Below are 288,358 nucleotides of genomic sequence, written 5' to 3' on the forward strand. Positions count from 1 at the left end.
CCTACTAAATTGTGGCAAAATGAAGGAGAATTCAAACAACCCCAAGGAAAAAATAATGACTGGTAAATTGAACTTCTCAAGTAAAAACAAACTGCTTCTGACTAGTCTGGTCCATTGGAATAGAGAAAGTATCCCTCAGAAACCTTTTCCTGGCATATGGGTCCATCATGCTGATTAAGTCAATAACAGCTGCAGCCATCAGTGTGAAAATTTTATTCAGCTCCTGATAACCTACATGCCAGAGAACATCCACCTTCATGGGCTGCACAGAGTTGTTATAATGAGTAATTTGGGTTTATTTCCAGTGATATGATATGCAGCACAATTTCAACTTCTGCTTCAATCCACTCCCAGCCCCCGAATAAATCAGGAAGAGTGCTGGCAAAGTTACAAACAATAGAAATTAATATGAAAAACATAACTCCTTACTATGTAGTTTTAAAAATAGACAACCAAAATAAAGTATTTTGTTGGGGAAGGCCCTTACAATCATCATCATTACTAACATTTTTATAGCTCTTTTAAAGTTCACAAAGCAAATACCTATGGGAAATTTATCAAATGTTGTTTTATAAACTATATATTTTGGGGTAAGTAATCTCCAGGTCAACCAACTATGGTAGCTCTGGGATCCCGTCAAAAACTTAATTTTATAAGTGCCTATGGCTTGTATAACAATGCACTCTGCTAGGACTCAGGACATGGCACCCAGGATGCATCTGAGGACTATGCCATGTGAGTTTCGTTGGGACTTCACTAAACACAAGGCAAGCATGATGCTTGAGTCTCTTCATGTCCCCAGAGAATAATCCAGAATTGGGGACATGTGCAGATTTATTCAAAGCACCACAATTTGATTTGCTGGGATAGCATATATTTAACTGGAGGGGGAAATATAACAGGAGGGCATTCAAGCAATTTGATTAGTTTCCCAATCAATTTCAGATTGCTAGAAATGGGCCTTTGTTAGTAGCAAGGGCCTCTTGCTATGGAGCTAGACCCTAACCCTACCTCCTTAAGAAAAGTGTAAAGGACCTCTGTTGACTGATCCCTAGTTTCTGAGGCTGCCTCCTCATTACTAGTTGAAAAAGGTTCAAGAGGATGGATTCTTGTGTCATCCTTATTGCATTTATATGCAGAAGGAGAAACCTGTCCTTGGAACCTCCCCTTCCCCCTTCACAGAGGGAGATAATTTTCTTAACAATATGCTTTGAATAGTGGGAGAGGAGTACCAGTAAGTAGAATGCCCTGTAGCTAGAGCTCTATAGTCATGCCATAGCTGGGCAAGAGTTGTGGATCTCACCAATCTTCCATGCTAATAACTGAGCTGCTTACACAGGGAATATCTAAGGCAGCTAGGAAATCTCCAGCAGTCTCACAGAAGATCTTCTTCTTCCAGGAAAAGTAGAAGGAATATTGGGGTTTTTTGAGTTATTTATATTCCTTTAGTTTGTTCAGGGACTCCTGGGAATCCTTAGTATCTTCAATACTGGAGGAAATGAAAAGCTATCCCATAACCAATACCCCTATTGTCTGTTGAGGACCTTTATGGAAAGGAACCATACTAACCATCTTGTCAGAGGATGGGAACAGACTCCAGGCCCCTGTGAGCTATATTTTTTAACATCAACTCTAGGGACCTTGGGAACCCAAGTTCCCTGGTTCTATAGCCATTTTTCCAATGTCTTGTGGTCATCTTTATATACCTTCTCAGAGTCTACATGTATAAAACTGAGCCTCCACCCCCATTCCACCCCTCTGCTTCTTACTTCTAGCTCTCAGATCTCTATCTATGGTTCCATCAGCTATTTCTCCAGTCACCAAGTGGAAGCCTGAGTCACATGACTCCTTTCTCTCTCATCTCCTCTGATCCATTGCTAAGCCTGGTGCTTCATGTCACCTGAATTCTACTACCATAATCTCTGCTTTCTCTTCTCTCCCTGCTAATAGCCTCCCAATTGTTTTTGGCTCAGTTCATTTTTCCTCTATGGTTCATTTTTCACAGGGCTACCAGTAATTCCTTCCCCAATGTATGGGCTCACTGACAGTACATTCCTCATTTAAAAATGCATCCTTTTATTCCTGACCTCCTTCCTCAGACATTAGCTTTGTGTGGCCCTGAGCAAGTTTCTTCAACTTTATGGATTCTAGTTTCCTCATATATCAGATAAGGGGACTGGATTAAGGTCTCTTCCAGATTCAGATCCAAATCTATGATTCAGTGCCACCTCCTCCTGAAAGCTTCTCCCATCTCCTTTCCACAACCATTGTCTGAGAAAGGATTTGGACTTAGATCTTTTTTTAAAAAATTAATTTAGTTGTTTTCAGTTTTCAACAGTCTCATCATTAAGGAACTCAGGTCTTCTTGACTACAAGTTGAGCACTTTGGAGAGGGCTTTTTGTTGGATAACTCTAATTTACTATTGTAATCTGTGTTTCTCTCTACCTACTAGAATGTAGGCTTCTTTCACATCACTTTCTATGCTGTCAAGTCTCAATGCATGGATTTTTGGATGAACTGGGGCTTAACCCCCAATTCCACATTTCCCTTGAACCTGAGCACAGGCAATTGTTTTGTACTCTCTTATTTTCTACAGTGTTTTCAAATTTAAGATTTGGAGAGTAGGAGGAAGAAAATCAGAGATGGTTCTCGAGTTAAATCTACTAATCAACAATCTTTAAAAGTCTTAAAAAGATCCAAAGTTCACATTCTACAAACAAAGATTTCTCCAAAGTTTCTCCTCAAATACAGGCTTATACTTTTATGTGGAATTTTGATTTTTAGCAAAATTAGGTCTTCAAAAAAAACCCCTCCAAATCTCAAGAGTTGTGTAAAAAAGTGTTTGCCCAACCTAGCAAAGAATCCAACCTAGTGAGACTGGAAAGGTCCTCTTAGGGCACAGAACTTCTAGGAGATCAGTTCCCCAAGCATTTTCTACAAGAACTAAATAGGATTCATTTTGACCCTCCTACTTTCTGGAAGTCAACCTGAGGCCTCAAGGGAAGAAGAAAATCATAGCAGTGATCTGGTTGTTGTCCTTCATGTTCAAAGAGGATCAAAATGACATTACTATGTTGGGATTGAGGTACAGTGTGTCTGACTGTGGCTGATCAAACCAATAGAGACTCAAAAAGCTCTACCACAGGTCAGGCACAAATAATCCATATGAACATTTGGAATGGAGATATTTTTAAATTTTGGCATCTCAATTTCTTTTGAGCTATTGCAATTGTGCTTTGCTTGTAGAACACAGTGCCTTCTTTGATACAAGCAGGTCATACTGGGTGGTCCTGTGCCAGTGTCTCCCATGTCTCACAGTTGATTCCAAAGTTCTTCAGAGAGACCTGAGAGGGTCCTTGTATTGTTTCTTCTGAGTGCCTGTCTTGCAAGATGAGTTCTCTGTAAAATAGTCTTGCAAGCAAACATACATATGGCATGCAAACAACATGGCCAGCCCACTGGAGTTCTACTCTCTGCAGTAGAGTTTGAATGCTTGGCAGTTCACCTCAAGAAAGGACCTCAGTGTCTGGTACCTTATCCTGCCAGGTGATCCTCAAATCTTCCTAAGACAGGTCAAATGGAAGCGATTCAGTTTCCTGCCATGGCTCTGGTAGACTGTCCAGGTTTCACAGGCATACAATAATGAGGTCAGCACAATGACTCTGTAGACCTTCAATTTGGTAGTCAGTCTAATATCTATTTTCTCCTACACTTTCTTTTGGAGCCTCTGAGCTAGCTCTGGCAATGTGTGCATCAGCCTCATCATCTATGTGGATATCCCTGGAAAGTATACTGTCAAAGTAAGTGAACTTATCCACAGCACCCCAAATTTCTCTCTTTTGATGGAGAACTGATGGTTCCATGAATGGATGATGTGGTCTTGGCTGGGAGAGAACTTGTATTTTCTCGGTGTTGATTGTCAGGCTAAAATTAGCACAAGGCCTCTGCCTTTGATCTATATTCTGCCACATCTTAGACTCAGAGGCTGCACAATTGTGTTTAAACAAAGAGTTGTGCACTAACCCTCCATCCATTGTAGTCTTAGCTTATAGTCAGTGTGGTAACTAAATTTGACACCAGTTTCATCCTTGTCAAAGACTTCAGAAAACATTGTTGATAACATCATGCTGAAAAGCATGGGAGCAAGCACACAGCCCTGCTGCATTTCATTGGTAATTGGGAAAGCTCAAGAGCATTGTCCATTATCCAGAACCCATGCAAGCATGCCATTGTGAAGCAATGACCTACAACTTTGCCAGTGGGCAGAATCATGTCCTTGGCTCCACTCTCCTTGAATGTGTGAGAAGGTATTTAGCCAAGTGCTCAGCTGGGCATTCAAAGCCAATGACAATCTGCCACCCTGCAGCAGACCCACTTTAGCATTCTCCTAGGAGTTTCTGTAAGCCATTGTTACTTTTCTTTCCACCTAACTCCATGTCCTTCTCCCTATAACACTGATGATTATAATTTAGTTGTAGTTTCTGGGTGACTTCTGATTGGTATCTTTACCTGGAAGTAGAGAGTGGTGTTCTCTGAACTAGGCATCCCATCCAACTCTACAACTTTGCAAAGGCTGTCCCCCAATGGCTAGCTTTCATTTAGTTGTTAGTATTCTGTTTTCCTCCTCAAATCATCCCTTACTAACACATCTGTTTACATTTTGTATCTTCCTCTTCTCCCAAAGGAGAATATAATATTGTGGGTAGGGACCATTCCTTCTTTTCTATGTTCATTCTTGTCTCTTTGAAAGACACCAAGCTAGGCACTAAAGGGTGTCTTGTACAGAGTTGTTGCTTAATAAATGCTTGTTGATTTGGATCATTTTGCAACTTTTTTTATTATTAAAGGGGCCATCCCTTGATTCACTTCTCAAAGAGGCCTATTCACTGAATGGGTGTTGCCTCACGCAAAGTGAGAATCTGGAAAAACCTTAGCTTTGCAACTAGGTGACATGGTGGACAGCAATGGCCTTGGAGTCAGGAAGACCCTAGTTCAAATCCTTCCTTAGACACTTACAAACTGTGTGACTCTAGGCAAATCATTTAATCTCTGCCTCAGTTTCCTCAAACTCAAAAAAATGGGGATAATAATAGCACCTCTCTCTCAGGGTAGTTGTGAGGATTAAATGAGGTAATGTTTGTAGAGTGTTTTGCAAATCTCCAAGCATTATATAAAATGCTAGCTATTATTATTAGTGTCATTATTGTTAAATAGATATAACAGATTTTTTTTCTTTTCTCTTTCCTGTTAGGCCTTGAAGGTTTTCTCAGCTCCTCTGCCTTTGATCTCACCATTCATTCTGGTGGCAAAAATACAATGCCAGGCCAGACACAATGGCTTTATCTAGCTCAAAGGATTGCTATAAGTGTTCTAACTGCATAAAGAGAGGTAAAAGGGATTGAGCACTAGACTTAGAGTTAAGAAGGCCTGGATTCAAATTCAGCCTCAGACACTTAATAGCTGTTTGATGTGGGCAAGTCACTTAATCTGTGTCCACCTCAGCTTCCTCAACTGTAAAATGGGGATGATAATAGTATCTCCCATCTTTTAGGGTTCTTTTGAGGCTCAAATGAGATAATCTTTATAAAAGTACTTATCACAGTGCCTGGTATATAGTACATACTTAATAAATGCTTTCCCCCTTCTTTTCCTTTTCTCTTATCAATCATCCAATAAGCATTGCTTAAGTGCCTATGTATCTGGTGCAAGGCATACAAATACGGAGAATAAAATAGTCCTGACTCTCAATGTCTTGGGAGCAAGGTCGTGGTTTTTTTGGAGATAGGGAAACTGATCAGTAGAATTGGGAATTCATTCGTGGTTGTCAGAGTCCAAATCCAGTATTCTTTCCAGAACTTGCTGGATGGAGATTATGGCAATGAAGCCCCAGATGCCCTAGAGCACCAGCTTCCACTGTGATTTACCCAAGGCAGCATGGTAGCATATAGAGGGTAGGGGACCAGACTTGGGGTCAGGAGGACATGACTTCACCTGCCTCAGACACTTAGGAGCTGCATGAGCTTGGGTCAAGTCACTTGATCCCTACCTTGCTTCACTTTTTGCATTTGGGAAATAGGGATGATAGTAGCACTTACCTCTCAGAGTTGCTGTGAGAGTTAATTTAAATGAGATAACATAGCACTTTAAAAAAAATGGTAACACTAAATCTCTGTGTCTTGGTTTCTCCACTATAAAATGAAGCAGTTGGATTCAGTGATCTCTAAAGTCCCTTCCAGCTCTAGATATGGGATTGGAGGGAAATTTTTCTTTTCCATCTGAAAATCCTAGCTCTAGAGATGAAAGGGATTTTAGAGTCCACCCAATTTCCCTCTCATCATCATCATCATTTAATCATCATCATCACTAATATTTACATAATACTTTAAGTTTTGTAAAGTGCTTTACAAATATCATCTTTTTTTAAATTGAATTATTTTATTTGTTTTCAGTGTTCGACAATTACTTCCACATATCTTAGATTTTTTTCCACTCTCTTCCTCTTATTCCCCGCTCTCTCCCCAATAGGTTTGACATGCACATTCCTATCAAATGCATGTTGCATAGAAGAATTAAAGTGAATGGGAGAAACCATAAAACAAAGCAAAACATAACAAAATACAAAAGAAAATGGTCTGTTTTTGTCTGTGATCCAATTCCATAGTTCTTTCTCTGAATGTGGAAGGTGATTTGCCTTAAGAGTCCATTGGAAATTTTTTAAGTTCATGCATTTCAATGAAGTACTAATGAAGTACTACCAGAAAAATCTCACATTCTGTGGTTGTTGCTGTGTACAAAGTTCTCCTGGTTCTGCTTCTTTCACTCAGCATCAGTTCATATAAGTCTTTCCAGGCTTCTCTGAAATCTTCCTGTTACTCGTTTCTCATAGCACAATAGTATTCCATTACATTCATATATCACAACTTGTTCAGCCATTGGTGGGCATCCCTTTTATTTCCAGTTGTGGGCCACCACAAAGAGAGGTGCTAAAAATATTTTTATACATTTGGGACCCTTTCTATTTCTATGATTTCTTTGGGATAGAGTCCCAGAAGTGATATTGCTGGATCAAAGGGTAGGTACATTTTTGTAGCTCTTTGGGCATAGTTCCAAATTGCTCTCCAGAATCGTTGGATCAACTCACAGCTCCACCAACAATGAATTAGTGTTCTAACTCTCCCACATCTTCTCCAACACTTATCATCTTCCTGTTTTGTCATGTCAGCCAATCTGATAGGTGTGATGTGGTACCTCAGAGTTGTTTTGATTTGCATCTCTGTAATCAATAATGATTTACAGCATTTTTTCATATGATTATAGATAGCTTTAATTTCTTCCTCTGAAAATTCCCTGTCCATATTCTTTATCAGTTGGGGAATGACTTGTATTCTTGTACATTTGACTCAGTTCTTTATATATTTTAGAAATGAGGCCTTTATCACAGACAGTAGTTACAAAATTTCTTTTCCAGTTTTCTGCTTCTCTCCTAATCTTGGTTGCATTGGGTTCATTTGTGCAAAAACTTTTCAATTTAATGTAATCAAAATTATCCATTTTGTACTTCATAATGTTCCCTATCTCTGGTTGAGTCATAAATTTCTCCATTCTCCATAAATCTGACAAGCACACTGTTCCTTGCTCTCCTAATTTGTTTACAGTATCAATCTTTATACCTAGATCATGTATCCATTTGGACTTTATTCTTGTGTATGATGTCAGGCATTGGTCTATGCCTAGTTTCTGCCACACTGTTATCTAGTTTTCCCAGCAATTTTTGTCAAACAGTGAGGTCTTATCCCCAAAACTGAGGACCTTGGGTTTGTCAAACAGCAGATTGTTATATTCATTGACTACTGTGCCTTCAGTACCTAACCTATTCCACTGGTCTACCCCTCTGTTTCTACTGGTCAATCCCTCTGTTTCTTACAAATATTATCTTAAAAAAAATCCTTACAACAACCCTGGGAGGTAGTTTCTATTATTATTCCCATTTTACAGATGGGGAAACTGAGGTAGACAGAAGTAAAATAATTTGCCCAGAGCTGCACAGCAAGGTCGTTCAGTGAATAGAATGCTGAAACTGGAATCAGAAAGACTCATCTTTGTGAGTTCAAATCTGGCCTGAAACCCTAGCTATGTGAACCTGGGCAAGTCACTTAACCCTGTTTGCTTCAGTTTTCTCATCTGTAGAATGAACAAATATAGAAAGGAAATAGCAAACTACTCCGGTATCTTTGTCAAGAAAACCTCAAATAGGATCATGGAGAGTCAGACACCACTGAAAATGACTGAACAACAAGCATGGCTAGTAAGTCTGAGCCAGGATCTGAATCCAGGTCCTCCTGACTCCACATCCAGCACTCTCTGCACTGTACCACCTAGCTGCCTTTATGTGCAAACTTTGTCTTGATAAATAGACTTCAAAGTCCTGAGATGAGGAATTGGAGTCTCTCGCCCTCCATCTCTTTTAGCTCCTGGGTTTAAGGCACTATAGCAGGCTCTCTATAGATCAGAACTGAATGAATCTAATACAAAATGTATTATCTAGCCACAGATGCCTTTCATCATCTCCCGATTCATGCCTTGTGTACTTGGAGATATATCTCAGCCTGACAGATTCATCTTCTCACTTTCCTATTACTTTGACTTTCCTACTACCAAAAGAGGTAGGTAATAACTAATCCTATGTTACTGTTTGTTTTAGGTCAGGGGTTCAAAGGAACATAGATTTAGAGCTGGAGTAGATATTAGAGGATATCTAATTCTATCTTTCATTTTACAAATTGAGGTTGGGCGGAGGAGTTGACCAATAGTTAGTGAGATGTAGAGCCAGGAATCTCAAAGCCAGATCTTAAGTCCTCAGAACCAGCATTCTTTCCACACTGAATGGGTCTTATGTGACTCCCCAAGGCCATTTAGTCAACACTTAGTAAGCAGCTTTCTACAAGATCCATGCTGGGGATACACAGACAATGAAGAAGTCGTTCTTGATTGAGCTAGGAAAGCCCTCATTAAACATACGCACACACACAGCCAAACCAAACCAAACCAAACACCCAAGACCTTGGCAACTTGTGCCATCACTTCCTGGCAAATAGAGGAAGAAGGAAGGGAAGCAATGTCAGATTTTATAATCTTGGGCTCAAAGATCACTGAATGCTGCATCTGTAGCCATGAAATCATCTTTTTGGAAGGAAAGCTGTGGCAAATGTGGGCAGCATACTACAGATCAGAGGCATCACTTTGCCAACAAAGGTCCATATAGTCAAAGCTATGGTTTTTCCAGTAGCATTTGGACTATAAGGGAAGCTGAGGACTGCAAAATCAATGCTTTTGAATGCTGGAGAAGACTTTTGAGAGTCCCTTGGAGAGCAAGAAGATCAAGTTAACCCATACTTAAAGAGATTAATTCAAACTATTCACTAGAAGGTCAAATATTGGAGCTGAAATTTAAATGCTCTGGTCACATTATGAGAAGATGGGACTCATCAGAGAAGACCCTGATGTTGGGAAAGACTGAAGACAAAAGGAAAAGGGGAAAGTAGAGCATGAGATGGATAGAGAGTGTCATGGAAACAGTAAACGTGAACTTGTACAGACTTCAAGAGACAGTGGGGGATAGAAGGGCCTGGAAGACTCTGGTCCATAGGGGTAACAAAGAGTCAGACACAACTGAACGACTGAATCACAAAAATCCCTTAGTGTAGTATCACAGATTTTGAGTTGAAGGGACCATAGTCACTTTCTAATCCAACTCATATCCAATGAGGAATTTCCCTATAACATATCCTATAAGTGGTCATCTAGCCTTTGCCTGGATTCTTCCAAGGAAGGGGAACTGATCATCTCTAAAGGCAGCACATTCCACCTTTGGGACAGCTCCAATTAAGATTTTCCTCACATCAAACCTCAATTTGTGTCATTACAATTGCCCACCTTGCATCTTAATTCTATCTTCTGGACCCAAAAAAGAACAAGTCTAACCTTTCCTCCACTTGACAGCCCTTGAAAAGGCAGGTTTCATATTCCTCTACCCTTCAATCTACTGGAGTAGAAGCTCTTTTATAAGACTTTTGGTCCCTAAGGATTTTGTGGAAGGTTGCCTGGGCACTGGTTGCATTCTATTGCAAAGACCAGTGGCAGCTTCTGGCAATAGGCAGGCAATAACCATTTATTAATTACTTATTGTGTGCCAGGTGCTGTGGTAAGCACTAAGGAGACAAATACAAGCAAAGGTCCTGGAGTAAGGAGGACCTGAGTTCAAATTCAGCCTCAGACACTTACTAGTGGCCCTGGGCAAGTCATTTAACCTTGATTGCCTCAAAACAATGCCACCAAACAAAATATAAGCAGAAAGAAATTCCCTGCCCTCAAGGATCTTACATTCTACTAGGGGGAAATAGCAAACATAAAGAGGAGTTGCAAATTAGAGGAGTAGGGGGATGAGACCCCACAGGTGGGGTGGTAATGTCTTCAGAGCAGAGTTAGGAGAACAGACCCATCCCCCAAATGGACACCCTCCCAAAATAACTCAATAATGGAATTTCATTGCACATCCAACGGGAAGAAGAGACTTCCTTCTCCTCCCAGTTGTGTTTCTGACTCTCAGGACCCACCATGACCAAGCTGCCTTCTCACTCTGGCACTGGGACCTCCCTACCTTGGAACATCCCTCCACCAGCTCTGTTATCTTCTTAGCCCAATTCACATCTTTTCCCACTGTACTCTTCAGATCCATTGTCAAATTCCTCCAGGACCTAAAGCCCTTTGTAGCCAGAGGACCTGAATTCCAGTGGAGGATCTGCTGCTTCCTACCTGTGTGAATTTGGATCCAGTCTCCTCTTTGGATCTCAGTATCTTCTATAAAAGGAAATGATTATCTTAATAATTTTTAAAGTCCTTTCTAGCTCTGGGTCTTTAGAGAAGCAGTATGGTTCAAATTTAGATGCTGAATTTAATTAGCTATTTGACCATGGCTAATTTGTTTAACTTTTATAGGGCTCTGTTTTCTTTTCTGCAAAATGGGTCTAATAATACCTCTGAGGCTTGTTTTGAGGATCTGATGAGATGATGTATATAAAGTGCTTTCTCAACCTTTAAGAGCTATAGGAATGGCAGCTATTATTAATACATCAGCCTGACTGGAAAAGCTATTTGAATACTATGTAAATGTCAGTTGTTATTATCCCCCCAATTCTATGGTTATTAGATGCTATGACAAGAGGAACAACGGAGCAGCCAAAAGAAAACTTAATCAGCTTGGATGGGGAGTCTTTCATGACACTCCCTTAATGGGCTTCTGGGACATAACCAGTCAGTGATCTTCCATTCATCCTTACACATCCCCACAGGAGGCTGGAATTCGGTGAGCCAGGGCTTTGACCAGGGTCTGCCAAATCTTGTTGAGGCTCCCAAGTGAGCTCTCACTCTGGCAAATAGGTCTCCTTAAATAAACAGGAGAGTCTTTAAAGGCCAGATGAAGTCGCCTCTTTGCTAGCAACAGATATGCTCTTGGTGGAGAGTTATAGTTCCCCTGCCAATGAGTCCAGGCATATCAAAATATACTGCATAGAATGTTAGTCGGGTCTCAATTTTCTTATTACTTTTTGGACCAGATTTGGACTACAAAGGACTAGGAAGATGGCAGAAGAGGGTGGTGGTCATGGTGGTGGGGAGAATGGTAAGCTTCTTGAGGGTAGGGGCAATTTAATTTTAGTCTTTGTATTCACAGCACCTAACACAGGGCCTGACAAATGATAGATGCTTATGTTTGTTGATTGGTCAACTGGATGAAGGGGGTTTGATGTCTGGACCTGAGCAGTTCTACTTCTTTTCTTTTTTTTTTGGTGGTTGAGTCAATGGAAGACAAGCCTCTCTCGGGAGTTCATTAGTGCCTGGCATGGGGTACATGGGGTGTTCCAAGAGGCCTAGCATCTCTGGTGTGAGGGCTTGCTAAACTCTCTTCAGGGATATTCATCCACCTTTGGTGTCCATCTGCCACCCAACTCTCACCTGTGGCTCCAAGAAGCTGTAGCATACATGGCAGCTACATCCCAGCAAACCATCTTGGCAGATGGGCTAAACCAGCAGGTAACCATAAACCTCAAATCTGTTGGTGATGTAGGTGAATGAGAATGGGTAGTTGAGCACAATGGCTACGACAGTGATTGAACATACTCTTTGGAGCGCTTAGAACTTGGTCAGATATCAAAGATGTCAAGGTCATCTTGACTTTCGTCCTGCCACTGGACTTTGATGACTCTGGAAGAGACAGTGGGATTGGCGACTTTGAGCAACTCTACTTCTCTTAAATTCAATTCTCATGCAAATCAAGACATCACCCTGCGATGTCATTGGTCCTCTTTGAAAATGAAGGACTGACAGTAACAACAGCATGGTGCTTGGGATGTAGTAGGTGCTCAACAAATACTGGTTGATTGTTTGGTCATCTCACTTGATAGATGTTGGTGAAATTTAAGTTGAGAACATGGCTTCCATCTTTACTAAAGGTAATTCATTTAAGTCAACAAGCATTTGTTAAGCAGATAATACGTGTTAACGACTCTTCTAGGTTGAAGATACAAAGATAAAAAAAACAACAAATGACAAAACAGTCCCTACCCTGAACAAGCTTGCATTTTATTGAAATAACCAGAGAAAATGCAAGTGCTCAAGTCTGTCATCTTTCCCCCTTCAATTAAGCAAACAAGCGACCAGTCAACAAGTATTTGTTGGGTGCTGACCATGGGCCAAGCACTGTGCTTGATACACAAAGAGAAAAATGAAGCAATGAGCTTTAACTTGCAAAACGACCCTCACCCTGATGATGTCATAAGTACAAATCCTTGGTTGCACAGAGGAGCTGGGTAGATTATAGAATCCCCAAATCTAAGACCTGGAAGCAACCTGAGAGGCATCTCATCCAAACCATAATTGGATAAGAATCCCTTTTCCAACATCTGCAGAAAATGGTCATCCAGAACATCCAGGGAGCTAGGTAGAACAGTAGATAGAGGGTTGGGCCTGGAATTAGGAAGACTTGAGTACAAATCCAGTCTCTGTCACTTTAGTTGCTATGTGATCCTGAACAAGTCACTTAACCTCTATCTTGCCTCAGTTTCTTCAACTGTAAAATGGGGATAATAATAGCACTTACCCTGATGAGTTGTTGTGAGGATCAAATGCAATAATATTTGTAAAGCACTGAGCATAGTGTCTGGCATTGAACAGTCGCTTAATAAATACTTGTTTCTTCCTTCCATGAAGGGAGAGCCTGTGACATCTCAATCAATCCAAATCTTTGGTTAATTTGGTTAATAATTGGATAATTATAAAGAGAAGAGAGCTTTTTGACTCAAACCTAACTCTGCCTTCTTGCAACTTTCACTTATCATACCTTTTGTTTAGAACCAAAGATAACAAGTCCAAATTCCTTTCGACATGGCAGTCCTTTAACTGCTCAGAGACATCTTTCTTGTTCCACCTGATGCTTCTCCTTAGTGGGTTGGAAGCCTCACTTCCTTTGAGTGATCCTTATATGGCTTAGACCACCTCCTCTGGATGTTCTCCAGTTTTCAAACATCCTTCCTAAATGGTGTTGCCCAGAATTGGCCAGAATGCCACTGGTGTTGTCTGATCAAGACAGAAAACAGCAGGAACATCAATCCCCTCCCTGGATCTATATGAATCCTTTAGCGCATCCCAAGATAGAGTTAGCTCTCTTTGCTGAATCACACCAAGCTTTGAGTCTATTAAAACCCTATAGAATTGTAGCATTTAGAGATGGGACCTCTGAGATCATCTAGTTCATTTCTCTTTTATTTTAGAGCTGACGAAGGTGAGGCCCAGAGAAAGTGAGTGACTTGCTGAAGGTCACGTAGATTAATATGCAGCAGAGTTGGTATTTGAACAAGTGTCCCTCTGTTTCCAGAATCAAGGTTCATAAAACAGATGATTATTACCCATTATTGGAAAAGTTATTCAGAGCAGATGACCTAGTCCTGGTGGTGATTCAATAATAGCATCTTTGTATTCAAGGGATGGTGTCAGATAATCATTCAGAATAAAGTAGGAGGTGCAGAATATGTTTGGACCAAAGGTTCCCATGAAACCTGGGAGTCTGAGACTTCTGGTGCACATGAATGAGTTCACAGCAGTGTCACAGACAGAACTACAGTGTTCTTAATGGAAGAGCTGTCTATGGTGCTGCCTATAGGCTGGGATCTCATTTTTCAAACAATGGGATCAAAAAGCCCCTGAACATTTCTTGCATCTACTCTCTTCTCTCCCCTCACTCAGTACAGGCTCTTTTCATTTTTTACCTGGATTATTGTAATAGCCTTTTTGCCTCAAATTTCTTCCCTCCCCAGTCGGTCCTGCCATAGTGCTATTCCTAAAGCACTCTGACCATAGCACCTCAATTCAATAAATACTTATTAAGCACCTACTATGTTCCAGGTACTGTATTAAGTGCTCCTTCTGTTTAGTCACTTTCAATCATATCTGACTCTTAGTAATTTAATTTAGGGATCAATTTTAATTTAGTTGTTTTCAATTGTCTGACTCTTTGTGACCCCATTTAGGCTGGCATGGCTTGCCATTTCCTTTTCCATCTCATTTTACAGATGAGGAAACTGAGGTAAACAGGGTTAAGTTACTTGCCCAGGGTCACACAACTAAGAAGTGTCTGTGGCTAGGTTTGAATTTAGGAAGATGAGTATTCCTGACTCCAGGATCAATGTCTGTGTGCAGAGTAAAATACAGAGAGATGGGTATTTAAAAACTTTCATTGTCTGGAAGGATTGATTTCCTACTTTTCCTCCTTCCTGCACATTCTGGATAAACTAATCTCCTCGCTGTTCCCCAAACTTGACCTGTCCCCCACCTTCATGCCTCTGCACAAACCACTCCCCATGTCTGGAGTGGGTTCCTCCTTCACCTCTACCTCTTACAATCTCTAATTTCCTTCAAATCTCAGTTCAGATTTTACTTACTAAATGTATCATTTCCTGATTCCTTCCAGCTACTAATTCCTTGAATACCTTTTGTATATATTTATATGTATCCAAATTACCTGGAGTTTCTTTTATATATATTTATATGTGTATATATTGTCCCCCCTATGAAATACAAACACCTTGAGGGCAGGGACTTCTTTCATTTATGTCTTTATGTCCCCAGGATCTATGTGAAGTGTCTGACACACAGTAGGTGCTTAATAAATGTGTATGGATTGATAGAACAGGAAAGAAACCCAGGGCTCATCTGGTCCAAATTTTTCATCTTATAGATGGGATGAATGTCATATAGAGGAAGGACAATTAAATTGGAGTTTGAATTCTGTCTCTCTTACTTTGTTACTACTACTGTGTGACCTTGGATAAGTCACTTGACCTTTCTGGGCCTTAGTCGTTTCCTCTGTAATATGAGGTGGGGGGGTTGACTACATGACCCCTAAGTCCTGTGAGAACTTGAGAGGAAAATTTAATTCAACCAATGTTTAAATACCTGCTAAGTGTTAAGTGCTACAGATAAAAAATAACAATCTCTCTCCTCAAGGAACTTGGCTAACATAGGAACATAGATTTAGAAACAGAAAGGATCTTCATGGTCATGTAGTCCAACCTCTTCATTTTACAGTTGAGAAAACTGAGCCTGAGAGCACTTAAATGACTTGTCCAAGGTTGCAGTTCCTTCAGCTGCTGTTCATATGACAGTAATTGGCAGAGCTGACATTTGAACCCAGATTCTCTGACTCTCAATCCAGCACTGGTCCTACTGTTTGACCTGGACTTGTGATTTTATTTGTGTAGGGAACTCCCAGGTGAGGGAACTCCCAGGTGAGGAAACTCCCTCTACCAAGACAGATTACCCCCTGGGCTGACATTTAAAGTATTAAGAGTTGTTTGGGGGCACAGAGAGGTTCAGTGACTTGCCCAGAGGTACACCATCGGTATGTGTCAGAAATGGAACTTGAACCTGGGACTTCCTGACTCTGAAACCAGCTCTCCATCCACTTTGCCAAGCCACCTCTTTGGGGATAAGATCTGTCCACCAATAATCAAGGTATAAGCTGGAATGCAACAAGGATAAAGGAGAAAACCAAAATGTTCCAGGAAAGCCAGAAAAGGGTCAGCTCCCTTTCAGTCAGGGAAATCTAGGGAAGGGTTCAAGGAAGAGAGGTAGCAGCTAGGGGTTGTTGTTGTCTGTCCTTCATCCTCAAAGAGGACCATGACATCAGGGAGATGATACCATGACATGCAAGTGAATTGGATTTAAGTGAGGCAGGGCTGTGCAAGGTCACCAGCCTCACTTTCTCCTCCAGAGCTATCTGGGTCCAGTGGCCAGATATAGATCAGGATGACTGGAGATGGCCCAGGATGCAGTGGGAGACCTTGACCTTTTTAAGCTAAGGTCTTTAACAAGTATCAGCTTGACTGTCATTGATTAAGGCTAGTTAAGAAATGAGGTAGAGTATGACAGCTAGGGATACAAAGGAAAAAAGGGATTTCAATTAGCAGGTTCAAGCATGAACCTTGGGCTGAGTGGGTACAAGGAGGCAGGAGAAGGCAGGAGAAGGCAGGATAAGATTAGGAAAGCAGTCCCAAGATGACATAGTAGCAGGGCCAGGACTAAGAATTAAGATCTCAACTCCCATTCTACATGAGAACCTTTGGCTTTTGAGGGGTTAATGACTAATCTTAACTCAACTAATCTTAGCTCAACCCTGAGTGCCCTCTTCACTCAGGTTAGGGTGAGCTTTGGAGGTTCCTTCTCTCCTTCCTGCCTTATTTATTTTTGTGGAGGCAATCAGAGTTAAGTAACTTGCCTAGGGTCACACAGCTAGTGTCTGAGGCCAGATTTGAACTCAGGTCCTCCTGACTCCAGAGTTGGTACACTGTGCCACCTAGCTGTCCTCTTTCCTCCATTTCTTAGACTCTTGAGTTCCTTTGAAAGCATTCCTCAGACACCATTGACCCTTTTAGTGTGTGGTGCTCTAGTTCTCTCTTGCAATCACTTTGTAGAAACTTTTTTGTTTATCTTTGTTTATCTGCATCTCTCATCGTAATGGAATATATGTTCCTTGAGGGCAGAAAAGGTTTCCTTTTGGTATCTGTATCCCTGCTGCTCAGTATGGTGCTTGGCATATAAAGGAATGTACTAAATAGTTTGTTGTTTTTTCAGACTTGTGATTTCAATGAGAAAGGGAACTTTTAGACAGGAAACTCACTCAAAGCTTATCAGTAAGAGTTTTGTGACTCAGTAAGAGTTTCCTGGAATAACACTACTATATGTCCGAGTTGGGACTTGAAACCTGGCCTTTTCAACTTGGAGGCTGATCCTTTGTCTACTACGTTAAATTACTTACTGAATTGAATTGAGGAATATTCATTGACAAGAATGGAAGTGGGTGTTTCCATTTCTTTACGCCAACTAGAAAAGAAAGGATTTATTGGATGCCTTCATGGAGCCCCAGTATAGCCTGTGAAGAGATTATCTTGACACTTCCCCCCTCCCCCCCAACCCCTTCAGCAGTAGTGACTCATTGATATAGTGAGCCAATTCCAATTCAAGTGTTTTCTCCAACAGTAGGATTGATGTTACAAGAACTCCAAAGACACAGATATGTTTCACATCAGCGCACTGAATGGAAGCCTTTCCTTATTAAAGGCACATTTGGCTTGGTTATTAGCTGCTAAGACATTCGGAGCACTGCACTGTAAGCTTAATTGTATCCGGCTCACATTTTGCCAAATGCTAAAATGTTGTAACTTGAGTTAAGTGCATCGAGAAATATGTTGAATCCCTTCTTGTTGATTTGGGTTTTGGAGAGTTGGAGATACTGATTCTAATGCCTGGCCCACCTTTAATGCATGTTCCAGAGGTGAGATGTCAGTCATATAATAGGGTGGGGATGTACCTTTGAGCTGATTGTAAGCTCTAGATAATTTCAAAAGATGCACCATTACAACATCCTTTTGTATTAATGTGTGTGTGTGTGTCTACTGATCACACGCTAATGCCTGGGTTTCATGAGCAGATATATAGGCAGATATAGGAAATTATCTCAGAAGGCTGCCAACCCTAGTGGGAAAAACAGATTACTTCTTGAGTGGGGTAGCAAGCACCAGGGTTCCATGACTTATGAGTACTGATAATGTTTAATGTAAAATTTTGGAATAATCTCTTTGTTCTCTCTGAAGCAAACTCAGAGAATGCCTCTCCTATGTCAACAAAGCCAGCCAAGGCTGACTCTACACTCCTTAAGAGACCTTTAACCTAAGACACTATCTTGAATAATGGGATGTTTTCCATATCTTAATATTTATAGACATATACTATGTCATGGCATATTAATGGTAAAGAAAATATAGACATCTTAGGTTGTAATTTCTATTGAACTTTGTTTACCCTTTCCTATGTCAGTTATCTGTTTAGGGCAGGAAGCCTGCCACTTACTAGTGGTGGGATTTTCTTCTTTATCACCGAGACATATGTTTACCCAGCTGGAATCCCAAGGCCTGACCAACATTACTTTGTTAATTGTCTTGTCTTACTAAATTTATGATTTGTTCAACTAGGAGAGTTCCTTTCTCACAGCAAAATGTATATAAGCCAGAAGATTTCTGCACTGGGTAGCCAGAACATTTCTGGCTCCATAATGCATTATGTTACCGTTTTCTTTAATAGGGAATTGATCAATTAATTAATTAAATCATAAAATGTATGCATTTAGCCTGTTGCCTTTTCTTGGTAAGTTTTTAGGTCAACAGTACTAAGCCCCTTGGCCCAGGCACCTACAAAGGAATATCAAAGGGGTGGGGGGAGGGATTTGGGCATTGTTGACAGTGTGGCATAGAATCCTCATTGCCACACCCTTTGGTGTCTGCTGTATCTCAATACCTCAGCCTGATACACAAGTGACTCTTTGGGGCCATATGTAACAAACACATGAGAACACAAATGCAGGCTCACTGAGGAAGGTGTCTAGAGAACTGAAATTACAAGAGCTACATTATTGTTTTCCATGGGGCAGCAGGGGGGTCACTTTGATTTTCTACCTCTTTTTCCTGACAGCCCAGCTTGTTATCTCTTCAGTAGGAAGAAGCTCAGAGGCCAGGGACACATCAGTGCTTAGAGGTATATCACAGGCTGCTGCCTTCACTGGGCTCTGCTCCTCCTCTGAAAGCTAGTCTTTAATCTCATGGTGACTTCTAGTCACTGTGTTTCTCAGTATTCTTCTAAGCCATCCCCTCCCTTTAGCCCTTTCCCAAAGCTGACCCTGTCATTAGCCTGTTCAACTCTACGTAGCCCCCAACTTTGAAACTCCCCCTTTTCCTATTACTCCCTCTGCTTTGCCCAACATCAGCTGAGAACCCTGGCCATCCACTTTTTCTGAAATGCTGACTTTTTTGTTACTTAAAGGCCTAGAAGAAGTTAATCATTATAAACTTTTTCGATTGCACCTGACCCCTTACCTCTACACAGCAACTCTTATTTTTCTAAGATTGTTTCTCATTGCATTTTCCACAACAGGTATTCCAAACTTTTTTCCATCCTCCCATGTGACCCCTTCCCCTCCTCTGTCTCAGTAGATGGTACTTAACCAAGAACGTGGAGGTCATTACTAGTCATCCCCATCTTCTCTATTCTGTGCCTCAGAATCCCTTGAGAGTATCTACCACACTTACCTTCAAAGCTTAGCTATTTAAAGCCCCTATGGGGTATGACAAATTTTCAGCTAAGCCAATTGGTACTGTTTATTCTGATTCACTTATATGGAAAGGTGGATGTTCATACTTCCTGAAGACATCACTGGGTGCCAACACCTTGCTCCCACATACTACCTTGTCATCTGGGGCTACATCTTGTCATTATGTCATCTGAGAAGGTGTGATCTAGTCTCCAATGAAACAGTAGCTTTTATCCCCACTAAGGTCAGCACTACAACAACAGCAACTACTACTACTACTACTACTACTACTACTACTACTACTACTACTACTACTACTACTACTACTACTACAACTACTACTACTTCTTCCTCTTCTTCTTCTTCTCCTCCTCCTCCTCCTCCTTCTTCTTCTTTTTCTTTCTTTCTTCTTCTTCCTCCTCCTCTTCTTTTTGAATTTTGTTTTATTTTTAATTGATAAAAAACCGAGTATTTCCACAACATAGTGAAATAAAAAAGATGTTTGCACATGAAAATGCAAACTCTATTTCTTGTATCCACGATCTTCTCCAGCAGACTGTCCCAACAACCATCCCATCTCTCTCAAAATTTCCATTTCTCCCCTTGGCTGGCTCTTTCCCTGCTGCCTAAAAATATACCCAGGTCTAAATCACACACCCATTTTGACTATGTTTTGGTATATGGTGTGAGATGTTGGTCTATATTTAGTTTCTACCATATTGTTTCCCAGCAGTTTTTGTCAAATGGTGTGGTTTTGTCCCCATAGCTTGGCTCTTTGGGCTTTTCAAACACTAAATTATTATGGTCATTTACTAAAATGTATTGTGTACCTAAATAATTCCATTGATCCACATTCTATTTCTTAGCCAGTACCAGGTTGTTTTTAATGATTACCACTTTATAATACAGTCTGAGATCTGATATCAATAGGCTGCCTTCCTTCACATTTTCTAAACCTTGATTTCCTTGATATTCTGGATGAATATCTCCTTCCAGGGGAATTTTTAAAGTTATTTTTTCTAGCTCTATAAAAGAATTTTTGGTAGTTTGATTGTTATGACACCGAATAAATAGATTAATTTAGGTAAAATTGTCATTTTTATTATATTGGCTCAGCCTATCCATGAGCAATTAATGTTTTCCCAATTGTTTAGAATCTGACTTGGTGTGAAAAGCGTTCATATAGTTCTTGGATTTGTCTTGGCAGGTAAACTCCCAATGATTGTATATTGTCTACAGTTATTTTAAATGGAATTTCTCTTTCTATTTTTTCACTTATTTCAATATGACATCTGGCCTCATCATTCAACTGAAATATCTCTTCTCAAGGTTAGCAATGATTTCTTGCTAAATCAGATGGTCTTTCCTCAGTCTTCATCATTCTTCATCACTGTGAAGCAGTAGATAATGCTAACTCTCTCCCATTGAATATTTTCTTTTCTCTGTGTTTTCACAATATCTTCTTTCTTGTTCCCTGTCCCTAACTTGTTATGATTTTCCTTTGCTCTATCCTCATCCCACCTTCTAAGAATGAATGTCCCCTAAGCCTCTGTCTAAGAGCCTCTCCCTTCTGCTCCTCACCTCTCTCTCCTCCCTCTTTCCCCTTCCTTCTCCTTTCCCTTCCTTTCTTCTCTTCCCCTCTTTTCCTTTCCCTTTCCTTCCTCTTCCCTCCTCTCTTCTCCTCTTCTGTCTCCCCTCCCTTCTTCTCTCTCCTCCATAAGTTTGAAATTCTCTTCCCCTCCCTCCGCTCTCTGTTCCCAAGACAGCATGCAATCTGATATGGGCTCTACACATACATTCCTATTAAACACATTTTCACATTAGTCATGTTGCAGAGAAGAATTATAATGAAGGGAAAAAACCATGAGAAAGAAAAAAATAAAACAAAACAAAACAAAGCAAAAAAAGAAAACAGTCTGCTTCACTCTGCATTCCAACTCCATAGTTCTTTATCTGCATGTGGATAGCATTTCCAATCATGAGTCCTTTGGAACTGATTTAGATCCTTGCATTTCTGGGAAGGGCCAGGTCTATCAAAATCAGTCACTGAACACCATAGCTGTTTCTGTAAACAATTTTCTTCTGGTTCTCCTCACTTCACTCTGCATCAGTTCATATCAGTCTTTCCAGGATTTTCTGAAGTCTGCCTGTTCATCATTTCTTATAGCACAATAACGTTTCATTACATTCATATACCACAGCTTATTCAGTCATTCCCCAATTGATAGGCATTCCCTTGATTTCCAGTTCTTGGCCAACCACAAAGATAGTTGCTATAAATATTTTTATAAATGTGGGTCCATTTCCCATTTTTGTAATCTCTTTGGGGTACAGCCCTAGAAGTAGCCCTCCACTATCTCTTGAAGTCTGTACCAGCTTATGTTCATTGCTTCGATGACACTTTCTATTCATCTCATCCTCTGCCATCCCTTTTTTCTTTTGCCTTCAATCTTTCCCAACATCAGGGTCTTCTCCAATGAGTCTTGTATTCTCATTATGGGGCCAAAGTATTTAAGTCTTAATTTTAATATTTGACCTTCTAGTGAGTAGAGTGAATTAATTTCCTAAAGTATTGACTGATTTGATTTCCTTGCTGTCCAAGGGACTCTCAAAAGTCTTCTCCAGCACCACAGTTCAAAAGTATTGATTCTGCAGTGCTCAGTTTTTCTTATAGTCCAGCTCTCTCAGCCATATATTACTACTGGAAAAACCGTAGCTTTGACTATACAGACTTTTGCTGGCAAGGTGATCTCTCTGTATTTTAGTATGCAGTGCAGATTTGCCATAGCTTTCCTTCCCTTTTTTCTTTTTCATAGATTTCTTTCTAAGGAGTAAACATCTTTTGATTTCAAAGTTATAGCTGCAGTATGCAGTGATCTTTGAGCCCAAGAGGATAAAACCTGACACTGCTTCCCTTTCTTCTCCCTCTCTTTGCAGAAAGTGATGGGACCAGTTGCTAAGGTCTTAATTTTTTAATGTTAACTTCAAGCCAGCTTTTATACTCTCCTCTTTCAACCTCATCAAGAGGCTTCTTAATTTCTCTTTACTTTCTGCCACTGAGTGGTATTGTCTGTATATCTGAGATTGTTGATATTTCCCCTGGCAAACTTAATTCCTGTTTCTGATTCATCCAGTCTGGCATTTCACATGATATACTCTGTGTAGAAGTTAAATAAATAAGGTAACAATATACAGTCTCGTCATACTCCTTTTCCAGTCTTAAACCAATCAGTTGTTCCATGTTTGGTATTAACTGTTCCTCCTTGGCCTGCATATAAGGTTGCTTAGGAGGCAAGTAAGGTGATCTTGTACTCCTATTTTACTTAGGACTGGCCACATTTTGTTTGATCCACACAGTCCAAAGACTCTAGTGTAGTCAATGAAGCAGAAGTTGATGTTTTTCTGGAACTCTCTTGCTTTCTCCATGATCCAGTGAATATTGACAATTTGGTCTCTAGTTCCTCTACCTCTTTGAAAATGAGCCTGCTCTCCTGGTAATTCTTGATTCACATATTGTTGAAGCCTAACTTGCAGATCTTAAGTATAACCTTGCTTCTGTGCGAAATGAGTGCAATGGTTTGACAATTGGAACATTCTGTGGCATTGCCCTTCTATAGGATTGAGATGTTTCCAATTCAGTGGTCAATGTTGTGTTTTCCAAATTTGCTGGCATATTGTTGGCACCACTTTAACAGCACCATCTTTTAGGGTTTGAAGTATCTTAGCTGAAATTCTATCACTTCCACTAGCCTTATTGTTAGCAGTCCTGGTTCACTTGACTTCATTCTCCAAGGTGTCTGGCTCTAGATCAGTGATCACAACATTGTGGTTATTGGTGATGTTCAGATCTTTCTTATATGATTTTTTTTGTGTATTCTTGCCACCTTTTTTTGCTTCTGTTAAATCTCTACCATTTTTGTCTTTTATCATGCCCATTTGTGCATGAAACTTTCCCTTGATATCTATAATTTTCTTGAAGACATCTTTTATCTTTCCCATTCTATTGTTTTCTTCTATTTCTTTGCATTGCTCATTTAGGAAATCTTTCTTATCTCTGAATACAAAATGGAGGTGATGAATAAATTTAAGGGATTAGATCTGATAGATAGAGTCCTGAAGTACTATGGGCAGAGGTTTGCAATATAGTATAGGAGGAAGCAACAAAAAGCATTCCAAAGAAAAAGAATGAGAAAGCAAAATGACTGTCTGATGAGGCTTTCCAAATAACTAAGAGAAGAAAAGTGAAAAGTAAAGGAGACCTAGTATAGCCAGTTGAATGCTGACTAATTATTAATTGGAAGAATTAATTCCTGGTGGAGGTTCATGAACTATAGTAGTAGGACTCAGATCCACAGTATATCCTAGAATGTGTGGGAGTCATCATCTCCCTGGAAACTCAACCTGTGAGAATAAGTATAGGTTTGTAAAACAGCCCAGAGGAAGTGCTACACTTGGAAAAACATATTTCTAGAAGTAACCCAAACTGGAATGGACAGTTCCCAGAGGTAGAGAGTTTCCATTTATTGGAAATCTTCAAGTGCACACTAGGTGATAACTTGTCAAGTATGCTATATCGGGAATTTCTTTTCAGGTGTAATTTGAGCAGTCACTGGAGTCTCTGAAATTTTTTGATGTTGTGAGTCTCACCTAAAGCTTTTAGATACCTACAGTCACTCATGTGAGGGAGAATCCAGCTGTGTTTCATTTCAGGCAAAAGGAGAGTGGCAGTATGACTTGGATGATAGTGTTATTCACACAAAAGGGGAATATGGGAGGTGAGATGGGTCAGGGGTTTGGGTGGAGAGATATGGTGAATCCTCTTTTGAACGTATCAAATTTGAGATGCCTAAGGGATATCCAAATGGAGCTATCCACCAGGCTGTCTCCAATACAGAATGGGGTTCAGGAGAGAGATTAGAGCTGAATGTATAGATTTAGCCATCATCTATATAGGGGTGTTAATTGAACCCACAGGGGTTGATGTCATCAAGAAAGAGGGTAAAGTCAAAGAAGATGACAGAGGAAAAGGATTCCCACAATTAGGGGTAAGAAGAAAGATGATGACCCAGCAAAGAGGCTGAGAAAGAATGGTCAAACAGGTAGTAAGACAACCAAAGAAGAATAGTGCTGTGGAAGTCAAGGGAGGAGAGAGCATCTAAGAGAAGGAGCAGGCAATCCATAGGGTCAAAGGCTTAAAAGAAGCCTGAAAGAATGAGGGCTGAGAAAAGGCAGTTAGTAGTTAAAGAAGTTATTGGTAAGCACAAAGAGGATCATTTCAGTCATGTAGTGGGGACAGAAGTCAGACTTCAAGGGATCGAGAAGACAGTATAATCATGTTCTCTTTATGAAAGGACATAGAGCTGGGTAGCAGAGATGCCATATCCAGCTCTGCTTAGTTCTCTAAGGCTTCTTTTCCTACTAAAGATGGTAGCCACCTAACCTATGTCTCCAGAACCAAGTCATCTTTTTCTCCCTCTTTTATTCACCTGTATTTTCTTGCTCAGTCCTGCTGGGTGATTGTCCCCAAGGTAAGATAGTGTCAGAGGGCAAATGTCATTGGCCTTTATAGTCAGTATCCTATATAGTGGAGAAGAGGAAAAAAAAGGAGCTTGAAAAACCTTGCTACTGTTGAAAGAGTGATAAATTTAGTCAAAAGACTTCTGCTCGAATCTTGGCTTTCTATCTGAATGACTTTGAGAAAAATCCTTCTCCTCTCTGGGCCTCAGTTTCTCCATTTGCAAAACAAAGGGGTTGGAATAGATGATCCTTAATATCTCTTCCAACTCAATATTCCAATTATCTTTGATCACTTAACCTTCCTGGTCTTTGGTTTTTCCATCCATAAAAAGAGGGGTATGGATTAGATGACCTCTAAGGCCTATGATCCATGGTCCTAAATACGTGACCATTAAGTGTAGTGTGAGTGTAATGCCGACTTAAACCACAAGAGGTCAGCCCAGGACTGAAAATTCAACATGGTGGCCATGGATGAGAAAGCTAGTTCTAGATAAGAAGAAAATTACTCGAGAGTGAGCAGCTGGGCTTTTGATTAAAAGGAGGAGGCTGATGATTGGGTAGGGCCGTGTAGAAGACCAGAAATCTGAGTCCATCCCCACTGCCCTGGTGCCTGAACAGCCAGGCTCCTTCAGTATAACTCGTTGAAGACCCCTGTTAAGTGGCAATTGGTTGTTGGCAATTGGGTCTGCTAGTCTCAGTTCCTACCTTAGCAACCAATGCCTCCACTTTGAGGCCCCCTTTCTTCATCGGCGAGTTCCTAACCTGAGCAGCCATTTCAGGAGAGGTTCAGGCCATGCTCATGTCACCCTGGCTCCATGCTCTGGTACCTCTCTACCTCCGTCATATGTATTTCCCTCATTAGAATGTGAATGTTTCAAGGTTAGAGCCTAGTTGTGTGTGTATGTATGTGTGTGTGTGTGTGTGTGTGTGTGTGCGCTCGCGCGCGCTTGTATTTGTATCCCCAGCACTTAGTGCTGTACTTGGCACATAACAATAGGCACTCAAGAAATGCTCTCTCTCTCTCTCTCTCTCCCCCCCCCCCCCTCTCTTTCTCTGTTTCTATCTCTTTCTTTCTTTCCCTCTCCCTCTCTCTCTCCTTGTCCGGTCTTTCACTCCTTCCCCTCTCCCTCTTCCCTCTTCTCTCTCTCTTTCTCTCTGACCCTGTCTCTCTCTTTGTTTTGTTTCTCTCTGTCTCTGTCTTTCTCTTGACTAGGGAAAGTTATGAAGAGGAAGAGAAAAGATCCACGGACATGGGCGTTGCTTGGGGGAGAGCAAGCCCCGAGGGATCAGTTATCCAGGAGAGTGAGCCCCTCCAGTGGTCTGCACTGCTCCTCTGGAGGCTCTATGGTGAAGGGGACAGTGCTGACTGTGGAGTGAGAGGAGCTGGGTTGATAGCCCAAGTTTGATGTTCACTCCCTATATGACCTTGGACAAGTGACTTCATTTCTTGAGCCTCAATTTTCCCCACTCTACAATTATGGGGTTGGACTATGTCTCATAATGATAGGGAGAGGACAAGAATCATAGATGTAGAAGTAGATGAAACATAGAATTAAAGGTCCCATAGTCTCCAAATTGGTGCAATTGGGGCAGGTAGGTGGTGCCATAGCACATAGAGCGCTGGACCTGGAGTCAGGAAGACTCATCATCCTGAGTTCAAATCTGGCCTCAGACACTAGCTGTGTGACCCTGGGCAAGACTTCATTTGCCTCAGTTTGTGGCAAACCACTCCAGTATCTCTGCCAAGAAAACCCCAAATGGAGTCATGAAGAGTCCAATGTGACTGAAAAATTGACTTCCCAACAAGAAGGGTCCAGATTCCTCATTTTACAGATGGAGTGCTGAATCTTAGAGGTAAAACAACTTTCCCAAGGCTACACAGTCAGGTCATAGTCAAGTGAAGTCAGCAAGCATTTATTAAGTGCTTACTGTGAGCAAGGGACTCTGCTAGGTGCCAGGGATAAAAAGAAAGGAAAAAACCAATCCCCAATGTCCTTAGGGAGCAGACAATCTAGCAGGAGAGAGGCCATGTAAACAGCTATGCAGAAAAAAGCTGTAGATAGGATAAATTGGAGATAATCAACAGAGGGCAGGCATGAGAATTAAGGGACATGGGAAAGGCTTCTTGCAAAAGATGGGCTTTTAGAAGGGACTTGAAAGAACCCAGGGAAGCCAGGAGGCTGAGGTGAGCAGAGTGAGCATTCCAGGTCTCAGGGACAGCTGGTGACAATGTCCAGTGTGGAGATGGAGGATCAGCCAGGAGGCCAAAGTCACAGGACCAGAGAGTTCATGGAGGGGAGTAAAGTCCAAGAAAACTGAAAAGGTAGAAAGGAGTAAGAAAGAGACTGAAAAATCAAATAGAGGATTTTATATATGATCCTGGAGGCAAAAGGGCATCACTGCAATTTATTAAAATAGAGGAGTGGCATGCTGGATCATTTCAGGTTTTGATTCTTCATGACCCCATTTGGGATCCTGGAGATCCTGGAGAGATCCTGGAGAGGTTTGCCATTTCCTTCTTCAGCTCATTTTACAGATGAGGAAACTGAGGCAAACAGGGTGAAGTGACTTGCCTTGGGTCACACAGTGCCATATTTGAACTCAGTAAGATAAGCCTTTCTGGCGTTCTATGCATTATGGTATCACCTAGCTGCCAGACCTGTGCTTTAGGAAAATCAATTCAGCAGCGGAGTAAAGCATGAAATGGGGAAGACTTAAGGCAGGCCAATCTGCCCCCCAGGACCCCTACATCCCCTCCCCAGAAGGCTACTACAATAGTCCGGGCAAGAAAATGATAAGGATCAGCACTAGATTGATGGCAGGGTCAGAGGAGAAAAGGGGCATGTTCAGGAAATGCTACAAAGGACCAATGGATCGAACTTGGCAGCAAATTGGATGGGGATGCAGGAGAGTGAGGAGTGGAGGATGACCCCTAGGTTTCAAGCCGGAGTGACTGGGGGGATGGGGTGCCCTCAGCAGTAATAGGGAAATTCAGAAGGGAATTCAAGATAGGGAGCTTTGCAGGAAAAGATGCCAAGTTGGGTTTTAGACATGGTGATTTTAAAACATCAATGAGACATCTTACCCAGTTTGAGATGACCAAATAGGCAGCTGGAGATGTGAGACTGGAGGTCAACAGAGAGGTTAGGGCCTGAGAATCATCAGCATAGAGATGAAAGTTAAATCTATGGGAGCCAATGGGATTGCCAGAATAAAGGGGTCTGACCACCCAGTTCAATGCCTTGGGGGACACTTGTGATTAGCAGGTGTAACCGGGATGAAGATCCACCAGAGGAGGCTGAGAGGGAGCGGTTAGAGAGGCAGGAGGAGAACCAGGAGAGAATATTGTCCTAGAAACCTAGAGAAGAGAGTGGATCCAAAAGAATAGGGTGAGGGACTGTGTCACGGGGCTGCAGAGAGATCAAGAAGGATAGGGATTGAGAAAAGGCTGTTGGATTTGGCAATTAGATCACTGTTGACTTTGGAGAGAACAAGTTGTATTGAATGATGAGGTCAGAAGCCAGGCTGCAGAGACACAGGGAGCAGACCCCAAACCACTGTGCTCACAGGGCAGGGATTCAGATAGAAATGTCAGGACTACAGATACCAGCTCCTCCAGGAGCTCACCCTTGTCTCTTCCCTCTCTCTTTCCCCCTCTACCATGGACTGATGCTTTTTGGGTCCCAGCCCCTCCTATCCCCTGGAGTTGGTAGAAATGGACTGGCTCTCCCAGAGGGATGAGGTTTGCTCCTCCATGGAGTGGGATGCAAGGGACAGACAGATGGCTGTTCCTTGTCCTCCTCACGCACTGAGCATTTTTCTACATTTCCAACTTTGTTCGAGAGAGGTGATAGCTAAAAAGGGCTGACTAGGGCACTGGAGTTAACAGTAAATACCCATCCTTCATAAAACTAAGTAATCTTCCTCATGTACTGCTCTGATTCACGTTACTCCTCCACTCAAAAACCTTCAATGGTTCCCATTGCCTATTGGTCATAGGTTTACACTCTACACTCTGCTACTAAGGTCTTCCAAAGTCCAACTCAGAGCACCCCTCTTCTATAAAGACCTGAGTTCAAATGCTGGCTCTATTCTACCATTAGACTGCCTCAGCCTCAGTTTCCCCATCTGTAAAATGAAGGAGTTAGACTAGATAACCTCTAGCTTTGGATCTGTGGTCCTTTAGGCTGTTCCCAATGCCCGGGGCAGACTCTGCTGCTATTGTCCATCTAGTCACAGATTTAGAACAGGAGGAGATTATAGAGTCTGTCTAGTTCATCTCATTTTGCAGATGTTGGGACAGGGGCAGACTGGACTTGGCTCAGCTCCCACAGGGAGTATCAGAAGTGAGATTTGAACCCAGGTCCTCTGACCCTAGTCAGAGATCTTCACCCTACAGGGACATCGGATTTGGCAATTAGATCACTGGTGACTTTGGAGACAGCAAGTTGTGTTGAGTAATGAGGTCAGAAGCCAGACTGCTCCTCACATCCCTCATGACTTATAGGGCTCAGCTCAGGCTCCCCCTCCTCTATGGAGACTTTCCTGATGTCCACCCTTCCCCTTCTTCAGCTTCTCCCCCCAATTTCTCAGAGCACTTTGGCTGGACCAGTTCCTTGCATCTTTCTTACCCTTCCTTTTCATAATTATTATTATACATGCCTTTTTATTCAGTGGTGTGCTGGAGCCAGCTCTTACCAGTGTACAAGAATCAATTTTAAATTTTCAATGTGTCAGGAATTGACAAATGCACACATCAAGGCTTGGTTAGTTTTCTTGACTGTCTAGTCTTAAGTGATCGAGAAAACGCTACTAATGCTGGTTATTATTATTTTTGAGACCTAGTTGTTAAATCAGCATGTCCCTGTTCTCGTTCCACTTAGACTAAGTTCTGCAAGAGTAGATTCCAGGTCATACCTGGCTATCACAGAACACATGGTGGGTAGTTCAGAAGGATTTGTTGGTTGGATGGGTCTATAATCAAAACACAAATCTTACCCCTATTTTGAAGGTCATAAAACAGCTATAATCAAGGCTGGATGACCTTCCCCAACCCGTCTTAATTCCAATGCCTTCCCTTGATTATTTTCTCTATGTCCTGCATAGAGTTTGCTTTGTATATATTTGCTTGCACAGTGTCCCCTCCACTATTAGATTGTAAGCTTTGAAGTCAGGGACTGTCTTTTGCCTCTTTTTGTATCCCTAGGACTTAGTGCAGTGCCTGGCACTTAATGTATATTGATTAATTGACTCACTGAAACTTTGTCCCAGGTTGCTGAAATTTAGATTGTTGACAGTCGTTCTACTCTTTTAGCAGTTTAGCTATAACACAACTTAGCACCTAGTAAGAATAAGAAATTAAAATAAAAAGTTGTCAAGATACTTCACTTCTCTCTCCACTCTTCTCCTTCTCCAGGGCACAAGGCAGCCTCCCCAAGTGATGTTTTGAGAGTGTGTTTCCTGCTATTTTCCCCAGGTGCAAAAAATCATGCTGTCCTAGCTCGGCCCAAGAAGGCTCCCACATGTCTGATATTCATTTTCATTTTATTACCAACAATAAATTGCATTTGGTGGAAAGTAGTAAAGAGAAATTGGGAATGGGTGGAACATCGGGCCGAGTCTGATAGAACACTAGAGTGATGGATCTGAGATGAAGGAAGGTAAGTGGACTGGAGGAGCCTGGTGGATTCTGGAAGGCTGAGTTGTTGGAGAACAGAACCCTAGTGAGAGACCTTGTCTGGGTCTGGCTTCTGGCATGGAAAGGGTCCCTGAGCTGGCTTGAACTTTCTGTTATGGTGGTAAACAGCAGTTTCCCTCTTGGGAGGGAAGTTGAGCCCTGTTGACAAGGTGGGATGGAGCCAAGGTCCGACTGGTCAGGCTTTGCTCATTTAGAGGTTGTGAGAGCAGAAAATGAGAAGGCTGGGAGCTCTGACCAGGCCTGGGGAGGAGGCAGAGTTGGCTTTCTTCCTCTTGGCTCTTCAGTGTACTCCCTGGACTGTAGCTGAAGGAGGTTCCTCTCTGGGCATCACCAGGCGCCAGCCTCCTGAGGTTCCCACACTTCCACCTACATTTCCCCCATCTTCTTCAATAGTGTTCCCACTGCCAGGCTGGGCCGTCCCTTCGTGGCCTCTGACTTTGGCCTTTCTAAGGGGGTGGGGCACTGTGGCTTCGCATGGGAAGATTGACCCGAGTCCGAAGCCATTTGATATAATCCACTTGGGGCATTTGGACAATATGTTCTCGTACAAACTGTGGGAAAAAAGGCAAAGACACAGTAAACAGATGTGAGCAGAGAAGTGGGACCCTCTTGCTAGGGAAGCAGGACCTGGGGGCCCATGGGACAGGCTCATGGAATCTCAGAGTTAGAAGGGGCCTCAAGGACTACAGTGTCCAACAGATGGCTACCTGAATAAAAATCCCCTCTACATCCATTGTCCACAAGGAGTCCTTTGACTCTTCATCGAAGACATCTGGTGAGGAAGATGACCCATCTTATTCACGGGGAGACAGAATAGCGCAGTAGAAGGAATAGTAGTTCTGGAGTTCAGGGAACCTGAGTTCAAATCCCACCCCTGACCCTTTTGTGGTTCAATCTTGTCCAACTCTTGGTAACCCCATTTGGGATTTTCTTTTTAATTAAATAATTAATTAATTAATTTTTATTTTTTAATTTAACTTTTAACATTCATTTTCACAAAATTTTGGGTTCCAAATTTTCTCCCCTTTGTCCCCTTCCCCCACCCCAAAACACTGAGCATTCTAATTGCCCCTATCACCAATCTGCCCTCTCATCTATCATCCCTCTCTGCCCTTGTCTCCATCTTCTCTTTTGTCCTGTAGGGCCAAATAACTTTCTATACCCCTTTACCTGTATTTCTTGTTTCCTAGTAGCAAGAACAGTACTCGACAGTTGTTCCTAAAACTTTGAGTTCCAACTTCTCTTCCTCCCTCCCTCCCCACTCCTTCCCTTTGGAAGGCAAGCAATTCAATATAGACCATATCTGTGTAATTTTGCAAATGACTTCCATAGTAGTCGTGTTGTATAAGACTAACTATATTTCCCTCCATCCTATCCTGTCCCCCATTATTTCTATTCTCTCTTTTGATCCTGTCTCTCCCCATGAGTGTTGACCTCAAATTGCTCTGTCCTCCCCATGCCCTCCCTTCCATCATCCCCCCCACCCTGCTTATCCTCTTATCACCCACTTTCCTGTATTGTAAGATAGATTTTCATACCAAAATGAGTGTGCATTTTATTCCTTCCTTTAGTCAAATGTGATGAGAGTAAACTTCATGTTTTTCTCTCACCTCCCTTCTTTTTCCCTGCACTAAAAAGTCTTTTGCTTGCCTCTTTTATGAGAGATAATTTGCCCCATTCCATTTCTCCCTTTCTCCTCCCAATATATTTCTCTCTCACTGCTTGATTTCATTTTTTTAAGATATGATCCCATCCTCTTCAATTCACTCTGTGCACTCTGTCTCTATGTGTGTGTGCGTGTGCGTGTGCGTGTGTGTAATCCCACCCAGTACCCAGATACTGAAAAGTTTCAAGAGTTACAAATATTGTCTTTCCATGTAGGAATGTAAACAGTTCAACTTTAGTAAGTCCCTTATGACTTCTCTTTGCTGTTTACCTTTTCATGCTTCTCTTCCTTCTTGTGTTTGAAAGTCAAATTTTCTTTTCAGCTCTGCTCTTTTCATCAAGTATGCTTGAAAGTCCTCTATTTCATTGAAAGACCAATTTTTCCCCTGAAGTATTATACTCAGTTTTGCTGGGTAGGTGATTCTTGGTTTTAGTCCTGGTTCCTTTGACTTCTGGAATATCCTATTCCATGCCCTTCGATCCCTTAATGTGGAAGCTGCTAGATCTTGTGTTATCCTGATTGTATTTCCACAATACTTGAATTGTTTCTTTCTAGCTGCTTGCAACATTTTCTCCTTGACCTGGGAACTCTGGAATTTGGCCACAACGTTCCTAGGAGTTTCTCTTTTTGGATCTCTTTCAGGCGGTGATCTGTGGGTTCCTTGAGTACTTATTTTGCCCTCTGGTTCTAGAATCTCAGGGCAGTTTTCCTTGATAATTTCATGAAAGATGATGTCTAGGCTCTTTTTTTGATCATGGCTTTTAGGGAGGCCCATAATTTTTAAATTGTCTCTCCTGGATCTATTCTCCAGGTCAGTTGTTTTTCCAATGAGATATTTCACATTATCTTCCAGTTTTTCATTCTTTTGGTTTTGTTTTGTGATTTCTTGGTTTCTCCTAAAGTCATTGGCCTCCATCTGTTCCATTCTAATTTTGAAAGAACTCTTTTCTTCAGTGAGCTTTTGAACCTCCTTTTCCATTTGGCTAATTCTGCTTTTGAAAGCATTCTTCTCCTCATTGGCTTTTTGAACCTCGTTTGCCAGTTGAGTTAGCCTATTTTTCATGGTGTTATTTTCTTCAGCATTTTTTGGCGTCTCCTTTAGCAGGGTGTGGACCTGCTTTTCATGCTTTTCTTTCATCTCTCTCATTTCTCTTCCCAGTTTTTCCTCCACCTCTCTAACTTGATTTTCAAAATCCTTTTTGAGCTCTTCCATGGCCTGAGCCCATTGGGTGGGCTGGGATACAGAAGCCTTGACTTCTGTGTCTTTCCCTGATGGTAAGCATTTTTCTTCCTCATCAGAAAGGAAGGGAGGAAATACCTGTTCACCAAGAAAGTAACCTTCTATGGTCTTATTTTTTTTCCCTTTTCTGGGCATTTTCCCAGCCAGTGACTTGACTTCTGAGTATTCTCTTCACACCCACTTTGCCTCCAGATCAGCCCAGCCAGTGCTTGGGGTCTGAGATTCAGATGCAGCTCCCCAGCCTCAGGGCTTTGGCAGGGCAGGGCTGCTATTCAGTGTGAGATCAAGTTCAGGTGCTCAGGTGGGGGCAGGGCTGCCTCATGGGCTCAGTTCCCTCAGGGGGTTTATGCAGAGACCTCAGGCTCCTGCCTGCTTGGGGAGCCCTGGTCTGCTGCCACCTCTGCTGCTGCCTCCCAAGGGGGCCTGAGTTATGGGAGGACCCCACTCTCCTCTTGGCAAGCCGAGAAGACCCTCTCACCAACCTTTGGGGCCCGTGGGTGGAGGGACCCATGTGGCCACTGGAGATTCTGTCCCTGAAGCCCGCTTGGATCTGTTCCTCTCGGTGCCCTGTGGCCAAGGCAGTGCTGGGCTTGGCTCTGGGTCCGGGGTGCGACGGACCTTTTGTGAGAGGTTTGCAGGGCTCTCTGGAACAGAAATCTCCTCCACTCCATAGTCTGTGGCTTCTGCTGCTCCAGAATTTGTTGGGAGTTCTTCTTTACAGATATTTTATGGGCTGTGGGTTTGGAGCTAGTGTATGTCTGTCTTTCTACTCCACCATCTTGACTCTGCCTCATTTGGGATTTTCTTGGCAAAGATCCTGGAGTGGTTTGCCATTTCTTTCTTCAGTTCATTTTATAGATGAGGTAACTGAGGCAAACAGGGTGAAATGACTTGTCCAGGATCACATAGCTATGAAATGTCTTAGGTTGAATTTGAATTCAGATCTTCCTGACTGCAGGGCTGGTACTCTATCCACTTTCCCATCTAGTCACCCAACAAGCATCTAGAAGCCTTTATGACTTGTAGAAAACTTTGGTAAGTTAATTTCATTGGACCTCAGTTTCCTCATCTGTAAATAAGAAGGCCTCACATCAGGAGCCCCTTCTAGCTCTAGACCTAGGATTTCCGAAGTCCAGTTCAGGATTGGGGTGGAACCAGGAACCACCATTCCTTAGTGCAAGGAGCCAGCTGGAGGGCTCTGATTTTTTTTGTGGGGACAGATGCTTCACGTGTTAAGGACCTGATTCTCAGGTTTCTTCCTGATTACACCATCATCAACATGGAACAGTGAATCTGGGTTCTTATCTTGGCTTTGCTTTTTCCTACCTGTGTGACCTTGGGAAATTCACTTAAAGCCTCTGGGCGCCAGTTTCTTCCTCAGTCACATGAGAGTTTGTGCTTGAAGTCCCTCTCAGCTTGAGCCTCTGTTCAACACTGTGACCTTGGGGCAAGTAATTTAACTTCTTGGAACCTCAGCATCCTCATCTGTAAAATGGGGACAATAATCTCTGCCATTCCAATGTCACAGGGTGATTCACAGGGAGCTGTAAAGGACCTCAGTGGCCAATCCCTTCCTTTTGACAGCTAAGGGAAATCAGGCCCCGAGGAGGGAAGGAACTTGATCCAGGGAGCAAGGGGCAGAGACAGAATTTGAATCATGGACCTTTGAGGTCATAGAACGAGAGCTGTGATGGACCTTAAAGGCTGATTGAGTCCTACCCTCCCCCTGCCCCACTCATCTTACAGATGGGAAAATAGAAATTCATTGAGGTGAAATGACTTGCCTAAGGTCATGCATCTATTAGGAAGGGATAAAGGTGAGACTGAAAACCAAGTTCCCTTACTCTGAACCTGGAGCTCTTTCCCACAATGCCTCAATGGTGAAATGCAAATATGAAAAATGGTTAAAAAAACACTTTGCAGATTTTAAAGTTCTCTATAAAGTTCTCTTGGCTATTATTGGTAATTAAGGTCATTTTGGAGAAAATTGCTTCTCTTTATTTCCCCTTTTTTTTCTACATTTTTTCTGATATTTTTGTCGACAAATTCCTTAGGGCATCTGTGAAAATCTCTTAGCATATACACCCTTCTCCTCTCCTCTCCGGCCACAGTTGTCTGAAGGGGCCTCTCAGACAAGCTGGGAAGGAAGGAAGCTTGAACCTGACTCCAAGAGCCAGTTAAACTTTCAGTGTGAGTATTTACACCTTAGAAATGAGCAAATGTTACAAATCAGAACTTGATTTCTTATTTTGTTGACTGTCTAGACTTAAGAAAGGAAAGGAGAAAATGTTAATGAGGATTAAATTTAAAAGTGTTTCCTGTATGCATCCCCCCCTCCAGAGAGCCAGTTGTTAAATATTTACCAGAATCCCACCGGGTAGGAAAAACATCTGGCAACGAGACTGGACTTTATGACTGTATTATGTTCTAGGGACAGCAGTCCTGGGGATAACTGAGGCTGGAGAAAATGACAGCCACATTTGAGCTTTGACCTTAGACCCATGTGCCAAATACTAGTATAGCCCATTGAATTAAAAGCACAGCTCAACAGTCTCAAGAACTTTGTATACCTATCCTTGAGCTGAGTGGACTTCTGAGTCCTGTACAGTTAAGAACAGGAGAGCAGTTCTGAGAGTTCTGTGGCACCGTGGTGACAGTGGTGGACTCCAGGTCTGGAAGACTGGAAGTTCCAATCCTGCCTTTGGCACTTAGCATTGGTGAAACCTTGGGCAAGTCACTTGTCAGTTTCCCCATCTGTAAAGTGGGGGTAATATTAACCCTCACCTCGCAGCGCTATTTTGAGGATCAAATGATGCAACATATATATTTGAAGTACGTATAAATTCTAGTTAGTGTTATTTGTGGGGATTCTATAGATTTCCTACAGGGGCTTGGATTTCTCAGGGTTGAGCCCACAGACCTGCTTGTTTAGAATTGGAAGGGGCTAGTCTATACCACTCATTTTACTGAGGAGGAAACTGAGACCCAGGGAGTTTTAATGACCAGTCTAGAGTTAGACAAGTGATGCAGTTGAGAGCCAGGATTTGAACCCAGATTATCTGATTGCAAATCGCTCTCACTTTCTATGATGCCACATTGATTCTCAAGTGAGACTCAGGTATGGTTCTGGCACTGGGGGGAAGAGGAAGGGAAGAAGCATTTATTAAGCACTTACTATGTGCCAGGCAAAGTTAAGTGCTTTACAAATCTCATTTCATTTGATTTGACTTGGGGAAGGCAGAGCTCTATTATCTGGGTTTCCTAGGACATTTCCCTGGTATGGACATTCCTTGAGGCAAGGGACTAATTTGACTTTGTATACATAAGTACACAGGAGAGTGCCCTGGACATTCAATAATTATGTATTCAAAGGATCCTAGATCTAATGTTGGAAGGAGCTCCCAAAGAGCATCTAGTCCAACCCTCCCCATTTTACACGTAAAGAAACTGAGGCACAGAGAGGCAAAAGGATTTCCTCCAAGTTACACAAGCAATATGTATCAGAGTGGGGACCACAGGTCTAAAACAAGGGTGCTATAGTCCAACTCATTTGGACAGATGCAGTGAGGCCCAGAGGGGTGAATGAATTTATTCCTCCAAGTCTCAGTTGCCAGTGTAGGGGATCTGAAACCAATGCCTCTAGACTCATGCCCCAACCCTCTCTTCCCATTGTACCTTGTTGCTTCTTGCTGAATTTTTTAAGCAACTGATGTGCTGAGAAGTGGGAAGAAATCCAGGGGAGCTGTGTCTTATATGTGTATTTCCTTCCTCTCAGAATGTTAGGAATTGTGGCCAGGCTTAGTACGTCCTCCAAGTGGTGAAGGGTTAATTCTCCAGAAGGGGCTGAGTATAGAATGATTAGTCATTCATATACAGCTCTGCCCACCATACTTTGGATGCTGGAATTGTTCTGAGATCCCACCTCAATAACCTAATGGCATGAGCAGCTGGGTGGCACAGTGGATAGAGCACTGGGCCTGGATTCAGGAAGATCTGAGTTCAAATCTGTCCTGAGACACCTACTAGCTGTGTGACCCTTGGCAAGTCACTGCACCCTGTTTGCCTCAGTTCCCTCTTCTGTAAAATGAGCTGGAGAAGGAAATGGAAAAACTCTAGTTGTCTTTGATAAGAAAACCTAAAATGGGGTCACAAAGAGTCAGACATGACAGCAATGACTCAACAACAATGGTTATAATAGAGAGCAAGCTAGAGTCAGAGGGAGATAGTCCATGTTAGTTTTCTCCATAAATACAAATGTGACTTGAATAATCCCTGAACAGTAGTGACCCTAAAGATCTGTGATCCCACAGGAAACGAGGTTCCTTTCTGAAATTTTTCTCAGGGGTTTCAACTTCTGGGTAAGCTTCTATATTGAAACCATTCTGAGAGCATCTCCAGCCCTACCCAACGTTCTCCTGTGCTTCTTGCACCCTGACGTCCAGGCTGACTCCCTGTTGGCAGGTGCCTGGAGAAGGACCTGAGCCCCTCAATGGAATCAGGTAAACACATGAGTGACCATGACTGAGAACCTGGGATAAGTCCTTGAAGACATTTGTTAAAATGTAGATGAGAGGTCACCTTAGTCCAGTAATACTTTAGTATAGATTAATTTCTTAGCTTAGTTCCTTTTACGTAGCAAGATTCTGAGCCAATGAGGGGGATGGACAGGGGCATTTCAGTAAGGGCAAAGAGACTGGAGGTCAGAGAGACCCTGGTCAGTGATGGGGCCACATACAGGCACTGGAGAGGTGGAGGGGTGATTGTTGGAAGTGGACAGAGGGGTAAGGGGGCGGACTTTATCGATGTTTACCTCAATGGCCACAGCGATGTCAGGGGAGCACAGCTCCCACGTACGGAGGTCCTGTAGCACTCTGAGGAGGACGTGCGGACGGATTCTGAGGTCCAAATTCTCTCCATGTTTTTGCAATTTCTGTAGGATTTTTTTGGCAGGACGATATTTCTTTAAGTCTTCTGGGAGTTTAGATAATAAATCAAAGTACCTTCATTTCCAACAGAAGAGATCCAGTTAGAGGAGTTGCTAAAGAGCTTTTCTTTGGGGGTCCCTCAGGGTCTGAGGCTCAGTTACTTTCATTTGTACAACAAAATGGGTAGGCTAGAGATTCTCTAAGACCTTATCCTCAGTTCCTTTAATGTCTCTTCTAAGAGTCCTACCAACTCTGACATTCCCTGTTCTAAGGATCCTCCCAACTCTGACATTCCTTGTTCTAAGGGTCCACTTACCTCTGGTGTTCCCTATTCTAAGAGTCCTCCTAGCTCTTAAATTCCGTATTCTAAGGGTCCTTCCAAATCTGACATTCTCTAAGGTGCCTTAGAGACATATTGATTCCATGTCTTAAGATTCCAAGTTGCTCCAGGAATCTAATAAATGCTTCCTAATTGTCTTTGTACCTCCATCCCTATCAGTACCTGACAAATAGTAGATGTTTGTTGATTGAGCCCAACCCACCAGGGTATCACTTAATAAGCAACCACTTGTGGAAGGCTAAAATCATTCCTCAGTCTTTGCTTAGAGTCAAAAGTGTCTCTGGGAATTTTCTACTTACTCATATGTGAGATGTGCAACTTTAGAGAATCCACCCCAAATATTCACATGGACTATTTGTGCCTGATCTGTGGTAGAACATTCTGAGCTCATATTAGCCTGATCATCCACAGTTGGACACACTGTAACTTGACTGTAGAATAGTGATGTCATTTGGACCTCTTTGAGAATGAAGGACAACAACCACTTACTCTTATGGTTTATTGGTTTATTTTCCATAATTCCACCATTCTCTACTGAATTATGGTATTTCTTGGTTCTCATGAATCTTTGTCAATAGCAATGATGCCACACATTCATCCTTCCTCCATTCTTTGTGTGTTTAGTTTTCCCCTATTAGAACGTGATCTGGAGGTCAGGGACAATTTTGCTTTCTTATATTTGTATCCCCAGGACTTATCACAATGCTTGGCACATAATAGGTACTTTTTATTCATCCATTCATGGTCCCTGAGGTCCCTTTCAGCTTTTATGATTCTGTGATCAAGGATGAGAAGCAGTGTTGCATATTCCAGGGAAGACTGACCTGGGACACAGACAATCTGAGTGTGAATCCCCTCTCTGCTCCCTAAAACTTATTTGATTTTGGACAAGACCTTTCTCTTCTCTGCACCTCAGTTTCTTCCTCTGTATAATGAGGATCTTAGACTAGATACTCTTAAGGTTCTTTCTAGTTCTGATTTTCTATGAAAATTTTTTTTTTGTAATTTTAGCACCAAAGATAGTGGCTTTGCTGTTTGGGTTTGGGTTTTTTCTGGAGGTCCTATCTTTAGCCAAGGGCACTTTGGGGGTGACACTTCTTTATAGCCCAAAGAACACCTAGATATGCTAGGAAAAACCCTCCCTGATGGGGCAGTCATTTGGGCTAGTCTCCTTTACTTACCAGTGGTTAGCCAACTCGTCGGCATCTCCTCTAGTTATGGTGATCGGATGTCTCATTTTTTCTATGTCTTCATAAAAATTGGAGACAATGTTGAAGGCAAAAAACTTCTGGAAGCCTCTTTCTTCCTGCCTCCTATAAAATGGGTTACAAGAGGGAAAGAGAATCAGAATTCCACCTTGGTCAGTTGATAGCCTACCCATCTTTCAAGATCTGGCTCCAATGTAACTTCTTTCAATCATGAAGCAATACCTCCTCTGGAATGACAGGATCACTGATTTATGCAATGCTCAGTCTTTTGTCTTCTACTTATTAACTTTTCTACAGCCTCAGTTTCCTCATCTGTAAAATGGAGATGATAATAGCATCTGCCTCACAGAGTTAGGCTGATATCAAATGAGATATCAAAGGAGATAAGGTGTGCATAGTGCTTTGTAAACCTTACATCCCTATGCAAATGTGATCCCTCAGCAAATATGGAAGCTCTTGGAAGTCAGGGACCTTGTATTATTTATCATTATGTTCTAAATATGTAGGACAACTAGGTGGCACAGTGGATAGGGCACTGAGACTGGAGTCAGGAAGATCTGAGTTCAAATCTAGCCTCAGACACTTACTAGCTCTCTGACCCTGGGCAAATCACTTAATTCCTGTTTGCCTCAGTTCCTCATCTGTAAAATGGGGACCCGCTAGAGAAGCAAATGGCAAACCATTCCAGCATCTTTGCCAAGAAAACCCCACGGGGTCTGTTGACCTGGAAGTTTGGTTAAAAGAAGCAAAAAAGCAAGGTGATATGTATATGTGTGTGTGTATGTATATGTATAGAGATAGAGATAGACAGAGATAGATAGAAAGATTATTCCCTTAAGCTAGTGGAATACATGTATACATGGGAGCCAGAAAAAAATTCTTTCTCAGAGATAAGCAAATTGTAGAAGATCTTTTATGCACTTGGAGCAATCCCAGCTCAGGATGTACGTATCACCTAAACTTAGAGTCTCCATATGTATTTAACCACAACATGAGAAAGGAATTTTCTTAATTGGATAGGTTGGTAAATACGCTAAGATAGGAGATGCGTTAAAGTGTCAATTGAAATTATAAATCCAGGATAACTGTTGTTTCTTCTATCTTTAATATGACATGATATAACAGCATATGTCCATAAAACACCAAGATAAAGAAAGCCCTATTATTCAAGACAGTATCTGGTTCAAGATGCGTTGTTCTTGGTAGTCATAGATACAAAAATGCTTCAGGTCAGCTTCGTCTGGCCTTGTAGTGGCTGACACGGGAAGTGGCATTTGGAGTTCACTCAGAGAACAAAGCAGAGCATGTCTGCTATGCCAAAACACTCAAAACATTATGGTAGGTTAAGCTCAGAGGGGGCCAAAATGTCTCTCCTAATTGGCCAATCCAGGTGTTAGGCCTTTCTCAGGTCTCAAGGGTTTGGGGAGGGGTCTACAGACCACAGAGAATTGTACATAATAGAAGAACAATAACAATTCCAATGTGTGGCATGGTAAATAGAGAGCCAGCCTTGGAACCCAGAAGACACAAGTTCAAATCCTGCCTCTAATCCATACTAGCTCTAGCAAATCACTGAATGTTTCTGTGGCCCCAGTCATTTCTTCAGCACTCTAAGTTGTAAAGACAATGCTGACCTGCATTAGTAGAGGGAGTTTCCTCATCTATATTAATGAAATCACAAGTTCAGTCTCTGTCTCTATCCCCATCTTATAGGAGGATAGGATAGGGCTCTGGACAGGTTGACTAGTTTGGAAGGAACATCCACACATGAGAGGGATCCTGGCTCTATTAGAGGATGTGACTGTCCTTCCAATGTGACTAGCACAGTGTCCTGCAGTTCAGTTCTGTTGAGCATCTGGGGCCACTCTGGGCCAGGAGCTGAGAATACAAAGACAGAATGGAAATAGGTCCTGCCTGCTAGAAGCTTACGTTATTTTTTGGAGAGAAACAATGTGTATATTGAAAATATACAAGATGATAGGGGAGGGGAGGGAATGACATGAAGAGTCTAAATCAATCAACATTTGTTAAGCACCTACTGTGTACTAGGTACTCTGCTAGGTGCTGGGGCTACAAAGGCAAAAGAACAGACTATGATGGTAGAGATTGTTTTTCTCTTGCTTTTCTTTGCATCCCTAGCATTTAGCAAAGTGCCTGGCACATGGTAGCATTTTAATTAATTAAATTAATTATTTTAATAATAATAAATAATAAATGAATAAACAAAATTAGTAAATAATCAATAAATCAATTTAATAATAAATAAATAAATTTATTATATTAACTAAACATTAATAAATGCTTGTCTTGATTTAATATTCTGTTGGGGAAACAAAGTATCTGTGTATATAACTGTATATATTTTATCTATCTATCTATCTATCTATATGTAAGTAAAGCAGTATATACAATGAATAAAAGGAAGATTTTGGAGGGGCTTCAGGAGGAGTTGGAAAGGATGAGGAAAAGTGTCAGGTACAAGTTGACTTGAGATAAGTCTTGAAAGCCAGTCCCAAGAGATGGGGGGGAGGGTGCATCCCAGGCTCCAGAGGTATAGAATGGGATTGGATGGGGAGAGGTGGCCAGGGGTGGGAGCTCTAGCCTATACTACCTGTAACTCAGAACCAGAGGGATTCTGAGCAGAGATGTAGGAAAGCAGGCATCAGACCCTTCCAGGTAATGTTGTTAATGTTGATCTGATTCTCAATGTCTGTTCAAAAGCTGTAAAGGATAGATGCCCATCACCTGGGCAGATGATGAGTCCTTAGTCCTGTCTGTTGATCAGGGTAGGAGAGTGGAGTCCTGGTATCTGGCTATCTGGCTGCTTGAAGAAGAGGGAGGAATGTTTGAAGCACCTTTCTTATCAGGTAAATCAATTACCTGCTCTGTGCCAGGTACTGGGGATGCAGTTACAAAAAGTGAAATAATCCTTGTTCTCAAGCAACTGGAATTCCGTCTAATATTGAGTCCCGTACTTCCCCCAAAGTGGGCACACAGTTAGATGCTTAGTAAATGCTTATGAAATAAATGAGTTTTTTATGGTATCTTTTACTTCTTTGTGGGACTGGTCCAGTGGGTTTATGCCCATGGGGGTAATGGGGTTGTTGCTGGTGGCGGTGAGGGGGGATGTTGAGAATACATTGGATCCAAATGCAGTTGAGAGTTTTTCCCACATGCCAGATGTGGTCCAGATGGGCAGCTGACATTTGCAAGAGACTATGAAGCAACAAGGGGTGAAAGTTAGTGACTGAAGATGAAGCTAGAATGTTGATTTCTCTCTTAGCTTCTCCTTGAGGAAGCCAGTCCATCAACATCACTGATGGAATTCTCATTAAGTGAAAATCCCTGATTTGGGTGTTCTTGGACGGGGAAAGGAGAAGCAAAAAGGTAACCTGGGAGGGGCTCCTAACCAGTCCTTGGACAAGTCCCAAGTCAGGTTCATTTAATGATCATACCAGTGTCCCCCTCGTTTTTGGCAAGCAGGGTGGTCAATAGAATGTGTATGCTTTACTAATTAAATATATTTAAGACATTTACTGGTGACAGAATGGGTTTTGGGTACGGTGTTTTCCAGGCTGTTTTGTTGTTTTCTATCCATAGGCTTTGAAGAAAGGAAGCTACTTGCCTCCAGGGCATAAGTCCTCCTCCTCCCCTCCCCCCATCTCTGAGAATTCCACCTACAGCTCAGGAGTACAAATTATCCATCAGATTCATTCTTTCCCCTGAACCATACTACCTCTCTTCTCCCGCACCTTCATAGACTGCTGTACTGTCAGACTCCAATCTCTCTTTTCAGACTTGGTTCTATCAATCACCACCCCTCCCCTTCCCAAGCCCCACATCCCATCCAACATTAGAGGTGTTGCAGGAGCATTGAAGGGGAGATGTGATTTGGCCACAGCTTGTCAAACAGTTCAGATATGCCAGAGGTGAGCTTTGAACCCAGAAATTCCTAACTCAGTCCATGCTGACTGGGCTTTGCTGCTTCTATTTTTTCTTCTTTTTAAGAATTTAAAAAATTTGTTATTTACTTAAATAATAATTGTATGATTTTCTTTTTAAACTCTGAGTTCCAAGTGCTGTCTCTCACTCCTCCGCTGCTCACTGAGAAGGCAAGCAATAGGATGTCAATTATACATGTGAAATTATGTAAAACATTTCCATATTAGCCATATTTCAAGAAAAATAAAGTGAGAAAGTTATGCTTCAATTTGTACTCAGGTGGATAGCTTTTTTCATCCTGAGTCCTTTGGAATTGTCTTGGATCATTATATTGATCAGAGTAACCAAGATGGTCATCATTACAATATTGCTGCCACTGCACTGGTTCTTCTCATTTCACTTTGCATCAGTTCATGTTGGTTCTGTCATGTTTTTCTGAAACCATCCCCCTCGCCATGCCCCATGGAAAAATAGGACTCTGTAACAATCATATGCCATAACTTGCTGAGGCAGCTAGGTAGCATAGTGGATAGATTGTGGCCCTGGAGTTAGAGGGTCCTGAGTTCCAATCCAGCCTCAGACAATTAGCTGTGTGACCTTGGGCAAGTCACTTAACCCTGTTTGTCTCACTTTCCTCATCTGTAAAATGAGCTGGAGAAGGAAATGACAAACTACTCTTTGCCAAGAAAATGCCAAATGGGGTCACAGAGTAGGACATGACTAATTGACAAAACATTATCACTTGGCAGCCCTTTAATTTCTAATTCAATGCTACTACAAAAAGAGCTGCTATAGGCAGCATACATATAGGTATTGTACATATAGGTCATTCTCCTTTTTCTCTTCCTTTTTCTTTGATCTCTTTGGGATACAGACCTAATTGCAGTATTGCTGGGTCAAAGGGTATGCACAGTTTTAATGTCACAGTTCTACATCACATGCTCCACAATGGTTGGACCAGTTCACTACTCCATCAACAATTCAGTAGTGTATTTATTTTTTATTCATCCCCAGCATTTGTCACTTATGGTAGGTATGAGGTGGTACTTCAGAGTGGTTTTAATTTGCCTTTTTCTAATTAATAACCCATCCAGCAAAACTTAGTATAATTCTTCAGGGGAAAAAATGGATGTTTAATGAAATAGAGGACTTTGAAGCATTCCTGATGAAAAAAGCAGAGCTAAATAGAAAATTTGTCATTCAAACACAAGATTCAAGAGAAGCATGGAAAGGTTAAACATGCAAGTAATCATAAAGGTATCAATAAAGTGCTACTGTTTACATTTCTATATGAAAAGATAATACATGCAGAAAATTTTTAGAGCAATTTTTCATATGACTATAGGTAGCTTTGATTTCTTCTGAAAACTGACTGTTTATATTCTTTGACCAATATTAATTGAGGAATGGCTTTTATTTTTTATAAATATACATGGTACAGATTTGAGAAATGATGCCTTTATCAGAGAAACATGTTGTGAAAAATTTTAATGTTACTTCATTGTCTATGGTACCTTTTAGAAAAATGTAGTTTCTGCGATTATCCCTTTTAATTAGGTCTATTTTCTCTTTTGCTTTGTCTGAGATCATGACTACTACTCCTGCCTTTAGTTCAGCTGAAGCATGTTAGATTCTGCTCCAGTCCTTTATTTTAACTCTGTGTCATTCTGTTTGAAATATCTCTTTTGTAAAGAAGGTATTGTCAGAATCTTGTTTCTAATCCATTCTGCTATTTGCTTCCATTTTATAGGTGAGCTCGTCCCATTCACACTCATAATTATGATTACTGTGTGTTTCTCTCCATTCCATTTTTTTCTATTTCTTCTTTTCTCTCTCTCTCTTATCCTGTCCCTACTCAAAAGTCTATTTTGCTTCTAATCACTGTCTTCCTTAATGTGTCCTTCCTTTTGTGATTCAGCTCTCCACTTTCTATTATTCCCTCTTCCCCTCCTATTTCTCTACTGGTAAGTTGCATTTCTATACACAAAGGAGTATGTGTGTATTATGTGTATATATATATATATATGTATATATATATATATATATCTATGGATATATACATAATATTCTTCACTCTCTGAACTAATTACAATGAGAATGAGGTTCAATAATCACCCACCACCTCCCATTTGCCTCTCCACTATAAAAGTTCTTCCTTGTGCATCTCTTATATAAGAAAAAAACTACTCCTCCTTTCTCCTTCCTCCTAGTGCATCCTTCTCTCTCACCCCTACATTTTTTTTTGGAGGTCATCCCAACATAATTGACTCACACCCCTACCTTCTGATGATGTAGACACCCCTTCTAACTGCCCTAATAATGATAAAATGCAAACAAATGAACTTTATTGAGACCCTCATGATTGCTCTTTTATGTTTACCCTTTTTATACTTCTCTTGAGGCTCATGTTTGAATGCCAAATTTTCTGTTCAGCTCTGGTCTTTTTTTTAAACAGGAATTCTTGAAAGTCTTCTGTTTCACTAAATACCTGTTTTTCTCCCTGCAGGATAATACTCAATTTTTCTGGTAGGTGATTCTTGGTTGTAATCCTAGCTCCTTTGCCTTCTGGAATATCATATTCCAAGCCCTTTGTTCCTTTAATATGGAAGCTGTTAAATCTTGTGTGATCCTGACTGTGGCTCCACAATACTTGAATTGTTTTTTTTTTTGATTAGTTGAAGTATTTTCTCTTGGGTCTGGGAGCTCTGCAATTTGACTATAATATTCCTGGCTTGGGATCTCTTTCAGGGAGCAATTGGTGAAGTCTTTCAAATTCTATTTTATCCCCTGGAGCTAAGATATTGGGGCAATCATTTTAGAGGCAGCTGGTGGCATAGTGGATAATGAGCTGGACCTGAAGTCAGTAAGGCCTGAGTTCAAATCCAGCATCAAATACTAGTTGTGACTCCATAGCCAAGTCACTTTGCTTCTCTTTGCCTCAGTTTCCACAATTGTAAAATGAGGAGAATCATAACACCTGCTTCCCAGGGTTGTTATGGGGATCCAATGAGATGATGTTTGTAAAAAGTGCTTAGCCCAACACCTGGCACGCAGTAGGCTTTTTATGAATGCCTGTTCCTTGCCCTCTCATCTTTTCTCCTGTTGGACGCCAAATTTCTTGATGACTGCCTCCTCACCTTCCCATGCTTGCTCTCATTTCAGAGTCTTGAGTTCATGCTATTGTCCAATTTGATCAAGGCACAGAGAGCAGCTCATAGAATCATAGACAGTGATGTGCTGCTAAATATTTAACAACCTCTCTCTGAAAAAGTGAGACATACTTTCAAGTGTGTTTGCTTACTCTTTGCATTTTGTAGTCTCATCCCTCGTATAGTGCTTGGCACATAGTAAGAATTTAATACCTTTTCATTCATTCATTCATTCACTCATTCATTCATTCATTGGATGGTAAGGAGCTGGAAGTGACCTTGGAAGTCACCTGGTCTCACTCCCCCATTTTACAGATGATCAAACTGAAGCCCAGAGAGGTTAGGTGAGTTGCCCTAATTAGAGAGTCCAGAGGGACTGGAGAATTCCCAAGCTAGTGAAAGTCCAAGATAGGCTATGACTCCCATCTTCAGGTCAAGCCTCTAAATCGTGATACCTTTTGCCCCACCTAAGGAGGGTCTTACTTTGTGAGAATTTCTAGTCTGTCCTGTAGGCAGAAACCAGCCTCCTGCGCGATGCTGAAAAACTTGGCTCGCATGTTGGCACACACGTTGACCTTGGCGTCTGAAGCGCCAGAGGGATAGCTGCAGAGAGAGAAAAGTGAAAAACAGCCATGAGTCTGGGCCAGGCTCAGTTGAGGTGAGGGATGAAGGTCTTTTTTTCAGTTCATTTTTTGGTCTGGGTCTTTGAATTCTATCAGTGCATGTACATTTCCACACTGGGAAATCCCCTGTACTGATTTAGATTGGTAACTTGGAAGCAGCATGGGGCACCTGCAGGTTAAATGACTTGCCCAGGGTCACAGAGAAGGAAGGCATGTATCATAAGTGGGACTTGAGCTCAGTACTTCTGAACTCCACATCCCATCCTCTGTCCTCTGTCACGTTGGCACTTAAGGTCTCAGGTCATACTAGGAACTCATATGCCAAGGTACCTCCCAAAAGTCAGGGTTTGCTCGTTGCTCTGGTCTGTGTCTGGAGGCATGACTAACCAGAGCTGAACCAGAGCATTGTTTTCATTCTTCTTTCTTTATCCCTCCCTCTACCCCAGCAGAACCAAAACTAGGGTGCTGGCAACAGGCTGTGCCTCAGGGTGCTTGTCATGCCTTGTGCTCCCTCCCCTTGGTAGCTACATTCCTGACCCCCTACCCCATTTCTTTGGATTTCCTGGGGGCACACTTCCTCCTCCTGAAGGTCTCCACCCATAATGAGCTCACCACAACCCTCTTCCTAATTACAACAATATCCCCCAAACCTCCCCTCCCCAGGGGCATCTCTGGGCTTCTTTCAATGCATCTCTTCACCAGAGGCACTTCATCCTATTTTTATAGGAGTTGGAAAGCACCCACAAATTTTTTTGTGCCCCTCTTTATACCTCCAGTGCTCAGCAGACTGGTAGGTACTTAATAAATGCTTTTTGACTTACTTTGATTAAATTACTTGGAAGGTAATGCCATAGTCTGTCCATCTGAAACCACTTGAGATCAGTGTCTAGGGTAAGTTAAATGATGATGGGGGGTGAGATGGGGGCTTAGGATCTTGGCAGATGTTAAGGGCAGAATTGATAATCAATGATCACAGAATCTCAGGATTTTCAGACTCCACCTAGTCTAATGGAGTACTTGAACAACAAGCCCTTCTCCCTCCAAAGGGGTGATCATCATCCAGTTTCAGCATGAAGACCCCTGTAAAGCCACTAACTCCTCAGGACATGCTTTGTGTTGATGAATCATTTCACTTGTGTCTGACTCTTCATGACCCCATTTGGGGTTTCTTTGACAAAGATACTGGAGCAGTTTGCTATTTCCTTCTTCAACTCATTTTACAAATGAGGAAACTGAGGCAAACAGGGTCATTCAGCTAGTCAGTATCTGAAGCCAGATTTGAACTCAGGAAGATGAGTCTTCCTAGTTCCAGAAACTAGCATTGATGTTCCTACTTTGAAATAGCTCTGAGTATTCAGAAGTTTTTCCTTACACCAAGGTGAAATCTTTGTCACTTGTACCCATTGTTGTCTAATTCTTATATTATCCAATAGTCCTTCAAATGCTTGAGGACAGCTGCTGCATCTCCCTTTGTCTTTTCTTATTTTGGCTAAACATTCCTAGTTCTTACAACTGTTCCTTTTATGGCTTCTAGTCCAATGCCTTTCTGAGTGATGAACATAATTTAGCTTTGCAGACAGAGGCTTGCCTCATGTAGATGCAGGGAGACTATTCAGGGCTGACCTAGTCAGAACACACCATACAAGACTAAGCTTTTGTTGCTGGCAGATGTGTATAATAATAGCAGGAATGTGTCTCTGCTGGCTTCATATGGCCTTTGATTCTTGCCTCGGGCTTTGTTTACATGAGAACTAAAGCAGATTTGGGGAGTGAGGGGAGCCCTTTAACCCCATGGCCCCACAGAGCTCTCATGGAATTTCTTAAGGTGGAACCATTGAGATATGGTTTGGGGGTGAAGTCTCAAAGTCAGGACCTGATTAGTCATTAAGAATTTTCTAACCCCAGGGGACATAGCTGTCTGGGACTATAGGACTTTAAGTTGGTATCAGGGGAAAACGAATAAAATGAATGGCCTTTCACTCAGCTTTCTGCTGCCCCTTTCTGGTTGTCTTGTCTGGGGGTTCTGGCTGAAGGCCCTTCTTAGAGCAGGATGAATATAGAATCAATTTATCCTTTTTAGGATAAGGATTTCCAGCCTCTGCATATCTGCAGGTGCTATGAAGGCTAGATAGCCGAGGAGGCTAAATGTTGTTTGTTCAGTTGTTTCAATTGCGTCTGACTCTCTGTGACCCCATTTGGGGTTTTCTTGGTAAAGATACTGAAGGGATTTGCCATTTCCTTTTCCAGCTCATTTTACAGTGAGGGAAACAGGGTTAAGAGATTTGCCCAGGATGTGGGAATAATGAGATGTCAACACACTGTTGGTGGAGTTGTGAACCAATCCAACCATTCTCTAGAGCAATTTGGAACTATGCCCAAAGGGCTATAAAACCAGGCATACCCTTTGCCCTAGCAATATGAGGTCTGTATCCCAAGAGAGATAAAAACAAAAAAGGAAAAGGATCTCTATGTACAAAAATATTTATAGCAACTCTTTTCTGGGGGAAAAGAATTGGAAATTGAGGGGATGTCCATCAACTGGAGAATGGCTGAACAAACTGCGGTAGGTGATTATGATGGAATACCACTGTGCTACAAGAAATGATGAGCAGGATACTCAGAAAAACCTGGACTTCCATGAGCTATACAAAGTGAAATGTACTGTGTACAAAATAGCAGCAATATTGTGTGATGATCAGCTATGAATGACTTAGCTATTCTCAGCAATGCAATGATCCAAGACAGCTCTGAAGGATTTATGATGAAAAATGCCATCCATCCCCAGAGAAAGAACCAATGGAGTCTGAATACAGATTGAAGTATACTTTTGTCAACTTTATTTTTCTTGAAGTTTTTTTGTCTATGTTCTCTTTCACAACATGACTATTATGGAAATGTTTTACATGACTATACATTTATAACCTATACTGAATTGCTTGCCTTCTCAATGGGGCGGGGGGGGGGGGAGGGGAGTAGGAAGAAAGAGATCTTGGAACTCAAAGTTTTAAAAACATGTTAAAAATTGTTTTTACATGTTACTGGGGAAAAATAAAATACTGAGAAAAAAGAGAGAGAGAGACTTGCCCAGGGTCACACAGCTAGTAAGTATCTGAGGATGGATTTGAATTCAGGTCTTCCCAACTCTAGGCCTAGCACTCTATGCGCAATGGCACCAACTAGTTTCCCTGAAGGGGTTAAATAGCTGAAATCTAAAAGATGACAAAAGAGATTGGCTTGGTGACTGGCAGAGCTTGCCCAGCATAGAGCAATTCAGAGAAGGACACTGGGGTCACCAGAGGATACAGATGGCTGTGTAGTGCCTGAGGTGAAACTTGGAACTACTGAATATATTGGACTGAATATGCTGCAAAGTTTTTAATAAGTCATTCTGTTTTTCATAAGAAAGTCTTAATTCATAGTCAAAGACTGAAGAATAAGATTTAAGACTGAATCTGTGTTATGGGGGATAAGGGCTATATTAAGAGGTTGTTGTGTGATCTGTATGGTACAGATGTTCTTTGCTCAAGATTCAGAAGGAAGATAGGAAGTGGGTCTCAGAAAGAACTCCCAGACTGAGAACGCTATGTTCTAGGTCTTCTTGTGGGTGATGATGTCTCCATCAGAACAGGGCTGAGGGCATTCCTTCACCCCATGGCTGGATGAGCTCAGGGAGATATTATGGGAAATTCCAGGTAGTCTGTTGGCACACAGCCTGGTGTCCCACCAGTGGCCTGACATTTTGCTCATGCCAGGTCTCTCAAATAATATCCTTGCATCTCCTGCCTCATTCTAGAAGAATCCTTAGCCCAACCTCAGGACATAGGAGTAGCACCATCCCATCACTCCTACTCTAGAGGGCAGGGGTATGAGTGAAGTGGAAAAGGGGAAAACAGACATACTTTAGACATATGGTTTGAAGAGATGGAATATGGTGTAGATCACACTTTCTCTTTCCTCCCCCAATTGCTAATGCAGTATATCTGAAATCTAGTAAGAAGGAAGGCTTCTTAAATCCTCATCACCAACATGGCTCTAGAGACAGATGACTGGGGTGGTATAGGTGTGAATGAGTAAATGCAGGGTTGTCAGGGCCCAAGCAGAGCTGGCTCCCAGAGCCACGTGGCAGTGAGACTTGTAAGCCTCTAGCATTAATAACAGCAATGACAGTGAAAACAATAACTATTACTGCTACTACTACTACTACCACCACTACCACCACTACCACCACTACTGCCACTACTACTACCACTACTACCACCACCATTACTACTGCTGCTAAAACTCTGATGAGTAGTTTGAGTTTGGACAAAGTAGCAACACTGATCCTCCCTATAATATGGTTCCATAACCTTTGGTAGACACACTCAGCATCATTTTTCCTACATGTCTCAGCCCCTTAGATATTGGTGCCCCTAACCAGTTATCAGATCCAACAGTCCAACCTAAGAACTTTGGGCCTTGCCATCTGACCCACCGATGCACCATGAGGACTTCTGGGACTTTCCATGTATCCCGAGGCCAAATTGTGTCTTATATGGTGTCTCTCTCAAGTAGGGGCTTGAGAGTAGGGGCTATCTTTTTCTACTTCTGTCTACAGAGCTTAGCTAACACAGTGCTTCTTATGAGATAAGGGAATGATAAAGGCTTTTTTTAAATTCATTCCTACGTTCCTTCCTTTCTTCCTTTACTCATTGATATGTCTCAAAGTTTAGACCTGCCAAATCCCCATTGCCCATCTTTTCTACACTGTTCCCTTTTCTCCTCTGACACCTCTACCACCCTGGGACAGGCCCTTATCACTGCACAAACAGACTATTGCAATAGCTGCTCAGGGGTCTGCCTTGCTCAAGTCTCCCTATTAAGATCCATTGCCCACTCAGCTACCAAAGGGACCTTCCTAAGGTGTGGGTCTGATCACATCACTCCTCTACTCAACAACCTGTGGGGATCCCTATTCTCTCTAGGATAAAATGTACTTTAGGGAATATGGTGTAAGATTGTTGTAGTTTGTCCTTCATTCTTTTTTTTTTTTTACTTTTTTATTTTATTTGTTTTCAGTGTTCTATGATCACTTCCATACATCTCAGATTTTTCCCCTGCCTCCCCCCTTCTCCCCCTACTTCCCCACTCCTTCCCTGAGATGGCATATAGTTTTATGTAGGTTCTACACATACATTCCTATTAAATACATTTTCACCTTATTCATATTGCATAGAAGAATTAAAATGATTGGGAGAAATCATAAAACAAACCAAAACATAATACAAAAGAAAAAGATCTGCTTCATTGTGCAGATTCCATAGTTCTTTCCCTGGATGTGGAAGGCATTTTGCCTTAAGAGAGCATTGGGTATTATTTAAGTCCTTGCTTGCAATGAAGTACTAAGTCTAATAGAAAAATTCCTTACACACTGTGGTTGTTGCTGTGTACAAAGTTCTCCTGGTTCTGCTCCTTTCACTTAGCATCAGATCACACAAGTCTTTCCAGGCCTCTCTGAGGTCTTCCTGTTCATCATTTCTTATAGCATAATAGTATTCCATTACATTCATATACCATAATTTATTCAGCCATTTCCCAATTGATGGGCATCACCTTGATTTTCAGTTTTTGGCCACCACAAAGAGAGCTGCTATAAATATTTTTGTATGTGTGGGACCTTTCCCATTTCTGTGATCTCTTGGGGATATAGTACTAGAAGCAGTATTGCGAGGTCAAAGGGTATGAACATTTTTGTAGCCCTTTGGGTGTAGTTCCAAATTGCTCTCCAGAATGGTTGGATCAGCTCACAACTCCACCAATGATGAATTAGTGTTCCAACTCTCCCACACCTTCTCTAACATTTATCATCTTTCTCTTTTGTCATATTAGCCAATCTGGTAGGTGTGATGTGGTATCTCAGAGTTGTTTTGATTTGTATCTCTCTAATCAATAGTGATTTAGAGCATTTTTTCATATGACTATAGATAGCTTTAATTTCTTCCTCTGAAAACTGCCTGTTCATATCCTTTGACCATTTATCAATTGGGGAATGACTTGTACTCTTGTACATTTGACTCAGTTCTCTAGATATTTTAGAAATGAGGCCTTTATCACAGACCTTAGTTGCAAAAATTCTTTCCCAGTTTTCTGCTTCCCTCCTAATCTTGGTTGTACTGGGTTTGTTTGTGCAAAAGCTTTTCAGTTTAATGTAATCAAAATTATCCATTTTGCACTTCATAATGCTTTCTATCCCTTGTTTAGTCAAAAATTCTTCCCTTCTCCATAAATCTGATAAATACACTATTCCTTGTTCAACTAATTTGTTTGTAGTATCAATCTTTATACCTAGATCATGTACCTATTTGGACTTTATTCTTGTATACGGTGTCAGGCATTGGTCTATGCCTAGTTTCCACCACACTGTTATTCAGTTTTCCCAGCAATTTTTGTCAGTGAGGTCTTATCCCCAAAACCGGGGTCCTTGGGTTTGTCAAACAGTAGATTGCTATATTCATTGACTACTGGGTCTTGAGTACCTAAACTATTCCACTGGTCTACCCTTCTGTTTCTTAACCAGTGCCAAGTGGTTTTGATAATTGCTGCTTTATAATACAATTTGAGATCTGGTAGAGCTAGGTCACCCTCTCTAGCATTTCTTTTCATTAGTTTCCTTGATATCCTGGACCTTTTGTTCTTCCAGATGAATTTTGATATATTTTTTCTAGCTCTAGAAAATAATTATCTGATGGTTTGATTGGTATGGCACTGAATAAGTAAATTAATTTAGGTAGAATTGTCATTTTTATTATTTTGGCTCAGCCTACCCATGAACAGCTGATGTTTTTCCACTTACTTAGATCTGACTTTATTTCTGCGAAAAGTATTTTGTAATTGTATTCATATAGTCCCTGGATTTGTTTTGGCAGGTAGACTCCCAAATATTTTATAGTGTCTACTGTAGCTCTAAATGGAATTTCTCTTTCTATCTCTTGCTGTTGGACTTTGTTAGTAATATATAGAAATGCAGAAGATTTGTGCGGGTTTATTTTGTAACTTGCAACTTTGCCAAAGCTGTTTATTATTTCAAGTAGTTTTTTACTTGAATCTCTGGAATTCTCTAAGAATATCATCATATCATCTGCAAAGAGTGATAACTTAACTTCTTCTTTGCCCACTCTAATTCTTTCAATTTCTTTTTCTTCTCTTATTGCTACATCTAACATTTCTAGTACCATATTGAATAATAGTGGTAATAATAGATATCCTTGTTTCACCCCTGATCTTATTGGAAATTTGTCTAGCTTATATCTCCATTATATATAATGCTTGCTGAAGGTTTTAGGTTGATACTGCTTATTATTTAATGGAAAGTTCCATTTATTACTATGCTTTCTAGTGTTTTCAATAGGAATGGGTGTTGTATTTTGTCAAAAACTTTTTCTGCATCTATTGAGATAATCATGTGGTTTCTGTTAGTCTTGTTGTTGATATGATCAATAATGCTAATAGTTTTCCTAATATTGAACCAGTCCTGCATTCCTCATATAAATCCTACCTGATCATAATATAGTATTCTCATGATAAGTTGCTGTATTCTTTTTGCTAAAATCTTATTTAAACTTTTGCATCTATATTCATTAGATAAATTGGTCTATAATTTTCTTTCTCTGTTTTGGCTCTTCCTGGTGTAGGTATCAAAACTATATTTGTATCATAAAAAGAATTTGGGAGGACTCCTTCTTCCCCGGTTTTCCCAAATAATCCATATGGTATTGGAATTAAGTGCTCTTTAAATGTTTGATAGAATTCACTTGTAAATCTATCTGGCCCTGGAGATTTTTTCTAGGTAGTTCATTGATGGCTTGTTCAATTTTTTTTTTCTGAGATGGGGTTATTTAAGTATTCATCTTCCTCTTCTGTTGATCTGGGCAATTTATATTTTTTAAAATAATCATCCATCTCATTTAGATTGTCAAATTTATGGGCATACAATTGGACAAAGTAATTTCTAATTTTTGTTTTAATTTCTTCCTCATTGGAAGTGAGTTCACCCTTTTCATTTTTGATATTGGTGATTTGGTTTTCTTCTTTCTTTTTTTTAAAATCAAATTGACCCAAGGTTTATCAATTTTATTGGTTTTTTCATAAAATCAACTCAGTTTTATTTATTAGTTCAATAGTCTTCTTAATTTCAATTTTATTAATCTTTCCTTTAGTTTTCAGTATTTATAATTTGGTATTTACTTGAGTATTTTCAATTTGACCTTTTCTCTAGCTTTTTCAGATGCATGCCCAATTCATTGATTTCCTCTTTCTCTATTTTATTCATGTAGGCATTCAAAGATATAAAGCTTCCCCTAAGAAGTACTTTTGTAGTATCCCATAAGATTTGGTAGGTTGTCTCATTATTGTCATTCTCTTGAATAAAGTTGTTGGTTGTTTCTATGTGTTGTTTAACCCACTCATTCTTTAGGATTAGATTATTTAGTTTCCAATTAATTTTTGATCGATCTTTCTATGGAATTTTATTACATGTAATTTTTATTGCATTATGATCTAAGAAGGATGCATTGACTATCCCTGCCTTTCTGCACTGGATTGTGAGGTTTTTATGCCCTAGTACATGGTCAATTTTTGTATATGTGCCATGTGCTGCTGAGAAAAGGGTATATTCCTTTCTATCACCATTCAATTTTCTCCAAAGAACTATCATCCAGAGTTTTATTCACCTCCTTAACTTCTTTCTTGTTTATTTTAAGGTTAGATTTATCAAGTTCAGAGAGGGGAAGGTTGAGACCCCTTATTAGTACAGTTTTGTTGTCTATTTCTTCCAGTAACTCCCTTAACTTCTCCCCTAAGAATCTGGATGCTATACCACCTGGAGCATATATGTTTAGTAATAATATTGCTTCGTTGTCTTTGGTGCCTTTTAGCAGGATGTAATTTCCTTCCTTATCTCTTTTGATTAGATCTATTTCTGCTTTTGCTTTGTCTGAGATTAGGATTGCTACCCCTGCTTTTTTTTTTTTACAACAGATGATGCACAATGTATTCTGCTCCAACCTTTTACCTGTGTGTATCCCATCCTTTCAAATGTGTTTGTTGTAAACAACATATTGTTGGATTATGGTTTTTAATCCATTCTACTATCCATCTCCATTTTATGGGAGAGTTCATCCCATTCTCATTCACAGTTATGATTACTATCTGTGTCTTTCTTTCCATCCTCTTTCCCACTATTTGTGCTTTTAGTTCTCCCTTCCCCTCCACAATAGTTTTAATTTTTGACCCCCCTCGCAGTCTTCCCTTCCTTCTTCCATCCCCCTTCCCTTTCACTCCCCTTTACCCTTACCATTTCTTCCCTCCCTTTTAGCCTCCCCTCCCCTTTCTTTCCCCCTTCCCCTCCTACTGCCTGTAGAGCTTGCTAGATTTATATGCTTAATTAAGTCTGTTGTTTCCTCCTTGAACCAAATCAGATGACAGTACCTCTCAAACAATGCTCATCTCCCTGCTCTCTTTCCATATATTGTAATATAATTTTGTGCCTCTTCCTGTGATATAATTTACCATTTTCTGCCTCCTTCTTTCCACATCTCCTGTTACAATCCCTTTGCACCCTTGAATCACATTTTTATCATCACATCATTTATTTTATACCTGCTCCCTCTATCTATGTACATCCCTTTTATATTTCATAATAAATATACAATTCTCAAGATTAACAAGTATCATCCTCCCTTATAGGGATGTAAACAGTTTGCCCATATTGAGTAACAAGCATTTTTTCCCTGTTTACCTTTTTATGCCTCTCTTGAGACTTGTGTTTGAAGTAAAATTTTCTATTGAGTTCTGGCCTTTTTAATCAGAAAGGTCTGGAAATCTCTTATTTCATTGAATGTCCATCTCCTTGCCTGAAATATTATGCTCAACTTTGCTGGATAATTGATCATTGGTTGTAGTCCCAGCTCCTTTGCCTTATGGAATACCATATTCCAATTCCTTTGATCTTTTAATGTAGAAGCTGCAAGGTCCTGTGTGATCCTGGCTGTTGCTCCTTGATATTTGAATGGTTTCTTTCTGGCTGCTTGTAGTACTTTCTTCTTCACTTGACAGTTCTGAAATTTGGCAAAGATATTCCTTGGTGTTTTTAGTTTGAGATCCCTTTCAGGATGTGAATAGTGGATTCTTTTGATGACTATTTTGCCCTCTGGATCTAGGACTTCTGAGTCCTTGATGATTTCTTGGAAGATATTGTCCAGGCTTTCCTTGATAATTTCTTGGAAGATATTGTCCAGGCTCTTTTTTTCATTGTGGCCTTCTGTTAGGCCAATGATTCTTTCCTGGATCTATTCTCCAGGACAGTTGTTTTTCCAATGAGATATTTTACATTTTCTTCTATCTTTTGTCCTTCATTCTTGAAGAGGATCATGACATCAAGGAGGTGATGCTATGACTTGCAAATGAATTGGATATAAGTGAGGCAGGGTTGAACAAAGTCACCAGCCTCTTTCCTCTGGAGTCATCTGGGTTCAGTGGCCAGATGTAGATTAGGAGGACTGGAGATGGCCCAGGATGCATTGGGGGACTTGGACTTTTTAAGCTAAGTTCTTTAACAGGCCTCAGTTTGTCTGAGGCAACACTCATTCAATGATTAAGGCCAGGTAAGAAATGAGGCCAAAATGACCTTTTTGACCTGGTAAAAAAAATCAATCTGGGAGGGGAAAACCCTCAGAGTTTCTGGCCAAAACAGAAACAATTGCTATTTACATTCACTCTGAGCCAATCAGGGCCCATAACATGATCAAGTAAGGCTTGGCCTGGGACCTATTGATTGGCTGAGGGTGTAAGAAGACTGGAAAGGTAGGGAGGGCTGGGTTATGAAGGGCTTGAATGCCAGAAGATTTTATATTTGATCCCACCTTCTGCAAGAACCATGTCCTGAGCTCCCTTAATACTGTGACCTCCTCTCTAAGACCACACTTGATTTATTCTGCAGCTCTCTCCTGGATTAGATTGTAAACTCTTCAGGGCAGGGACTACTTTTCCCTGTCTTTGTATCTCTAGTGCTTACCACAGTGCCTGACACACAGTAGGCACTTACTAAATGCTTGTTGATTTGACGTGAAGTTCTCCAGATTATCAATATCCTTGACAAGATGTGGAGTTCAGAACTAAGATAATATTTGAAATGAAGTTCATAAGGGCAGAATAGAACCAGACTGTTACCTGCTCCTTTCTGGGCATGCTTTCTTACTGCAGCCTGAGATTGCATTCTTTTGTTTTCCCTCAAGACTTACTTTGAGTCTTGGTCCCCTATGACGCTCAGATGTATTTTCTCTTTCTTACCCTTCCCTCCTCTTTTCTGATGAAATACAATTGAGTCTCAATTACTAAAGCTAACATTTTGGCAAGCAATTGACTCATGCATTCTTACACATATGCAGGCACACATGTACACATGCATATACATACTCTGCTTACCTTTTAGGTCTCCGGAGACTCTCTGTGCTACTGCTACTTGATTTATCAGTTATGCTGTAAGATAAAGGAAGGATAATCTTTTAAATTTTGCAAAATTTGCTTCTTGCTTGACTCTGTGCTTCTTTTGATTCAGAGTTGTTTTGATTTTTGTGAGGGGAACTAGTAGTCACAATATACAAGTCAGGTTCTGTCCTTTTCAGGAACATTCCAGGCTCATTCCCACCTCTTAGCCTTTGCCTGTGCTGTTCTGCCCTCCTGGAGTGCCTTCCTTTTTTTTTTTAATCTGCCTACATAGTGTTCACCTTTTAAGGCTCTGCCTGAGTGCCAGCTTTCCCCTTAGCACCTTATCTCATATTTTTCTTTGTCTGGTAAACTTCCTTGAGGATAGGGGTCCCATTTTAGGTTTCTCTTGAATCTTAAGAGTTAAAGCACAGGGTTGAACACACAGTGTAACAATGGAGGATCTATATATCTTCGGGCATAATAAACCTGTAAATATGTTAAATAGCTTGACTTGAGGTCCCATGACTAATATCTCCTTGGGGACCATTGCCCCTTGACCTCATGCCCAGTGCTCCATTTCCCCCACCCTAGACCCGAAGCTTCAGAACCTCTATATTTCAAATTCCCCATTCTCTAAGCCCATTGATTTGGAGCTCAGATATCAGATGTCTTGCTAAATGGGAGGAAATGTCCCCCATCCATTTTTTTCCTCTTATTTTACTTATTAAAAACTCTACTGGTCATCATTTTGAGGTAGAGGAGAGGTAACAAGAGTGGAGAAGATACCTTGGCTGACCTGGGAGAAGAATTTTGGGGCCTTTGAGACCCTTTTAACTCACGTTGAGGAGACCTGGTTAGGAAGGGCCAGCACCATTGAGACAGGATTGAGTGACTTCCCAGCCCTGCCACTAACATACAAGGGGAGTTCAGGGAAAGTCACCCCTCCCCAGTCTGCAGTTTCCTTATCTGTAAAATGGGGGTACTGTTGACCTAGAAAATCTCTAAGGTACCTTCCATCCCTATGTGCAAAAGACAGAAGCACAGATACCATGAACTACAAAGGTCCTCAGGAGCCATCTGGTCTAGGTCATGCCAGGGTAGAAAATCTACCCCCTACTCCAAAGGAAAGTAGTTCCAAAGTGGGCACTTGGTCTCTCCCTGAAGACCTCCATGGAGGAAGAACTGAGGTGGCCCAGCCCACTCTTCAAGTGCTGTCAAGTTTTGGGAAGTTTTCTTTGGATTGAGTTGAAAGAGGCCTCTCTGTGATGCCATGGTTCATTTTTCAGCCATCTTTTTAAAAATTTCACTTATTTATTTTTCAATTTTTTTATTTTTAGTTTTCAATATTCACTTCCATAAATTTTAAATTTTCTTCCCCTCCTTCTTTGATCCCTTCTCAAGACAGCATGAAATTGTTTGGTCATCTTTCATCTGCTCTCCCCTCCGACACTGGAAAGCAGCTAGCTTGTTCCTTTGCTGAGGGCTCTCTCTTTTCTAGCCTAGACAACCATAGCTCTTTAAATACATCCTTATGAAGTGTGATCTTGAGGCCTCTTGACTACCCTTGGTCTTTCTTCAGTTTACCAAAGTCCTTCCTAAAATGTCCTACCTAGAATTTAACTCAGGGTATAGTGGCTACAGTGCTATCCTTGGCAGTCAGGAAGATCTATCTGGGTTCAAATCCTGACTCCTTCATGGACCAGCTACCTGACCCCATGTGAGTTACTTGGCCTCTCTGGCCCAGTAAGATGAAGGGACTGGATTACCAAGCCTCAGGTCTAAATGAATGAACCTACAATGGTCCAGGTGAGATCTGACAATGACAGAAAGCTGATGTTCTCTACCTAGTTCTGGACACCATGACCCTCAGTGAAACTGAGATCACATTTGATTTTTTTTTGACTGCTGTTGAGTTGTTGACTCCAACTGACCTTAAGCATCCATTAGGACACCTTTAGATGAGAGGCAGGAGGTGGCTTTTGCAATAGTCCAGGTGAGAGGTAAGTAGGGATAGAACTAGGGTGAGGACAATGAAAGTAGAGTAGAGGGTCATAGATGGAGAGCTGGAAGAGACCTTAGAAGTCATCTAGATCAAGTCCCTCATTTTACAGAATAGGAAACTGAGGGCCAGGAATTTTCAGTGAATTGTCCAAGGATCAATGCAAAAAGATGTTGTGGAAGAAGACTTAATAGCACTTGCAAACTGACCAGAAGGGAGCAGGTAAGGGAAAGAGATAGGAGTTGAAAACAACACCAAGGTTTGATCATGGGAGTGGGAAAATAATGTCACAGACAGAGGGAAGCCTATAAGATAAACAAGTCTTTAGCCATGCTGAATAGTGCAGTTTGGAACATGCCGAGTTTGAGGTTGCCAGGAGGAGATCCAGGGAGTAGTCTAGAGGGAAATATGGCTCTGGAGATCAGGAAAGAGGCCAGATCTGGGGACAGCAATGTGGGAGTGGGTGTAGTGGGCAAGGGAGAATAGAGAGGCTTAAGAGGATGGCCCCTTCCAACTAGATTTAAGTCATGTGGGCAGAGCTGAGTAGACTCCTGTCTACTGTTTGTGCAAAATAAAAAGTGTAATTAAAATATTCTTACATTTTAATAACAATTTTTTTAAATGGCTGATTTTTTGTAAAATTAGACAGTCTCTAAAATACCCCTAGAGGGCAGTGAGACCCTATTCACTTTTAAGTAGAACCTGTATTAAAGAATACATAGAAGTACTAAGCTGTGTCAGTTGACCCAGAGCATGATGTTTTAAATCTGTAAGACAAAGAAAATAGAGATATGTTATAATAATTCTAATAAAAGTTTTGCACCAATTGATGCATCTGGTCCTTTTAGTAATAATTTCTACTCGCCAACTGTGGCCTTTCCAATAAAGTGACTTACACTTCAGCTGTGATCAAAAGGACCTGAACTTGACTGTCTTGTAGCATCAGGCTCTGGCTATCATTGACTTCATGCCCTGCCACTCACTGGGAAGATGAGGGGGTACACAAAGGGAGGGATTGGCCCCCAGATTCTGGACCTCCTAGCATGGGGTTGGACACCCCTCCCTGCTATGAGGGCAACCCCCATCATCCCAGTCACTCAGGTTTACAGTCTGACTACCATCCTCAATTCTTCATACCTCTCATTTACTTAGCTTGCTTGTACGTATTTGTTTGTTTTTTCTCTGTTAGATTTTAAGCTCCTTGAGGGAAGGGGTGTCTTTTGACTTGCTTTATATCCCCAGCACTTAGTACAGGGCTTGGCACACAGTAGGTGCTTAATTAGTGCGTGTTATTTGATTGCTTGATTCAGGATGGCTCTCACCTCTGCCTCTGAGACTTTTCCTTCTGATTGGAACCTCCATTTAAAGAGGTCACCCATGCCAGTTCCCAGCAGTCTTTACTTCTTTGGAGCTCTCCATCATGCTCCTGTGAGTCACCAATTCTCTTCTTATGGGTTGTGTTCCCCATTAGAATATGAGCTCCTTAAGGGCAGGAATTGTCTTTTTGCCTGTATTTGTATTTCTAGTATTAAGCACATGGCATGCTCTTAATAAACATCTGTTGGCTGACTAGCCAGTGGTGTGTAGTACACATCACATTTACATACCTGGACTTTAGAGCAGAGTCCCGTAAAGCCATGTCACTCTTAAGGGAGGGCTTGAGGATGGACACGGTGCTGTAAGACAAAGAAATTTCTTCTTAACATGGTCATAGGGTCATAGAGATGGAACTTGGAATTTATTTTAAAGGCCACCAAATCTAGCCTCTTCTTTTTATGGATTTTGTACTGGCCCTGTGAGGTAGTGCTATTATTATCCCCATTGTACAGATAAGAAAATTGAGGCAAAAGAGAGGTTAAGTGACTTGGCCAGGGTCACAGAGCTAAGTGTCTGAGGTGGGGATTTGAAACCAGATCTTCCTGATTGTGAGTCTGAAGCTTCCTCTATAAGGACGCAGTCAAGTTGGAATAACCAGATCAAAAAAAAATTAACAAAACAAAAATACAACACAGTGTAGACAATGCTCATTTGTTGTTTTCAGGGATCACTTTCTATCTGAAGTTTGGAACTGCTGCTTGGCCAATGGATCTCATGGGTCCATGAAGGAATTATAGAATTTTTTTCTGCAAATCAGCATCCTAGAATCCCAGAACTGAAAGGAATCTCAGCAGCCATATAGTTGACCCTTATCTATCTGACAAGTAGCCCCCATAAAAACATCTCTGAAAGGGCCAGGATCCTGCTGGAGGACCCCAAAAGGAGTCATCCAGACTTTTTGTGAAGACCTCCAATGAGCTACTATGTCCTAGTAACTGTGCCATGCTGTCTGGATTTCAGTCTTTCCTCATATACATAATGCCTGTGCAACCCTCTCAGCTTGCCAGGTAACACTCATGGACTATAAGTTATGGAATATGGCTGAACTGCATTGGTGGAGGGAGTTTCTTTAATGGGAATTTCTTATACCATGAAATCACATGATTGAGTCCAAAAAAGCCCCCTAACAAACTGCTTAAATTCTGTTCTGGCTTAAGACAAGGGACAAACTAGCTGACTTCCTCCAGATTCCTTCTTGAGGTTCCTTCCAGTGGCAGAATCCCATGTCATTTCCTGACGAGGACAGGGATTATATGTAGAGGGTGGAGTATTATAAGACCTGGAATCCAAGCTCACACAGGAAAAATGGGACTATCATTCTAACTCATTTATCCTCAAATGAAATACTTATAAAGCACTTAGTACAGTGTCCAGTACATGGTAGGAGCTTACATGCTTATTTGTTACTTTTTCCCTTCCCCTTCCTTCCTATGCACATGAAGACCCTAAACAATTGGATATTGGGGCATCTAGGTGACTCAGTGGATAGAGTGCTAGGCATGGAATCAGGGAGACTCATCTTCCTGAGTTCAAATCTACTTTCAGACACTAACGAGCTATGTGACCCTGGCCAAGTTACTTCACCCTTTTTGCCTCAGTTTCCTTCATCTGTCAAATGAGTCAGAGAAGGAAATGGCAAAACCACTCCTGTATACCTGCCAAGAAAATCCCAAATGAGGTCATGAAGAGTTGGACATGACTGAAAAAATGACCAAACAACTATGAAATATCAGAGCCTGAGGCATCTCCACCGTCCAGATAACACATTTCCTAAATGTGTGCCCCTCCTTAGGTGTGTCTGCTTGGTGACAGGTATATTTGTGGGAGCCTCTGCCCCTTATCCTGAAGTCTCTGTTCTTTAGTAGTAGGACTGGGTGTTTGCCAAAAAACCAGGGGATTGTGGTGAATGGTGGCCCCAATGTTCAGTTTCAATGTCTCTGGGGCTTTGGCCAACCCTGGCAGCGTCTCACCTCCGTATGGATCTGTAAGGAAAGGGGAACTTGCTCCCCAACCTTTTCTCAACTAGCGGGGTACGATACCTTGCAAACTTTTTGTAGGAATCTTCTTCTGCAAAGACTGTCCTCCGGGCATCTTCACGTACCATCTCCATGAGCTTCTGAAGACCTGAGGAAAGTGGGAGATGTCATCCCATGTGACAGAAAGAAGCAAGTGGCAGGAATGTGGGACCTGGCTATAGCGTTCATTCAGACCTTGCCTTTCTCTCCCTCCCAGGGTTGTTACATCATCTTTAAATCATCAAGCAACTACAATCTTGAAGTGATTCCAGGAGAGAGAGTTCACATTTCATTTAATTCCATTCAAGAAAAGATGATAAAATGTCCACAGTATGCCAGGTAAAAGAGGAAATATGGTACAATGTATATAGGAAGCTGGCCTGAATTCAGAATGATCTGCGTTCAAACCCTACTGCTGATACATACAAGCTTTGTGACCCTGGGTAGGCTACCTTAAATTAACTTAACCTCTCAGAACTAGAAACAGCAGTCTAAAACTAATTTCAGAGGAGGCCCTGAGCTGTTCGGTAGAGTTTATTTTCAGTCTGGAAGTTCCCTAGACAAATGAAAATCATGGATGTGGTGTTTAAACAACAACAACAAATTGTGTTAGGCACTTTGCTAGGCACAAGGGGCTTACATTCTCTTGGTGGGACACATATAGACAGATAAGACATCACTCTATGCTGTTCAGTTGTTTTCAGTTGTGTCTGACTCTTCATGACCTCCACTGGGGTTTCCATGGCAAAGATACTGGAATGGTTTGCAGTTTCCTTCTCCAGCTCATTTGACAGATGAGAAAACTGAGGCAGACGGGGTGAAGTGATTTGCCCAAAGTCGCAAGTATTGGAGGCCAGTCCTGGATTTAGGAAGACGACTCTTCATGACTCCAGGTCTGGTGCTCTTTGCACTATGGCCCCACCTGGTTACCCCTAAGTACTTAGTGCTATATAAATGTTAGATATTATAATCCCCATTTTTCAGTTGAGGAAACTGAGGCAAACAGAGGTCAAGTGACTTGCCCAGGATCACATTGGTAGTATCTGAGCTTTGAATTCAGTATTCCTGACTCCAGACCCAATTCGCTGTGGATCTAGAGGCTTCTGACTGCTTTCTTCACCGTCCTTCCCCTTTGAAAGTGTCACCTGCAGAGGAAGTGAAGCTTTCTAATTTCTGCCCTTCCCTTCCCTGGCTCACTATTCCCTATCCCCCCCAGCGTCTAGCACCTCGCACAGGAGTGTTTGGAATGCCAATTGATGAGAGCCAGCCCGATTCCCTGGAAAGCTGGGAAACATTCTCTGAGAGGATCATTTATAAGGTTCCACATTTCCTCTTGCCAGCCACCAATTTGTACTTGAAAAGAATGCCTTTGGGCAGGGACTGTGCCCAAAAGTACAGGGCTTCATCTATCACATAGCTGAGCTTTGATGTGCACAAAATAAGAACAGGGCCTGCCCGTTCCCTGAGTCTAGCCTGAAAAAAAAAATTGAGATGGGAGGGGATTCAAAGCTGGTTTGCAAAGTGGGATGTTCACTGATGGTGAAAGGGATAGAAATGTAAACACACTGGGGAAGTGCTCACAGTGTTGGTGCTGGTGCTCATGCCCCTTTGTTTAAAGGGAAGGCTTGCAGGGGGAAATGGAACTGCCAGAGGAGGGGTGGCTGATGGCTTTAACAGCAGCAGTTCTCATACCATGGGCACCCTGGGGTTCCCCGGGACCCTTTTGGTAACCCATGAGGTTAAAACTATTTTTCATAATAATTCTATGATGTTTTTCACCTATTAAAATACTCCTCTCTTTTCCAACTACCAGTCTGGGTGAGGATAGATTTTTCTTTAATACCTCAATCCAAACACCATGTTACCATAGATTGAATGCAGAAGCAGGTATGAGAATCAAGTTGCTTTCTATTAAGCCCCTTTCTGTGTTCAGTTAATACCACTTTCCTCCCTAATTTTTTTCTTGGAAAATAGTCACTTTTTATAAAAATATTTATGTCAACATCTAATGGATTTATTATTATATTAAATAAATTAATAACTATTTAAAGTATTAATCAAAATAATTACTTAAATTAATTAAACAATTTAATTAATTAAATGAATAACTATTTAAAAATTTCTCAGTTTTAATTTCTATTATGGGTGGATATAGACCCACATAAACAAAGGCTCTTTGGCGGTCTAATAATTTCTAAGCACTTAAAGGGGTCTTGAGACCAAAAAAAGAGCTTGAGAATGGCTGCTTTATAGAAACCAACTCAAATCCAGTTGCCTTAGTTTCAGCCAAACCACTTGACACTGAGAAGCAAGACCATTACAGCCCTTTTTCTCCAAAAGATCATCTACACTATCATCCCTATTCCTTCACTAATCTTTCATTCCTTCCTATTTACCAGTTGCCTTCAGACATGTCCATGGCTTCCCCATCCTTGAACAACTTTCGTTAGATATCTATTCATCCCCAACAGCTTTTATTCTATATCTCTCTGATCTTTTGTGTTTAAATTTCTTGAGTTGCCTCCATTCCTTTTCCTTACTCCTTTTCTTAATGCCTTACAAGCCAGCTTCTGACTTCATATTCCACCCAAACTTCTCTCTCCAAAGTTGCCAGTGATCTTGCCCTGGCCACCTCTAATGACCTTTTCTCAGTCCTCATCCTTCTCGGTTTCTCTGTGGTTGGATCATTCTCTATTCTGCTGTAGGTTTTCAGGCCACCAACCTCTTCTGGCTTTCCTACCTAACAACTATTTCTCTTTTTCCATGGATGGCTCTTTATCCATATTATGCCCATGAACAGTAGGAGACTCTGTTTTGGTCTTCTCTGAGGGCAGGTAGGTGGTACAGCAGACAGAATACTGAGCCTGCAATCAAGAAGACTCATCTTCTAAGGTTCAAATCTGGCCTCAGATGCTTACTAGCTGGGTGACCTTAGGCAAGTCACTTCACCCTTTTTGCCTCAGTTTCCTCATTTGTAAAATGAGGTGGAAAAGGAAATGGCAAACTACTCCATTATCTATTAAAAAAATCCCAAGTGGGATCACAAAGATGTGATTGAAAAAATGACTGAGCAACAACTCCCATGGATTCAACTATAATCTCCTTGTAGATTATTTTCAGATCTACCATCAGCCTTGTTATGAGACTTGTTTTGAAAACATGAATTTGTTCTAAGGTTTTGATATATTAGGGAACAATTTGAGATATTGTCTGTGAGAGACAGTGAGAATGCAGAAAAAGGCGATGCTTCATAATAACTCATAGGTTGCAGTCCTTCTGATGACCACTTCAAGAACAACCTTAGGTCTTTTTCAACTGTTTACCTTCTGATGCAGTAGAAGCTATGAGCAGAGAAGACTGGCCCAAACCACAGATTCTATCCCATAGCATCCAGCAAACCTTTCAGATTTGAGACCAAACAGCACCCAAAGGCTAAAGATGCTGCCAGTATTATGTATTTCTTAACCATTTAACTTGTATAAACAGCTGCCATTTTTATTTTCTTGTTTTTTTTAAAATGTGTCACTGATGAAGCTAGCTAGGTGGTACAGAGTGAGTTCAAATCCTTTGGTGAGGTATGGGTTGTGCAGGCCTGTCTTAAAGCCATATATATTATTATGACTACTCACAACAGCCCCACGAGGTAGGGAAAGCAGATATTATCATGCCCATTTTACAGATGAGATAGACAGGAGTTGACCAAGGTCAGACTGCCAGTATTTGAACTCAGGTTCTCCTGAGTCCGGGTCCAGCACTCTAGCCACTACACCAAATTTCCTTATGTTGGCCTTAGTCTATTTCTTGTTAACTCCCACCCATTATTTCTGGTTCTTTCCTCTGGGATCGATCAGAGCAAGGCTTATCCCCTTCAGATCACTGAAATCAGCTAGGAACCACATTCCTCCCAGACTATCCTCATCTTCGGGCTGAAAACCCTAGTTCCTTCATTGTCTTATGGGCTGAATTTTTTTTGGGCGGTGGGGGAGAATTTGATACCTAATGGATTCATGGTGAAATGATCAGTTGTAGAATGGGATGGCAAAGAGAAATAAAGGTTATTTCATCTTAATCAATATTATTAATCCCCTTTGATGAGCAAAGTAAGACAGCCTAATATAATATAGCACATAGAGAGCTAGTCTGGGAGGTAGGAGGACTCGAGTTCAGATCTTGCCTTTGATATTTTTCTATCTGTCTATCTATCTATCTACACATATGTGCATATGTGAACACACACATATGCATATATGTATACATACATATCTAGGTATATGTATACACATATATACATATATGTACACACACATAAACACACATACATACACACACATATATAAAAGCTATGCGATCCTCTAAGACACTAAACTGAATTGGTAGAGGGAGTCGCTCACATAGACTTTCCTTTGCCAATCCAATGAAATCACAGGTCCAGTTTAAAAAGAAAAAGAGATATGGTACTGTGCTTAATGGGCACTGTCTCAGAAGGTCTTACTTTTCCCTCAAGACCTGGCCCTTGGCAGAAATAACCATGGCTCTCATTTCTGGGACATTCCATAGCTGTATAAAGCAAATTCTTCTGAATAACCCCACTAGGCAGGCAGGGTAGGTGTCACTCTCCTCATTTTATAGATGCAGTGTGTGATAAAGTCAGAGCATTAACCCCGGTGCTAATGCCAAGTTACAAAAGAGCAAACGTACTGCACCAGGGAAATCTCATTTTTGGCAGAGGGTGGTCATTCTACATGCCACTATGGTCAAGGAAATAAACTTCTGGACAGAGGAGGTCTCAGCATCCATTTGGGGCAATTCTCTCATTTTAGGAGAAAATGCCTTGTCAAGGTCAAACAGATCATTAGTGTCAGAGGTTGGATCTGAACCTGGATTTTTTCGCTCTAAATCCTGTGCTCTAAAAGGGCCCTCTATTTTAAATATTTGTGCCTATGGACCATAGAAGGAAGAAAACAAGTGCTTAGTAAGCACCTACTGTGCGTTGGGCACTGTGATCAGAACTTTACCAATATTACTTCATTTGATCTAGACAACAACCCTGGGAGGTTGGTGCTATCATGACTCAAATTTTACAGTTGGGGAAACTGAGGAAGACTGCATAAAGTGACTTGCTCAGGCTAGATTTGAACTCAAGTCTTCCTGATTCCAGGCCCCGAACTCTATCCACTGTTACCATCACAACTGTCTTGAAGGGGCATCCCTGTGAGGGTAGAGGAAATGTGTCTACATTTTCATATCCCAGTTGTGTGACAATGGGTTAATCATAGTCAGGACTTGAACTCGGCTCTCATGACTCAATCAAGTTCCATGTTCCCTACACCACCATTCTTGGTGTCTCCCAGGTAATAAACACTTTTTTTTTCTCCTTAGGATTGGTTCACAGTGTGGATAGAAGGAGAAAGAAGAAAGCATTGGGGGATAAGATGTGGCACTCACTGACAGGGATGTTCTCCTCATCCTGCTTTGTGGATGAGGACTCATTGTCTTCCAGGTCTTTGCTGCTGGTTCCCAGGGTTACGGTGCTCTGGGGCTCATCTGAGCCAGTAGGGTTCACTGACAGCATGCTACTCTGAGGAGATGACCCTCCACTTGTGCGGGTAAGGCTGATGGTTGATGCCCTCCGACTTGGCTTCCGGCTGGCTATGATTCGAGGACCTGGTATTTTATATTTCTTGGACTAGAAGGAAGAAAGAAAAGAAATTTTCATGACAGTCAGATGGGGGAAGGAAATAAGGGTTGGAGTCAATCAGTTGATCAACAAGCAAATGAAATTGTGCCTGGCTATATAAAAAGTGGCAACATATACACATACATAAAATAAATAAAGGTAATTAATGGGGGAGAAGAGACTGGCAGTTGGAAAGGGTTCATGTAGGAAGGGACCTTGAGACCATCCAGCTGAACTTAGGTACCTAAATGGGAAGCTCCATAAGGTCTGGGATTCTTCCATTCTGGTCTTCGATTTCTGAGTACCCAGCTCAGGACCTGGCACATAGTAGGTACTTATATGTAGTAAGTACTTATAAACATTTTTTGTTTGTTGAATCCAACCCCTAGTAAATGGACATTCAATAGCCTCTTGGACATCTCCAGTGATGGGGAGCTTATTTTCTTTTGAGGCAGTCCAGTTAGCAATTGAGGAATGACTCATTCTTAGAAATTTGACTCTGTTCTCTATATCATTGAGATATGAGGACTTATCTGAGAAATTATTTATAAAATATCCCCCCTTCCCCCAATTTCTGCTTTCCTTTTAATTTTGGCTACATTGGCTTTATTTGTATAAAAACTTTCTAATTTAACATAATCAAAATTATCTATTTATATCTAACAATGCTCTCTGTTTATTCATAAGTTTTTCTATCTATACGTCTGATAGGTAATATGTTTCATGCTCTTTTAATTCACTTATGATATCTCCCTTTATGTCTAGGTCATGTATCCATTCCTACCTTATCCTGGTAATGGTGTAAGATATTGGTCTCTACCTAGTTTCTGCCAGGCTGCTTTCCAGTTTTCCTACCAGTTTTTTTTTTTTTTTAAACCAAATAGTGTGTTCTTATACCAATAGCATAGATCTTCATATTTATCAAACACAGGGTTACCTAACTCTATTCCACAGATCCACCCTTATATTTCTTACCTAATACCATATAGTTTTGATAATTACCCCCTTTTAATACAGATTAAGATATGATACTGCTAGACCTTTAAAAATTTTTTACCACTAATTTCTTTGATATTCTTTTGTTTCTAAATGAATTTTTTAATTTTTTATAGCCCAATAAAATACTTCTTAGGTAGTTTAATTGGGATGGCACTGAATAGGTAGATTAGGTAGAATTGTCATTTTTATTATATTGGCTCGGCCCACCCATGAACAATGAATATATCTCTAGTCATTTAAATCTGAATTTATTTATATAAAATGTTTTATAATTATGTTCATATAGTTTCTGGCTTAGAAGGTATATTCCTAGGTATTTTATATTGTTTATGGTTGTTTTAAATGAAATATCTCTTACTATCTCTTTTTGTAGGGCTTTGTAGGTGATATATAAAAATGCTGATGATTTATGTAGGTTACTTTTATATCCTGCTCTTTTTCTAAAATTGTTAATGGTTTCAACTTAAGTTTTAGTTGATTTTCCAAGTATATCATCATATTGTCTGCCAAAAGGATAGTTTTATTACCTCATGGCCCATTTTGATTCCTTTAATTTCTTCTCTTTTTGCTATTGCTAATATTTCCAGTACAATATTGAATTAGTGATAATAAAGGCATCCCTCTTTTATGCCTGGTCTTACTGGGAAGATTTTTGGTTTATCCATATTATGGATAATTCTTGTTAATGGTTTTAAGTAGATGCTTCTCATCATTTTAAGGAAAAATCCATGTATACCTATGCTTTCAAGTGTTTTATATTGTATTTTTCTGCATCTATTGATAAAATCATATTATTTTAGTTGCTGTTGACAAAATCAATTATGTTAATAGTTTTCCCTATATTGAACTAGCCCTGCATTTCTTGTATAAAAATCACTTGGTCACATTGTATAATCTTTGTGATATATTGTTGTCATCTCCTAGCTAGTATTTTATTTAGGACTTTTGCATCAATATTCATTAGTGAAATTGGTCTTTAATTTTTCTTCTCTGTTTGCTCTTCTTGGTTTAGGTATCAGCACCATATTTGCTTCAGGAGTTTGGTAGGACTACTTCTTTGCCTATTATTCCAAGTAATTTACTTAATATTGAAATTAATTGCTCTTTAAATGTTTATAGAATTCACTGGTAAATCCATCTTTTTTTTTTTCCTTAGGAAGTCCATTTGTGGCCTGTTTGGTTTCCTTTTTTAAAATTGATTTAACTATTCTATTTCCTTTTCTGCTAATCTGGACAATTTACATTTTTATATGTATTCTTTCATTTCTCTTAAATTATTACATTTATTACCATACAATTGGGCAAAATAACTTTTAGTGATAGTTTTAATTTTATCTTCATTAATAGGGTATATTCACCCTTTTCATTTTTGATGCTAATGATTTGATTTTCTCTTTTTAAACATCATATTAACCAATTATCTTTTTATTATCTATTTTATTTTTTCTTATTAAAAATCAACTCAGTTTTATTTATTAATTCAATGGTTTTCTTACATTTACTTTTATTAATCTCACCTTTAATTTTCAAGGTTTCCAACTTAGTGTTTAATTGGGGATTTTTAATTTGTTCTTTTTCTAGTTTTTTAAAAATTGCATACTCAATTGATTGATCTACTCTTTCTCTGTTTTTATCAATCCAAGTATTTAGTAATACAAATTTTCCTCTGATTACTACTTTTTGCTGCATCCCATAACTTTTGGTATGTTGTCTCATTATTATCATTCTTTTTAATAAAATTATTTATCATTTCTATGATTTGTTCTTTGACCCACTCAATTCTTTAAGATTAGGTTATTTAGTCTCCAACTGATTTTTGGTCTATGTTTCCATGGTCCCTTTTAAAATGTAATTTTTATTGCATTTAAAAGAAAAGGATGCATTTAAAATTTCTGCTTTTTTTTTTCACATTTGACTATAAAGTTTTTATGCCCTAATATAAGGTCAGTTTTAACAAAGGCACCATGTACTACTGAGAAAAATGTATATTCCTTTCTATTCCCATTCAGTTCTCTCTAAATGTGTACCATATACACATCTCCTTGACTTCTTTCTTATTTATTTTTTAGTTGGATTTATCTAGTTCTGAGAAAGGAAAGTTGAAGTGCCCCACCATTATAATTTTGCTGTTTTCACCTGTAATGCATTTACCTTTTCCTTTATAAATTTGAATGATCTTGCATTTGGTGCATATGTGCTTACAATTGACATTACTTCATTATCTATAGTACCTTTTAACATAATGTAATTTCCTTTCTTATCTCTTTCAATTAAATCTATTTTAGTTTTAACTTTGTCTGAGGTCATGATTACTGCCCCTATATTTTTTTACATAAGCTGAAATAAAATAAATTCTGCTCTGGCCTTTTATTTTTACTATATGTGTCTCTCTCATTTTAAAATGTGTTTCTTGTAAATAACATATTGTCAGGTTCTGGTTTTTGATCCATTCTGCTATCTATTTTTATTTTTTGGGTAAGTTCATCCCATTCACATTTAAAGTTATAATTACTAGTGTATTTCCCTCCATCCAATTTCCCCCAAATGTTTTACTTTCTCCCTCTTTCTCTCTGTCTCTATCTCTGTCTTTTTTTGCTGTCTATCTGTCTCTCTTTATCTCTGTCTTTCCTCTATCCCTCCTCAGAAGTCTAATTTGCTTCTGACCACTACCCTCCCCAGTCCATACACCCTTCTAAGAGTCCCCCCTTTTCCTATCCTTTTGCCCTTCTATTTCTCTGTTAAGAAGACTTTTATGCCCAACTAGATGTACATGTTATTCTCTCTTTAACTCAGTTTTGATGAGAGTAAGTTTCTTGTGCTGACCACCCTCTAGACAATCTTCTCTGCCCCTCTAAAAATTCTTCCATTCACATCTTGTTTGCATAACATCATTGCTCCATTTTACCTCTCCCTACCCAATTTATTTTTTTTAGGATCATTCCATCATAATTGAGTCAACCCCAAGTCCTCTCTCTATGTATACTCTTTTTAACTACCCTAGAAATGATAATATTCTTGAGTAACAAATATCATTATACCATATTAGTAGGAAACAGTTTAAGCTTATTAAATCTCATATGATTAGTTTTTCATATTTACTTTCTTATGTTACTCCTGACTTTCGTATTTGTAAATCAAACTTTCTATTCAGTTCTGGTCTTTCCTTCAAGAATGCCTGAAAGTCTTCATTAAATTCATTAAATATCATCTTTCTCCCTTGTAGGGTTATGCTTAGCTTTGCTGAGTAGGTTATTTTTGGTTGCAAACCTAGGTCCTTTGCTCTTTGGAATATCGTTTCTATGCCCTCTGGTCTTTTAATGTAGAAGCTGCAAAACCTTGTGTTATCCTGACTGTAGCTCTACAATATTTGAATTATTTCTTTTTAGTTGCTAGTAATATTTTCCCCTTGACCCAGGAGCTTTAAAACTTAGCTATAATGTTCTTCTGAGTTTTCATCTTGGGATCTCTTTCAAGTGGTGACAATAGATTTTTTTTCCATTTCTATTTTACCCCCTAATTTTAAAACTTCAGATCAGTTTTCCTTAACATTTTCTTTGAGTACAGTGTCTAGACTTTTGCTTTGATCATGACTTTCAGGTCACAACTTTCGGATATTTCAACAATTCTTCTCTCTCCTTGATCTGTTTTCCAGGTCAGTTTTTTTTTTTCCAATGAGATATTTCAAGTTCTCTTCTATGTTGTCATTCTTTTGATTTTGCTTAATTATTTCTTGACATCTTATGAAGTCATTAGCTTCCTCTTGCCCAATTCTAATTTCTAAGGACTTATTTTCTCCTTAAAGTTTTTGAATCTCTTTTTCCAATTGATTGACTTCCTTTTCATATTTTTTTGATTTTCTTGGATTATTCATTTCTTTTCCTAATTTTCCCACTACCTCTTTTATTTGATTTTTAAAGTCCTTTTAAAGCTCTTCCAAGAACTCTTTTTGGGCATGTGATTATTTTACATTTTTCTTTGTAGCTTTACAGGTAGCTGTTTTGACTTCATTATCTTCTAAGGTTGAACCCTGATCCTCTCTATCATCATAGTAACTCTCCATGGTCAGGTTTTTTTGTTCTTTCTTGTTTACTAGTTTTCTTAAACAGTTCATTCCTTGGTCACTGAACTTTATGTTAGGGCAAAGCTCTACTCCCACGATGTGGGAGATAATGTCTTAGACTTCAAATTTTGCATGCTATTGTTTTCAGGGCTCTCTCTGGAAGTCTGTGACTTTTTTACTTTTTCCAGCATTCTATATCCAAGGCCAGCTGTGGTCACTGCTCTTCTGCCTCATGCCTTGGTCTGTGAGTTATCTCAGGTATTCCTCTTCTTCCTTGAGTGGGCAACCAGAGTCTGCAGTGCCAGTGCCACAGCACAGCAAATGCTTTCCCCTCCTCCCCCTAAATGTACCACTGGCCAGAGGCCATAAGTCAGCTTGCCCCTCTGCCGTGGAACTGAAACTAGGGACTTAGATCTCCTTTGAATGATCACAGAGCTCTCTGCCCCTCTGAGACTGGACTCATTGGCATATGCTTGCTCCTTCTTGCCAGAAGACACAGCCCAGGACTGAGTCTGGTCAATGCACCTGGGCCCCACCTCCAGTGCCATCTTCCCCTGATCACACCCTGAACTCCCACACTGGCATGGGGTAAAAGTTCCTTAAAGCCTCAGCTTCCCTGACATAGTTGCCCCCAGGGTTCACTGCTTGTTGACACAGAGACCAGACCATTCCTTGGAGATCAGATCTTTCTAAACATCCTCCCAAGTTATATTAGGCTTTCCTAATGATTGCTTTCCCTGACTTTTAATTATTTCTGTTGCTCTAAAATAAAACTCTAAAATCCTACACTCTAAAATTTGACACATTATTTTCAGTTTCTTTTGAGGGAATTTGGGAGAGCCAGGTAATTTCCTGCATAAATATTCCACAATCTTTCCACAATTCCCTCAATAATTAACATTTATGTAGCAGTCTACTATGGGCCAGGTGCTATGCTAAGCACTTTACAATTTTTATCTCCTTTGATTCTCGCAACCACCCTGGGAGCTAAACACTATCATTACTCCCATTTTATAGATGAGAAACTTGAGGTTAAGTGATCAGGGTCACACAGTTATAAAGTGTCGGAGAATGGCCTTCTGACTCTAGGTCCTGTGCTCTGTGCATTTATCCTTCCAGCTGCCCTAAGGAAGGTCTGCCTTGACCTACTCAATACCTGTTTGACCTTGAGTCCAAAGTAAAAAAAAACTTACCCTCCCTAGGCCCTAAATTCCAGATCTGTAAAATGAGAGGTTGTACTGGTCAGTCTCCCAGGTTCCTTCCAGTTGTGAATCTATGATCTTAACAGCCTTCAAGGGTTCTTAGCTTCCTCCAAAGAAAAGCTTAGATGCCTCCTGCTATGGGAGATTCCATAGGACTTTATGATCACTCCCTTTTACTTGAAAACTTGTGTTTTATTCTCCCTACCCAAGAGAATGGAAGTTACTTGAGGGCCAGGACTAGGTATTTTTTGTCTTTGTCTTCTCAGAAGCTGGACCTGTATGTAATAGGCGCTTTAAGAAATGTTTGCTGAAGAGAATCTAGTCCAACTTACTCATTTTTCAGATGGTGGCCCAGAGAGGACAGGTGACTTGACCAACATCACACAGCTGGTGAATGGTCATTGAGATGGCGTTTCAATTTCCGTCTTTTGATTTTATAAATCTAGAACTCTTTCCACTGGAGCCCTTTGATTCTGTACCTCCTTCTATGGCCCCAAGACTTTTAATAGGCACGAATGCAAAGAGGAAAGAGAGGACCTTGAACGCTGGGGTTCAAGCCCCACCTGGCTTATGTGGATCCAGGTCCCCTGTATCAATCTTGTCTCCACTTTGGGATGTTCCCATGGGCCAGACCCTGCCCAGATGAAGGGGCTATAGGCAAAGCTCCCAACTCCGGGGGAGAGAGAGCATCAGGTGATAAATGCCCACACTGCCTCTGCCTTCCCTACGCTGCAGGAAATTAATTTCTGATTCTGGTGGGAAAAAAAATAAAGATTGTATTCGCTTGACCTTGAAAAGCTAGGTTATCAAATCAGCTTGTGAAAAGTGCCCTGGGGCCTGAGAAATTTGAGACCTGAGTTTAGCTTTTGCCTTTCTCTACTAACTAGCTGGGTGTTAGGCATGTCACTTAACCTCTTCCTCCCCTGTGAAACTAAGGGTTAAGCAGACAATCTCTTAAAGATCTAGAATTCTTAATGGCCAACAGGCTTTTGAGGAGGCCAGTCCTCCTTGGAGCCAGGATTTCAGAGAAGATTCCCTCAGTAGCTGTTTCTAGCTAGGGTGGTTAATGAATGAATACTTGTTCAGCCATCCTCAACAGAAACTTGAACATTCCCGCTTCATTTATGGTGGCAGGGAAAAACAAAGTGTAGCAGAAGGGTGGGCCAGCCCTTCTTTTGACTTCCTGAGTTTGGGGGAATTGAGAGTGGGCTCTCAAGAACTGCTGAAATGACTGGATTTGAGCTGACTCAAGTCCCTGCCAGTGTGTTTCTGGGATGAACACGGTGTTCTCCTTCCTTGTATTTAACTCCTGGGTGGTGTTAAGCAGCTGTTGTATTCTAGCCCAGATGTGGCTGGAGACCTGATTGCTCAGTCTAGGTTTTTACAACTAAATCAAGAGGCTTTGGGGATAAGGAGAATTATAAAAATGCCAGGGGGCCTTGAATGTTGGATGGGGGAGAGGCCTTGGAATTTGGAGTATCACCAGGTTGTATGGCTCAGGCCTGCTGACCCTGCTGCCCAGGTGGCAGAGACTGGCAAGTCTCTGGGCTCAGGTGTTCTGAGTCGTGGGCCATGCCAATGAGATGGCTGAATTAAATCTGATACTAAAAAGGTGAGCCCCTCATGTTGTCCAAGGAGAGGACCACCAGCCCAGATTGGAAACAGAGAAAGTCAAGCAAGGTTCCCATGCTGATAAGACCTGGTAGCAGCCCCTGAATGGTCCCAGTACTTCTGGTCTTGTCAATATAGGGAGGCTGCCTTTAAAAACAACTCTGACATTAATGACAATGAGTGCAAGTCAGATCTAGGAGGGGCCTTAGAATAGGAGATATCAGAGCTGGGAGGGACTTTAAAATATAGGATGTTAGAGCTAACAGAATGGAAGGGCTAGGACAGACCTTGGAAAATAAAATTTGAGAGCTGGGAGGGATCTTGGAATCAAAGAATGTTATGACTAAACAGAATTTTAGGAGAGGATCATAATAGCTTATACTGACATAGCACTTAAAAGTTTATGAAGCCCATTCTTTGCAAAACCCTGAGAGGGAGGCACTGCAATACTGTCTGGGGTGGGAGGGGCTTTCGCTGTCATTGAGTTCATGGGTTCTTAACCTGATTTTGTGGCATCCGTCTCTTTGGGGTAGTCTGGTGAAGCCTGGGATGCCTTCTCAGAATAATGGTTTTAATGCATAAAATACATCGACTTACAAAGGAAGCCAGTTCTATTTAAATGCATTTATCAAAATATTTTTCAAAAACAAGTTCATGGATCCCAGGTTAAGAACTCCCTGGAGTCCAACTTCCTTATTTTGCAGAGGACTAGACTCTTTAAGGCACATAAGTAGAGAGTGACTGAGTCAGGATCCTCTGACTCTAAATCCATTTTACTCTCATTTTTATTTTACATTTATTTACGTTTAAATTCATTTTACACACATTTGCACCCATCAAGATTCAGCTGTCAGGAGGATTGGAGGAGCCCATGGGATGGTTCTAATTGGTGGTGGGGGTAGAGAGACAGCAGAGGGGGGCTGGCCCTAGGGGTGGGACAGGAAGGGGTTCAAGCCTCAATGTAGAAATTAGGGTGAATTTACCTTTGGCGGCGTGACGAAGTGCTCCCATCTATGTAATACCACCTTCTCCTTATTGATTTTTTTTAATGTACTTTTGCTTCCGCCGGGGTCCCTAAAGTGAAAAATAATTTAATGAGTTTTTGTGTCTAGAGCCCTGCTTTTATTACACCAAGTTCTTTTCCAAAATGCAATAAATAGCGAATAAAGGATGGCTGATCTCTGGGCCAACATGGATTGTGGCTTATGAGGAAGGGGTTTGGGTCGAGTCTTGGAAAGCAGAGTCATACCAGCTGGATGGAAGACATCTTTTCAGTGACAACAGGTATTAGGAGGGGGGTTGGCTTGTAGTACTCTTCTGTGGAGTCATCTTTTGGCTAAGGTAGAGGAAGACCCTTGATGCATGACCCAATAGACCATGTATGGGAGAGTAATGGTGTGCAGAAAAAACACCACTGGATTCTCATCAAAAACTGGGATTGGAAACCCATCTTTGCTATGTATGTACTACCTCATTGACCAACTCATTGATAGGGGACTGATCTTGGGAGTCAGGAAGATTTGGGTTCAAATACTACCACCAGCACAAGCCACTTAACCCCTCCTGGTCTCTGTTTCCTCATTTGTGAAATGATGGGGTCCCAACTTGGTCTCTAAGACCCCTTCAAGCTCTCCATTTATGATTTATGACCTCTGTGGACCTCATCACTACCACAGATGACTACATCATCCCTACAGTCCCTTCTGGATGACATCTCTGGATCTCATGGAGCCTTCATTGCTATGGAAACAAGAGCTGCTCAAGCAGATATGATTCAACACATCAAGTAGGTGGTGATTTTTGATCTTGGTTGTATCATGTTGGAGATTTCTGGGAGAGGGGAGCTGGAAGGAAAAGTTAGACCTTGATTCCATCCATCCAGTAGCAGTACTAGCACTACCAGCTGGCAAGTCTTAGAGAGAATAGGGCACCTGAGAGAAAGCTTTGTCTACCTGAACGTTCCAAAACTCTTCCTTTGGGATCCTCCATCCCAGCAATCTTAAATAACACTGTCTCAGAAGTTCAAAGACATAAACTTTACCAATTTCAGGGAAGAAAAAGGCTGTTTCATGGGTGCAGCTTGAGGGGCGCAATCCTATGAAGATCTCTGTCCTACTGATCTGTTTTGGTAACTGGAGTTTCACTACTTAAGGCATAGCCCAGAGTGGCATTGAATGCCCTCGCTAAAAAGGCCCTCTTGTACACTTATGCATTGTTAGTAGAACGGAAAATTAGTTCAAGTGTTAAAAAAAACAATTTGGAATTAAATAAGAATAACCACATAGCTCTTCAAAACCACTGGTGGACTTCTATGCTAAGAAGGTCAAAGACAGAAATAAAGGGCCCATGTATATCTGCATTTGAATAGAATTTTCTTTTTGGTGCTAGTAAAAAAACTATAATAGTGCTATTGTGCTATAAGACATGTAGAAAGGGAGGACTTGAGTGATGCATGGGAAGACTTAGATGGATTGAGGCAAAGAAAGTGGAACCAAGAAAATAATACACATAATGAATCCAAGAAGCAGCTACAAAGTGTTCAATGAGGATTCAGAAAGAGCTGAGTTCAAATTCTGCTTCAGGCACTTACTAGCTGTATGACCCTGGGAGTCATATGTATGAGTCACATAACCTCGAATAGTTGTTTTCATGCCATCTCCTCTGTTAGCCTGGGAGCAGATTGAGAGCCTTTCTTTGTATCCCCGTGGTGCCTGGCATATAGTAGGTGCTTCATAAATGCTTATTGACCTGACTCCCTGGAGCTCAACTTTCTCTTTGGGTAAAATAGGGAACAGCACTTGTTTTACAGGGTTGTGAGGAGGAGTGAATGAGATAAAGTTTGTAAATCACTTAGCAAAGTTCCTGGCATATAGTAGGTGCTTAATAAATGCTTGTTCTCTCTTCTCCTCCCTTTGTGAAGATTAAATGAGATGATTGGTATAAGAGCTCCTTGGCAACTTTAAAGTACAAATGCTGGCTTGTTATATTATACTATACTACTATATGTTCTTTAATACTACTACTACTACTACTACTACTTACTACTACCACTACTATGTAAATAAAACAACACTAAAGGGCGGTTGGACTTTACTCATAGTAAGAAACAGGCTTTATTTCACAGAGCTAACAGTGAAATCCATTTTCCTCCTCAAGAGAGGGGGAATAAACAGAAGACCTACTATGTGCCTGGCACTGTGCTAAGGCACATTTCATTTGATCTCAGTAAAGAGCTGCAGAATGGGCTCTATGGTTATGGCTTTGGCTGATTTTGTTTAAGGTGGTTGTCTTTTTCTTTTTTAACACAAGGGTGGGGTTCATGATTAAGGTCAGGGTCAAGGACAAATGATAGCAAAACCAAATGACTTTAGTGAAACCTTAACAAGAAATGGAATTCACTTGTTGAGAGAGAGAGCCAGCCTGTTATCAGCCCTTAACGGCTTGACCTGGATTCCTTGATTAGATAAGCTCTGAAGGATACCGCAGGGAGATGTATCGGAATGGAGGGTTGGTAGATTTGGAAGGTGTAAGTTTGGGGAGTTGGCACTTTCCTGGGGGGACTCTTTGGAATTCCTAGCCAGCATGAGGGCCTTGGGCAAGGATGTTGAAAATCAGGAGAACCTCTCAGACAGGGGAGATGGAGGTCATGAAGATAGTCCTGGTCCTACAGACATTGGAAGCAGCTCTTATAAAGCTGGGGTGGGAGACGTAACCCCAGACACTTTGATATCAAGTACAGAGTCCCATCAGTCTGTTCTTTATGTGCAGAGCCAGACCTGCTCCCAGGTGAGGCTTGGGACCTCATGGGGCATCTCTGTTCAACTCCCTGGGGCACTTGAGTGACTCCATGGATTGAGAACTGGGCCTGAAGTCAGGAAGATACCTCTTTTTGAGTTCAAATCTAGCCTCAGACACTTCCTAGCTATGTGTTCCTGGGCAAATTGCCTAACCCTGTTTGCCTCAGTTTCCTCATCTATAAAATGAGCTGGAGAAGGAAATGGCAAACCACTCCAACATCTCTGCCAAGAAAACCCCAAAAGGGGTCACTAAGAGTGGGACACAACTAAAACCACAGAACAGTAACAGCAGCTTCTGACTCCAGATTCACTACTCATTCTACTGTGAAAAGACTCATCATGAAAGTGGTAAAATGGTAGAAATGGTACTTGAGCTGGGAGGGCTCTAGAACCTAGAATGTCAGAGCTGGGAGGGGCCTGAGAACAGGGGATGTCAGAGCTGGGAGGGACCTGAGAACAGGGGAGGTCAGGGCTTGGAGGGGACTTACAGATGATCCATTCAGCTCCATTTTGTTACAGAGGAAGTGGGCTCAGGACAGGTAAATAACCAGCTAAAGCCAGAAAGTCAATTAATATCCAAGGCAATGCTCTTCGTAATATTTTATTTTCTTATTTCACAATAAAAAGCTTTTTGCATAATTAATGGTATAATTAATTTAATTTTTGTTATGCTTTACTGTTCCCCCGAGTAAACAAGTTGAGGAAATACTTAAAATACTGTGGAAAGCCCCACCACCAATATTTGGGGTCTGCGAACAGTATTTCAGGTGGCAGTTTTTTTGATGTCTGACTGATTAACCAGGAGATCCTTAGATATCCCCCTGCCCCCTTCTGTCTGATCCTCCCAGCACCGCAGGACTTTCAGAATTCTCTCTTGCAAATGCAGCCCCTGCTGTGCTTGCCCCAAGACCGCTTGAAGTTCAAAAATCCTCTTTCCCCTTTAAAAACAAAATCCTGTTTCACACAAGCTTTTCAACCTTAAATATTCCAAACTTATCAGCAAAGTTTGCTCTGGCAGTGGCCTGAGAACCTCCAGGGATGGATCGTTTTCTGCTGGTCTCACCAAGCCTGGCAAAGTTGTGATGGGGGAGAGCAGACAGGAGAGACAGAACTGGCCCCTCCATTATCCTATTTTTCAGAATGAAGGATTAAAAAAACAAATTCCTTTTCATAGAAAAAGTCTTATAAAAAGCATTTGTTGAGCACCTACCATATTCTAGGCCACTGAAGGGCCTTCAGTCAAAGGGCTGCACTTGAGGACCTAGAGGGCCTAGAGGCTACAGGTTCCCCACCCCTGTAATCTAGGCACTTCCCCCAAAATAGCCCTACAAGGTCAGGGGTGAATGGGTTATTATCCCATTTTACAGGGGGAGGAAACTGAGGCTCAGTCAGGTCAAATGACTTATCGGGAGGCTCAAATGTCTGTAAAGTTTTCCCCTAACCTTAGAACATCAGAGAGAGATTAGCTGTTATCTGATGCAGCCCCTAATGTTAGAGAAGGTGAAACTGGGGCCTTGGGAGGATATATGACTTGTCCAAGGTACCTCACTGGGCTGGCACATCAGTGGCAGAGCTGGAATTCCAACTCAGGTCTGCTAGAAGAGGCATCAAGGGAAAGGGGAAAGCAGTGTCTATAGCATCTGAGAACCTAGATTTGGATCACAAGTCCACGGCAAACCAGATGGAATGATGTCAGAGCTGGGGGGAGGGGAGTCTTAGAACAGGGGATGTCAATGCTGAGAGGGGCCTTAGAATAGGGGATGTCAGAGCTGGGCCATAAGCGTAAGGGATCTTGGAACACAGCATGTCAAAGCCTACCCAACTTCAGAGAGGTTTCACTGTGAAGACCAGTGGAAGTGATAAGATGGTCCGTCGTGTGCCTCAGTGGAGGAAAGACCCATCCCACTGAAAGTTTGGCTCCTCCAAGATCATCTGAAGTCATGTGATACAGTCCTGTTTCATTCTTCAAACTACATCTACCAACAAGACCCCAATTAATGATTTTGTTAACTGTCCCTGACCCTTAAGAACTTGAGTTACTATTTGGTCATTAGTTGAAACACCAACCAACCACCTGAACTTCTCTGATAAACACCTCTCTTATGAATCTACCTGGTCAGTACTGGGGAGAGAGGGCTTGGAATTCTCAAAGTCAGTAGCACAGTAATGCATGAGCTCTCTGCCAACCAAACCCAGGAAGGGAAATGATTAGATTTACATCCACCATTTTGCCTTATAGAAATGAAGTCACTGGGATCTGATGTTGCCTGGGAACTCATCATTGCTTCACCCAATGATGAATGCTGTGGCTTTTAGCCCTTTGCTTATTTCTCATCAATGATTTAATAACACATGTGCCTGTTTGACTGTGAAAAATCATGTCTACACAGCACTCAGAGGAGCAGAGAAATGGTCCTTACTCAATGAATTTGATCTGCATCAGTTTTGTGGGAAGACTCACAGAACAGGATCATAGGATCCGAGGAAAGGTCTTTAACATCATCCAGGTCAAACTTCTCATTTTATAGATGAGGAAACTGAGACCCAGAGATTTAAGTGAAGTCACACAGCTAGTAAAGACTAGGGGCAAGAATTGAATCTAGATCAGTTGACTGTTATTACCTGACCCTTTTCACTGTGCCAAGTTTTTAGTTATTGGGGTTTAAAAATATTTTATTGATCCATTTTAAAAGATCACTGTCACTTCCCACCAGCCATCCCTTGTCTCACAGAACTATCCTTTGCCACCACAAAAAGCAACTAAGTAATTGAATTACTATGACTGACAGTGTATGTGGCATTACTCATCCATAATCCACCACCTGTCTTTACTAAGGGGAGGGAAATATATTTTATCACTGTTCATCTGGAGTCAATGACCAAGGGATCTTTAAACACTTTTACTTTTGTTGTTTAGTCAGGTCTGAAACTTTGTGACCCCACCTGGGGTTGGCAGATACTGGAGTGGTTTGTCATTTCTTTCTCCAGATCATGTTACAGATGAGGAAACTGAGGCAACAAGGGTTAAGTGACTTGTCCAGGGTAACAAACCTAGTATGTGAGGTCACATTTGCACTCAGGTCTTCCTGACTCCATCCCCAGGTACTCTATCCACTATATCACCTAATTGTCCATCAAAATGGTGATGATGAGGATGACGATGATGATGATGACAACGATGATGAAGAAGACAGCTAACTTGCAAGATTATTGTGAGAACCAAATGAGACGGTATTTGTAAAGCTTTTTGCAAACCTTCACCATCTCTATAAATGCTAGTTACTCTTTTTTTCAATTTACATTTTTGTCATTATGAATAGCCTTTCCTTAATTCTGCCTGCTTGGCTCGGCACCTGTGCGTACAGGCTTCCCTGGACCTTTCCTATTTATCCTTTCTTACTGATCTTTCTTCCCATTCGTGTACCACCGTTTGTTTAGCGGGGCTCTGATCGATGGGCATCGACTTTCTTTGCTACCAGAAAAAAGTGCTGCTATGAATATTTCGTCTCTGGAACCTCTCTTTCTGCCTAGCAGGGCGGTTTCTGGATCAAAGGGAAGGGAGGGATATTTTTAAAAGGTTGCTTCTATTTCTTCTAACCCCAGTGACCTTCTCCCCAACATCTCTTTTTGGCCTGGAGTGATCACAGGGGCTGCATTTTGCTTCAGTAATCTAGACTGGTTTGCAAACACTGAATGGATTTGCTGGGGAAATACTAAACTCTCGGCTTCCTGGATTATGTTCAGTTGCCATGGTGAGGGGTAATTATATTGCTAAGTGTCCTTGAAAAATATTCATTGTCTTTTAAATTCCTTCTCCTCCTCTCCGTTCTGGTGGTGGCTGGGATCTCGGTTTTTCCAAGGCGATGCCTACAGAGCTTACGATTGTTTCTGTTTTGTTTTTTCCAAGGTCTTACACCAAGCTGGAATACAGCTATTCAATAGGCCTTGAATACAGACCTACAGTGGAATGAGGGATAGATCTGGGGAGTCAGAGGATCTACGTTCAAATCCCGACTTTGCCACTTAATATCTATGTCTAGTATCTAATATCTTTGATGGCTCAGATAGCCTGGGTCTCAGTTTCCTGCAGTTAATGAGAGATGATCTTTATAGGCAAATGATGTATTCACCTATATCTGCAAAGCATTTTTGCTCAGTGCCTGGTTGTTTCCAGCCATGTCTCTGACTCTTATAACTTCATTTCAAATTTTCTTGACAAAGATATTGGAGCAGCTTGCCATTTCCATCTTCAGCTCATTTTATAGATGAGGAAACTGAGGCAAATAAAGTGACACCCAGCTAGTAAGTGTCAGGGCCCAGATTTGAACTCATGAAGATGAGTCTTCCTGACTCCAGACCCAGGGCTCTGTGCACTATGGCGCCACCTAGTGACCCACCAGGTATATAAACTGGTGTTTAATAAATGCTCCTCTTTCCCATTCCCTTCTCTCCTAAATTTATGATCTGGTTGACCTGGGACCAATCTAGCTAAATGTGAGAAGGCTCGTCATTAGAAGACTGACCTTGGAGAGGCCTTATGGGTCAGTGGAAAGAGGACTGAGGACAGACCTGAGTTCAAATACCATCTCTGGGGCTTTCTAATTAAGTGAACTTGAGCAAATCATTTAATTTTCTTGAGTCTCAGTTTCCTCTCCTGTTAAATGAAGGGACCTTTAAGATCTCTTCAAACTCTAATTCTAGATCCGTGATCCTATGAGTGTCTTGGCTGCAGTAACCCTAAGAGTCATGGAAAAAATAAAGTCTTCAAAGGTAGATGACAAAAGATTGCCCAGACTACATAGAATGGGGTTGGGAGGCAGAGTGAACTGGAAGATGGTGAGAGGTTGACCAGCCATTAGCACAATCCCTAGTGGAATGGGCTTCCTTGAGAGATGCTGGGGACAACTTAGAGGAGGTCTTCAAGCAGAGGCTGTACAATTGCTTGTCTTGTATGGAATAACATAGATATCTTTTAGATATGGGTTGGACTAGATGGATGTGGACAGCCTTTCCATCCTGGAAATTTGGTTATTCCATCGGTATCCTTATGAAGTCAAGAGAATTCTAAGTATCTCAAACACCCTTGGTGAAGCTTCTTTGGCGAACTTTAAAAGGTCATTGCTGAGAGTCAAACAGGCTGGCCAGACTTGGATGGGCATGAAAACCCATCACTGGAAAGGATGCAGTCCTGGAGCCATGGGAGTAACTCATATCTGAGTCATGGAAGTAAGTCACCCTTGAAGGAAGAGACTGTCTTTCAACTTTCTTGGTATACCCAGCACTGAGCACCATCCTTGGCATACAGTAAGCACTCAATCCATGTTGGATGACTGATAGATTCCTGTTTTAGAGGCATTAAAGATCCCTTTTGGAGAAAGTTGTATCAAAATGGTGAAATTATGGGTCTATCCACTCTGTAGGTATCTTGTATTTGTACCTAAATATGTGCTTGTTTTCTCTTTCTCTTTCACTAGAGTGTTTTTTTTTGAGGGCAAGGACTGTTTTCGTATTTCTTTGTAACCCCAGGGTTTAACACAGTGCTTGGCACATTATTGATCCTTGGTTCTGGAAGAGGACCAGAATAGCATCACTACGTTAAAAGTCAAGTTACATGTGTTCACCTGTGGCTGATCAGACCTATATATGCTCTGAACTCATTATCACAGGGTCAGGCACAAATATTCCATGTGAACATTTGGCGTGGATACTCTAAATTTGTCCTTCTCAAATTTCTTTTGAGGTACTTCAATTCTGCTTTGCTCATAGATCACAGCACCTCCTCTCATGAAAATTAGGCTTAGACATTAGGAAAAAGGAACTGGATGTGTGCTCAGCAGCCATGTTACTGTAGTCTTTGTGCTACAGAGACTACTACGGGGCAGCCTGTGTAAGGAAGAAGTTGAATGAACAAGCAATAACTCTGTTGTTGAGTTGTTTCAGCCTCGACTCTCTGTGAACCCATTTGGGGTTTCCTTGGCAAAGAGATACTGGAGTGATTTGCCATTTTCTTCTTCACCTCGTTTTACAGATGAGGAAACCGAGGCCAACAGCATGCAGTGACTTGCTCAGGGTCACACAGCTAGGAGGTTGTCTGAGTTTAGATTTGAACTCATGAAGATGAGTCTTCCTGATTCCAAGGTCAGAGCTCTATCCACTGCACCACCTAGTTGCCTATGCTAATTACTTACTCTATACCAAGCAAATACCAAAGCAAACATAACCTCTTCCCTCAAAGGACTTATATTCTAATGGTGGAGACCACACACATTGATAGAGGTATTCGCTAAAGAAGAATGCTCTAGTCTAGAAAGTTATAAGAATGCCTGTTCCATTTTACCCAATGGTGTCTGATTTAGGACAAAGCATAAGGTTGAGATTACTGTCTAACCTTGTGATCCTGAATCCCCTCTTCCTTCCTTGTTGGGTAAGAGAGCATTAAGCATTATATTGCTTTTTTTTTAAACACCATTTTTATTTCCAAATATATTCCACCTGAACCCATTAAGCCATTTCTTATAACAAAGATTTAAAAAAGAAGGAATAAAAGAAAGTAGTTTGACAAAGCTAACCCAACTGAGATTTGGATTCTGAGTCTATGTAATATTCCACACCTCTTTAGAGGGTATTTTTGAGCCTTGATATATGCATCAAACATCATTACTCCCAAGAAAAATGGTATTATCATTAATAATAAGACCTGGCTTTTACATGGGGTATCCCCAAACTCTAGGCCAATATTCTCATTTTGAAGTTGAGGAAACTGAGGCCCAGAGAGGCCAGAATATCATGGGATTCTAAATTTTAATGGCTTAAGACTCCACTAAGAGTTTTGGGACACCTTGTATTGGATTGGGCTCCAAGGTTTGCAAAGGGTTTTCCATGGGTTTTCTCATTTGATCCTCATACCAACCAAGGGAATTAGGTGCTAATTATTGTCCTCATTTTACAGATGAGGAAGCTGAGGCCTCAGGAGTGAGACTTGTCCAGGGTCACTCAGTTAGTGAGTGACTGAGCTAGGGTTCTATTTCTGGTCTTCCTGGCTCCAAGTGCAGCCTTTATTGATTGCATCTCCAATTTAAAGAACAAAAAGGGGGGATCCCCAGTTCCTGTGGGGAATCAAGGGAGAATCCACCCAAGTACCTTTTGTTTCTGGGCTTCTAATCTGTGAAGGTCTGGATGGGACCAAGCCTTTGATGGAAGTCTCTGCTCACACATTGTGGCAGACCATCAGTATTCTCGGGTGTGTGCCCTACAGCTGTTAATGAGTTTCCATCATGCGCCATACACATTTCTCAAACCAGCTACTACAGGGAGGGAAAGGATGTTTTTCTTCTCTCTCCAAGCCCCTGCCCTCCCTATCCCTATCTCCATCCTACATTTCTGGAGTCTCTTTATAGCTTGATGGTTACCCACCATGCACAGAGCATATATGGTCCTTTAAAGTGATCTATAGTATTGACAGTAGGCAATAAACATTTATTAATCAACCACTCCATGTGTGAAAGGCACCATGCCAAGTGCTGGAGATACAAATGTTCAGTAATAACAAAGACAGTCCCTGACTTCAAGGAACTTTCAATTTAATAGGGGAAGATAATGTGAGTTATTATTATATAAGCTAAAAAAACCACCTAGAAGTTAGTGAAAGCATATGAATTGAAATCAAGTTTGAGAAGCGTTTCAATTTCATTCAATTCAATTAAAATATCACTAAGAAAATTAGAAAGATATGGAATTATCAGTCCTATAGAATTCAGTAAGAATCATCTCTTCACTCTTCATGTAACACAAAGGGGGGCCAGGTACAATCTTTTTTCATTCATTCAAATGATCCATCAATATTCATTAAACATGATTTTGTGCCAGGCACTGTGCTAAGTGGTGGGGATACAAGAGGAAAAAGATAGTTCCTGTCCTCAGGGAGCTTACTGTTTCATGGAGAACACAACAAGTAAAGAAATATATACGTAGCAAGCTCTGTACAGGATAAATGGGAAATAATAATAGAGAAAAGACAATGGAATTAAAGGGGGGGCTGGGGAAGGCTTCCTGTAAGGAACTTGAAGGAAGCCACAAGGTGGAGATGAGGGGAGAGAACATTTCAAACATGGGGAACAGTCAGAGAAAATGCTTGGAGCCAAGGAATCAAGAGTGTCTTGTTAGTTGAACATATAGGAGACCAGTATCTTTCATTCATTATTATTTTTGGACTCAGTCGATCTGTGATTTCATTAGCATGGAGAATACTTAAGTGAGGAAATGCCTTCTACCATTGCAACTTTGAAGTTTTTGAGACTGTCTGAAAGGTTAAGTGATCTGCCCACCATCACCTAGCCATCAGGTGATGGAGGTGGGACCCAAACTCAGTTCTTTTCTGACTTCAAGGGCAGCTTCCCAAGCCTTCTGCCAGTGTCTCTCTATGGCTCCATGGTAAGAAGGAACGTACTTGAAGGCTGGACACTAACTCTGCAATGTACTGCCAGACTGAAAAGGCTTTGATGTGGACTGTGTGATGTGTCTGCCTTCCAGGGGTCCGCTTTGATTTGTGCAGAAGAGGATGAGTTTTCTGGTCATAACTACTCCTGGAGGATCATGGACTAAGGTGTAGAGGATGTCAGCTTGTAACGTGTGTGTGTGTGTGTATGTGTGTGTGTACGTGTGTGTGCACATGCATAAGCAACAACACTCCAACATCATCGATTCTGAAAGTTTTGAAGAATTGTCATTATTTTAATATTATAAATAACTGCATCTAGGTGGTTCAGTGGATAGTGTTTTGGATAGAGTCAGGAATTCCTGAGTTCAAATCCAGCCTCAGGCACTTACTAGCTATGGGGCCCTAGGCAAATCCCTTCACCTCTACCTGCCATTTTATCTCCTGTGCTTTCTAGCTGAATTGTTAGTTCCATAGTATTTACCAAAATTCATCTCTTCCCTTTCATGTCTTGCAAAAAAAAAAAAAATCAAGCAATCATGACAGGATAACACCCTAATATAGAAAAGTAAAAAAGGAAAAGGAAAGTGAGAAATAAGAGGAGGAGGAGGAGAAATATAGAAGACAAAGGAAGAGGATGAGGAAAAACCAAGCATATAGAAGAGGGGGAAATAGCCCTCTTTGAAGAGTGGGTGGCTTACTTTTCATTCCAACAGGTTATCACCGGTTTCATGCCATGATGGTTGTGGTCGATGGTTAGTGCTTCCAGGAGCCAGTGGAGGGCACAGAGTTGCCGGAAGAGAGGCTCTCTGCCAAGACAAAGAGAGAAATCTGGTCACCATGAATTGAGAATAGAAGGAGGAACAGGGACTTTAGAGAAGGAAGGAAGGCACTTGGGAAACTTTCTAGTCCAATCCCCTCATTTTACAAGGAAGGGATTGAGGCCCGGAAAGAGAGGCTTTGCCCAGGGACGCCTGTATCATAGTCAGGATCGTAGGTTTAGAACTGGTAGGGACCTTTATGATCATGAGGCTCCGGGGTTGTTCAAAAGCAGAGGGAATTAATAACAATGATAGTATTAATACTGAGAGTTACAATAATGGAGCTAAAAACATATGCTAAGTGCTTCCTACATAAATAATCCACTTAGTGATTTAATCTTAGTTGATCCTCAAACAAGCCTATGAGAGAGATGCTATTATGGCCCCCATTTTACAGAGGAGGAAACTGAGGCAAACCGAGGTTGCTCAGGATCACACAGCTCCTAAGTGTCTGAGGTGACTTGACCAGGGTCACATATAACGTAAGCACCAGAGATAGGATTTGAACCCAGAGCCAGCACTCTGTTCATTATGTCTCAGGAGATCATGAGTTCCCCCATCTGGGCATGTCTTCAAGCAAAGCTAGTGGGTTGACTGTCAGGGATATTGCTTGTGTGTGTGTGTGTGTGTGTGTGTGTGTGTGTGTGTGTGTGTGTTAAAGGTCAGACTGGATGGCTTCTGAGTCCCACTCCAGCTCTGCATTTGCATATGACATCTGCAAGGTGAGAATAAAGGACTATAGGGTACTGGGAGCAAAGGAAAGTGTGCAACAATGGGAATGAAACAATGGGTTCGAATCTTACTCTGATGCTTAATTTTTGTGTGACATTGGTAAGTTGCTTTCTATTCTGCCTCACATTCTTCTGTCTTATTTGATTCCCAAGCAAATCGCTCTAATCTCATCGAGCTTCAGTTTCCTCATTTTTAAAATGGGGCAGTGATGGCACCTACTTCACAAGTATGCTTTGAAGACCAAATAAGACCAAATTGCTTAGATTCTCTGGGCCTCTGCTTCCTCATCAGTCAGAATGAGAGAGTTGAATGAAAATTTCCTCTGAAAGCCCTTCCAGCTGTAGGGCTGTGATCTTGTATAAACCAGACATCTATAAGCCAGAGGCTGCCAGGGCAGCAGCTCCGTGGATCGACACAAGATAGGGTTAATGGTCTGGATGCTCCTTACTGGAAACAATGTTAGCATCTTTCCAACGAACCCCAGTCCTCCTCCATCCCCTGGGAAAACTCCGGGAAAAGTCTGCCCATTATGATGACTTGGAAATTGTTATTCTCTGAAAGCCACCTCTCCCAGAGAGATCAATATTCCCAGGTTCGTGGGCTTTCCACACCCATAAGGAGGAATCTGCCCTCCCCACTGCCAGGAAAATTGGTGGGAAAGGTCATCAGAAAATCCTGGTAGCAATATCGGTTCAGGCTGTCTTCTAAGGGGTACACACCTAACTCAATTGGAGTGGGAAGACACATTCACTTGTTCAGTTGTTTCAGTCATTTCTCACTCTTCATGACTCTATTTGGAGTTTTCTTGGCCAAGATGCTGGAGTGGTTGGCCATTTCCTTCTCCAGCTCACTTTACAGATGAGGAAACTGAGGCAAAGAGGGTTAAATGATTTGCCCACAGCTAATAAGCGTCTGAGGTTGGATTTAAACTCAGATCTTCCTGACTCTAGGCCCAGACACTCTATCCACTGTGCCGTTGACCTGCCTCATGCATGCATAGGGAATGACTGTAAGATAATATTAGGAGCTGGAGGTTTTAGCGAGCTTAGGAGCATTCACACATTCAGAGACGCTGTCCAAAACATGAAGGCTGGGATTTTCAACCTTTCACCTACCTTTATGGATAAAGTGACTCTTGGAAGAATTCATCAGGTGGAAAAAAGACTGACTCTGGGGTCAGAAGTCCTGAGTTCAAATTACACCTATGGTGCTTATTGTGTGACTTCGAGGCAAATAGCTTAAACTCCCTGGTCCCAATTTCCTCTTCTGTAAAATGATCTATGACTTTAAATCACTTTCATCTCTCTGGGCCTCAGTTTCCTCAACTTTAAAATGCCTTAACGGCGACTGACATCCCTTCAAATACTAGACCTATGATCCTTAAGAACTTCCCCTCTCTGACCTGAGTTTGCTCATCTCTAAAATGAGAGGATTGGGCTTCATGGCCCTTGAGGTCTCTTCCAAACCTACTTAGGGTCCAAGCACACCAGAATGAGTGAGAGTAGAGCTAATCCCAATAAAAAGAATCCCCAGAGTTTCAGAGATGAAGTCAGTTAATCAGTCCATCGACAGACATTTTTAAAGTACCTACTATGTGCTGTGAATAACTTACTCTATCTAAGAACGCCAGAATGGGTAAGAGCAGAATTCATCCCAATCTAAAGAGATGGGGTCGGTCAACCTGTCCATAGAGAGACATTTTGAAAGTACCTACTATGTGCCAGGTGCCATACTGAGGATACAGAGAAAGGTATAAGAGTCTCTGTCCTTCAGGCAGAGTTCACAGTCTAAAACTGGAGACAAGAAGCAAATAACGTGCAGAGACAGCCTGTAGATAGGGGACCTCAATGGCTCTCTGGATCTCTCAGTGGTTCTCTGGATCTGAACACCCCAGCAGAGGGGTCATCCAGATGACCCCTTAAAGACCTGCAGAGAGGAGGTGGCCACCATTTCTTAAGTCAGTTCATAATGCTTTTGGATATCTCTATGTGTTAGGAAGCTCTTCCTGGGGCAGAGCCAAGGTGTGCCTCCTGATAACTTATGCAGACCTCAGACTGAGCCCTCAAAGAGACCTTTTTACAGATGAGGAAACTGAGGTCCAGGGAAAGGACTTGCCTAGGGTCATACAGTTATTATGTGTTGGGGATAGGGACTAGACCCATGTTTTCCTTGACATAGAGAAATCCAGATGAGGAAACTCCCTCTGGCAATTCAATTTTGTAACTTATAGTCTTAAAGCAGAGATTCTTAACTTGGGATCTCTCGAGGTTATGTATGACTCAAGGAGTCACTGCATAGATTTCAGGAAATCCATGAACATGAAAAAATGACATCTCTCCCCACCACTAGCTTCTAACTGAAATTCAGCATTTCCTTCATTTATTTGAAAACATGATTCTGAAATGGGGGATCCCCAGTTGCCCAATTGCCAAAAAGGTCCAGAACACAAAAATGGTTAGGAATCCCTGTTTTCAAAGAGTTAAGTTTTAAAAGAGTTAAGTGACTTGCCTAGGGTCACACAGCCAGCATATATCAAGAGGCAGGATGTGAACTCAGTTCCTTCTGATTTTAAGACCAGCTCTCCATCCATTATTCCACATTGCCTCTCATATTAAGAGTTGGAGACATTGTTTTTTTACCTGATGCTAAAAATATATTCCCCGTTTTGATGCCTGGCTTTATAAATAACAGATAACCTCAATGCTAGCCCCTTCCCATCTTGCTTTAACATTCGGTCTGTGCTTTCTGCTACCATTTCCATCTAGCTAAGCAGTATGGGAGGGCAGTCCACTTTTCATTTGTCTTGGGTTCCTACTTAGAACACAGCAAACCAAACAGGACAGAGAGGAGTCTGGGGTACTCACATGTGTGCCTGGGATAGCGAGGGCGAGATCAGACAGTTGTGCACTGGGTTGAAAGGCCTCAGAATAACATCAGGCATCCCTTCAATCCTTCTCACTCTATCATACAAGCTGTGAGGGGAAAAGGCAGAAGCATTGAACTGAATGAAATTCCACTAGGCTTATTCCTTCTACCACCTTGTCCAGTGTTCCTCACTAAAGCACTTCTGTTCATCTAAGGGAGACTAAAGAGGTCTAAAATATAGGCAGAGGGGTGGCTAGGTGGTGTAGTGGGTAGAGCACTGGCTCTGGAGTCAGGAAAACCTGAGTTTTCAAATCCAGCCTCAGATACTTACTAGCAGTGTGACCCTGGGCAAGTCACCTAATCCTGATGGCTTGCCAAACATATATCTAAGCAGAAAACAGTTATCACAGGTGTTTCCTAGTAAACATGTAAAAAACATCACCATGATGTTTAGAAGGGACCTCAGAGGAGGATAGCTAACCTCTTCATTTTACAGAGAGAGGAAACTAAGACCTAACTCCAGTACCTTCCCTCTGTTAATTATTTATTTGTCCTATATGTAGCTTGCTTTGTTTATATTTATTTGTCTCCCCCATTAGATTGTGAGCCCCTTGAGAGCAGAGACTGTCTTTTGTCTCCTTTTGTATCCCCAGTGCTTAACACAATTCTTGGCACATAGTAGGTATTTAATAAATGTTTACTGAATTGAACTGAAGTGACTTTTTCTGGGTCACAGAGACAGAGGAATCAGGATTCAAACCTTTGTCATAGATTTAGAGATGGAAGGAAGCTCAGAATCCATCTCATTCAATGCTACTCCCCTCATTTTACAGATGAGGAAACTGAGACCTAGACAGTAGAAATGACTGGCCCAAGAATACTCAGGTAGGAAGAAGTATGTTAGGTTTTGAACCCAGATCCTGAGACTTCAAATAGATAAACTGGGTTTGGAGTGGCTCTCTTAGGGTTCAGTTAGTAATAATAGTGATATTAATGATAACCAGCATTGACATAGTGTCTACTATGTGCCAGGCCCTACAATTATCTCATTTGAACTGATTTGATTCCGTGATCATGGGGTAAAGTACAGTTCTTTGCCGTCCTGCTCAGTCTGGAATTAGAAAGCTAAGCAACTACTTTGAATAAAGAGTCCAGGGATATTTTTCCTTGACTTCCTTCCCCGTGAACCCCAGAAGCCTTTTGGATGCCTTTCCTTAGCTACTTGAGGACTTTACCAGGGAATAAGTGAAGCCTCAGGCTAACATGGGATTGTAGGTCCTAGGGCTGGAGGGGCCCTGAGAAGTCACCAACTCTTCATTTTACACATGAGGAAACTGAGACCTAGAGTTGCTTGCCCAGGATCATCACACCAGTTGTAAGTGATGGAGTGAGATTCTTTAACTCCAAGTATTTTTTTTTCAATTATACAGAGCTCTCTTAGAACACTGCAGGCTAATGAGGCAAGTGCATTGGAAGACTCTCAATATCTCTTTCCCTCTTTCCTTTCTTCTCATCTCACTTCTTCTCTTCCCTGGAATTTCCTCTTTCCTTAACTCTCCTCTTTTCTTTCCTCTTCTTGTCTTTTGTCATTTCTTTACCTCACTCCTTTTCTCCTCTTTTCTCTTTCTTTATCCCTCCTTTTTAATATCTACTTAATTTAATTTTTTAATTTTTAATTTATTATTTATTTTAACATTCATTTGTTTGAGTTTTCTTTCTCTTCCTCCCACCCTTCCCCCACCCATTGTGAAGGCAAGAAATATGATATCAATTACACATGTGAAATCAAGCAACACATATTTCCATATTAGCCTTGTTGCAAAATAAGCAAGAAAAATAAAGAAAGTGAAAAAATTATGCTTTATTCTGCACCCAGATTCCAATACTCTCTAGGGAGGAGGAGAGCATTTTTCAACATAAACCTTTTGGAACTGTCTTGCACAATGGATTGCTGAGAATAGTTGTTATTCATATTTGATCAAAGAATAATATTGCTGTTACTGTGTACATACAATGTTCTGGTTCTGCTCTCTTCACTTCACATCAGAATTCATACAAGTCTTCCCAGGTTTTTCTGAAATTATCCTATTTTTCATTTCTTATAGCACAATGGAATTCCACCACAGTCATGTAACACGATGTGTTCAGCCATTTCCCAATGGATAGCCATCCCTTCAATGTCCAATTTTGTGCCTCTACAAAAAACTGCTATAAATATTTTTTTATAAATAGGTCATTTCCCCATTTTTTGGATGTCTTTGGAATACAGACCTAGTAGTGGAATTGCTGGACCAAAGGGCATGCCTTTTAGGCATAGCCCCAAATTGCTCTTCAGAATGGTTGGATCAGTTCACAACTCCACCAACAGTGCATTCGTTTTCCATTTTTTCCATATCTCCTCCAATATTTGTCATTTTCTATTTTAAAAATTCCTTGTCATCCCATTTGATGGGTATGAAGTAATACATCAGAGTTGTTTTAATTTGCATTTCTCTAAGCAATAGGGATTTAAAGCATTTTTATATGACTGTAGATAGCTTTGCTTTCTTCTTCTGAAAACTGTCTGTTCATATCCTTTGATCATTTATCAATTGGGGAATGACTCATATTCTTATAACTTTAACTCTCTTCTCTATATATTTGAGAAATGGAGCCTCCTCCTTCTATTTTCTTTCCTCTTCTTTTTCCTCCTCTCATTCTTTCAATGCCTTCTTTCTCCTTTCCCTTCCTCTCCTCACTCTTCTTGTATCCTTATTCCTCCCCTCTCTACCTTCCTCCTCCCTCTCCTAATTCCCCAGAGTTAGTGTCAGAAATAGGATTTAAACCCAATTCTCTTTTGAATTCTTCCCCTTATGTCCTGTGGGGGGGAACTCTTCCTGGCTCATGCCATCCTGCCTGGCTTAATAACTTCTTTTTAAGATTAAACTTTTTACTCTTTTGCTTTTATATTATCTAAATTTCTCCAAGAATCCTTCTCCCTCCCCTTCCTAGAGAGCCATCCCATATAACAAAGAAAAATATTTCAATAAAAGAAAAAGAAAAGGAAAATCAGAAAAACTAATCAATACATTGAAAAAATTTGAAAATACATTGAAAAACTGTGCCCTATTGCACATCTGTGGATCTCTTCCTTATGCAAAGGTATGGGGTGGGTGTATCTTTTCACATCTCTTCTTAGGGGCCAGGTATATTCTGTGTGATTCTGCAATATTCACTTTAGATTATTTTATAGCTTTTTAAAAATTTATATTATTGTCATAATGTACATTTAAAAAAAGTTTACCTCTGTTTACTTCTCTCTGCCTCAATTCATCTCATCTTCCCATACTTTTCTGTAGCCATTACGTTAATCATCTCTTAGAGCAGAGAACATAGCCATTCCCCAATTAATGGGCATCCACTTTGTCTCCCGTTCTTTGCTACCATATAAAGTGCTGCTATGAATATTTGGTAGGTGGGGACTTCCTTCTTATCAATGACCTCTTTGGGATACATGCCTAGTGGTGAGATCTCTGGGCACAAGGTTCTGGGCATTTTAATCACTATATTTTCATGATTCTGAATTGCCTTCCACTGTTGCTCCACCAACAATGCTCTAATATGCCTCTCTTCCCACAATCCCCTCAGTATTGACTATTCCTATCTTTTGACATTTGTGATAACTTTCTTAGTTGACTTCTAGTGGTTTATGCTCCTAGGAATTTTTTTTTCCAAATTAGGAAAAGGTCCTCCCTGTTGACTTCTCCCTTTTTCCCCCTTCCTATTTTTTCTCTTTTCTTTCCCTTCCTTCCTCCCTCTCGCCTTTTCCCTTCCTTCCTTCCTTCCTTCCTTCCTTCCTTCCTTCCTTCCTTCCTTCCTTCCTTCCTTCCTTCCTTCCTTCCTTCTTTCCTTCCTTTCTTAATTTTCTTTCTTTTTCTTTTCTTTTTTCTCTCCTTCCTTTTTTCTTCCTTTCTCTTCTTCCTTTCTTTCCTGTCTTCCTTTTCCATGATTCCATTGGTGATGAGAACTAGAAAACTTTCTCTATCAAAGTAGATTGATACCAGCTTAGCTTAGCATCTTACAGTCTTAGAGCGCTGCCAGAGGTATTGAGAGGTTAAGTGAATTGCCCAGCATCACACAGCCTCGCGAGTCAGAGGTGAGAAAGCTGCTTTTGTGGACCTCTAAGAACTATAGAATCAAGTATTATTGTTGTTGGCATCATTGTTTTCATCATCAAGGACATTCTCAATGCCCAGCATAAAACCCAAGAAAGGCATTATTGACGATGTGATTATTTTCCCAAGAGGGGCACTTGCTCTTTTGTTTCCCTTGGCAGGCTGCTGATCTTCTATTGAGCATTAATATACAATTCATCCACTAGGGTGTGGCCAGGGAGACAGTGTAGTGTCTAAGAGCTCTGGCTTTGGCAGCCCCAGCTCCCAGATTCTGGCCCTGGATCTGCTGTTACCTGATTGTGTGTCCTTGAATCAGGCATTTGCTTCTCTGGGTTTTAGTTTTCTCGTCAGTCAAATGAAGGAGCTGGATTAGACGGTGTCTAAAGGCCCTTTCCACCCTGGCATCTTCTGATTCTAGGAATGGCCAACACCTGAATAGTTCTAGTGAGATTTGATATTTCCATGGAACTTTAAGTTTTTTATTGGAGCCTCAGAGCAACCCTGTAAGAGCTATTATTTATCCATTTTATGGATGTGAAAACTGAGACCCAGAAAGGTGAAGTCATTTTCTTGGTGTTACAGTAGCTGTCAGAGGTGGTATCTGAACCTAGAATCAGCCTGATTCTGAGTCAAGTCCTCCATCCAATAATAATAGTATAATTATAATATACAGTATTTATATAACACTTCAAGGTTTGCCAAATTCTTTATAATTGACTATCTTATTTTATCCTCACAACAAACCTGGGAAATAGGTACTGTTATCGTTATCATCATATTACAGATAAGGAAACTGAGGCAGACAGTAGTAACTTACCCAGGGTCACACCACTAGTAAATGTCAGCAGCTGGATTCAAACTCAGCTCTTCCTGACCCCAAGTCTAGCATTCCGTCTATGGCACCACCTACCTGCCACACACTATAACAAAAATGCTGATAACTTGGGTTATTCATATATTTGTATAACAGTATAAAGTTTGAATTCGGAGAAGGAAATGGCAAACCACTCCAATATCTCTTCCAAGAAAACCTCAAATGGGGTCATGAGGAGTTGGACATGACTGAAAAATGACTGATCAATGACAGTAAAATCTGAAAAGTGTTTTACCTATGTAGAGAGGACGCAGTGTGGAAAGGTGGAGGGAGAGAGGGCTCGCTGACTCTGGGGCCAGATGGCCTGATTCTCACTACCTAGGCAAATTGCCCTTGCCTTCCTCCTCTATAAAATGAGAGGATTGGTCCTGCTAATCTCTGAGATTCTGTATTGATCTCTGATCTCATTTGAGCCTCTCTCTAAGAGCGTGAAGTACAACCATAGGCACTATTAGTCCTGTTTTACAGATGAGGAAACTGAGGTTCAGAAAAACGCCAGATGAAAAATGCTCAGAACAAGGCAGCTAGGGTTAAAGGTGGGGACGGGAGGGGGATTGGATCAGCTTCTCGTCACTTTTGGGACTACAATACCGGAGTGTGATCAATATCCCCCTAAGTGGAATTCACCGATGCTGAAACTGATGAGACTTTAAAGGAAGCCACAGGACTTCAGTCTGAACCACGGGCCTGAAAGTGGATGCTTGTTCTCCATTCTGGGATTAAAGACCCCATCTGAACACACACAGTGTTACTCTCAAATCTATTAGAGAGAGGGGAGAGGATCTGCAGTTCGGCACCTGCGTCCTAGCCCATTTATCTCAGCTTCTGCGAGGAAGGAGAAGCATTAGTTCTCTTTCTCTCTATCTTCAGAGAAATGAAAGTCAGGAACTTGATATCATTAAGTAGCTAGGGATCAGCGAGCTGCATCCACTCTGGGGCTCCTCTGCAGGATGCTGGCTTCATTTTCAGGACCCGGGCAGTGATGGTGAGCCCCTACCCTGCAGGGCAGCATCCCGGGGCCCCTCCATCATCAAAGGGGAATCTGCTCGAGAGGCATTTGGGCTAAAGAGGTCATGGTGGGCTCTGCACTGATGATGTCTCTCCCTTAATGATCACTCTGGACTCTGATGGCCTCGGTCTCTACAGCCTCAGGCAGAGCGCAATGTGCTTTGTCAATCTCTATCTGACCCGCACAGTGGATCTGTTTCCTGGCAACTTTTGGCTGTTGTTACATTGCTTTCTTTGATTGACTTTGGAAGGCTTTAAACTCTGTCCTGTACATTACCCTTGATCTCTGGCCAAGCCAGACTCAGAAGGTACCAAGGTGTGTGTGTGTGTGTGTGTGTGTGTGTGTGTGTGTGTGTGTGTGTGTGTGTGTGTGTGTGTGTGTGTGTGTGTGTGTTATGATAGAAGAAGCAGTTGGATGATATAACAACAATGGACAATTCTTATCATTTTACAGTTTGCAAAGAACTAAGGATCAGAGCTGGATCATTTGGTCCAATCCCCCTCATTTTACAGTGAAATAAGTGATTTGCCCAAGGTCACACAGATAGTGTCAGGGGTAAGATTTGAACTCAGATGGCAGAATTGGCACTCTTTCCAGACACAGTCTTATTAAAGCATTCTATCAATATAGTGAAGTGGAAACTACAGGTATTAAGTGGCCCATTTCACATTACTGAATAGGGAGTAGAACTGGTTAGTTCAACTGATCATTTGATTTCCTACCCCATACCAGATGATGACATCACAGGTTTTAGCTCTTTTCCCATTTGAGATCTTGGGTGATACTGTGTTCCAGTGTCCTTATTTCTAAAATGAGGGAATTGGACTAGATGACCAGCAAGGTCCCATCCAATTTTAAATCTCTGCTCCTCTGGACTTGTAAGCCAGAGATAATTGGTATAAGGGAAAGATGGTAGTTTTGGGGCTCATGGACCTTGGATTCCTCTCCATGCTTATATTCACTAAGTCCCCTTCTACAACTCATTTAACTTCTAAGTGCTTCAGTTTCCTCATTTGTAAAATGAGACTTCATGGCCTCTAAGGTTCTTTCCTTATCTAAATATAGGATTAAATGAACTTTAGTACCTTAAGTGATGGGTCAAGACTACCATGGAGTGATTATAAGACAGGCAGAAGATAGAATAATTGGACAGCTATCTGGGGCACACATCACAAAATGTGCCTATGGCAAACAGCACCAAAAGCTTCTTCAATTCATGTTTTAAAGACAAATTCAGCTGGGGCAGGGAGAGAGGAACTCAGATTTAGGGATAGAAAGCTCAGATCAAGAAGGGATCTTGGACAACAGCCCCATTGAGGATCCCAGGACCCCAGCAGGTTACTGCAGGGTGAACAGGACCTGACTAAGAAAGAGCTCACACCTGGGGTGACACTATGGGGAAGGGAAGGAATCAAGCTTTGCCAATTAGGGGCTAAACTCAATTCTTTCTACCTACCTAAGGAGTCTAGGTGAACTTTCTGGTGGGGAACCTCTTTGTCCCCTCTTTGTTCTGACTCTGACCCTAACCAAGTCGTGTCTGCCTAATGATTTTAATCCTCAGTGGTGTAACTGATTATTTTCCCAAGAGGTATTGGAATAACAGAGTCAGCTAGATGGTTCAGTGGATAGAGCACTGGGCCTGGAGTCAGGAAGACTTGAGTTCAAATTCAGCCTCAGATACTTACTAGCTGTATGACCCTGGGCAAGTCACTTAACCCCTGTTTGCTTCAGTTAATCATCTATAAAATGGGGACACATTGGGGAAAGAAATGCAACCACTCCAGTGTCTTTGCCAAGAAAACCCCATGGTCTATGTCCATGGGATCACAAAAAGTCAGACATGACCAAATGCCCCAACAACACATTGAAGGAGCCCCCTTTGAGATCATTAGTGCCAATGTCACAGGATCTGCCTACTTCAGGCTGGCATCGCTGGTTTCAGGAGTGGGTAGTGTTGCTGGTTGAAACTTATTCCTCTCTTCCTCTTCTCTCTTTTTATCCATCAAGGCCTTCTTCCTCATGGCGTTCTCTGCCCTCAAAATGTCGAAATATCCCTGGCCCATCTTCACTGACCGCATCAAGTAGCTGTGTGTGGGGAGAAGGAAAAAGGGAATGTGAAAATGGAAGACGGGGGTGGTAGAAACTATGGCATCATCCCAATGGAAAAGGAGCCCCAGACTTGGTGTCTGGAAGCCTGGGTTGGAAGCTGGTTGTATAGTCATGGGCCTCAGTTTCCCTCTCTGTAAAATAGGGATAACAATCCCTCTCCTCTTTTCAAAGTCCTCCTTAAGTTGAATGTGTTAGAGAATCCCAGGGCTTTGTCTTTGGACCGAACACCCTTAGGACTTCTAGCCTTCCCATCCACCCTCCTGTGTGTGTTGCCTTCCCACCATTAGAACATTAGTCCCTTACAAGTAGGGACTGTCTTGATTCTTCTACCCCAGGACTTGACATGGTGGGTGCTTGGAACAGAGTTAAGTGCTTAACAAATGTTTTTTTCATTCATTCATTGAGCATAGTGTTTTGCTATTGTGAGGACACCAGGTGAGGGGTTTCCATGGCTCTCTATGAAGGGTAGAATGGGGTGCGGCTTGTCCTTGTCATCCTTCTTCCATTCTGTTCCTTATACCCTGCCTTGTCAGCCAGCTGGAAGGGGGATTAGAGACCCTCTGGTCCAGCCTCTTCCTTCTATAGATTGCAGGATGGCAGGAATTTATAGCTGGAAAGTGATCACAAAGCATCTAGTCTAATTCCCCTGCCCCTCCATTTTACAGATGGAGAAAGTGAGGCTTAGAAAGGTTACAGGATGCATCTGAGGTGACACATTGGTGGGATTTGAACTCAGGTCTTCCTGATTCTAGCATTCCACCTATTTTGTTATACTGATTCCCTGTGAGGGGGACTAAGGCCCAGAGAGGCTATTTGGTGTGTTTCAGGTCACACAGCAAGCAGAAGAAACTGGAATTTGAATCCTAGTCCACTATTCCAAATCCATCCTGCCTTTCCCTGGGCCTGGCACTCCCCCACTCCCAGATGTTGGTCCCTTATCCTATTCTGGAAGGGTCTTATTCACAGTTGGCCGTTTGGAGTTTGGAAATTGATCCAATGGTAAACTAATTTCCACTAAGACACTGTGATATTAACTAATAGTGATTCAAGGGGCTATTCCTCAGAAAGGCATTTTTGTTTTTAATAGGGATCCCATAAGGACTTTGTTGCTAAGTAGTTTACCAGTGGTGTCTGACTCTCCTTGAACCCATTTGGGATTTTCTTGGCAAAGACACTGGAGTGGCTCACCATTTCCTTCTCCAGTTCATCTGACAGATGAAGAAGCTGAGGCAAACTGGGTGAAATGACTTGTCCAGGGTCACCCAGCTAGAAAGTACCCGAGGCTGGGTTTGAACTCAGCTCCTCCTGACCCTAGGGCCAGTGTTCTATCTGTTGTGCTTTCCGAGATTACTTTCCATTTACTTTATATTCCTTTTATTTGTATCGAGTTATTTACATGTTGCTCCCTCACTAGACCATGAGAACCCTAGGGGTAGGGACTGGTTTTGCCTTTCATTGTATCCCTAGCAGCCAGCACATAGTAGGCACTCAACTGATGCTTGCTAACTGACTTAATGGGGAAAGGATAGATGTCTTCAGTATTTGAAGGGCTAACATGAGTAAGAGACCTGATCAACTTGAAAGTGCCATACAGTGGGAAAAGAATCAGATGTTCTTGCTGAACTTATATGTCAAGGGTCCTGAGTTCAACTCCCAGCTTTGCTACTTATTCCCTATGAGACTTAGAGCAAGCCACTTTAGCTGAGCCTCAGTACCCTCATGTATAAAAGGAAGGAGATAGACTCAGTGGCCGCTATGGTATCTTTCGGATTGTAGTTTCTGATTTTATGACCCCTTAGGATACTTTCTCTCACACTGAACATAAATCTCAGCAAAAGATTTGTTATAGTTATACAAAATAGGGGGCAGCTTGATGATAGACTGGATAGAGTGCTGGGTCTGGAGTCAGGAAGGTTCACTTTCCTGAGTTCAAAGCCAGCCTCTGGCACTTACTACTGAATGAGATATTTGTAAAGTGTTGGCCACAATGCCTGGCACATAGTTGGTACCATATAAATGCTTATTTCTTTCCCTCCCCCTTACTAGCTGTAAGACCCTGGGCAAGTCGCTTGACCCTGTTTGCCTCAGTTTCCTCATCTGTAAAATGAAATAGACAAGGAAATGACAACCACTCCAGTATCTCCACCGAGAAAACCCCAAATGGGGTCATGGAGAGTCAGATGTGACTGAACACAACAACAACATGTTTATGATGCTAGATTTGGAAACCTGTAGCCCTGGGTTCCAGTTCTGCTGCCTCAGATGCCTTCTAGCTACATGACCCAGGGTATGTCTCTGAGCCTCAGTTTCCCCATCCCATCCAACCCTTTCATTTTACAGAAGAGGAAACTGGGACCAAGTGGCTTGTGTTAGGATCACAAGGGAGTACCAGGGAGTTGAATTCTACTGGGACTCCATGTCAAAACACACATACACACTCATACACTCACACACACAAGCACACATCCACACAGTCACACACACACACTTACACACACACATAAAATCACACACTGATACACACACTCACACACACAAACACATATTCTCACATTCATACTCACACACCCACACAAGTACACACACAAACTCACACATTCATACACACAAACACACACTCACACACTCATACTCATATACCCAGACATACACACAATTTCACACACACAAACATTCACACACACACTCACCCATTCACACACTCACACACACATTCATATACATGCACACATACACACACTCTCTCTGTCTCTGGCTTTGTCTCTCTTTCCCTCCCTGTTTTGCCCTCTGGGACCAAGCTGAACAAGTCTTGTCCCTCTCTCCATGTAACAGCCCTTCTGACACACAAGGGTGTCCATCATCTCATCCCCAGTAAAGCATCTTAATTCCATGCCATGTATCTCTGGTTGCTAAGAGGCCATTCTGGCTAGATGTCAGAGGACACTTCGTTAACAAGAGGAGCTGTCCTGGCAGGTGACTAGCCGCCTCAGGAGGTGGTAGGCTTTCCCTCCCTGAAGGTGTCAAGGAGAACCTTGGCTGTCCCGGGTATATTGTAGCGGGCATTCTTGCTCAGACGTGGGGTAGTGTCTGGGGTCCTTCTACTTCTGAGATTCTGTGACTCAAGGGTCCTTAATGCATCAGAAACCTTATACTAGTAGAAAAGGCCCCTTGGTGGCAGCAAACCTCCCCTCCATCCTCTGCTCAGCCCAGTTTTTCCAGCTCAGCCAGCACATGGTTAGCAAAGCATTGAGATCCTTTCCCATTGTCTTCCTCCCCCACTCCCCACACCAAAGCTCTCCCCACTACTCAGTAACGGTTTCTACCACATCTTCAGCTCTCACATGGGTCATGGGGTCACCGGCTGCCTTGAGTTGATTGGCACAGCCTGGCAGGTAATGGCCTGGAGCTACCTGTTAGCTGCTAAATTCTATTTGCTGTCACTTCAGTATACTTTCAGTCAGAGGAAGGTTGTCAGTGAAGGCTGTCAGGGCTGGGGAGACGAGAGGAAGGGCATTCCAGTCTTGGGGAGAAGAGGGAGGAATGCTCACCCGTCTACGGATAATGACAGAAGTGACAGAGGGAGAGAAGTAGCGAGAGAGCCAAGAAGCCTCATGGCCTCTGAGCAGCAGGGAAGTGGGAATGAATTCCACTCAGATAGAAGCATCTGTCCTCTAGACTAGGGTGGAATCTTCTTGTCCCCTGGTGGACTGAGGATTAAGTCATCCCAAACCTACCCAGATGAAGCAACTGGTTTGGTTTCTTGAATTGTTCATTTCCAGGGCAATAGCATCATTTCCACCCCCTTCCCTTTTTTTCTCCCATTTTAAAAAGAGGTGGAGAGAAGAATTAAAAATGAGTGTCAATGGAAGGCAATGGAAAGATGCATGGTGGGAATGAACAGACTGTCACACAGGATCCATGAAAAGGCAAAGAAGCAGCAAAAGAAACCCCCCTTGCCTCTCCTGAGAATGTAAAACAAGAAGAAAACAGTTAATAATGGACACTTAGCTTGGTGAGGGATGACAGGTGGACAGCCAAGTAGTTTCATGATGAGAAATTGAGGATGGCTTCTAGCATATGAGGTGGATCTCCCAAGATGCATTTATGGAGAACAAGGAAAAAGATACCTAGTTTGGGGATGGCTGGGTCAGCTGAGATCTGCTGTGTGGCCTTGGTCATCTTGGGGATGGCAAACAGAGAGTGTTTTTCAATCACTACTTTCCAAGTGTCTTGCCGAAATAATCACATCTCCGTGACTTGCTGTTGAACTAGTGATTAGGAAGATGGGGGAATCTGAAAATTTGGTGGGTCTTGGACCATGATGGTGGACTCAGGTGGCACTGTGGCTCTCTCCTTTAGATATTCTGATTTTAGGTTCCTCAGAAGGGTATGAATGCTTGGTCTCTCCTACAACTAGGGTGTCTGGGAGCTTTCTGAACACTCCAGTATGTATAGAGAGATCCTGGTTGCTTGCCCACTCTTCCAGGGGGTACTGAAAGGTTTTCCTGATGTTGCCAGGGCAGATTATAAAAGCCTAATGTTTTTAAAGGGCAATATGGTTCTGGGCTCAGAGTCAGTAGAGGTTTGGGTTCAAATCCAGTCTCAGACACAAGTCACTTTAGGTCACTGCCACCATGCTCAAAGTTCTTTTATAAGAGAGTGTAATGAGAGATGAATAATGGGTTGGACTATAATTTCTATGCAGATGGCCCCCAGATCTAGATATCCAGTCACAGGCTCCTGAGCTTGAGTCCTGCATCACTAATCACATACTAGATATTTCAAATTGGACATGTCAGAGACATCTTAAACTCAAACATGTCTTAAATTTATTATTCAGTCATTTTCAGTCACGTCCAACTCTTCATGACTCCATTTGGGGTTTTCTTGGGAAAGATACCAGAGGGCTTTGACATTTTCTCCTCCAGCTCATTTGACAGATGAGGAAACTGAGGGAAATAGGGTTAAGTGACTTGCCCAGGGTCACACAGCTGGATCTGAGGCTGGATTTGAACTCAGGAAGATGAGTCTTGCTGACTGCAGGTCTAGCACTCTGTGTACTATGGCTCCACCTAGCTGCCCTGTCTTAAACTGAAACATGTTTAAAATGGATTTTCTTATTAAAAGTCATTCTCTTTCTCCCTCCCCAAACCCCCACCTCCTTCCAAACTTGCCTATTTCTATTAAAGGCTTTGCCATCCTTCTAGCCTTTCACAATGTAATTCCAGTAATATTTTGGCTTCCTCTTTCTCTCCTCTCTCTCTCTCTCTCTGTCTCTCTGTCTCTGTCTCTCTCTGTCTCTGTCTCTCTCTGTCTCTGTCTCTGTCTCTCCCTCTCCCTCTCTGTCTCTCTCTCTGTCTGTCTCTCTCCCTCTGTCTCTCTGTCTCTCTCTGTCTCTCTGTCTCTCTCTGTCTCTGTCTCTCTGTCTCTGTCTCTCCCTCTCCCTCTCTCTCTGTCTCTCTCTCTGTCTCTCTCTGTCTCTCTCTCTCTCTCCCTCTCTCTCTCTCTCTTTCTCTCTCTGTCTCTGTCTCTGTCTCTCTCTCTCTCTCTCTCTCACACACACCAATGTATCCAGTTGGTTGTCACATCTTACTGTTTGTTCCACACCATCTCTCATCTTCTCCCCCTTCTCTTCACTCCCATGGCTGTCACCTTAGTTCAAGCCCTCAGGGTACCCAGATCTTAGCCTGGCCCATAGTAATTGCAACATCATCATCATGAAAAAATGACCAAATGCTCACTGGAGATAAAAATAGAAAAGTAAGAACATCCCGGCTCTCAAGGGGCTCCCATTCTATCATCAATCAATGAGCCAGAAAGCATTTATTAAGCGCTTCCTGTATGCCAGGCACTGTGCAAATATGCAGAGACAAAAATAAAGCACTCCCTGCCCTCAAGCTTACACCATTTTTTTTTCAGTGAACCAGACTCTCTCGTGTGAATGTATGGTGTAATAAGAATAAGAATAAGAATAGGTATGTTCATAATGCAAATTGCTATAATAATTATAATAACTCACATTTAGAAAGGTTTTTACAAATATTCTCATTTGATCCTCACAATATCCCCAGGAGGTAGGTATTATTTTTATTATTATCCCCACTACACAGATGAGGAAACTGAGGCAGACGGCGGTTAAGTGATTTGCCCAGGGTCAAGCTATGACATATCTGAGATTGGATTTGAGCTCAGGTCTTCCTGACTCTATCCACAGCATCACCTAGGCTCCTCTTATTGCCTTTCCAATAAATGCTTATTTAATGATTAGAGAGTGCTCGGATCTGGGTGCAGAAATCAAAGAATCTCAGTACTTCCAAGTTGGAAGAAGCTCTCCAGTTTGGCCCCTACCTGAGCTAGAATCCCTTCCATGACCCATAGTCATCTAATTTTGGCTTGAAGATCTCCAGGGATGGGGAATTAACTACCTCCCTCAACATCCCTTGACATTTACAGACAGGAAGCCCAGTAGTTTAGAAGCTTTTCCCAAGGACAAGCCTAAATTTGCCTCTAACTTGTACACTGAGGCATGAATTTCCGGAATCACGAGTGAACTCCAGATGCCAGTTTCTGGACAGTAGTGTCTACTATGACATGTCTCAGAAATGCTCACATGATCTCTGTTTGATGCCCTTCCCTCATCTCCCACGGCAGCCTGTTCTGTGAGTCAGCCTAGGCACAAGGCTTGACTTTGACTCTTACTACTTATGTTACTTTGGGCACATCATTTCTCAGAATTTAAAATGTCAGCTGTTATCATCATTATTATATCATTATTCATAATTATTCATCTTTGATCCATTCTAGCTAGGTGATCCAGGGCTAATCACCTAACCTCTCACTCTCCCAAGTCCCTCCTTAAAACTCATTTATGACTTAGGTCATACATGGGCTGCCATCTGCATTGGTGGTGGGATTTCTCAGACTGGGAGTTTCCCATGCTGTTGATATGTACCCACCCAGCAGTCAATTCATAAGCATTTATTAAGTGCCAACTTGGGTGCCAGACACTGTGACTACATGCTGTAGATGTCTCTAAGTCACCGTGCTAGGCTGGAGTTTATTGGGACTGGACCATTTCTTTAGTGTAGAGAACTGTAGGCTGAGGGAATTCACTCTAACAGTGCAGATCAGCACCTTATCTGAAACTTGAGTTTTTAGACAGTTGTCTGGGGCACTGGCATAATGGGTGACTTGTTTAGGGTCTTCCTGGTTTTGAGACCAGATCTCCACCCACTAGACCACTCTGGCTCTGGAGATACTGAAACAAAATGGAAAAACACAGTTCCTGCTCTCAGGAAACTTAAATTCCATTGGGAGAATCTTTCAGAGACTTTTCATTTTGATCTAAATCTCAAATGGAACTGGGGTCACTAAACAGATTCTAAGGATCTCTGACTTTTGTTGAGTATTTCCCAGTTACATTTTAATCTGGGCCAGTGTGAGTGCAGACTGAATGTGGCCTTTGGGGTCAGGTATCTGACACCTCTGATCTAAATCAACTCCCTGAGAAGTTGAGGAATTTACCCTAGGTTCACACAGCTACTAACTGGACCAGTTACACATCAAGCCCAGGACTCCAGAATCCTGGATCACTGGCCTTTCTCTCATTCCATGCTGCCTTACTAAGGTCCAGAGAGCTCCTGCTATCACAGGGGCATAGGGCTCAAAGTCTCAGATAAAAAGCCCCCATCCCAGATGTCACCTTGCATATTTTAGTTACATTAGCCCTACCCCTCCAAGCTTTTCACTCACAGTTTCTGTCTCTGCCTGGGAGAAATATGAGGCTATAAGCCAAACTGCGCCTTGGCTGGGATGGCAGAACGACATTACGATGAACAAACACTCCTTGTGATGTGATTTCAGGGCAGCCCCACTCTTGCAAGAGGGAATTGCCTACATGGAAAATTTTCACTTAACAAATATTACTCTTTTCAAATAATGGCCAATAAATCAGTTTGCTCCTAAATTGTAGGGATGTGGAATCTCGTGTAGCCTGCTTCATCTGTCTGGTTCATGATCCATTTTGTTAAAGCTACACAGGATTTGATTTCAAGGAAGATGGGGAAAACCATGGTGGACGGATAGTCACAGAATCTCAGAGCAGGAAGGGGGCAGCCAGCTCAACCCATATCTGAGAAAGAATTGTAATCTCTGAGATGTGGTCATCCAGCCTCTGCTGGAGGACCTCCAGTGACAGGGAACTCACTACCTCCCAAGACAGACCATTCCACTTTGGGACAAATTTTTTTGTTAGGATGGGTCCCCTCACAACAGGACTAGATCTGCCTCTCTGCACTCCCTGCTCCAGGCTTTTACCTCCAAGGCCAAGTAGAAACTAACCTGATCCCTCTTCTTCATGGCAGCCTTTCTGAAGATACAAATCATACACCAACCAAGTCTTCTCTGAGTTTAAATATTCCAAGTTCCCTCAACCAAGCCTTTGTATGATGTAGTCTCCAGACTCATCTGCAGCCTTGGCACCCTGAGCAGGATGTGCTTCAGTTTGTTAGTGTATTTCCTAAAATGTGGTTTCCTAAATTGAACCCTAAACTTTAGGTGTGGTCTGATTGTGTCTGGCAAATTATGTTTCTGTCTGCCTGTCTATCTATCTATCTACCCACCCATCCATCTGTCTGTCTGTATATCTATCCACATCAATCAATCATCTATAATTTCTCTATATTTCTTTATCATTGATCTACATCTATCATCTCTATATCTAACACCTACATTAATCAATTAGATGTCTCTATCATCGATCATCTCTATTAATCTACCTTTAACTATTTCAGTATAATTGGATTGCTTTGTTTGATTATATGGACTGAGAAAGCATCCATGGGCTTTGCCCGATGAGGCCAAAGTGGAGTTATGATACAAAAGAAATGTGAAGAACTCTTTTAGATACGTCTCTAACGTAATCTAAGATGGTGTTCAGGGGTGCTAAGAGAAACACCCTGGGACAGTGAATAGAAAGCTGGCTTTGGAGTCTAGAAAACCTGAATTCAAGTCCCATGTCTGATATATACTTGCCTTGTGACCCTAGGCAAGTCAATTCACCTCTGTTTGTCTCCGTTTCCTCAACTGTAAAATGGAGATAATAATAGCGCCTACCTCTCAAGTTGTTGTGAGAAACTAGTAAGATAATATTTGTAAAGTGCTTAGCACAGTGCTGGGCACATAATAGGTAGTTTCCTCCCCTTTCCCTTCATATTCAGTTTGGGGGAATTTACCCCAAGTATGTGAAGAGTGCCCCTGGTGGAGTGGGCAGATAGGAACAATTTGTTCCAATGGCCATGAAGACAGATGAAGCAGGCACTGTGGAGTGCTTAGACCTTGGTTAGACGCTGAAGACACGGAGGTCATCTATTGTATTCCAGGGCCATCATCAGTCATTCTGACTTCAGTCTTGCCACTGGATTTCAATGACTCAGGAAGAGAGAGTAAGGCTGATGACTTTGTGCAGAACTCTGTCTCACTTAAATCCAATTCACTCACAAGTCGACATCATTCTATGGTGTCATCACTCCTCTTGAAAAAATAAATACCATACAACACAACACAACACTGTCCACTAAAATGCTGAGACCCTTTCCCATGAACAGCAGTCTAGCCTCAGGATATCTGAACTGAAAGGTACCTTGGGGGTAACTTTCAAAGAAAGGGGTCCAACCCCTTAATGTTTACAGAGGAGGAATCTGTGACCCCATCTTGCTCAAATAATTAGTTCAAGGTCCCACATCCAGTTAGGGAGTGGCGCATCTCTAGAGCTGTCCTCCAATCCTAGAATTTTCAGTCCACCCACAGAAGAGCTTAGTCACCCAGCGTTTGACTGGGAAGGCACTAGCTCGACATTATTTTGTATTGACGACTTCCTCATCAGACCATCTTGTTTATACAATAACTTAATAACCCTCGCCCTGTTGCCAAGTTGATAAGGAGGTAGGCATCATTCATTAAAATGCAAATACAACCGAGATGAAATTTGGAATACATTTATTCCAGTAATTGAGCTTCAGTCAACTGTAGTCACAACACAGATTTCGAATTGCCAGTCAGACAAAAGGACGCATCTTATTTTGAGGGGTTAAGTTAATACCTTTGTCAGCATGCAAATTAAAACAATTTCCCTGAGCAGTCCTGTAATTCATGGTGGAACAACTTCACTTTCCTTTGTGGGGCCAGATTACTCGAGGGAAGGTCACTAGAGTCCATACACAAAAGATTATGTCAGCAGCACATTGTGGGGACAGCAAATTGATTGCAAACGGATTCTGACTGCTTCGTGTAACCACATATTTATTATGTCTCTTCTCTAAATTGGTGGCCATCCCTGGGTCATCTGTTCATAGCAACTCCTGGGGGAGAGTGGGGATTGCTGAATCAGGATTTTTTGCCTCATGAGAGTGTTGTTTCTGTGGCTTTTCTCTGCCAGATGACTTGGGTCTCCAGAGAAAGGAAAAAATTAATTTGCCCCTTTTGATCATAAATCAGATGTCAGAAAGGTGTCGTGGAGCTGTCCTGGTGATGTTGCTTGCCTGACTATCAACAGAGAACAAATCACCAGTGGGACCTGGGTTCTATTTGGCTCTGACGGTTTTGCAAAGTTCACTTGACGTGTCTGGGATCTGGGCAAACACTATACATGGCCACAGCAAATTGGTGTTTAAGTGAACAAGAAGTGGCCAGTGACAGGCACTTTAGTTAGTTTCTGTCATGATGGGGGTGGGGGTGGGAGTAGGGGGAGAGATAGAGAGGTACATTTAGGAGAATGCCACTTTTGTCCTTGTCCTGGGAGTCCCAGAGAGAGGGATCTTTAAGGGATCATGGAACAAAGAATGTCAATTTAAGATCTAGAATGTCAAGAGAGAAGAAAGGCCTTAGAACAGGGGTGTCAGAGCTGGGAGGGGCCTTAGAATAGGGGATGTCAGGGATGGGTGGTATTGGAAGGGGCCTTAGAACAGTTTGAATTATGATCAAATAACCAAGCTCTCTTCTCCTTTTCTTGTAGTTAGAGGAACCGAGGCCCCATGAGATGATTTGTTCCCCAAATTCTAGAACTAGAACCCAGATCTACAGACTTCCTGTCATTCATCAAATATTTATTTAAATAACTCTATGGTTCAAGGCTCCAGGGACAGAATAATTTTTCAAAATGACATGGTTCCTGTCATCATGGGTTTTACATTTATTTTCTCTCTGAGTGTGTGTGAAATATAATGATGTCATAATATCATGAAATAATATGATTGATATAATAATAACAGATCAGTTAGCTACAAAATAGGTAGTGATGAGGGCTATGGAGAGAGGGAGAGAATGAGCATTCATTAAGTGCCTACTGTGTGCCAGGCACTATATTAAGCACTTTACAGATATCATCTCGTTCTATATTTACAACCCTCGAGGGTTAGGTGGTATTCTGATTTCCCATTTTACAGAGGAGGAAACTGAGGCAGGCAGAGGTTGAAAGACCTAGAGTCACAGAGCTAGTGTCTGAGGCCAGATTTGAACTCAGGTCTTCCTGACTCTAGGCCTAAGGGGGCTTAATGTGACCCAGCTCCTAAAGCAATTCAGGACCATTTGAGGAGGAAGATAGTGCCTTAGTTCCATGGTTGTTAGGGAAAGGCTTGAGGAAAAGTTAGCACCTAGGATGAACCTTGAAAACAGAGAAGGGTCCTAAGAGGCAAAAATTAACAGGGAGATTATTCCAGGAAAGGTGATAACTTGGGTAAATGTTCAGACTTGGGAGATGGAAGGTGGATTTTGGGAACAGATGGTACTCACATTTGGCTTGAACCAAGAGTATGTGAGAAGTGACAATATGAAATATATATGGAAAGGTAGAATGGAGCCCTGTTGTTGTGGGCTTCCAATGTTTGATTTGGAAGGCAATAGGGAGCCATTGGAGGTTCCTGAGTAAGAGAGAGACACATGCCTTAGGAAAATGATTTTTTTCTGACAATGTTCTCTCCATTATGCCACAATGCCTTGAAAACTGCAGCTTGCAAGGCATCTGCAGCTCAGAAGAATCATTCTACTTGAAACTTGTCTAATCTATGATTTGGCATTTCCTGATCCTCTTGGTACTGGCACACTGCCTCTGATCTACCAAGGAGAGAAAAGTGAGTGCCAGAGTAGGAGCTGGAGGGAGGGAGGCTAGTAATCACCTAGTAATGCCTGTTGCTTGTACCCCTCTGGAGGGCAGAGCACAGAACAAACTCATTGTATTACAATCATTTTGGGATCGGGTAAATTGTATGATACAGCAATTCGCAAGAGCCTTAAATCCTCCTTGCATAGCTGGAGTATGATAAATGCTAAGTTATCTTGGAAGTAATGAAATTTGTTAACTTAAAGGGCTAACAAATTAACCTCTGCTCCACTGAAGAAGAAATTGCCATCAGAAATGTTCTAATTATTTTAAGTGGTTTTCCCTTTCCTTGTTCTCTTTACTTAATCTTTATTTTAGATCCTAATTTTATAAAATTTCAGAAGAATTAATATTACAGTCTGACAAGCCCTTCGGGTGGGTGGAGGGGAAATAGCCTTGGTGAAGGGGCTTTATCATTCTGTTCAGATCTTTTTCAGTCATGGCTGATTCTTCATGACTCCATTTGGAGTCTTCTTGGCAGATACTGGAGCAGTTTACCATTTCCTTCTCCAGCTCATTTGACAGATGAGGAAACTGAGGCAAATAGGGTTAAGGGACTTGCCCAGGGTCACACACCTTGTAAGTGTCTGAGGCTGGATATGAACTCATGAAGACAGGTCTTCCTGATTCTAAGTCCAGTGTTCTATCCAATGAGCCACCTAGCTATCCAGTTGGGTTGAGTAAACCTCAAAGGAGGAGAGTTTCTGAGAGAAAGTCTGGAAACCAGGCACTGGTTTGCCATTTCCTTCTCCAGCTCATTTGACAGATGAAAAAACTGAGGCAAACAGGGTTAAGGGACTTGCCCAGAGTCACACAGCTGGTAAGTGTCTGAGGTTGGATTTGAACTCAGGAAGATGAGTCTCACTGACTTCAGATCCAGTGCTCTGTGTACTATGGTGCCACCTAGCGGCTTTGCTGTTAACCCACTGTGTAATCCTGGATCTGTTTCATTCCATGTAAATGTAATACCCTGCTTGAGCTAATTCACCAATTTACACTCACAGGTTGGGTGCCCTGAAGGATGACTGCCCCAGGTTCAGGGACCTGTGTGGGTTCAGACTCTTAAACATGTAGCTTATGAGGCCCCATTGATGTGTTTATCTTGCAAGGACACAAATGAGTTCAAAGCAAAAACATTTACTGAAGCGCAGAGCAAAAAAAACATAACTACAAACACCTTCACAAAGCTGGGGCTCACTATTCTCACAAATACAACCTGTACCGGCAGGCAGGGGGAACCCATAGAGATCATGATGTGGGGCAGCTAAGGGGCACCTGGAGTCACGAAGACTTATCTTAGTGAGTTCAAATCTTGCCTCAGAAACTTACTAGCTGGATGACCCTGAGCAAGTCACTTCACCCTGTTTGCCTCAGTTTCCTCATCTGTAAAATAAGCTACTCATTATATTTGGTTGTTATTGGCTACCCTTGCCTCTGGGAATGTACAGATAAAAAAAATCTCTCTCATTCTAGTCAAAGTCTATGAGAGCAGGTTGCTGTCTCTGTGTGGTTAGTAATAAATTAGAAAGGTTGGTCATGGGTTAAGTTTCTAGCATCATCGTCCCTGGGTCTTTTTTCCTAACCCAATTTAATGTTGAAAGATCACAAAGTGAAGTTTTCGAATTGGAGCAAGAGATAACATCTTGTCTCACTGCTAATTAAAATGTTATAAAGTTCAAACCTGAGTTAAGAAGCAGGCAAAGTGATGATACATCATTAGAGAATATCAGTTGGACTTTTTTCTGCATATTAAAGGAAAGATGGGAAACCATTTTTGTTGCTACCATCCTATGAGTCAGGCTCACATGTTGTGCTTCATAGGGGCTGGTCATCATCTGGCATAGGTCTTGGGATCCCCAGAGGCCAGACAAGTCAAATTAAGCCAATAAGAATTCAAGTGCTTACTATAGGTTGGGCAATGGGCTAAGTATTGGGGATAAAAAAAAGAATACCACTCCCCTAAACCAAACCAAACCAAAAACATGGTCCCTGCCCTCAAGGAGATTATACTTGTAATGGGAGGGACAATTTGCAGACAAGTATGCATGCACAAGATGTATATTGGATAAATTGTAAGCAATCTTTGGAGAAAAGGTCCTAGCATGGAGAGTAACTTGAAGAAAGTCTTATATAAGAAAGCCCCTGGACAACCAGCAAAATATTCTTCAATAAACTCCATTAGGACATACATGTTTTAAGTCTGAGTTGTCTATCCTTTTTCTGATGTGGCTCCTGGCTCCCTGACCCTACCCCTTCCTTTCCACCCCCAAAATCACCCATTTACAAAGCATTTAGTGATTAAATGGTTGAGCAGGCAGAAGAAATCTCACTGGACCCAGATGGCTCAGGAGAAGAAAGTGAGGTTGATGACCTTGTATAGCACTCCCTCACTTAAATCAAAGTCAACTGCAAGTCATGTCGTCATCTTGATGTCATGGTCCTCTTTGAGAATGAAGGACAAACACAACAACATGCTCTCTATCATGCTCCTATGAACCCCTAAATCAAGCTAATCTCTGATATTCTTTGTTGAAAGGTCCTTTCCAGCTATGGTATTCTGTATTCTATGTTCCATAATCTATCGACTTCTACAGTTCTAACATTCTGTGCACTACAGTCTCTTCCTGTACTAATATTCTGTGTTCTAAGATCTCTCCCACCATTTGTAGTTCTATGTTCTAAGGGCCCTTCTAGCTCAAACATTTTATGTTTTACAGTTCCTTCCAACTCAAAATTCTATGTTCTAAGATTCTAAGCATTGCAAAAGGAGAGGCTGATTATAGTATATGGCATTGGAGCAATTATTCCCTATCACACCCAAAGGAGTGGTTTTGTTGTCTGGCTTGCTTTTTTTTAATGTTGTTGTCTGGCTTGGTTCTTTTTGTATCTACTTTGGTTCTGAGAACAATTTTGGAGTGACACATGCGGTGGTGTGGTTCAGTGAAACATTAGGCTAAGAATCAAGAGATACAGGTTGTAATCAATCAAAGTCTCTACGTGCCAGGTATTTTCCTAATTGCTGGGGATACAAGGAAAAACAAAAGACAGTCTCAGCTCTCAGAGAGCTCTGAATCTAATGGAAGAGACAAAGTATAAATGAATGTGTTCAAACAAGTTATAGATAGGAGAAATTGGAAGTACTCAACAGAGGCATGGCACTAAAAATTAAGGAGAAAGGGAAAGACCTTTTGCAGAAAGTGAGACTTTAGCTCACTTGAGAAGTGAGGGAAGCTGAGAGGCAAAGATGAGAAGAGAGAGAGCTCCAGGCACAGGAGAGAATCAGTGAAAAGGGACAGAGCCTGGAGACTGATTGTTATTGTTTGTCTCTGTAAAATGAGGGGACTGGAAAGAGTGATTGCTTAGGTCCCTTCCAGATTCGAATCCCATGAGTCCTCCTGTTCCTCTGTTTCCTCATCTGTCTATGGTATTAAAAATCCCTCTCAGGTTTGTTGTGAGCACAAAACAAAGAGGTGGATGTGAAATTAAGCTAGAATTTAATTCAGAATGAATTTAAATGCACTTAGAGCTAGAAGGAATGTTGGAGGCTATTAAATCCAGCCACCTCATTTTGCACATGAGAAAACTGAGACCCAGAGAAGTCAAATGACTTGGGTCACACAGACAGAAATGGCAGTCAGATTTGATTCTAGCTTCTTGACTACAAATTTTGTCTTTGTATCAGTAGACCCCGATTGGTCCCAACAAGTCAGAAAAATTTTAAATAAATACCAAGGTAATAAATAAATAATAATAAGTAACTATCCAAGGTAATGTCTAGTTAGTTTCAGAGGATCATCACCATCTGGTCCCAGGGGATGAGTTTTTTTTTTTTGGTCATGGCAATTCTCAATATCTATCTACTAAGTGGTCAAGGGGTCCTGACCTGCATTAATACAGGAGGTGTCCACACCTACAATGCCTTAGGATTCAGGAATCTTTTCTGCCATTAAAAAATAATCATGTAGATTAGCATCAAAGATTTTTTTTCAGAAGGAGCAATGAAGAGGCTTCTGTTCTTAAAATTCATATCACAAACTCCATGAAACCAGTCAATCATTCATTCATTTACATTTACATATGCATGGTCCATTCCTATTCCCCCTTTCAGTTCTTGTTACATTTGCTCTAGTTAGATTTGTAATGATTTTTATACCGTTTGCTTGTTTTCCTTGATTTACTTATCTCTCTAGGTTTAATTCCTGAATTGGGGCTTTGTGCCAGGAGAGCCAGTTCTCTACTGTATTGTATTTTGGGGCAGGCAGGCCAGTCCTGCTTGGTTTCACCTTGAGTCCCTTGCTTGAGTTTGGGCATCAAACCTTCCCTCTCGAGACTCACCTTCCTTTCCCCTTCTCCTAGTTCTTTGATGTTCATAGCACTGGATCTTCAGGATCCTCTCTGGTATCTTGGGACAGAGTGTTAGGGTCCCTGTCAGTGTCCTTGAGTCTGGGCTGTCCTGCTCTAAGTGTTGGAGACTGACAACTTGAGGACAGCATGTCAACAGGGATGAGTTACAGCCAGATACGGCTTTCTCAGGGGAGACTCTTGGTTCTATTGCCTCTGACAGAATGTTGCAAGCCTTGGATATCTCTGGTGGAGTGGTTGCTTTACTTGGGAGTTGGGCTCTGCTCTTACCCTTGGACTTGAGCTTGAGTTTTTTTGGGGGGTGGGAGAAGTCACTTATTCTAGTTTCTCTTTGGATATCTTGATCATCCTTTGGTCTTTTGGGAACTTCAGGGTTTTTCTGAATTAGGTGTGTGGGAGCTGGGCAGCTTGCCACCTGCTCAGTTGGCCATTTTGGCTAGAAGTTTGGGTCAATTATTTCTAAATCAGCATTATTCTTATCATTCCACTTCTGTGCACTGCAAAGAGTTAGGGAAAAAAATTTGCTTCCTGTCTTATAGAATAATAAGAGAAAGAGCTGATTCATTTTTGGCTCTGTATCCCTAGTACCTAGCACGTTGTCTGGAATGTTTGGTGTTTGGTTATTTTTCAGTCATGTTTTTAGTCTCCATGACCTCATTTGGGGTTTTCTTGACATAGATACTGAAGTGGTTTGCCATTTCCTTCTGCTCATTTTACGGAGGAGTAAACTGAGTCTAACAGGGTGAAGTGACTTGCCTGGGGTCACACAGCTAGTAAGTATCTGAGACTGGATTTGAATTGAGGAAAATGAGTGTTCCTGAGTCCAAGCCCGTTGCTCCATCCACCACCCCACCTAGCTGCACCAGACCAGGGACATGGTAGGTACTTAATAAATGCATACAGATTAACTGCCCCAGCAAGGCCTGCCTCTAGGATCAGTGGCTATTACTAGTCAGCATCTCTTACTGGCACTTATCCCTGTAGACGTTTTGAATAGTTCTTAATTCAGAGATTCCTCCTTACCATTGATAATGACGTTAAAAGCTGGCATTTAGATGGTACTTTTTAAGATTTGCTTTTACTACATTACTTTATTTGATCTTCACAACACTGTGAGGTATAAACTATTATTAATCTCCATTTTAGAGAAGAGGAAACTGAGGCCCAGGTGATTTGTCAAGAATCATACAGCTAAATGGCTGAGGTTGGATTTGAACTCAGGGCTTCTTAACTCTGAACCTAGTGCTCTGTCTATTATATCATGATGTCTTAATTATTCTTTGCAAGAGAGGGCTGCCAACCAGACCATCTTCTGGGCATTGGATGCATCATTGTCACAGTCAGAGAAGCAGTCCATAGATATAGAATTACAGATTCTCGCTGTGGGAAGAAGACTCAGAATCCACCTTGTCCAACTCATTCCTGAATTAGAATTCCCTCTGTAATATCCCCCCTGAAGTGGCTTCCAGCCTCTGCCTGCTGACCTGTCTCCTCAGGAAGCCCACTTGACTGTGGGATGGTTCTAATTATCAGCAAGTCTTGTTCCCTCTTTTAAACATCGAGCCTAATTCTGTCTCTTTGTAACATCCACACATTCAACACCTCCGTAAAAAAATTGCCCCTGAGGCTCCAGCGTTCTGTCAATCAGGTAGCAAATCTCATTCCCAGCTCTTTGCAATGCTTAGAAACGGAATGATATGGATGGCACAGAGATCAACTGATACCTTTGAAATGATTGAGTCCTTTCTCTCCCTCCTCCTTCTTCCCCCCAACCCTCATTGGGGAACTAGAAAATGTCAGCATTGTGTGGAAAATAATCAAATGAAACAGCCTCCATGCATTGCTATGGGAAGTCATTTCTCCCCCATTAAGCTAGCACGTGCTCCCAGCTGACATCGCTGAGATGCCTGTTAGCATTGCTTAAATCTCCAAAGAGAACTCGGGCTTCGTCATTCATCATCCAGATCTTTGGTGTCACAATATGTCCAATTGATGGGAAGACTTTGGGAACAAAGCCCTCTCCTCTACTTATCTCGATGGGTGCATTCATTTTTTTTTCCTTCAGTATGCATTAATCAAGTGCCTACTGTGTACCAGGTCCCATGCTTAGTGCTGGGGATTCAAAGCCCAAAGAAAACCTTTTCTGACCTCAAGAAGTTTATGTTCTAGGAGGATGGTAGAGAACAGCACCTGCATAGAAAAGTAAATACAAAAATATATACAAGTGATTTCAGGGTGGGCAAGGAAAATTCTCATGTGGAAGGTGGCCCAAGAACTTTGCCTTGATAGGAGGTAGAAGTCCCAAAGGGTGGAAGAGAGGAGAAATATCATCCCATGAAGAGGAGACAGTAGTCCTTGTACGGGGCCACTGCAAGAGGGCATTTGGGCCAGAAATGCAAATACATGCTAAGGAGTCATGGAAAGTCAATCTGGAAAAGGTAGACCATGGGATCATAAATTAGAGTTGCAAGGAACCTCAGAAACCATCTTGGTGAACCTCTTACTTTTATAGCTGAAGAAATTGGCACTCAAAGGAGGTCCAGTGATTTGCCCAAAGTCAAAGAGGTAGTGGTAGATATTGATGGATTTTTAAAGGAAAGACAGGGGTCCTAACATTTTATCCTTTAGGTTAATGAGGAGCAAAAGAAGCTTACTGAGCAAGGGAATGAAGTGGTCAGCCCTTTGGTTTTAAAAAGATCTCTGTGTCAGTTATGCAGAAAATGAAATGGTAGAGAGTTGAGGGAGGGAAACCATTAGAAGGCTTTCAAGTGGTCATGCGGCCAGCCTTGGAAGACTTCCCTCTCAGGCAATTATTTCTACAATATCAGCTGATCTGTGTTACTTATGCTACTCTATTTGTGTGCATTGCAATAGAAGTGAGGGTGACCTGACCAAGGGAGGCTGGCCATGAGAGGGGAAGAAAATGGAGTAGAGATGGGTTATAGAGTTATACTGGACAAACAAGGATTCATGCATAAGAGGTTCAGTAGATAGACTGAAGTCAGGAAGATCTGAGTTAAAATCCTCCCAGTCTCGTGATGTTGGACAAAAAAAAAAAAAAAAAGAAACCACCATCTGCCTCAGTTTCCTTATCTGTAAAATGTGGATAATAATAGCACCTACCTTATGAGGTTTCTGTGAGTCTCAAGTGAGCTACCACATCTTTGCAAACTTGAAAGTCCTATGGACTCAATAATGGCTATTATTAATGAACAAATCAGGCAGTGGGCACACCTATATTCAGCCCTCCGAACAAGTGCTCACCCACACTTATACTTTGCCATTGAAAATGCCTCAAGCAGAACTGCAGAAATGAGGAAGGAGACTCAAAAGGGCCACTTTGCTTCTGCACATGATGACAGATAATGAGTCAGGCCACCTGATGTTTGCTGGTACTTTCGCCCAAGGCTACCACCTAATTAATGTGAATCATCATTCGAATAAGAGGTACATTTTTCTTCTGGGGGAAAAACACAACACATACATCTGTGCTGCAGTTCATGTACATACACACACACACACACACACACAGAGCGGAGGTGGTCCTGTCTGTGTGCTAATTAGAGCGAGTTCTGTCAGGCAGCAAAAAGCCACAGTGATCTTGGTTTCTAGGCAACAGTTATTAGGGAGTCTTAACTTCATTGAAAAACTAATATTGGCAGATCAGCATCCCACCTTCCTCATTAGTGAGTCGGATATGACTCTCTTGGCCTTTTCTCCTTTTCCTGACCCCCTCCCTCTTTAGTTTTTCACCATCGTTGGACCTCGGGGTAAAGTGAATTGCAAGTAAAAGAGAAGACACTGGTGCCCAGTCCACTCATCACCTCAGATGGGACCAATGGATCAATAAGCATTTATTAAGGTTCTATTATGTGCCTGGTTTGGGACACAAAGACAAGACCTGAAATAGCCTGTCCTCTGAGGAAATAATGTGTATGGGCATAAGCAGATGCAAAGTATTAGCAAGGGGGTGAGTGGATGGGGTCAAGAAAGGAGGAAATGATGGGGCTGTGCTTTGATGGGACGTTGGGGAAGGGTTCAGGGAGAGACAGAGATAGAGAGACAGAGTCAGAGAGACATACAGAGATAGAGATCGAAACATGGACACACACAAACACACACATGCACACACACACACATACACATTGATGTCACAACCAGTCCATAACCTAGGGGGGCAACCAGTAGGGTGGAAACTCTCTGAAGGTAGGACTGGTTCTTATTTTTTTTTGTCATTGCATAGTGCCTAGTACGTAGTAGGAGCCTGATAAATTTTTGTTGAATTGAATTGAGTGAGTGACACTTAACTGCCTTTAAGGTCCTGAGAGGAACAAGCAGAAGAGATGATCCAAAAGGGGCCACTGGAGGTCCCTGTCTCTGTCTCTCCATCTGTCTTTCTTTCTATCTATCTGTCTGTCTATTTATCTATCTATCATCTATCTATCTATCCCTCTCTCTCTCCATCATCTATCCATCCATCCATCATTCTAACTCATCTTTCTCTCCCCATCCATCCATCCATCCATCCATCCACCCATCATCTATCTGTCATTTACCTCATTGCTTTCTCTCCCTCTTTCTCCACTTACCTATCATCTATTTATTCATTCATCTATTCTATTTCATCTCTACCTCCCTTTTTCTTCCTCCCTCCCTCTTGCTCTATTATCTATTCATCCATTCATCTATCATTCTCTTATCTTTCTCTCTTCTCTCTCTCTCCATCCATCCATCCATATATACATACATTCATCTACCTTTCTTTCTATCTATCCTTCATCCACCTATCATTCTATCACTCTTTTCTCTTTTTCTCTCATTCACTCCCTTGCTCTCTTTCTCTATCCATCCATTTACCATCTCTGTCTGTCTCTCTTATCTGCCTAGCTATCATCTCTCTGTCTCTGTTACACAATAGTTTGAGACATTCTAGAAGCTTCCTTTGGCACATTTCAGTCCCAAGATTAACCAGTTTGGTATATTTTTAAAACGTAAAAATACCACACAGCCCATCAACCCTTCCCTTTTCCTTTTTAATGACTAAATGGAAAGGGAGTAACTTGCTTTTCATGCATGTGTCAGTCCAGACATGACAAATGCATTAGCACCATGAGAGCCTTTTCAGAGTGGCTCTCTCTTCAGGAGGTTTAAAGGAAGTGAAGTGGAGCTGGGGCGGGGGCAGAGAAAAAAAAGACCATGCTTCTCATTTCATACACAAAAATAGAGTACGGAATCAGGTGAAAGCCCAGCTTGGCAGCTGTTTGATGTGTTTTGCTGCACTATTCTATTGGATGGATGTGATGTGGGGAGACATATGGGCCCCACTTCCTGGCAGCCTGGGATTTGGAAGTGCTCTGGGGTGACTCTTTTATTTTTATTTTTCTAAACAGAACAATTTATGCAAAGGAAACTGTGAGCCAGGCAAGGATGAAGAAATGCCTTCTCTTCCCTTCTAAGTTTGCAGCCCCAAAACTGTCCTTTCTTGACTGCCCCTGGGAGACAGAGATATCTGACATGCTCTTGGTGGCTCTGGACAGGGACAACTGTGACAAATCCCTCCACATCACCCTGTCTTTTTCATGTTACTTGTCCTCTTCTACTACCATTGGCCCTCTGGGCCCTCTCTTGCTTACACATACCCTGAGGCCCTTTGGGAAGCCCAGTCCCCCAGAAAATGCCAAATCTCTGTCTTTAAGAATATTTACATTAATTAAGATAGGGCCAGTTATATGTGGGAAAGATAAAGGTCTTATCTTTTCTACATATTTCCCTCTGGGACAGCTAGGAGGCACAGTGGGTAGAGCACTTGGCCTGGAGTCAGAAGGACCTGATTTCAAATATGGTGGCAAACACTTCCAAACTATGTGACCCTGGGCAAGTCACTTAACTCTGGTTGCCTCAGTTTCCTCATCTGTAAAATGAGCTGAAGAAAAAATATCTTTGCCAAGACGACCCCAAATGGGACCAAGAGGAGTCTGACATGACTAATCCACAAAACAAGAAGATATTTCCCTCCATCTTCCCTCCTGGAGAGCTAGAAAGCCTTGGCCCAGACTCTCCCCCAGGGATGAAATGTTCTCCCTCCAGTCTCTTAGCATCTCGAGCTTCGTGGCTGGCTCTGCTCAGGTGCCACCTACCCTGGATACCTTTCCTGGCCTGTCCTGTGTTTGTTGTTACATCTCTGCCACCCAGAACATAACAGGTGCTTCAGAAATGCCTGTTGATCATTTGATGAAAGAATGTAAAGTCCTTGAGGACAGGGACTTTCATTCTTGCCTTGGCATTCCCAGCACCCAACTCGGTACCTGGCATGCAGTAAGGAATCTTTATAAATGCTTGATTGACTCTTCGAGGCAGGGAGCTGGAGCTGGCCCCATGGAGAGCGTGCTGGGCCTCTTGGTGTCAGGAAGACCTTGATTTCGAATCCAGCTTCAGACACTTACTGATTGTGTGACTGACTGTGTGGCAAGTCAATGAATCTCTCTGTGTCTCTGTTTCCTCAACTCTAAAGACGGGATAATCATACACCTGTCTCCCAGGGTGATTGTGAGGATTGAATGAAATAACATGTATAGAGTAAAATGTTTTGTTGTTGTTCAGTCACTTTTTGCACAAGGTGTGACTCATAAAAAATACTTCCCTTCTCTGCCTCAGTTTCTTCATCTGTAAAATGGTGGAGTTAGGCTCAACATTGCTAATATTGCTTCCAGATCTAAACCCATGGTACTATGAGTTATTGTTGTGGTTGTGTTTGTCCTTCATTCCCAAAGAGGACCATGATATCAGGGAGATGATGACATGACTTGCAGTTGACTTTGTCACCAGCCTTACTTCTCCTCCAGAGCCAACTGGGTCCAGGGGCCAGACGTTCATCAGGAGGACTAGAGATGGCCCAGGTTGAAATGGGAGACCCTGGCCCTTTTAGACTAAGGTCTTTTCAAGTTCTTCCTTTGGGTGAGGTTAATACCCATTCAGGCCTCTTTAAGAAGTGAGTCAAGGGATGGTCCCTTTAATAAAAAAAAATCAAACTGGGAGGGGAAGACCCTCACAGTTGCTGTTCAAAAGAGAAATAGGTACTATTGACATTCACTCTGAGCCATTAAGTGGTGCTTGGGCAGGGATCTATTGCGGTCCAATCTATGAGTGCCAGAGTGAAATGGGTTTAAGGCTTTGTCTTTGAGAAAAGGGAGAGAGAGAGGGAGAGAGAGAGAGAGAGAGAGAGAGAGAGAGAGAGAGAGAGAGAGAGAGAGAGAGAGAGAGAGAGGAAGAAAGGAAGGAAGGAGAAAAGAAAGAGTAAACAAATCTGTAAACAATCATACTGATTTTGCCAATCATAACATGTTCCTCTCACTGACAAAGTGCTGTTCTTTGTTCCGTACTCCTCAAAACTATAAAAGAGAGACTTGTTTTCCTTACTTGGGGTCTTACATTGCAGAGGAAGCTGAGTTTCCCAGTCCAGAAAGTTTTGACCATGGGAGGAGAAGATTTCAGTTTTGGATTTGAAGATTCTAGTTCAAGTCAAACCCCTGAAAGGAAATTGTGTTTTGGGGAAGGAGAGTGTTTCTGCTGGTGGATTTAATGATGGACATCTTTCTCTACTATTTGGGGTAAAGAAATATTATATCCAACCAGGGTTATAGTTTCCATCAGAAAGAAGGAAAGTATGTGTGTGTGTGTGTGTGTGTGTGTGTGTATGTGTATATGTGTGTGTGTGTGTGTGTGTGTAAGGTGAAGGTTAGAAATTATATGTCTTAAAATGGGTAAAATATTCTTTAAGTAGAGAATAAAGTCTTCATGTAAAACATGTGGTTACATCCATTACTGTAATACATTATTCAACAACCCTGATAGGAACAAATTTAGAATTAATTGGCATTCAGCATGATGCTGTCTCGATATGGCTTTCACCTGGGAAGTAGACATTCTGATGTGTTGAGTCAGGGTTGTTGTGCTTGTCCTTCATTTCTGAAGAAGATCATGACAGCAGAGAAATAAGGATATGACTTGCACTTGACTTTGTTTTGAGTGAGGAAGGGTTATGCAAGGTTACCAGCCTCACTTTCTCTTCCTGAACCATCTGGAACCAGTGACCAGATGTTCATCAGGATGACTGGAGATGGCCCAGGATGCAATGGAGAACACTATCATCTCTGAAGAGCTGAATCTGGGAATTGCCCAAAGGGCAATGGAAGTGTGTGTGGTGTGTGATGGTTGTATCACATCTTGAAAGAAGAAATTACAAAATTCCATTACAAAGAATGTTATCATCAGACAAATGATGGCAGAGAGATACAGGCTAGTGATGGTGGGGTGATGGCCCCAGATTGGTCAGAGAGTTAGAGAATGAGGCCCTAGTGAGGAGGGTGGGAGTTTGTAGGAAGCTACGAATAAGTGCTTCCTGGAATGAGGTAGGCCTAGGGGCCATCTTGGTAGGGAATGCCCTTATTGATGAGATTATAGATCTTTTGGTAGATCCTAGACAGAGCTAGATGGGATCTCAGAACTCATCAGTCAATCAACAATCAATGAATACTTTTCTTGTTGTTTGGTAGTATCTGACTCTCTGTGACCCCATTTGGAGTTTTCTTGTCAAAAATACTGGAGTAGTTTTCCTGTTTCCTTCTCTAGTTCTCTTTATAGATGAGGAAACTGAGACAAACAGGGTTAAGTGACTCGCCTAGGGTCACATAACTAGAAAGTATCTGAGACTAGATTTGAACTCATGAAGATGAGTTTTCTTGACTCCCGGCCCAGGGCTCCATGCATTATGGCGCCACCTAGCTGTGTCTACCAGACCCTTAGTCATTGTCATTTGACCTACTAATGCAGTCTCCATGCCCTTAATCCTGCCATCAGGCCTATGGCTAACCCCTCAGGAGTTCTGGGCCTTTCTATGTGTTATGCAGCCAAAGTCTCCCCTGTGTGTTGTCTTTCCCAAGTAAATTATTTGATAGCAGGGACTGTCTCATTTTTTCTTTTTGTATTTCAATATTTTGCAAGTAGTAAGAGCTCAACAAGTATTTGTTCATTCATTCAAAGCCCCATAAATCCAAAGGTGGGAGGGACCTTAGAAGGCATTCTAGTCCAAATTCACTCATTTTACAAATAAGGAAACCGAGGCACAGAAAAGTGAAATGGCTTGCCCAAGAAGACATAGGTGACAAAGGCAGGATTTGAATCCAAGTCCCCCAATCCATCAACCTTTCCATATAACCAGATTAGGTCACTAAAGCTATTAGTCTAACTACATATCAATTCTTCAACAAATCTGCCTCTTTAGGAAAATGGGACTTTGCCCCAGTAAAGGAGCCTGTCTGCTCCTCCAGGATATTAGGGTCTTCTCTGCAAGCACTGAAAAACCTCTGACCTTTTGGCGTTCATAGATTTGGAGTCAGAAGGACTGTAGAACTTACTTGACCCAAGCACCTCATTTTATAGGGGGCAAAGCCAAAGAGAGATGGGGTGTTTGTACAAGGGCATACAGGCGGTACGTGTCAGACCTGGGACTCAAAGTCATGTCCTTTTAGTCTCAAATCAAGTAATCTTCTCATTCCGTTATGATGCCTCCCCTACTGTAGCAGAATGGCATTTCTCCCTATCTTTAGAGCACTTGCACAGACATAGAATTTAAAGCTGGAAGATGCCTTAGAGATCATCCAGTCCAACATTTTCCTTTTACAGAAGAAACTGAGGTACGGACAAGGGGAAGTGACTTCCTCAGGGTCATATAGCCAGGAAGTAGCAAAACCAAATTTTGAACCAAGATCTGCTGAATACACAAATTTTTACCAAACCATAAACTCCAGCGTACCCAATTCTCCATGACCACCCACCACCCCGTCAGTTCTGACATCCCCTGTTCTAAGCTCCTTCCCAGTTCTGATATTCCCTGTTCTGGGGCCCCCCTTCCCAGTCTGCCCCCTTCTCTGCCCCAGCTCTGACATCCCTTGTTCTAAGTCCTCTTCCAGCTCTGAGAGAAAATTACATGAAGCAGGCAGTGATACATGGAAGTCAGAGAAGAAAACCTGCCCCTAGAACTGTAGCTAGCCAGAGGTATCGGAGACTCAGAGGAAACCCTGAGAAACAGAAAAAAATCCTCTCGGCCTCCAAGATAATAAAAATGAAATTAATTTTTGTGATGATGCTACTACCCTACAGCGATGACTTGGTCTTTGGGTCTGGAGCCACGCTCCATAAATTCCAACTAAGAACAAAAAGCCAAATGTTTGCGTTGATGGTGCATGCTGGGGAATCATTAATATCCACTCTGGATAGGGGATCCCAAGGTTTTCCATCAAGGCTTACATCTCACTAACTGTGTCGGCTCTTGGCCTGTCTGACACTCAAGGACCTTGCAGTCAATAGCATCGAATGATTCTAGACAAATCAAAAGTGGATTTTTGGACTTGGAGAGGAGAATGAGGGTTGAGTATGGAAGGGGAGAGATTCTGGGCTATATGGGGGGCTGTGATTGTGGGGGAAAGACTGAGGGGGAAGAGATTGACCTTGAATCACAGTATCACTGAACTGAGATTCAAGGCCTTACCAAGGACAGCATGGTAAAAGGGGAAATTTCCTAGGCTGGAATGTGGGGATGTGGGTTTTATTCTTAGCTCTACTATTGACCCCTTGTGTGATCATGAGCAAATCCTGCCTCACTCTGGGGCCTGGTGTCCTTCTGTGTGAAATGTGGGATAGTGTGTGTGTGTGTGTGTGTGTGTGTGTGTGTGTGTGTGTGTGTGTCGTGTGACTATATGATCTAATGCCATTTACTAGTTCTGGCTAAGATAGATCATGGCATCTCTTGCATTGTTATTTAATCTTTTGCGTCTTGTCTCACTCATTTCTTCATTCGTTCAACAAACATTTATTACCCAACCAATACGCAACTGCTATATACAAGACATTGTACTGGGATTACAAAGACAGAAGTGAAACAGTTTCTGCTCTCAAGAAGCTTCATGTTCAACCAGAGGAGACAAAACAACCATCCATGAGGATATTCAAAATATATACATGGCAAACCAAGGGAATTTGTGGTGGTGGGGATTCTAGTAGTTGAGAGGACCTAGTCACAGGTTGTTACTTGGGCAGAACTTTGAAGGAAATGAGATTCTAAGAAAGGGAGGTGAAAATGGGAGTGAACTCTAGGAATGGGGGCTGCCTGGGCCAATGAGAAGAGACAGGAAATAGAGTGTTATGTGGGAAGAAAAGAGAGAAGGTTGGCTGGATCCTAAAGTATGAGAAAGGTTGGGGGAAGGTTCTAGAGAGCTTTAAAAATCAAATAGAAACATTTATCTCTAATCTTAGAGGAAATAGGGAGCCACTGGGGTTTATTGAATAGGAGCGTGACATTACACTTTAGGAAAATCCCTACTGTGTGTTAGGTATCGTTCATTATGTCAAGGATACTAAGAGAAAAAAAAACAAGACAATGCCTTCCCTTCTAGGAACTTGCAATCTCTTAGCTGTATGAGGAACCAGTAGGCAGAGAAAGCATCTGGCTTGAAGTCAGGAAGACTCACGTTTTTGAGTTCAAATCTGGCCTCAGACACTTAATAGCTGTGTGACCCTTGGCAAGTCACTTCACCCTGCTTGCTTCAGTTTCCTCATCTGCAAAATGAGCTGGAGAAGGAAATGGCAAACCACTCCACTGTCTTTGCCAAGAAAAGCCAAAATGGCATCACAAAGAGTTCAACATGACTAAACGACAACAGTATTTCTTTCTAACCTCACAGCACATGAACTAGCACATAGTGGGTATTAAATATTGGCTTCAGCAATGCCTTAGAGTGGGCTACATTAGTCCTCTCCTGGATCTGTCTTCCTGCTTGGTAGCTGTCTTGCTTCCCTTCTAGCTGTCGACCAAATGTTGCTTGGAAGTGAGGTCTACGCAACTTGTAAACATCCTCTTAATCTGCACCCTGCTGGGGTCTGACAGGGGTAATTTGTCTCTGTTTATTTGCAGCCGCCTGTAACTAAGCCCTGCCATGGCTAAATCATCTCTTTAGGTCCAATGTCTTGCTGCTTCCTTGCAAGAATGTTTATTTAAAAAAACCCCACACGTAATCAAATGAAAGCATGGCAGAAGCTTTGAAGAAAATGTGTCATGGGCCGTAGAGTTAGCCTCATATGGTTATCTCAGCCCCCAACATTGCCTCTCCCTCTTGACCCCAGGTTGTACCACACCAATGTTCATGTCAGCATAGGTGGGTGATAACTGCAAGTGTTATCTAGATTGTTTAGCATAATAGAACATCTGGAAAAAACATTTGAAGAGGGAAGCCATTAGGGCTGATCTTTTTTAGCATTGTGTGAAATTGGCCATGAAAACAGGGAGGGATGCTACTGAGTTGGAAGGACAGTTGAAGTACTCCATCAATCCAGGAAACAGTTGACATGTGTAAATAGGGAGGGGATGGCAGATTGCTTTTTAAAGGAGATCTCATCCAAGTTAATAACATAGCTTGTTTGAAGCCAAGAGACACATCTCAATGTCCTTCCCATGGCTTCCATGTTTTTCAAAAGGGTTGTTACCCTTAAGCTCATTTGGAAATGCAGCAGCCGCTCAGAAGCTTTACCATTCCCTGCTCTATTTTTTGGATCTGGTTTGCTCCCTAATTGGGCAGTCCTCTGTTTTCCCAGGAGCTCATCACATTGGCACTGGACTTAGCTTGGACATTATTCTGGGCTCTCTAAACTCCTGAAGTCAAGAGATCCACCAACTGTAACCTCCCCCAGGAACAGGGCTTATAGGCCGTCCCAGTCCTAAAAACCCTGCACCTGATTCTGCCTTCCTGCCAAGCTACCATCCTAAATCTCTCTTCCAATTATACACAAAAAATGCTCTAGAAAAAAATACTACTATAGTCGCCTCTTAGTCTCTCAACTCCGACACTTCTCAACCCCTTGTGGTCTAGGCATCTGTTCTAATCACTCAGCTGCAACTTTTCTCTCCAAGGTTATTAAGGATTGAGCAGCTGCTACATGTCCCTATCCTCAAAGGTAATAGTATAAAAAATAGTGTAAAATGTACATTCCTTGACAGGGGTGGGGTGAGGAACCTGCAGCCTGGGGCCACAGGTAGACCTCTAGGTCCTCAAGTGCAGTTATTTGACTGAATCCACCCAAATTTGTTCTGTGAAGTGGCTTTGAGGCCACAGGAATAACCAAGATAAATATTTTCACAACATTTTCTCCCCACGGCACAAATATTTTTTTGCCATATGAATGGAAAACAAACCTGGTTTTGTTCATTTTCAAAGAGTGAATATAAATTGCTAGAAAAATCTGTTCTTGGCCAAACTGAATGTTACAGATGAGGAAACTGAGACAGATAGATTTAAGTGACTTGCTCAGGGTCTTCGCTCCTTAGTGTCAAAGGCTGAATTTGAACTTATGTCTTCTTGACTCTAGGTCTAGCACTCTCTCCATTGAGTCACCTAGCCAGGCATTGTACTTCACAAGTATTATCTCCTTTAGTGATGGGCAGGCCACTAAAATCCTGAACTATTTTCCCTTTTCTATTTTTCCTTCTTTCTTTCCTTTTCTTTACTTCCTTACTCCTTCCCTCTCTCCCTCCTTCCCTTCCTTCCCTTCCCTTCCTTCCTTTCCTTCCTTCCTTTCTTCCTTCCTTTCTTCCTCCCTTCCTTCTTTCCTTCCTTCCTTCCTTCCTTCCTTCCTTCCTTCCTTCCTTCCTTCCTTCCCTCCTTCCCTCTTTCCCTCCTCCCTTCCTTCCTCCCTTCCTCCCTCCCTCCCTCCCTTCCTTCCTCCCTCCCTCCCTTCCTTCCTTCCTTCCTTCCTTCCTTCCTTCCTTCCTTCCTTCCTTCCTTCCTTCCTTCCTTCCTTCCTTCCTTCCTTCCCTACCCGTGCTCTATCTTGTGCTTCTGTAGCTGATGTTCAGAGAAGGAAGTGGCAGATCACTCTAGTATCTTTGCCACGAAAACCCCAAATGGGATCACAAAGAGTTGGACACGACTGAACAACAAATTATTGTTATGATAGTACCAATCAAATACAGATCTTATAAAAGACCATAGATTCAGAGCTGAAAGGAATCTCAGAGGTCATCTGGTTAAGCCCACTGATTTTATAGATGAGGAAACTGAGGCCTAGGGAGCTTGAAGGACTTGTTAAGGTCACACAGGTAGCAGATATCAGAGACGGGATTTGAACCCAGGCAAGCACAGGGAAATGTTAGAGAGAGAAGAGATCTGTGGCAGAGGTCTTCCAATTTAAGTCCCCTCATTTTTCTGGACTATTATTGTCCGTAGATGTTATTCTCCTATCTTTACAGAAAATCAGGATATTTGCCCTTCCCCAATCCAGGGATGGACTTTTTTTTTTTGGTCTTCACTACTTTTCAGATATCACTGACAGTGATGGGACAATCATGTCTCCTAGATTTTTTCAGGACCTTGAGACGGCACCTAGGTGGTACTCTGGGTAAAACAATGAACTTGAATGTAGGAATACCTGAGTTCAAATCCTGTCTCAAGCAATTTAGTAGTTATGTGACACTGGGCAAGCAAGTCACCTAACCTCTCTCAGACTCAGTTTCCTCATGTGTAAAAGGAGGACAAAAATAGTGATTACCTCCCAGAGATCTTGTGAGCATATAGACAGATATCTGTAAAGCATTTTGCAAATTTTTAATAATAATAATTTACGTAGTTCATAGGATCAGCTGCTAGGTAGTACCACAGAGCATAGAGTGCCAGGCCTGAAGTCAGGAAGATTCATCTTACTGAGTTCAAATCAGCCTGTAACATTTATTACTATGTGACCCTGGGCAAGTCACTTCACCCTGTTTGCCTCAGTTTCCTCATCTATAAAATGGGCTGGAGAAGGAAATGGCAAACCACTCCAGTATCTTTGCCAAGAAAGCCCCAAATGGGGTCACAATGAGTTGGACACAACAAACAACAATTCATAGGATTATAGACATAGCCCTTGAAGAGACCTTAAAAGTCATTAAGTATAACCTCCTCAGCCTAGAATGGTTAAGTGACCAATCCCAGGTCACTTACTAAGGCAGTTAGGTGTTCTCTTCCTACCTCCCTCCTTGTGGTGGATATCAACTCTAGCAGCCATTTTCATTTTGTCCTTCCCAATCCAAAATAATTCTCTTTGGCAGAAAAATAGAAGCCAAACATCATGGACAAGCTCCCAAAATAATGTGGGCAGTGCCACTTTATCTACAATCCATCATGACCATGACCATCATCATCATCATCATCACCACTATCACCATCATCATCATTATCATCATCACCATCACCATCATCACCATCATCATCACCATCATCACCACCACCACCATCATCACCATCACCATTATCACCATCATCACCATCATCATCACCATCATCATCACCACCATCATCATCATCGTCATCACCATCACCATCATCACCATCATCATCACCATCATCACCACCACCACCACCATCATCATCATCCTCATCATCTCCATTATTCCTCTCCCTTCTATGTTCCACCTCTTTCCCTTGTGTTGCCAAACCAATCCTTTTAGTCTCCTTAGATTTCTCTGACATCCTTGACTCATTCTGGTCATGCTATGACTTTTGATTCATCTTCTGTTACCTCTTATTGCTTCCATCTTCAGTCCATGTCTTCTAAAAATATATGTAGGATCTTGGCTTTAGGGAAAAGCTAACATATCTCCTTCCTTTCAGTGAGGGCTTAGGGGGTACAGAATGTTGCATATACTGTCAGATATGGTCATCATGTTGGTTAGTTTTGCTTAAAAGTGTTTCTTTATTACAAGGGAAAGCTAGTTGAGTTTTGGTGGAGAGGGTAAATCTGGACATGACTAATGTAAAAATGAAAAGCATGAATAAAACATTAATTTTTAGAAAATTAGAAATAAATGTCATTTTGGTGAATCAGTTGATTTAAATACAACCATCCAGTGCTCACCATCTGACAAGACATTGTCCCTGCCCTCAAGGCACATCCACACCACCACCCTGAGTTCTCTTACCGGCTATGTAGGAGGTCTCTCTTGAGGTTCGTGATTTCCTTCTCCATAAACCTAAAGCTCTGCCCAGGTGACGGACCACCCTAATTAGAAAGAATAAGAAAAAAAATGGCATCCACGTAAGTTTATCAGTTGGATCCAGATTGTCACTGTCTCTTAGATTCTAGATTTAAAACAGTGTAAAGGACCAGAATCCTTTGTTATGCTGTTCATAGATTTTTGCTTCATGTCTCCCCCAAGTCTATCCAAATGTTAATTAATTTCTACACCAAGGGTCCCCATTGGGTTGATTGAACTTTCATGTAGATTTCAAAGTCTTATCTCATCAGTTACATAGCTCCATTCACTTGAAAATCATATATAGGATCAGAGGAAGAGCCAGAAGGGACCTTAGAAGCCATCAAGTCCAATGCCCTTATTTACAGATGAGGAAAATGAGATCCAGATATGGGAAATTACTTGACAAAGGTCACACAGGAAGTATCAGAGGAAAGGATTTGAACCCAGGTATAAGGAGAGTGTTAATAATGTCCCTCAGAGATCATCTAGACCAATCTCCTTCATTTGGCAGGTGGGTAAAATGAGGGTAGAGGAGATAAATTACTTGCCCAAGGTCAAAAGATCTGGCTTATGGTCTCTCTGCTAAGTAATGTTATTTGTCCCTCTGTTACACGGGCAAGCTGTCTGCTTCCTACTGAGAGGGAGCTGGGCATAATGGGTAAATGGAGGCAACTTTGGTGAAATGGATAGATCAGAGGAACTCTGCTGCCTACTACCTGTATAGCCTTGGCTGACTCACTTGGCTTCTTGGCCTTAGTTTCATTACCTTTAGAGATAAGACGGTTGGACAAGCATTTGTTAAGAACTTAATTCTGTGTCAGGCTCTGTGTTAGGCGTCAGGGATTCAAAGACAAACATAAACAAGTGAAACTCCAAGGAACTGATTTTATATCAGGGAAGACATGATGTACACGACATAGAAACATATTAAAAATAAGTGCATAAAATATGTAGTTAGTCAACAAGCAATAAAATAAAAATTTATTAAGCACTTACTATGCACCACGTACTGTGCTGGGATACAAGAAAAGGCAGAAGGCCCTCAAGGAGATCATAATCCATTAATAAACATTTATTAAGTACTTGCTTTGTGCTAGTCACTTTGTTGAGTGCTAGAGATACAGGAAAAAGAAAAAAAACCCCAACCATCTCTGCCCTCAAGGTACTATAGTCTAAAAATGGCAGAGACATACAAGATATGTATAGTCTTGTGTATGTATGTATATGTATATATACATATATACTATATATATAATATACATATGTATGAATATGTATATAGGTGGATACAATTATAGATGAGAGGTCCTGGGGGAGGTGTGTGTGTGTGTGTGTGTGTGTGTGTGTGTGTGTGTGTGTGTGTGTGTGTGTGTGTACTGCAGAAAGTAAGATTTGAATTGAGCCTTGAAGGAAACCAGGGAAGTGGAGGCAGAAGTGAGCAGGGAGAGAATTCCAAGCATGGGAGCAATTAGTGAAAATACAATCAGGAGATGGGGAGTTGTGCTTGAGGAACAGCAAGGATGCCAGTGTCACTGGATTGGAAAGTATGTGAAGGTAAGTAAAATAGAAGAAGATTGGAAAGGTGGGAAGGGGATAGGTTGTCAAGGACTTTACATGCTAAACAGAGGAGTTTTGATCCTAGAGGTAATAAGGAGCCACTGTGGTTTATTGAGTCGGGGAGGGAAGGGCATAGTCAGAAATGACTTTGGGGTAAATCAGCTTGGTACTTGAGTGGAGGATGGATTAGAGTGAAAATACATTTCAGGCTGGAAGGCCAGTTAGGAGGCTACTGACCCAGTCCATGTGAGAAGTGATTAAAGCTTGATCTACGAGGACCTATATGGAATTGTGAAGGTTAAAATGATAAGATTTTATAATAGACTGGATGTGTGTGGTGTGAGTACAGGGGAGGAGTCAAGGAAGACACACACAGAGCTTTCCTAGGTGACTGGGAGGATGAAGATGATATCCTCAACAGGAATTGCAAAGTTCTGAAGAGGCGAGGATTTGGGAGGGAAAGGAATGAATTCTGTTTTGGAAATGCTGAGTTTGAGATGCCAAAGGGGGAATCCAATTTAAGGTGTCCAAAGGTAGTTAATGATATGGGAGTAGGGTTCAAGAGGGAGACTAAGGCTCTAGTTGGCATCTCTATGGAGAGGAGAGCTAGTGAGATCACCAAGGGGGAGAACTTTGAGGGAGAAGAGGAAAGACTCCATGATAGAAACTTGGGAGCTACCCTCAGTGAGCGGGCACGACCCATTGGAAGATTCAGAAAAGAAGATCAATATACAAGTAGTGTGAGAACTAGGAGAGGATAAAAGTTAAGAGAAAACTTAAGAGAAGAGTGCCTTGAGAAGAGGGTGATTTGCAGTATCAAAAGCTGCTGAGAGGTTATTAAAAATGAGCATTGAGGAAAGGTCATTAGACTTGGCAATTAAGAGCTCATTGGTAAGTTTGGAGAGTGCCATTTCAATTGAATGATGATGTTCATTGAATGATATACACAATAAATTGGGATAGGGTAATGACCCATGATTCATTGGTACAGGGAATTTCCAGGTGAGGAAGCTCCCTCTACCGAAGCAGGTGATCTACCTTCTCTGCAACTCAAGAGTTTCAGCTAAGAGTTTTAGAGACTTTCCTAGAGCACTGAGATGTTAAATTACTTGCCCTAGGTCACACAGCCATTCTGTATCAGTGGTAGTACTTGAACCTGGCTTCCAGACTAGCTAGCTCTCTCAATTACATTATGCAGAATAATTGTAGATTATTTCTAAAGTCCTTTCAGGCTCTAAGTTTGTGACTCTATGTTCCTATGAATCTGCACTCAAAGTGTGTTTCTGACACTTCCTGACTGTGTTGTCAGGAGCAAGTCACTTAATTTCTCTGTGCCTCAGTTCCCTCCTTTGTAAAATGCGATAATAATACCTACTCTACCTACTTCACAGGATTGTTGTGAAACCCAAGCCAGACCATGTAGGTGAAACACTTTGTAAACCATAAGGGATTACAGAGATGGCATGGCATAGCATGATGAAGAGAGAGAAAAAGAAAGAGAGAGACAGAGAAAAACAGAGAGAGAGAGAGGTGGAGGGGGTGAGATGAGGGGGGGTCTTCACGGCCTGACTCTGGTGCCAATTGCTGTGTGACCCTGGACAAATCACTTAACTTCTCAGAGCTCGAAGCAGCTCTTTAAGAATGTAAGTTGCCAGGAGAACTTCGCATACAATAACAGTAACATTGTGTGATGGTCAACAAGATACACTTAGCTCTTCTCAGCAATACAATGATCCAAGACAATTCCAAAAGACTCATCATGGAAAAATGCTATCCACATCCAACGAAAGAACTATGGAGTCTGAAAGCAGATCAAAGCAGACTATTTTCACTTTTTTGTTTTTTCTTTCTTGTTAGTTTTTCCCTTTTGTTCTAATTCTTCTTTCACAACATGATTAATGTAGAAATACAGTTAACGTGATTGTACATGTATAGCCTATATCAGATTGCTTGTCTACTTGGGGAGGGGAGAGAGGAGGAAGGGAGAAAAATTTGAACTCAAAATCTTATAAAAATCAATGTGAAAACTATCTTTACATGTAATTGGAAAAAATACTATTAAATGGAAAAAGCAAAAAACAAACAAAAAAAGGAAATCCTTAGCAATAAAGAATTATAGAATGATTAGAACATTAAAAAAAATGTAAGTTGCAGGAGAGCAGTTTGCTTTGGGAGCAGGGGTTTCTCCACTGAGAATTCCCCACAATAATGGATTCTCAAGCCTGGCCCGTCCTCCCTCTCCCTCTCCCAAGAAAAAATGTCTTGCAAATGTCCCTGTTATTCTGCTACGATCTCTCAGTTCACGCTGGGGCATTTCCAGTGGGGTAGGGAACATGGCTGGCCTGGCACCCACTCCTGCTCTGCTTAGGGGCTTCACTGTCCATGCTCCTCCTCACCTGTATCAGAGCAGATTTCCTGATGGTGATGCTCACTTATTGGACTGGCAGAGATCAATGAGGCTATCTTTTGATAATAAAAGGAATTTTTTTCAGTCTCATATTTTCAGGTACCATTCTCTAGATTTTCTTTCCTCTAAACTAATTCCTCTATAATGAGACTTCACTGGATTTTTTTTTAATAAAGAGAAATGCCAAGAATTAAGTGTTTATGAATGCTCATTAGTAGAAAGTAGCATAGAGAAAGTCAATATTCAAAGGGGGGAGGGCTGGTGCTATGCTCCTGAGAGCTATGAGCTACAAGTCTGGGGAGATCCAAACTTGGATCTCCTGTGGCCATATTGATTTGCAAGGAGGTGCTAGGGCTGTGGGACATTGTCTATACTGTCAGTCTAAGTAGATGGCAGCTAGGTGACATGGAGGAGAGTGTGCTAGACCAGGAAGACAAGTTCAACTCCAGCCCCAGATACTTACTAGTTAAACGAGAACCTTCTCTGGGCCTCATTTTCCTCATCTGTAAAATGAAGGGGTCAGAATCAAGGGCCTCTAAGGTCCTTTTCAGCTTTTAATCTAGGATTCAAAGTGTTGATTAGTTATACCAAATTGCCTTCCTGTCCCTCCTCCCCGTCTTTTTTATCTTTTATTAAAGGTTATTCTTTAATGGGTAGAGGAGAATGGGTAAGGTAGGGATTGGGACATAGGTGGAGATGAAGGTGAAGCAAAACCAAAAGATTTCAATAAAATTGATATAGTTTTTTAAAAAGGCAAAATATTAATTCATGTTTTTAAAGTGAGAGGGTCATATGTACTACTTTAGGTCTTTTGAATGGAAAATGAAAGTAAGGCCCCAAGAGCTGAAGGTTGTCTGCTTCCTACCCTTTTCCAAGCTGGGTTACTAAGATAATAGCTGCCAGTTACAACCACTTTGAAGCTGGCAGAGAACTCTCAATGGGACCATACAGCAATTGTGTGAGGAAGGAAGTGCAGGCGTCTGGGACCAGATGAAAGAACAAGGCATGGTTAGCCCAGAAAAGAAAAGAATCAAGGAGGATCAGGATCATGGTTTCCATGTCTTCAAATACTGGAAAACCTGGCTCAAGGAAGAGGAATTAGCTGGGTTCTGCTGGCTCCAGAGGGAAGAGCAAGAAGCTATCTGTAAATAGGGAAACTTTAGGGTGGTTGTCAGGAAAACCTTCAGAGAAAGGGGAGCTGTCCAGGACTGAAAAGTGCTGATTTGAGACAGCCATTGGGGGGCCTTCAAGTGCAGGAGACCTTAGGAGGAGTTCCCTCATGGAAAAATTTCAATATAGCTATGGGATACAGGGGAGAGAGTGCTGGGCCTGGAGTCAGGAAGATCTGAGTTTAAATCTGATTGCTGACACATACTACCTATGTGACCCTGGGCAAGTCACTTCACCTCTCTGTGCCTCAGTTTCTTAAACTGTCAAATGGAGAAAATAATAGCACTACCTCTCAGATTTGTTATGAGGATCAAGTGAGATATTTGTAAAATGTTTAGCACAGTGCCTGGCATTTATTAAAATGCCTCTTTCTTTCCTTCTAGTTCTAAATCTATGATTCTTTACTATCATGGTAGGAGATGAAAAGAGGAAGATTTAAGCTTGACTTAAGGAACAACTTAGGTATAAGGTAGCACAGACTGCCTCTGGGGGAGAGGCAGTGCTCCCTCCCTGGAAATTTTCAAGTAGAGACTGGATGACCTGTCATCAAGTAAGTCGTATAGAGGATGTTGGTTCAGGTCTTCGTTGGACTTAGATGACCCTTCTGACTTGGAGATCCTGTGATTTCTAAGAGGACATTCAGCCTCCTCTGTCCTCAATTTCCTCATCTTCAAATGTTCGCCTAGATAATGCCTAAGGTCCCTTCCAGCTCCAAATCTTTTGACTTTCTCTGGAAACTCACAGAATCATGACAAACTCTCAAGCTTTGGTATATTCTGGCAATTGGCAATATTTAATAATGTGATTTAAAGATATTCCCTGCCCATTAATAGATCTCATGGGGGTGGAGCCCATTAAGGGAAGTTTGATTAGTGGAAGCTTGTTTTGTAGGAAGGTCCACACCTTTTGTTAATTGTTAATGAGGTACTGGGTAATGAGGGTTGTGATGCCCTCTGGCTCTGAAGAGTGTATATATACTTTGAGGTGAGGTTTTACTTTGGGGCTCTTTGGAAGAAGGTTCATGTACCAGATGAGACTCCAGGTAGCCATTAAGCATCCCCCCCCAGCTTTGAAAACCCAGATGTTGGTGTTTCTTTCTTTCTGGTAACTATGTATGCATGTAATGGTCAGATATTGACCTATGAATTATGTATGTAATGGTCTATCTGGCTGTTGATCTGTGATGCATGTATTGTTTATGGTCAGACAGTTAGAAGCCCTGTCTGTTGGTCTTTATTTCTCTGCTTGTGTTTTCTCTGTTGGTGAATGTAATTAATGAAGATTGTTGACCCCTCAAAAGTTGCTTTCCTTTTAGAAAAACAGATCTAAGAACCTGTGCTAGCAGACCATCCTATATGTGTCAGGGTGCTTACTGCTACATGTATGTGTATAAATGGATTTGTACTGATCATCTTTGGTCTTAGATCATACATTCAAGGAACCTGGAATTAGTACTTCCATGGTTTCATATGGAGGATGAATGACAACTCAATTGGGTAAGTTCCTTAGGAACACATCTACAATTCACAGGATAGGGATCCTAAAATTATCCTAAGCACAGCACACTGGAATGTTGGGGTCTAGAATCAGGAAGACTTAGATTCAAATCTTATTTTTAAAATTTCTGGCTATATGACCTTGACCTCCATGATCTCTCAGAATTTTAAGAAGCTTTCTAAAGCTTATTTACTAAGGTATGTATGATCTGCACCTGTGAGAGAAGTTCTCTTATCTGTGCAAGCACAGATCCCTTGACTTGTTGATTGTCTCTGTGCCTACAATGTAACTCCCTTTTCTATGGCTCTTTGTGGCATGACAAAACCCTCTTCCTCATAACAACTCTGTGAAGTGGCTTGTACAAGAAATATCCTACCCATTCTCATGGATGAGGAAATGGAGGGGTGAGATTATATATCAAAAGAATCATATAGCTAGGAAATGCTAGAGGTAGAACTTAAAACCCAGAGCTTTTTCTACTAACTCCAATATGGATAGCTAGCAAGCTAGATGGATGGATAGTTAGATACATGAATGGATGGATGGATAGAGAGATAACTAGCTAGTAAGATGGATAGGTAGATAGATGGCTGGATGGGGGAGGGGAGAGTGTGGAAGAGAGAGAGAGAGCACGCAAGAGGGAGAAACTTTATTGAGTACAGCTTGGTGGTTCAATGGTTAGAGTACTGAACTTGGAGTCAGAAAGATCTGAGTTTAAATCCAGTCTCAGATACTTGGGCAAATCAGTTTGCCTCACTTTCCTCAATTATAAAATGGGGATAAGAACAGCACCTATCCCCTATCTCATAGGGTTTTAATAAGATTAAATGGGATAATATTTGTTAAACATTTAGAACAGTGCCTGGCCCATAGTACAGACTATGTAAATACTAGATTGTTGTTCAGTAGTTTTCTGACTCCTTGTGACCCTATTTGGGGTTTTCTTGGCAAAGATTATGGAATGCTCTGTCATGGGTTAAATGATTTGCCCAGGGTCACTCAGTAAGTGTCTGAGGCTGGATTTGAACTCAGAAAGATGAGTCTTCCTGACTCCAGGCCCAGCTGCCTTCCATGGTAGCCACTTTATTATGATCAGCACTATTATGTGCCAAGAGTTGTCCTGAGAGCTTGAATGATCATAATGAAAATGATGGTCTAACACTACTGATGAGCCCAAATGAGGTACTTCTCATTGGAGCACTTTAAGAACAGTTTTTGATAGTAATGTGCTTAAAAAAATGGCAGAGCATTTCTCCCAAATGTACTAAACGTGTACTCTGCCTGGCAGTCCTCCAAGATGTCTGGCCTTAGAGTGATATCGGAGGCTTTCTGAGGTTTAGGTTCCATGGATTAGCTGGGGGTTGGGGGGTGTCACACAACCAGTAAGGGTCAGAAGAAGGCTTTGAACTTCCTGCTTTCTGGTCCTATTCTTTATGTTATGATGCCTCTCTGGAGTGACTACATATCTCATGGTAAAGATGTGACTATTGTTAATTCTTTCCAATTTACATAGACAAGGAGGTAAAACTCAAGGCAGTGCTGCTTTAAAAAAACATTTAAGTGACCATAAAATTAACTTTAAAATAGGACATAACTGCCTCATTTTATTCTCATAGATTGAATCTGGGAAAACACAAAGCTCCAGATGCTTTCTCCTCTTAATCCATTCCTGACTTTCTGGAACCAGAAACCCCTTCCCGCTTTACTCCTTTTTTGTGTGTCCTCTTCTCTTATTAGATGTGAGTTCTTAGGGGACAGGGGCTGTCTTTCTTTTGGCTTATACTGGTATCCCCAGTACTTAGCACAGTGGTTAGCACATAGCAGGTACTTAATAAATAATTGTTGTTTGCTGCCTTGCCTAGAAACAAGAGAGGTAGTTTCTTTAAAACTAAACTGCAGAATGGGCTTGAGATGAAATTGGGAAGTTAGTAAGGCTTGCCTTCCTAGTCTATACCTGTATGTCAGAATTTGTGTTCATAAAGTGCTTTGATTTTAATTTTTGGCTGTGATTCCACAAGTAAAGAGAATTCCTCATGAAGGGACTTTCTCTACCAAAGCAGATGGGCATCTCTTCTGCCAATGAGTTTTAGAGAGATTCCTGGGCACTCAAGTGAGGTACCCAAGGTCACAAAGCCAATCTGTGAGAGGTGAAACTCAAACCCAGGTCTTCCTGACTCCAAGATCAACTTTCTATCCATGACCTTAACCCTAACCATAAATGCCATTCTCTCTGCTTTTGATATACCTTCTAACTTTTCTTCCTATAAGCAGCCCTCTCAGGTGCATCAGATTTAGAGCTGAAATGAACCTTAGAGGTCAGAGAGTCCAACTCCTTCATTTTACACATGAGGAAACTGAGGCAGACAGAGGTTAAGTGACTTGCTCAGGGTCACAGAACTAGTAAATGTCTGAGGCCATATTTGAACTCATCTTCCTGACTCCAGGTCCTGCACTCTAACCACTGGGATACCTAGCTTTCTTCAAATATCTGAAGGTCTGTTACCTGGAAGAGGGATTAGTCTTATTCTACCTAGCCCCAGAGGGCAAAACCAAGTGCAATGCATGGTAGTCATGAAGAAGAAAATTTCAGCTTGATGTTAGGAAGAGTTTCCAAGTGATGGGAGATGTCTAACAGTACAAGGGGCTACCTTGGAAGCAGTGAGCTCTCTGTCCCTGAAGGAGGTCAGTCAAAGGGTAGGTAACCAGCTAGACTAGGTTGGGTATGTCATACAGGGGACTCTTGCTCAAGTACAAGTTGAGCTAGATGGTCTCTGAGATCCCTTTCTGTGCTGAAATTCCAGGATTCTATGAATACATTAGTGGGTTCTAATGACAAAATGTGTTAGCCCTCCCAGGTATCATGCTTACTTTTTTTTTCAATTCAGTTCAGTTCAATTCAATTAACTCAATACAATCCCATATCTGTCATGTACTACCTGTGTGACCTTATAAAAATCATTTAACATTTCTGGGCTTCAATCCTTCATAATGAAAATAAAGGAGATGAACTCGATAGTCCCCAAGGATCTTCCAGGGCTGAATCCTATGACCTCATTTATACCTCTTCCTGGAAGAAGAGAAGTCACACTAGCTCTGAGTCCTGGGGTAGGGGCATTCTCTCCAAATGAAGCTCAACCTTTAGAAACTCTGACATGTCACATTGTGAAGAATGGATCTGCTTTGGGGGCTCAAGGGAAGGCACGTTTCAATGAATCCTTCAGCCCTGACATAGCCCCATGAACGGATCTATGGATTTCAATAAAAGACCCCAAATAAATGCTTCTTTGGCCGACCTTTGTAATTTTGTTAGCCTTTGATTTTTCTACATCCTTTGGACTTGTACGGGAACTTTCATTCTTAGTATCCTGGAAAGAAAAGAAGACACATAAGCAACTGTCTTGGCCATGGCTAGCAGACCATGTGTCAGAGAAAGGGTTTTGAAATTGATTCAATCAATTCAGTTTAACACAACTCAACTCAATCCAGTAAGTTCTTAACTGAGTATTTCCTATATCAGTGTTGGTCCCAGCTTTAGGTGTTGGGCAGTCAAAGATGAAAATGAGTGTTTCTGCCCTCAAAGTATATCCATTCCACCCAGGAGATACAATATGCATATAGATAAATAAATACAAACTGATTTTAGGAGGTTTAAATACTGAGGACCTAGGGGTCAAAAAAATGCCCAGTGCTTTAAAGAAAGTTAAAGATTCTAGAGGATGGATATGAAGAGAGAGAACATTCCAGATATAGGAGAAGGCTTATACAAATGCATAGAGGTGGAAGATGGAATGCTGTTGATGGTGAATAGCTAGCAATACAAAATAAGTTTAGAAAGGTCAGTGGAAGCCAGATTGAGGAGGGCTTTCAATGTCAGGCTTAGGATTTTGTATTTTATGGTAGAACTAATTGTTGTTCTGGGTCAGATGTGTCTGACTCTTCATGACCCCATTTGGAATTTTCTGGGTAGAGATAGTAGAGTGGTTTGCCATTTCCTTCTCCAGCTCATTTGACAGATGAGGAAACAAAGGGTGAAGTAACTTGTCTAGGGTCACATAGCTAGTAAGTGTCTAAGGTTGGATTTGAACTCAGCTCTTTCTGACTCCAGGTCTAGTGTTCTATCCACTGAGCCACCTAGCTACTCCTACAAGGAGCCAATGAAGTCATTCTTTCTTACTTGAGTCAGAAGACCTCAAATCCAACTCTCTGCAGGAGCCCCACCCTTGTCTCCCCCACTGGTATCTTTTCCCTGAGGTATCTTCTGCTAGTATTTTCTCCACTGTCTCCCCACCCCATTTAGAACATCTATAGCTTATACGTACTTAATTGTTTGTACATTATTTTCCCAATTAGACTGTGAGTTCCTTGCCTTTTGCCTTTCTTTATATGTCCAGTGCTTGGCACAGTTCTTGGCACACAGTAGGTTCTTAATGCTTTCTGTACTGACTTATAGATGTAGGACAGCAAGAAATGTCTGTTGGCCCTGAGGAAACATCAGGAGAACACAGGTTTCTCAAGATTATCCATTGATTTAATTTCAATTCCAATTACCCTGTGCAAATCACTTGATCTCTTTGAGCCTCAGTTACTTTATCTGTAAAATGGGCACAGTACAGGTATAACTCACCTCACAGTATTGTGAGGGAAGGTTCTGAGGACAGTTCTTCACAGATCTTGAGGTACCTTACGATATTTTTATTGAAGGATGGGCGAAAAGTCAACAGTTAGAAGAGGAGGAGGATAGGAGATCCCCTTTTACTCAGGTAGACAATGGATTAAAAGCTGATAACGATGGGTTACCAAAACATAAATTCACATTTGAGGATTTCCCTGAAATTGTTGCACATTAAACATTTGCATGTGTAAGTTAAAAAAAAGATCTAATATATTCCAACGAAGTTCTTGCTGTAGCCCAGAATTTCTGTTTTTTTTTTTTTTAAGAAATATTTCTGGTTCAGTCTTTTTTTTAACCCAATAATACCCATCTTTATATTCTCTAGCTTTCCTTCCCTTCCCTTTTTTTTGTCTCTTCTCTGAAATCCCTCTTCAGCCCCCACCTCACAGCCTGAATCTTTTCTTCTAGCCCCTAGGTTTCCAGTATCCCAGCTCCTTGGGGTCTGTCTCCCTGACTTCATCCTCAGGACTGGGAAGATCAGACTCAGACTCACCTAAGCAACTCTCCTTTTCCTCTCCCTTCCACATAAAAGTCCTGAGCTACTCAGAAACGAGAGCTGCCGTGATGACCTCCTTCTTCTCCCAAGAAACTGCCTGCAAACTACAGGTACCTTAAAGTCCCAGCAAGTGCTGGCTGTAAAGGATGAGCTGTCATAGACTCCCCTTTTCTTGCACTGTGTCTGGTCTTACTGGTGCTTACTAAATGCTTGTTATACACAGCAACTGTGATATGGTCAATGGAAAGAAGCAACACTCCACAACCCTGAAACTGATCATAGTGCTCCTATAACGACCAAGGCTGGCCCTGAAGAAGAGATAAGAAAAGTGTACCTCCCTTTCTTCATTGCAGAGGTGGGGGACTATGGGTGTGGAACAGTACAGCTACTCTCATAACCAATTGACATAGTTTTATTTCTCCCTTTTAAAAAATTGTTTCAAGATTAGGGTAGGGGAAAGAATATATCCAGAAATGAAGATGTGATAAATTTTATTTTTGAATAAATACAAAAACATAAAACACTTAAAGTTCCCATTACACTTGAATGATAAATGTGTGTCAGAAACTAGGCTAAGCTACAAATGACATCATGGTGATGTCATTTTGATGCTCTTCGAAGATGAAGGACAACAATCATCCATGCAAGTTCCAAAGAGTTAAAGGAAGACCCCTGGTGCATTGAGGGTAACATCCACCCAGATAGCCCTGTGCTTTCCCATGGTGAACATATGAGAAAAAATGCACAAGTCACACAGGAGAGGCAGGAATGGAAAGAATTTTATATACATCAGTGGAGGATGCAAATGAAACCCATAGCCTAGAACCTGACCCTACCTTCTAAGGACTCTGGGGTCACACAAACCAGGTCCAGTCCTGGTAACCTGATCCCAAAGCAGATCACTGTCTCCATAGCTCATTATCTCCACTCAAGAGTAAAACTCCAGGGAAATATGAATAAACCTTAGCTACAGCTCATGTCTAGGGTTCCCCAAAAGAGGTAACATGTTCCAACTTCCACATAGATACATAATGGGTATCAGGTTTGAGTTGAGATATCAGCCCTTATTTCAGCCACCACAGAAAATGGATAACATCCAAAGGACTCACAGGCATTTTTGGATACTTGCATGGATACCAACAGAGTATAGGATCTGCTGGCTATTCCTTTCCTTCCTTCTTTCCTTTCCTTCTTTCCCCTTTCTTCCTTTTCCGCCTCCCCCTTTTTCTTCCTTCCTCCTTCCCTCTCCTCTCTCTTCCTTCACTTTTTCTCTCTCCCTCTTCCTTTTCTGTTTTTCTCTGTCCTACCTTCCCCTTCTTCCTCTCCCCCTCTCTCCATCTCTCTCAGTATAATACTAGCCCATTTCCCCCCCCCCCATCATACATTTCTTCACTGATGTCCTTTGCATTGCTTCTACTGCACAATTCCCTATTTGTGATTTTTCCAAGGCCAAGCAGCTAAATCTTTATTAAATTCCATTTTGTAAATGGAAAAACAATGGCCTGGTTGACAGATGAGAATTTGCCAGTGGCAGCCAGTGGCATTGTAGCTTTCTGTAGATTTTTCCTAGTACTTTATATAAAAACCCTCCATCTCATCCTTTGATACTTAAAAAAATTGGGGGCACTTTCTAGAATAAAATTAATATGGAAATTAATTCCTCCTGGATGTATTCAGACTGATACAAACATCAGGGGAACAGCTGGGACCCTTCATTGAGTGCTGTGTTGCTCAATCTGAGAATGCAGAACACTTGGAAGGAGTTCATAGAAGACCAGCAAAAATGATTAGACAATTTCAGATGTATTGTGTGGGGATGGAAAGGAGCTTAACTATTCAGTACTGCTGGAAGACAGACAGGGAGGGAGGGAAGGAAGGCAGTACATGCAAAGAGTGTACAGATAAATTATGGGGATAAACCAAGATGGGGAGAAATACAGATAACAGTAGCAATAGTTGTTGTTTTTCTGAGACTGATTCTAAAGCACTTTGGGTATATCACCTTGTTCATTCTCATTGGAGTTTACCATAGGTTAAGTGGGACCTCAGATGATATCTAGTTCTATATACCCTCAAGTTATAAAAACCCATCTACATTATCCCCACAGCAAAAGGTCATACAGTTCTGGCATCAAGACTTCTAGAGATGGGGAACTCACTACTGATATAAAGTATTCATTCCCAGCCTCATAGATTTAGAACTGGAAGGGATCTTAGATGTTACTTAGTTCCACTCAGTCATTCTACAGGTGAGGCAACTGAGGCCTAGAGATGTTAAGTGATGTACCCAAGGTCACTCAGGTAGATAGTGGCAAAGCTGTGATCCAACCCAGGTCCTTTGACTACAAATCCTATGAACTTTTTAATAATAATAACTTACATTTATTTAATGTTTTAAGGTATGCAAAGAGCTCTGTATACATTTATCGCATTTGATTCTCACAACAACCCTGGGAGATAAGTGGGATTAGGTATTATTCCCATTTTACAGAAGAGGAAATTGAAGCAGACGCAGTTAAATCACTTGCTCAGGATCAAACAGCTAGTAAGTGTCTGAGGCTGGATTTGAACTCAGGTTTTCCTGACTTCAGGGCCAAAGTGGCATCCACCTAGCTGTCTAGTATGTCCCAAATACCGTGCAAGACACCATAGATACAAAGACAAAAGAGAAAACAGTCCCTGTCTGCTGGGAAATTACCTGTAGTCATCAGTCAACAAGCATTTATTAAGTACCACTATATACCAGACACCATTCTAAGTAACGGGAATGCAAAGGCAGAAACAAAAAAATCAATGCTTTCAAGAAGCTTAAACTCTATTGAAGACCCTCCTTCCCACCTCTCCTCATCCCCACCTCCCAATTACCTTGTATTTACTTTGGATATTAGTTTGTATTTATAGAGATATTCTCTCCCCCAATAGGATGAAAGCACTTTAAGGGCAAAGGTTGTTTCATTTTTGGTTTTGCATCCCTCATGCTTGGTCCATGGTAAGCTCTTAATTAATGCTTATGGATGGATGGATTAATTGAAGATGGCACCCACTAGTTGGGGACCACTTTAATTTTTAGAAACATTCTTCTTTTGTTGAGCTGGAGTCAATCCCTGTCTGGGGCAATTTCTACTCTGGTCTGCGGTGGTACTCTAGCCAATGTATTTTCTTAGGCACTGGACTCTTGAGAAGATGTGGGGCTGAGAACCTCAGGCTCAATCTTCATAAAGGAGTTGCTGAAGCTGTTGGAGACTGCATTGTCCTTGTTGGTAGTACTGGACTCAATGACCTCTAAGGTCTCTTCTAGCACTTTGCATCTTCATCTTTCCTTTCTGGGAGTTGAGCTGGCTGTAGGAGCCCTTCAGGACTCCTTGGGGAGTAGTTATAATATTAAGAGAAAAGGAGCAGGAAACTGACCCCGCTGAAGGACACAAATGGGAGCTTTGTCTAGTGGGAGGCTCAGACTTCAAGTGGTAGTTGCTTCAGATGCAACAAGATAGAGAGGGGGTGAAAGTTGGATCTTACTAGTCAATTTCCTTTCGCTTTTTCATGACATAGATACTCAGGGGTTCTTAAAAGGGCTATGTCAAGGTCTATGGATATAACACCTTCCCCTTCCTTGTAGAGGGGTAGGGGTTGGGAGAAGCTGGGCTGAGGATACTCCATAGTCTATAAATGTACATTCTTTGTTCGATTTCCCTTTAGCAAATGCAGTTTAGCTGATTAAGTGACTCAGGTTACTCTGAAGAGAGAAAGAAACATTTGGAAACTAAGTAGAAATGAGGGTAAATCCAAACAAAGGAGTTATGAGTTATTGTCAAACTATCCTTACCCCTAGATTTTAGAAGGAAACCTGGTAAGGAACTAGGAGAGGAGGGGGGACACGTGTGGTTATTAAAGCTCTTAGCTCATTTGGACCACCACCTGGTGGCACAGTCAGATATAGCACTAGCTGTATTAACAAAAGTTTTACTGCCCCTCTGTGCAGACAAGGGTCCGTGTAACACTGAAATCTTCCTTCCTGCAAGTTCCAACCAATCCACCCTAGGTATGTCCTCTGGAATCAATGAAACAAATGTTGTTCACATGACAGCCCTTAAATAATGTATGATTGCTATCACTTGTGTGCCTTGCTAAGGTGTTTCTTCTCCAGGATAAATGACCTGAATTATTCCAAATCATTCATTCTTTTTTTCTTTCAAAAAGCATTTCTTAGGCCCCTGATATGGACAAGGTACTGTGTTATTTTGCTGGACATACAAAGATCAAATGAAAAACATCCCCTGTACTCAAGGATTCTACTAGCATATATTTGTGGTTCATTCATTCAGTCATGTCTAATGCTTCTTGAGCCCATGACCTATAGCATCCTCCACTATCTCCAAAAGTCTGTTCAAGCTCACATTCATTGTTTCCATGACACTATCTAGCCATCTCATCCTCTTCCATCTTCCTGTCTCCTTTTGATGAAGGAATGAATAAATGAAAAAAAATATTTCTTAGGTACCTACTATAAAACAAATAAATAAATACAAGATAATGAGGAGAAAGTACCAACAACCGGGGGGATAAGGAAAGGGTTGCTGAAAATGATTATACTTGAGATAAGTCTTGAAGATTTAGTTTTTTCTTAAAGAACTTGAAGATGAACCTAAAAGTTCTTGAAGGCTAAGGTGAGGAAGAAGTACATCCACGTGTAAGGGATGGCTTGTACAAAGTATGATGAAGGGAAAATAGAATGCCCAGCTCACAGAAGAGTTAAGTTGGTCAATTTGTCAGAAACATAGAATACATGAAAAGGGGGTGATATGAAATGAATCTGGAAGAGGAGGCTGTACCCAGGCTGTCAAGGGCTTGCAAGGTCAAATTAAAGCATGTATGTTTTGTCCTGGGGGTAATAGGGAGTCACTATGGCTTTGTGAACAGGGGAGTGACCTGCTCAGATCAATGCTTCAAGGGGATTATCATATGCCATGGTTTCTGGTTCTTTTTCCATCATACATCATTATCTTCATTTTACTGATGATCCCCAGAGAGGTGCCTGACATCACAAAACCAATGGAGCCTGGGTTTTCACCCAGATTTTAAAAGTCCTAATGTGGTGCTCCTTCTACACTATTCTCCAGTACCGGGCAAGAGCTAGAGTGGGTGGTTATAATAGATCTGACACCTCTAACCTCAAAGGTAAGCCACTCCCTTTGCTATCTGAGTAGTAACAGGCCAGAATGAAGTATGTATTTAGGAATGGATCTGTTTCTTAGAAATTCGAAAATCCTAGCTGTAAACAAATGGAAGAACATGAGATATAAGATGGTTTTTCAGTTGCAGATGACATCATGCTGAATGCAGTGAACCCAAGAATACTATATTGCCTCCTCAAAAAAATACGTGATGAATGAAAAGATATTGGCTTAACAATCCACACAAGAAAAACCAAGTGGATGAAGAATATTGCTTGGTTTATCATATACAGTTGATATATAGACAAACCAATGAGTTTGTTCATACATATATCTCAGAAACACATAGTAGGTGGATGACAAACTGGACCCAGAAGAGAGAAATAGGAAGAGAGTGGGTTGGATCATATTTGAGAAACTGTGAAGTGCTTTTGATAACCAGAAGCTTCTCTCTGATACTAAAATCCTTACAATGCCAATATTCTTCCAGTGTTGGCATGTGGCTGTGAATCATGGAGCATCATAATCTCTAAGAAATCAAAATCAAGGGTGAAATAAAGAACAAGGCATATTGTGTTCACTTTCGAGTGTTACAGAAATCCCTCAGTCAACAAACATTTCTTAAGTGACTACTGCGTATGTGCCAGGTACTGTGATAAGCATGTAAAGAAAGATAAAAACATGGTTTGTGTCTATGTCCATATGCATACAAACAGAAGACAGAATAAATATATAAATACTAGGTAACTTGGGTGGGGAGGCACTAGGAAAGGAGGGTGGTGTTTCTATATAGAATCAATTAACCAACATGTATTTATTAAGCTCCTACAATGAGCTGTACTAGGAACTAGTAATGCAGCTAGTGATTACTGCCCAAGAGTTTGGCACTTGAGTTGGTTTGGAAAGAAGCTGCTAAATCTAAGGCATGGGGATGACAAGACAGTGCATTCCAGAAATGAAAGACAGCCAGTCCAAAGGCACAATGAAGAGCAGCCAGAAGATTGAGAGTGTATGCAGTAAGGTTGGGGAAGGTAGGTTGGGGCTAGGTTGTGAAGCTCTTTAAATAGCAAATAGAGGGGTCCGTATTTGATACCCAGTGTTAATGGGGCACCACTGGAGCTTTTGGAGTAGGAGAGGGAGGAGAGAAAAGTGATAGGGGCAGGTGTGAACTTATGAAAATCATTTGGTCAGCTATGACCACCAGCTTCCCCTGAGACTAAATGCCTTACAATGCCAATATTCTTCCAGGGTTGGCAGAAGGCTGTGAATCTTGGCACACCATAACCTCTGAGGAATCAAGGTCAAAGGTGAAATAAAAGACAAGGTTACTGTAGTCATCTAGTCAGGAAGTGATAAAAACTTGAACTAGAATGGCGGTCTTTAGAATGGAGAAAAGAGGACTAATGCAAGAGATGTAAAAGTAGAAACAGCACGTTTAGGCAGCAAATGGAACATGTGCAGGGATGATGGAGAGTTAGGATTTGAGGATGATGAGGCTGTGAACCTGGAAGGCTTGGAAGTAGTCAAGAGAAATACTGGAGTTTCAAAGGCAAGTTAACATAGGCAAGATGGGCAGATAGAAATCTCAAAATTTAGCAGCTTATAGGAACTGGGGGTTCATGGAGTTAGGAATCAGAGATGATATTGAGGGTGTGAACCTTGGAGACCCCAAGGGTGGTTTGTACACTCAATAAGAAATGGTGATGTTTGGAAAAGGGGTTTGAAAGAGAATAAAAATTAAGTCAGGGACTGGGAAAATGCATCCAGGTGTACATGCAGGTGGGGTACAGGATGGGGTCTTTGGGCGAGTCAGGTATCCCTGATGCTCGATACTCTGTGACTTTTTCTTAATGGTGAGAGGGCAGGAGTTAGCTATGCCTTATCTTTCCTCATAAAAGAATAAGCTTGCTACTTCTGGACCTGGGCACCAGTCATGACTTACTGTAAAGAGCTACCTCAAATTTCAGCTTAGAGAAAGAAAACATCCTTTGCGCTTCAGCTGACATAATGCACTGGGAGGGAGGCTAAGTTGTTTCCTGATGCCAGTGAGAAATGGTGCCATGTGTCTCCATTTTCATATCCTCAGGATGCTGGCTGTGGCATCCTAGCACAGGTGAGAGACTTAGAAGGCAGCCTTTCTCCTGGCAAAGGTGCCTCTCCCGGCTCAGGAGTGGATTGTTCTGGCTGGAATGCGGGCAAACATCTTGGCAGGTGTCAGAAAGCATCTGCCAGTCTCTCTAGAGGGTTTCTGCCTGGAGACCACAACTGGGGTACGGCCAGCTCAGCCCAGACAGACAGACCCTTTGCTCTGGCCAGATGAACCAGAGAGAAGGTGTAGCTCCCAACATCTCATGAAGCAGAAATACTTTCCAGTTCAGCTGGTTTGGACTGCCTTCCAGCCGGCAATTTGGAGAAGGAAAGCTCACTATCTCATTACCACTGTCCTCAGTGAGGAAACAAATAAAACTTGTTGGTGAAAATCTGTGTCTTTGGAAAAACCTGCTGATTACAACTTCGCTTGCAAGACTAAATAGATTTTTGCTTCAAAACAGCTCCATGATACTTAGAGGGTTCCAGCGTGAAGTAAGATTGATGTCAGATAAACAGCATGGTGCAGAATAAGTCTGCAGACGTTAGTCGTTTATTTTCAGGCAGTCGCTCCAGGGTTTCTCACAAGTCCCCAACACAAAATTCTCAGCTTCAGCGTCTTAGCTGAGCTTCTGCAGAGGTGTTCCTGTGTAGGGGTCTGAAGCCAAAAGAACCTTGCAGGCAGCATGGAGGGTAGTAGGAGGGGGGCCGTAATGGCCGCTCCATCAGAGGACCCATTGCCTATGGTTTTGAAGGCCTTGGGAACCTGGCAAGGAGATAGCAAGGCCTCCCCTCTGCCCCATTTCTGGTGCCAGTGTCCTCCCAGATGCTGGGTGCCCAAAGTATACAGTGTCTATAAATATCCCTGCTCCAGGGGGCGTGTGATGGCCACTCATCTAGTGGAATGGTTGAAATGCCACAGTGGAGAGAGGGTAGGGCTTGGAGTCAGGAAGATTTATCTTCCTAAATTCAAATCCGACCTCAGACACTAGCTGTGTGACCTTACACAAGTCACTTCACTCTGCCTCAGTTTCCTCATCTGTAAAAGTGAGCTGGAGAAGGAAATGGCAAACCAGTCCAGGATCTCTGTCAAGGAAACTCCAAATGGGGTCATGGAGAGTCAGTCACAAAGGAAAAATAACTAAACAACAAAAAACCTCAGGATTGTGGTGAGGACAAAATGAGCTAATATTTGTAAATCACATATTGCCTGAAACACAGTAAATGCTATGTGTGTATTTATTTTCCTTCCCCTTTTAAATAAAATGTGTTCAAAACTCTATATAAATGAATTATTGCTATTATAGAAATTAGGTTGCTGGGACAGAGATATTTGTCTTGCCCTGGCCATGGCCGTGTCCCTGCTGTGCCATTCCTAACCCTAACACTCTTCCTTTTATGGATCTTTACTTCAAACTAGAGAGGAGGATGGGGAAGGCCCTCCATATTTTTTCTCTGCCACATGGACAAGGGATTAGTTTTCCCTTGCTTGGCCCCAGAAGGTAGAATCAGAGACAATAGGTAGAAGGTAAAGTGAAACAGATTTAAGTTTGATGTCAGGAAATACTTCTGTCCATTAGAACCGTCCAGTAAATAGTTGGAATAGGTTACTGGTAAAGAGCTGCCAATCACTAGAGGTCTTTAGGCAGAAATTAGATGGCCAGTTGTCAAGGATGTTGTGGAGAGGGATTCTTGTTCTGGTCTGGATTGGACAAGATGGTGTTGGAGATTATGAGACTTTTGTCAAGGTCAAAGACTGGACTTAATAAGCTTACTTGCTGGCTGGCTGAGAAAGAACAAAGGATCTGTGATGGCCAGCAGCTGGAATTATTTGCGGCAAACCATTAATTATCAAAAAGACTAATTAAGGGGAATAATGGTCAAACTGCTTGGTGAATATAAGACTATCCAAGATGATACGTAGAGAATCAGTGGCTTCATTGTTTAGGGCAAGGAGGGGCCTGGATGGATCAGAAGGCCACATATCAGAGCAAGATCTGATGTGGGAAGGGTTCCCAGAAGCTCTCTGGGTCAAACTCCTCATTTTACAGAGGAAAATGAAATGCATGGAGGGCAAATGACTTGCACATGGTCACACAGGTAATGATAATCAGTCACAGTCAGTCAATCCATAAGCATTTATTAAGTACCTCCTGTGTGACCCTAGGCAAGTTACTTGCTTTTCTTTGCCTCAGTTTCCTCCTCTGTCAAATGAGCTGGGGAAATGGAAAACCACTCCAATATCTTTGCCAAGAAAACCTCAAATGGGATCAAGAAAAATCAGACAAGAATGAAATAGGTTAACAATATAAATGCTGTTAGTGTTAACTAGGATAATATCAACCAACCAACATTTATTAAGCACCCCCTCTATGCCAGGCACCATGCTAGGCACGAAGGATACAAGGACAAAAAAGAAATCCCTCTTGTCCTCAAGGACCTAGCATTCTATCAAACTGAGGCATATAAGACTTTAGAAGAACTCCTGAAAGGGAAAAATGACCTATTGTTTCTTAAGATTTTATATCCACTTATCTGTGTACATGTTTATTTTCTCCAGCACAATGTCAGCATCTTGGCCTGACGTTTTTCTCTAATAGAGTTGCCCACACACAGCAAGCACTTAATACGTGACTTGTTTTTGAACTGTTGGTTGACTCAAAAAAGAATAAGATCGTTCCCTTTCTCTTCATTTATTCAATCCACATTTATTAAACACTTACTATGTTCCAGGCACTGTGCTAAGTGTGGGGGATACAAAAGGAGACAAAGATAGTTTTCTTGCCTCAAGGAGCTTAAAGTCTAATGATAACTGACCACCATCTATTATAGAAATTCTAGGGCTATGCTATCTTAACTACCTATCTATGGATCCAAGCCCCAAATTATACATTATAAATTGACAAGAAGTAAGATCCAAGGTAAGACTGAGTTCATTAATGGAAAGGAAACTTGTCATTTTATAGGAAAGAAGACTGAGTCCCAAAGAAGGAAAGAATCTTGGTTTCCTGACCCACTAGGGAAATATTTGCTTTACTAGCTTGATCCTAGGCTTTGGTTGGGAAACGTTGCCAAATATTCTCATGAGAAGAATTAAGCCCCCAAGCCCAGCCTATGATGACCAATAGCCTCTGAGAGGGGTGTGATACTCAGAAATTCCGGCAGGTGGAGCTGGATACCCTTTCCTGCTTCAGGCCCAGGGCTGGATGTTCATTCTGGGGAACTGATGGATTTGACTGGAATGAAGGTGGGATGGTTGCCTGAATCCTGAAGCGTCCATCAGCCTTATGATTGAGCCAGAGCAGATGAACCGTTGGCTCAGTTTTTTTAAAAAAGAGCAACAGAAAACCAAGGCAACACACACAAATCCAATACGTTCAATAAATGAATCTAGCCAGGTTTCTGAGAATATTTGGGCTGAGGGGCCCGGGCTATTTTTGGTTGCTGGTTAAAAATCAGAATGCTGGGTGGGGATCCTGGCCAGAATCCTGATCTCACCTTTGGGAAAGAGCTTTAAGGGTGGAGCTACGTGGATGCAGAGCCAAAGTTGTAATCCCCTTGGGGACCAGGCTTTTCTTCATTTGGAACCTTTATTGGTGAATCATGTAGGATGGGTCTCGATGGATAGTTTGTAATTAATTTTGTTAAAATATCTTGCATTTAAATGTATATATGTATATATATTATTCTAGTATAGTGTCTAGAACAGTATAAAGATAGTATCTGGTATGTAATATTGTGTGTTTGTCCTTCGTTGCCAAAGAAGACCACGCCATCAGAGAAATGATGACATGACTTGCACTTGACTTTGTTTTGAGTGAGGGAGGGCTGTGCAGGTCACCAGCCTCACTTCTCCTCCAGAGCCATCTGAATCCAGTGACCGGATATTCATCAGGATGAGTGGATATGACCCAGGATGAGGCAATTGGGGTTAAGTGACCTGCCCAAGGTCATACAGCTAGTGAGCGTCAAGTGTCTGAGGTGAGATTTGAACTCAGGTCCTCCTGACTCCTGTACTGGTGCTCTATCCACTGCACCACCTAGCTGCCCCATAGTATTGTATAGTAATACAGAAAAGGATAGGGTAGCATAGCTATGGCATAGTGTCTAGAACAGTATAAATTATAATATGAGTGTAGTATAGTATACAGTATAAATAGAGTGTTTGTATAGATAGCATAGAAATGTATAATATAGTTATGGTATAATATCTAGAATAGCATAGTCTGATATTGATGTATAGAACACAATAGTGTAGGATAGAATCATGTCTAGAACGGTATAACATAATTTAATATAGTATGGTATGGTATAGCATAGTGTCTAGAACAGTATAGTATGGTGTCTAGAACAGTGTAATATAGCGTAATATCTAAAGCAGTATAATACAGAATAATGTCTAGAACCATATAATACAGTACAGCATAGTGTCTAAAACAGTAGAATGTAGAACAGTCTCCAGAACAGTATAGCATAGTGTCTAGAGCAGCATCATATAGCATCTAGAACAACATGGCATTAGTGTCTTGTTATTTTTGTCCAGTCATGGTCAGCTCTCCATGACCCCATGGACCATGGCACACCAGTGCTGTCCACATGTATACAAATGTCCGTACATTTCTTGGCAAAGATCCTGGAGAAGTTTTCAGTGGATTAAAGCAAACAGGGGTTAAGTGACTTGCCTAGTATCACACAGCTAGCAAGCATCTGAGATTGGATTCGAATTCAGGTCTTCCTGACTCCAGGCTCCAGCGTGCTCTGTCCACTGAGCCAACTAGATGCCTAGTATTGGTCTCTAGGATATGGTATAGTACATAATATAATATGGTATAATGTCTAGAACAGTATAGTATAGTGTTTCTAGAGAAGCATAGAATGGAATATTATCTAGACTAATACAGTATTGGTCTCTAGAACAGTATAATATGATATCTAGAATAGTATAGCATGGTGTCTAGAACAGTATAGTGTAGAAAAGGGTTTTAAAAATCAGGATAGTCTAGAACAGAATGGTGTGGTCTAGAGCAAACAAAGTCATATACCAAGGTATGAAAACTGAAGCTTTGCTTGAGGGTGGAAAAATGTAGAGCCTGAGGAATGCTTTGTTCTCCCTCAGAGGTGTTCTTCCTTCTGGTGAATTCCTGTCCCCCAATCCCACCCTTGCTCCCTCTGCCCCCATCCTGAAACACAAATGTCCAAAGTGTGTCTAATTGTCTTTCACTCCCAAACCACATCCCTTTGGAATTTCCATAATTCTGTGGAAGGAGCCACCACCTTTACAGTCACCCAGTTCACAATCCTGGAAAATGCCTTGTACTCTCCCCTCCCCTTCAGCTGATGTATCTGAAAATTTGCTAAATCTTGTTGATTTTCTCTCTACTCTTTATTTTGAATCTGTCCCCTGATTTCTACTCATGTGACTGCCATTCCAGTTCACATGCATGTCATCTCTTATTGGTCTCCCTGTTTCAGGTTTCTCCTCACACCAGTCCATCTGTCACTCAGGGAACAATGATTTTCTTAAAGCGTAGATCTCACCATCTCAATAAACTCCAGTGGCTCCCTATTACTTCCATCATTAAATAGAAATCCTCCATTTGGCACCTAAAGCACTAACAGCTAGGGTTCTTCCCACCTTTCTGGTCTTCTTGTACTTTCCTCAACTTCCTCATGCTCTAGAATCCAGTAGATTGACCTGCTCCTAGCCCATGACAATCCAAGCCTGGTACATTCCCCTCCTCATCTGCAACTCCTAGGACTGCTGCTTCATTCAAGACTCGATTGCAACAAAGAAGGCCTTTCCTACTCCCTTCTCCCCAGAAGCTTCTCCTCTAAGGTTATTTTCCGTTCTCTACTCTGCATACAGCTTGTACATTCCTCCTCCACTAGAAAATCAGCTCTTTGGGGAAAGGTCCCTGATTAGAAAGCAGGAGAAGGAAGGGAAACCATTCAAATTATAAAGTCAGTATTTCTAGGAGAACACATGGCATTTAGCTTGAGGGAGGCAAAAAATTCAAGATTCTGTGCTTTGCCTTAACTCTCACCTGTCAAGGAGAATTCAGTACGCGTTTATGGGTCACAGAAAGACTTAGGATAGCAGCATTTCTTAAGTTTTAGAGTGGGGATTGCCCTCAGAGATCTGCCAAACCCATCCTTCAATTCAATGAGACAAACATTTATTAGATACCTGAAATGTGTAAGGTCCTGTGTGCGAGGGGTGGAGATCGTCTCTGCCCTGAAGGAGCTTACATTTTACTGGAGAAAATACACACACACATACATACATACATATAAATACACAGACACATTTAATTAGGAACAATCAGGAGAAGTGGTAACATCTGAGCTCTGTCATCTCCTCTTAGAACCCTAAAAGTTCAGTTCGTGCCACCTTCTTCATGGTGAAGTAGATGGAACCCTGGCTCTGAACTGAAAAGGGCCTGGCTCTAAATCCCTTGGGTTGCTACTTCTAACTCTGTGACCTTAGACAAGTCACTTTTACCTCTCTGAGCCTCAGTTTCCTCATCTGTCAAATGAGAGGGTTTGGCTGACTGCCTCTATGTGTCTAGGGGAACAAAGTATAGACTGCTGGACCTGGAGTCAGAAAGACGAGTTCAAATCCAGCCTAAGATATTTACCAGTTCTGTGGCCTTGGGCAAGTCACTTAACCTCTGCTTCAGTTTTCTCAGTTGTGAAATGAGAATAATAGTATCTCCCTCCCAGTTGTGAGGATCAAATGTTTGTAAAGTGCTTAGCACAATGCCTGGCACACAGTAAATACCCAATAAACACCTATTGATTTGTTAGCTTACTGACCCTATTTCCAGTATTGAGATCAGTAAGAGTTTTTTTTGGCAGAGATAATTGGATAATTGAAATTGGATAATTGAAATTCTTCAAATGGCTCCAAATTCCCCTCCATCCCTGTACTTCAGGAATGTATAATACAGTCAACATCTCCCTAGTCCTTTTTTTAAAAAATCTTTTCTTCTTCTGCCATTATCTGCCATGATACTTCAAATGGCAAATTCTCAAATGGTACATGAAATGCTGAGAAAAAAGGAACATTGGAAATTTCAATAATCTTTCCTATAAATATATATAGCTAAGTATGATGGGTCTATTTTAAAGAATTGGCAACTGATACACTGACAAATTGAGCTTTTAAAGTCTCACATTTTGCTAATAAAGTTCATTGAAGGTGTCACCAAGTGTTCATTATAACTCCTTTTTATCCTCTCCTAGTCCTGGGTACACAGTAGGTGCTCAAAAGAATCTGTGAGGATCCTATAACCAAAATATGAGGGGGAGACTCAGAAGGACACAGCTTGTGATACAGGGTTAGTGTGACCCTTTGGTATCTACCGTGCTTTGGGACAGTTCCCTGCCTCAAACTCTATTCAAACAGTGGAATCCAAACATACCAACAGGGAAAATATGGGACCCACAGCTTCCCTGGTTTGCTAGGCAGCAATCACAAACCAATCCAGTTGGTACGAGGGCTAGGGTTACTGGCAGGAGTGGGCCCTTTTCTGATCAACACCTCAAAGGCTGCCTTTCTGATGGCAGGTACCATCTTTGATAAGTTGGCTGAAGGTGTCTGGGTGGATCCTTATTCCATGCACTGCCACATAGGATTGGACCAGATCACCACTAAAGCAGGGGTTCTTAGCCTTGTGTGTGTGTGTGTGTGTGTGTGTGTGTGTGTGTGTGTGTTGTTGGCTCCTTTTACAGCATTAGAAAGCCTTCCCAAAGTCATGTTTTTAAATGTATAAAATAACTGATAGACAAATATAAAGGAATCCAATTATATTGAAATACATAGAAATATACAAAAAGTTCATGGACCCCCTAATCTAAGGATGTTTCCATAATCAATGCACGAAATGACAAGCACTTATTGAGCATCTACTATATAACAGTCAGAGTCAGCATTCGTACAGCGCTTTAAGATTTACGAGGCACTTTGCAACCTTTGATCTCCTTTGATCCTCACGTTAACAACCCCAGGAGGTGGGTGCTATTATTATCCTTATTTCAAAGGTAAGGAAACTGAGGAAAGCAGAGTGACTTGTGCATGGTCACACAGCTGTAAGTGTCTGAAGCTGTTGATGAGATCAGGTCTTTCTGACTGTAGGCCAACACTGTGACACCAGCATACACATGTGTGCGGGCACGTACATGTGCATGTATATATGTGCACATGCACACACGTGTATACATGTAAGTATACACACATACACGTATGTGGACACATGTATATACATCTAGATATATGTAACGTACATATATGTGTATATACACATAATGTATATATACACATCTTGTTATCTATATATGTACACACATGTACATATCCTACATATAGCCTACGTATTTGTATTTACATAGAAATAAATATAGATTAGTTATACAAATAAATGCAAATAAAAGTAAATTAACTTAAAATAAGGTAGGGAAGGCACCAACAATTGGGGATATTGGCTTGAGCTACATCTTGAGGAGAGGGATCCTGTAAGGCTGGGTAAGGAGAGAAGGCCTTCTAGGCATGGGGACCAGTCAGTACAAAGGCGCAAGGTGGCATATTGAGTGTTGGGGGTGAGGAACAGACAAAGTTAGTTTGGCTCTATTACAGAGGGCCGGGGTGGGAGGAGGCGGGTTATGTGCAGAGAAGCTAGAGAGAAGGGAGAGTTTTGAGGGGAAAGCAAATGAGTTCTATTTTGGACACACTAAATTTGAGATGTCCAAATATCTGATAGGCAATTGGTGATTCGGATTTGACTAAGGCTGGAAATATGGATTTGGGAATCATGAGCATGGAGATGATAATTAAACCCACTGGAAATGATGAAGTTACCAAGAAAGAGGGAGGGTGGGAAGAAAGACGAAAGACAAGGGAGCTGAGCACAGAGCTCAGCTATGGTGCTATGATTTTATACTTCAAACTATCAACATTTATTAAGCACCTACTATGTGCCAGGCATTGTAGATACAAAAAGAGGCAAAAGACAGTTTCTACCCTCAAGGAGTTTACAATTCAATGGGGAAGACAACATGCAAACAAATCTAGAGGTTAGAGGAAGTGGTTAGAGGAAGGAGACTGTTCCAGGCGTGGGGGGACAACCCAAGAAAATGCCCAGAGCCAAGAGATAGAGTATCTTACTTGTGGAACAGTCAAAAGGCCAGTAACATTGGATGGAACAGGACAGGGAATAAGGTAAGAAGACTGAAAAAGTGGACTCTGAGTGCTGAACAGAGCACCTGAAGATGTTAAGGAGTTTAGTTAGTAGGGAGTTGACATGACTTGGCTTATGCTTTAGGAAGATCCTTTTTTGTGGCTAAATGACAGGATTAGATGGGAAAAGAGTCGAGGCAGGCAAATCCAGGTCTTGGCAACAGATTGGATATGGAAGGTGAGAAATTGTGAGAAATCAAGGATGTCTTCTAGACTGGGAGTCTGAGGGATTGGGAGGAGGGAAGAACACATTGGTTTGTGCTGAGATTATCCATTCAGCTTCCTCTTTAAGGACTAGTTATGGAATTAACAAAATTTTACCAGTTGGTTGGAGAAACCTATTGGCCTGACCTGCCCCTTCTGGAAGAGGGTCATTAATTACTCCACTTGGAGTTGGCAGTTCTGGAGCGGATGAAGTTACTGTATTTTGACACATGCTTCCTAACTTAGCATATCATAGAATCCTCATGCCACTGGGTAAATGGGCAGATGTCATGTGCTCCACAGAGCCATTGGGCAATTACCTTCAGAAACATTGAATTCCAACTAAGGTGCAGTCCAAAACTGAACATTTCCTCTCTTATCTTAGCTGGACCTGTCTCTGAGTCAGGACTGCAGAAGTATGAATTTGATAGGAAGGAGAAAATCCAGGATATGTGACAAAACAGAGAAATGAATTCCTGTGTGAGTCTCTTTCATCTGCAAGCCTGGTGCTTTATGCACCGATGGGATAAGGCTCTGAGGCCAGTTAGGGAAATACAGAAATGAAACTCACAAAGGCAGTCTCTAGCCTTTTGCTGGAAATAAGGGATTGGGGCAAACATAAGGCAAACATCTATGAAGGGAATTCTGGAAATAGTTTTGGGGCACCTAAATGCACAGAGGACAGCAACCTTACTCTGGCAGTAGGCAAATGGTCACCAGCTTCATCTCTCCTGTTCTAATGTGGCTAAATTCTTTCTTTGGGCTTCTGGAAGTTTCAAGACTAGATGCTCAGTCAAGGCACCAGCTGCTAGTAGTATGACTGGAGAGGAAAGGAATTCGCTGTCCAAACAAGCCAGGAGTGAGGTGTTGTGTTGTGGGTGCCCTTTGGGGGTGGGCATTGGGGAAGGGAAAGAAGAAAATATTCTGCTCAACTAACTGAGCAACCCTTCTGTATCAAGGACATTCTAACAAAAGACCAAAAAAGTCAAGATTTGTCATAAAGGCCTTTTGGCTCAGAGGCAGCCTCACAAAGGAGAGAGGAAGAGGAAGCAACAGCAGGTGAGAGCGCAGGCCTATGGCAGCAGCTACTTAGTGCAGAAGCAGCAAATAGGTTCCAAAGTTAGTCAGTCAGTCAGTCAGCAAACATTTATTAGGCATTTATAAAAAGTCTCTCGTGTGTTAGGCACTCTGCTAAATGCTGTGAGAAGTGAGGTGGGAAATGAGGAGGAGAGGAAAAGAGAAAGCTCTTGGGCAATGGTCTCCAGTTTTTCAGGGAAGATTGGAGAGACCCTGAGGAGCCCCCACCTGGCTCATGGTACACTCTGAGCCTAGGGCAGCCTCAGCAGTGACTGAGGATACGGTGGGGAGAGAGAGCTTTTGCTAGGTCATTTCTTAGGTTTTTGTGGGTGAAATGAGAATGGTGGCTTTAACTTCAGCTCACGGACCACATGTTCACATCTCTTAAATTTCATATGTGTGTATGCATGTCTATGCACACAAATATAATGAATGCATATAATGTATATGGTATACATTATTATATATCATACATATTATATCATATGTTACATCTATTATACATAGTATACATATAATAATAGTATACAAGTATATTTTATACATACAAATATAATTTACACATACGATATATAAATTTAAATATACAATTATAATAATATACAATTCTAAACATAATATATGAGATAGATTTCTATTATATGATCAATAGATAAATCATTTATAACACAAATTATACGCACAAATGTTATATCATTATAACATAATTCATATGTATGAATTACATATAAAGTTTGTTGTATAACATATACACACATAAAGAACATACGAAGTATGTACATAACTTATAGGATGTTGTCGTGATGTCTTATAGCACGTGAACCTCTCACAGGGTGGAGATACTTTGAAATTAAGAAGTAGTAGAGTCACTACAGGCATCAGGAGACAGGGGTTTAAACCCTGGCTGTGTTATTAACTACTTCTATGGTGCAGGCAAATGGGCTTTTGCTTTATCTATGTATCTATGTGTCTATCTATGTATCTATGTGTCTTATCTATGTATCTATGTGTCTATCTATGTATCTATGTGTCTTATCTATGTATCTATCTACGTATCTATGTATCTGTCTATCATCTGTTTGTCTATCATCTATCTATCTATCTATCTATCTATCTATCTATCTATCTATCTATCTGTCTATCTATCATCTGTCTGCCTGTCTGTCTATCCATCTATCCATCCATTCAATTATGGCCGCTGCTCACACAGGAGACTCCCTTTCTCGCGCTATACCTTTGCCTTGACTGTGCCCCATGCCTGGAACACCCTCCCTCCTTCCAAGCAAGGGTTTGACAATCCCTAGTTAGGGATGTTGTGGAGAGGATTCCTGTATAGGCAACAGGTCCTCCTATTGAGACCTTCCTGGCACAACTCAGATCCTGTGATTCTGTGAATTGGGCTGATACTCAAAAAATGACCTCTTTTCATAGCTAATAGGTATGCCTGAGGCTGGAAGGGTTAAGAAAGTGATAGGCAAACCTCAAGAAGCTTTCAAAATTTCACAAAATTCTTTGTGAGGACTCGCATCATGGTGGAAAGAGCATTAGCTTTGGAGTCTGGATCTGAGTTCAAGTCTCAGCTCTGATTCTGACAGTAGCTGGCTGACCCTTTGTACAACACAGTTCCTTCTCTTTGAGAGGAATATAATAACAAACCTTATGTTTATAGAGGATGTTATGATATATTATCTTAGTCCTTACAAAAGCTCTGTGAAGTAGAGCTATTTTCATTCCCCCTTTGCAGATAAGGAAATTAAGTGTGAGCACGGTTAAGTGATTTGCTCAGTCACAGAGCTTATAAGTGTCTTTGACTGGAGTTTAAACTCAAGGACAACATTCTATCCACTGTCTCCCTTAGCTGCATGTCAGAGTGGTCAGCTGAGTCATGCAGTAGATAAAATGTTGGAATCAGATTCAGGAAGATCAAAGTTCAAGTCCTGCATAAGATACTTACCAGTCGTGTGGCTCTGGGCACATCATTTAACGTCTGTTTGCCTCAGTTTTCTGAGGGGATTATAATGCATCCACCTCCCAGTTGTTGTGAGGGTCAAATGAGATAATCTATATTAGTGATTCTTTACTTAAGGTGCATGGATTTTAACTATTTCAATATCGTCGGTGTCCTATGTGTTATATTTTATACGTTTTAAAACATTCTGAGCAAGGGTCCGTAGGTTTCACCAGAGGGTCTCATGACTTCTGAAAAAGACTAAGCACCCCATACACTGCTGGTATTATAATTACGTATCTGAGGCAGGATTTGAACTCAGGTTTTCCTGATTTCAACCCCACAGTTACCTACTACACAATGATTGCCAAGAAAATGCCCTGCAAATTGGCCAGCTCTATAGCCATGGGACCTGTTTCTCCCTCTCAGGGACTATGGGCCTCCTTAATTCTGTGTCTGCCAACACATCAGAGCCCTCTGACTCCCTTGGGGGTTCCGTGCTTGCTGACCCCAGCACCTTCAGAGGAAAAAGCCCAGGTCCACCAAGAACTCCAGCAGGGTCTGGCCTCTGCTGCTGTTGGCGCTGGGATGGCTTCCAGCCTTCCACCTGCATGTGATATCTCTATTTGCACTTCACAGACTTTGCTTTGCTTTTCTATTTGCTGATTTCATTTACACTATGCTTAGGCAACCTGCCAAGGCCTTTTAGGATGCACTCCCCCCCCGTGTTTCTCGGTGTATGCCCATGGATAATATTTTTGTCTTGATTCATGTTCTCAGTGCCTTCCTCCCCGCTGGAGCTCGGCCGGCACATCTGCTGGGTCCCAGCCATACTTAAGAAGAGTATTCTCCAATACGACACCCTAGACATATAATAGCATGTAGAGCATCTACATACAATCCGCCATCCCTCCCCAAATCAAAATGCGATGGATGAAGAGCTGGTATTCTACAGGGTTTTGCAATTCATGTTTTTACCCGTTATTATCTGTTTAACATTGGGAAAGTCATGGTTTCTCTACTGGCCTCAATTGTCCTATGTGTCAGGCAGCTGGTGGTACAGTGGATAGAGTTTCAGGCATGGAGTTAGAAAGACTTGAGTTTAAATCCAGCCTTAGACATTTACTAGCTGTGTGACCCTGGGTAAGTCACCTAATTTTTGTTTGCCTCAGTTTCTTCAACTGAAAAGCAGAGATTAAAATATCACCTAAGTTCCAGGTTGTTGTGAGGATCAAACGAGATAATATTTGCAAAAAAAAATAAACGTGGCACAATGCCTGTCACATAGTGGGCATTATATAAATGCTTAACCCCCCATGAGGAGTTGGTCTGGATGATCTGTAATGTCCCCCAGAACCCTGACATCCCCTGTTCTAAGGCCCCTCCCAGCCCTGACATCCCCTGTTCTAAGGCCCTCCGACACTGCCTACAGAGACTTCCTTGAATACCCAGGTTACAGATTCAGAGAATCTCAGGACCAGCAAGGACCTCAGAAGTCTATCTAATCCCAACCTTCCCTGGACAAGAATCCTCCCCCTCCCCCACCCCACTTCCACCAATACCCCCCAGACAAATGGTCATGCAGACTTTGCTGACAGAGAGCTCGCTACCACATAATCGTACTTTATGGACAGTTTTAAGAATGAAGACGTTTTCCTCCCTGACATCAATCCTAAATTTGTTTTCTGGTAAATTCTACCGGTTGTTCCTAATGCCGTCTTCTGCAGTCAATCAGAATAAGCCCAACGGTCTCCCCCAGGGTGGCCTTTCCAGGACTTGGCACCAGCTACTATGACACTCTAAGCCTTCTCTCTAGTCTAAGTACCTACAGTTTCTTCACCCACTCTCTGAGAGTTTGGTCCCAAGGCCATTTTCATTGCCCACCCCATGCTCAGCAAGAATGGAAGCCCATGGTGTGCTGAAGCACGTGCTTAAACTGGCTAGAGAGGGCAGATTGTTATATCTTCACTTTGAGAATTTACAATTTTGGTAGACATAAATTGGCAAACACAAATTTGAGCTTAATTTATTGTTTTGTTGATTGCTAGACTTAAGAGAGTGATGGAAAAATGTTAATGCAGAACAAATGTGTGTGATGTGCACAATTTTTTTTTTTTGAGGGGAGAGCTGGTTGTTAAACATTTGTTGAAACAAATGTATATTTTTGGAGGAAGAGAAATGAAATAAATGATAGTGAAAAAAACCTCAATTTTATTTTATTTTTTTACTTTGAGTAGGTAAACAAAGTCAAGTATGGCTCTGCAGGTTATTTGGAAATAAGTGAGGATGAGCTCTTAAGCTTTTCCCCTCGGGCTGGATTTTCTTAATGGTTGAGCATGGATACCCTCTCTCTGACACGTGCATGGGGCAGAATGATTTCCTTTTTGACTGAGGAATACTGCATCCTCCCATTTTATAGATAAGGAAATTGATGTGGGGGTGGGGGGGGATTAATGATTGTCAGCATGGAAGTTTCTTTCACAGCGGCAGATTTAGGCTGGATTTCAGGGAAAACTTGTTAAAGATAAAAGCTATCTGAAAGTGGAATGGGCCTCCTCTGGAGGGAGCAGCTTAGAGACCACCCCCCTGTGGGGCTTCAAGCAGAGGCTGGATGAGCAGGTGTCAGAAATGATGTAGTGAGGATTCCCTCCTTCTCTTTCTCCTTTCTTCCCTCCTTTCCTCTCCTTTTTTGTCTTCCTTCCTTCCTTCCTTCCTTCCTTCCTTCCTTCCTTCCTTCCTTCCTTCCTTCCTTCCTTCCCTCCTTCCTTTTTTCCTTCCTTCCTTCCAGCAGACTGGGACTTAAAACTAGAGCAGAGTTCTGACCAAAAATGTAAAGAGTTGTGTTTGGAGGAGAGGGACTTTCTCCTCAAGTTTGTCTCTGGTGCAGAAAGTGAAGCATTCCCAAATCTCTGAAAACCCTGCTAAGGAGATGATGAGATCTTGATAGGCAGTCAAATGCTCCACCCCTGAGCTATAACCCCTGCCCTTTTTTGAGTACACAAAGTTATATAAGCCAAAGCCTGTTACAATGAATGCCATTATAGTCAAAATCTTCATGCAATAAGAAATGTTTCCAAACCTACTCAATAACCACTTTATTTTGAGGTATATTATATACAACTGAGTGCATACAATGAAACAATGTGGCTATCCCCTTGATATTTATTATAGCTAAAAATTAGAAAACAAGATATTGACAATTTCATAGACTATTTAATATTGTATTGTTGACAGACATCTTTGTGTTGAATACAGAATTCAGTGGGAGGAGGAAGGGAGAGGAGAAGAAAGAGGAATAGGAGGAAAGGAAGCCCCTTGCCAGGACAGAATCCATTGAGGGGAGAAGCCGCAAATACACAGAAGCCAAAATCACCAGGCTCATTTCAGAGTCCAAACAAAATGAATTTTTTTTGGAGGAAAAATTGCAATCTTGGAGCTGAATTTCCAGCCTCAGGAAACCCAAGAAAATGTAATTGGGCAAGAATAATCTCTTTAATTACTTCTGATCAAATCAATAAAACCTGGAGATGGAATGGCATGGTTCCCACTACTGAGCTCCAGGGTTTGTGGGAACTCAGTGAAGCCTTGGCTTCTGGGAAAACAAGAGGATGCAAATGTGGCTGTTAGAAATATACAACAGCTCAGCAGCTTATAGCTTGATGGCAATAATTGAATTTTGCTATTTTTCCCCAAATGAAAGACTGATGCAGAATAGCTCATAGGAAAATAGAACTTATAAAATGATTTCCTTGTGAAGGGAGGCTTAATCAATCAGTCAATCAATGAACAAGTATTTATTAAGCATCTAGGAGGTCTACTTACAGTTCCTAAGGAGAGGTAAGTTCAAATAATATCATTCCCACTTTCCAGATGAAGAAACTGAGGTCAGCAAAGGGAAGTCACTTAATAGGATCATAGGTGGAGAAATGTCAAGTATCATTAGTCCTGCTTTTCTCTTCCTGGGTCAGATTTCATCTGCAGTTCTGGATGTCACAGTTTAGAAAGGACAGAGATTAGTTGGAGATCATTCAGAAAAGGGCAACTGGAATGGAAATGGTCCTTGAGTCCATGCAAGTGAGAATTAATTGAAGGAAATTGGGGGTGTTTATCTGAGAGGAGAAGATTCAGGGTAGAGGTATTCAATTCTGTCTTCGAGTATTGGAAAAGTGATCATGGGGAAGAGATTCAGATTCGTCTGCTTGGCCCCAGAGGGTATAGAACTATGAGGCAAGATTTGAACTCAAGTATTTCTGACTCCAAGCCAACATCACCCTCTACTATTCTACAATTCTGCATGAATTGTTCAGGATGCTCTCCATGCTTGGAATGCACTGCTACCTCACTTTTCCCATAACCCTAGTTTAGACTCTCAATCAGACTTCTAACTGGTCTGCTTACCTAAGTCTCATCTTCTATTTAGCTGTCCAAAGGGATTTTTCTAAAATAAAGATCTGACTGCATCACTCCCCTGCTCACACAGCTTCCTTGGCTCCCTATCTCTTCTAGAGTCAATTAGAAAATCCTCCATCTGGTGTTCAAAGTCCTTCATAACGTGACCCTTTATTCCCTTTCCGGTCTTACTCCTTACTCCTCTCTCCAAATCTGTGATCCAGTGAAACTGACCTCTGTGAAGATTCTTAAGTATGGCAGATCTTCTTGATTCCAAGCCTAGTACACTCTCCACTTTGCCATGGTCAACGTGACTTTGCACTGACTGTGCCTACGCCTAAGATGCTCTGGTCCCTCATTTCTGCCTCTCAGCTTCTTTGTCTTCCTTCAAGACTTGGATCAATATCCACCTTTCTTCAGAGAAGTTGTCACATAATAAATACTTAATAAATGCTGATTGATTGATTGATTGATTGAGTAATGCCAAGCAGTTAAGAAAGCACTCTAGAAATGTGGGCTGCTAGACCATGGCATTATAACTTGCATTGATATTATCTATTTTTTAAAAGTCCATGTTCAACATTTATTAGTAGCATGGTCCTGGGTAAATCATCTTTCTGCATCTCAATTTGCTCATCTATAAAATGGGATAATAGCACTGATAGTACCTAAATCACGGAATCTCAGAAATGAAGGGGACCTCAACAGCTTTCCAAGTCAATCAGTCCATGCCTGAATAAGAATCTTGTGCCCAATGTCCCCCATAGTGGCCAACTAGTACCTCCCCTGGGATCCACTAGAGAATTGAGCTAATTGAAATTACCCCTCCCCAACTTTCCAAGTCTTCTCTTTTGAAGACTTTGGCGGTTTTTGTTGTTGGGCATTTGGTCATATCTGACTCTTTGTGACACAATTTGGAATTTTCTTGGCAAAGTTACTGGAGTGGTTTACCATTTCCTTCTCTCTAGCTCATTTTGAAGATGAGAAAACTGAGGCAAACAGGGTTAAGTGACTTTTCCTAGGCTAGTAAGTGTCTGAGGTTCCATTTGAACTCAGGAAGATGAGTGGTCTTCCTGACTCCAGACCTGGCACTCTATGCACTATGGCACCCTCTAGCTGCACAAGACTTTTGAGATACTTGTCCATTTCATTATCTTGGGAGCTCCTGGAAAACAAGTATTGTATTTTTTTCATCATTGTAACTTTGCTGAGTAGCACAGTGCCTGACATTCAGTAGCTTAATAAATGTTTACAAATATGAAAGAATGAAACCTCCTGGCAGGTCTCTCGACCTCCAGTTTCTTCCCATTCCAGTCCATCTTCCACTTACGTTGATTAATAATTAATTAATTAAAGTGCAGGTCAAGCCATGTCACCTCCTTTACTTAATAAACTTCACTGGCTCCCTATCTCTTCCAGTATTGAATATAAAATCCTCTGTTTGGCCTCTTACCTTTCTAGTGTTCTTATACCATATTTACTTTTGCCTTCTAAATGATCCAGTGACCCTGGCCTCCTTGCTGCTCCTCAAACAAAACACTCTTCTAATTCCAAGTATTTTCTTTGCCCTCCACACATGAAATGCTGTCCCTCTTCCCCTTGGCCTCCTGGTCTTCTTGGCTTCCTTCAAGTCCCAGATAAAATTCTACCATTTATTAGAAGCATTTCCTGATCCTCCATTATGTTTATACCTTCCTTCTCTCCATAAATTTTTATCTTGTTTGTACATATGACCCCCCCCCCCTCAGATAGCGCACTCCTTGAGGGAAAGGACAAAGCTTTTTGTTTCTTGTTTTGGCCTTTCTTTGTAACTGTACGGCTTGGTATGGTTCCTGGCACACAGTAGGTACTAAATAAATGCTTGTCAACTTGACTTGTTGACTACAAAGAGGAAAGAATGAAGAAAAAATAAAAATGAAGGCCAACACCCAAACCAAATGACAGAATATAGGAGCTGAAAACAGGCTTCTTGGCACAGTTCCCTGACACAACAGCTTGCCCAGTGTGTTCCTTATAAAAGGAAAGAAGTTGGCTGGGTTTTCTGAGGGACTGCCTTCCAGATAAGCCAAATCTTAAAAGGTCCCTTGATCTCCCCAGACATACAGGCCTCTTTGGAGCAGAAAGAAGGGCAAGGCAGGATGGAGGCTTGATTAATTAAGTTGGGCCCCAGACAGCTCACTTGCAAGGGGGGTACCCAGCTGGCTCTGATGAGTACAGCTCAGCGGAGGCTGGGGGGATGCCTCAGGCAGGGTAGCGTCTCTCTGGATGAGGAACTGAGGGCTGTGCTTCTGTTCCTAAAGGGATTTCTCCCTTTAGGCTAGACCAGATGACTCCAAGGATCCTTCCACCTTTGATCGTCTATATTCTGAAACCCCTGAAAGCTCTGGTGGCTGCTGTGGGCATCACTGACAGAGTGCTAGACGTGGAGGCAGGAAGACCCCAGTTCAAAACTTCCCTCACACATTTACTATTACTATGACCCTGGGCAAAGTCATGAATCTACCTCAGTTTTCCTTTCCTAAACTGCAAAATGGGGATAATAGTATCAACTACGCATTTAAAGGAAAGTGCTTTGTGAAACAAAGCTTCGTATATATTATTATAACAACAATTAGGTAAAATAACCGAATTGAGAGTCAGAAAGCCTGTGTTCAAATCCTGATTGCTCATTCCTACCTGGCTGACTTTGGAGATCACTTTTCTCAAGTCTAAGATTAGGGGACTTGATAAGATGACCTTGAAGGTCTTCTCTTAGGCCCTCCTAGCTCTGACATCCTCTGTTCTAAGGCCCCTCCCAGCCCTCACTTAGGCCTCTCCCAGTCCTGACTTTCTATGATCCCATATTGGCCAATAACTGGCCAATAATTTTGCCCCTTCTCATCTCTCAACATCCCTGAACTTCTCTCAGAATGGCTCCCATACCTCCATTCTCCTTTAGATCTTTTCCGATTCCCCTGAGTGCTCAGAGCTCTCTCCTACCTCTCCTGGTTCATGTTTTGTATTGACTTTTACGTTCATAGACCTATATGCGTGTATATGGTGGAATGTAGGCTCCTGGAGGACCCAGATCTTGTGTTTTTGTATTTGTATTTACAGCTTTTTGGTGGCTAGGGGGCACCACAGCTCACAGAGCACCAGCCCTGGAGTCAGGAAGGCTCATCTTTCTAAGTTCAAATCTAGTCTCAGACATTTACTGGCTGTGTGACCCTGTGCAAGTCGCTTACCCCTATTTACCTCAGTTTTCTCTTTTGTAAAATGAGCTGGAGAAGGAAATGGCAAGCCACTCTAACATCTCTGCTAAGAAAAACCTAAATAAGGTCATAGGTAGTCAGACACAATCAGAACAAATGAATAGCCACAAAATTCCCAATTTCTAATGCAAAATTTTGCACATAGTAGATGCTTAATAAACAGTTGTCAAATTGAATTGCACTGACTTCCCCTTTTTAATAGCATTTGGGGAAGTCTGAAACAACCCAATGACATTTTCAGCTCTTTACTGGCTTCTACCTCCAACTTGACCTTAAACTACTCTAACTTGACCTTGATACCCCTTGAAAGAATTCTGAATTGACATGATTCTTTCATACATCATAGCATGCCAAAGCTAGGGCTGGAAGGGGCTCCAGAAACCATCTAGTCCAACACTCTCATTTTACAGAGGGGGAAACTGAGGCTTGGGAAGATTAAGTGAAATGTCCAAGGTCACATGTAGATAGTGTCAAAGGTTTAAGCCAGAATCACTAACTCCAGAGCTAGCCCTCTCGTAACTTATTGCCTCCCAGAAGACTTAGCGTTCATCTAGTCTAACCTTCCTCAATTTATAGAAGGGGAAACTGAGGCTCAGATGGGGAAGTGACTTACCCAAGGTTTCTCAGCTCATAAGGGGCAGGGGCTGTACTCACACTCAGGCCTTTGGCCTCCTAACCTTGGGCCTTTCCCAGTGTACAATGCTGACTTTGAAGGGCATCTTCCTCGCTCTCCCATCATTCTCCGCGTGACGCACTACCAGGATCTTAGTCTTTAAATGTGTTTGTTCGTTGTGTTTGTCTGCTTTTAAACCATGAGTGTTTCAGAAGTCATTACTGCAGCCACATTTTAAAAACACTCTCTGCTTAATGCAGACACAAATCTGCAGTGGTGTAGGCACTTTACTGCTACCCAAACATTCATTTTTTTCCTTTGCCTGGAATGTAGAGGCAGAGTGGGGCCAGGGAAATAAATAACACTTAGGGATAGTGAAAGCTGAACAATGGGGTGTTGATACAGGGAGAGCAAAGCATGAAGGATAAAGTCCAGAGCTCTGGGGAGAGGATGTGAGGGCCTGGGGAGCAGGGGCACAGAGGCTGGGAGGTCAGGTGGGCTCAGAGCCTCTGCTTCTGCAGGCTCCTCTGGCGCCTGTTTCATGCCTCTGGGATAGGCAGAAATGTCCCACTGGAGCGGGGAGTGAGGAAGGGTGAGCCCCATCAGCTTCCCTGAGCTGCCTCCAATGATCCTTGCCCTGCTCTCTGGGGCATAGGACTGTAAAGGTCTCTCTGGTCTGACATTCCCTCTTCTAAGGCCCCTCCCATCCCTGACATCCCCTGTTCTGAGGCCTCTCTCAGCTCTGATATTTCCTCTTTTAAGTTTCCTCCCAACTTTGCTATTCCCAATTTTAAGACTCTTCTCAGCTCTAATATTTCAAACATATGATCACACCTTTCATGCCCACCCAGTTTTCTTCTCTTGACTAAAGTCTGACTTAAGAACAAGATCACTCCTCAGAGAAAAGACAAAAAAAAAAAAGCACCTCCCTCGCTTATTTGTAGAGGTGGGGAGCTGTAGGTGTGAAAAACTGCATACCCTATCACAGCGTGCTTATATTTTAGTGGTTTCACTAGACTGTATTTCTCTTTTATTTTTTAAAGAAATTATTAAAAGAGATGGCTCTGTATGCACTTGAGGGGGATTGATATATTCCAGAATGAAGGTGATATAAAAAAAGATATTAATAAAAATGATTTTTGGAAAAATATCTTTGGTTCAACCAATCTTCATGTGATGTGGGCTCTTCTGAGATACGGCTGAAATTTGTTTGTGTTTTCCCCATCAAGTGATAACTTAAAACATATTTTGTGTCCTATGCTTCATCTTTGTAATATTCCAAATCACATTTTAACAAATGCACATGATTGGGTTTGTACAATGAGCGACTTAACGACCCATGAAACGAGCGATGTGCAGCTGTCGACCCATGATGTCATTATGGCACCTGTACCTCGCAATGAGGCACAAGACCCTGATGTGCAAGGAGGGAGTTGCATTTTTTAATTTTCAAAAAATAAAAAAAAAAGGTTTTCTTCGTTTTATTGATGCTATTTTTTTATATCATTCTCATTTTATTAAAACTCAATGCAAATGCTCCACACACCATAATGCCTTCTTTAATCTACCCAGTCAATATGAATCCCTCCTTGTCCCGTCTCTTGGCCCCTTTGTGACCTCTAGACCATAGCTAAGGGGGGCAGTATCTAGGGGACTGGGCTTGGAGTCGGGAAGACCTGAATTCCAATCTGGCCTCAGACACTTAGGAGCTCAGTTATTTTGAGTTGATCACTTCACGTCTGCTTCAGTTTCCTCAATTATAAAAGGGGTATAAAAAAATAGCATTTAGGGTTAGGGTTAGATTTTGTACACATGTTCACACACATATACACATGTATGTTATATGCAATTGTTTGTATGTATACATAGAAACATGTGATATATCTGTTCAATTCATATATGTGATAGATGTGTGTATATATGATGTACATACAATATGTGTATACATATATACAATTATATGATGTATCTATGTGTGTATATACACACCACTTATTTATATACATGTACATGTCATATATGCTATATGTGTATACATGCATATATGACATGCAGACATATATACTATTACATGGCGTATACATGATATGCATGTCTACACATTTAAAAATGTATATGGGATATGTGTGTACATACATACAATTCTATGGTGTATATATGACATAAGTGTATATACATACATATGAACAAAGACACACATGTGTAGATGTACTTAGCCCAGTGCTGGGCACATACTAGGTGTTGAATAACTTCCCTTCCCTTCCTTTTTCTTTTCCCCCATTTACTTATCACATTCTAACTTGTAATGGAGGGAATGGTTTCTACGTTTCATCCCTCTTATAGATTCCAAGCTCTTTGAGGCAGGGTCTCTCTCATTTTTCATTTTTGCATCATCACTGATCCAGTCAACCAAACAACAAGCGTTTATTATGTGCCTACTGTGTGCTGAGCACTGTATTGGGTTACAAAGACAGATGCAAAAGCCACCCCTCATGACCAAGGAGAGCATTTCACTATGAAAAAAACCATCAGGTGTTTCTTGAAAAGGAAGGAGCTTCTGTCCAGTCAGAGGAGATGTGTATACACACACACACACACACACACACACACACACACACATACACATGTATACCTAAGGTATAACCAAAGTAAATATAAGATTATTTTTCAAGGGGAGGCACTGGCAGCTTGAGTCAGGAAAGACTTCATTTAGATGGTGACATCTGAGGTGAATTTTGAAGAAAGCTTGGCATTCTAACGTAGAGATGAGAAGCAAGAACATTCTAGCATGGGGGTGGGTGAGCACAGCCTGGGCAAAGGTACAGAGATAGGAGACGGAGTATTACATTAGGAAAACCAAAAAGTTCAGGATGGCTGTGTCATAGAGCATGTGAAGGTGAGTAATATAGAATAAGGTAGGTTGAAGAATACATTCAATGAGGCTAATGAATATATTGAATTAAGTTGATGACTAGAGTCATAGGTTAATAGTAGAGCCAAAGCTTTGAGTGACCAGTGAAGCAGGCAGAAGATGCCCAATTTACAGACCTTGCCTTGGCCGCACAAAGGTCTTGCTGTGACCCAGCCTGCCAGCCTGGGTCTCTGATAAGATAGGCATGATGCACTATGACCAGTGAACTGATAGCTCTGGTACCTGGGTCAGATGATGCCCTGCTCCCCCTAAAAGCTGCTGCCAGTCACCTATCATGAGAAGGTCAGGCCTGCAGACACTTCCCATGCCCTCTTCCCTTCCCAGCCTTATTTCTCTATCCCAGGATTACAGCACCCCAGAAAGAGCAGAAACCTGGCCAAAGGTGCCCACTGTCTGAAATAACATTTCTATACAATTGTAGGTGGGACAAAGGGATTGATATTGTGGGTGAGCCAAAGTTCCTGATGCCCCCTTGTCTCTGAACTGGGCACCTGAGATTAAAAGATTTACAGGTAAGTTTAGTCACAGAATGTCAGACGTAGAGAGAACCTGAGATTTCATGGGAGCTAAACTCTTCATTTTACGAAGGAAGGAACTGAGGGCCACAGGGAGAATGTCTTGCCTAGGGTCATGTAGCAAAAAGAGGCAGAGCTGGGACTGAGAGACGTAAACAAAAAACTCATGACTCTTTCTACCATGTGTTGGAAATACCAAAACCATCTAGAAAGAGTTTTATATATACATACATACATACATATGTTATTTAAAAATATTTAATTTATAGAATTTATATGTAATATGTATGTATTATAAGAAAGGATCTTAGTGGTCACTTAAGCCAGTTTCATTTTGTTGATGAAGAAACTGAAGTTCAGAGATTAAAAGACCTGTCTAAAGCCATACACGTGGAAGTAGCAGTAGTAGCAGTAGCAGTAGTAGTAGTAGTAGTGGTCGTAGTAGTAGTGGTGGTAGCAGTAGTAGTAGTAGTAATAGTAGTAGTAATAGCAGTGGTAGTGGTGGTGGTGGTGGTGGTAGTAATACAGTGGTGGTGCTGGTTGTAATAGTGGTGGTAGTAGTAGCAGCAGCAGTAGCAGTAGTTATAGCACTAGTAGCAGCAGTAGTCATGGTGGTGGTAGTGTTAGTAGTAGTAAATTAACTAACATATTATACTTTAAGGTTTGTAAAGCACATTTTTTACAAATGTTGTCTTACTTAATCCTTACAATAACCCTAGGAAGCAAGAACTATTATTATCCCCATTTTACAGATGAGGAAACTGAGCTTGAGAAAGGGCCTTGCCCAAGGTCACACAGATAATTTTAAAAGTAGCTAACATTATTATGGCACTTTTAAGGCACGCGTGTAGCACACTTTATGTGTATTTTTTCACTTGATGTACACTACGGTCCTGGGAGGTAGGGGCTATTTTTTTTATCCCATTTTTTTTTTTTTTTTACAGATGAATAAACCGAGGCTCTGAAAAGCTAAGTGACTCACACACCAAGGTGATGCAGACAGCAAGTTACAGTCAGGTTTCAAACTCAGTTCTTCCTACCCGAGATCTTTCTGCTGTACCATGCACAAATAAAGCCCTGTTTTAAAGTTTAGCTTTTGGCTTTGCTAAGGAGTTGAAAATATCTGTGGAAACACCTGGATAGGGATCCTTTTATTGGTGTGCCTTAAATGAGACCCAGTTTAGCACCTTAATATCCATGTTATATTAAAAATCTTAATGAACCAGGCTAATTGGCGACACCAGTGTATAAGAACCTGGCTCCTTAGAAAGCACCAGTGAGTACTTTTAGGAGGAGGAGGGGCAAACAGGAATGGCTCACTTCTGGGAGGTCCAAGGCTAGGAGACAGGGAGGCTAACTTAAGCTGGACAACTACCTGAAGGTTCAGGCTATTTCTTCTTATGTGATACTCTGGATAATGGTGGCTGCTGGCCAATACAGGGGGAGACTCACAGGTTTAGAGCTGGGAGGGACCTTATGGAGGGTCATCCAGGCTGATTCTCCTTATCTTTAGAGAAGGACCTCAGTAACTTAGCCCACGTAGTCAGGCAGCAAATGACAAAGCCAGGATTGGAATCCAGGACTCAGAACTCCAGCACTCCCTCTGCTAGAGAGTCTCCCCCTTATAAGATTGCCATCCACCTACTCTCTATGCTTATTTATTTACAGGTCATCTTCCCAATTAGAATAGAAATATCTCAAGGGTGTTGTCTCTTTCATTAGGCTGTGAGTTCCCTGACAGCAAGGACTATTTTTTTTGCCCCTTCTGTATCTCCTTAGTGCTTAGATACATAACAGATTAATAAAAGTTGATGACTGATTGATTACTATGTCATGCCTGATGAGGGTTTAGCCAACCTTTTCTTGAAGACCCCCACTGAAGGGGGAGGCCTCCTGAGGCCTTCCATTCTACTTTTAAATAGTCTTAATTATGAGGAGGCAGCTAGATGGCACAGCGGATAGAGTGGCAGCCATGGAGTCAGGAGGATTTGAGTTAAAATCTGACCTCAGACACTCGCTGGGTGACCCTGAATAAGTCATTTCACCAAGTTTGCCTCAGTTTCCTCATCTGTAAAATAAGCTGGAGAAGGAAATGGCAAACAACTCTAGCATCTTTGCCAAGAAAATCCCAAATGGGGACATGGAGAGTTGGATACAATTGAAATGACTAAACAACAAATTGTTAAGAGTCTTCCAGGCTAAATTTAACTTTTTGTAACTCCCTCTCTTCTTTCTTCCCTCTTTTACTACTGATTCATTTAGCTCTTCTTTCATAGGACCACTCGAAACACTCAAAAGCTGTCAGAATTCCTTCCCTCTTTCTCTAGAGGCAGCCAGGTTGTGCAGTGGATAAAACACTGGGCCTTGAATCAGGAAGACCTGGATTTAAATATGGCTTAGGATCCATTCTTGCTGTGTGACCTTGACCAAGTTATCCAAATGCCCTTCCTAAAATGAAGGACCCAGAACTGATTGCAGATGAGGCTGACATGGGGCAGGAAGACTTGGGTGGAAATCCTGCTTCATATTTTACCCACTAGTTGTGTGAGCCTGGGCAAACGAGTCAACTCCCCTCAACTTGATTTCCTTCTCTGGTAGCATCTACTCACTGGATTGTAGTGAGGATCAAACGAGATGGTATACAAAGCATACTTGAAACTAATTGTAATTATTGCTATTATTATTTTTGCATACTTAATCTTTCTTAATGTAACATCATAAAGTTACATGTAATGTAACTTAATCTAACTGTGGTGAGGTCCAGAACACCATATTCTGGAGGAAAAGTTCATTCAATATTGGAAACCTTTGTAGAAACAGATCTCTGTTGTTCCTCACTCAGGTCTATTCTTTTTCTCTCCACTGAGGCCACTGGTTTGACCTTTTAAAGGAGGCTGGCTCCTGGGCACGCTCTGGGAGAGTTATGACAGAGCTGTTGGCAGCAGCCATGTGTGTCTTAATTGCAGCCTAGATGACATCGGCTCTGGTTGGACTTCTGGGTTGTATTCCATTAGTTCCGAGGCTTTGTGTCATGCAACCATTAAATCACTGTTTTTGCTGACAGCATCATTGCTTGCTAACCCTGTACAGTACAAAGTTCTCACGGCATGGATTTCTGCAGTTTTCCGTTAGGTCTGGTGGTGTTTGAGAGGTGTCATTGGAAGACGTGCATATTTGGCAGTGCTACTGCTCAGTGTCTCCTCCCAATCTCCATCCTTCTATTGTTCTGGTTACATCGATGAATAATGTGATAGGGAAATATTCTCCAGTAAACAAAATATGCAAGGTGTGTGTGTGTGTGTGTGTGTGTGTGTGTGTGTGTGTGTGTATGTAGTGTCCTCCAGGGACAAGAGCTGATGTATAAGAAAAGACCAAGGGTTTGGATCTAGACAGCCTGTACTTGAGCCTCTGTGCCCATGACTGGGAGCAGACCATGGAGTCACAGAATGTGAAAGTCACCACTGGAAGAGATTATTTATTCTTCCCTATAAGGTAAGCCAATGAAGGGTTATTCAATTCCTCTTCCAGATTTGCTTCTGGCTCTCTGGACTTCACCACCATGACTCAGCTGCCTCCTCACCCTGAAACATCTCTGCTCCCGAGGTCTCCTTTCTCCCCCTGAGGAGTTCCTCTCAGGGTTTCCATTTTGGAGAGGAGCATTGACTAGTCAGTCATTCCTTTCCTGATTTTGCTTCTTACTCTCCAGATGTAGCCACTATGCCCCAAAGGGTGTTTTGTGTCTAGACCCCTTTACTTTTAGACTCATTTTTATACGTTGCCTTCCCCCCATTAGAATGTAAGCTGCTTAAGGGGAGGGGCTATCTTACCTTTGGCTTGTATTTGATCTCTAGTGCTTAGCATAATGCTTGGCACACAGTAAGTGCTTAATAAATGCTCATTGATTGACTCAATTCCAGCACCATTACGTATTTAGCATCTACGATGCATAAGGAATGAAAGAATACAAGGAAAAAACTGAAATAATTCCTATTCTAAAAGTCTTTCTGCTTTACTGGAAGGAAATAAAACTAATCAATCAGCCATTTATTTAAAACTTACTATGCACTAGAAATTGTGCTAGATCTTGGGGATATAAAGGCAAAAAATGAATGAAGCCTCCCATCTTCAAGGTATTTCTATCCATTCATAACTATCCATCCATTCTGCCATCCATCCCACCATTCATTCATCCACCTATTCATGCAAGCACCAATCCATCTGTCTGTCCATCTATCTGTCCATCTGTCTATGCATCTATCCATCTATCATCTATCATCTATCTATCTATCATCTATCTATCTATCATCTATCTATCTATCTATCTATCTATCTATCTATCTATCTATCTATCTATCTATCTATCTATCTATCTATCTATCCATCCATCCATCCAACCATCCATCCATCCATCCATCCATCCATCCATCCATCTATCTATCTATCTATCTATCTATCTATCTATCTATCTATCTATCTATCTATCTATCTATCTATCTATCTATCTATCTATCTATCTATCTACCTATGTGTCTGTCTTGCCCATCAGTCTGTCCATTTGTCTGTCTGTCTGTCTATCTACCTATCCATCCATCTGTCCATGCATTAACCCATCAATACATCTATCTATTCATCTGTCTATCTGTTTATCCAACTATCTATCCATTCAACTACCTATTTATCCTGCTATCTATCCATCTATCCATCCATTTATCTATTTATCTGTCCATTTATTTCTCTCTTAATATCTTTATCTCTATATAGAGATATATGCATGTATATATCTATATCTATCTAATCTATCTATAATTTATCTATCTATCTGGAAATGTAGACATATCCATATAGAGATAGATAGTTCTGTCTGTCTGTCTTCTCTCTCTCTCTCGATATATATATATATATATGTATATATATATATATATATATACATACATATATATATATATATATATATATATGTATATATATATATATATATATATATATATATATATATATATATATATATATATATATATATATATATATATATATATATATATATATATATATATATATATATATATATATATATATATATATATATATATATATATATATATATATGGATGGATAGATAGTATGAGAGGGACAAAGAAAACAAAACCAGTCAATCAATAAACACTTTTAAGCACCCATAGTGTGCAGGCATTGTACTAGAACTTGGGGCTACAGAGACAATGGCACAGTCTCCCCTCTCCAGAGGCTCAAATTCCATGAGGGTAAGGAGGGACATGCACACAGATGAATAAATACCCAAGGCATTTCAGGAGGGAGGGAGCAACACTGGCCATGGTGACCAAGAAGTTAGGTTCAAGTCACTTATCCTCTTGAAGTCCCAGTCTCTCCATCTAGAAGATGGGGATACAAATGTTTGTACTTCCTAGTTTCGCAGGGTGTTGTGAGAAAGCACATGGGGATTGGAAAGAATTATCTAAATAGGAATCATTGCATGTAACTGTACATGCACACATTTGTTCATATCCATTTTTGCTGGGACCTGTGGCTTTATCAGTGTGAAGTCAGTTGGTCAACAAATTAAGTCAACAAACACTTTAAGGTGCCTACTATGTGCCAGACATTCTGCTGAGGAGGGGACACAATGAAAAATAAAAGCATGCAGACAAAACAGATAAGAGATAAATTGGATAAATCTCAATAGGTGACACATTGGATGGAACACTGAAAGGAGGAAAGACTTGAGTTCATATCCAGCTTCAGACACTTACTAGCTGTGTGGCCCTGGGCAGGTCATTTCCCTCTGTCTGCCTCAGTTTCCTCATCTGTAAAACAGGGATAATAGCAGCATTGTCTTCCCAGATTGGTTGTAAAATAATACTTATAAAGTGCTTTATAAACTTTAAAATGCTATACAAATGCTGTCATCACTGTCCAACAGTCCCTACCCTCAGTGGGCATTTGGAAGTTCCTACATGATGTAGCAATTCCTCCGTAACTTAAGAGTGTGAGAGAATTGTCTGGGAGAGTGAGGAGGAGTCACTTGTCCAGGGCAACCCAGACAGCATGTGTCACAGTTGGGGCTTTAATCCAGCTCATCCTGAATCCTGTAACCCCAAGTGGTGCTTCCTTTCATATATGTATTGTATCTTTATAAAAGAGAGAATTGAATTACTCTGGTGAGATGTAATCATGTGAAATGCTGACTTTGAAAGGGGCATTTTCTATCTCTCTACTGTTAGAGAAAAATGAAGTGGTAAAATGTCCCTGTGACTGATTCCCTCCTGTCTGGCTGAATCAATGTAATGCTGGTGAGCTTTGTGCAAAGACCCAGAAACCAAGCCTTGCCTCTGAGTGGATGGGCCTGGCTGAGGATGGTGGGAATTCTTTCAAGGTTTAATTTCTGATCTTCTCTGGATTACTGGGGGGTTTTTACTGCTGCCCAGCAACATGCCAGTGACATGCCCATTAGGTGTGGACAACAGAGGAACCCAGAAAAATCTCTGATGTGGGGGTTCAAAGGGACTGATTCCCCAGAAATCCACCCCTAAGCTTCCTTGACTGACTTGACCTTGGGAAGAAGCCTCTGTCAAGGGCTGAGAACTCTCCTGACTTTAACACAGCTGTTTCATGGAGAATTCAGCTCCCTGGACTGTAATGAGCAATTTGTCTCCCAGCCTTGATCCAATGTCAGTTTCGCTGACACAGACTCCGAGTATTAATTTCTTAGTGCGTTGTCTCACATTTCAGCAAAGGGGAAAAATGAAGCAGGATGTACGAGATACCGAAAGCCATCTGCCCGCTACTTCTATTAGGCTGAGAGTGATGGGGATCTCTCCACTGAATGATGAGACCTTAGTTGGGCTTGTTTTTCTTAGGCCCAGGGAAGCGTAACTCTAAGTAATGAAGCAGCCCTTTTCCTGTAGTCTGGTGTCTGAAGCCTTTCTCTCATCAGTCTTCCCTTCACACTCTCTTGGTTTCATCCCCTTAAAACCACCTGGCAGCAAGGTGTTGGAGAAACCTGGGAAGCCAGAGCATTTTTCAATGGCTGGTAGAAGGCTCAGCAGTTCCATCACCATACCTTCCTACTTGGCCCATGTTGCTTAACCTGTGCTCTGTACTGCTGAGCTCAAGGAATGCCGACAGACACGCTAAGCGCTCATCTAGACACAAAGGCTTCCTTAGACAGACATGATACAGAGATACAGCATATTGGAGCTCATCCAATCCAACCCTCTCATTTTAAAAAAATTAATTAATTTATTTTTAGTTCTCAACATTTACTTCCATAAGCTTTAAATTTTCTCTGCCTCCCTCCCCTTTCCCCTTCCCAAGACGGTATGCAGTCCAATATAGGATGTACATATACATTCTTATTAAACATATTTTCATCTTAGTCATATTGTATAGAAGAATCAAAACGAATGGAAGGAACCATGAGAAAGAAAAACTAAAAGTAAACAAAAAAAAACTGAGCAAATACTATGCTTCGATTTGCATTTAGACTCCATATGTCTTTCTCTGGATATGGACAGCATTTTATGGCCCTTTGGGAGTAGTTCCAAATTGCTCTCCAGAATGGTTAGATCAACTCTCAACTCCACCAACAATGAATTAGTGTTCTAATTTTCCCATATCTTCTCCAGCATTTATCATTTTGTCATCATATTAGCCAGCCTTATAAGTGTCATGTGGTACCCAAGAGTTGTTTTGATGTGCATTTTTCTAATCAATAGCGATTTAGGGCATTTTTTTCACATGACTATAGATACCTTTAATTTCTTCCTTTGAAAACTGTCTGTTCATATCCTTTGACCATTTATCAACTGAGAAATGACTCAACCCTCTCATTTTTTAACAGGGGGGTAACTGAGACTGAAAGAGAACAAATGACTTCTCTAGGGTCATAAGTTGGTTTGTAGCAGAGCTGCTACTACAAATCAGGTTATCTGTGTTCCATTGTAGATTCCTTTTTATTCTAGCATTCTCCCTCCTAGAAGTCTCACTTTATAGAAGTAGGGTGAGGTAGGATGATTCGGGATGGGTATAGGCTTTATTTTTACTTATGAACTATAAAAAGGCCAAGAGCAGATCCTATGATGCAAGAAGATGGGATTGCAGATCATTTGAACATTTTTCTTCTTTTGGTGCATGTCATGAACGATCTGGTGGAAAAAAGCACATGGACTTCTTTCTTGAAATACTATTTTTAGATACATAAGGTAAAATGCATAAAGTGACAAAGGAAGCCAGTTTTATTTAAATGCAATTATCAAAATATTAGACAAGTTCTCATATTAAGGTCTCATATTAAAAGCACCTTCAGTATATCTGATGTATAATATACATATATATATATATACACACACATATACATACATACATACATATATGTGTATACACACACACGTACACATATACATTTTTTCCTCTGTGGAAAATCTATGGGATAACAGACAAGAGGGCACAGAATCAATCAATCAATCGATCGATCAATCCTCAAGCATTGGTTAAGGGCCAACTATGCACCAGGTGCTATGCTAGGCACTAGAGAGAAGAAGGATTTAAAAAAATGTTATGGTTTCTGCTCTCCATCCTATTAGAGAAGACAACATGTGAATCTGTTTGCATATACTGAACAAACATTAACTAAATACAAAATAAAAAGAAGGTAGTTAAAGAGGGAAAGAACCAGCAATTGGGGAGGAGATGGAAAAGCTTCATATGGTGGTGGTCGGACTATGTTTTGAAGGAAGTGAGGGATCCTGTGAGACAGGAATGCATTCAGTCATGGAGGACCAGTACAAAGGCATTGGAGTGTCCCATGTGAGAAACAGATAAAAAGGAAGATGAGAAAGGATAGATATGGTCCATACTTTTGGAAAGAGTATCAATAAAGTAGACACTGGTTCTGGAGTTGGGACCTGGATACAAATCCCACCTTTGATGGTTACTGCCCTGTGACCTCGGACAAAGCCCTTAACATTTATGGGCCTCAGTTTCCTTTACGTGAAATGAGATGATTTGACAAGGGAACTCTTGAGGCCCCACCTAGCTCTAACTCTAGGAGGTCAATCAACTTAGAATTATGCTCATTTGTTTTAGAGGCAGTTAATTGGTATAGTGGGATAGATGCTATTTTTATATACAGACTCCAAGGATGGGTCTGATTCTATTGATAGTCACAAAAGGTTTCCTGTGTGGCATCATCAGATGATGCCATGAATAAAAGCACAAGGCTAAGAGATGGAAGATCTGAGTTCAAATCCCACCTCAGACACTCACTTGTGTGACCATAGGCAAATCTCTTTACCACTTAGCCTCAGTTTTCTCATCTGTAAAATGATTATAGTAATAGTACTTCACAGGATTTTTGTGAGGATCAAATGAGATAGTATATAGCAGTATGTAAATGTTAGTTATTAGTGTTTATTATTATAAACATCCTGAGATTAACGGTGTTTTGTCTGGAGGAGATAAGAGAGAGAAGACTTGAACGCATATCTTAAGGTCTGTCACATAGGAAAAAAAGCAGACAGGAGGAGGAGTTTGGCTTCAGAGGCTAATTTGCTCTCTCCCTCTTTCTGTCTCTCTGGTGCTAGCTGCAAGGATCCAACTCTCTTCTCAACATATAGAATAATTCTCAGCAATTAGGACTGTCCAACAAGGGAATAAATGGATAGCTTAGGGAGGTGGTGAGTCCCCTATTAATGGAGGTCCTCAAGGAGAGCCTGGATGAACACTTATCCAATGGGAGATCAGAGAAAGTATTTCTGCTTCAGGTAGGGGACTGGTTAGACTTGTTGTTTGTCCTTTGTTTTTGAAAAGGACCAATGACGTCACAGGGTGATGCCTTGACTTACATATGAGTTGAATCTTAGTGAGGCTAGATGAATTCTAAGGACCATTGTGGCATTTCTATGACTGTCACTTGTAATTCTAGTGATAAAATCCAGCACAGCACCAAGGACAGCATCATTGTCCTCACTAAGCACAGTACTTTGCTGATGATAAATGAGACCAGCTCAGAATATAGATGTGGGCACTCCTTACCAGTTCCAAAGCCACTAAACAGTTAAAGCTTCCTCAGTGGTAGTATGGAAAATATTAGCACAGGATAACTCTTGTGAGTGTCTTGGAGGAAAAAAGCAATTCTGCTCTATCATACACAGCACTGAGAAATTGGTACATGCAGCTGAGGGTTTGCTTTCATCCAGATGCACTATTTTTAGTTTCTTTGCAAAGATTTGGTCTGCATACCTACCTTTTTCCATGTTGTGGGAATTTGACTGCTCCTTTGAAATGCCTATCTAGGATAGGGAGAGACTGGCCAGAATGGGATAAAAACTGCCTATTTAAAAAAATGACCTTGCTGTGTTTCCTGGGCCTGGCAGGGGTTGCTGTCCTGAGTGGCATGGCTAGGGACTGATTCCCTAGACTTCCTCTCAGTCAGATAATTACAGAGTTGGCTAAATCTCCTCCTCAGGTCCTGGCTCCCTGCATCACAGTCCTAATTTCTGCAGAGCCCCTGGGCTAAGGTCTGGCCAAGTGTGGCTGGCAGGTGCTGATGAGTTTTTCTGTGATGCTGCCCATATCACCCCTTGCTGAATTCATCCAAAGGAGTCCATATCAACATTGTGCTCCCAGCGTTAAAAGGAGATTCATTCTGGGTAAATTTACCCATGCCCTACACTATAGTCACTGTTTCTCCCCTTACTTCATGGAAGAAAGGTTCAGAGGCTGTATCCCAAGACTTACAAGTATGGCTTGTGCAGAGAACAAATACTGAATTCAGAACTCTGCAATAGTTTAGAGGATAACACAAGTCTATAAAACCCAATCACCAATGCCACTTCTTATCAGAATTCTCTATCATCACTGTCTGTGCCCATGCTTCCACTGACCAAGATTTGCCACCTTGATTTCATCCTTAACTCTTCAATCTCTCTCACATCATATATCTGATCTGTTACCAGCTTTTTCTAGCCCTACACCTCATCTCTTGGATTTGGCCCTTTCTCTCCACTCCAACTGCTATCACCCTCATTCAGATACTCTTTATCTCTCTCCCCTAGGCTATTGCAATAGCATCCCATTTGGTCTCCCTGCTTAAAGCCTCTCCCCCTTCTAATTCATCATCCACTCAACTGCGAAAGTAATTTTCCTAAAGAGCAGGTCTGGCCATATCACCTCCATTCAAAAACTTCAGCGGTTCCCTAATCACCTCTGGAATGAAATAGAAATCTTTCCTAATCTTCCCAGCTGCTAGTGTCTGTCCTTCCCCTTCCCCGTTACCTTGTATCTGTTTTGTTTCTATTTTATGGATACATATATACACATTTGTTTCCCTACATAGAATGTAAGTTACTTGAAGGAAGGGATTGCTTCACTTTTGCTTTTCATTCCCTCCCCCTAGAACAGTGCCTGGCATATCACAAGTACTTAATAACTGCTAAGAAGCCCTCCTCAACAAAAATGGTCAAAAGATGTGGCCAAACAGTCCTCAAAATATTTCAAAACATCTACTCTTCATTCTCTCTTATCCACCATATATAATCATTCAACAAATCCAGCTGTTTCTTTCCCCACAATGCCTCTTTTGTTTCTGCCTGTCTGTCTACCCACACAGTCACCACCCTGATCGGGGCCCTTGCCATCTTGTCTTATGGACTTTTGAAATAGCTTCCTAATTGGTCTTCCTGTCGCAATCTCCCATCCATCCTCCACAAACTACAAAGCGATTTCCTTAAAGCCAGAGGATTTTGTGACCATATTATCTTCCTACTCAGTAAACTCTAGCACTTCATATTTCTTTCAGGATCAAATACAACTTAATTTTGACATGTACAACCCTTTGCAATGAGGCTGCAGCTTAATTTTCTGGCTGCATCCTATGTCACTCTCCTTGCTGTTTTCAGACACAAGACAATATTTTTCCATTTCTTCATAACTTTACCTGGGCCTCTCCTCAGGCTGGGAGTGAACTCCCCCTGATCTCCGATCTCTCTGAAATCCTTCTTTTTCCTTTAGAATCTCACATCTCAAATGCTACATTTTATATGAAGCCTTAGCTATGTCTCCCTAATCCCTTCCCCCAAGCTGTGAGTATTCCCCCAATCACTTTTTATCTAGTCTGCACATATTTTGAAAATACCTATTATATGTACAGGTTGTCTCCTGTGAGAAATTACAGTCTCCTTGAGGGTAGGTCCTGCTTCATTTTTTTCCTTGTATCTCCAGTGCCTAAGACATGGTAGGCATTTAAATGCATGTTGATGGGTGAAACAATATGAGCACTCCAAATCACTATGAAGAAAAAGACGAAGGAAAACAACTCTGAGGGTTTGCTGCACACCCAGAAAATTGACAAAAAAATGACAAAAGATGGGAAATTGTCAATGTTGGAGGGACTCTGGAGTGATAGACACTCTAATACATGTAACAATGAATTAACGCAGTCATTCTGGACAAGAATTTAGAAGCATGTAAGAAGATTAACCAAAGTGGTCAAAGATTCCAATGCCAGGTATCTATCCCAAGATAGAAATGACCTCCATACAATCTCTCTCTCTCTCTTTCTCTCTTTCTCTTCTCACTCTGTCTCTCTCTGTCTCTCCTCTCTTTCTCTTCTCACTCTGTCTCTCCTCTCTTTCTCTTCTCACTCTGTCTCTCTCTATCTCTTCTCTCACTCTCTATCTCTCCTCTCTCTCTGTCTCCCCCTCTCTCTCCTCACTCTCTGTCTCTCCTCTGTCTCTCTGTCTGTCTCTTCTCTCTCTCTCCTCTTTCTCCCTCCTCTGTCTTTGTCTCCTTCATCTCTGTCTGTCTCTCTACCTGTCTCTCTGCCCTGTCTCTCTCTCTGTATGTGCATGTATGTATATCTATCTATCTATCTATCTATCTATCTATCTATCTATCTATCTATCTAATCTATATCTCAGCACTTTTGGTAGCAACAAAGAATCAACAAAGTGGGCACCAATCATACTGGGGAATGACTGAATGAACCTGGTGCATATTAATGTAACAGAATATTATTTCACCATAGGAAATAATGAGATCAGTACAGTAGAAAGGATGATGCCTCTGGAACTAGAGTTCCTGGGTTCAAATCTCATGCCTGAAGCTTACTACCTGTGTAACTTTGGACAAATCACTTAACCTTCCCTGCGCTTCAGTTTCCTCACGGTAAAAATGAAGTGATGTGAGAGGGGGAAAAGGTTGGATTCTATGACTTCTGAGATCCCTCTCAGCTCCAGAGCTGTGATTCTAGGAATTCAGAGAAATATAGGAAAAGTTTCATGAAATGATACAGAATAAGGTACATAGAACAAGGAAGATAATCTACACAGTGATAATAACGATCTATATAAAAGGAACAAAATGGAGCTGCAAATGATTAAGCTATTAATGACCAATTTTACCCTCAGAGAAGAGATGAAGCAATGAACCTCCCCATTCTCCTGCTGGAGAAGTGGGGGGCTCTGGGTATAGAATGGTAAATACAGTACACAGTTTGGTGTTTGGGTGGTTTTGCTTAAATTTTCCCCCACTAGCAGGGAAGGGGATTAAGGGATACAATATGTATGATTTTCATATGAAATAAAAAGTCATCAAAAGCACCTTAAAATGATACCAGGAGACAAATTTTTTCTAATTGCATCTCCTTTCCCTATAACACTTCAAATTTTACAAAGCACTTTCCTCAAAATAGTCTTGTGAGAGAGGTATAATCAAAATGATGCTCAGAGAACTTATGACTTGCCCTTTGCTGCACAGTGATAAAATGATATATGTGGAACTCAACCCCAGAGCCTCTGACTCCAAGTTCAGGGCTCATTCTACTTGGAAGTGAAATGGCTCAGGCAGGACCTTGCACCTTTGTGTGAGGCTTTAAGAACCAGTGAGCTCCTTAGCAATGTTACCAGTGAGGGGTATAAGTTGGAAAGACACCAGTGGTGTCAAACTCAAAGAGAAATCCTTTTGGGGACATATTGACTGAAAAAACCACAAATTCACATTATCTGTATTATGTTGTGTTACGTGGCAAACTGTGGTAATTGACTAAATCAGAGAAAATCAAAACCAGATTCTCCTATTCTAAGTCTGGGTTTTCTATTGGCTCCTATGTACCAAGATTTAGCCCTTTGTCTGACACATTTTCCTTTGAGAGGCAGGGTTAGACTTTGGAGACAGGAGGTCTTGGGTTCAGTGACTCCTTTTTAGATACTTACTGTGTGACCATGGGCAAGTTACTTAACCTCTCTGTATCTCAATTTCCTTGTGTTTAAAATGAAAGACTTAAATTAAGGCCCCTTTTGGTTCTAAATCTGTGATCCCTCCTAGAGATAAAATGTCATGGTTCTCCTGTCATAAATCTCTTTTAGTGTGCTTCATCGCTTTCCACTGAATTGTCTTATTTGAGACATATAATGTTAGGAAGATGTCTCTAGAATTTGGGAGTCAGAGAACCATAAAGCTAGAAGGGACCTCAGAGGCCATTTAGTACAACATAATTTTATAGATGAGGAAACTGAGGCCAAGAGAAGTTAATTGATTTGTCTGAGGTCACACAGATATCAGAACTGAATTTTTCTCCCCATCCCTTGTTTGGAGTATGAACCTCTCTCCATCTCCATTCCTCTGCCTTAGTAGATACTAGCAGATACATGGGGTACTGATCTTGGTGGCAATTTATCTGTGAGGTCCCCAGTACTTCTAGTAAAGCCTAAACCTTAGTTTTAGGGTGATGAACAATAGATTTGGCTACTGAGTCAGTCACCTCTGGCCATATCAACTACTATTCAGTGCTTAGCATTGTACTTGACACACAATTGGTGCTTAATAAATCTTGGTTGACCTGACCAGTTGAAGGAAACCTGCTGCTTCAATGTCCTCTTATCCATCTCTTTCTATTCAAACCAAAGCATCGATTAGCTTGTCCATCATGGTTCATTGGGTAGGGACAGGAAGTTGATTCTGCGATTTCATTGGTTTAAGGAACTTTTTAGATGAGGAAATTTCATTTATCAATTCAGATTCTTATCTTCTTTTCAACTTAATAGTCTTAGGTGGTTGCCTATAGCAGAGGCATCAAAAATACAGCCTCAGTGCAGCCTGAACCAGATTAAAATATCACATGGAAATGTAAACAAAAATAAATAAAATAAAACACAACATAAATAATGTTAATTTGTGGTTTTCTAAATCAATAGGCCTCCACAGGGGTTTCTATTTGAGTTTGAAGCCACTGGTCTAGAGCACCGAGATCATCACATAGACACCATGCCTCAGAGTTGGACCTGAACCCAGGCCATCTGGATTTGAGATCAGCTCTCTATCTTCTATACCATGTCAGACTCATCAGGGACCAGAAAAGGGGTTTACACTTCTTAATGCTTTTTCCTGTACCTCTGAATGAAAACCCAAACACCGATTGGCTTGCCCATGAGAATGAAGCAACAGGCTATATTTACCTTTTTCTGTGCCTCAACTCTAGCCCAAATACTGGCTGACTTCTTCAGCAGGTGAAGACAGGGGATATGTACCCCTCTCTTTAAATCTATTCATTCAAACCCAATTACTGACTGGTTCGTCCATCAAGGGAAGACAAGGGGACATTTTCTGTCCACAATGAGTGAGTATCTTAATTCAGGTTTATTGAATACATGCTCATTATCCTGCCTAATTCAAGCTTAATTCAATTACTAGAAAGAAAAGGGGAACAGTAAAATCTGAAGAGCAATAGGAAAAGAAAATCTTCAGGTCAGACTGCAGTGCGACTTCCCATTTCCCATGAATACAAAACCACGAACATTCCATTTCAGCCAGGCAGTAGTAAGAGGGTTCCTCTCCTCCTCCCCCTCCCTTTATTTATTTATTTATTTATTTTCGTTAAGACTGCTTTGGTTTCTCCTCATTATTTATGAAATGCTTAAGGCAAATGTGTCGAATGCACAAATATGAAATTGGAGAGGGGAAGGTGGGGGAGGAGAGAGGGACCCAATTCAGCGGTTCTCTATTCCTCTGAGGAATCTGACCTTTTCATCAGATTAACGGGCTGCTCCTTGAGCAGGAGGAGAGGTAAGGGGGAAGGTATTTTTAGTCAACCACAGTCAAGTTAATGAGGCAGCTCTTTCTGTCCTACTGTACGCTGGAAGCTCCCAAAGAGGTCACAGCGTCCAAATGGTGGCTTGGACTTCAGACATTTGGAAAAAAAAAAATCAGCTTAAGGGGTTTTTCTGCGTTGTATTGTGATGATAATTTTTTTTGCATTATGGATGCATACAAGTAATGCATTAAATTTTAATGTCGCTCCAGCCTATTTTCTTTTGCCTTATTGGTGCTTTCTATTCTATTTAAAATACTATTTTCCTCTGATGCAGTGACAACTTGAGACCACAGAAGTATGCTTTCCTCCTATTTAATTTATCAAAGCAATTTTAGGTTTTGGTCTTCACTATGGAAGGGAGCAAGGAAGGAAGGATAGATGGGGAGCTGGAGTGCTCTACTGATGGTATCTTGGAAATGTTAAGAGAAAATGAGGAGGGCTGCCAACCTGTTGGGTGGACTCCTTGGGGAGAACAAATGAGAGGATATAGATAAGAGGGCGGGAAAGCTTGGGTGGGCTGCAATCTGCAACACTAGAGTAAATGTCCATACTGAGTATCTGAGAGTAGAATAATAGTTACTTACATTTTAGGGAAGACAGCGATAATCTGGAAGTCAAGTCAAATCAAGTATTTATTAAGCACCTGCTACAGTGGAAGGCACTGTGCAAAGTGCTGGGGATACAAAGAAAAACAAAAGACAGTCCTTGCCTCAAGGAACTCATAGTCTCATGAGGAGACAACATGCAGACCACTGGGGACAAGCAAGATTTTTGTTGTTCAATAATGTCTAACTCTTTGTGACCCCATTTGGGGTTTTCTTGGCAAAGATACTGGAGTGGTTTGCCATCTTCTTCTTTGGCTCATTTTACAGATGAGGAAACTGAGGTATACAGTGTGAAGTGACTTGCCCAGGGTCATGCAGCAATTAAATGTCTGAGGCCAGATTTGAACTCAGGAAGATGAGTCTTCTGGACTCCAGACCCAGGACTCAATCCACTGTGCTACCTGGTGGCCCAAGAAACAAGATAGATACAGGATAAATTAGGGCTAGTTTCAAAGGGAAGGCCCTAAGATTAAGGAGAACTAGGAAAGGATTCTTACAGAAAGGGGGACATTAGTTGAGACATGAATGAAGTCAGAAGATCCAAGAGATAGAGATGAGGAGGGAGAGCATTCTGGACCTGGGGAACAGCCAATAAAAATGCTGCAGGAATGGACTCAGGAGATGGGAGTGTATCATTCAAGGAACAGCAAGGAGGCCAATTGTTACTGGATTGCAGAATATATGGAGAAGAATAAGGTGTAAGAAGACTTGAAAGGTAGGAAAGGACTAGGTTATGAAAGGCTTTGAAAGTAAAACAGGATTTGGTATGTGATCCTGGAGATAATAGGGAACCACTGGAGTTTATTTATTGGTGGTGGTAGTAGTGATGATGGCATATGATAGTTAGACTTGGACTTTTAAGAAGATCCATTTGACACCTAAGTGGGAGATAAAGAAGAGTAGGGAGACACTTGAGTTGGAGAGACCAACCAGCAGACTATTGCAATAGTCCAGGAAGGAGGTAATGAAAGGTTGCACCTGACTGGTGGCAGTATCTGAGGAAGGATGTAAATGAAGGTAACAGGACAGCACAGCTGATTGCATGTGGGTACTGGGAAAGTGAGGAGTCAAGGATCACACCTAGGTTCCAAGTCTGGGCAGCTGGAAAGATGGTGGTCTGCTATACAGTAATGGAGAAGTTAGATAATGAGCTCCATTTTAGATATGTTGAGTTTAAGATGTCTACAAGACATTAGATTTGCAATGTCCAATGGGCAGTTGGAGATGGGAGGATAGAGGTTAGGGATGGACAAATAAATCTTAGAATCATCCACATGGATGAAGAGAAGAGGGCAACAAGAATGGTGAGGTCCCTCCTAATTATGCCACACAAAGAAACTTCACTGCCTAAAGCAATTGGGAATATATAACTAGACAAGACTTGGGTGAAGGATGGATGTGATTGCTGGCTTCGAAAACTCAAAGGATTGTCAAGGAGAACAAAAGATTAGTCTTGTTCTGCTAGCTCTGGGAATGATGGGTGGAAGCTTTGAAAACTTTATTTAGATTTGATATAAAGATATATTTGTCAACAATTAGAGCTACTCCAAAACAATGCACTGCTGTAGTGTCTTCCCCTTCACTGTTGATGGTTCTTATACCCTGAGTACCTTTATCCAGTAAACCTAAAAAGTAACGCGGTACCATGGTTAGAGTGTTGGACTTTGGGTCAAGAAGACCTGAACTTAAATTGTGATTGTGACAATGTGTTATCTCACACATAGGGCATGCTGTGTGACCATGGACAAATCACTCAACCTCTCTGAGTCTCAACCTTGTTTGTAAAAAAAGAAAAGAATAGAATAAATAACACCTGTGGTCCCTACTTTACAGGCTTGTTTTGACATGAAACTTTAGAACAAATGTCAGAGTACCAGGATGTAGGACTTTAGCATCTAACATATCAGGACTAAGATAGTCCTAAAATTATAAATACTGTCATAGCTGGTAGGGTCTTTAGGAAGAAATTCACACACTCATCTATCTATCTATCTATCTATCTATCTATCTATCTATCTATCTATCTATCTTTATCTATCTATCTATCTATCTATCATCTATCTATCTATCTATCTATCTATCTATCTATCTATCTATCTATCTATCTATCTATCTATCTATCTATCTATCTATCTATCTCTATGTCTGTCCATCTATCCATCCATTCATCTTTCTCTCTAGCTATTCATCCAACTATCTACATATTCATTCACCTCTGTCTCTGTCTCTCACTCTGTGTCTGTCTCTATCTTTCTTTCTCTCCCACTCCTCCAAATCTTAAATCACTAAAGGAAATCTTATCTAAGGAAAATATTCCTAACAATGATGTCTATCAGAAGAAGAGTGTCCTGTCTCTGAGGAACAAGTCTTTAACCAAAGAATGGAAGTCCACTTGTTGAGTATATTTGAGAAAGATCTCCTGATTCAGGCATAGATTGGACTAGATGGCCACTGAAGTCCCTCCCAGCTTTAAAATTCCGTGATTATATAAATGTCCCCAACCTGACACTAGCAAGTAATTTGTATTCCATTCCCATCACTTCTTGGCTTAAGCTGTAGTTACTAAAGACCTTTATTTCAGCCATTTCCATAAAAGTCACTTGCACTTCTAGGGGTTGATTGTTTTTTGTCCTTCATTCTCAAAGAGGACCATGCCATCAGAAAGATGATGTCATGGCATGCAAGAGAATTGGATTTAAGTGAGGGAGGGCTGCACAGAGTCACCAGCCTCACTTTCTCCTCCGGAGCCATCTGGGTTCAGTGGCCACATATAGATCAGAATGACTAGAGATGGCCCCTCTAGGGGTTAGACAGCAAGGACCATGAGGAAGATGTTCAAGTTTCTCATATCCATCTTGCTCACAATGCCAACTTTTAATGGGCAGCTTTGGAAAAGGCACTTATTAATTTTTTTTTATCAATCTACTGGTAGATTTGTGATATTTTACAAATTTGCTACAAGGAGTCACCTAAACAAAACATTCCATTCTTCCCTCCCATGATATTCCATTCCTAAACCTAGGGGAGCAAAGCAATCCATTATTATGACAAGCCCTGCTATGACCACACAAGCATAACCTGCAACAATGCTACCAGCAGCCCAACCCTTGGCAAGTTCGCTTGGGACCCTAATAACAATGTCGTCTGACACTGGATATACTTTCCCCAATTCATTGTGAAAGCTACATGTTAGAATCCCATTGGGACTTTAAGAATGGATTCTATTGTTTTACAATGAATAGGTGGCATGTACTTGACCTTGGCTCTGGTGAGGCATTAGGAGTGCTTAGCAGTCATCTATCCCAAGCAATGTGGGGGAGCACAATGAGCCCTTGTCTTGGAGGTGGATGGAGGAAGAGAAGTTGGAAGAGTTGAGTTGGATTCTGGGATGCTGATAGTGAGCACAGTGAGCTTCTAAAGAAGTAGAGAATCAGAGAATTCAGAACCAGGAGAAACCTTAAGTAGTCTGTCTCACTGCTAGAAGAGGAAACTGAGACCTAGACAGGGGGACATGATTTGAGTAAGGCCACACAAATATTCATAGGACTATGGTTATTGATCCAGTTGGAAGATGTGAATTCTAGCCCTGGGGCTGCTACTGGGACCTTAGGCAGGTAATTTAGAGCTCAGTTTCCCTACCTATAAAATAAAGGGTTGTGCTAGCAGGTCTCTAAAGGCCCTCTCAGCTCTGAGAATCTGTGGATAGCCTTAGGGCTATCCTGGTCCTGACATCCCAGGAGGTAAGTTTCTCCTCTTACTGTTCAGATATTTGTTCTAAAATGCTTCTCAGCTCTGATGTTTTATGTTCTTTATGGTCTATGTTCTATATGTTCTCTGTTCTATATTCTACATGTTATTTTATGTTCTAATATGTTATCTATTTCAGTTCTGACATTCTTTGCCTTAAGAAAGAAAATGTGAGTTAGTATGTAACCCATGTACCAGTCCTCTCCTCCCCCCAATACTGGGTTTATATAGGCTGGGTCCAATATTACAGATGACCCTAAAAGATTCATATTCTCTCTTTGGCTACAGCCATATTTTACACTGAGAAGTCTTTAAACTAAACCTAACCTAACCTAGTCCAAACCCAGTCTCTAGGTTGTCACAAATGTGAATAAGACTCAAGTATTCAAGATAGCAGATGCATATCAGGCAGAGGACAGGTTTTAATTAAAGGAAGGGAATAAATATTTATTAAGCTCCTACTGTGTGTTTTAGGATTGTGCTTAGCACTTTACAAAATATTTCAGAAAATCTGGAAGGTGACAAGGATTTACAGAAGTCCACAAATGCGCATAGAAAATTGATTAAGCTATCAGAGTAGGTACCTCAGAAGACAAAGGAAATAGGGATTGTCATTAGGGATTGACATTAGAAATGTCATTATCTTGATATTCTGGCAAAATCTCTTTCTCCCATAGGATTCTATGTAGACTCTCTAAGAATCATGGTACTATCTTCTTTGGCGCCCCCTAGGGGACCATCCCCTTCCCATTGAACCTACACTGTTTGAATCACTTCTAGTGAAGGTGTCAATCCTTTACTCCCTGTGTCATAGCTTTGATCCCTTTATAGTACCTCCTGCCTGATGGCCACATGGTGATCCTCTTGTTTCTCCAAGAGACACCCTGCTTAAGAAATTCCACCTCTTGAACTCCAAAAAATAACCCCAAGCCTGATATTGCCCAATAACCCTCCCTTTTCAGATTGGAAAACTATTCTCTGGGATTACCCTGTCTAGGAGTTCTCCCAGGAATAATAAATGGTATGGCCCCCACTTGGAGCATGTGGGCAAGCACATATAGCTTCTATGTCTTTCTGGGGGAAGAGGGGAGGAGATACATTATTTTCCTCCTCTTCCTCTGGCTCCATTGCCCTTAGAGTCCCAAAGAAAAATGTTAAAAAAAGGAACAAAAGGTCAACTGACTCTCTGTTATTGGTCAGCTCAGAGAAGAAATCCTTCCAACAAGACACCAGTCTTGCAAGAATCTCAGTTAAGCAAGTTATCTTGGGAGCATTAATGGAAACTAGGGTAATCTAGAAACAAGTGGTCTATTTGTCTTTGGGGAGCTTTGGTCTTTGAAACTTAATCAGGAGTTGTCTTCTGACTTTTTAATAAGGTTCTAAGCTTCCTGTTCTATGGGAAGAGGGGTATGAATATTCCATATGAAGCCTCCCCTCTGGGAAAGCTCATTGATCAGAGAACTCATCAATCTAGTCCCTATTAAAAGTGAAAAGAGTTCTAGATGTGGAGCTCAGAGACCTGGATTCAAATCATGCCCCTGACACTGACTACAGATCTGTGACCTTGGAAGGCTCACTTTTCCTCTATTATGTTTATTTTTCTGATCTGTAAAAAAAGAGTAATTATATTTGTCACCTCTATGTAACATGGTGGCTGTGAATAAGGTGTTGACTTGTCAGTTTCAAATTGTTAGATGAATATCAGTTTTTGTTTTCACATTTTACATTCTCTGCTTCTAAAGTTCTTTTAGGTCTGACATTTTCTTTTCTCTGATTCTGAAGTCCTTTCTAACTCTAGGCTCCCTTAAGATACCACTCACTAACTATGAGACCTCCCAGACCCAAACACCCTTCCCTGGCCAATAATTCCTTGGGTATTCATCCTTCGTTGCTGAAGAAGACCATGCCATCAGAGAAATGATGACATGACTTGCACTTGACTTTGCTTTGAGTGAGGGAGGGCTGTGCAGGTCACCAGCCTCACTTCTCCTCCAGAGCCATCTGAATACAGTGACCAGATATTCATCAGGATGACTGGAAATGACCCAGGATGAGGGAAGTGCGGTTAAGTGACTTGCCCAAGGTCACACAGCTAGTGAATGTCAAGAGTCTGAGGTGATATTTGAACTCAGGTCCTCCTGACTCCTGCACTGATACTCTATCCACTGTACCACCTAGCTGCCCCTAACAATTCCTTGTATATGTTGTGAAAATAAGCTCTGTGAGCTCAGGACCTGCCTTCCTATGTTCTTGAATCTCCAATACTTAACATGTTGCTTCACATATATAGGTGTTTCAAACATGTTTTTACTCATTCATTCTAACATACTATCTCCAAAGAGTCTTCCAACACTGACATTTCTTGTTCTAAGGTCACTTCTAAGTCTAACATTACAAGTTAGAAGGTTCTTTATAGTTCTGACATTCTCTGTTCTAAGATCCTTCTTGATGAGATCCTCAGTCCATGTTCTAGAGTCCCTTAATACCTCTGTACTAGGGCCCTTTCTAGTTCTGACATTTTATAGTACAATATCTCTCCCATTTCTGACATTCTCTGTTTTAAAGTCCCCATTGTCTCTGACATTCTGGGTCTCAAGCTCCTTCCCCACTTTTATGGTCTATGTAAGACAGAACACAGGCATTAGAGTCAGAATGCCTGAATTGAAATCCTGCCTCTGACACCTACCCATATATGTGACTGTGAGCAAGACCCTAAGTCTCCTTATACCTCAGTTTCCTTATCAGTAAAATGAAGTGCTTGGGTTAGATGGTCTTTGAGGTTCCTTTCAACTTTAGATATAGGATCCCATTAGTTCTCCTCAAGACTTGAGGCCTTTGTTCCAGGAACCCATCCCCTTATTAGTTAACCAGTGGAAGGAAGAAAACATACTTCTATTAATCCTCTTTGCTAAGTGCTTTATAAATATTATCCTATTTAATCCTCACAACCCGGGGAGGTAGGTGCTTTTATTATCCCCATTTTATAGTTGAAAAAACTGAGGCAGACAGAAGTGACTTGCCCAGAGTCACACAGTAAGTGTCTGAGGTCAGATTTGAACTTATTTCCTCCTGATTCTAGGTTTGGTGCTCTAACCACTTGTACCATCTTGCTCTACCTACAGCTAGATCTCTGAGGTCAATGTTAGCTTTGGACCAAGGACCCCAAGAGTCATAATATCTATGTAGGAAGTAATTAACATTTCTAACCCCACAGAACTAGAATTCCTGTTCTGAGAAGGCTGCTTCTCAGTAGATGTCTTTTAACTTCATTCCTTTTCCCAGGGTGAGGCAGGAAGGGAGGGAGATGAACCTCCCTGGAGATGAATCTCAGTGACTTCAGTGTGGTAAAGAATTTTCTGATACACATGGAAAGTGCCTTCCTCTCCAAATATGGCACCATCTCTATCTTGGATCCACTGCCTTGGTGGGCTGACTGCTGGAAAAGCTTTGATTCCTCAGCCTCAGCCCCATATAAGGCTAAGCTTGTGTAATTTTCCTTTCCCTGTAAAAACCTGGCACAGTGCTTTCTCTCTCCTCTCTCTCCTCTCTCTCCTCTCTCTCTCTCTCTCTCTCTCTCTCTCTCTCTCTCTCTCTCTCTCTCTCTCTCTCTCTCTCTCTCTCTCTCTCTCCCCTCCTCTCTCTGTCTCTCCCTCCTCTCTCTGTGTCTCTGTCTCTCCTCTTCCTCCCTCCTGTCTCATCTGTTTCTCTCTCTGTATCTCCCTCCGTCCTTTCTCTGTGTCTCTTTCTCTTCCTCCTCTGCCATTCTCATCCCCATCTCTGTCTCCTCTCTCTGTCTCTCTGTCTCTGCCTTTCCCTCCCTCTTCTTTCTGTGTCTCTCTCCTTCCCTCCTTCCTCATCCTCTCTTCTGTCCCTCCTCTCTCTCTCTCTCCCCCTCCCTTTCTCTCTGTTTCTCTCCTTCCCTCCTCTCTCACTCTTCTCCCCATCATTGTCTCTTCTGTAGCCCCCCTCCTCTCTGTCTTTCTTTCTCTGTCTATATCCCTTCCTCTCTCTTCTCTCTCCTTCTGTCTCTCTGTCTGCATCCCCCTTTGTCTGTCTCATTGCTTGATCTAGTTATGAGCAGAGGCCATGAAGTGTGCTTGGATGATCAGAGGTTTAACTTCCACTGTTGCTTTCATCTGTCACTGAGGAGAAAGGATATATTTTTTCTGGGGAGTTAATTAGAAAAGGAAGAAAGGAACTTGCAAAGTGATCAGGTTAACATTGATAGGCAAAGATAATTACCACAGTTTAAGGTTTGTTTGTGCAAAATGAAAAAAGAGAATGAGGCAGGGGTTAGCTAGGATCTGGTGATGCAGAAAATGAAAGGAAAAAAACCAAACCAAACTCACCAACCAACCAACCAACCTAGCTTCTGTTAATTAAGTGAGGGAAGTCTCCATGGAAACCCTAGTTAGGCATTCTCATGGACTTACTTCAACTATATGGAAATCTGCATTGGAAGCAATGCAGAGAGAAGGAATATTTTGAACATTTCTTGATATAAACCAAGCCAAGTTTCTCTGTAGTAGCCACTGATCAACCCTTTCTTTTATGTAGCTGGCCCTGGGATTGTTTCTCGTGATTCTCTGCAGTCTTGAGATGTGCACAGGGGCCATGTCATTTCACATGAATGGGGAAAGAAATACAGCTGCCTCATCTCCAAGCAAGTCAGGAGAAAGCAGGATTGATTAACCGGTGGAAGGAGGAAGTCACTGACTGGAGTGAGAATGTTTGAATGGAGAAAGATCTCAGGTCTCTAGTCTCACCAAAGCCTTTCACTCATGCCATGATCTCACATTTCCCTTTGTCACGGTCATAGTACTGCAGATAACCTGGTCAACTGTACAATGCATCTGCCTTTGACCAACTTGTCCCACCCTGTGCTATCCCCACTGATGCTCTGCCAGTTCTCAAGCCTGGTTTAGCCTTCCATTAACACTGTCGATTCATATCCTGAGCACGCTACCTTGGGAAAATCGCTTCAGTTTCCTTGGCTTCATTTCTCTCATCTATATAAGGAAGAAGCTGAATTTTATGAGTTCTGAGGTCCTTTCCATTTCCAAATCTATGATCCTATGAATAGGAGCTGTTTATCTTAAGGAAAAAAAGATTAAGGGCCATCATGAGAGATGATTTCAAATGCCTGAAGAACTGTCTATCTGGAAGAGGATTAGGTTTATTTTTGTGGTTCCAAAGAGCAGAACTCAGACAAATAGGTAGAAATTAGAAAAACTTTACAGCATCATAGTTACAGAATACAACAATAGGAAGGGATGTGAGCCACGAATCTGATTCACAAGTGAAAGGACTCCCTATTATAACATGCCCATTAAGTGGTCCATCCGATCTCTCCTGAAAGACCTCCAAGGAGAGTGAAACCACCACCCCACAGGCAGGGATAGCTCCCATTTTCCTGGCTTCAGTCTGAAATCACCACAGTCACAACTTCTACCCATATCTACTGGTTCTGCCCTTTGTGAATTCTAGTTTCTGTTCTCCATAAAGTCCTTTCAAATACTTGAAAAACAGCTATAATTTCCCCTTTTGAATATTACCTCTTTCAGCCTAAACATGCCCAGTTCTCTTAGTTGATCCTCATCCAACATGGACTCAAGGTCATTCACCATTCTTGTTGTCCTTCGCTGGACACCTTCCAGTTTATCAATGTCTTTACAAAGACCAGGCTACTCCAATGAGTGGAGTCAGATGACAAGGGGTTGAGAAATGAGGAAGAGGAGACACAAGCAGATAGGATTCTGGGAATTTGATGATAAAAGGGAGGGGAGATATAGGACAATAGCTTCAGAGGATGTCATGGTCAAATGAGAGTTTTTTAAGGATAGGGTGACCCAGGGAAAGAGTCAATGAACAGGGAGACACAGAAATTCTGTGTGTGTGAGAGACAGACACAAAGACAGAGAGACAGAGTAAGAGAGAAAGATAGAGACAGAGACAGAGACAGAAACTAAGAGAAAGATAGAGAGTTTAAATGGGAAAGCTCCTGAAGGGAAAGGGAAAGTGGCATCAGGTAGAAGAGTCATCTTTGACGATGAGAAAGGCCATCTCTTCAGAGACAGGAGTGAAGAAAGGGATGTACAAAGAATATAAAAGGGATATCTCTTGTTGACCATCACAATGAACACACACACACACACACACACACACACACACATATATATACATACACACAAATATATATATATATATAACAGAACTGCTTAACTGCTTATTTCCCGTGTAAACCTGGCCCTTCTCTTCAGTCTTTCTGAGCTCTTTGTACAACATCATCATCTTCCAGTAACTCCTGGTCTCCGAATCATCTTTTTGGTTTCGAGGATTAGCTCAAGTGCTGAGTACATGGTTAATGATCTACCCTTCCTCCATTTTCTACATGCTATACTTGTCTGCTTCAATGAGATATCCCCCACCATCCCCCAATAAAATTGAAGTGTAAGTTCCTGTTTAATTTTTGTCTTTGTAGCTCGCTGTTTTCACCTCCAGTCCAGCAGCCTGGCATATAATGGTTGGTATTTTTAAAATGTTAGTTGTATTGAATAGATCTAAGTCCAACTGAGGGATTCCTCAATGAGAGAGGAAGAAACTTCAGCTAGAGGCTGCTAGGTGGTGCCATAGTGCATAAAATACTTGGCTCTGAAATCAGGAAGACTCATCTTCCTGAGTTCAAATTTGGCCTCAGTCACTTACTAGATGTGTGCTCCTGGATATGTCACTTAACCAGATTTGCCTCAGTTTCCTCATCTGTAAAATGAGCTGGAGCAGGAAATGGCAAACCACTTCAGTATCTTCGCCAAGGAAACCCCAAATAGGGTCATGAAGTGTTGGACATGACTGAAATGATTGAACAAACCTCACCTAAGAGCTGAGGAGGATTCAACCAGAGATTTAAAAGAAAGGGCAGAGCAAGGATGAGAATTCAAGTCTCAAAGGACTGATCATAGGATTAACAGAAGGGTTCTTTGAAATAAAACACCTCAGTTTCCTCATGTACAGAGGAAGAAACTGTGATTGAGAGCAGGGAAGGGACTTGCCTAAGGTCACATGGATGGTGAATGACAAAGACAGCACTGGCAGCTACTTGGGGAAAGAAATAGAGTCAGGGAGACTGGAGTTCAAATCCTGCCTTAGACACTAGAAATGGGACACCAGGCCAGTCTGGCTCAGTCTCCTCAACTATAAAATAGGTCTATCTACCTTACCGTGTTGTGATGCTCAAATAAGATAGCATATGTAAAGTACTTTGCGAACCTTAGGGTGCTATATAAATGTTGGTGGTGTTATTTTTGTCATTGTGAATATGTTCTAAGACCTCTCCCAGCTCTAACATTCCCTGTTTTAAGGCCCTTCCAGCCCTGACATCCTCTGTTCTAAGGCCACTACCGCCTTGAACATTTTCAATTCTTTTCTGTTATAACAATTACATAGGAAGGTTTTCTTGTCTTTATTATGAAGCCTGGGGGTCCTGACCAGGGGGATTTAGGCCCTTCTCCCTGCACTCAGCTCCCCAGAGCCCCACCCTCACAAATGGTTTTCTTCTCTTCTGAAGGACTGTGAAGTCTACCACCAGACTGGAAGTGTGTTCGGCAGAAGAGAGCTGGGTGAAATCAGAAGACCTCAGTCTGAGCACAGGTCCTTACTGTGTGACTTTAGACGAGTCAGTTTATTTCTCTGGTACCCCCTTGTCCTCATCTATAAAATGGGGGCATGGCATTAGATGACCTATGAGGTCCCTTCCAGTACCTACGAACTACAAATTTAATCCTTATCCCATTCCCTTCTCATTTTTAAAGCCACCTCTGGCCCCTTGATGGGTGATTTTTATCTCCTAATTTTATTTCCAGTTGGGTTCCTTCCTATTTTCCCCCCATCAAAGTGAGTCTTCTTCCTGAAATTCTGATCACATCGCCTTGTTAATAACACATCTTTCTATATAAAAAGCAGCTGGTTCTGTGCAGACACCAAATAAGCAGTCTCTCTCTGCTTGCTGTTTCTTTGTTCAGGAAGCCACTTTGGCTCACTAGCTTTTGAGGAGATGGAGTTAATTGGCAATTCCACTTATCATGCTTTGGTTAACTGATATATCCGCTTACCCTTTATTTTGTAAATTCCCTTTGGTATTTATCTGATCTCCTTCTCTCCAAGCTCCTACTGCTAGACACAGAATCCTTGGTATTCGAGGAAGGAGTAGGAAAGGATGATGCTTGGCCAGGGTAGGGAGGGGACTCCAAAGCTGGGACTGGGGAAGGGAATAAGCTTTTATATACAGCTTACTGTGTGCCAGACACCATGCTAAATGCTTTATAAGTATTATCTCATTTGATCCTCATAACAACTCTGAGAGGTAGCTATTGTTATTATCTTGTTATTATGTTTCACTTTTGGGGAAACTGAGGCAGACAGAGGTCAAGTGACTTGCCCAGGGTCATGTAGCTAGTAAGTGAGTGAGGCCAGAGCTGAACTTGGCTCTTTCTGACTCTAGCACTCTATCCAAGTGCTGACTCTATGCCATTTTTGTCTTCTGCTTGAATATCTCCAGACCAGCGCTCACTATCACTGAGGGCCACCTCCTCTACAGTGACCAGAATTGCAAAGTCCTATCAGTTCTTCACTTAGTGTCACAGAATCACAGAAATTGACAGTTGGAAGGGACTTCAAGGGACATCAGGTCTAATTCAGACATGAAAGGATTCCTCACTATAGCATACTGACAAATGAGAGGTTGAATTTGGGGAGGAGAAATTTAATTCACCATTCTATAACTTTCTAATGAGAGTGCAACAGAATGATAGAATATAGAAACTGAGTCAGAAATGGACTTAAATTCAACTGGTCCAATGCCTTCATTTTACAGAGCAGGAAATTGAGTCCTCATTAGAGAATTAAAGAATTTGGGAGTTGGAATAAAGAATGAACTAAGGAAATAGAGCAGGGGCAGCTGGGGGTGCCACAGTGGATGGCACAGTGGTGCCACTAGGCTTGGAATCAGGAAGACTCATTTTCCTGAGTTTAAATCTGGCCTCAGACCTCACTAGGTTGGTGACCCTGGGCAAGTCACTTAACCCTGTTTGCTTGTTTCCTCATCTGTAAAATGAGCTGAAGAAGGAAATGGCAAACCATTCCAATACCTCTGCCAAGAAAAACCAAAGAGGGTCACGGAGAGTTATACATGACTGAAATGACTCAACAACAGTAACAAAAATGAAATACCATTATATTCTAGGCACTGCCCTAAGCCTTGGGGATACAGATACAAAAGGCAGACAATTCCTTCCCTCAACAAAATTAATTCTAAGAGAAGGAAACAACCACATCGAGGAGAGTGGCTGCCAGGGAGGGGAGTGTTGGTCCAAGGATTCACAAGGATGGTGAATTACTCCTCAGGACAGTTGATTGACTTCCCCTTTCTGAAAAAATGGTACTATGTTTGATTATCATGCCCAGCGCAAGAGCTAGAAAGGACCTCCTCAAGGGGAAGAGGATGTGTGCATTCATAGCAGTTGTCAAATGGTCTGGGTGGTCAATTGGATGGGATATGAAGGAGAAACATGGTCTAGAAGGGGTGGGGAACCTGTGGCCTCGAGGTCACATGTAGCCCTGAAGGTCTTCAAGTGTGGCTTTTCTGGATTCAGTCAAAGGACTACATTTGAGAATCTAGAGGGCCACATATAACCTTGAGGCCATAGGTTCTCCTTCTAGTGTCTGGGCCCAGCTAGATATACTCTCACTCTCTCTCTCGATATATATATATATATATAGATAGATAGATAGATAGATAGATAGATAGATAGATAGATATAGATATAGATACAGATAGACAGATATAGATATATAGATATAGATATAGACATATATACACACATACATATATACATATATACATATATATATATATATATATATATATATATATATATATATATATATATATATATATATATATATATATACCTATAGACAATTGATGAGTTCACAGATGTTCTAACAATCAACATTCAATAATCATTTAGTGAGTGACTTTAGGTGCCCAGAGATTTCATAGGAAGATCAAGGAGGTAGGTAGAGGCTGGGTTCAGGTCTGAGCTTCCCTCCACAACATCTGGATATATTTTCAAGCAAAGGTTGGATGGTCACCATCCAGTTATGCTGCTGAGATGGTTCTGGGTCAGGCATGGGTTGGCCTCGAGTCTCATGGGCTCCCTGTGAATGCTGACATTCAGTGTGTGGCTCTTGACTCTGAACTGTCCTAATATACAAAATGGGGATCTCCCATCCCTCCAGGACTGGTTTAATGGGTGAGTTTGACTGAGAGGTCCTGGTGGAGGTGAATGAATTGTCAGAGATATTCAGAGAGATGCTTCCTTAGTTCCGAACAAGTGAAACCTCAGAAGCTTTTGACTCATAGTGTAAAGTCTCATCAAATCCGTAACTGTAACTGTGTGAACTTCAACACCGTTACTTATTGTCTGAGAAACATGCTCAGTTTCTTTTCTCTTTTCAGTCCAAATCACTCCCTGGGCATTGCCTGTGATCAATCTTCTCAAGCAGCTTATTTACCTAAGGCCCTCCATTACAGACAATCCTCTCATTACAGGAGCTGAGCAGACAGGTCCATTCATGATACCACAAATTCTGGGGAATTGGATTGTTTCACCATCTGTCCACAAAGGGCATCTTCCTTTCATAGAAAAGTCACTGGGGCGATCTTGAGGTTTTACAAATGAATTTGTCACAGTAATTATAGAAGGAAGAAAGGAAGCAATGGGAACATGCTGACTAATGTCCCCCGGCCACCAACAAATCAGACAAAGGCCTTTCCCTGCTTGTCACTCTTGTTGGAAGTAAAAAGACTGTCTGGGAAGTGACATTTTTTTCTATCTTCTTATGAATCTGGGTTAACTGCTTGGTGAATATCTGACCTCTAACCACCTTCCCCTATGAATTTCCCATTTCAAACACCCTGATGCCCTAAATCAAATCAAGCTATTTCAAATGTGAGAGGTTGACCTGTTCCTTAAGAGGAAGAAGATAATGAGGGCCGCTTCTCTTTCAAGTCAGTTTTTCAAAGCAGCATGGTCTGAGAATAAAATTAACTTGATTGGAGTTGGGGCCCGGGGAGGGGGAGTATAGAGCCAAAATCTGGAGGATCTGGAACTAGGGGGCTGACACACTGGGCTGAATTCTTCCTCCAATGGTTCCCTAAATTTCCCAAGAGGTCACAGGATCATAGGGTAGAGGAATTTCAGAGTTGGGAGGGAACTCGGAAGCCATGGGGTCCAACTGAGACTCTTAAAAGAATGTCTACTGAACAAGTCCAGAAAGTGCTCATAAAATCTCTGCTCAAAGACATCCAGTGAGGAGAAAACCAGAGGTGTGATGGAACCAGCTCCTAATAGTTACATTTTCTGTAGGAGCATTTGTATTTCGGAAATCAGGAGATCCTAAATCTCAGGGATTGATGCATTGCTTTGTTGATTATCTAAGATTAAGAAAATGATCCACTAGGAGACAGAGTGTAGCAGATTTCCAGCCCAGGACAGTCCAAAAGGTCAATGGGAAAGAATTGTTGTACCAGGCTGGGGAAGTGCAGAGTCCATGAGCTGCACCAGCACAGACTTGGCCATAGTGGACCAGGAATGGCCCCAGGTGGTCTGAGTCACTTCAGCAATGCCAATTCCCAAACCTCTCAGCCCATGATGGGAGTCAGGAAGAGCTCAGTGAGAGAGAATCATGGGTCTGTAGCAATAATAGCGGCTGTTCCTGGGTTATCAGGCCACAGACTGAATGTTTGAAGTTCTTGGGAGCCAAGATTGTGGAGTAAACCATAAATGCTCTCACCCTTTCTTCTTGACCTTGAAAAACCTGGAGAATATTGCCTCAGGAAAAATTCAGGAATAATTCAGCCAGCAGAAGGGGTTCGCTGGCCTTTTAGCTTGGGAGGCTGGGGAGATTGATGGGAAGGGTTCCTCCTGCTGTGGCTGAACAGGACCAGTACAGGACTGGAGGTGTCCCAGCAAGCTCCACCTCAGCAGACCAGCAGGAGATCCTGAGCCTCAGCGGGGTGGAGTTAGTAAGTGCCAACACTAAGATCCCAGGTGTGCCTTAGGACAGCCAGGGGAATTGGTCAGACACCAGTGTGGATAGGGATCCACCAGCTGTTGAACCTACCCATGCTCTAGCACAACCGTAGGGGAGGAGGAGACTTACAGTAGCCAGACCACTCATCCCCCACACCTTACTTAAGGAACTTCAGTGTAGCCCTGAGGAAACTCAGATAGATTTCACCTGGACTTGGCCTTGGCACACACCAGCCAGTTCAGCACCAGGTAAGCTGCAGCATTATTATATCGCTTGTAATTGAAATAACCAGAGGCCACATCATACAAAGCCAGTAACCAGACACCTATCTCCCAGTAGAAGCAATATGGGACAGAGCCCCTTGTGATTCACTTTAAAAACCAGGAAAGAAGGCAATCACCATGAGCAAGAAGCAACTTAGAAAAGCAAAGATCATAGAATCTTATTATGGGGACAGAAAAGATCAAAATATGGATTCAGAAGAGGACAGCATTGTTATTATACTCACATCTGAAACTTCACAAGGGAATATGAATTGGTCTCAAGTTCCCAGAGCATTCTTGGAAGAGCTCAAGAAGGATTTTAAAGGCCAAATTAGAGAGGTAAAAGAAAAAATGACCAATGATTTAAAAAATACAATCAGCTCCTTAAAAAGTAAAATTGGCCAAATGTATAAGGAGGCATAAAATCTAACTGGAGAAAATAACTCCTTAAAAGGAACAATAGGACAAATGAAAAAGAAGGTACAAAAGCTAACTATAGAAAAGAATTTGTTAAAAATTAGAATTGACCAAGATGGTGGATTAACAGTACAGACTTTCTAGAGCACTCCTGCCAAGTCCAGCCAAATACCAAAAAATGACTCTAAACAAATTCTGGAGCTGCAAAACTCACAGAATGATGGAGTGAAGCAAATCTCCCACCCAAGACAGCCTGGAAGGTTGCCAGGAAATGTTTATTGTGTCAATCTGGGACCAAAGCGCAGTCCAGTGTGGGCCACATGGGCCACAAGTACACAGAGGAGACCTGAGTGGGCCTTGGGGGGGACTGAATCTCTCACACCTGTGGTGGTTTCCAGACTTCATGACCCCAAAATGCTAAGGATAAATTGGAAGGCCAATGTAAAAAGCCTATGGGACCAGTGCAGGAGACTGGAGTGGTCCAGCCACAGGGAAGCAGAGGGGAGGGAGGAGGTGGAAGAACCAGTGGCAGTCATAGCAGCAGTAGGGGCAGGGGCAGCCACTTTTCTGGAGCCCTAGGGCCACAGATTGGGGGGGGGGGATTGAGCGGCTGACAGTACACCACTCCCACTGAAAGTAGAGAACTACCTTGACAAAGAGATCAAAAGTCAAGTAAATGGCTGGGGAAATGAGCAAAAACTGGAAAAGGAATCATACTATAGAATCTTACTTTGGTGACAAGGAGGACCAAGGCATGCAAACAGAAGAAAACAAAGTCAAAGCTCCTCCATCCAAAACCTCCAAGAAAAATATAAATTGGTCTCAAGCCATGGAACAGCTCAAAAAGGATTCTGAAAATCAAGTAAGAGAAGTACAGCAAAAATTTGGAAGAGAAATGAGAGTGATGCAAGAAAATAATGAAAAATGAGTCAACTGCTTGCTAGAGGAGATCCAGAAAATGCTGAAGAAAATGACACTTTAAAAAAGAGACTAACCCAAATAGCAAAAGAGAACCAAAAAGCCAAATAGGAGAAGAATGCCCTAAAAAGTAGAATTGACCAGATGGAAAAGGAGATCCAAAAGCTCACTGAAGAAAATAATTCCTTAAAGATTAGAATAGAGCAGATGGAAGCTAATAACTTTATGAAACATCAAGAAATTATAAAACAAAACCAAAGGAATGAAAAAAAGAGCAGACAATGTGAAATATCTCATTAGAAAAAAAAAAACTGACCTGGAAAATAGAGCCAGGAGACACAATTTAAAAATTATGGGACCACCTGAGAGTCATAATCAAAAATAGGGCCTAGAAATCATCTTTTATGAAATTATCAAGGAAAATTGCCTTGATACTCTAGAACCAGAGGGTAAAATAAATATTAAAAGAATCTACTGACCACCTCCTGAAAGAGATCCAAAAAGAACCTCTTGGGAATATTGTAGCCAAATTCCAGAATTCCCAGGTCAACGAGAAAATATTGCAAGCAGTCAGAAAGAAACAATTTGAGCATTGTGGAAATACAATCAGGATAACACAAGATCTAGCAGCTTCTACATTAAAGGATCGAAGGACTTGGAATATGATATTCCAGAAGTAAAAGGAGCTAGGATTAAAACCAAGAATCACCTATCCAACAAAATTGAGTATAATACTTCAGGGGAAAAGTGGTCATTCAATGAAAGAGAGGACTTTCAAATATTCTTGATGAAAGGACCAGAACTGAATAGAAAATTTGACTTTCAAACACAAGAATCAAGAGAAGCATGAAAAGGTAAACAGGAAAGAAAAATCATAAGGGACTTACTAAAGTTGAACTGTTTATATTCCTACATAGAAAGATAATATGTGTAACTCTTGAGACTTTTCTCAGTATTTGGGTGGTTGGAGGAATTATATATACATATAGACAGAGGGCACACACACAGAGTGAACTGAATAGGAAGGGATGATATCTAAAAAAATAAAATTAAGGGGTGAACGAGGAATATATGGGAAGGAGAAAGGGAGAAGTAGAATGGGGGCAAATTATCTCTCATAAAAGAGACAAGAAAAAGTTGTTTCAATGGAGGGGAAAAGGGGGAAGATGAGAGGGGAAAAGTGAAGTTTACTCTCATCACATTTGGCTTAAAGAGGCAATAACATGCACACTCAATTTGGTATGAAAATCTATCTTACATTACAGGAAAGTAGGGGAGAAGGGCATAAGTGGGGTATGTGTGGGAGGGCAAAAGGGAGAAGGGGGTAATATAAGTAAACACTTTTGGGGAGTGACAAGGTCAAAAGAGAGAATAGAATAAATGGGAGGCAGGATAGGATGGAGGGAAATATAGTTAGTCTTTCACAACATGACTTTTATGGAAATTTTTTGCATAATTACATATGAATAACCTATATTTAATTGCTTGCCTTCTTGGTGGGGATGGTTGGGGAGGGAGGAAGGGAGAGGAATTGGAACTCAAAGTTTTAAAAATAAATGTTAAAAATTCTTTTTACATGCAACTGGGAAATAAGATATACAGGTAATGGGGTATAGAAATCTACCTTGCCCTACAAGAAAATAGAGGAGATGGGGATAAGGAAAGGGATAAGTGTGACAGAAGGGAAGGCAGATTGGGGTAAAAGGTAATCAGAATGCACAGTGTCTTGGGGTGGGGGGAAGGGATGTGTGGGGAGAAAATTTGGAATTCAGAATCTTGTGGAAATGAATGTTTAAATCTAAAAAGAAATATATTTATAAAAATTAGAATTGGGCAAGTAGAAGCTAATGACTCTATGAGGCATCAAGAATTAGTCAAGCAAAATCTAAAGAATGAAAAATAGAAGAAAACATAAAATATCTTATTGGAAAAACAACTGACATAACTTAGAAAACCTAAGAATTATTGGTCTACCACAAAGTCATGATCAAAAAAAGAGCCTGGACAGTATTTTCCAAGAAATTATCAAGGAAAACTGCCCTGAGGTCCTAAATCCAGAGGGCAAAATAGTCATAGAAAGAATCCACCGATCACCCTAAGAAAGAGATTTCAAATTGAAAATGCCAAGGAATATTGTTGCCAAATTTCAGAATTATCAGGTCAGAACTGTCAGAAAATATTGCAAGAATCAGAAAGAAAATTTAAATATCAAGGAACTACAGTCAGGATCGCACAGGACCTTGCAGCTTCCACATTAAAAATTCACAAGGAGTGGAATATGATAGTCTGTAAGGCAAAGGAGCTTGGACTATCACCAAGGATCAATTACTCAGCAAAATGGAGCATAATCTTTCAGGCAAGAAGATGGATATTCAACAAAGTAAGGGATTTCCAGACTTTCCTGATGAAAAGGCCAGAGCTCAGTAGAAAATTTGATCTTCAAATACAAGACTCAAGAGAGGCATAAAAAGATAAACATGAAAAAAAATAAAAAGCAACTTATTATTTAATATTGGCAAACCATCTACATCTCTATATGGAAGGATGATACTTGTCAATCTTGAGAATTGTATATTTATTATGACATTTAAAAGAGACATACATAGATAGAGGATGTGGGTATAAATTAACTGATGTGCTGAAAAAAGAACAGATTAAGGGGTGTGAAGGGAGAAGAGGAAAGGAAGATGGAAAAAATGGTAAATTATATCACATGAAAAGGCACAAAAGCATATTATAGTAGAGGGAAAGAAGGGGGAGAGATGAGCATTGTTTGAGCTTGACTCTCATTGGATTTGGTTCAAGAAGGGAATAATATACTCAGTTAAGTATAGAAATTGACAATGCACTCTGATGTCCATAGATTGCACACCAATAGGTCCCTGATCAAACTCCACTTAATGGCTGTTTTTTTTTTCTGGACCCTCCTGGCTTCAGAGTGATTATCAATAGTAACTGTTGCTCTTTCCCTCCAAGTTTGATTTACTAATTTTTTTCTTTTCCTCATTAAAGGGGCCATTACCTAATTGCTTCTTAGAAAGGCTTATTCACTGAATGACCTAACCTCACTCTAAGTGAGTACCTGAATAGGACAAGGCCTTCTCCAGTCATACTGATGAATATCTCATGATTGGATCCAGATGACTCAGGAGGGGAAAGTGAGGCTGGTGACCTTGCACAGCCTTCCCTCACTCAAAACAAAGGCAAGTGGAAGTCATGTCATCATTTCTCTGATGTCATGGTCTACTTTGAAACTGAAAGATGTTACACAAACTTGCCTGACAGGTAGTAGGAGGGAAAAACAGGAAGGAAAGGGAAGTGAAAAGTGAAAGAAAAGAGTCAGGGCCTTATAGAAGGGAGGGAAGATTGAGGGAGGTGGTGGTCAAAAGTAAAACTCTTTTCAGGAGGGGAAGGGAGAAATAAAAGCATAAATGGGGGAGGGGGAATAGGATGGAGATAGACACAGGTAGTAATCACAACTGTGAATGTGAGTGGGATGAACTCTCCCATAAAATGGAAGTGGATGGCAGAATGAATTAAAAACTACAATCCTACAGTATTCTGTTTACAAGAAACATATCTGAAATAGGGGGATACACACAGTGTAAAGGTAAAAGTCTGGGGTAGAGTATATAATGCTTCAGCTGAAGTAAAAAAAAAAAAACAACAACAGGGGTAGCAATCCTAATCTCAGAAAAAGCAAAAGCAAAAATAGATCTAATCAAAAGATTTAAGGAAAGAAATTATATCCTGGTAAAAGGTACCATAGAAAATGAAGTAATATCATTACTCAACATATATGCACCAAGTGGTATAATCTAAATTCTTAGAGGAGAAGATAAGGGAGTTAGAGGAAGAAACAGATAGCAAAACTCAATCTCTACTTCCCCCTCCCCCTCTTTGAACTTGATAAATCTAGCTTCAAAATAAACAAGAAAGAATTTAAGCCAGTGAATAGAATTCTGGAAAATGTAGATTTGATAGATCTCTGGAGAAAACTGAAAGGGGATAGAAAGAAATATACCTTTTTCTCAGAGGTACATGGCATATACACAAAAACTGACCATGTGCTAGGGCATAAAAACCCTCACAATCCAGTGCAGAAAGGGAGAAACAGTCAATGCATCCTTTTCAGATCATGATGCAATAAAAATTATATGTAATAAATGGCCATGGAAAAATAGACCAAAAATTAATTTGGAAACTAAATAATCTAATCCTAAAGAATGAGTAGGTCAAGCAACAAATCATAGAAATAATCAATCACTTCATTTAAGAGAATAACAATAATGAGACAACTTACCAAAAGTTAGGGGATACTGCAAGAACAGTTCTTAGGGGAAGTTTTATATCTCTGAATGCTTATATGAATAAAATAGAGAAAGAGGAGATCAATGAATTGGGCATGCAACTGAAAAATCTAGAAAAAGAACAAATTGAAAATCCCCAAATAAAGATCAAATTAGAAATATTGAAAATCAAAGGAGAGATTAATAAAACTGAAATTGAGAAAACTATTGAACTAATAAATAAAATAAATAAAACTAAGAGCTGGTTTTGTGAAAAAAAACCCCAACAAACTTGATAAACCTTTGGCCAATTTGATTAAAAAAAAGAAAATCAAATTTCCAATATCAAAAATTAAAAGGGTGAATTCACCTTCAATGAAAAGGAAATTAAAACAATAATTAGAAATTATTTTGCCTAACTGTATGCCCACAAATTTGGCAATCTTAGTGAAATGGATGAATATTTACAAAATATAAACTGCCCAGATTAACAGAAGAGGAAGCAAAATACTTAAATAACCTCATCTCAGAAAAAAAAAAATTGAACAAGTCGTCAATGAACTCCCTAGGAAAAAATGTCCAGGGTCAGATGGATTTATAAGTGAATTCTACCAAACATTTAAAGAACAGTTAATTCCAATACTATATAGACTATTTGGGAACGTTTGTGAAGAAGGAGTCCTATCAAATTCTTTTTATGATACAAATATGGTGCTGATACCTAAACTGGGAAGAGCCAAAACAGAGAAAGAAAATTATTGATCAATTTCCTTAATGAATGTAGATGCAAAAATTTTAAATAAGATATTAGCAAAAAGATTACAACAATTTATCATGAGAATAATACACTTTGATCAGGTAAGATTTATACCAAGAATGCACAACTCATTCAATCTTAAGAAAACCATCAGCATAATTGATCACATCAACAACAAAACAGAAACCATATGATTATTTCAATAGATGCAGAAAAAGATTTTGACCAAATGCAACACCCATTCCCACTGAAAACACTGGAGAGCATAGGAATAAATGGAGCCTTCCTTAAAATAATAAGTATTATCTACCTAAAACCATCAACAAGCATTATATGTAATAGGAATAAGCTAAATGCATTTCCAATAAGGTCAGGGGTGAAACAAGGATCACCACTGTTATTCAATATGGTACTAGAAATGTTAGTTTTAGAAATAAGAGAAGAAAAATAAATTGAAAGAATTAGAATAGGCAAAGAAGAAACTAAGTTATCACTCTTTGCAGATAATATGATGATATACTTAGAGAATCCTGTAAAAAAAAACTACATGAAATAATAAACAACTTTAGTAAAGTTGCAGGATACAAAATAAACCCACATAATCATCTACATTTCTATATATTACTAACAAAGGCCAACAGTAAGAAATAGGAAGAGAAATTCCATTTAAAATTACTGTAGACACTAAAATATTTGGGAGTCTACCTGCCAAAACAAACCTAGGGGCTATACAAACAAAATTACAAAACACTTTTCACACAAAGTCATGTGCATCCTGAGTGTAATAAGAGAGTGTTGGTATCTGAGACTAGAAAGGATTTCTGCCCTCTGCCCTGGTCAGACAGCAATCTCAAGCATTACATTCAGTTCAGATTAAGGAAGCCAATGATAAACTGGAGACTGTCCAGAGGAAGGTGATTAGAATGGTAAAGGGTCTTGATAGCATTCCATCTGAGGATCAATAAATGGAAATGAGTGTTTAGATTGAAGCATAAGGAGAGACTTGAAGCAGAATATCAAGAAGAAATATCATCATCATCATCATCGCATTAGTAGGCTATTATAGTAGCAGTGATTTGCCATTCCCTTCTCCAGCTCATTTTACAGATGAGAAAACTGAGACAAACAGGGTGAAATGACTTGCCATAACTAGTATGTGTCTGAGGCTTGATTTGAACTCCCTAGAGTACATAACAGGCCCTGAACAAATAGTTATTGATTGACTGACCAGAATGGGTTAAGCAAAGAACCCACTTAGGAAAATTCATGTGGAAGATGCTATAGTAGTGTCTTCCTACCTCAGTCCTTTGTTCTACAATCTCTGCCTTTATTGTGTATATGGTACTTTCAAGAAGCCTCCAGGCTTTTTTTTTTCGAGGTACAGGACCTAAAGGAAATCTTCTTTACAATCAGATTTGCCAGAATGCAGCTGGGACCCTTAGGAGATGGTAGGCTCTCCTGGTGGTCTTCTATCAAGGGACTGGATAACTGCTTCTTGGTTGTGTGATAGAGAAAGGAATACAGGTATTAAGCAGAGAAGTTTGGACCTTAATGAGTAGGTAATAAGGCAGCCCCTGATGGATGTTCAGAGAGGGAGGGATGTAAGTGGAGTTGTTTATATGAAAACTTAGCCTGGGAAATGTATTTGAAAGGTTGCTGATCTAGGCTGAACTCTTTGGAAGGACTGTGTAAGTCAATTCATTAGGGCTATAAGGCAAAAGGAAAAGGGGACAGGACAGCAGAGGATGAGATGGATAGATAGTATCATGGAAACAATGAGGATGAACTTGGGAGAGATAGTGGAGGATAGAAGGGCCTGATGTGTTATGGTCCAGGGGGGTCACAAAGAGTCAGACATGAGTGAATAACAAACAACTCCAGTGATGGGGTTGGGGTAAGGGTGGGGGTTCCAGCTTCCTTTGGATGGATTCCTCCAAAGTTACTGTACTCACTAGCTTGGTAAGTCCCAGTGTATCCAGAAGTTCACATGTAGCTTAGGTGTAAGAAGTGTTTACATAAAATCTGACAGAAACCAATTAAACCTTTGTTGGGTTGAATCAACCCACATATATATTTTTCATTCCGAGAGTTTTCTGACAGCTAAATTCAGAATTGTAAGCACCAGTAATGGGATCCCTTCCATCATGAGACGGTAGAATTCTCTGTTCCAAATTCTTGTTTTCAAATCAAACTAACGAGAATTGTTTTTCCCTCCAGCCTCAATATCGATTGTAAAAGCTTTTCTACCTCAATAAGACGTTATTTGATCTATGGTTAGTTTTGATGGGTTGAACATGCTCTTGGTCTTGCATCTCCCAAGCAATCTTTAAATAATGATGATGATGATGATAATTATAATGACAGGTATATATAGTGCTTTACATACATTGCCTTCTATGAAAACCTTACAACCATATTGGGAGGTAAAATCTACAGGTAATATCATATTCATTTTACAGATGTGAGAGAAATAAGAGACTCACAGAACGGCTTTTTGGGGGAAAAAGCTAATAAGTGACAGAGGTGAGATTTGAACCCAGGACTTTATAATCCAAGCTCTTCATTGTCTCCTTTATACCAAGTTACCTCTTTTTGAGGTACCTTGAGATTACCTGAATTTTACAATATTAGGAAGGTTACAGGGGTAGAGAGTTGGGACACTGGCTGAGTCCAGTAATACTTCCAAATAACCTGAGACTGGTCTTATCTCCCTGGCAAGAATGGGCCTGAGCTGGACCCCTGACATGATTACAGGGTTAGGTTATGTCAATGACACAGAGAATGATTAAATCATGGTTTTGAGTTTGGATTTTTTTTTTTGAGAACTGGGTGGCACCTTAGAGAAAATTTGGCCTGATATCTCCATTTGATAGTGGAACTAACTCAGTGATGGCTGCCCAAGGTCACAGAACAATAAACAACTGGCCTTTTATATCTACAAGTTTCTAGGTCATAGGATTTAGAGCTGGAGGGGACCTTAGCATTGATCCAAGTCAACCTCATTTTACAGATGAGAAAGCCAAGGCAAATAAAGGTTAAGTGACTGCCTTGTTCAGGGTCTCTTAATCACAACCTCACCACTCCCTCATTCTTCAATCCCTTAAGATCTGCCCCTTGAGAGCCCCCAGGACTCTAGAGTAAAGTGTTTTCTCCAAGGTTACCAGTGATCTTCTAACAGCTAAATTTACTGATCTTTTCTCAGTTCTCAACTTGTTTTTTTAACCTTTCAACATGGCTCCCACTTCCCTTTTTGGCTTCTCTTAGGTCATCACTTTTAGTCCCTCCATTGGAAAATTGAACTTTGCTTTAGCAACCAGTTTGGGCTTTGACAGGCTAGCTTTGGCCCTATCTTCCTTGGTCCCAGGCCTCAGCAGCACTGACATCTCCAGCCATGCTACTCGATGAGAACTATGCTTTCCAACACTTCTAATTCTCCTTTATATGTCATCTTCTTCCATTATCAAGATTATGACAGTTCAGATAAAATTGACAAGGAGGCTGTATGCTGACCTTGAACTGTCAGGATCTGAAATCAGATCTGGTCATGTCTCTTACTAGCTACATGACCTTGAATTGGTCAATTCATTATTGTGGATCTCAGCTTCATAGCCTGTGAAATGAGGATGTCTGACTAGGTGGTCTCTAGACCTATATGCCCATGATTCTACAACTTCAGCTTCCTTTCCATACTAAGATTCCATCAGGAAAAGCTGGTGCTACTTCTGTGCATCCTTATTTGTAGGATGAGTTAGTGGGGTCAGTTCTAAACTCTTCTGTCCTGTGCTCTGATTCTAGAGGATGGAGTAGTAGAATGTTTGGTTTCAGAAGGGTATATGTACAAAGGGATTTACTTTTTTTGTCTTCCTTCCTTCCTTTCTTCTTTCTTTCTCTCTCCCTTCCTTCCCTCTCTTCCTTCTTTTCCTTCCTTCCCCTCTTTTCTTTCTTGCTTTCTTCTTTCTCCATTTTTCTTTTTCCCTCCTTTCCTTTCCTTCCTTCCTTTCCTTCCTTCCTTCCTTCCTCCCTCCCTCCCTCCCTCCCTCTCTTCTTTCTGATATATATTAAAAAATCTCTAAGTGGAAAGGAAACACACCATTTTTAGCTGCGGGCAACCCACATTCAAATGTGACTGTCCACAGATGAGGGCATTTGCATTTCTGGAGTGCCTGCTGAAATATGCAAATCAATAAGCTTTTCTGGGAAAGAAATATGAGGACTTAAAACAGCCTCAGAGAAAGAGTCGCCTGGTCCTTGGAGTCCTATAGCTAAATAATGCCCGTGTATGTAGATGAGCTTTCCTAAGGATTTTCTAATGAGACACATGTTTCTAAGAAATGCATGGGTTTGATTCAGGGTCAAAACCTTGGATAAGCTCTACTAGATACAGGCTGTGAGAAGGCAAACTCAGCTAATGAGGAGTGAGGTTTGGTGAGGGAGGAGGAATGAAGAAATATGCCATGTGGTGAAGGCATGGCAATCCTAAGGAGGTACATTAAGCCAGATAAAATGTTAAAACATCAGAATGTGGGGAGCATTTTTCAGGAGCCATTCTCCAAAACCTCTGAACATTTACCCCTGAAGTGCTTCCCTTGAATTCAGCTGAATCCATCAGTCAATCACCAAATGTTTATTAACTTATTACGTGGCAGGCACTATGCACTTCATTGTTACAGGGAACTCCCAGGGGAGGAAACTCCTTCTACCAGTGCAGGTTGGTATCTTCTCTGCAGCCTATAGTCCTAGAGAGTTACCTGGGGCACTGAGAGATTTGTTGATTTGTTCAGGATCACACAGCTAGTATGTATCAGAGGCAAGATCTGAACCCAGAACTTCATAGCTCTTTAGTTCAATCTCTAGCCACTACACAATAGCATTCTCTCTCTTCCTCCCTCCCTCCTTCCCTCTCTCCCTCTTTGTCTCTCTCCCTCTCTCTGTCTCTCCATCCTCTCTGCTCTCTCTCTCCCCCTCTCTCCCCCCTCCCTCCTCTCTCCCCACCCTGTTTCCCTCTCTCCTCTGTCTCTCCTCTCCCCCTCATCTATCTCTCTTTGATGTTTATATGTATCTATGTCTATATTTGCATGTGTATATAGATACAGATAAAGTTATTTTCCTTCATTTTCAAAGATGACCAATGACATCACAATATTGGAGTAAAATACTGAGTGATGGATGATCCTGCTTTGTGCATGAATTGGATTTCAGTGAGGCAGAGCTGCAAAGTCATTAGCCTCACTCTCTCTTCCAGAGTCACTGAAGTCCAGCGGCAGGACAAAAGTCATTGGCCTGGGATGCATTGAATGACCTTGACATCTTTGATGTCTGACCCAGCTCCAAGTGGTCCACGGAACCTGCTTCAACTGTTTTCAAGACCCTTGGAACAAATTGTTCTCATCCGCCCACTCTTCCTGGAGTTGCAGGAGAAGTCTTTACTTACTTGGGGCAGACATCTCCCTAACTCACTGATGGGTTTGAGGCTTGCTGACCTCAGCTTGGTTTAGCCTGTCTGCCAAGATGGTTTTACTGGGGTGCAACTACTGCCCATACTACAGCTTCTTGGAACCACAGGTGAGAGTTGGGTGAAGGTAAACATCAAACGTGGATGGGCAGCCCTGAAAAGGACTCAACAGCCATCACACCAGAGGTACTGATCCTCCATGAACATCCCATACCCCACTCTGTGTGCATAAATAGTTAAAATAGTTTGTATATAATTATATACGGGATTTTCATGTATAGTTATATTCAAAGCAGTTACACAAAGTAATCTGGAGATGGTGAGAACAGGAAGTCACTAGCAGGTGGGGCAGGGAAAAGCCAGAAAAAGGGAGAGATGTATATTTGAAAGATGTGTATAAAAGCCTTTTACTCATACCACTAGTCACGTCATATCCAGCAAGCAAGCAACAAGTCTTTATTTAGCCTGTGCTCTGTGCCAGGCACTGTGCTAAACTCTGGAGATATGATGACAAAAAAAGGAAGCAGTTCCTACTTTCACAGGTGAAGATCTGAAGAATGAACTCTGAATGTCTCACCTGGAAGGGACTAGACAGGTGACACATGGTAGCTGTATTCAATCAAGTATCTGAAGGGTTGTTAACTTAAAGGGGGTTAGATATGTATTGCCTAGTACCAGAGATACTTTCCCTCTTGGAGGCAACTAGAAGGTACGGTGGATAAAGCTCAGGACCTGGATTCAGAAAGAGCTGAGTTCAGTTCCTAACTTAGGTACTTATTAGCTGTGTAAGCCTGTGCTGGTCACGTAGAGGCAGCTAGACAGGGTGCTGACCAGAGTGCTGAGCCTGGGTCAGGAAGATATGAGTTCAAATCTGGACTCTGACATGTACTAGCTATGTGAACTTCATTTGTCACCTCACTTCTGTTTGTCTCAGTTTCCTCATCTGTAAAAAGGGGAATAATTATAGCACCTACCTTCTAGGATTGATATGAGGATCAAATGCAAAAACATATATAAAGTGCTAATTCTTAAAGATCTATATGAACAGTAGCTGTTAATATTATAATAATAACTAAAAGCAGTGGTTTTGAGTGACCAGTTAAAGCTAGTATCATATAGAACTTTCTAAGAATGAGAGTTTTCCCAATGCAATGCAGGCTACCTTGGGAGGCAGGAGTTCTCCTCATTGCAGGTCTTTCAACAAAGAAAGGTCACTTGCCAGGCATTTTGTAGAGGGGACTTATGCTGGATTTGGGGTTGGACTAGATGGAGCCTGAGGTCTTTTACCAGTTCTAACAGGACTTTGTGATTTTTTGACAGAAAGAGAATGGGGTAGCAAGCCCTGAGAGGCTGTTTTTCTTTTTGTCTTTCATCAGCAGTGTCTAGAACAGCATGGTGCATATAGTAGGTGCTTAGTAAGTACTTAGTGTTTAGGCTGTTTTCAGTCCAGTCCTGGCTCACTATATCACAAGTTTGGCAGTGAAAAAACCAGGAAGATGAGGGATTTAGAAACATGCAAAGAATTGTATAGACAGATGCAGAGGGAACTCAGCAAAACCCAAAGAACGATACATGCAAGGACTATAAGGCAAACGGAAATGGAATGGAATTGAATGGAAGCCAAACTCTGAGAAAGTGACAACTCTCTGAAGGTCCCTGAGAACAGGGAATGAAATATATCTTCCCCTTCATGGCAGAGAGATGGGAGCCTAGCAGGAGGAAATAGTGCCTGCAATATCCAATGAAGCTATTATATTAGATATCTTTGCTTAATTATTTTTCCTTGTCATAAAGGAGGGTTCGATCATGGAGCAGAGGTATTAAAATAATTGTGATATAAGGACAAAAGGCATCAAAAACATATTAATTTTTATTTCAATTTAAAGATCAAATGAGGAAACTAAGGCTACACCATAGTTTGCCTGAAAATGATCTGGGGGCTTTAGTGGACTTCAAGTTCAATGTGAATCCATAGTGTCATACAGCAAGGAAGAACTCTAATGTGGTAATGGTCTGCATTCAGAAAGGCATATTGCCCAGGACTAGGGAGGTGACCATCTTGATCTACTCAGTACTGATCAGATTGTATATGGAGGGTTCAATTTGGGACCTCATGTTTTAGGAAGAAGCTGGTGAGGGTGCAGAGGAAGGCAACCAGGATGATGAAAAGTCCTGATTCCATGCCACATGGATTGCGTGGAAAGGATTGGGGATACATAACTCAGGAAAAAAAGATTTAAGGGGTACACAACAGCTATGTTTAACTATTTAAAGGTCTAGATTGAGAGAGAGAGAAGGACTCCTCTTGTTCTGCTTGACCCCTTTGGGCATAACCAGGAAAAATAATGGGTAGAAGTGGCCACCAATGGGGTCAGTCCAGGCTTGATGCAAAGAAAAACCGTCTGAACAGAGCTGTCCCTACCTTGCCGTGGGCTGGAATTTCCAGTGGAATCTGGAAGGTAGTGAGCCACTCATCACTGTAGACATTCAAACAGGGCCTGGAATGCCATTTGTCAAGCGTGCTATAGAATTGATCCTTGGTCAGGTATGAGTTGAACTCAATGGCCTCTGAGGTCCCAGATGCTAAAATCCTGTGATTCCTCTGGAGATGATGTTTATAAACCAACACTACAGGGTTATCAGCATCGTAATGGTACTTGCTGATTGAATGAGTGAAAAATAAAATTTAAAATCATTTATTAAGCAATTACTATGTACCAAGCAACAAAGATAGATATAAAAATGGGGTCAGTCTCTGCCCCCCCCCCAAGAACTTCTATTCTGATAGGGGGAGACAACATATAACCAGGAGAGTGGTGGCCATGGATGGGGTATTTTGATTTGGACCCAATATGAAGAATGAAATATATATTTGTGGTCATGGTCAATGTGGTCATTTGTATTTCTTGGCTCTGCATATCTATTACAAGAGTTTCTTTTTCTTTTTTCCAGTGTGGAGGAGGCAGATTGGGAAAGAGAGAAAATTGTTGTTAGTTGACAAAAAGTAAAATTTAATAAAAAAGAAAAGAATGTCCAGGGATGGCGAACGGAGTCATTCACACCCTTTCCAGTATCAATGACAGTATCGATTGGATTATGAATTCAGAGATGAGGTCGGGGAAGTGAAGGGTGTGGCAAAGTGGCAAGGCATCTGGTCGCTAGATGATTGTAGAAAGGCAGGAACCAAAGTCCTTCTGATTCTTAAGGGTTACAACATTTAAATACCAACACTTGCCAAGAGTGTCATTTTAATGTAATATTGCTCACTTTGAAATTCTGGAAAGAGGCAGCCAAAAGGGTAACAGTTAAACATCTCTTTCAGTTAAAATCACTCTCTATATTCCCCACCCCACCCCCAACAAGTCCTTGAAAAGCACTTCCTGAGTTCAATTAACTCTTGGCAGCCATGCTCATTAGCAGATCCCATTGGACACTAATCAAACTGATTCTCCTGTTCTGTGGAACCCCTTCTCACTATATAGGAAGCAAGGTTTGTCAGCAGGGCCTAAGCCTTAAGTGAATTTGACAATGGAGTTCTATATAAATAAAGTACAGAGACGACAAGGTCTGAATTTAGGGAAGGCAGCAGCCAGGCTGAATAATCCAAGCTTTTGTTGTCATCGTTCAGTTGTTTCAGTCACACCCAACTCTCTGTGACCTTATTTGGGGTTTTCTTGGCAGAGATAAGGGAGTGGTTTGCCATTTCCTTCCCCAGCTCATTTTACAGATGAGGAAACTGAGGCAAATAGGATGAAGTGACTTGCCTAGGATCACACAGCTAGTAAGTATCTGAGGTCAGTTTTGAGCTCACTAAGATGAGTCTTCCTGACTTCAGGGCCTGATACTCAATCCACTGCACCACCGAGATGCCCAAACTCCTTCCTAATCAAATGTGTTATAGTCCTTCATTGCTGAAGAAGACCATGCCATCAGAGAAATAATGACATGACTTGCACTTGACTTTGTTTTGAGTAAGGGAGGGCTGTGCAGGTCACCAGCCTCACTTCTCTGGAAGTCATCTGAATCCAGTGACCAGATATTCATCAGGATGACTGGAGATGACCCAGGATGAGCAATTGGGGTTAAGTGACTTGCCCAAGGTCACAAGGCTAGTGAGTGTCAAGTGTCTGAGGCGAGATTTGAATTCCTCCTGACTCTTGCACTGGTGCTTTATCCACTTCACCACCTACATGCCCAAAGGCTTCCACTATACTCCTTCCTAACCGAATAAACCCTTCCAGGACCCCCAACAAAATCCAAGACAACAAGTCAACCAACCAAGAAAAAAACAAAACAAAGGCATCCTCTTTCTCAAAATATTAGGCTTTATTGGAGGAGCTCTGGATTTAGAGTCAAAGGATTTGGATTCCATTACTGACTGTTCCTCATTAGCTGTATGACATTGATCAAGTATGACCTACTTCTCTGGGTCTCGGTTCTATAGTCTCTAAAATGAATAGATTAGTGGAGATGGTGACTGAGATCCCTTCTAGCTCACATCTTTGATTCTACGATCTCAGTTCTCCAGTTGGCTTTCCCCAGCAAAGACAAAGAGGGGTCCAGGTGTTATGGAATGAGCCCAAGAGACGGGAAGCTTTTATTCTAATACTCCCTAGTTATGCAAGTTCAGGCAAGTGTCTCTCCTTTCTAGACCCCAATTTCCTCATGGGTTTAACTGGATGGCTTTTGTCCTTCCAGGACAGAAATTCTGTGACTGCTTTCTATGTCTACATCATGATGTCAGTCATTCCTCAGTCAGTTTGCAAATCCTCAAACACTACAAATTTGAGTTGAATTTTATTATTGTTTGTATTTTTCTCTTTTTTTATGTTGGCCACCACCTCTCTTTGTGCTCTGACTACTTATCTTTCCAAGCTGATCACACATTTCTCCCTCTCATGCATTTCATGTTTCAGCCAAATGCATCTCTTGGCTTTTTCTACTAACTTCTGCTTCCATGCCATTGTCTAGACTCTTCATCTCCCTTTTTGGAAGCCCTAATTCCTTCCAAAGTCTTCCTTGGCTTAAATGCCAGCTCCTCCATGATGCCATTCTGAGTCCCCCTCCCCAAAGGTTAGGGTTCTCCCTACTCCAGAAATGATTTTCAGTTTCTTCTGTATATATTCCATACATATGCTACATAGCTATATTGTCATGCCACCACACTTTGATGACTTTGAAAGAGAGAGTGAGGCTAATGCCTTTGTGCAACTCTGCCTCACTTAAATCCAATTCATGCACAAGTCAAGAGGTCACCCCATGATGTTATTGGTAGTCTAGGAAAATGAAGGATGAGTAACAGCACTTATTTACGCAACAGCACTTATAAACATTTGTTTCATTTTTTTTCACTTGTCAGTAAATGAGCATTTATTAAGCATCTGCTATGTGCCAGGCACTGAAGACACAAAGACTGACAAAGGACAGTACGTGCCCTCAAGGAGCTTACAATCGAATGGGGGAGATAATGTGAAAAAAAAATCCAGGTCCAAACAATATACACACAGAATGAAATGGAAATAACCAAGTAAAGAAGGCACTGGCAATAAGGGGTACGAGGAAAGGCTTCCTGTAGAAGGTAGGATTTTACTGAAGACTTTACAGGGATAGTATCATGTCTTCTTTGCTTTATCTCCAATGCTTAACACAGAGCCTGACATGATAGTCAGTGAATAAATGCTTACTGAAATGAATTGAATTGGGTCATAACAACACCATTTTAAAGGAATTGCTGGCATAGTGAATATAGTGTTGCATCTGGGTCACAAGACTGGATTTCAAATCAATTCAACCAGAATTTATTAAGCTGATTTCCATCTAGGCATTCTGTTAGTTGCTGGTGATACAGACACAATAATGACATAGTTCCTGTCCTCAAGGAGCTTACTTTCTCCTGGTAGGAAGTATCGTTTATGCAAACAAAATACAAAATTATAAATTTTAAATGATAAATTTATAATTATAAACATATACTTTATAATTTATATATTATAGTATATAATATATATTTATAAATTATAAATTATATATTTATAATTATCAACAAACAAAATTATATACAAATATATGCATACACATATTAATTGTGGGGAAGACGTATTGAAAGGATCATGAAAGGCAACTTGTAAGAGGAAAACTTGGAATGAGACTTCAGGAGATCTAGGGGTTCCAAGAGTCAGATGAGGAGGAAGAACATTCCAGAAACTCAAAGGCATGGGGATGGAACACCAGAGGATGTAATGACAAGCTGCAGCCAGATTAGAAAGGGCTACAAAGTGCCTATGGGTTCAGCTCTTGCCTTTGACACTGTGTGATCACTTTCCCTCTCTAAGCCTCAGTGTCCTCAGCTGAAAAATCTGGGGGTTGGACAAGATGCCTTGAGTTCCCTTCCTCAGTATATCACAATAGTGCTATTATGACTGACAATTTTTTCAGTTGCAACATATAGGTTAATATTGTACAACTTTTTTTCTTTCTCCCCCCCATTTTTATTATAATGTAGGGTACTCTGGGAAGAGGTGAGAAAGGGATATGATGGGGAATACAGTAATGTAAAAACAAAGATATTAAAATTTTAATTGAACAAAAGAAGGCTTTCAAATATAAACAAAAAGACTCAGAAGTTGAAGCTCAGGTGGGGGGTGGTGGTTCATGAATGCTCTTTTCCTCGTATGAATCATCATTGCCATTGCCATGATGAGCAAGACGAAAATAAAATACTGCCCTGATGGGTCCTTGCGTTGTAAATCCCAAATGGTAACTAGAGCAGTCTTCACCCTAATCAGTGGTCCAATCAAGTGGGAGGGGTCTTGGTGATTAGAGAGAAGCAGGGGTAATCAGGAGCCAATCTGGACTCCATCCCTTCCACTGACCTGTGAGTCATTGTGTGACCTGTGGTCAGTCCTTTAGCTGATCCTGCTCCAATTCTTTCCATTTATAGGAGTGGGCTAATCATTTAAAATTAGTCAAGAAAAATTTACCCTCGTGGGAATCAAGCCTATTTACACTCTCATTATCCACCATTCATAACTTTCTATAAAATCAAAGAAAACCAATTGTTGTCACTCATTCCACAGGCTTCAGTTATGGGCTTCCTGAGCCCAGCAGCACCCTATATCTGTGGAGAGAATGGTAGGATACAAAGGAACTTAAATTGCTGTTCCCTAAAGTACTTTGCACATAGTAGGTAATTCACATTCATAATTGCTAGGGAGTGAGAAGGTCCCCCAGGTGAATAGGAGAAAATTGTGAAAATTCTGTTCAAGACCTCCAAACTTTTTCCTGAAATATGGTTCCCTATATTTGTAAGACCTTGTCATAGTAATTCACTTATTTTAAGCCTGAGGCAGTATAATGATTTCCAGCTCCTCTGAAATTTTAAGGAGTTTATATTAGACAGAGGAACGCAATTCTAATCTCTTGGAACTCTCACTTAAGGAAATTCCTAACACTGAGGCAGAGGTTTGGCTTTCTTCCTTAATTTACATTTCTATCTGTTTCTAGTTCACCACTGGCTCTTTGTGACTGAGGCAAAATTCAGGCTGCCCAAAAAGATTGGGTAGAGAAGCATCAGAGAATGTTTTAATGCCTATTGATAGATGGGCACTGGGAAAGGAATCTGGGGCAAGAGCAGACTGCTTCTGGGAAGGTCCTTTAGTTCCTAAGTCATGGTGAGACTTCTTCTCTAAGATAGTTATAGGGTGAATGGATAGCCTTCCTCAACATTTCCCTTCTCTGTCACCACTAGGGTCTACTTTCTCTTTCCTCCTTTTCTGGTTGTCCTTGGACTCCCAGTTCTTTCTGAGGCTCAACTTTGTATGTCCCCACTTATTCCTCTCTGTTGTCAAACTTCAATGATCCATCAGACACTGGAATATCCCAGTTTTTGAACTAGTTTTCTCTTTTAGAGGCAACCTACATCAAATGACTGTTTCCTTGGACACCATCAACATTCTTCCTTTGGGTGTTAGTTCAGGTCATCCAAGGACTTTTCACATTTGATTGATTGACATATCTGTCTAATAAACATATCAAGGTGTGACTTCTCACTTTTACTGGGGGTGCAGTAATCAATGCACCCCTCCCCCTTTCACAAAACTCACATCAGTTTTCTTCACAGGGGGCATGGTCATGAATTACAGACCACTGATTACTGAGGAGCTGAAAATGGACATCATTGCCAAATTCACCATCCTTCACAGGATCCTCCAATCTCTTGAGTTAAAAGGGACCTACATTATAAACAACTGATCAATGATATCTGTGAAAGACGTGGCAAATGGTCATCTAGCTTTCTCTGGAAGACTTTGAACCCATTAGCTTCCAAATCAGCCCATTCTACTTTTGGGGAAGCTCTAATTGTTAAGGGAGCTTATCCTGACTTGAAGCTTAAATCTGCTTCTCTGTTAATTCTCTTTTAGCCCTGTCCTTCAGGCAAAGCAGATCAAATTCCCTATTCATCATTAAAATTAGTTGAATATTAGACACAACTATCATCCTCCCTACCCACACACTTTACCTTTTTTTTTCTGCCAGAAAAACATACCCAGTTCCTCCAACTTATCCTTCACATAGGCATGAACTGAGGCTTTTCACCTTCCTGGCTGCTGTCCTCTGGGTGCTGCCCAAATTACCAATGTCTTTTTTAAAATGTGATGTTCCAAATGGAACGATAGTCCAGATATGTGACGGTAGTACTCTCAGGTTCCTAGACCTGAAGCAACTAGGTGGGACAGTAGAGTATTGGACATGGAGTCAAGAAGACTTGAATTGAAATCCTGCCTCAGACCCTTACTAGCTGTGGCCGTGGGCAAAAGTGATCTCTTTGAGGCAGTGTCACTACACCTAACAACCCCTTCTTCTCCACATTCTGGCATCCAGTGACTCTAGCCTTCTTGCTGTTCCTACAACAAGACACTCCCCACTCCAGGCATTTTTCCTGGCTGTCCTCTATCTTTGTAATGTTCTCCATTCTCTTCTCTTTCTCCTGGCTTTTTTGGCCCTCTTCAGGTCCCAGCTAAAATCCTGCCTTGTACATGAAGTCTTTCTCCAATTTCCCTTGAAACCCATGGCTTCTCTTTTCATTATGTCCAATATATATGGCTTGTTCATACACAATTATTTGCACATTTTTGCCACTATTTGATTTTGCAGTTCTTGAGGGCAGGGAATGTCTTTTGGCTTTCTTTATATCCCAAGTGCTTAGCACAGTATCTGACACATAATAGGCACTTAATGTTTATTGACTGCTATCTGTAAAATGAGGAGCATTGGTCTCAATGCCCTCCTAACTCTAAATCTATGATTCCATGACAAAACTTCTCAATTAATTGAACCTAAGTTTAGACTAGCTTTTTTTGACTATGATTCACCGTGTCTAGCTTTCATTAAAATACCTTTTCCAGGAAAAAACCAAAACCTTTCACCTAACTATGCTTGAGCCATCTTGTATTTGCTGAATTGATTTTTTTTTTTAGCCCAAGCATAACACTTTGTATTTATACCTGTTAAATTTCATCTTATTAGATATGGCCCAATATCTGTGCTCATTGAAGTCTTTTTGAATTCTGACTCTCTTATGCAGTGTGGTAGCGATCCTTCTTGGCTTTATGCCATTTCCAGATTAGTTAAGCATGGCCATCTGTGCCTTTATCCAAATCATTACTAGAAATGTTGAATAGCACAGAGCCAAGTAAGAATCCAAGGATCACTCCACTCTTTCCCAGACGAGGGTGAACTAGTAAGGACTCTTCTATGGGCCTGGCCATTCAGCCAATTCCAAATATACCCAGAATTAGCTACCCCAGATTTCTTCATCTACTCTACAAGGATAATTCAAGAGATTTTATCAAATGCTTTATAAAAATTCAAGTGAACCATATCTATAACATTCCCTTACCTTCCCTCCTCCCCCAACATCTACCTGTTAAAACAACCTTGTTAAAAGGTATGAGGTGAGTCTGGCATGATCTAAGCTTGTTAAAAGGCATGCTGACTTTTTGTGAATACCTCTTCCTTTTCCAAGTCTTTGATAATCAGTTAATCAACAAGCAATTACAGATGCCTTTAACCAGCCATTCTAGAATTTTGCCAGGAATCCAAGTCAAGCTCACTGGCTTGACAATTCACAGACTTTATCCTTTTCTTTTTTGAAAATCATAACAATGTTTGCCCTTTTCCATGCCTATAGTACTTCTATTCTCCATGATTTTTCAGATATTATTGGCTGTGGTTGAACCTGCCAGTTTTTTCTGTAAAATGAGCTAGAGATGGAAACGAAAAACCACTCCAACATCTCTGCCGAAAAAATAAATAAATAAATGGGGTCATGAAAAGTTGGACATGACTGGAAAATGACTGAACAACAGTAACAATCCAATATATTTTCCCTTTGGGTCAGAGGAAATTTGAACTAATTCAGAGTATTTAGGAGTTCTCTTCAATTGGTCAACTAATTAACAAACATTCATTAAGTGCTTATATCTGTGGTCAAGCAGTGTGGACAGAAAGCTAAACGAGCCACCTTTCATATCTTTCAAACCTAGGCATAATACTTATTCATAGATATGCATTTTATCAGATTAAAATTGTATAAATTAAATTGGAAAAGCTGACAAAAAACCAGGAATATTCATTAAGATTGGCACACATAGGCATTGTTGGTGGAGCTATGCATTGATTCAACCATTCATGAAAAATAATTAGGAATTATGCTAAGAAAGTGGTTAAAATGTCTAGATCTCTTACCACAGGGATACTGCTTCTGGGTATATTCCTCCAGGAAGTCAGTTATAAAAAAGTCCCAAATGCACAAAAATATTTGCAGTGACACTTTTTGTTTGAGCAAAGACCTGGAAGCAAAGTTAATGCCCGTAGTTTGGAGAATGGCTAAACAAGCTAGGGTAGACAAATGTAATGAAATATAATTCCCCTTGTAAGAAACACTGAATGTGATAAGTACAGAACGTGGAGAGAGTCCTATGAACTGATGCAGAACAACATAAATGGAACCAGAAAACCAATATATACAATGATGACAACAATGAAAAAGGAAAGAATAATTATAAGAAAACAACAGAAACCAAATGCTGTGGGGTTATAATGGCCAACTGAGGCCCCAAAGTAGAGATATGAGAAAGCACTTTCCTCCAATCTTTGTAGAGGGGTGGGGGAATGAGAATGAATTTCTACACATACTATCAAAAAAAGTTTCTTTAATTGGGTATTATCCAGGCTGGAAATGCAGGAGCTTACCCACAGTCCAATCCTCCTATTAAGTGCCGGGGGAGCTTTCCACCTACTTCATTCTCAACCTGGGCTGCTTTGCTCCTTTCCTTTTCTCCCTCACTCCATCTCAGGGGCTTAAGGTGGCTGAGAACTCCAAAATATGAGTTCCACCAGCCTCAGCCTCCTTAGCAAGTTGGGATTATAGGTAGGAACTACTCTTGCCTGGCCAGATTTGGTTGATGTGTTAGTTTTATTGAATTGTTTTTTCCTGTATATATATATATATATGTGTGTGTGTGTGTGTGTGTGTGTGTGTGTGTATGTATGTACATACATACATATATTCCATTGTTATAAGGGATTGCCTTCTGGGAGTGGGGGATTGAGCTACACTGGGAAATGTATGACGTGTAAAAAACAAAAAACAAAAGACATCAATAACATTTTAAAAATTATGTTCATTTATAAAAAAGTCCTAAGAAAAAATTTCTTCCATCACCATATTGTTGTACCCTATGATGCTTTCTATCTTATATATTTCTGGCTCTGGATCTAGTATTAAATCTGACATGCCCAAACATACTCCGAGTGCGTTATCCTTTAAAAATTGTCTCTTTCCATTCTGTGCCTTTATGACATCATCAATCTAACAAATAAATATCTACTATTTCCAGTCTAGTAAATTGCCTGGCACATAGTAGCTGGTTCATAAATGCTTATTGATTGATAGAGCTTAGCGTTCTGCCACTAGACATGATAGTCATGTAGTCCTTCCTAATAAGAGGGGATTCCCCTTTGTCCCATTCTTTGGCAGAAAGCTTTGCTTTCCATCCCAAAGGTGAGACAGACTTTCAGTCCCTAGAACTTCTGTGAAGTATTAAGGGAAGAATGAGTAACTGTGAATATACAAAATATCCCAAAATGCTCTTGTTCGCAGAGCTGGGCAATGAGGTGAACAAAAGTACATGTTAGTACTCGGAAGAGATAGATAAAGGGATATTTGTAACTACAATATACAGGGCCAGTGAGTTTTAAAATCTTTCTGGTTACTTCCACTTTGCAAGTCTGGGAGTATTCAGTTACCTTTAAGTCAACTTTCCTCTAGTGTTATAAAGAGACAAGACAAGGAGCTCTGGCCACTTGGAAGAGCAGTGGCCAGTTGAGGAAGAGTTGCCTTGACTCCTAAATGAGTCAGCAAGAGGGGGAGAATGAAACACAAACATGGCATACATTCACATACGTCTTTCTTTCTCTGTCTCTCTCTCTCTTTGTCTCTCTCACACACATATGCACACACACAGGATAATGATGACATGCCATTAAATTCAAATCCAAATGTTTCTATTCAATCAAAACCAATATTAACCTTTGCAAATGATATATATTAATCTTCAGAAGACCTATATAAAAGAAGTCCCTTGACCTCTGAGGTCCCTTGCTGCTCTAGATTTATGAGCCTATAAGCTTTATATAATCAGGTAATGTGTTTTTATTTCCCTGTTCAGATATCATCAATATCATCCATGCTTCCACTCTTCAAAGATCTCAGATTCCCTCAACATAGATGGTGTTCTACCACCTCCTGCACCCCATTATGCCTTAGGTAACAGTCTTTGATTACAGCTTCACTGGATCACAGAGCTGGAAAGAACTTCAGCACCTGAGTCATCCAATCAGTAGCTGAGCAAAAATTCCCCTTTATGACATATCCTCCGTGAGGTCATCTAGCCTAGGCTTGAAGCCTTGCAGTAATTTCTTAACCTCCAGCCCAATCTATTTTTGGACAGCTCTAATGGTTAAGTTTTCTTTATATTGACCTGCCTCTTTGTAACTTTGTAATTTCTGTCCACTATTCCTACTCATGCCCTCATCTGCAGCCAAACAGAACAAGTTGCATTCAGGCTCAGATGGTCCTTTGTATATTTGAAGATAACTATCAAATCGTCCCTCCTCTGGGCCTTCTTCAACATAACAGTATCATGATAACAATGTGGCACCAATAACTGGTACCCTAAATGTGGTATGACCAGGGCAGAGGACAAAGAGAAGCCACCACCTCACTAGCCCATATACTACTCTCCTTTTAGTGAGGCTTAACACCGTATTAGCTATCATACTGTTGACTCCTAGTTGAATTTGCAGTCCACTAAAATGCCCAGATCTTTTTCACAAGACTTGCCCCTACCTTATGTCTTTGAGATCTATTGTGGCCAAAAATGGAATCACTTTGTGTGGCCAAATTGTTGATGAACCTTGTGGTGTAGTGGAAAGAGTGATAGATTTGCAATAGGAGATTGTGGGTTCTAATTTTGGTTATGACACTATCTGAGTGACCTCAGGCAAGTCATTTAATCTCCTTGGGCCTCAGTTGCTTCATCAGTAAAATCTATGATCCTATTATCCAATAATGAAGGGGTCTGCCTGCCAAATCTCTGCTGATTGGACCTGTCATGAGTATCATCTCCATTTGGGAACCAAGGTCCCCTCCATATTGGAATCAGACTTCAGTGGGGTTTTCTATCATAAGATGAAAGTCTGATGATTTTCTGCCTCTTATTTAAAATACAGTGGAATGAAATACTACACAGGAGTGAAGGGGCAAGTACATCAGTGTCTACAGCCCTGAGAGAGCCACCCCAAATAAAACGTCTGGGTGAACTTCAAGTGGGGCTCTAAATCAGGTCAATCAGCAACAGTTAGCCAATATGCATTTATTAAGCACTTACTATGTGCTAAGACATCTTGCTGAGCAATAGAAAGACAAATACATGCAAAGAGAAGGGAACCATTCCTGAGTAATGAGTCCCTTGTCTAGACCCTACAACACAGTGTTCATCCCTAGCTCAAGACCCTTTCACATCTCTTTTCCACTGCCTATCCCAGCAAATCTGAAGAGATCACAGGGGATTGAAGATGTGAGCTGAAAAGGACTTAGAACTCATTTTTGAGGCTCAGAGAGCTGAGGTCACTTGTCCCAGGTAACAGATAATAAATGGCAGATAGAGGATATGAACCCAAGTCCTCCTCTAAATCCTACACTCTTTATGCAGGCATTAAGGAAAGGGAAAAGATGGTCACTGTTTTTCCAACACAGAGATTACACCCAAGCTGGGTACTCTGGCTACCTCTGTGCAGCGGATCTCTGGAAATAATTTCTGCCATGGCAAACCTACAATTTATCTTAATTTTTCTGATGTTCGACTGTGTCACTGCTGATTCATTCCATCATCTCAGAATTATTGGCTAATATGATGGCCTGGCGCACTGTTCCGGCTGGCGCCTTCATTCTTCAGACGAAACCAACCATTTATATCTATGCGGATGTGTCTCTACAATTTAATTACAACATGACTTTCCTCTTCCCTCCCCTCCCAGTCTTACCCTCCTTGGCTAGTCTATTCAAACAACAATTTATATTACATTTTGTGTCCCCCTTAAAAATATGGTCGAGAGGAGACACCTACCTGAGACAGCTGCCCGGAGCCCTGATAAGGCTTAAGAGCCTCGCTGGGATGAATATCGAAGCTCTTGTTGACGGGCATCTTAATACTTGTTCAGGGTCGAAGCCCTAAGGTCCCCTGGGGCCAGAGGCCAGCCAGTGGCTGGGGGAAAGTCTGGGGGAAGGGGGGGGGGGGAGAAAGGGGGAGGAAGGATAACCCAGTTCCTCTGCTCTCTTTCAGTTCACAGTCTCTGGAACCTCAAACCAGTTGGTAACCAGTGTGAATGGGATGGGAGTATGAGAAATAGGTATAGAGAAATATATATTGTATGTAGATATATACATGTGATATATGTATACATGTAAATGAAGTTGAAGGAAAGTAATTAGAAATGTCTTATAGGAAAATAACAAAGGATTCCTGCTCTGTCTTCTCAAGGGATTTGTGTTTTTCTCTCATTTACAAAGAAAAGTAAAAGAGAAAGTGGGGGAAAGGTTAGAGATAAAAAGGAAAGGAAACGAAAATGGGGGTTGGTAGCTAAATAAAATCTCCCTTGAGCTGAGAGTTTCCCGAGTCCCAACTTGGGTAGACAAGTCAGGCCCGTGGATCACTACCCGTTAGGATGAATTCCCTTCCCGAAACTGGACTTTCGGGACGTCTCTCTCCCCAAACCTTCCTCTTTCCCTCAGGGAACCACGCAGCTTGATTGCAGAGGCCGCGGCTTCAGCCGGAGTGCACCTCGGTTGCTCCCAGCAACAGAGACGCCATCTGGGGCTTTCTCATTGGCCAGTGGGGCGGGGGCGATGCCGGCCACGCAGCAGGGAGGGTGGAGGGGTCCATTAGAGGACGGGGGAGGGCCAGGACGTTCTGCTTGGCTGCAGAGGTCTGTCTGTTCTTTCCGAGGCAACCCAAGGCGGGCATTGTTGCTTGGACCTCCCTGTCCACAGAGAAAGAGCTATTTACAGGATCCTAGACTCAGAGCTGAAAGGGAGCCCAGAGGCCATGAGTCCTATCTCCTCATTTTACAGAGAAAGAAACTGAGGCAAAGTCACCCGGGGAGTGAGAGGATTTGTCTGACCAAGGTTAAAAATACTTTTTAAAACACCCAGTGCAAGCGATCTCATTAAGCCTCTACTTGAATAAAAATAGCTCATTTATATGTATATATATGAGTGTGTGAGTGTGTGTGTGTTCACATGCATACATACATATACACACATATCACTTCAAGGTTTGCGAAGGGCTTTACCTTGCTATCCCACGTGTGGGAGAATCTTGTGACGGAGACAAAAGCTGTTATTATCCCGATTGTCAGCGTCAGGAAATAAGATTCAAAGAAGGTAAGGGACTTTGTTCGGGATCACACACCTGATAAATATGTGAGGCTGGATTTGTAATCAGGACTTCCTGAATTCAAGTTCAGAAGCACCACCTAGCTATACCACAGTGTAGATATCCAGGGATGGGAGGCTCTCCACTTCTGGACAGCTCTGATATTCAGAAGGTTTACCTTCCCTCCGGCTCCAAATTGTCACTCCTTAGGTTTCATCCTTTACTACTGGTTCTGGCCTTCAGGGCCAAGCAGAAAAAACCTAATGTGGGCCCATGTTACTGTCCTAAAATCAAATTCATATCATCATGTAGACAACTGAATTATATTTAACACGCAATCTTGGTGTGGGAGTCCGGAGACCTGATTTAGATACTAAATCACTGAGTGATCTTGGGCAAACCACTTTCCTTCTCTGAGGCCAGGATGTTCATCCACATAATCCTGTTTACCACATAGATTTTTGAGCCTCCTTGTTGTTTCCCCTAGAAGACTCTCCATCTCATGACCAGGTGTTTTCTCTGGCTGTCCCAGAATGCTTGGAACTCTGACCCTCCTTTGTCTCCTGGCTTCTCTGGCTTCCTCCAAGTCCCAACTAAAGACTCAGCTTCTACAGGAACCCTTGCCCCATTTCCTTTAATGTTAGTGTCTTTTCCTCCCAGATTATCTGCAATTTATCATGCCTATGTCTTGTTTGTCTACAATTGTTTCCATGTTGTTTTCCCCATTAGACAGGAAAAAAGCTGGGACTTTTTTGTTTTTCTCTGTATTCCTGGCATGTAGTTGGTGCTTAATAAATGCTTGTTGATTGAGACTGCTATGATAATGTAAAATGCTTAACCATCTAGGCACGTGTGTAGTCTATTATCAATTCTAAGGCGTGAATCGATTATTTAGGCAGCTAGTGGGGCAGTGGATAGAATGCTTGACCAAGAGGCAAGAAGCCCTGAATTCAAATTTGACCTCAAACACTTACTGGTTGTGTGACCCTGGTAAGTCACTTATTCTCTGCTTCAGTTTCCTTATCTGTAAAATGAAAATGAAAAGATACTTTGCTCATATATAGTGCTTATAAAGTGCTATATAAATCTTATATAGTGTTTATAAATATTTTATGTATATATATACATACATATGTGTGTTTCTATATGTACTATTTCAGAGTTCCGTAATACTTATTACTGGGGGGAGGAAGGAGTGAATTTAGACATCATTCTCATTTTACAGAGGAGGAAACTGAGGCACAGGGAAAAGATGTTACTTGCCCAAAGGCATTTATTGATTTAGGGCCAGGGTTAAGATTAGAATTCCAGCCTCTTGACTCCTAGCCTCAGTATTAGGACTCGAAAATCTTAGTTTATTTGTGTAAAGTATGAAGCTTGGGAACTGGAAATACAAACTCCCTCCTCTTCTTTTCCATTTGCTTAAATAAAGCATCAGAAGGAATTAAAAATAAACCTATCAAGTTGAAAAATATTTCTGGAATATGTTGGACACCAGCTGGGATAGCTAAAGAGAGATTTAGAAATCTGGTAAACACAACCAATTCAGTCAATGGTACATATGTTCAGCATTAAAATCCTATCGGAAGGACATTATTTTCACAAGTCCCATAATATGCTTTGCCGTGTGGCATCTTGAACCCAGAGATTTCTGTCTGGAGGATTTTACAGAAATGCCAGTTTGGGCTTTACAAATTACAGGGCCCACGGCAAGGCTCAGACTTGGGGTTCCCTTGATATCAGCTAGTTGGCAATCTCTAGATGAATCCGTGCCAGTAATAAATACCATTGGATAATGGGCATTTTCACTACCTAAAAGGATTAAGAGGTGTAAAAGGATTAACGACTGAATCCTGCTGTGTACACCCTGGAGGTTGTAGGCTCTGAGGACACCAAGTCCCACTCTCCTCCCCCCAGTCTGCCCGAGTGATAATAATGATAATCACAACTTACTGGTGGAGTTACTTCCAAGACTTTCATATCCATTATCTAAAGCTAAAAGCAATAATAATAACAAATAATGTTAGTGAGCATCATTTCTATACCACTTTAAAATTTGCCAAGTGCTTTACAAATTTAATCTCATTTGATCCTAGGTGGAGCAGTGGATAGAGCACTGGACTTGGAATCGGGAAGACTCATATTCATGAGTTCAAATTCAACCTCAGGCACTTCCTAGCTGTGTGACTCTGGGCAAGTCACTTCACTGTTTGCCTCAGTTTCTTCACCTGTAACAAATGGCAAACCACTCCAATATCTTCACCAAGAAAGCCCTAAATGGGGTCATGAAGAGTTGGACATGAGTGAATAACAACAACAAAATCCTAGAAAGTAGATCTCTATTTTACCGACAAGGAAATGTAGGCTGAAAGGGGTAAGTGGCCTTTACAAGCTTATGTAACTAATAAGTAGTTAAAATAGGATTTGAACTCAGAAAGTCCTCAGTGCAGGCCTAGTACTCTACTATTTGCGCTAGGTGCCCATAACTACTAACACATAGTAGACACTTAAAATACTCATTGACTGACTGACAAATTCAGTAAGCACATGTTAAATACCTACATATAATATATATATTTATAAAGTATGCTTATATATGTATACTATTATATATGATAGACACATATATGTAACATGTATACATATGTATATATACAAACACACTCATACATTGATAATCATTTAATATCGTTTTAAGGGTCAGGCTGAACTAATCAATCAGAAGGACTTGGATGGAAGAGCGTCTTTGCTCTCTTAAGCAAACTCAGAGAAATACCTCTTCCTATGTCAATAAAGCCAGATGGGGCTGACTTCAGAGAATTTTCCTCTGTTTATGGACATTAAGAATGAGACCCTTAAGCAGACACTACCTTGAATAATGGAATTTTTTCTTATCTTAATTTTTTTTGGCATATACTATGTTATGGCACATTAATGATAAAGAGAACACAGATATCCTGGGTCATAAGAATTGACACTTTTTTAACTCTTATTTTATTGTATTTACCACCTATTCAATTAAGAAAATTCCTTTCTTATAATATAGTTAAGCATATATGGAGATCAGAAATTTGAGTGACATAGACACCCTGGGCTGGGATTGTTCTAAAATATATTTAAGCTTGGTCATTCTATTATCAGATAGCCAGAAATTATGTTTGAATTCCATGAAGCATGGGTCTGCTAGCTTTAAGGGAATTAACAATATGAATTTATTGTGTATGTTTATATGTATGTATATATATATGTATATCTAGCTAGGTATCTTTATATCTCTCTAAATGTCATCCATTTACCTTTCTACCTATCTATTCATCTAGCTTCCATCTATTTATCTGTCTCTATCTCTCCACCCACCTACCCACCCACCCATCCATCCATCTATCCATCTAATCTGTCTATTGATTTCTCATTTCTGTGAGAATGTAATCCTTGAGAATAGGGAGTGTTTCATCATTTGCATTTTCAGCACCCACTGCTTGGCACAAAGTAAGTGATTCATTTGTTTGTTGATTGGTTAATTGAATGCACCTTGCTAGGCACTGGAGTTAAAAAGATAAAGTGAAATCCATTCCCTGCCCTCAAGTAGATTCTGTTCTGTTATCTCATTTTACACTCATAATGGTCCTGTGGGATAAGGTGAGCAGAGATAATTTACCAAAACAGAACGAATTCCCTTCCCCTCTCTGCTTCCCTCACTATTCCCTATGCCTGGAATGCACTCCTTCCTCTTCTCTGCTTCTGAAATTCCTGGAATCCTTCAAGGTTCTCAGCTCAGTTGTTGTGGTCTCTGTGGAAACTTCTCTTATCAATCCCACATCCCCAAGTAGTAATGTTTTTTCCTCCTCAAATTATTTTGCATTTCATAATCCGCATATATGTTGTCCTCTTTCCCCTCACTCCAAAGTAGAACGTAAATGTCTTGAAGATAGAGACTTCCATTTTTATCTTTCTAGCCTTGTTGTCTGGTACAGTCCCTGGAACATAATAGGCACCTACTAAATATTTTCCCAATTAAATTGTTTAATTCTTATTTCGTAGATAAGAAAAAGGTGTAAAGAGGCTGTGACTTACCTGAGGCCAGTAAGTGTTGTGAGCAGATAAGAAAGTGGAGGCACAAAGTTCCTTCTGGTTACCTCTTGCCGCCACAGTGCAGAAGGAGTCGTAGGGTTCAGAGGGGATTAGTCCTTTGAGATCATCTAATCTAAACTTCTAATTTTGTATAACTGGAAGGTGAGGTATGGGGAGGAGGGAGTGCCTCACCTAAGGGCACTCAACTAGTGTGGAATCAGGTTGGGTCTAGAAGCCAGGTCTCATGACTCCAAGGCAAAGTTTTCTTTAAAAAATCATCTCTCAGATCTGTAAATCTTTCAATTACCTTTGACCAATAGGAGTCACATTTCGAACATCTCCATTTATCTATAAAGAGAAAGCAATGATTAATTCAGCCTCTCTTCCTTTGAGCTCAAATCTATTTTTATTTTTGCTGTAATTATTAGGCTACATGTACTGTTAGAAAGGGCCTATTTTCCCAGTTATTTACTCCATCTTGCCTGCTTAGATATGATCCTGTAAATGGAGTTTTTTTCTTTTTGGTTTAGACTTGTGAGTTTCTTGATGTGGGACCTCCCAGTATGAGAAATCCTTCCCAAAGTAGTACCTTTGTAACTTAGGGTCTTAGGGAGTTGTCGGGGGGCGAGGGGCACTGGGGAGAGGTGAGTGACTTGAACTCAGATTTTCTTGATTTAGGGAGTCACTTGGCATTGGAATAAGACTTAGGGCAGAGTTGACCTGGATGGTACGTTATTTGGAGGATAAGCACCTCAAATATGTGACCCTGGGCCAGTCACTTAACCTCTACTGGCCTCAGTTTTTTCATTTATAAAATGGGAATAATAACAGCACCTTACCTCCCAGGGTTCTTGCAAGGATCAAATAAAATAATAATTGTAAAGTGCTTAGCACAATGTCTGACACACTCTCCATGCAGTTGAAGTCAAGATCTTTCCAGTAGTGATGTATGTCTGTGAGAGCTGAACTATAAGGAAAGCTAAGAGCTGTAGAATTGACACTTGAATTGTGGTTCTGGAGAAGACTTTTGAGAATCCCTTGGACATCAAGGAGATCAGATCAGTCAATAGTTAAAGAAACTAATTCAGGATATTCACTGAAAGGTCAAATACTCAGACTGAAGCTTAAATATTTTGGCCACACGATGAGAGAGCCTAATGTTGGGAAATATTGAAGGTAAATGGAAAAGGGGGCAGCAGAAGATGAGATAGATAGTGTTGACCTGAAAACTTGGTTAGAGAAAAGGCAACAGGCTAAATGCATACATTTTATGATTTAATTAATTAAGCAATTCCCCATAAAGAAAACGGTTACATAGCGCTATGGAGCCAGGATCAGAACTGGCTGACTTAGTACAGAAATTGACTGTCTTAAGTACATTTTGCCATGAGAAAGGAGTTCTCACATTGTAAATACATTTTAATTAGGTTTTGTGATCCCAGGCTATGGGCATCTTCCTTCTGTAGCATGCCTTTGTGATTCAAGGTAAGGAAAAGTCCCATCACCCAGATTGCAGACATCCTGTCCTCAACAGGCCTTTGAAATTGTTTATTCACAACCCAAGGTACAGGCATCCTCTAAACAAAGGAGACTATTAGGTCCAGACTCTTCTTAATTCAAACTTTGGCCCTTATTAAAGTCTAAAATTTATATTAAATATTAACAATAGAGAGTGTCATGGAAGCAATGAACATGAACTTGGAAAGACTTTGAGAAGTAGTGCAGGATGGAAGAGCCTGGCATGCTATGATCCACATATGGGCCACAAAGAATTAGAGATGATTGAATGACTGAATAAGAACAACAGGTTCAGTATAAACGTTGGTTATTATTATTATCATCATTGGCAGTGTGGCATAGGGGATAGAGATCTGGCTGTGTGACTCTGGCCAAGTTATTTTACTTCTTACTGTATCGATCAACTCTCTAAAATTATAAGTTGCTATATCAGCAAGCACCCCAACATACACAGGGGCCCTGCTACCACAGGTTCTTAGATCTGCATTCATAAAAGGAAAATAACTTTCAAGGGGTTAACAAAAGCTTTAATCAAGCACGTGTATCATTCACTTAGTTGGGGGAGGGAGGGTCAGCACCCTGAACTTTAAAGAAAATACAGAGAAATCAAAGATCAACATATATAGCCTCCTCTGCCTGAATTCAAAAGACAGTTGGACCCCAACTGTTTGACCATAGTTACCAGAGAGGGAAGTGCCGACATCTGAGTTTTCAAAGGGGGGTGGGGTCCTTAGTGGCTTCCCAGAGTCTTCCTCTGGCACTCAAACCTTCTTACAAAAACTAAGCCCCAAAGTAAACTCATCCTCAGAGTATTTATACACTTTTTAGAGCCAGAGGGCATAACCCTGTGACCCAGTGCCTCAATAGAAAAAAACAAAAGGTTCTTGGGACCCTCCTACAAAACAGCTCCCCTAATCAAGCTTCCCACAATGAGCAGGCCCATCCAAGGGTGGGAAAGATCTTTTTTTAATCACATAATTCAATCAAAGGCACTTTTAGTAAAACAAAATATCCTAATTTGATTGCCATCACAGTTGCAAACCAGGTACCAACTTATACCGATAATGATGATGATGATGATGAGCATTTATATACCATCTACTCTGTGCCAAGTTGAGTCTGAGTAACAGCTACTCAGCCAGTTTGACTGTGATGTAAACAAGTAAAGAAGGATGATGCAAAAAAAATTCTGGAAACAATAGTAGGGAACCAGATCCAATATCTTCAACTGTGGAATAGTAACACCAGATTAAAAATGTGCTGATCAAAGGAGATTCTGGGTGTGGTTTCTCTACATTCCACTCCTTTTCTCCTGGGAAAATCTTACCTGTGGTGGGCCATCATAGAGCACCCATGGTATAATGACAGTGGCTTTGGGGTCAGGACCTGGGTTGGAGCGCCTTTTTGGTTATTTACAAGCTATGTGAATTTGAGTAAGTCACTTAAACTCAAACCTGAGTTTCTTCACCTAAAAAGTGGGGAGAATAGTAGCTACCTGACCAGGTGCTTGTAAGAGTTAAGTAGGAAAATATAGGATGTAAAGCACTTTGCAAAACTTAAAACAATATGTCATCACCATTATTGCCACCACTGGAGGCAACAACCTTCAGCTTAATTTCTGCTCTGATTCTTGGATCACTTCCATCCCCTGCTGAATGAAATCAGAGAAAATCATGCATCTGGGTCCACAAGTGTATGTTACGTAATCTCAACTGGGGCTCCTCACTGGAACAAAGTCATCCTTCTACAACTCTCTAACTGACTTCACTGTCCCGCTCACATTGTCTCTTTCAAACCTTTTTATTCCTCCTCAGACCTCCCATGGCTCCTCCTACCCCACTCTCTCAGCTGAGAACTTTACCTTCTATTTCAATGAAAACAGCTGAGGTCCTTCCCTGAGAGGTCCTTTTCTTCCCCCTCATCTTGTATCACTCAGATGTTGCCTGCCACAATCTCCTTCATTCCTGTTTCACATGAAGAGATGTCCCTTTTCCTTGCCAAGGCTAATCCCTCTCTATGCTCAAGTAACCCTATTTCAACCCATCTTCTCCAGCAGACTACTTCCTCTATCATTCCTACTGTCTCAATCTCTCCCTGTCCATTGACTGCTTCCCTCCTGTCTACAGACAGTTCCCATCCTTACAAAACCCTCACTAGATCCTTGCATCCTTTGGAGCTGTGATTTTGCATCTCTCCTCCTTTTTGTGGCTAAACTTGAGGTCATCTACAATTGATTCCTCCACTTCCTTCCCTCTCACTCTTCTTAATTCTTTGCAGTCCTGACCTCATTGTGCAACTCAAACTACTTTTTTCCAGAGTCACTAACAATCCCTTAATTGCCAGGTCTAATGGTTTACTTGGTCAGTCCTCATCCTTTTTGATCAATCTGCAGCCTTTGACACTGTTTTTCACTCTCCTCTTCCTGGGTTGTCATGATACCGTTCTCTCCTCTTTCATCTCCTACCAGTCTGACTGCTCCTTATTCAACTTTTCCTGTGTCCTTATTCACATTGTGCCCCATAAAACCAAGAGTCCCTCAAGGCTCTGGGTCCTCTTCTCTTCTCCCTCTAGACTATTTCATTTGGCAGTCTCATCAGCCCCCATGGTTTCAATTATCATCTCGATGTGGATGACTCTCAGTTGCCTGACCTCTCTCCTAACCCCCATTCTCACATCTCCAATTACTTACCAGGCATCTCAAATTGGATGTCCTGGTTTCAGTATACATCTTATATTCATCAAGTAAAAAATTGAACTAATTGTCTTTCCCCTCAAGTCTTCTCCCCATTGCTCCTGAGAGACCACCATCCTCACATTGTCCCAGGCTGACAATCTGGGTACCATCTTCTATTTCTCATTCTCTTCATGCCCCACTCCATATCCAAACTCTTATCAAGTCCGTAATTTCAACCTTTATAACATCTCTCCCATATGCTCCTTTCTCTCCTCTGACACTACCACCCCCTTGGTGCAGGCCTTTATCACCTTATATCCAGATTACTGTCTCATGCGTCTCCCCATTATAGTCCATCCATCATTAAACCATCAAAGTGATCTTCTTAAAATGATCTGAGTGTATCATATCTCTTCCCAACTGGATAAATTTCAGTGGTTCCCTATTATCTTCAGGATCAAATAAAAAAAATATTCCATTTGACTTTTAAAACTTCTCATAATTTAACCCTTTCCTAACATGGGCAGCTAGGTGGTGCAGTGGGTAGAGTACCAGTGCAGGAGTCAGGAGGACCTGAGTTCAAATCTCACCTCAGACACTTGATGTTCACTTGCTGTGTGACCTTGGGCAAGTCACTTAACCCCAATTGCCTCATCCTGGGTCATCTCTAGTCATCCTGATGAATATCTGGTCACTGGATTCAGATAGCTCTGGAGGAGAAGTGTGGTGATCTGCACAGCCCTCCCTCAAAACAAAGTCAAGTGCAAGTCATGCCATCATTTCTCTGATGACATGGTCTTCTTTGGCAATGAAGGATGAACACACATCCGTCCATCTTCTTATACCTTAATCCCCTTTCCTAACATATTCTTTGATCCAATGACATTGACCTCCTTGTTGTCCCTCAGACAATACCTTTATCTTTTGACTCATGGTATTTTTTTGTCCCTCATACCCAGAATTAAATTTCTCCCCAGCTGCATCTCTTGGTTTTCCTGGCTTCCTTCAAGTCCTAAGATAACATCTCCTCCAATGCCTAGAATATAGTAGGTACCTAATGAATGCTTATTGAGTCCTACTCAATCCTCACAATAACTCTAGGAAGTAGGTGTTTTTATTATCCTTAATTTACAGATGAGGAAACAGAGGCAGAGAGTGTAAAGTGACTTGCCTACAGTCATATACAAAATCTCAATCAATTCTCATCTCAACCCTTGGATACTCCAGGTGTTTTTATTCCCATTTTGGAGTTGAGGAAATAGGGTTAGAGATGGAAGGTCATAGAGCCTAGAAGTGTCAAGATTTGAATTCAGGTGTTTTAAGTTCCGAACCTTCCCACCAGATTATGTTGCCTCTCTGTATGTAGTGTATCTATCAATCATTTTGTCCCTTAGCTATTTTATGTGGAAGGACAGAACTGTAATGAAGGTGTGATAGGGCACTGATATTTAGAGGGTTTCAATCATTTTCAATTACACTCCCATTTCTAACTAAAAAACAGTTGATCTTAGTGCCTCATCTGCAAGGATATGTATAGGGATTAGATTCATGAACTGATTGGTATAGGGGACTCCCAGGTGGGGAAATTCCTTTTATCAATGCAAGTAATCACCTTTTTCTTGCAACTCAGAGTCTAGAGAGTTGCCTAGAGCACTGAAAAATTAATGACTTACTCAGGATCACACTGTCAATGCATGTGAGAGATAGATTTGAACTCAGGTCATGCTGACTCTGAGAACAGATCTTTACCCACAATGATGCACTGCATCCCACTGGCTCTTATTCCTCCCTCGGTGAACTGACCTTTGTATTCTGTCTCCCACTTCCATGTCTTTGGGGTAGGGAGTGGGAGAACATAATTGGAATGTACCCCTCACTCACCTTTGCCTTCCTTCAAGACTCAACTCCTATGTGTAGCCTTTCCCATAGAAAAGGATGTGAGTTCCCCAGGCCCACCTTGCTCTTTTTCTCTCCATCTTGCACTATATGGGGGGTATCTGTCTTACCACCACGGGGTAGTATCCCAGGATCTTCCTCCATCCAAACTGAGCCTGCCTTTAAATTGCAATTGTACTCTAACCCTCTCATGCTAGACCATCGTTTAAGGAGAATTCTCAGAATGCTCGCATCACTCACATCTTGATTCACTTGCCCAACTTCTCCATCTCCTCAACAGCAGCCTGACTTCTCATCCTTTTCCTGGCTCCCTGTTACATGTAATTTTCCCCATTAGAAATAGAAGGTCCTTTAGGAACTTTCCCCAGATCTTTGCATCCCCAGATCTTAGCCCAATGCCTGGCACATCATAACTGCTTATAAATACTCTTGTCTTTCTATCAATCTGTCTATCTATCTATCTATCTATCTATCTATCTATCTATCTATCTATCTATCTATCTATCTATCTATCTATCTATCTATGTATCTGTCTGTCTGTCTGTCTGTCTAATCTATGTATCTGTCTATCTAATTGCCTATCTATCTAATTGCCTATCTATCTGTCTGTCTACCTATCCATCCCATCTATCTGTCTATCTGTCTATCTGTCTATCTATCTATCTATCTATCTATCTGTCTGTCTGTCTGTCTGTCTGTCTGTCTGTCTCTGTCTATCTGTCTGTCTGTCTATCTACTTATCTATCTATCCTCTCTCTCTCTTTCTCTCTTGGTGAGAAGGTGCCAATCTGCATGAGGAGAGGGTACCCTATTCAGTGTCAGGTCCAGGTGCAATACCCTCTGGAAGCGTATGCCTCCCACAGTTCAACAGGCAGTCCTGGACATGATGGGCATCTCCTATGTGCCTCATGTATGTCACTGTAAGTCCCAATCAGGGCAAAGGTTCTCTGGTTTCTGCTGACATAGACTGCCTGCCACAGTACTTCACTGTAACCTTTGTTTCAATATCAGTTAATCACAGTTAGATAAGTTCCCCATGAGCACAAGCTGTGCCTCTCTCCTCTAAATCCAGAGAGATTATGACAAAGTCTTTAATAATTCAGAGCCTGCCAAGACTGGAAGGAACCTTAAGATCATTTATTCCATCCCAGGCAACTTACAGTGGACAGAAATAAAGTGGAGAGGGCTGAAGAGACAGTCAGTGATTAGCAGAGCTAAGGCTCCAGTCTAGGCCTTCGAGGCTCCTCTGTAACGAATGCTTTCCCTGTACATCACATTGTGTGCTAATTTGATTCAAGTCAGCAAACAATTCAGCTCATACTATGTGCCAGACACTGGATCAGGCCATGCAAAGACAAAGACTAAAACAAAAGATTGAAATTCCGTTTTTGTCAGTGGCAATATACTTCTGTGGATTCACATTATCCATGGTCAGTCTACTTTTCTGCATCAGTTTGCTAGTATAGAAAGGAAAAAGGAGAATAAGCATTGATATAATATCCAGCATATGCCAGACATGGCTCTGAGTGCTTTAACAACATTATCTTTTTTAAGCCTCACAGCAACCCCATGAGGTAGGTGCTATTATTGACCCTATTTTACAGTTGATTAAACTGAGGCAAAAAGAAGCTAATTCACTTGCCCTGGGTAACACAGTTAGTAAGTATCTGAAGGTCTTCCTGAGTCCTCTATTCACAGTGCTACCAGCTGCATCTGTGTGTAGACGTTCCATTCTAGTTGTGAGTATGGTAGTGAGGGATAGCAAGGTTTATGATGGGGATATATCTTAAAGACCATTCCAGTCCAATTCAAAAGCATTTGCTAAGTACCTACTATGTGGCAGGCATTGTATTAGGTGCTAGAGATACTGAGAAAAAAGGGGAAAAAAGTGATTACCCTTAAGAAACTTACTTTCTTTCCCAGGGATTCTAATACATATAGACATGATAATTTGAGTGAAAGGAGATAGAAAGATGAAGTGGAAAGAATTCTGGATTTGGAGCCAGGAGATCTGTCACTTCCTTAGCACCCATGTAAAACCTCAGTTAAGTTATTTTTCTCATACCAGGACTCATTTTCCTATTTGTAAAAGGTAAGTGTTGGATTCAGTGACCTCTAAGATCCTTTCAAGTTCTACATCTGCAAATGATATTTCTCACTAACAGCTAAGAGGGGTCAGGAAAGGCTTCCCATAGGAGTTGACCCCTGAAGGAAACTAGTTATTATTCTAGGAGGTAGAAGAGAGAGTGGATTTCAGGCATGGTGGCACAGGGAGTGCTAAGTTAGGGAAAACAGCAACTGTACTAGTTTAATTTGAAATAATCATCTGTGAAGTGGATTTATATGACAGAAACTTGGAAAGACATAATGGAGTCAGATTGTGAAAGGTTTTAAATGCCAAGTAAGAGAGTTTTTATTTTATCCAATTTATCAATCACTCAACTGACAAGCATTAATTAGAGTCTCCTATGTCTCAGACGCTATGCTAGATACTGGAGATACAGAAATGAAGATAAAGCATTCTCTGACCTCAAGGAGCTCACATTTTATCAAGTATTAGTGTTTTTTAATTTTTAAGTCTAGAGAAGGCAAATTGTCTTACTCCCAACCAAGCACTGAACTGGTTGCAATGGTAGGATACAAACACAAGTGTCTTGTCTTCTAGGCCAGGATTCTATTTCCTATACTCTAATTTTCCTTTCTAGAATAAGCAAAACTGAATAGCACATCCTACCAGCTCCTTACAAGATATCAGGCTTTCCCTGTTCCTCTCATTTGAAGACTTCTGTTAACTTATTGCACATGCAAATGCACTATTTCCTCCCTGCAGTCAGAGAAAATGTCCCATCTTTTTTAGAGAAAATGGAATGGAGGCTTTTTTCTTTTCGGAGCACACCACAGACAGCCGCCTCTTTCCCCAGAAAGCCTAGAATTATGGCTAAAGCTGTTTGACAAGATCAGTATCCGTTACAAAGACAAGGTTGAAATTTCTATGCCCATGTTTATCCAGCCCCAAAATGCATTTCTTCCGCATCACTTCATTGTCAACTCACACTGTCGGGGCCATTCTGAAAAAGACAGGTAGGAATTTATTTCTCTGCGATTGTTCTCTTTTTTTTTTCTTCTTCCTTTCTCATATTTCCCCCCTATAATTTCTCTTCCAACTTACAATTCAACTTACCATTTGGGCGGCAATTTTTAGAGCTCTTGCAAATTATGCTTTTATCTTCTCCCCTGGCATCATCATTGAGAAAGTGTGGCCACTTTGCTACCATTTTTCAATTTCATGGCATCGTTTCACTCATGAAAACTATCCCCCTCCCCTGGATCTTTCTGTTTTGTCCTTTTATGTCTATTTTTTTGATCCCTCAAGGGCAGTTTCAGGAAGGCACAATCTCTTCTCTGCCAGCAGGGATCCAGTATATTCTCTACTTTTGGTAGTTTGGTGGGAACTGTCTTTCTTCATCTCTGCTTCCTATTCTTTGCACCTCGGTGATTCTCCCTCCACCATATATTATCCACTTTCTCTCAAATAAATGCCTTAGAAGGTGACATTCAGGAGGCATTGTGCAATACCCACTTTTATCAGGCATCATCCACAAGGGTGGTGGAGATGTACTGAAATGTAATAGCAAAGCAAGGAATTGGCATATTTTCCCCTTCCCACTCCCCCACTCCCTACTTCTTGAGGTTCTCTTTCTTTTCTTTTTCATCTCTTAAGATTTGTTTTCAGATCCCACTAATTTTTGGATGGAGTGGGCACTTTAGAGCTGGAAGAGGCTTTAGGGAGGATCCAAGACTCACCTCCTCATTTTACAAGTTCAGAGCTCAGTCTTGGACATTGCATCACCTAATGATGCCACACAGGAATTGTCTTGTGATTAGAGGAAGAAATCAGATCTATTCTTGAAGCTTATACATACATATTTATAAATCTATCCATCTATTCATCTGTCTATCTATATATCTATCCATCTATCTATCTGTCAGTCAAGTATCTAGTAGCGTGGATGACTAGTTCAACCATAAAGAATAAAGAATTTCAGTTTGAGGATTCTAGTTGGAATCCAGACTCTGAGAAGGAATTATTTAGGGAGGAAGGAGGGAGAAGAAGAGACTTTCTCTCTCCCTCCTCTACCAACCTTCCACCACTCTTCCCCACCCCCCCTCCACTGACCATGTCATCAGAAAGCCTGAACTTGTAGTAGACAGAGAGTCTGAATCAGTAAGAAGCAATACTCATAGCCTGGAGAGACAGTGACCCTTCATGGAGAGAAAAATGCTGACTATATATGAGTTCTACAAAGCACCAATCCTAGGAGCCCAGAGAGAAGGCTACATGTTTAAGAGTAACTTCATGAAGATTCCAGGGGAAAAAGGACTTATACTAACCAGAAGGTGTGCAGTGCCCCTTTGTCACATGTAATCTGCACTAATATTGTGTTTGTGTCCACTTTCCTTTGTGTGGTTCATCTGCCTTCATGGAATGGTGAAAGCACTGTGTTCCTTTCAGACTAGCTAAAGCCTTCTCCATACTTAATTAGCACACTTGATTGACTCAATGTGGTTATCTGGGCTTTCTATGATTACATTAAGTTGGCATAGGGGTGAAGCCCCAACCTTACATAGGTTTAAAAAAAAATGGAGGCACTTAAAGAGGAAATGATTTACCAAAGATTGCAAAGGTTGGAAGCGGGTCAGAGAGAGATAAAAGGTTTCATGATGTAGCAGTGTGTAGGGCACTGGACTTGAAGTTAGACAGACATGGGCTCAAATACCACTTTAGACACTTACTATATGATCCTAGGCAAGTCACTTAAACTTCTGTGCACCTCTGTTTTCTCATAGGTAAAATGAAAGGGTTGAACTTAATGACCTTAAATATCTATTAGGAATAGGCATAAGACTAGATTTTACCTATGATTTCAATGGGAGGAAATCCCAGATGAGGAAAGTCCCTTTAGCAATACAGATGAGCAACTTGTCTTAGAGAGCTACCTAGATCACTGAAAAGTTAAGTGACTCGCCCAGGGTCACACAGCTAGGAAGAATCTTGAGGCTGGATTTGAACTCAGGTTTTCTATGCCCAGTGCTCTATCCACTGAGTCTCTTAGCTTCCTCTAAAGATTCTTTGACTACAGAGATAAGGATCTTTTCTTTGTACTTCTATACTCAATAGAATATTAATTCCTTCAGGTCAAAGTCTGCCACTTTTTGTCTTGTATGCTCACTTTGAAGCACAAAGCCTGGCACTAAGAAGGTATTTAAATATTTGTTAAATTGAATCTTCAAGGCCCTCTTCATGTACCCTTTCCTACTAGAAGTTTTTCTTGATTCACTTAATACAATGCCTGGTACACAATAGGCATTTAATAAATGTTTATTAATTGAATTCATTTGCTCCTGGTCCAATGTTCACATGTGTACTTAGCTATTTCCATGTTGTATTTTCCCTAACAGCACTGGGGGACCATTTACAGTTAGCATACTGCTTAGCACATAGAAGGTACTCAAGTATATTGATTGAGATTTTATTTTATTTGATTCACCAGTCTCATGAGATAGGAAATAGAAGGGATGTACTAGAAAGAACATTAGATTTGGAATCAAAAGACCCAGGGTTCAAATCTCATCTTTGCTATAAATTAGTAGCCTTGGACAAATCACCTAACTGCTGTGAACCTCATTTGTCCTCTGTAAATTAAAGGGGTCAGATAAGATGGTCTGTGGGATGCCCCCCTCCTCCCAGCTCTGGATCACGAGGACCTATTTTATTTTATTTTATTTTAAGTTTTCAACATTCATTTCACAAAATTTTTAGTTCCAAATTTTCTCCCCATCTCTCCCCTCCCCCTACCCCAAAACACTGAGCATTCTAATTATGCCTAACACCAATTTGCCCTCCCTTCTAACATCTCTCCCTTCCCTTATCCCCATCTTCTCTTTTGTCCTGTAGGGCAAGATAAATTTCTATACCCCATTACCTGTATTTCTTATTTCCCAGTTGTATGCAAGAACAATACTCAACAGGTGTTCCTAAAACTTTGAGTTCCAACTTCTCTTTCTTCCTCCCTCCCCACCCATCCCCACTGGGAAGGCAAGCAATTCAACATAGGCTATATAGGTGTAGTTTTGCAAATGTCTTCCATATAGTCATGTTGTGTAAGACTAACTATATTTCCCTCCATCCTATCCCATCCCCCATTTCTTGTATTCTTCTTTTGACCTTGTCCCTGCCCAAGAGTGTTGACTTCTAATTGCTCCCTCCTCCCATTTGCCCTCCCTTCCATCATTCCCCTCACCCTGCTTATCCACTTCTCTCCTACTTTCCTGTATTGTAAGATAGGTTTTCATACCAAAATAAGCATGCATTTTATTCCTTCCTTGAGTCAAATGTGATGACAGTTAGCTTCATGCTTTCCCTCTCACCTCCCCCCTTTTTTCCCTCCATTGAAAAGTCTTTTTCTTGCCTCTTTTATGAGAGATAATTTGTTCCATTCCATTTCTCCCTTTCTCCTCCCAATATATTCCTCTCACCTCTTAATTTCATTTTTTGATATGATCCCTTCCTATTCAACTCACCCTGTGCTCTCTCTCTCTCTCTCTCTCTCTCCATATATATATACATATATATATGTATATATATATATACATATACATATGTGTGTGTGTTTGTGTATGTGTGTGATCCCACCAACTACCCAGATACCGAAAAAGGTTTCAGGAGTTACAAATATTGTCTTTCCATGTAGGAATGTAAACAGTTCAGCTTTAGAAAGTTGCTTATGATTTCTCTTTCCTGTTTACTTTTTCATGCTTCTCTTGATTCTTGTGTTTGAAAGGCAAATTTTCTTTTCAGCTCTGGTCTTTCCATCAAGAATGCTTGAAAGTCCTCTATTCATTGAAAGACCATTTTCTCCCAGAGGTACTATACTCAATTTTGCTGGGTAGGTGATTCTGGGTTTTAATCCTATTTCCTTTGATTTCTGGAATATCATATTCCAAGCCCTTTGATCCTTTAATGTAGAAGTTGCTAGATCTTGTGTTATCCTGATTGTATTTCCACAATACTCAAATTGTTTCTTTCTAGCTGCTTGCAATAATTTCTCCTTGACCTGGTAACTCTGGAATTTGGCTACAATGTTCCTAGGAGTTTCTCTTTTTAGATCTCTTTCAAGAGGTGATTGGTGGATTCTTTCAATATTTATTTTGCCCCCTGATTCTATATCAGGGCAGTTTTCCTTGATAATTTCATGAAAGATGATGTCTAGGCTCTTTTTTTGATCATGGCTTTCAGGTAGTCACATATTTTTTAAATTGTCTCTCCTGGATCTATTTTCCAGGTCAGTTCTTTTCTCAGTGAGATATTTCACATTATCTTCCATTTTTTCATTCTTTTGGTTTTGTTTTGTAATTTCTTAGTTTCTCATAAAGTCATTAGCTTCCATCTGCTCCATTCTAATTTTGAAAGAACTATTTTCTTCAGTAAGCTTTTGAACCTCCTTTTCCATTTGGCTAATTCTGCTTTTTAAACCATTCCTCTCCTCATTGACTTTTTGGACCTCTTTTGCCAATTGAGTTAGCCTATTTTTAAAGGTACAGTTTGCTTCAGCATTTTTTTGGGGGGGTCTCCTTCTATCATGCTGTTGATTTGCTTTTCATGATTTTCTTGCATCACTCTCATTTCTCTTCCCAATTTTTCCTCCACTTCTCTTACTTGATTTTTAAAATCCTTTTTGAGCTCTTCCATAACTTGAGACCATTGAATATTTATTTTGGATGTTTGGGATACTGAAGCCTTGACTTCCTCTGAACCATCAGAGGTTGTTCTTCCTTATCTGAAAGGATGGAAGAAGATACCTGTTCAGCAAGAAAGTAACCTTTTATAGCCTTATTTCCCCCCCTTTTTTGGGCATTTTCCCAGCCAGTTACTTGACTTTTGAGTCCTTTGTCAAGAGGAGGGTACACTCTGAGGCCCTGTAGGTTCTCAGTTCCTCCAAGGTGGCACAAACAAGGGAGATGAGTTTACTCTTCTCCTGGCCTGCTTACTGGTCTGGGAGCAACCAAAAACTTTTCTGCCCAGAATCTGTGAATAGTTTCCTCTCCACAGCCACTTGACTTCCAGTTCCACCAAGCCAGCACTGGGGGCTGAGATTCAGATAAGCTGCTCAATTCTCCCAGGGGTTTTATGATCTGACAATGGATGTGGGCTGCTCTGGGAGCTTCTACAGCCTGATGCAGGCTCTGCCACTGCTGCTGTCTGAGGCTGGAGCTATGGGAAGACCCTGCTCCCTTCTTGGCCAGCTGAAAAATCCCTTTCACTGACCTTTGGTGCCTGTGGGTTGAGGGATCTGCAAACCTTCACTGCTGCTGCTGGGGATTCCACCACTGAATCGTGTTCTAGTCCTCCTCCCAGCACCGTACCACACGGCCAAGTCTAGGCTGGGCTCTGCTCCGCATCCGATGCAGCAGATGTTTCCTGTCAGCCTTTCAGGTCATGCTGGGCTAGAAATCTCCTCCATTCCACTGCTCTGTGACCTCTGCTGCTCTAAAATTTGTTGAGAGTCTTTCTTCTCAGGTATTTTATAGGCTATTGGGGAAGAGCTAGTGTATGTGCATCTTTCTATTCTGCCATCTTGGCTCTGCCCCGACCCATTTATAGATGATAAAAATAGCCTTCATTCAAGAAATTAAATCTAAAATGTTATAGGTAAGAAGTATTCTAATTATCATGTGTATGAGCTGTATCTCACACTAAATTCATATTCCCTCCTAATAGACCACAGGATGGTTTTGCCCTAGTCTAGCTTCCAGGAAGAGAACAATATGTTAGATTTGGAACAGATCCTGGAGATGATCTAGATCAGCCTCTGCATTTTATACATGAGGAAACTGAGGCCCATGGAGAGGAAGTGACTTGTCTAAGGTCACATAGCTTGTAAGGACAAGAAGAATCCCATTCTCTTATTTCCAATGCTCCTTCCATGGTGACAGTCCTTTATAAACTTTTAATAGATAATGTGAATTGAGAATTATTAGCATCAGAGGGAAGGTTACTGTCTTTAGAACAAAGAAGGTAGAACGTCAGAACTGGGAGGGGCCTTAGAACAGGGGATGTCAGAACTGGGACGTTCCTTTGAACAAGGGATGTCAGAGCTGGGGGTTGGGGGTGGAATTTGGAACATTAAATGTCAGAGCTGGGAGGGGCCTTAGAACAGAGAAGGTGGAATGTCAGAACTGTCCCTTCCTCAAGGCTCCACCCTGGGCAACTACTCAGGCTGTTTCTTCCTAGTTCTACCCTTAAGTCATGCCAGCCTTGTTCTACCAGGGGGATGAAAGACTATGCTTTTAAATGACTTTGTTGTCTTAACCTGTACTTGAAGCAAGAGCTCTAAGGTGGTATTTTTTATCTGGTAGAGAACAGAAAGGCAAAGGAGATGATGAAAGTTTGTCAACAAATAATTTCCACTGTTGGAACGCTCATGTTTATATAATCATAGGAAAAGGACAGAGGTTCTCCAGCAACAAAGGTCAGTAAATTAAAATTCCCTAGAGAGCTGAGGGGGGCTGGAAGAGTATATCTGCTAGCCTTGTTTAAGTTCTGGGATAGATAAATCTTCCCCCTCCCCACCTCATTATTATCCAAACTCTTGGCTCCATTCTAATTAAAGGGGTAGGGTGTAGAGAAATGAATGATTTGCTTAATTGCCTCTGCTGTGGGCGACATGCTAGATGAAGAAAGAGGCATAAACAGGGGACTTTGCTCTGCTCTGGAAAATGATGATAAAAACCCAGGCAGGTGGTGACAGAGTGGAAGAAGGGGGAAGAAACCAACATCATTAGTGTAATTAGTGAATTGGGTTGAACACCCACAGGGGCTATTGCTAACTAAGCACCTTATTGGACCCAGAGAACAGCCAGGAAGCTGTCAGATGTCAGAGTTGAGAGGGACCTTAGAACATAGAATATCAGAGCTGGGAAGATTCTTTAGAACAGATATGGTAGAAAGGCAAAGCTTGAAGGGACTTGGGAGAACATTTAATCAGAATGTACGGGACAGATAGGCCTGAGTATTAAGGCCAGCACAAATATGTTCTCCTTCTTGATGAATGCCTATAAATCCAACCCATACTGGAAGAAAGGGAAGAAGGAAGAAAAAAATGAAAAGAAAGGAAATAAATATTTATTTTAAATGTTTAAGGATTTGGGGGAGGGCATTTTATAGTTGAGGAGATTGAGGTAGACAGACATGAGGTGACTTGCCCAGGGTCACACAGCTAGTAAATTATCAAATTAAGTGTTTATTAAGCACCTTTGGCTGTTGTTTTTGTTCAGTCATGTCTGATTTATTGTTGATAGGGTTTTCTTGGCAAAGGTACTGGAGTGGTTCACCATTTCCTTCTTCAACTCATTTTATAGATGAGGAACTGAGGTAAACAGGGTGAAGTGAATTGCCCAGGGTCACCCAGCTAGTAAGTGTCTGAGGCCAGATTTGAACTCAGATCTTCCTGACTCCAGTGCTCTATCCATTGCACCCTCAACAAATACCCACCTAGACTCCATTTAGAGACCTCTAAGGAGGAATCCCTCTACATCCCTGAGCATTCCACTTTTGAACAGCTCTTATTATTATGACAGTTTTCCAAACATGAGCCTAAATTGTCATTTCTGTTCTGCCATTTGGGATCAAACAGAGCAAGTCTAATCTATTTTCCATGTCTCAGTCCTTCACATCCTTGAAGCTGGTTCTTTTGGCTCCCATCATATCTCTTTTTCTTCTGCCTAAATGTAGCATGTGCTCTGGAGCTGCCATCCCAACTCCCCCTCCCACTGATGAGTCAGGTTCCTAGGTCAAAGTTACCAGGTCTTCTCAGGGCTCTAAGGTCAATAGTCAAAATTGAGGGGGTGGTGGTATCTTTTCTAGTGTTTTTAGCAGTCAAGCCCCTATACATATGCTTCCTATTATAACTCCGTTGAATATCAATTTCTCAATCAGGTTCATTAACTGATAGAAAGGGATATTTAGTAAAGTGATATAATAAGCAGATTTGGTACAAAAATGTTGCCCCTTCCCTCCACTCCCTCCCCAAAAAAGTCTGTGAACATCTCTCCTCTAGGACATAAAAAGTCCAGGGGAAAGTGGGTTCAAGCTTAAGGAGTGTTCTACATGTGGCCAAGGGGTAACTCAAAACTTTTTGAAGTGCTTCTGCTCAAGTCCTCAAGCTGTTTTCTTTAGGTAAGTTGTAGCTTTTCTGGTGGGCTTTTGGTAGAGACATAAATGTGTCCACAGTTGTCTGCTATTCAAGGAGGCTATTAGGACACCAGTAGAAAGATGGAAATTTCTTCCATTGATAGTGGAGTTGGAAATGGAAAAAGGGGAAGCCAAGAGCCAGGCTAAGGCCAAAAGTGTCCTCCCCTCACCCCACCCCACCATGTAACTCCTCAGGAGGTTCAACTAAAACCTTTTCTCCTCATTCACCACTCAATGGAATCCTTGTCTCAGTTTTGAACTGATCCATTATTTTATGGAAGACCAATGGAGCATAAACAAATTTTCTCAGCCAATATGAACTCTCTTCTTGGGCAATCCATTCCAGTTCATTAAATGACTTATCAGAGACATCAAAATCAGTTGAGGTTTTTTTCCTATTTACTTGACTTGCCTTTGCCTCATATGGTTCGCCTCTTCTTAAGACAGGAGACCGTTTTATCACTTTAGGTGAGATGGAATAATTTGACTGAGTTAATCACTTGATCTCACCTTTACATAAATATTTCTAGTTCTTCTGACCCTCAGAAGCCATGAGCAAAATGCTAGATGGGGAGTCTAGAAGACCTTGTTTCAAATCCTGTTTCAGACACTCATTAACTCTGTGACACAGGGCAAGTCACTTGTATTTCTCCAAACCTCAGTTTCTTCATCTGTAACATATGAACATTGAACCTGGTTGTCTCCAAGTTTTCTTCCGCTGACTGATCTAAATCTATGCTCCTATAAGGTTTGGAATTGGGGCTTTTCCCTTTTTCACTTTTTACTTTAGATACTTCAGTTTTCCAGTATCCTTTCTTACCCAGACAGTGCATAATATATTCTCCAGGCTTGGCCTGACCATGGAAAACCAATGAGCCCAACTTGGTTTTTCCTTTAAAATTTCATTTCCCCCATTACATGTAAAAACTACTTTAACATTCCTTTTTTTTCTTCAAATTTTGAGTTCCAAATTCTTTTCCTTCCTCTTTGCCCTCCTCCTGCCACACCAAGAAGGTAAGTAATTTGGCATAGGTTATACATGTGCAGCTATGCAAAACATTTCCATGTAAATCATGCTGTGAAAGAGAACAGACAAAACCCCCAAGAAAAATAAAGAAAGTAAAGAAAAAATATGCATTGATCTACATTCAGACTCCATCAATTCTTTCTCTGGAGATAGACTGCATTTTTCATCATAAGTCCTTCAGAATTGTCTTGTATCGTTGCTGAGAATGGCTAAGTTATTCGCAGTTGATCATCGTATGATGTTAACTGTTACTATGTGCAATTGAACTCAAAGTGTTAATTCCTATGCTACCATGGGGATCACCCATGGCATATCTCTAGCCTATTCTGTACCCCAACTGAAAGAGCATAGCCACCCAACCTGCCTCCATTTCCTAGAGCAGATTGCTACGTGAAAGGGCAGCTATTTACATCTCCTTCACAACGCCGCATATAGATGAAGGGATGTTGTCTTATTTGTACAGATAGAGTATAAAGCATGGCCAAAAATGCGAAAGGAATCAAAACAGATTGTGTCTAATTTCTCACTGTTCCAAGCAAGAAATTACCTTTATATGAGAACTGATATGGATTTCAAGAGGCTTGCTAATGCATTATCTCATAAAGTCTTTTATTTGGTTTGGGTTAGGTTTTTTCTGCTAGATCTTTTCCCCTCAAAAGTGCAACCAGAATGACTTCAGCTGATGGAACTGGGGGCGTTTAGCCAGGGACAGAGGTTAGGGGGAGAGGAGTATTGTCTTTAAATATGTGAAGCCCTGTCATGTGGAAAATGAGACTCATTATTATTAATAATAAAAGCTACTTTTTATATATTATTGTTAAGAATATTTACATATATGATTGCATAGATTATCATTGGATCCTCGCAACAACTCTGGGGAGTAAATGCTATTATTCCCATTTTACAGTTAAGGAAATAGAGGCAGACAGAGCTTTAATGGCTTATCCAAGGTAACACGGCTGATAAATCTTTGAGACCACATTTGAAATCAGAACTTCTTGACTCCAGGCTTAGGGCTCTATCCACTGTACTACTTGGCTGCCTCTTGAACTTGGACTTCCAGTTCCCAGATCTTTGTAATATATTGTAGAGAGTTGTGGGTGAGGGTTCCTGGGGGAACCAGGAAATTCTGCAGAGTTGGAATGGGGTTGGGGAGGGGAGACAGGCCAGTGGGCAGGAGGGCACAGTTGTGGGAATTGGAAGCTTGTTTTTTAATTCAGGTTTGGAAGAACATAAAGTCTTGGCCATTAGAGTTACCAAAGCAAGGGGAATCTCCAAGGTCAGCTAGGGCACAGGGTCTGAATATAAAGAGCACACACAAGTTGATTTTTGCTTTTAAATGCATTTAACGGGATTTTCTGTGCTTTCACCCTGGGGACACTTAAAGGTCAAATTGGGCTCACAGTAAAGAATCTTTTTATGGTCATCATGAATGCTTGCGGGTATGCCTATAAAAAGGAGATGAAGCCATGAACAAAATAATTAAATAAATATGAGGTAAGTCTGCCCTCCAGGGGGAGGCCTGAGCTGTTGAGAGTATGGAATGAAGGCAGCCAAGGTTACCAGTTTTACTCCTATTTTTCCCTGGCTTCTGACTGTGCCTTTCACTTGGCTAGACAGCTGGAAAAAGGTACTTCTCTGATTATAGGATGGATCATCCCAGGGGGAGGGGAAGCTCAGAGAAATCACAGAATCACAGCGTTTCAGAGTTGGGAAAGATCGCAGTGACCATCAAGTTCAACCCATGCCCCCCAAAGAATCCCCACTACTAACATACCTGGAAGGTGTCTTCCCAGCCTTTGCTTGAAGAGCACAAGTGAAGAGAAACCCACTGACTCCCCAGGAAGCACATTCCACTTTTCAGACAACCCTGACTCCTGATCAACACCAACAACCCTAGACTCCAAGTCTAAATTCATCTTTTTGTAACTTCCACCTAATCTATATCCTGTTCCCCCAATGGAAAGGAAGAGCTCAGATAGTTCACCAGTAGAATGAATATAAGTTCCTTGAGGGCAGGAAAGGTTTCCAGTGTGTGTGTGTGTGTGTGTGTGTGTGTGTGTGTGTGTGCTGAGCACACTGCATGGCATTTGGTAGGTGCTTAATAAAATGCTTGTGAATTGAATAGTTGATAGTAAGTGTGTTCACTTACCATCAGAGAAGTAATAGGGTTAATAACTCAATTCTCTACTTATCTACCTTTGGGAGAGGTGATCATTCTTTTGTGGGTTTTTTTGAAAGTCATTTTGGCATGGTGAATAATTTCCTGGACTATGATTCAGAAAGCTCAGAGTTCGAATCCTGCCTCAGGCAGTTTCTAGCTGTATGATCCTGGGCAAATTACTCTACCTCTTTAAGCCTCAGTTTCCTCATTTATAAAATGAGGGAGTTGGATTCCATGCCCCCTGAAGTCCCTCTATGATCTTGGGATCCCAGATTCTCTCATATTGAAGAGGAAGTTGACATTTTTTGATTGACTCTAGAACTTGGAGCAGACTTGTCAAGAACCTGACTGACCATTGTCCCTATGTCTAGGAGGAAGGTTAGGTAATAAGCATTTATTACTCTTTTACTGCATGCCAGGCACTGTGCTAAGCCCTGAGGATACTGGCTTCAAGGAGCTTACATTCTAATAGGGGGAAGACAACCCACAACAGGGAACTGAAAGGGGCAAGGGATAAGGGGAACTATGGGGCAGTGTGATGGCAAAGTCATAAGAAGAGGTATAGCCAGAAGGGGCATGAAGCATGATTCCCTGGGCCAGTCCCCAAAATGGAGGCCTTCAAAGAAACTCATCAGAGAAGGCTATTGCAAGATGAAATGGCTCCAATATTTTGTGCAACCCTGAACAGATTTTTTTTTTTATTTTGTCCTTTTGAGCTTCAGTTTTCCCATCTGTAAAATAGGGGTAATAACATCTCTTCTAACAAGGCTGTTGTGAGAAAACGAATGAATACTAAGGTAATAAACCTTTTTTAAGCTCCTATTATATGCCAGATAGTATACTAAATGTTGGAGATAACAAAAATATTTTTTCCTCCCTTCCTCCCTCCCTCCCTCCCTTCCTTCCTTCCTTCCTTCCTTCCTTCCTTCCTTCCTTCCTTCCTTCCTTCCTTCCTTCCTTCCTTCCTTCCTTCCTTCCTTCCTTCCTTCTCTCTCTCTCCATATACATGTATGTATATATTTTTATGTGTGTATCTATCTATTGTTGTTCATGCTTCCATATACATGGAACCAGGTGGGATCAGACAACTCATTCATTGCCCTGAGGTTGGATCTGTAAGACCCTAAACATTTGTTTTACATCATTTTTGCTCTGTCTCTCTGCCTCTACCTGTCTGTCTGTCTATTTACATTTATTAAGGTCTTACTAGGTGGTACAGTGGATAGAGTTCTGAGCTTGTACTTAGGAAGATCTGAGTTCAAATCTGGCCTCAGACATTTACTAGCTGTATGGCCCTTGTCAAGTCACTTAACCTAGTTTGCCTCAGTTTCCTTATTTGTAAAATAAACTAGAGAAAGAAATGGCAACCAGTCTAGTATCTTTGTCAAGAAAACCCTAAATAGGGTCACAAAGAGTCAGACATGACTGCAACAACCAAACAACAACATGAACCAGGCATTGTATAAAGGACTGGAGTTACAAAACTATTATTGTTAACAGCAACAATAATAAATGCTAGTATTTATACAACACTTCAAGGTTTGTTAAATATTCTATGAATATATTATTTGGTCATCACAACAATCCTGGGATGTAGGTGATGTTATCATTCCCATTTTCCAGTTGAGCAAACTGAGGGCAGACAAGAAGTTAATTAACTTATCCAGGGTCACACAGCTAGGAAGTGTCTGGGGCTGGTTTTGAAGTCAGGGCTTCCCGACTCCAAGTCCATCCATCCATCCATCCATCCATCCATCCATCCGTCCATCCATCCATCCATCCGTCCATTCCATATGTATATACGTATATGTATACAAACAATACCATGTGTGTAGATGTATGTATATGTTTCACATATGCCTTATATGATACATTTATCTATAAATTAATGTAGCTATAACTATATGTATACTAATCTATATCTTTATAGGTATCTTTATTGCTCCAATGTTTAGTACGGTGTCAGGCACATGGTAGAATGCTAAAATAAACAAGCAGGCAAACACATGCACATGTATAAAAATGTGGGTTTATGTATACATATACACATACATACATATATGTGTACATATGTATTGCTGAGTCATTTCAGTCATGCCTGACTTTTCACGACCCCAGTTGGGGTTTTCTTGGTGAAAATAGTGGAGTGGTTTTCTCTTTCCTTCTCTAGCTCATTTTACAGATGAGGAAACTGAGGCAAACTGAGGGTAAATAACTTGCCCAGGGTCACATAGCTAATAAACATCTGAGGCCAGATTTGAACTGAGGAAGATGATTCCTGATCCAAGCCTAGTGCTCTATCCACTATGCCACCGAGCTGCATATATATGTATCTACATCTACATCTCTATCTATACAATACACATATATGTATACATACACATATAGATACAGATATGTGCATATGCATGTATATGTATATATATACGTACACGTGTATACGTATACACATATATACATATACACACAGACACACAGAGGGAGAGACAGACAGGCAGGTAGCCACGTATCTCAAGCATTCTAAAGATCTGTCTTCAGCTGGATCCCACTAACTGTTAATGCCTCAGTCCACTCAGTCATCACACAAGTTCATGACTCAGAAACTTTAGAAGGTGAATTTGATACACTGATGTAAAAAGCAGCTGGTGTTGCTATAGCAACCAGCCTAGGAAAGAGCTGGGGTGTACGGGGCAATCTCCCTTTAGGGATTTCAGGCTTCACTGACTCTTGGAAGTTCCTTTCTGCCCCAAGATTCTATGACTGGTGATCATGATGCCTCCCCTGCTGCTGAGTCCTTCTGAGGCATTTTGTCAGGGATGCAGGCAAAGACACAGACAGCATGCATATATCAAATCTGCCAATGACACAGGACTGAAAGGGTTAATTATCAGACTGGGAGAGTCAGGGTCCAAAAAGAACTTGACAGGGTTGAGCACTAGACTGAAGATAGTATAGGGATAGATATCATGTCACACATAAGTTCAAAGTAGCCACTTCGTAAGATAGGTAATATGGACAGTGGAAAGGGCACTGGATTTGGAGCTGGCAGCTTATGTGTGTGTGTGTGTGTGTGTGTGTGTGTGCATGTGTGTTTGTCTCTGCATGCACATGTATGCTTAAATCCTGGCTTTGCCATTATCAACTACATGCCTAGGAAAATTCACTTCACCTGCCTAGGTCTCCCTTTCCTCATGTGTGAAATAAAGGGATTGAAGCAGATGACCTCTGAGGGACCATTCAACTCTAATTTCCTGATCCTTTGGCCATAAAGATGAGCTAGGAGAAGACACGGCTAGACTAGATCTTTTAAAAAGAGCTGGGACTGGAGAAAGGTAACTTACAAGCTCAGTATTAATCAACATAGGAATATGACAGTCAGAACAAGTGATCTTAGAGTCAACTTAGAAAGATAAAATATATAGCTAGCTGGTCACTAGGTACTTCAGTAAATTTAAGAATAAGGAAGTGATAATCCCACCATTCACAGATCCATTTTGAGTATTTGAGTTTGCATATTTCTACATATATACACGTTGTCTTCTTCATTAGATTATAAACTCCTTGAGGACAGGAATGGATTTGCTTTTGCCATTGTATCCTTAGCACCTACCACAGTGCCTGTAACATAAGAAATATTTAGCAAATAATGGTTTGATGACTGATGGGCTTCTAGGGACTTTCTGGCTCTAGCATGCCAGGAGTCTAGGATTCAGTGAGAACACATCATTTGGCTCCATCCAGGAGTCACGAAGTCACATAAGCTTAATGATGGAAGGGAGCTCAGAAAGCATCTATTCCAATCCAAACTGGAGAATAACCCCCTCCACCACCCCCACAGCCTCTTGAACTGAGCACTGAGTGGTCATGGACTGAGCACTTGAAGACTCCTATTGAAGATGATCCCACTCCCTGTGAGGCAGCCCAGTCCATTTTTGGATTGCTCCCCATATTAAGAAATGTATATTTCTTTACAACAGATAGGTGGTACAGTGGATAGAATGCTGGGCCTGGAGACAGGAAAACTCATCTCTGTGAGTTCAAATCCAGCCTCATACACTTAATAGCTGTATGATCCTGGGTATGTTACTTATCTCTGTTTGCCTCAGTTTCCTCATCTGTAAAATGGGCTGGAGAGGGAAATGAGAAACCAGTCCATTATATTTACTAAGAAAACCCCAAGTAAGTTCATGAGAGTTGAACATTAACTCAACAACAAAATTTCTTTATATTTTCTACATCAATGAACTTATGCACACATAGACACAAATCTGATAATGACGATCCCAGGGATGAACACAGAAGCATTGGTGTAGTATATATAATAGAAAGAGTCTTGGAAGTGGGATACCTGGGGCAGCATGGGACATGTTCTAGATAAAGAGCTGGCCCTACAGCCAGAAAGACCTGAGTTCTTATTCTGCAGCTGATCCATATTGATAGTGACCCCCTGGACAAGTCCTTCATCCTTTCAATGCCCTAGATGACTCTGTTAGCTGAAGAAAAGATACTCATCTGCATTGGTAGAAGGAATTCCCGCAATGGAAGTTCTTATACCAGTGAAATCAAAGGTCCAGTTTCTATCCTTAGATTTCATTCCTGGCTCTGAAATGAGGTGTATGACCATAGCAAGTCACTTCTTCCTGAGTCCCAGTTGTCTCACCTGTAAAATAGGGATAGTTACTCCAGCACTACTCCACCTCACAAAACTGTTATCTAGTGTACGGTATAGATTTGTGAATTGGTCATCCCAGTCAAACACAGAAGATTCAGCCTTTGGCAAGCGGCACAAAGTGCTTTAGCTCCATATGGTAGGATAGGGGGAACTGCATAGTGGAAGTAGCCTGGATATAGGGGCTGGGTTCAAATCTCAGCTCTGCTGCTTCTTAACTGTGTGACCTTAGGCAAATCACTTTATCACTCAGTGCCTCAATTTTCCCAACTATAAAATGAGGAACTCATTTTAACTCAACCTCAAAGGTACCTTCCTCTTCTTCATCTAGGAAACTATGGTCTTTGAGATTTCTTTCAACTCTGAATCCTGTGATTCTATAGAAAGGGACAAAGCTTGGAATCAGGACACTTGGGATTGAAACCAATGACTCTGCCACTTACTAACTATGTGACCTTGAGCAAATCTTAACTTCTCTGGGTTTTAGTTTCTGTAAACTGAGATAAAGAAATAATATGTGGAATACCTCTCACAGAGCTGTTGTGAGGAAGGAACTCTATAAACCTGGGTGTGCTGCAGAAATGTGAGCTTAAATTCTCGTTATTCATATTGCATTCCACAGATCCCCCTCACCCCCACCCCTGCCCCTCATCATGCAAAACCTGGGTGGGGACAGCCTCTTCCCAGGGCAAATTCCAACGCTTTCATTTCCTGGAATGAATGATCTCAGCTGTGTGGACATTGTGTTTCTTTTGAAAGTGAGAAAAGAAGAATAAGGCTATTACCATTTGATAAGTAATGTAACTCTCAGCCCTAGCCTGATCCATGCTGTCCCCTACTTGAGGAACATCAGAACGTGGAGATGGCTCCAATGTGGCAATCAAGTCTCTCTCTATGGGCTCTTTGTAATGGATTCTAAACGCCCTCTATGCACCACAGTGTCCTTGGAAAGAATACTGAAAGAGCTGGGTTTGAGCTACAGCTTGGCCACTAATTTGTTATGTGACTCTAAGCAAGTCTTTTCTAACTTCTGACCTTCATTTGTAAAATAGGAAAGAGAGGGGATTGGTTCCATCAGTTGGTGAATGGCTAAACAAAGTGTGGTACATGAATGTAATGGAATATTACTGGGCTATAAGAAACAATGAGCATGATGGATTCAGAGAAGCATGGGGAGACTTACATGTACTGATGCAAAGAGAAGTAAGCAGACCCAGGAAAGCAATATATACAACAGTGTGAATGGAAAGAAAAACTGCTTCAAAATAATACAAAATGTAGGTTGCAAAATTACAAAGAACAAGACTGACCTCAAAAGAGGAACATGAGAAAACACTTCCTTTCCTTCCTCCACTCCCCATCCTACTCTTTTGCAGAGATAGGAGGGGGGATCTGGTATGGGTCATTGCATATATTATCAGATATTTTGAATATATTGATGTTTGCTGATCTCCTTTTTTTCCTCTAAAAAGTTTTTGTTTTGGGGGCTCACTTACTTTTGAATGGGGTCAAGTCAAGTCATCCAGAAATTTTTGTGCTTATTATATTCCAGGAACTGTATAAGTACTGTGGATATAAATGAAAGCAAAAAATAGTTCTTATCTCCATGAAGCTTCAATTCTAACGGGGGAGACAACAGGCAAAAAATTGTGTACATGCAAAATATATACAAGGTAAATTACAGACAATCTCAAGAGGAAGGATCTATAGGAAGGGTAGGAAGAGACAACTCAGAAAGGTCTCTTGTAGGAGATGAGATTGGAGTTGAGCCTTGAAGGAAGTCAATGAGGCAGAGATGTTGAAGGAGAGCCTTCCAGGAGTGGGGGACAGAAGGTGAAAAGGCATTGTTTTTGGGAAATGGGGTAGAGGAAAGATAAAGAAGGAAATGGTGGAGATGTAAAAAAAAACAAAAAACCCTTCATTTTACAGGTGAGATAAATTGAGGCCAAGGTGAGTAAGTTGACTCACACAAGGTCAAGAGTAGAGAATTTTCAGCCTTAAGGCCACATGTGGCCTTCTAGGTCTTTAAGTATGGTCTTCTGACTGACTCCAACTTCCATCATTCGTAAAATTTGGAGTCAATCAAAAGACCACACTTAAGGATTCAGAAGGCTACATGTAACCTTAAGGTTCCCCACCCCTGCCCAAGATCATACAGGTAGCAAGTGACAGAGGGGGAATTCAAACCCAAGTTCTCTGCCTCTGTATCCAGTATTGTTTCCACTGTCCTACTGTGCCCCAAAAGACCCAGTCAGTGTTAACATTCTTTGTTTCTGTCTCCTTCCAACCATTCCAAACATTTCATATTTTAAGGACCCTTCCATGTATTACAGTCTGATCTGTAAGGGTCTGTCTAACCTCTAGTATTCTGTATGATAAGGATTTTTTTTTGATTTGAGGCTTTGTATTCTGTAGTCCAGAATAGGAGACTGCAACTCCCTTGGTGGATGGCCTTGGGCTATCCAGATATGTTTGGCCATCTAATAAAACATCAAGGTTACTATACTGGGTTAGATCATTTGACTCTGCCTCTGACAGGGATGCCAAGGGATGTGTCTTGGGAGGCATGGCTGACGTCAACATAAATCTCAATGTTTAGGGATATTGATTAATCAATCAATCAATCAATCAATCAACAAGCATTCATTAAGTCCTTCCTACATACCAGGCTCTAGAGATATGAAGACAAACATGAAACAATTTTTTGGCCTCAAGGCTACTGGGAGAAACACCTTGTTCCTCAATATTCTAGCCAACAATCCACTACAGATTTGTCACCTTTTAGAAACCTTGTTGGAGCCTATTTCTTCCTCTAATTTCCTGATAGAATATGCATCCCCTGAGGACAGGCTGTGTTTGATTTTTGTCTAGTATAGTAGCTAACACAGAGTAGGTGCTTATTAAATGCAGGTTGATGCAATAAGTTTACCTCTCTGATTGGAGGATGAACAATAATCTATTTCTTTTCCTGTCCAAGTTTCTACTCACTCACTCCTAGTCTCCCAAGTGACTATTGATTTCCCATCCTCTTATCCCCTCAACCTCCCTCAAACCCCTGCCTTCTGCATCCAGGAAACCATGTAACAATCCAGTCATTACTTTTCTTGTATGGGCATTTACAAAAGATGCATATTCTATCAGGAAATTAGAGGAAGAAATAGGCTCCAACAAGGTTTCTAAAAGGTGACAAATCTGTAGTGGATTGTTGGCTAGAATATTGAGGAACAAGGTGTTTCTCCCAGTAGCCTTGAGGCCAAAGAATTGTTTCATGTTTGTCTTCATATCTCTAGAGCCTGGTATGTAGGAAGGACTTAATGAATGCTTGTTGATTGATTGATTGATTAATCAATATCCCTAAACATTGAGATTTATGTTGACATCAGCCATGCCTCCCAAGACACATCCCTTGTGTGGATGCAGGAGCATTGGCCATATGACGATCGTCATGTTCTTCTTTCTACCTTTGAACTGGCAATATGCTATGTGTTATGACTCATATAACTCATATTGTATATAAGTCACATTTCTATGGCTCTTTAAGGATTACAAAATGCTTTTTCTCATAAAAGTCCTACAAATAGGTATTACAAATATTATATTACCATCATTTTCAAAAGACCTTTTCCTGCTTCCCTCAGTTCTTACTGTTCTCTCCCCCCAAACTCTGACTGAAATTACTTTGTATTTTGTATTTTACCCTCTTTGAGGACTCTCGCCTAACCTTCTCTCATATTGGTGGGCCAGGGCCCCAGAGAGAAGGATTTCAGAGCAACCCTTAGAGGTTGTGAATTCTAACATGAACTCTGACATCTGAGCCTCTACCAATGTCTGTCAACAATTAGTCATCCAGAATTCAACTAGATTTTAGAAAAGATAATTACTAAGCAGGTATAATAACATATAAAATATCCCTTCCTCCCCAACAGGATGCTCAATCTTTCTTTGCACCCACAAGGTCCCTTGGCTTAAACCTAGAGTATAAATGACAGTGAAGAAACTGTGTGGTAAGAGAATCTCCTTATTCCTAAGAGCTCTATGATCTCTTCTTGGCATCTTCATGAAATTCCCCTTATGTATAATTTTATCTTCATCTTTCTAGAGTTCATACCCAGCATTTTTTTATCAGTCATGCACCTGAAGGTTCCACCATTTTGAGGTGACTGGCTTTGAAGAGATTTCTTTTGCCATTGTCTACCATGAACTCTAGTTGCAGGTTCTCCACTGAGATCTCTGAATCTCCTAAACTGCCAAGGTCGCTGCTGAGACACACTGATGTTGAAGTGGCTCTATATAACATCTATGGGTGTTGAAACCAGCTTCAGGGACTTTGCTAAAAATGGCATTCAGTTTTGCCTGTGGAATGGAATATGTTGGGATTGGGTACTCCCATCAAAAAATATTCATTTGCCTAAATCAAGAAAGAAAAAAACACAAAAGATACAGAGATACTATGTCCTTATAATCGCATAGCAACCACATGTTAGAGTAGCCATCCTTCTGCCTTCTTCCTCCCTTCTCCCTGGTAGCTCAAACTAGTCCTGCCTCCATGCAGCCTTGGAGGAAAAAGACAAGGTGGTTGGGTCGGCCCTTTTGTATGCTCACTCAGTTCTGCCTAGCACCTTCTTAGTCATCAATTTTTCCAGTTCCACAGTCAAGAAGACATTTTGTCATCATAGCAGTAATCCTTTAACCATTGATTACTGATCCTATGCTAACTAAAGTTTCTTTGCAGTTGAGTTAGAAATAGGGTAGTGTACTTTCCAGGGAAGTACACATAGATAATGAGGTTGATGCATACATTGCCAGAGCTAACTCAGTGTTTGGGAGTCTCTGAAGGAAGGGGAGAGAAAGGGTATCAGATTTACTACCAAACTAAGGTCTACAGAGCCGTTGTGCTGACCTCATGGTTGTATGCCTGTGAAACATGGACAGTCTACCAGCGCCATGCCAGGAAACTGAATCTCTTCCATTTGAACTGTCTTAGGAAGATTCTGAGGATCACCTGGCAGGATAAGGTACTAGACACTGAGGTCCTTTCTCAAACTGAATTTCCAAGCATTCAAACTGTGCTTCAGAGAGTGCAACTCTGATGGGTTGGCCACATTATTCAAATGCAAAATGTATGCTTGCCAAAAAGACTGGAAGGTGGTGCAGTGGATAGAGCACCAGTGCAGGAGTCAGGAGGACCTGAGTTCAAATATCACCTCAGACATTTGACACTCACTAGCTGTGTGACCTTGGGCAAGTCACTTACCCCCAACTGCCTCATCCTGGGTCATCTCCAGTCATCCTGATGAATATCTGGTCACTGAATTCAGATGGCTCTGGAGAAGTGGGACTGGTGACCTGCACAGCCCTCCCTCACTCAAAAACAGAAGTCAAGTACAAGTCATGTCATCATTTCTCTGATGGCATGGTCTTCTTCTGCAATGAAGGACGAACACAAGTATTTTCTGGAGAACTCACATGGGGCAGGAGATCACATGGTGGTCCGAAGAAGCGATAAAAGGACACTACAAATCTCTCTCAAGATTTTGGAATTGATTGTATGACATGGGAGACACTGGCACAGGACCACTCAGCTCTGTGTGCCTGCATCAGAAAGGGTGCTGTGCTCTATGAGCAAAGCAGAATCGAGACAGCACAAAGGAAACATTGGATGCACAAATTTGGAGTATGCACCCCAAATATTCACATGGACTATCTGTGCCCAATCTGTGGTAGAGCATTTCAAGATCATATTGGTCTGATCAGCCACAGTTGGACACATTGAAATTGACCTTATTATAATGATGTCATTTTGGTCCTCTTTGAGAATGAAGGACAACCACCACCAGGTAGGTAGTGCTGTGAAAAGAGTGCTAGATCTGGAGTCAAAAAGACTCATCTTCCTAAGTTCAAATCTGGCTTTAGACATTAACTGTGTGACCCTGGGCAAGTCACTTAACCCTGTTTGCCTCAGTTTCCTTATCTATAGAATGAACTAGAAAAGGAAATGGCAAATCACTCTAGTATCTCTGCCCAGAAAGTCCCAAATGGTGTCAAGAAAACTCAGACACAAATCATCATCATAATCATCATCCTCATCCTCATCCTCATCCTCCTCATCACTGCCATCATTATCATCAACAACCACAGCAATGAGATTGAATGCCTGAGGACAGATCCTCGTGGGCTAGTTCCTTCCTCCTCTTCCCTATTATACTAGCATTTACTTATCTGTGAATATGTTGAGGGCAGGGACTATCCCAGTTTTGTCTTGGCATGCCAATTGCCTAGCCCATTGCTTGGCACATAGTTTTGAACCAGATTTATGATTTCAAAGAGTATAAGGGAACTTCCAATAAGAAAACTGCCTCTCCCAACACAAAATGATACCTCCTCTAAAATTTAGTCTCAAAAATTGCGTAGGGGCACCACAAAGTTAAGTGACCTTCCCAGGGTCACATAGTGAGCATGTGACAGAGGTTCTATTGCTTTTTGAGCCACTTTGGGCAAATCCCCTACCCATTCTGGACCCCATTTTCCTCATCTCTAAAATGGGGTTGCACTACCTCCAAGGTCTTTTCCAGTTCTAAATCTCCAATCCTGTGATCATATTTCAACTGAGGTCTTTCTAGTTCTGAGACTGAGTCTTAGCTACCTTACCTGTAAAATGGGTGAATGAGGGGTTTGAACTCCATGAACACAGTCATCAATTTAGGGTTGCAAGGAACCTTAGAGGCCAATGAGTCTGACCCCTCAGCCTTTTACAGATGAGGAAACTGAGACCAAGGGAGGTGAACTGAACTATCCAAGGTCACATGAGTAGTTAAAGGGCAGAGTTAGGTTCTCTGACTCCAAATCTTGTACTTTCCCTGATGAAATTCAATGCCTCAGAGGTTTCTCCCTGTACTAATGTTCTTTGTTCTAAGATCTCTTCACATATAATATTATGTATTAAAGGTCCTTCTATTTTGTGCTGTTAGGGTCCATCCAATTCTGATATCCTGTGTTCTGAAGTTCCTGACACTCCCCCTCTCTTTCTTAACAATAATAGTAACAGTTATATTAATAATTAAATAATAGTTAAGCTAGTATCACTGCCTGGCACATAGTAGCTACTATATAAATCTTAGCTATTATAATTATTATTAGTAGTGTTTGCATAATATTTTAAATTTACAAAGCTCTACTATCTTTCATAGCAATTTAAAAAATACAGTTTTCCCTAACTACATGTAAAAGCAAATTTTAACATTTTTTTTAAGTTTAATGATCCAAATGCTAGCCCTCCCTCCCCTTCTCTCTCCCTGAGACAGCACCTGTCATAGGTTACACACCTACATGGAATTTAATAAATGATGATTGATTGACTGACTGATGGTGGGAAAATGGGACCCAGAGAACCCAAGTGATATGCCTTTGGCCATAGTTTCAGATCCAAGTCTCTCCTCGCTAGGCTTCCCTGTCTGTTCCCCAGCTTGAGGCTCTCAGGCTGGCTCTCTGCCCTCTGCCTTTCTCCTTTTTGAGCTCTGGATGTGGCAGGCAAGATTACTGTGCCAACTCCAAGCACGTGGCTCCCAGCACCCCTTCTGTGCCTGTCATCAGCAAGATGGATGGGCCTCCTCCCCTCCACCAACTTCCTACAAGTGTATCAGAGGGAGCTGACAAAGGAGCGGGTCTTGCAGCCAACAAGTAAACACTGCCTTCCCAGGAACTAATGAACCGCCTGTGTGATGGGGGAGGGGCGTGGGGCCTCCCAGCTGGGGAGATGAATGTGGTTTCACAATGGTTCATGTTTCTTATGTTCCAGGCTGCAGGTTCCTTCTTTCCGTTCATCACACAAAACACTCTCACTTCCAAGTGTCTGCACTGGTTATCTACCATCCCTAGACTTCACACACCTCACCTTAAGCACGTACTTCCCCTGAGCCCTTTTCCTGCCTCCATTACCTTGTATCAATTTTGTATCTGTTTTGTATTGGCTGAAATTCACGCACATTGTAACCAACCCTCTTCCCAATGGAATATAGGCCTCTGGAGGAGAGGGACTTTCCTTGCCTGGGTCTTTCTATCTATATTGTCTAGCTCAGTGCCTGGCTCAAACCTTACCTTTATTTTGCATGTTTTCTTATGTTTCTAAGTTGTTTTGCTCAGATAGAATGTAATCCCCTCTGAGGACAGCAATTGTTTCCTTTTTGTTTGTTTGTTTGTATATCTCCAATGCCTAGCTCAAAGCCTGCTTCATCAGAGGTGTTTACTAAAGGCTTACTGACTGATTGATTCTACTTGGTAGAGGATCGTTATTGACTGAAGGACTGTCTTGCCTTCTGGGCTACAAGCACTTTAAAACAGAGGGCTTCAGGAACTCTTGTGGGGATATATCTGGTATTTATTTGAAAAGGTTGTAATATCCTTGAGGGTGGGGTTTTGTTTTTATTGTTATACCTCCAGTGAATGCCTATAGACAGTTGAGAGCAGTAGAGAGTTGGCTTGAGCGTCAGAAAGATGCTTACCTCTGTGACCTTGATGAGGTTGAATCAGAGGGCCTCCAAGGATGCTTCTAACTTATATTTATGATCCTTTGTCACTTAATTGGTTGTGTGACCCTGGGTAAGTCATTTAACTTCTTAGTGCCCTGGGAAACTCTCTAGGTCTAGGACTATAAATTGCAGAACAGGTTACTGTATTAGTAAAGGGAGTTCCTTAGACTGCTGAAATTACATATCCAGTCCCAACCCATCCCATCTTTATTATCCTTGATGAATCTTGTAGAGTAGTGGCAAGCAAGGTACAGTCCTTGGGAACCTTAGGTGAACTCCTTGGTTCTCTACTACTCTCCAACAAGAGTGCTGGGTACTGTGGGTTCAAATCCCACTTCTAGTATCTACTGCTTGTGTAATTTTGTTCAAGTTATTTAATGTACTCCTCGCCTATAAAATGAGAGGGTTGGACCAGATGGTCTCTGAGGTCTTGTCTAACTCTAAATCTAGGATGCCTTTGGCACAATTTGTGCTACTTGGGTGCAAAGATTGCTAATTTCCCCTCTCCCACTCCCATATAATTATAACGCATGCCTTAACATTGTCACCTTCTCTGTTTCTAGTTTAGGGAATACTATCCTTTCTCCTCTTGATCTTCTGTATTTTTCTGACTTGCCTGTGGGGCCCTCATCCTTTCCCTACCCTGGAGATGATGCCCAGGTAGCTGCTGGCTTCTCTTGAGAGATGTTTCTAAATAATAAGAGTTTCTATTTATATAAGCTCACATTAGGATGGAACTGCAGGAAATCATGAAACCCAGTGGGTTGGGGTTGCTATACATTTGTGCTACTTACCTCCACTGGGTCCTCATTGCAGCAAGGCAATCCTTCTGTTCCTTAACTGTATCTCACCACACTCACCTCAGCTATTTTCCAAACCATCTTTTATGTCCTTAAGCCTTTCATGGCATTGCCCTACCCTGACCCTCTTAATTGAGATCTGGGACTCATACTTCACCAAAAAACAGATGAGGCTATTTGCTGAGAGTTTCCTCCTCTCCATTTCTTCTCAACTCTCATTCCTCTAACATTATCCCTCCTCCCTCAGTATCCCCTCTGTCACTCCAGTCTGATGAAAAGGTGGTGCTTCTTGTCAAGACCAATTCTTCCATATGCATCCTTAAACCCATGTCTCCAAGAGATCGCCCCCTAGCTCTCTCATTTTAATATCTCCCTATCTGTTGGCTCTTTCCCTACCATTCCTACAGTTCAGAGCCTCCTCTATCTTTAAAAAACTATCACTAAATCCTACTTATATCTCTATTTCCCTTCTCAGATAAATTCCTTGAAGAAAAATCACCTATACTTGAAGTCTCCACTTCACCTGTCATTCTTTTCTAAACCACACCTCGTCATTCAACAGATACGGCTTTCTCCGATGTTGAAAGTGATCATCTCATTGACAGATCTAATAAGTTCTTGCTCCTCATCCTTCTTGAGCTCCCTGTAGCCCCTGACATTGTTAGCTACCTTCTCGTTCTGGATATTCTCTCCTTCTTGGATTTTGGTGATTCTGTTCTTGCTTGGTTTTCCTCCTGTCACTTTTACCATCAATCCCTGATCTCCTGTCATAATTAGTTACCCATATCATGACACTTGTCTTTGAGTATCTTCCAATAACTTTTTTTCTTCCATGATGACCTCATCTGCTCCCATGGGGTCAATCATCATCTCTATGCTAATGATCTCTCTCTCTCTCTCTCTCTCTCTTTCTCTCTCTCTCTCTCTCTCTCTCTCTCTCTCTCTCTCTCTCTCTCTCTCTCTCTTCCCTCCTGCCCTTTCTCATTTACCTATTATCCAATTATTTATATTTCTATCTATTTCCATCATCCATCTTTCCATCTATCTATCCTATCTACCCATCCTTCCATCCATCCTTCTATCTATCTACCTACCTATCTGTCTAACTATCTCTTTATCTCTCTCTCTCTCTCTCTATGTGTCCATCCGTCTGTCTATCCGTCTAGTTCTAGTTTCTTTCTTGAGTTATAATCTGCATCACCAGCTATTTATTACACGTTTTGAACTGGATGCCATGCAAGCATCTCAAATTCTCCATGTCCAAAACAGAACCTATTATCTTTCCCCATAAAACCATCCCTCTTCTGTGGAACTCTCTTCTACTGGTCAACTGGATCTACGAGTTCTGCGTCATCATCAGCTCCTCAATCTCACTCACCTACCATATCCAATCTATTGCCAAGTCCTGTTGATTTTACCTTCATAAAATCGATCATTTATCTCTTTGTAACATCTCTCAAACACACTTGATTCTCTCCTCTGATGCTGCTATCCTCATAAGTGCAGATCCTCATTGTCTCATGCCTGGACTATTGCAACAGCCTCCTCATTGATCTCCCTGCCTCAGATTTCTCTCCACTCTATTCCATGCTCCACACCACTACCAACGTGAATTTTCCAGAAGTGTAGGTCTGAACCGTGTAATCCCCCTACTCAACAAACTTTTGTGGCTTTTGATTCCATTTTAAATCAAATATGAACTCCTCTGCTTGTCATTTAAAGTCCTCGCAACCGGGGTCCCTTCTATCTTTCTACTGGCCCCTGGCCACTTCACAACCCTGACCCCTTTCCTATCTTCCTATCTACACATGGCTTCCCACAAGCATCAAGCATACTGGTCTACTTCTTTTCCTCGCACATATTGCTGTATCTCTCATCATCATGCTTTTGCCCTGGCTATTCCCCTTGCCTGAAAAATTCTCTCTCCTAACTTCTGCCACTTAGGATTCCAGATTTTCTTTAAAATTATTCTCAGGTGCCGTGTTAAGGTTTTTTCCTGGTCCCCCAGCTGCTGACATCTCCCCAAAGATTGGATAAATTTTGTGAGGCTCAATTTATGTACTCGTTAGAATTTTCCTTATTAGAAACTGTCTGAGGGAAAAAGTTTCTTGCTTTTTCTCTGTACTCCTAGTTTTTGTAACAGTAGGTGGCACATAGTAAGTTCTTTATAAATGCTTTGTTTTTTTATAATGCTTTCAGATTTACAAACCACATGTGTACAGTTAAATAAATACCAAATATACATAAGAAGTTGAAATAACATTTGAATATAAAGTTGAAAATGAATACAAAGTGATGTCATAGAGGATTCTAAAAATTTGGGGGCATCAGGGAAATCTTTGGATAGATAGAAGCACTTCAGCTGAGCATAGAAGGAAGCTAGCTATTATAAGAAATGAAGGAACAGTGGGACAGAGCATCAGACTTGCAATGAGGAAAACCTGAGTTTAGATCCTGCCTCAGACTGATCCTGGGCAAGTCACTTAGTTTCTTGAAGCATCAATTTCTTCATCCGTAAAATGCAGATAATGATATTTCCGAGGTTGTTGTAAGGATCAAATAAGTTAAAAAGTAAAGTGTTTGTTAAACCTTAAATAATAATAACTAGCATTTGTGTGGTACTTTGAAGTGTGCAGAGTGCTCTACAAATATTATCCCACTTCATTCTCACAACAACCTTGAAATACAGGTGCTTTTTACAGATGGGGAAACTGAGGCAGACAGATGCTAAGTGCGTTGCCAAAACTTCACATCTAGTAAGTGCCTGAAGCCAGATTTCAACTTAGGTCTTCTTGTCTCCAACTCCAGCATTCTATCCACTGTGCCACCTAGCTTCTTAGGGCTCTTCAAATGCCAGTTATTAATAAAGAAGGGACCATATCCTTCACAAGGGGGAAAGCCTGTTCAAAGTCAAGGAGGGATATAGAGTCAAGATGGCAGAGGGAGAGGTAGAAATTTTTCCTTAAGTCCTTTTCTACTGAATTAGAAAATGCACCAAACCTAGTTCTGTTTTGGAAACACAAGAAAAAGCTACAGTGAGTCATTTTCCCAACCCAGAGCAGCTTAGGAAGAGACTGAGAGCTCTGTGGACACTGTGATGGCTGTTGGCTGGGAGATCAGTAGAGCAGCAGCAGCACAACAGGTGCAAGGAGTCCAAAGGTGGTAATGGCACTGAATACTTGGGCAGAAAGAGATCCCAGGGGACAGGAATGGGGACCAACTGGCAACTCTGTGACCCTTGATCTAGTTCTTTAGGTCACAGTTCCATGGTAGGAAAGAATAGTTGTGGTGGAGAGGGAACAGGGACCCAACCTGTGAAAAGAATAAGAGAGAGAGGTTCTAAAAACAAAGCTATGTGGCTCTGAGTACAAGAGTAGAGTGGGCACTTGGGCCTAACCTGTAGCCCTGGATATAAACCTATAGTGGAATGAACTAGGGCAGGAGACCAAAACCAAGGGTCAGCAGACAGTTCAGTTGCTCTGAACTTACAGAACCTCCCAGGGGGCTAACTCTGACTGAGTCCAGTAGTATTGTACAGAAACTGAATCACACATATGCCAATAGACCCAAACCAGGTCAGGAATTTGCAGAGCAAAGACCAAGAGGGTAGTGAACAGACCTTTCCCCAGATCATACCACTTTGCAAGCACCAAAAACTTAAAAGCTTCCAGACTGATCTGTGAAAGCAGTAGAAAGACAGAAAAGGACAAAAGCTCAGGTCAAACTTCCCTCTCCACCTCCATGCCACCCCAGAGGAAAAGAACCGAGCACTAACATAAAATTCAAAGGCTGGAAAAATGAGCAAACAAAAAAAGAACCCATCCATAAAAAGCTGCTATGGTGATAGGGGAGCTCATGACAGAAACATAGAAAGAAGAATAACTTGAACACATCTGCAAGAAAGCCTTAAAGAAAAGTGCAGTTTGGATATAAATAAGACCAATAAGGATCTAGAAGAGTCAAAGGCATGGAGGAGACCATTGATGGAATATGACCTATGTGGAACAGTATATCATTTTCTTTGGACCATAGAGTGAGTGAGTATATATTACTATATACCATAATCTAGACCATAGTCTGATGTACTGTAAATAATTCAGGAGTTATAGTCAGAGGACCTAGGTTCAGATCCTGGTTCTATAACTTGTTACCTGTGTGAACTTGGTCCAATCACATTTAGCCTCAGTTTTCTATTAAATAAAGCAGTTCTACTAAATGACCCCAAAGGTTCCTCCAACTAGACATCTATGATCTTATGATCCTATGCCAAACAAAAGACTTTGTATTTTTTCTAAAGGCAACAGGGGAGGAACATATAGCATAAAGCCATGTTTTAGGAATATTATTTTGTCAGTTGTGTGAAAGAAGGATTTGAGAATTACAGAGAATAGAGGCAGGGGGAACAATGAGGAGGCTGCTGCCACAGCTCAAGCAAGAGGCAATGAGTAATTGAATCAGTGGTGGCCATGTGAGAGGAGAGAATTGAATATATTCAAGTGATATTGTCAATTCCATCTCAGTAATTCCATAAAATGAGTCCTATAGGACTTTCCATCCTTCTTTTACAGATAGGGAAATGGGTTCTTAGTCTCTTGTCTATGATTACAGCAAAAGAAAGCACCAGAGTGGCAAGATTTAAACTCGAGACTTCCTGATCTCAGGTCCAATACTCTATCCTATGCATTGTCCAAAATTTTGGATTCTAGAGGAGGAAGAGACTTCAGAAAGTCATCTGTTCTAAGCAGCTCATCATGAAACTTAGAAGGAAAATCCAGAGACGTTGTGATATATTTGAGATCACATAATGAAGAAGTATTCTAATGCCAGCCTTTACCAGAAAACCATCAGTGTTCTTCCACACACTTCTCTGAAGTTGGTAAGGAGAGCTGCTTCATCCTCATTTCACAGATGAGGATATAGAAGGGTCAGTCATGGGATCCATTCTATATCCCCTGACTATGTTATCATATATAAGCCTCCTTATAAATCATTCATGCAACAAACATTTCTTAGGCACTTATTGTGTAGGTGCTTTGTGTAGATTAAACCTCTCTAGAAGAGTGATTTTATAGATTAGAAACTTATGCTTTTCCCTGCTTCTGGCTTTCGAATCAGGCCAGTGTCCCTTTCACATCAGATGTCCCTTCCAAAGAGGAAACAATTGCAGACAAAAGCCCTGGTCAAAGTAGGGTGGGTCTGTGGAAGTGGGGTGACAGTGGGGGCAGTGTATTTGTGGAGAACTTGGTGATGCTGCTGGGAATTGCCTAATGGGAAGATCTTAATTGGTTCCATTTTCTCAGCATCCACCTAATTTCCCCTAACGAGGGAACACAAAGCAAATAGAGAGAGGTGCAAGGGAATATGGAAATTCAGTGCTTCATAATGCCAGATGAATTGCAGCCCATTCTGTATCATATTATATTTGCTGATGTTTGGGAGAATGTCTCCATAGCTGCTAATTAAATTATGCCGAAAGAGAGAACGAAATTGGCAGCCAGAGCACTTCCCTGGTGCCAAGTTTCACCCAATACACTACCCCCAATGCAGATTTCCCTTAATCAGCACCTGGTACCCAATAGGATTGGGAAGGAAGTAACAGGATCATAGAAAAATGTGCTGACTTGGTCTCAGAAGGATTTGAAGTCAAGCCCCAGCTTTGCTGTGTACTTGAGCATGACCTTAGCAAATCCCTTTTTCTCTCCCAGCCTCAGTTTCTTCATTTGTAAAATGGGAATGGGCAGGGCACTATTGTAGAAAGAACACTGGCCCTGGAGTCAGAGGACCTGAATTCAAACCCCACCTCTGAGGCTGACTCCCTTTGTGACCCCAAATGAGTCACTTCCCCCTTTTCAACCTGTTTTCTCATCCTCAAATGGTGAGATGGGGGGAGTGAGGGAGGATTAAATGAGATGGTCAGTACGGTACAGAGTAAAAAAGTACAGTAGGTGCTTGAGTTGGAGATCCTGTGTTCAAATGCCAGTTCTGTTGTATGACCTTGGGTAAGGCATTCAAACTCTCTCAGATTCTGTTTCTTCATCTGTAAAATGAAGGAGTTGACTGGTTGAGCTGGGAGGTCTCTTCCAAATCTAAATCTAATGACAATTCTCAGAGGTGATCTGGTCCAACCCATACCTGAGTCCCACTTTGCTCTATCATATGCCTTGCAAGTTGTCATCCATCTTCTATGTGAAGACCTCCAAGGATGCAGAACTCACTAACTACCTAGGCAGGACATTCTGATTTTGTGCATTTGAGAAATTTACATTGAACCAAGATCTATCTCCTTGCAGCTCTCCTCCTCTTCCTCTCGCCTCTCCTAGCTCTGCACTCTGAGGTCAAGTAGAATAGGTCAGCATGTCTTGATCTTCCAAATACTTGAAGAAAGCTATTGTCTGACTCCTAAGTCATCCCTCCTCCAGGTTAAACAACCCTAAATGGATGTGGTCCTGGATTTGGATCCTACCTCTGACATTTACCAGCATGGGCAAAGGATTTCGTCTCTGTGATCATCAATTTCTTTATCTTTAGACTGAGTATAAGAATTGCAATACCCCCCTTATGTGGTTGTGGTGAGACTTAGAAGAAATAATGTATGTCTGTAACCTTTAAAGTACTCGGTAATATTAGTTACTATTATATAATTTTCCATGGTTTGCAGGTCCTTCACCATTTTGGTTACCGCCTCCTAGGCACACACACAGAGCTTATTAATGCTCTTCCTAGAATGTGGTACCCAGACTTGAATACAGTGCTCTAAATATGGTTTGACCTGACCAGAGGGTACTGGGATTCTCATGTCTCTTAACAAAGGCATGATGTTTCTATTAACGTAACTTAAGAATACACTAGTTTTTTTGACTACATTAACACACTATTGACTTAAATTGAACTTGCAATCAACTAAGATTCCCCAAACTATTTATTTTCCATTTGGACCATGGACTCTCCATATTTCTCCCATTTAGTACCTGTATGGTTGATTTTTCTAAATGGAAGTGTAGGTCTTTTCTGCCTACAGGTCTTTCATTGTCCCATTTTTGCATTACAGTCATCCTGGGGTTTTTTTTGAAAGTTTTGCTGGTGGAGATCCTACTAACCTAAAAAAGGCTTGGAGCATGGTCTCAGTGACAGACTGTCTGTCGACCAATGACCAGCCTAGCTGAGGATGGAGAGACTCACCATCAGAAGTCTAGACACTAAGGGATGGACTTTTTTCCTACTTTGATAAGTGAAACAGATAAAAATAAGTAATGACTCTCGTCAAGTATGCCCTGCTTTTGCAGAAGAGCAGGCAGAGGGTACTAGGAATGAATTACAGGGTTCTTAGGCTGCCTACAAACATTAATTATTGGAAGTCTTACTAGGCCATCTTTTGTCTAAAGATGAATGAGTTGAAAGAAACTGGGAGGAAGTGTTCCAGCCATAGTGAAATTCTTGCTATAAATGAAACGAGGGGACAAAAGGAAATTAGATTAATGCAAAAGGATGACTGCATTTTCTTCTGAGAGAGGCAAATAAAGGAATGCTGGGATTAGTTTTATCACTAGCTCCAAAGCAACAGGCAATGTCAGTGTATTAGGCACTATTGTTTCATGGGCTATTTGTTCACCTTGTTTTGTGATCATGATGAGCATAAAGAAAAAAAGGAAAGCGGGAGGATAATTGCAGTTTATGTGGCAACATCTGCTACAGAGGATGAAGGAGAGAAATTCCAGGAAGACTTTGGCAGAGCACAGGATTATAGACATTGCCCTGGAAGGGGCCTTGGAGGTCATCACCTCTTACACCTGGGGAAATTAAGTCTCAGAGGGATTAAATGATCCCCTCAGGGTCACAAGGGGAATAAGAGGCAAAGCTGGAATTTGAACCCAGATCTTAGGATGCCAAATATAATATTCTTTCTGGTAGAACTTGATGCCTCCTTACTAAATCCTTCAAATGATATCAAAATATGCACATTTACTATATGTTTACATACAGACATATATACATGTATGACTGTGTAAATATGTGTGCATATGTGCCTAGAAGTGTACATATATGTGTATGTACAGCAATATTATATTACTAAAATACCTGTGTAATAACTGATATATGCATGTGTATATATGTACTTATATGTATATATGTATGCATGAATACAGACTATGTATACAGTCACACATACATGCACACATATATGAACACAATACATATGTGTGCCTATATATCTATTGCATGTGTATATGTTTATACATATTTATACATACATGCATGCATATATACGAATGTGATCCGTATGTGTGTATGCATGTGTATGTTTGTATATATGTAGTGATACTATGTATGTTTACAGTTATTGATATGTGTGTATCTGTATATATATTACAAATTTGTATACATATACACACATATATATACATGCACACCTGTGTATGCACTTGTGTATAAAGTAATGATTCCTATGTATATGTGTGCATGTATATAATATGCATGTATTTATGTATGGATGGATGGATTGGATGGATGGATGTGTGGTCCTTGAATCTCTTGGTGGTGTTTCCCTAATCACTGCCATTACTTGAATATTTATAACTTGAGTGCTAAGCAGTGTAACCTGTATTGATTGGTCAGAAAGAGGATGGAGGAATTGGTAGAAAGATTAAGTTGGGGGAACTGGGAAGAAAGAGAAGATGAGGGAGAAGCTACTACTTTTGTTGAGATCAGTGACTCCTCAAGGCTTTTCCTCCTCTGACCCCAGTTTGTGAATCCTGTGTCCTCTCCTCTCATCTCTCTGGCATTCTGTCATCTCCATGAGGCTTTGCCCTTCAGTGCCAGTAAAGCTCAAGCTTGGAGCACCCTGGAAAGAACTAGAATTTCTAGGACCACAGAGGAGGGGCTGCAGAGATCCAGGCTTAACGTCTTTGTAGCAGCAGTAAGGGAACAGTGTAATTGACATTGTTCAATTATTGCTACTTTCCCCACATCTTAATACTGTCTTATTGTCCAGATGAGTTTCTGATGCAAATATTTCTTCTCTAAGAAGTAGTTTCAAATGAGCTATATGGTTTTTTTTTTTGTTTGCTCAGAGTTCCAAGTCAGAGACAATATTTGTGGCAAAACACCCCAGTGCTAGATCTATTTCTATCTCTTCTCTGGGAATGTTTCACCCTCAGATTCCTCCTCCCAACTGTATTTCCAATAAGTATGCAGCAACCATCAAATTCTGGGTGGTTAACACTGTTTATAAAGACAAAAATAAATATTTAAGACACAGAAAGATGCACAGATTTTTTTCCCCTTGCCTAGAGCAAAAGGGTTTAGGTTTCCATGAAGGAGTTTGAAGGTAGAAAAGAGATATAAGATCTTCAGTGATGATGGTGGGAGTGGGGGTGGTTCACCCACGTAGCCTCCATCCCAACACACCTTACACTCAAACAACCTCCCTTCCAGAGTCCTGGCCTTACCCATCCCTGTCTCCCCCTTTTTTTGGTAGTGGTTGTCTTTGTTTATGCTTCTCCTCCGGCTTTTACAATTTTTCTTTATCTCCAAGCATCTTTTGCTTCTCCCAACAGGAACCAGGCTCTTCTACTTGCCGGTCTTCCTGGACTCCATGAATTGGCTTTTAAAGGTCATGGGGAGTTAGGGCTGATCATTCTTCTTCCTGTTGTGTGGCTGCCTTTCAGATTCACTTAAGGTACTTATTTGTACTTCATAAAGGAACCACTTGGCCGATGAATTTTTACTGTTAGTTTAACACCTCATTATCTGGCTCTTTTTCTGTGATTAGGTCAGTGAAAGGCCAACTCCCTTACATTTTGTTAACCCATGAGTCATGTCCAAGAGCATCATCAAACTCTCTACAATGCCCCTTAGTATCTGTTCTACATATATCCCCCTACATCTGTCCTACTCTTGTTCTGAGTGACTGAAATATTTCCTCTCTCCTGTGCAGAGAGAAGATTTATGAAGACAGCAAGCCTTTTGATTTCCTCTCCTGCAGCTTGGGATTTTGGAAAGTAAGCAGAAAGCTTACACCCTGGGGGAGGGGGTGATTACAGTTTGTGTTTAATGTGAAAAGGGAGAGAGGGGTTTGTGAAAAGGTAGATGGAAATAATATGTTTCCCCCCACCCCCACCCCT

General features: G+C 41.3%; 1 protein-coding gene and 1 long non-coding RNA gene across 3 annotated transcripts in view; one reads left to right on the top strand and one right to left on the bottom strand.

Moving 5' to 3' along the window:
* Positions 1-30,735: 30,735 nt before the first annotated feature.
* CCDC60 (coiled-coil domain containing 60) lies at positions 30,736-239,054 on the bottom strand. Of its 2 annotated transcripts, XM_072600299.1 has the most exons (15): positions 238,335-239,054; positions 145,701-145,772; positions 135,720-135,799; positions 103,006-103,173; positions 95,051-95,158; positions 91,335-91,442; positions 79,386-79,476; positions 70,299-70,539; positions 64,878-64,962; positions 63,069-63,137; positions 59,460-59,513; positions 47,860-47,979; positions 40,259-40,390; positions 38,623-38,812; positions 30,736-31,457 (listed from the first exon to the last, which is right to left on the bottom strand). In XM_072600299.1, exons 1-15 carry the CDS (start codon positions 238,410-238,412, stop codon positions 31,353-31,355), a joined length of 1,701 nt encoding a protein of 566 aa, XP_072456400.1. In that variant the 5' UTR covers positions 238,413-239,054; the 3' UTR covers positions 30,736-31,352. The 2 variants fall into 2 exon arrangements, with proteins under 2 accessions (XP_072456400.1, XP_072456401.1); XM_072600300.1 differs by lacking the exon at positions 145,701-145,772 and having other exon boundaries at positions 238,335-239,053.
* A 48,744-nt stretch (positions 239,055-287,798) lies between these two features.
* Positions 287,799-288,358, top strand: part of LOC140498063 (uncharacterized) — a 2,363-nt gene continuing 1,803 nt past the window's right edge. The window contains exons 1-2 of the long non-coding RNA XR_011964992.1: positions 287,799-287,913; positions 288,172-288,235. This is a non-coding gene — a long non-coding RNA (uncharacterized lncRNA). The remainder of the gene's footprint in view (positions 287,914-288,171; positions 288,236-288,358) is intronic.

The sequence above is a fragment of the Notamacropus eugenii genome, chromosome 4 (genome assembly GCF_028372415.1).
Source record: "Notamacropus eugenii isolate mMacEug1 chromosome 4, mMacEug1.pri_v2, whole genome shotgun sequence".
NCBI classification, from domain to species: Eukaryota; Metazoa; Chordata; class Mammalia; order Diprotodontia; family Macropodidae; genus Notamacropus; species Notamacropus eugenii.

Coding starts and splice junctions, on each gene's coding strand:
- CCDC60 (XM_072600299.1), bottom strand. CDS start 238,412: ATGCCCGTCAACAAGAGCTTCGATATTCATCCCAGCGAGGCTCTTAAG. Junction 59,514..63,068: donor GACTCTGCTCTAAAGTCCAG/GTATGTAAATGT, acceptor TTTATCTTACAG/CATAACTGATAAATCAAGTA. Junction 38,813..40,258: donor GACGAGTTGGCTAACCACTG/GTAAGTAAAGGA, acceptor TTGGAAATGAAG/GTACTTTGATTTATTATCTA.